At 43.2% G+C, this 224,249-nt stretch overlaps 1 protein-coding gene and 1 long non-coding RNA gene across 4 annotated transcripts; one reads left to right on the top strand and one right to left on the bottom strand.

The window, feature by feature from the left end:
• Positions 1-5,989: 5,989 nt before the first annotated feature.
• On the bottom strand, positions 5,990-119,286 carry CASTOR2 (cytosolic arginine sensor for mTORC1 subunit 2). The gene is made up of 9 exons (XM_061355460.1): positions 118,863-119,286; positions 56,645-56,715; positions 16,294-16,487; positions 15,602-15,734; positions 14,177-14,300; positions 13,556-13,666; positions 12,125-12,207; positions 10,501-10,595; positions 5,990-6,493 (listed from the first exon to the last, which is right to left on the bottom strand). The coding sequence occupies exons 1-9, from the start codon at positions 118,973-118,975 to the stop codon at positions 6,428-6,430; spliced, it is 990 nt and encodes a 329-aa protein (XP_061211444.1). The 5' UTR covers positions 118,976-119,286; the 3' UTR covers positions 5,990-6,427.
• Positions 119,287-154,284: 34,998 nt separating this feature from the next.
• On the top strand, positions 154,285-221,627 carry LOC133213311 (uncharacterized). Of its 3 annotated transcripts, none has more exons than XR_009725776.1 (3): positions 154,285-154,414; positions 181,856-181,979; positions 221,512-221,627. It is a non-coding gene; the product is annotated as an uncharacterized LOC133213311 (long non-coding RNA). The 3 variants fall into 3 exon arrangements; XR_009725774.1 differs by lacking the exon at positions 221,512-221,627 and adding an exon at positions 182,357-182,495; XR_009725775.1 differs by lacking the exon at positions 221,512-221,627 and adding an exon at positions 182,289-182,495.
• Positions 221,628-224,249: the final 2,622 nt, after the last annotated feature.

Here is a 224,249-nt window from a genome sequence, read left to right as displayed (position 1 = left end):
TGAGCACTGAGTGCAGCAACACAGGACACAGCACCCTCTGCTCAAGTCACTGCCCTCTGAAGGAGAGAGAGTCTGAAAGCCCCGATGCTCTCCAGCAGCAAGCGTAGGTACATGGAGCAGAAACCCCTTCATGTGACCAACCCCTCTGGCCTCAGTGCCAGACACCAGTTTTACCTCCAAACACCCAAGGATACCTGGAGTCTTCCTCCCAGAGGCAAGCACCTGAAGGCTTTCTGAATACTGGGGGCTTGGGAAGGCTGGTGCCACCGTTGCTGGGATGGTGCTATGGGGATAAAGGCATCCCCAGGGGGTCACTGGGCAGGGTGGGGAGGTCTGCTTGATTCAGAGAGGGAAAAGAATGGAATCACTTTTGTCTTCACAACAACAACGAGAAAAAACCTAGTACATTCATATCTGCCAGTTAAAAACCACACAGAGTAACTCCTTGGCATCACTGGGCACTGCAGCAATCCCTGCCTTTCCCCTGCCCTTTCCATGCCTGTGCACTAACAGGGCCCCTGCAAGAGCCCTCACTGCTGCATCACGGAGACGTGTGGGAAACTGCGCAGACAGACACAGGGATGCCCATGGAAACAGAGATTTTGGGGCCAACAGTGTGGCTGCTGTGGGTCAGCACAGACCAAGGCCATGGCCCATCCACCACGATAGCTGCACCAGCTCACACCTCTGCAACAGGAGGAAATACAAGCATTGTACAGCAAAGGTAATTAAAAAACAGCTTCTTTCAGAGCCAAACTGATCAAACACATGCAATGTAGGCTCTAATGTCTCATACAGCTTCCCTACCTTCACAGGGTGCCAGTCACAGTGCTGAACCCTCATCCCTGAACCCTCGCTGGAGACAACAGGTCCCCGTGCAGCGCAGCCAGTGGGGGAATGTGCTGGAAGCTCATGCCCAGGGATGGTCAATCCAGCCTCTGAGCAGAGCTGCTTTGTGCCTTGCCTCCCTCAGGTGTCTGCCTGCTGCTGAGAGCATCAAGAGCATCAGGGTGCTCACGGAGCTGTGCTGGAGCCTGAGTGACCTCCTCTGCACTCCTTGCTTCCCTCCCAGCATCTGCAGGACAGAATCTTGTGCTTTAGAAAAATTAAACCTGATAAACTTCTGCTGGATGCTCTTCTTGGCTAAAGAACCACGACCCTTTCAGTAACACTTCCCTTCAAGCATCAGTCCTGAGAATCCCCACTCCAGCTCTGCATGGCACATCTGAAAAGAGTAACTCACTGCTCGGTGCCATGTGCAACTCCTCAAGCAGGGACGGACAGCAACAAGCAGTCTGTTAGAGGTGAGGGTTGATTCATCTCTGACCGACAGCATTCCCTGCCTGTGCCCTTGGGAACGGTAACACTGAGCTTGGAGTTAAAAATACATTCGGAGGCAGCAGCATGGTATTTATATTATGAATGCTCTTTATAAATGGCATGGCCATTAAATAAGTCTTAATACTAATGTCACCCACTGCAGGTGCCACCATCTCTGTGCTCCAGCAAACCTAAATGCTTCCATTAACACCTCCCTATGCAAGAGAGATTAATATATGCCACTTGAAGCACAGCATTTAGAAACTCTATCACTGCAAACCCGACTGACTTCAATGTCTGAACAGGAACAGCAAACTGCACAATCCTCTGCCAGGATGCACTGATCGGGCGGACCGGTAATCAGCGACCTGGAAGTGCCACAAGGTCAGCTGCAAGGGAGCACCCTCATCGCATCTGGTGAAGGGTAACTGAAGTATCAGATTAGAGGATGGTTTGGGTAAAAACCTTTCCCCACCTGGACCACAACAGCGTTCCTGATCTGCAGGAAACTGATGATGTGATGCAAAGGCCACACACTCCCCACAGCCAGGTTCCAACAACCTCTCCTGCTTTAAAAGATACTCCAACATTTCCATCTATTTAAAAATAACCCATTTATGCTCATCACAGGCCGATCAAGGCAAGTTTCCCAACCCACATCAGAGCTCTGCATTAGCCCTCTGACCACCGAGCCACCAGCCAGCACAGCTGCCAGGAAACCCTGCAGGAAGCCCCACAGCCTCGCATGGGGATGCTGGCAAAGGTCACCATGAACCAGCTCCGGAGGAATTCCAAAGACAAGCCCAGGTCACTCCGAAATCCTTCACAGGCAAGGAGGCTCAGGAAGTTCTGGACCCAGCCCAGGCACTGGTTCAGTGCTGATGGGAACTGGAAGCCCCACTGCAAACCCCCCAGCCAGGGTCTGGGCAGGCACTTTGCAATGAACCATCCCCACTTACAGACTGAAGCAATTCAGGGCAGCAACTAAAAGACTTCTCTCAAGAAAAACAACTTCCTCTCTATAGCCTGTGTGCTTGAGGCAACCAAAGTGAAGAGGAACAGGCTGTTCCCGAAGCAGGCAGAGAACCCAGTGCTGTGAATCAAGCGGAGGAACCACAGCTTTGCTCCAGGTCAGCTTCTCTGCTGCTCTTTGCTAAAAACATGTAGAGAAATCCCGAGAGCATAACTAAGTATTTGTATTGCCTATATACTTGAATTAAAAATATATGGTGAATGCATGTGTCTATACAGCACTTACTACGTATATACACACACCGAGAGTGTGCCTGGAGTATACACACATGTACTCACCCAGTATATATTAACCTATATTGCTCAAGTATATATGCTCTGTACAGTATACAGCCATACGGACACAGAACACAGGTATTTATACATGTGTACAAGACACACTACGTATTTCTATGTAAACACTATACAATTATATGAACATATGCCCACACTTGCACAGTAGAAAGGAATTTGCAGCCAAAATCTAATTGGGGTGGGGGAGAAAAGACAAAACCCTACGTAGTAACACACACAACATGAGAAGGGTTGAAGTTCCTAAGAAATCAAAGGCCTCAGGGAAGCAAGGAGGGCACAGGAGGGCTCGCGTTCTTCCCTGCCCACCCCTCCTTGCAGCGCTGGCAATGCTGGTTGCATTTCACTGTTTGCTGAGGTTTTGTGCAACGAGAGGAACTGGGAGGCTTCGGGTGATCCCTGATGAGCAGCAGCCACGAGCAGGGATGCTCCCGCAGAGCCAAGCAGGATGCTTGAGGCAGGGGGGTGGCTGATGGGTAACCAGGGCCTTCAGCACCCAGCCAAAGGGTGTCCCACTGAGACATGCTCCTCCTTTCATCCACACAGTGTGAAACAGCACAATGCCAGGGATGCTCAGAGACGTTGTTATCATAAGGCATTTAAAGAAAAAAGCAAAGATCCTTCCATTTTTCCCCACCCCAAAGGCCAGGAGGTACTAGGAGAGCGTGAGCTGTTGAGTAGCTTGAAAAGCCACTGCTGTGGCTCATGCAGCATGTGGTGGTGTATTATTACTACTGCTTTCAACAAAGCTCCTACAGACCCCTTTCTGCCTTATCCAGCCAAGGTCTCACAAGCAACACCACTGAGGACATTCGCACCCATCCTGACTGTACACTTGACTGCCTGTCCCCAGGGCTGTTTCCAGGTTCATCCAATTCTGGCTAAATTCAGAGTTATCTCCCACCAGCAAAGTGACGTGGGGAAAACTAAAGGGAAAGCATCAAATTAGCCCAAGTTGTCTGAAATAAGCTTCTGCGTTCTCAGGACAAAACAAGAGAGGAAATCAAAAGGTGAAGGTGAGCACGATGGCAGAGACCGAGAGTTCCTCAATGGCATTTTATTTACATGTTGTGACATTTCCAGGCTGGGACATCAACCTGCGTTACGGAGCTCTGATCCACCCCAAAGACTTCTGCAGCTTTCACAACCATAAGCCTGACTCCCCTGGGATAAAAAGTGAAAAATTTAAACTAAAAATTCTGCCTCTGGAAGAGCCTGAGTGTAAGGTTCAAAGAATATAAAAAGTAATTAAAAACTATTTTTTTCTCACTTTCTCTTAAGGCTCAGTAAAGTTTTTGCTTGTTTCAAGTAATTCCTTATCGTACATACGATCCTCAGGAAGCAGCACTAGCACACGCAGAGCAACACACGGTGCCCTCCCTCTGATGTGGGAAGTGGCTAAATCATCATTTCCCAATGGTTGTAAAACCTGGAGCATGAAGAACATCCTGTCCTGGTGACACCATCCATGCACACAAGGAAGGCTCAGGCTTAACTCAGCCGACCATAAAGTTTGGTTGGTGACTCAGTAGCTGTACACCTATCTCCTCTCCTGCACAGTCCCACAAAAACCCCAACCTGCCACCCCGAGGAGGAACCCTTGCATCCTTATGGCATGTGGTGGGAGAGCAAAGCATCTTTCTATGCAAACATCCAGAGATGCGTGGTGCCACACCTGGAATAAACCTTTACTCCAGCAATCTGGAGTGAGTGTCATGGGGCAAGACCAAAAACCCATGTAAAGGAACAGCAAAACATACAATTCAGCAAAGTATTAAACATGTGCCTAAGTAAGTGTTCCTCAGCAGGGATGCTTTAACTTGGGGCCTACAAAGGAAAGTCACCCATGCCTTTTCCTGTGGATGCTCAATTCCCTGCCTACCTGCTATACAACATCCCACCAATGAAAAACCAGGCTGAAGCTCAGCTTCTGGGTTCAGCAGCATCAGAAACCACTAATGTTAAGCTCAGCCCTCCAGCACCATGAACGCACAACTGAACAGCAAGCTGTGAGCAAGTGTGCGAAATCTGCATGTCCTACACACCAGTATAAACCTGTCTGCATGTCCTACACACCAGTATAAACCTGTCTGCATGTCCTACACACCAGTATAAACCTGTCTGCATGACTTACACACCTTTGGCATGGTCTCAGGTGTTTGTTTACTGCCTCCAGATCAATGCAAAACCCTGGCTCAAATCTGCAAGACACCGCCTCAGGAAAACCATGCTGGAGGCTGTCTCCTGGGCAAAGCCGGAAAGCTCTCAGTAGGACTGCAAGACCTTCAACTTCTTCATGTCAAAAAACAAATGGGAAGAACTCTAGAAACACAAGATACACCTGGGCTCCTAATTGTGAAAGCAGAGACCGCTGCAGATGATTTCTCCTTTCCACCACCCCTTGCTGTATGGTCACAGCACGATGCAGACCACTGGTGCTTACAACTTGGGTGATGCCTGCTCTCCCAGCAACAGTCCCTGCTGTCCTCCATGGTGTTGTTTGTGGCTGTGGGTGCCATTCAGAGGTGGGTGCCACCATGGGCCTCAAGGCCTGGCTCCTGCTGACCCACAGCTTTGGTGCAAGCCAGGAGCAAACACCCTCCTGCTGCCCCCCTGTAAAGCCCACATCACCTTCCCCTGACAGGACCAGAGGGAAAGGCCTTGGGTTTCATGCACTTTCAGCATCATTCTGTTTTCAAAGAAGAGAACCCCTGGGAGACCCCACCCTGGTGATGAAGGAGCTGATGAAGAGGTGGTGATGGAGAGTGCCAGCAGGCCTTGGGCACCTTCCTGGCCCCGGTGCGGACAACCTACTGCATCTCTTGGCTGAGGTCGCCCAGGATGTGCAGAAGATACCCAGGGACCCCGGGCAATCCTTCATGTGCCCGTGTACAAAGAGGATGGGAAAAAGCCTGAGGAGACAGGAGGAAAGATGCCTCCCTCGTCTTGCTGGCCCTGGGGGACAAGGGGATGGCTCTGATGTGAGGATGAGGGGAAAGCAGCTGTCCTGGAGCAGAGGACATGGCAGGAGGACACTGGGGAAAGGGGGGGGTGACGGGAGAAATCTGAGCTAAAATGGCTACGTTTCAATACAGACAGAAGTCTCGGTGTCCCCACCTGAAGGTGGGTCAGAGCAATGCGCCCCCTGCCCAGGCTTTCCCAGAGCAGCCAGGCTTTGACTGCAGGGAGACAGGGAAAAAGGGGAAAATGCAAACAACTGGATACCTTCCCCTTTTCCAATACCAAACAGTTTTGTCAGGGGAAACAGAACCCAATTCCCATCCCTATCTCAACGCAGGCAATGAAGAACAGGCCTCAGGAAGTCTGATGCGAGGAGACAAACCAGCACTATGCAACAACTTTTCTGTTTAATTCCACATGTCATTGGGTTTAAGGTTCTCGGGGCTCTCTCTGAGCAAGGGCTCGTACATCCCAGCAGAACAGAGCAGCCATGGGGGGAGATTGTGTCCCCAGGCAGCTCCTTCAACCCCGAGAACATGGGCAGGTTACACCTCACCTTGGAGAGGACCATCAGGAAAGCATCTCACCTCCCCTTCCTCCTGCCCCTCATTCATAAATTTAACAAAATAACAATAATAACAATTAAAACCAAGGCTTATTGGAGCTGTTTCTGCTCAACCTTCCACAGTCTCTTTTCATGTCACTCTCTGGAATCAGATTTTTCAAGAAATACTGTGAGAAAAAAAGAATAATAATAATAATTATAATAATAATAATAACTATAATAACAATAAAAAGCATCTGGAACCAGCTCAGAAGATTTCTAATGCTTTTCAGCTTGACTGACTTGGAGTGCATTGACCACACCGTTTATATTTTCTTCAGGTACCTGCAAGAAACCAGAAAGGAAAGTCATGCTCTAGGAAAAGCCAGGCAGGGATGACACAGAAAGGGGCAAGAGACGAGGCAGAAGAGTCCCAAGGAGCCAGGTACACTGCTCTTGTACACCTGAACTCCACTGAGAAAGGACTCCACCTGCGAGAGACACCCTCTGGTTCAAAAGCATCAACCCATGGTACCCCTAGGAGCAAACACTCTAAGTGAGATCTGGCTGGTTTGCTGTCTGCATGGTGGGTGCGGGGGGGGGGAGGCGACTGTTTGGGGGTTTTCATTTCCTTCTCCTCCTCTCTCCTCCTGCTTTCCCTTCCTTTTGTTCATGAAGCATTTGTATGACAGCAGCTCCCTCATGCAAGGTGTCTGTGCTGATGCCTAAGGGCTCCATGATGCTCTCTGAGGCATCCTACAGGTTTGGGATCCATAAGTGTGGTGACAATAGAACATGTCAATCAAAAGAAGAGACCTGCCCACTTGCTTGTGGTGGGGGGTTCTATTTGGTGTGGTGTAGCACCTGAGCAATCTTACCCAGTCTTATGATACACTTAACCATAGAAGTCCATATACAAAATTATTAGCGGGTGTCTTTTCACACTTGCTGCAAGAAAAAGCTCTTTCAACACAAGATACAAAAGATGTCAGAGCAAGTGCTGCTGGTATAAAAGAATTACAATCAAAGTTATATCAGACAGAAAAGAGGCATCTGACATTATATAAACTCGAAGATGGCAATCAGGGGACAGGCAGTGAACAGCTCTTGGAAAGTGGAAAGGGGGCTGAGGGAAAAATAAATAGCCTGTGAGCTGCTGCAAGAAGCCAAAATAATTCACGTTAAGTTGAAGAAGGAGCCTCTGTGAGGTATTTGAGTCCTTGGCCAGGAGTACAATACCTGGCTTCACTGGACACCCTCCAGAGCTCAGACAGTGGAAATACAACTGGACTGTGATTTTCTGCAAGGCTTTTAACAGAAATGGGGGGAAAACCCATGAGAAAATAACAAGAAAAATGCTCTTTTTTCCAATGGAAAGATGGAATAGGAGCAGGTAACTGATGATGTGTGAACACAAGTCAGCTGGGAAAGGAAGGAAATAAGCTTAAAACCACCATACAGCAAATTCTTCTGGGTTAGGAAGAAAACCCCAGCAAACCTCCACCACAGCAGGGAAGAGACACTGAGACAGCACTCTCCACTGCCTCCCCTCCATTATTTTCCCAGTACACTGAACACTGCAGTGGAAGAAGCCATATGACTCTTTGACTCTCCAGAAGATAATAAGACACAGGAATCACTTTTGTAAACCACATTTTCTTTGCCAGCCCAAGTGGATGATCAGTGGGTATCCCCTGTGCTCCTTCAGTGCAGTGCAGAAGTAGGAGTAAGCAGAACCGGCCAGTTCTGGCCAGCTGGCTTTGACCTGCATGGACCCATCTCACTTTAACACAATGGCTTGATCAATCATTCACTGCAAAATGCTGAACTTCCTTAATGCTGAGGAAATGGTCATGATCATACCACCAATATCTGGACTGGATTTTCTCCAGGACAGATGTGTGGACAGTTCTGATTTGTAGGACACATCCTAATTGGTCACCAGTGGAGAAGTCCTACCCTCTCTGCCCCTTAGAAAAGGTCCCTATCCCAGTGCAGCTGGTGCAAGATGTTCCCGTCAGCTAGAGGGTAGATCAAAGCATCTATTACGAAGTGAAAAGTAAAGCTCCAAACTAAGTCCCAGACATTACTTCAGCCTCATTAGATGCAAAATGCCGGTGAAGAAGAGCAAGATACCTCTGAGCACGAGGCAGAGAGAACAGAGCACCTGGAAAAGGGACTCTTCTCACTTGCTCTCTCTAGAGGGAGCTGGAAACCACAGCTCTCTCCACCCCGACCTGATGGCACAGAGAGGACACACCAGAGACCTGGAGGTTCTCATCCGACCACTGTTTCCTAAGGGGATTTCTTCTCAAGCATAGGCTGTGATTTCCAAGTCAAAATTCTACAGCTACAGCATTGCAGGAAGACCCGAGTATTAACATCCAGGTCAAATAAAAATTAAGCAACAAAAACCACCTTAAGATGCACAGGGAAAAAAAAAAAAAAAGAAGAAGAGGTCAAAGGGAAGAAAAGCTTTTATAAAGTACTCTAAATTTTTGATAATAAATACGGAACAACCTTAAAGAAAGGGAGGATGTAGAGAAAGGATTCAAGATACACTTAGACCTTGACAAATGCCACTAGAAGTCAAGGTGTTTTGGTGGCAAAGTTAGGGAAAACCAGACAAAATCTAGGTCAGGCTCTTGGCCAACAAGCCCCATCTACAGCCAGCATGCACACAGCTTAGGAACCACGCCTGCAGCAAAGTCAAGCAAAGGAGGGCTTGAAATGCACCTTTCACATGGAGGAAAGATTTGACAGCTTGAACAGCACTGTCCAGATAAAAAGGCTTTCAAAACCATACAAGAAGAAAACAGCAAGTAGCAAGGAAAATGCTAAAATACTGATCTGAGTAAGGAAGAGCTGCAGAGCTCAGTGCATCACCCAAATAATACCCTGCCAGCTGCTGGGAGACAGGCATCTGCTGGGCTCAATGTAGCCGGATGAGCCACTTTTCAAAGGCGGAGCTGCCTGCAGAGTCATCACAATTGCAGGGCACAAGTTGTAAGTGAAATATCTGTTTGAACCAACAGGGCTTAGCTCTCCAGATACTGCTTGACAACTGGAAGCGCTCTGCACCTTGTGCCCTGGGCAGGAAACATGCACCTGGAGCCACAGCAACAGGTAGGAATGTGAGGCAAAGCTAACAGTATTGATTTTAAAATGGTGTTTTATTAGCTTATCTTATCGGCACAGTTAATATTCAAGAAAAGAAGACAAACATATATAACACTTTGACCTTTGCTATCTGGAATAATATTTACTTTTACTCTTTACACACATGACCTATAGTCTGCAAATGGTTCACACCAACTGTGAAAAACCAAGGTGATTAGCTGAATAAAACCCGCCTTGAACTCACTGGGGCTTCTACAGGTCAAAAGGAAGGCCTGAGCAGTGAATGTACAGCCATGAAAGGAGAAGCATAATGCAGTGAAGTGCACATTTAGGAAAAAAAAACCAAAAAGCACAAAGCAGGTCTGTGTTGCTGGCTTTGTTAGCCCATGGACTACTGACTCCCTCCCTCAGGACTAAGGGAATGGGCTCCAAGTCAAATGCAATCCTGTTTGTGGCTACAGACCTAGCAATTTCCCCTTTCCAGGGAAATGCCTCATTTTTGAGGGTGTCCTATACAGCCAAAGGAAGAGCAGAGATAGGCTTAGATGGTAAAATATCCACCAGGATAAAGGAGAAGAGAGCCCTGTATGAATGGCAAGACCCTCATGCTGATGACTGTGCTGCAACTGCTTGCAGGCATTCAAAACAGCAAACACAGCAACATCCTTCTCTGCTTCAAAATCGCCTCCCCTTGAGGTGCTGACAATTACTGCTGTTTATCAAAGGCCCATGAGGAGGATGAGGCAAGATCAGCTGAGCTCATCAAATGGGTCTCAAAACACAAAGGTTGGGGCCATGCAGGCCCTAACCTTCATGAGATGAAGGCAGGGGTTTGCTATTGGGAGACTCTCCAAGCAGTGCCCCCACACAAAAGCACCCTCCTGAGAGCCTGGAGCCTCTGACTACATATGCAGGAAAAGAAGAGGGCTTGTGTCTGTTTCTGGCAAAAGATAGTGGTACAGTGGCAGAGAGTGCTCAGGGAGGTCAGGAAGTCTCCACTGACACTATGACCCTCCCTAGCATGGCTTTGCCTTGGGGTAGGGCTGGCCTTGGTTCAGAAGCTTCTGACCCAGGGCAGTGACAGCCAGGAGGCTGGGGAGAGGTATTTGCTGAGCTATGTGAAGGCAAAGGCACTCCAGTAAGCTCTCCAGATGGGAAATAATGTTCTCATCATGAATTTTCTCCCAGGGGAAAGATCTCCCCTATTCCAAAGAAGCTGTCTTGATACTCACCAACGCGTGATCAAACTTAAAAGTACTGATGTAGTAGGCTGGGATGTCAGCTGCGGCCAAAGGCTCAGAAATCTGAGCAACAATTCCACATTCATCTGTGGAGGAGATAGAAATCAATCATTGTGTGAATGGCACCTGAGTATCTTGCAGAATTCCTGGGTCTCACCAGCTCCACACCTATACAGGGAGGAGTTTGTCTTCACAAACACCAACCAGAAGTGATATATGATTTTATGTGTTATCACAGAATCAGGCTCTTTGGGCCACCATGATACAATGCACATTTAATTTTATTGCCTTCTTTTTGTTACAGAGAAATGTAAGTCCCTCAGAGGCACAAACATTAGGACTGGAATGATTTTCAAAGGTCCAAAGAAAGGCAATCAATAATCTTAGAATCATAGAATAGTTAGGGTTGGAAAGGACCTTAAGATCATTTAGTTCCAACCCCCCTGCCATGGGCAGGAACACCAATAATGTTTAGGAAGGAGGCACCAAAACCAGTCTCATGTACCTTAACCTCCACTTTTCTCTTTAACTGCTATGAAATGCTTTGTCCTGCATCTCTTGAGAGAAGAGATGCTAACCTGCTGGTTGGCCTGGACACATGGTTCCTAGGCTGTAGGCCACCACAGCCCCTGAGACGGGACTTCACGACAATGAGATCTATCCTGTTCATCGCAGATCAATGGTACACTGTTTCCACATGACATCTGAGTTCCACTGATCCAAAAGGAACATTTCAGCTTGATTGTAAGCTAACATATTTAAACACTGCATACTTATGGGACAGGACACCTGATGTCCCATAGGTGACATACAATGTGCCATTCCTTTGTATTTTGCATCTAAGATGCATGAAGAGAAGGTGCATGAAAATTTCCTCCTTGTACCTTTTGGCTGGCCAGTGTAGAAGCTGCAATTAAATATAAAACTTGGCCAAGCATGTTTCAGACATGTTCTTGAAGCCTGTATTTTGTAACTGCTTCAGAGACCATGGGAAAGGAGACCTAGTGTTTTCTAAACATCAGCCATTGTAGCAATATTCACATTGGACTCCTTGAAATGACAAGGGACATAAATATAACAAGGACACTTCTGCAGGCTTAAAGCATTTGCTCTGTACTGCTTAGGTCCAATATTCTTTTGGGTAGAGAAAATGTTTGCAGCACTGGATGTGAAACAGGTCTGTGAACAGGACTCCTACTTGGACTACTATAAATCTGTACTACATCTACTGAAGCCAGAGCTGCCCAAGGAGCACACTGGAGCATGACCGTGCCTTGTGCCCACTGTTTTCTGTAATCTGCAACACATTCCCATGCCATCTTTTTGTCCACTTTTTCTGTTTAAACAGAGACGCAGCTGCAGCTACTTTCCAAGTCCAGCAGATGAATGTAATTTAGATGGAGCTGTCAAGCATGTAGCACTTTCCAAAGTATATTTAGAAGTCTGACTTATTAGGTAGGAGTCAGACTCCTTCTGTTTGAAAATCTCAGCTTGCAAAGTCATGTTAAGATGCTCTTAAAAAGCCTCAGCCTCAGATGGATTTTTCCATCATCCCTGAAGGCCCTGAGGCAAAGGACTACCTGTGCACCAACTGATCCCCCAAATGTCTACCTACCAAAGCCAAGAGGCTGCCCACCAATCCGCACCATCTTCCAGAGCTCACCAGATGCACTTGTAAACAACAAATTATTAGGAAATCTGTAAAAGGAAAAGAAATACCAAACATGGCAATTAAAACACAGCAGTGTATCAAATTCTGCCTGAGGGGATGCTGCTGTTCCTGTATCCCTGCACTGCTGGAAGCCAACAGCAGCAGCAGCAGCTTAGTGAAACTGAGAAAACTCAAGGCAAGAGGGACAGATGCACCTGCCTGCCCCTCCAGACGTCCTGCGGGCCATCAGCATCTGACACTGGAGGTGTGCAGAGGCACCCAGAGAGGCATAGGAAAAGATCTCTAAGAAACAGGACACGCCCCAGCTTTACAAAGGCTGAGACTGTTAATCTGAAGGCTTGACTTGAGCTGCATTTAGAAACACCTATGGACAGAGTATGTTTTCACACCTACTCTCTTAGGAATGTGAATGGTGACCACTTTTTTTGTGTCTGAGCATCACCACTGCCTTTTTGCATACCCAACCCTGTTTGATCCCTGCTGAGATCCCATTTCTTAGCAGGGTTAAGAAGAGCAGTAGCTAAGAGACTTGCCCAGGGTTAAGCAGGCAGTCTGTGACAGAGTTCTCCAAGCACCAGGCTGCAGGCTGCCACTCTGTCTAGCCTCTCTTGAAGGCAGACGGAGCTTTACTCCTATTAAAGTCAAAGAAATTTCCAAGAGGGCAATTAATAGTTTGCAAAACAAGTCCCTAGGGCAGACAAGAATCAAACCAACCACTGCACTGTGTGTCAAGAGCGAATTTATTCACTGCATCTCAGTGTAGCATCTCACCCAGCCTCCAGACCTCAGAGACTTTTGTGATGTGAAGCTGCAGAAGTACACACACAGACACAGGCTGATCTTTGCTCCCAAGCTGATTTTTTTCCCTGCCAGACAAATGAGTCCTGGGCTTTGGCTGCACAGGGGTGACTCAGTACATTATCATCACAAGGAGACTCTGAGCCCAGCCATGTGTAAAAGCAAAGTGGGAGGACAGCATCGCTGACATCTCCACCCTGCTTTTGGCCTTTAGCAGTAAATATTCAACCACAAATACCAGATTTTCTTGGGTTTGCTCTTAAAAGCACAACTAATGAACAATGGAATAAAATACCAAAATCACTTTGCTCCAGTGTTCCTCTTTCAAAACTGAGATAACTCTACATTATAGTGGCTTGTCATTTCACTGAGGGCTTGGATAGATAAGCCCAAAATTCAGGAGCTGGAACATGCCAGACCTCACTCAGAAAAGTGACACAGAATGTACGGGCACATCACAGCCATGCAATGAGGCTCCCAGGAATTAACATGGAAGAGCTTAAGCTGCTTCCTGCTCCTTTGAAAACCTCTCAGGTGCTTTTCTGGGGTCCATAAGACCCTAAGACCAAAGCTCACCTCTGCTGTGTCTGGACATCCATGACCAAGGAGATGTAACCCTCGATGAGAGAAAAGGAGAAAAAGCGAATGTGTCCCGAGTCTTCGTTGCCGACCACCGATTCTTTTACTCTGAAGAAACAGGAGACAACAGCATTAACTGTGGCTAGAAGAGCAAAAGAACCTTTTTTAAAGCAGATACATAGCCAGTGACACCAGGAATGTTCATACGCTGACTTGGGGAAGTGACTCTGTGTCCTGTCACATGGATTTTGCTCAGGAACACAATGCCAGTCCCCACAATTGACAAAACTTTCCCATCCCTGCCCCAAGGTCCTCTCACAGGAGGCTGCGGACCAGGAGCCACAGGCCCCAGTGGGCAGCAGCCCAGGCAGCTGTGCATCCCCTGGTCATACGTGGATATACAGCACATTGATCACATTGCTGCTCTTAGCTTAAATCTGAAAAGACTCAGCTTTCCAAAGCCAGCAGACGTCTTTGGGCACCTTCAGTGTTTTATTTGGCTTCCATCTCTCAGGACAACCTTCTTGAGCCTGTGAAACCTCCCTCCCTAGGAGCTGAGAATTGCCACAGCATAAGGCCACACCTCCCCAAGGAGCCTGTTTCCCTGATGGGACCTACCCATTGGAGTAAAACATGACATCCATTAGTAGTGTAGCAACAGTGGGAAGGGTATCTGGATCCAGGCTGGTGACGCAGAACATATTACTTGGACTGGAAAGGGGATGAATGACAGGCCTCTGAACTGAAAGAGACACACAGAGACACACACAGCTATGAAGCTACATCTGCAGCAGGTTCACGTTCCACCAGACATTATCCATGCACGACAGTGGCTGCAGAGAAAGCTGACAGCATTTGTAAGGAAGTTCTTATTTGCTGAAGTCCTCCTGGCTCTCAGACAGGGACTGAGGAGCCTGGGGATAACCTGTTCCTATGGTGTTCTCCCTGGGGTATAAGGTAATATAATCCTGCATGGGGCACAGGTCAGCTCCCCGCTCATAGGGGCTCTAAGGCCATCAGATGCATCCACATCAGACAAGGGTAAGCTAAAGGAGTTGCCAACACAAACTGAATGGCAGAAATAAACCCAGGCTTCTACCATTTAAAAGACAGAGCTATGGAAGGCATTTCTGGCAGTACACTCTGGTCTCCCTCCTTTTTGGCGGCCTATTTTGCCATAATATCTACAAAAATTCAAAACCAGATGCCATGCAGCAGCTTGGTAAACACACTGCAGCCATGGGCTGAAAAGCAGCCGGTATTCAGGCATGCAGCTACTGAACAGAACACCACAGCACATTGCACACCTGTGCATTATCAATGTGTGTTTCACTGTGCCCTTCCTTCACACGTTTTGCACTAGGCTCATTTTCTTAAACAAGATGATTTATAGCTATAGAGTGATGAGGTTGAGTGGCACTTCACAATAACTAAGCTCTGCTATCTTTGGTTATGGGCATAAAACTACAGGCAAGTGTGTATGTAAACACATGGATTTAAGTAGCTCCTTTTCCTAACTGTGTTCTTTGCCTGATGCTTGTTCCTCTAGACTGGAAACATCCTTACGTTCTGCACAGACCTGGGCTCATTGTAGCCTTGATCCTCACTGGTACTTAAGTGTGAAAGTTGAATAATATTCTCTGTACATCACTGCAATACTTAAAACAAGCTTTTATATGAGCCATTTTCAACTGAAATAATGAAACATGGAAATACGGGCTACACATAAGGTTCATTTTGCCATTAAAATGAATTATACTTTAACCTGTAGAAAGGTTAAAGGCATGTCTCCTCCAGAGATGTGAAACCAGCATTACAAGGCTCAAATTCAAGCAAAGCTCATCAGCACTGCTTGGAAAGTTAAGCACCTACTCAAATCCTTGGTTGAACTGGGACGGATTCAGGTGTGTGCTAAGATAGTTTGTTATCTTACAACGGGAAAATCACTCATCAAAATGTTGAAGGGAGGTTGGAGGCAGACTTTCACCCCCATGTGTCACGGAGGCCAGCCCCCTGGCAAGCTGAGCCCATGCTGGTCCTTACCTAGTTTTGGTTTGACAAATCCATTTGTTATCCCAAGGTCATCAGCAGCCACTGTCTCCCCATTCACTACTCTGAGGATGGTGAATTCAGCAGCCAGTGTGTGCATCACGAAGGGCAGGTCTCGCTCACGTACCTGAAGTTGACAACAGGATTATCTCATGGTGGCGTGCACCAGAAGTGAGAATACACTGCAGTGGAGGTTATGTGCTCTCAGGGCACAGAAAAGTGGACACGTCACTCCTGCTTGAGCCAGCAGGGGTGTAAGGATAAATACCACCTGGATATGTCTCTAGAGAAGCATACCTGGAGATATATCAATAGTATTAAGCACCACACTGCTTTTAATCATAGAATAATATAATCATAGAACCACAGAATGGTTTGCGTTTGAAGGGACCTTAAGTCTCATTCAGTTCCAACCCTCTGCCATGGGCAGGGACACCTCACACTAGACCACATTGCCCAAGGCTCTGTCCAACCTGGCCTTGAACACTGCAATGTCATCATCCCATGGGAATAGCTCCTGAGATGCCAGAGAGCCTAACTACACGGCACAGAGCTCTGGGGAAAGCCAACTTTGGTACTTCTGCTGCTCCTCAAACAACTTGTTCCCAGAAATGTCATTAAAACTGCTCAGTGGAACTTTCATCTGGTGGCAGGTAACTCTGCCTGGTCCTCTCATGTCCTCTTACCAGGATGAAGTCCGTCTGATAGGTGGAGAGCATGAACACTGAGATGTTTTGGTCAGCTAGCGGTGCTATTACTGACTTGGCAATTTTGGTCACTCCGATGGGCTGGGAGCCGGAGAAGCCACCTCCACCAGACACCACGTTGAGGGCAAGCCATGTCGCATCAGCCACGCTCAAGTGTTCCGAGGAAGGAAGCTCTGCAAAGAGACAGCGGGGGAGGACAGAGGTTTGGTTTAGAGGCAGAGAGAGCCAGGCCCACATTCTGGTTTGTTTGTGGTTAGCACAGACCCCAGTGCAATGAATGAGATGAGCCCACTGGGGTTCCCACACTGCTATTCCAGCCAGCCTCCTGGGCTTCCCACACTGCTTCACAGGGTGGTACTGTGCTGTGTTTTAGATACACCAACTGCATCAACTTCCACTGCAGGAGTCATACATATTTTCAAGGGCAACACACTGCATGTGCCTCAGCAACTAGCTCAGATGCTGGTGACCAGCACTGCTAATTTCCCCATGTGGCAACAGCCTGAGGTCTTTAACTTAACTCAAATCTCTTTTATCACATGATTTCTCCAGATACTTTGAGTTTTTCTGGTCTCTTTTGTTCCCTTTCTCCTGCTCTAAACCCAGATTTTATTCTCCTGGACTTGGAAATGGAGGCTGACAGAACAGACTGGGCACTAGCCCAAGACTTTGAAGATGCAAAGCACGGACCCTATGCATCTGTGGGGTGGTGCCTCCATCTCTAGAGCAGAAGTCAAGAGCTTCACAGCTCTGTAAAGTATGGATGGTCTAACATATACACCAGAGATCAAGGTGACCATGTACAGAGATAATGGAAACCTTAAGAATAAACCCAGTTCCATTCACAGAGTCACAGAATCCCAAGGGTTGGAAGGGACCTCAAAAAATCATCTAGTCCAACCCCCCTGCAAGAGCAGGGTAACCTAGAGTACACCACACAGGAACTTGTCCAGGTGGGCCTTGAGTATCTCTAGTCTATTAAGTAGTTAAAAATGTGCAGCTTAACCATTTAATACAAATTATTAACTGTTTTAAAGAAAACTTAATGTATTAACAGTCCATAAAACCAGGTGCAGACTCTGGAATGAAGGCACAAGCTTCTGTAAGGTGTTTTTTTTTGGACTTTGGATTTTGGTTTGGCAAATTACAGAAACAAACAGGTCAGATCCAGATTTACAAATGCATAATCCCAGTTGTTAAAACTACTCAGCATAAGGAACCTGACCTCAGATGCATACCCAGCCAGTAAAGACACAGCAGAGGTCTCAGCAGAAACCTACACACTCTTAGAGGTTAAATGCAGCCCAGCAATCCCAAGCACAAATCCCAGCGCTGCTGCTCTTGCAGTCAGTGCCCTGGTGCTGTAGGCAAGTCACTTCATGTCTCCATCCCCACGTGTCCTACTCTGTCCAGCCACTCCTGGCTCATCCATACAGTTTTTTCTCCTTTCCTTCCCCTTCAGCAAGACCTCTGGGAGCTGTTTCTGTACAGCTCCAGACACCATGTAATAAATTCCTAACCTCACCCCCTCTGAATCCCCAGGCACCACTGCTGTGAGACAATGACAGCGCTGAAAACCCAAAATGAACTGAATAACAAATACTATTCATTTTGCTCTCCTCAATAACCTCAATTGTGTGTGCCATGAAAATAACCCTGAGCAATCACACTGCAAACAGTGGGGACACTGAGGGTTCTGCATTTTGATGTTTAGCTTCATAGACCAATGTTTCTTTTTCACTGAATAATCACAGCTTACATGGAATGAAAACTAGACACCAGGGAGAGGGGGTAAGTTTGTGCATGAATCAACACCATGTTACCTTAGAGAGACCAGCGCAAGTTGCTTGCAGAATATTATTGGAGCAAAATACCGTTTTCTGATCAGACCGCCCTTTGCATCAGAAAAGCACCCCCAAAACAAAGCTTACTACATCAACTGGCATAGAGGAGCTAGGGCTCAAAACAACTGCTGCTGATCTAATAAGCAGCTGACATCTTTTTTTCCTTTATTCCCACCTCTGCTCCTTGCCTGTGAAATAAATAAGAAGGAAAAAAAGCCCAGATGTGTTCCTTCTTTGGACATGGACTTACTCCCTGGCAGCACTGAGTGGGCAGGCGCAGGCGAGGCCACCTGCGCGTCATTGGTATTTACACTTCCATTTCCCCATCCCAAAGCCATTAAAGCAGCCAGGCAACGACATCATGGAAAGGTCAAGTGACACCTTTCCTCTCTGCAAGCTCATCCCCAAAAGCCTCTGGCAGCACAGCCACTCGAGTCAGTGCACAGGATGCACATGCAGCTCCATGTGCTCCGGGGTCCAGTGCTCACCAACCTGGAGACCCACAGTGAGCCAATCGTCTGCTCATCATAGATTTACAGACTGGTTTGGGTTGGAAGGGACCTCAAAACTCATCCAGTTCCGACCCCCTGTCACGGGCAGGGACACCTTCCACTAGAACAGCTTGCTCCAAGCCCCTGTGTCCAACCTGGCCTTGAACACTGCCAGGGATGGGGCAGCCACAGCTTCTCTGGGCACCCTGTGCCAGCGCCTCAGCACCCTCACAGGGAAGAGCTTCTGCCTAAGAGCTCATCTCAGTCTCCCCTCTGGCAGGTTAAAGCCATTCCCCTTGTCCTGTCCCTACAGGCCCTTGTCCCAAGCCCCTCTCCAGGTTTCCTGCAGCCCCTTTAGGCACTGGAGCTGCTCTAAGGTCTCCCCTTCAGGAGCCTTCTCTTCTCCAGGCTGCCCCAGCCCAGCTCTCTCAGCCTGGCTCCAGAGCAGAGCTGCTCCAGCGCTTGCAGCATCTCCATGGCCTCCTCTGCACTTGCTCAAGGAGGTCCATAATGACTCGCTACCTGCAGAAAGATACCACACCTTATTTCACTCTCTATAAACAGTGCAGATGATGTTCCTGCTTTGTACGGGCGATGTGGCTCTGGCTGCAGTTCATTAAATACCAGTTTCAATACTATGCTGGGTCAGGGACGTGGCAGAAGATGCAGTATTTCACGGTGGACAGAGGTGTTACCACATTTCACTCTGGTAGCAGTGGGACTGGAGGAGCTGTCCTGAGAAGACCTCATCAACCTTCCTCAGGGGGTAGGAAGGCTGATTTGTGCACTGCATTTGTCATTACTGGAAAGTGTTGATCACGTTCAGTTTTATGTGTTTAACAGGACATATGAAGTGTGACGGGGCCATCACATTTGCTTAAGTAACCTGCTTCTCATCATTCAATTAACCTATAGAATCCAAAAAGCAGTCTGCAAAAAACAGAAAGAAAGTGACTGAAATACTGATTTTGGACACAGTTTCTACTAGGCAGCCAGATGGAAAAGTACAACCCAAATTTTAATGAAACCAACCCAAGCCATAAGCTCAACAAATTCATCTAAATAGCATCAAATAAGCCACGTAGGAAGGTGCTTTTCCAGGGAAGCTGTTAAATGCAATAAACCCAAGGAGAGCTGAAAACACCAAACATAACATTAACACAGACTCAGGGAGGCAAATTAAGGTAGTAAATAAAGAGCAAAATGAGGAATCACCCATGTTTTAGTACCAACCCATCAAACCCACCATTGCCACTACTTCCCTGCACAAGAGCAGGGCTCCTGACACCCCAGAGCTGCTATGGAGCCCCATCAACTTACACAAGAGGTGATCACCTTGATAGCCCAAGCACAGAACTCAGCTTGCCTGGCAGGGCAACACCAGGTACCAATTGCTGGTGGGCTCCAACAGCCAATGGTACCACTCTCCATTCTCTCATGCAAAATTCTCCTTGCTGTATGCAATCTGCAGTGCCACCAAGCACACACACAGGTGCCATATGGGACACAGGACCCCCCAAGGGAAATACGAAATCAAGGCCAGGTCCTGCTCAAACCAAACCCCCAAACACGTGTCAGATAAGGTTTAGGGCATGAGTTAAACTGCTTATTCACACCATGGGTGATTTAAAATCCTCAGTGGCCCACCTGGGAGGTAGAGCTGAAACAAAGCAGAATCCATGGCACACGTCACTCAGGGATGTGAGGTGCTGAGTATCATATTGGCCATAATTGGCTCCTGAGCTCAAATAATCAATACCATTTCCAGAGAGGACAACAAACACTGGCCAAAACCCAAACAAGGATTGAATTGCTTCTGCTGGAGTGTTACAAAATGCTGTAAGTACTGTGAGCTGGTGCTCCACGTGGCACTCTTAAAATACCTTTGGGAGGATGCTGGCCACATGATGAGCTTCCAGCTCATGGGTCTCTGCACGCTTTTATGGTTATAGAAAGCAGGGATGGATAATATCCTGGTTGACAGTCCTGACCAAAAAGTCATCCCAATGGGGTGGGTCTGCACAATGTTTTTCTGTCTCCGTTTTACAACCTGGGGACCCCTCAGTCTCCCACACAATGTACAGCAGGAGCAAAGCACTGGAAGAGAGTCCTCCGCCCTCTGGAAGAGCACTGGGAAATATGCACATGCTCTGAGAACGTACAGCACCACCAGAACTTTTTATCTCCTTTCTGTACCTAATTTAAACGGGTTCAAATGTCTCATAAAAGGGTTACAGTGAAGGAGAAAACGCACAGTTCTGTAGCAGAAATGCATCTCACCTACCCACATTGATAACTGGATCATGGCTGTGCAAAGCACTGCCAACCAGGGACTTATTCCCTTCCTTCAAAAAGGATACCCTGTGAGCTGTTCTCTGTGGCCCTCATTCCAACTTAATGGTGATTGCAACTGGTGACTCCTATTAGCTTTCAAGTGAAACTGCAGATATATGATGAATTTCTTGAAGAGCTTGGAGAGAAATGAAGGCACTCAGCTCGTCTGGGTTTTGGTGCGGTATGTTGGATCATCTCCTTAGCATTCATCCTCACTCAGTCACTTATTTCTGTGTTCTAGCAGAATACTCTGTGTGATGTACTACTCCTTGAGTTGTTCTGGTACTCTGAATGAACCAATTGCTCATTCACTTCATCATTAGAGACTTATGTTTGCAGCCATGGCTAACTCCAAATGTTAAAAAATAGATGTTTAAAACATCCTGTGGATTGTTTGACCGCCCTTCTGGCTATAGTTCCCTTGCACTGGACTTATTTCACCTTTTATAGCCTCCCTCTGCAAAAATGTCAGCAAGTCATTTTATACAATGCCTGTGTAAAAAAAATAGAGGAAAAGGCTCTGGCAGTAGCAGGACTCCAATGGTCAAGCATTAAAAATAAAAGCACTGCCAACTGCAAAATCCATGATAAATTGGGAGAGCTGTCGCCAATGCCTTTATGTGGCAGCACAGTTTATATATATATATAAATATTTCTAATAGGATTTTTATGTTTATTGAAGGGTTCTCTTCCCACTGCCCAGTGGAAGCTTTTCATTGCTCTGCAGTTTTCAAATCCCCTCTTGTAATAAAGTAAGGGATTATCACAGATCATAAAGCCCAATCCAAAGCTTGGGCATCTTCCTGACTTCTCTGTTGGCTTTATCACACAGTCACAGAGGAGGAGCTGGAGATGCCACTGGGCGCCTCCCAGAACAGTGTGTGATGGGACAAGCATCTATGGGCTGATGGGGAGCCGGGCTGCCCAGGGCAGGTCTTCAGCACCCACTGCTGTGGTTTCTCTGACATCTGATAGAGTGCATGTGTTTAACTGGATGTCTCTGCTCAGAAAATACTTTAGGAACTTCATTTCCTTGTGACATTTTGGCCACATAAACTCAGAATCTGGAGGGGAGAGTGGGAGGAAGATAACAACCTGAACCTCATGCCTTTTGAGTAATTGAGCTAACTAAACATTCCTTTAATGTTAGGAAACGGAGTACTGTTTCTCTCACTTCCAGAGAGCTGTGCAAAAAGGGATAAAGCAGGGTAAAGACGTCATTTATCAGATTCTCTAGCGTGCCAGAAAGAGCTCTGGAGCTGGTCCAGTGCCAGCTCTATGTGTCCCAGGCTCCCTACTCTGGAAACACAAGGGTTATTCCTGCAGGATGACCTGTTTCTCGCTTTGCTCTGCCTCAAAGACAAGGCAAAGTGATCCAGTGCTGAGCTTCCCCCACAGGGACATCACCAGGGCAGCAAAAAATATCTTGGGGATGTTACAACGCAAATCATAACCTTTCAGAGCAATGCAAATACCCTTTCTTTCTGCCCGAAAACACAGACACTACCAGCTTCACACTTAATCACTGGAAGCAAAGACTTTTGCTGCCACACAAATCCTAAACAAGCCCTGTGAGCAGTTTTTGTTGTGGTGTGAGGTGGCTGCCAGGCAGAAAGTGCTTGGTGTCAGTTGGATTCAAGTGCCACGGAGCAATCCCACACTGAGGGACTTATCTAAGCACAATAGCCCGGCAAGATGAAAGCACCCCGCTTGGCTGTGCATGAGGAAAGGTGGTGATTAGGGCCAAAAAGTTAATGCTTTTGTGCACAAGAGAAGGAAGAAAATCCCACAGCTCTGATTCAGCTGAAATCATGTCAATGAGCTCCAGCACGTCTTGGGAAGAGGTTGGTGTGCTCACAACAAAGCAGCTTTTGCAATTTTTTCCATTGATGTTAATGGTTTGGTCAGCTGCTGCCCTCTGCAGAGGGCAACACCAGAGGTGATGGTAGAAAGAAAGCCTGGTTTGAGTTGGAAAGGACCTTTTAAGGCCATCTTGTCCAACCCCTCTGCCATAAGCAGAGTTATCTTCAAGGAGATCGGGTTATTCAAAGTCCCATCCAAACTGGCTTTGAATGTTTCCAGGGATGGGGCAATCTATCACCTCTCTGGACAACCAGTTCTAACAATGGGTGCAGAATCAGGCACAGAAGACAGCATGACCCAAGCTCATGACACCTCCAGCATCACACCTCTGCCCCCCAGCATGCGCTGGGACATGAGCAGTGAGACATCTCACACAGCAGCACATCAGGAACTTCTAAAGCACTGATAACTCCAAATGTTCATTAGATACCAAGTGCTACCAGCAAATGGGACAGCAGGTTTCTCCAGTATTGCAGTATTGTGATTTTAATTTCTGTCTTTTATTGCTCTTCTTTGTGCATCCCAAATTTATTTCTGATGGGATGCCCAGGTACTTCTGCAGGGCTGGATCCCAGGCCAGGGAACCCCACTTAAATGGGGACTTCTCTATTTTTGACATTTTCTCCTAACAGAGAATGCAAAACTGAGGGGTTTTTATTCTGAGCTCCCTCAACAGGGAAGCTGTGAAACCTGTCATCTCATTTTCCCATTTAGGCATTATCCCACTCACAAAACTGTCAAAAGAACATCATTAGGTTCATAAACTCCAATACCATGCACTGAGGAAACGACAGCTTGACATTTTATGTATTTAACCTCAAAGTTTGTGTGCCTCAGTTTCCTACCTATAAAGTGGGTACAACCCCCCCTATTTCTTCTAAATCTTGCTCTCAAGAACCAGCTGCTCTATTTAGCTGAGGTTTATGTACATCTCACGACTGAAGAATTTCACAGTTAATGCAAAAATCAGCACAAGCAGCATGGAAAATTTCCAGCCAAACAGGGAGTGTGGCAAAGATTTCAGTGTCTGAAAACAGGGTGAGAATGGGAAGTTTTGCTCTGGCCTCTGAGCATTCTTCCTTTATCACTGAGGGAAGAAGCTGTGGGTGCTAGTGCTAGTGCAGGGATATTCAGGTAGGTTTGAAAGGCAAAGGTCTCTCACTTTCCACTGTCATGACTGTAAAAGGCAGACAAGCAGAGAGACAGAGGGAATGAAAGACAGACGACAAGAAAGAAGCAAACAAGAAAGCACTCTCAGGAAAAACAAGCACCCAGAGCCTGTCCAAGCCTCCCTCCCTAAACTCTGAGCAGCCAACACTCATACAGCATCCAGTATGGACCAGTTCACCCAAAATCACCTCCCAGAAGGGCTCCTACAGCAAGGTCAAGCAACATCTCCCCTCATTTCTCACCTGGAGTTTATCTTATACTGGTCCTTGTCTGCTGCTGCAGGTTTTCTTTCAATTCTGGATTAACTACATCTTAAAGCAATGTATGGGTTTACATCAGAATGGGCGAATATACTCAGTGCAATTTCCTCATGTTTTCCTGATAATTCAATTCAAACCCTACCCAGTGCAATAACCAGTTTGGATTTCAGACTATTCATGCGAATAGGACAAATTACATTCACAGGGAATTACACACAGTGACCCCAGGTCCCATACCCATCTCACAGAAGCTACTGTTATTACCCACAAGCAAGGGAGTTCTCCAAGCCCTTTACTGGAGGGAAATTACAAACACATTCATCCCACTTTTAGTTGATAAAAACTGGGAGAGTAAAAAACCTGCTTCAGAGAGCACTGAGGTCACCCAGGGTGTTTCTTCAAGCCCTGTTCGGAAAGAGAGAGAAATAGCTCCTAACCAGAGACATCAAGTGATTGAATACTGAGTATTTCCACCCACCTCGGGAGCTACCAGAGAGCCTGTGCCAGTTCATCTGCGCTGAAGCTTCACTGGCTCCATACACCATTCACAGGGACATGTGAGTATTGTGAATTTTCAGATCAGCTGGGAATGTTTTAGATAAAGAACCTGTTTTGAATAAGCAGCCCCATCCACTCTCCTCTACAACACAACCATTTCTACACTCAAGCAGCTCTCCAGCAAGGCCTTTGTAAGAAGTTTGCAGGGAGGGAATGCTACTGCACAGCCCCTCCACTGTTACAAATCTGTCACACAACTGCATGAAGTAGGAAGCTCTTTCTGACAGCACTGGAGATGTCATACTCAAAGATGAGGGAGTCAGTGTATTTATACCATTCGTAGTACAGTTACACAAAGACATCCCAGGCTCTGGGATGGTGCCCTGCGATGACGGAGGAAGACAGTGTTGCTGCTTCTCTTTGCCTATCCAGGAACACGTGCATCCCTTTCTCAGCAGATGCCCAAGGGACCCATCCTGCTGACACGGACAGAGTCTATGTGGAGAGCAGTGAGATGCTGAGGGATGGCACCTCCCTGGAAAGTTGACTCGCTAGTCCGTTAAGAGCAGCAGATGTGGCAATGTATTCACACTGATTCCAGAGCCTGGGAAGGAGTACGTGCTAATTAAACTTATTCTTTCTGCTCAGCACGTCCTCAACTGCATTGGTACAGAGCAGAGATGATGCCATGTGGCTGACTGATCTATTTACACCTCTGGAGTCCCATGCTCATCCCCATCCCAGTTTCCCAATTAAGGGTGCAGACAGGAATTTGGGCTAGTTCCAGCAATGCAATACGCCTGGCACACCACTGTGACTGAAGAGACAAACCAGTGACTTTTACCCAATGTAAGCTGCTCAGGATCTCTCTGCTGCCTGAAATGCGGGAACCTGAAAAGCTCATCCCTGGGGAAGAGCTAAAATAAAATTAATCTTGTTGCTGGAGCCTGTCATGAATGCAAAAAGCCTGCAAATCCAAGTTAAAACTGCCTGCCAAGTTTTCTGACTTCAAGAAGCAGAGGCAAGAAGCATGCTGTGAGTCCATGCCCCCCTACCACAACCAAGGGGTCATCATATTTGGAAAGACATCTCCTGTACCTGTTAATAGAGAAGGCTGAAAGCTTGTGAATGATCTAATTCAAAGCCAATCAAGGCACTGCAGACAGGGAAAAGAAAGCTTCTGGATGTGCTCTGCTATCAGCACCTCAGGGCATTTGCTGCCTCGCCAGCTAGTCCTGGTCACTGAAGCACTGGGGGCTGCAAGAGTGATTTTAACACTTTGCTCTTGCAGGGATAGGCTGTTCTCAGCACCCCAGGCCTCTGTCAGCATGGGCTGCATTTCTGCCACGTGCTCAGTGTACAGATCAAGAAAGCAGAGCCAGAATTAAAGCGCAGCTGACTTCTGAGGAGATGAAGAACAGCGGAGGGGATGAAGCTCTCCTGCTGCACTCTGCCCTGCTGGCTTGGACCTAAGAGATGTAGATGTTGACAGATGCCCTTCCAACTTGGACATGTGGGTCCCTTCCTCCCTGCAGTGCTCCAGGCCTGTGGATGAGGTGTTACAGCTGGAGATCCTCAGTACATATTTTCAATTACAAAATTCTTCCTACTTGCAGCATTTTCATGTTTTCAATATCATTGCTCCCCTCTTCCATAAAAAACTTCTGTGAACTTGTGCAAGTATTTGTTTGCTGCTCAGTGGCAATTTGGACAGTCACAAATCCAGGTGTGCAGCTGTACAAGCCTGTACGGAACAGGCTACTTTTCTGAAGGGAAATAGGTGTTAGGTTAATATTTCACTTTCCAATGCTTATCATTCAGTGGCAGACAACTGCTACCCATCTCTCCTTATACACACATGCTCCCCACCTGGAGACAAGCCTGCCCCCAGCAATGGGACACAAAGCTCATTCTGCACTGGATTCACACCACTGCTGTCCTGGTGGGGTGCAGCTTCCAGCACTGGCCTTTTGGCTCCCTTCTGCCCCCCTGCCCCAACAATCCTGCCCAGGGCAGCCCCACGAGCCCTGTCCTTGTCCCTGGTTAGCAAAACAACCCTGGTTTTATTTATAAGGTATGACAGCAACTCCTCCAGGTAAACCAAACCTGCGCATCCAAGCTGGGGAGAGAAATGAATGCAGATGAGTTTATTTTTGCACAGCCTCCTACAAGAGCCCCAGGAGTTGCTCACATTACATCATACCCCCACCTCCTCCTCGAATCAAACCCTGCAAAGGCACAACGCTGATGGCTGCTGGGAGCAACGGCCATAGGAAAATTAACTCTTTGCTGTGCAGGATGCATGCTGCTCTCTCCAGTGGCCAGCAGCGATCCAGTACTGGTTCTTTGTGGTTAGCTGATACAGAAAGGGATGTGTGAATCCTCAGACACAACCTCTGCCTCCAAGCATTTAATTAACAGAGGAATAATTTTGCTAACAGGACAAAGAGTCTGAGTTGCTCCCAGCCTGTCCCAAACATAGGACGAAACATGGGCAAGAGAAGCCACCCGATACCTCAAGAACAGCCTAACAGTGCTGATGGAGGGACGTGACTGAGCAGGACTCTTGATTCCCACCCACAGACTTCAATTACACAAGAACGGGTATTGTTAGTGTCGATTTTCCTCGAGACCCACGTGGCCTGACGGAGCAGCCGCCGCCGGAGACGCAGGCACAGGCATCTTGTCGAGAGCAACACAAAAGCTTTGCTTTGCAGGAAATTAAAACCAAGGAAACAAACACCAGCACTTGCGTAAGCCCCAGACTGGCTCAGACAGAAAATTACCTCGAGACTGTTTGTGTTCCAGATCAATGGATCAGCTGCAGCACGGGGCAATTAGCACCTTGAAATTATTCAGCAAGCCAAGGAGTGGGAATTTTAAGGGAGGGTGGTGAGGGAAGGGTGAGAGCAAGCAGGAATAACAACAGATGTTTCTGGATACAAAAGTCAATGCTTGGCTCCAGCTGAGCCCAAGCTACAGTATGAAAGTGACTGTTGGATGCTTTTGCAACCAGACAAAAGGGGGACAGGAGGGAGCTGGAGGGGAGCTGACACTGCACCCCGGGAATGGGTATTTGGTATGAACATGGAAAGCAGAGCACATATTTTCTGGCTGGGACTAAAGATAATATAGCTCAGTTATCCCACAAGCCTATTTTCTGCTGCACCCAGCACGACAAGCAAGGCAAAACTACTCTGTAAGCAGATCCTTACTGTGCTTGGTATGTGGATGGGTACAAGGGGAATCTGGCCAACAGGCAAACACTTGTAGGAGGTGCCAGCTTGGTTAGGGCTCTGCCAAGAGCTGTGAGGGAGCTCAAGACCAGCGCAAGGATCCTCCAGGTACTCTCTGCAACCCCACTCCCTGGCAGAAGACACCCCAAAAACCTTCATCTGTCTGAATGTTACCATAGGATCACAGAATACCAGGTTGGAAGGGACCTCAAGGATCATCTGGTCCAACCTTTCTAGGCAAGCATGACATAATTAGATGTTCCAGCACACTGTCTTATAAAGATACTGATCTGATTATTCCTTCCAATATTACAAACAGAAAAATCTCATTATTTCCTGAGTGCTGATATAATACTGACGTAGATGTGACATCCTTTACTGTTACTATCAGAGGAGGAGGAGGGAGGGAAGAAGGGATGACTGCGGCTGGCTCCGGTGTAACCTCTTCCATGGCCCTTCTTTAAACAAATCAGATCTCCAAACTCGTCCAGGAGAAATGAGATGTTTGCTCAGAGGGACCTTGTTCCCAATCCACTGGGATGAACAGAAGTCACTCCCTCTCCCTGTGACTCAGGGAAGCCTACGTGGCCTTTTAAATGGGACGTGGGAGCTTTCCCCACCATACCTGAACACAAAAAAGCCAGATATGAAAGACACAACAAGGATTAAAGCAACTACATGAGAAAGCCTTGCTTCTGGTCTCCATGCTTCTATTATTAATCTTGGATGAAAAGAATGCCACCTCTGTCCGAATAAGTTTCTATTATCATGAATGTATTTGCATCTAATCTGAACACAGGGAGGCCATGGCAAGCAGAGTGCAAAAGTCTTTCAGGCACTGATGCTCTTAACACTTTGAAATCATGCTAATCTGATAAGGCACTGAAGGAATTATACAAGTAAACAAAGCCAGGCCCTGACAAGGAGTATTAGAGATACAACACACCATATATTTAGTGCTGGGAGGGCTGGAGGGAGGCTGCAATGGGTAGCACCATCCATCCTGGGCAGGAGAGGCTGCAGAGAGCCCAGCATGGGGAGTGAAGTCAGCCTGCCCCAAGCACTGATCACTGCAGCTCACGACAAGGAAAATTAAACAGCAGGATGCAAGCACTGCTGCTCACAGCTAGACCTTCCTGAGCATTAACATTTGATCACAGCGCTTCCTTCGCCAGGATACAGGGAGATGCGGGAGGAGAACAGGCTGAAAACCATGAATAAAGCCAGCCAGGATATCAGGATTAGCTGCAAATGAAGCAAATGGGAGACAGTGAGGTTTTTTCCTCTGCATGGTCGCTTGCTGTCTGGCAAACCTGAGTCCTCTTTGCATTCCAGGTTGTTGGTAACACTCTAGCTTTGTGCTTTGTGAAAATAATGCTGGAAGGCTGCAAACTGCCTCCCATCCTCCTGCCATGCCGGCTTCACTGGGAACTCATCTCCCTGCAGCGTCCTCTGGAAAAACAAGCTTCATAGTTGGAAGAAAGCTGATCCAAGTCCTGACTCCTAAATCAACTCCTAACTTAGGGGCAATTCTTCAACAGCCTCTCCCCACCCTGGCACACACTGAGCCCAGCTTTGAGCAAGTGCTGCTCTGGGACTCGGCACCTCAAGAAGCCTGACTGCAAATCAAACCCCCAAACCAGACCCACCCCTGAGCACACACTTCCTATAAGGTTTTGTTGGTACCTTCTTCATGTTGCTTTCCTTATTTATTTATATCATGGGGATATGAACCGTGTTGTTTCAGGAATGCTGCTGAGTGAGTAATGGCTGCAAAGCATTTGGAAGGTAAAATGGTCTGGGTAATTATTACCCTGAGCAACAAAGGACAAGACAGTTCAAGAGTACACACTGATTACAACATCATACTACAAGGGAGCACCCAAAATCTCCCAGCAATTCCTGCTCGAGGGACCAGGTCCAATGCCGTATGTTGCGAGATGCCTCAGTGTTTTCATCTTTTCTTCAGCATTTGATTCAATTGGTTTTATTATGGTAATTGCCAGTGAAAAAAATAGATCAATGGGGCGAGGAGAAGGGGAGGAGAGACTCCAAGAGAGGCTCATGCTGATGGGATGAGCCAGGAATAGCTGCTCTCCTACAATGGCTCCCCTTTCCTTGGCATCTGCTGTTTGAAGCACAATGGAATAGAAGCAATGCACATGAGGAAGTCTGGTCCCCTTGATGTGTAACATGGGACCTTTCCCTTGAGCAGGAAAGGGTGAGCAAGGACACAATACCTCTCACAATCCCCACTCACCCGTTTCCACAATTAATTGCAGGAATCTGAGATCCTTAAAGAGCTTTTCCACCAACTTTGTTTGAAACCAGCCAAGCAGAGAGACTCATTCACTGCATGTGTGCAAATCTCCCTTTCCTATGGAGAACACGGGTGTTCCTGTGGCAGCCAGGCTTCGGGTAATCCAGCACTAAGTGCCACTGAAACAGCAGCATTAGCAGTAATTAAAAATGAGATGCTTTCCACACCAGGCTGTATACATTGGAGGCAGCCAGTTCACCCAAACAGGATTACAATAGCTAAGGATTTTACTTCTTTATTTCCATTCCCTTAACCATGAGATCAGTGCAGCTGGGCTTGGAAGAAACAGGCTCAAAATTCACTTATGCTGAGATGGGTCTGAAGTGAACAAGTATTTTTCCTCTATTTCTCCAGAACATTCAAGACAAATACAAATATGGAACACGACTGACACTGGAAAGCAAATAGCATTTAGTCACCCACACAGACCTCTAACAAGCACTTTACTGCGTAAGTGAAAATCCCCTGCAAAAGCAGTTTAGTTCAGGGGAAGGAAACCTTTAGGAGAGTGGTAGGAGAACTCCCTGACCACTCATTTGTGGGAAATTAGAGGTAAAAACAAAACATACAAGGGAAACCAGAATGGTTTAAGTGGGAAACCTCCAAGCTGAGGAAGCAGTTGGGATGTGGTGGCCTGCTAGCATGTAAATGGATAACGTGCTTGTGTGCATCTTTGTACATGCTCCTATATACAACATATACGTACTCTAACTCCTGCACATCCAGCAATGCTCTCCTCCCATCCAGCCCCATTTTCAGTGAGTAGCAGGCTTGTAGGACAGGCAATTTGTCTTCAGGCCACACATGTGAGCTGGCATCAGGAGCATTTGTCCCCTTTTTGACCCCGGAGCGCTGGTTCATTCTATTTATGTATTTTTGATCAGTAACCCACCACAGAGGGGTTTGGCACTGCTGCTGGAAGCTCAGAGAAGGACCACAGACAAGCAAGTCAAGGCACAGAGCCCCTGCAGAGCATGAGCCGTCAGCTGCCTCTGCCAGGAATTTGCTGTGTTTTGAATTCAAAGAATCTCTTTCAAAAACAAAGATCCCACTCAGGCCTCCATGCCAGGATGGCAAACTGGCAGCCCAGACCTGGTGACACAGCACAAGGAGCATCCCACGTCCAGATAGGGCAGCAAACCTTACACTCAAATATGAGACCTGCGAGAAGGTCCTGGGGAGAGGGAAGGGATGGGGTGAGATGGAGAAGGCAGACGGATGCAGGGGGGAGAAACTCCCTCTGAGAACAGGCTCTATTCCTGCCCAGCACTAAGCATGCTGTTGCAGCCAGTTTATCAGCATTGCCTAGGCCAGAAGGACGGACCCGCAGAGCTGAGGAGGACCTAAGAACCATTCCCTGGATTTCCTTTTCCCTCCAACGGCCATAAAAGACATTTCATAACTTAGACCCTGCTTCCACTAGGTGTTGGTGAACATGCCTTGAATACTTCTGGCACTGTCTTCTTGAAGGATTTGATAAGAGAGTCCAAGACAAGTGCCAGAGAAAACAGAGGTTCAGACAGGAGGACAACATTGGTCCTGAGCCCCTGTGAAACTGTTAAGTGAGGCTGAGGATCAAGAGATGACTACATGAGAAAGAGCCACATCCATCAATGGTGGGGAGAAAACCCCACCAAGGGTTTTCACAAGCCAGGGTCAGAGTACCAAATGTACATGTTTTCTCATGAGTTCCCAAGCAAAATCACGTGGGTGTCCTGGGAGAAGACATCAGGGGTGGAAGGAACTATGAGGCTGGGTTTTCAAATTCTAGAAGAGCACAAATCTTAAAGGGATGGCACTTAGGAGTCTCCAGCAGTCCTATTTCTAAAGCCCTAATTCCCACATGTCTGAAGAAGCTCTAGAGAATAAGGTGGATACAGGGGCCAGGAGCTTCCCCTTGCACAATGCAGGCATGTATTTAAAGAAGCAACAGCAGGGGAAAGTTGGGTTGTCCGTTCCCTGCTTGAGATAAACCAGAGCATCCTATTTTTCAGTGCTCAGGTTTAAAAAAAATCCTCCAAACTTGAGATTGCATTCCCACTGAGCTCACAAGACACTACCAGGAGATTTTATCATTACAAATGCTTCATCACAGGATGAAGCTTCTGCGGCTTCACATCCCACGGTGGGAACAGCCTTTCCTGGGAAGGGACAGTCCCCACAGGATTATAGCATTTCGTGGACTAAACACACACTCCCACTGCCCCCCCTCCTTCTTCAAACACACTACTGAACAGGCACAAGTGACGATACAAGACATACATAATGATGGGGATTTTCCCTGGGTGGATAATAGCATCTCTCTTCTGAAGGACCCCTTCCAGGCTGCACTGGGGATCAACAACGAGGCACCTCTCTGGCCACAGAGGGTGCGCGTTGCCACTGTCACCCACTCCTGCTCTGGCACGTGAATTTGCTGTTTAATAAACTTTCCTGCAGTTTGTGCTTCTCGGTAACCCTGCAGTAGTAGTCATGGTGACAAAACTGGGGTCCTTGGCAACACACCAATGATGCTGCAAATCTACAATGACTAATCCTAAAAGCCTAATTTGTGGAACTCATTTAAATGCTTAAAGAGATGCAGGTCACCACAGGGGTCGATTTAATGGCTATGGCATATCTGGTGGTGAAGCAGTTGTTGCACAAGAAGCAGCCAGGACATCTTCTGGTCATAAAATAAAGTGGATTTTTAATGCAAGATGCAGACTAAAGAGATTAAAAGGAAAGCACATATTAAACATAGGCACAATAACAAACCCAGCTGATTTCCAGTCAAAGAGCTGGGCAATGCTTCCAGATAAAATGCTGTTTTAAATAACAATCCCACACAACAATATCACTGATACAGTACTGCCTGATTTATTTGTGCCTATTCAGAACGTAATGAATGCTCTTCTCAACACATCTAGCCCGTGAGTGTGCAAAACCATGGTGCAGCACAGCACAGTCAATTCCCCAAATTGGCCCATTAAAGGCACACAGAGGATGCAGAGGACTGTGCAATGGTTCCCAGCTTCACCAGGAGAGCTGATGGGCCAAGCACCTGCCCATGCCATCCTCTTCCCCAGGGCATTCCCCATGGGGGAGCACACACGGAACAGCCCTATTCAGCGCTTCAGACTTCCAGCTCTTTGCTGGCACTAAAAAATTCATGGCCACATCTCCAGTTAATACACTGACTACATCACTGAGGGAAGAGCACCAAATGAAGAACGCTGCTCTAACGATGCTGGGCTAGACCAACAGGGCAGCATTCAAGCCACTGGGCTCTTTTATCCACAGCTTTTGCATTTCTCCTCTCCAACTGTCTGCCACCTGGCAGTGAACACACACAGGACATGGAGTGGCTTCTGCTGACACACAGATAGCAAACCCCCTTTGCCTAGGCGCTCTCTCCCTCTTCATACAAATAGAGCAACAGCACTGTGGACAGTATCTTACCCCACAAAAAAGCAAATTAGGCTGGCCTGAGGCTGAAAAGTTCTAAATCTTTATCCCACAGTGCTAAACCACTCACCTAATTTGTTGTGGGTTTGAGTAAGCATTAACATCACTCAACTCAGCAACTACCAGAGGCAAGCATCAACACGTAACCAGGTAAAGTCATTTGATCACACGGTGATATGATTTCCATGTCCTGACCCACGGTCTCAACCCACTGCCCTTCCTACACAGGCATCTTCCAGAGAAAAGAGTTCTTTGACCCAACCAGGAGTTGGGACATGAAACATGTTTATGTTGCAGAAAGTAGGCAGCCTCAGTTGAATGCAAGCAGACAAAAACACTTGTTTGATAAAATCCTAGTTCTATTTACTTATCAAGATTTCCCCCTCCTTAAAACTGGTTGTAGCATAACTGCACTTGCCGTTGTGGCTGACACAGAGCCAACTTGAGAGCAAAGCACTTCTGGTGCCCTTTGTTAGCTTGTCAACGTTTCTGTTCCTGCAGAAGAAATTCAGTTTAACCAGGAGTTATCTGCAGTCATACTTCATTATATTGCTGTAATAAAGCAACAGCAACAACAATAATTACTATGGGTACTAATGATGCCTGCAGCACCTTCAAGAGCAAAGTGCGCCACATGATCTATGTGATGCTTGTTAGGATGAGGTCAAGATCCTTCTTGGGTAAGTTAATGCAAAACAAATGCTCTGTAAGTCTTGAAGACAGACACAACCTTGGCTCTTTTGAAAAACAAAACCCTTGCTGATCCCACTGGGGCCTGAATCAGTGATCCTGGAGGCTCTGTATAGTTAAGATATGATGTCTGGTCACCTAAAATATTAATCTCCTTGGCCACAGAGATGCCATACTTGAATGCGGATTTATCCCACTGATGTTGACATTGAGTGCTTGGGCACTGAACAGCACAATGCCTGTTTTCTGTGATGAGTGACCAATATGGCAATGTTAAACTCCAACTTCAGCAAAAGATGGAGTTCAAAGCCTGCTTTCTGAATCTCTCTGATCCAACTGAAGTTGCTCCAACTCCTGCTCAGTTTCACCACTGGTGGCAAGAGATTCAGTTGCCTGGTACTACTGTGAGGCTTTAGTTCAAGAGCTCACATAATTTTGTCATACACAGTGTTATTTACAGTATTATAAGTCTCTATGCAGGCTGAAATTCTAGACATGTGGATGTGAAGAGGTTTTTGCTAGTGGCTTTTCCAGCCAGGACTATTTGAGCTTCTCTTGTGAATAAGGCAAACCTTGCAGGGTCCCCATCAGTCATGCAGCTCAATGCTGCTGCCTGCCACCTCCCTGTGCAGCTCGTCTCTGAGCCACCTCCAGTGGCCTGTCATGCCCCCTTGTCCTCTCACCCTGTCCAGGGATCGTAGCCCGTGTCTACTCCCGTTTCCTAGAGCTCCACCAAGGCACTTCCATCTCACATCACTGCTCAGCCTGGGCTGCCCTCTCTGCCTCTGGGAATGGTGCTCTGGGCTCTCCACAGCCACATCAATGTTTTGCTACAGAAAGCAAGGACAAAACACAGTCCACATTGCAGCTCCCCAGGGCTGGGTAAGGGCACCTTGGGGGTTTACTCCATTCCTGAAATTTGAGCATGGATGTCAGGTCCTGCTGGCAGTTCAAGAAGGGAGCTTAAGGATGGAAAAGGCAAAGTACTTTCAGCTGCAGCCCAGCTACAGAAGAGCGCCCTATAAAACACTGCCTATGAAGCTGTGGAGTTTTCAATGGCTGCTGCATAAGCAATTGCAAAATCTATTCCCTGCTACACTTTATACACTGCTCCTCCTCAAAACCCAGTGTCTACCATGCACATTTAAGGCTCAGCTGAGCATATCATTAGGAAAGGGGCCACGGAGACCAATGGCACAGTCAGTGGGGGTGTGCAAAGTGGAAGGTGTTCCTGCCGGGGATTGGAACTGGATGAGCTTTAAGGTCGCTTCCAACCCAAACCAGTCTGTGGTTCCATGATTCTGTATGTAAAATTACAAGTAGAAGAGAAAAACAAGATTGGAGAAAAAGAGACAGAACAGGTTGCTGTGCAGTCTAGGGGCTGTGTAAGCTCTAATCAACATCTGCAGCAGGGTTTGAATCCCAAACCAGAAACCCTGGGACGATGCTGGTTAAATGCTTCAATGAACTGAAGTTCTCATCCAGTATATTTTTAGTTGGCACCAACAGGCATTACATAATGGCTATTGCATAAGAGCACTACAGCTACAAATATGCTCTTTGGGCTTTTTTGGATTGTGTTTCTTTCTCTTTTTTCAGTATCTTCTCCTTGGGGGAGGGGGGGGGGGATTGATCAATAATTGCACTTTCCGTCAAATGAGGGAGGCAAATCCTTAGGATAAAAACCAAAAGGAATAAAAATATTGTCACTAAGCCTGTGAGCACTTCTCTCTTGCCCAACCTCAAACAGAATTAACTATTCCCAGAATAGAAATTCCACTAAGGCTTATCTGTAGTTTAAAGGGACAGGCTGTGATTCTGTACAGACACTACGTTTCTCAATACTGAAGGGGGTTTATGTCGTAGTGATGCTAGCTCAGAAGACAAAAATAAAGGGGGGAACACTAAGTAAGAGATGATGGGGAAGAACTCCAGGAGATTTTCTTTATCTGCCAGCAAGATCATTGCTGTTGGTGCTCCTCTCAAATCTTCCCCTGGCATATTTTTTTACCTTTTATCCTAACAGCACTACTGGCAGAACCACAAAGATTTTTGCTTCCAAATGAGGTGCTACATGAAAAAAAGAAGAGCTTCCAAAAGCTAGAAATATTTCCTTTCCTTTATTTGGTATCTCTGAACCTAAAGGGAGCTGGGGCAGGCACTGCAGAAACAGACATCAGTTCAGTGGCACACCACGAGCTCCTGCATCCCACTGCCCTACGGGCTTAGGCAAGGGCTCACTTGGCTTTTGTTACCCCAGCACAGAGCCTCTCTGATAAACACTGCACTCAGCAATTCTGCCTTTTTCGGGCTGGTCCTCTGAAACAAATGAGCTGATTCCTGGAAGAGCAAAAGACATCATCTGACAAATAAGCACTTCTCTGCTAGCAAGCTGCTCCTGTGTGCTGTTTCCCTCTGCCACCTCCCCAAAGCCGGTCATGTCACTGATGCTCTCCTGACTCGCGCTGGGTTTATAAATAAACCCAACCCTGGGCTACCTTGATAGGAAGGCGTCGTGCTGAGCACATCACCGGGTGTCACACACGGGAACAAAAACAACCCTGAGAGAGTGGAGAAGGGAAAAATACAAGTGCAGCTGCTTGGAGAGCACTAAGTCAATCCAGGGAGAGGCTTTTTGGCTTTGAAAGCTCTTGTGGCAAACAGCAGACCCCGCTGCTGTTAGTGGCTATAAAGGCAGTGATTGCAATCCTGTGCAGAGAACAGCCTGGCAGGGCTGGTCGTGTGAACATGAGCAAAAACCACAAGAAAACAGGGCAAACAGGGGTAAAAAGGAATTAAAAAGCAGCATGACACTGCTAGGTTTGTGCTAAAATAGTGCAGCTGGGGAGAGAAGAAACAGCATAACAAAACTTATCAAATGTACTAAGGTATATCATAACATGAGGAATATGGCCTTGCTTTGTTTGTAGGCTTCTAACACCTTGCTATTATGATCTTCAATAATTAAGAAAACAGCAATTTGCTGGAAAAGCTGGCTTGAGAAGTTGTTTGAGCTTTGAAGATCCGACTGCATGAGACTTGCTCTGCAAGTGGTCCTTGTAACCACAAAAAAATACCGCAGTTTGTCATTCAGGATTGAAAATATTAGAGAAACAAGTGTCAAAACAAGCAAAAGCAGGAAGTTTACTTGCATTTGTCATGGTTTTCTCCTCTGTACGAGCCATTAAGGGATTTTACAATAACCGATCACTAGCTGCACTGGGAAATAGCAAAATCATGCTTAACTGAGACAAATGTTCATGGTTCTCAGGAGAAATGCTCATAATTCATTTCAAAGCTGCTCTGCCCTGCTGAGCCTCCAGCCCTAGGTGCTCAGGGTAAAGGCATTTGCTACGGGTTTGAACGCAGTGTTGTTTCTGCTGTTGAGCGCCCTTCTCAAGATCAAAGCTCTGCAGCAAACACGGCACAACTGCTAAGTCCCTTATAATCAACCTTTCTACATGGCTGTATGCATCTGTGGGTAGCTTGTTCATGCATGCATGCAAATGGCGGGGGGGAATAAAGAGCCATCCTCAGGAATCAACAGCTGAACATACGGTGGGGCACTGTTTATCAAACAGACGATTGCAGTTGCTGTTGCAGCGCTTCTGTTGGGAGTCAGAGCAACCAGCCTGTCCACAAACAGCACAGCCACAATGGGAGCACGCCTGGGGGTCTTCCTGCCGGGGGGGAAGCAAAGGATGTTTGATTTAAAAGGAAGCAGTGCACAGGCTGTGTGAATTTGTAAAAATCAGGTTTCACTCTGACATACTCAAAGTCTGGCCAAAGAAAACCAGCTGAACTCTGGGAGGACGGAACAGAACAGCCCTTCAGCAGGAGCTTCCTCTGCTCAGCTGCCCATCAGTCCCCTGCTCTGCCTCAGCTGTGTGCTCACATCAGAGCCCAGCCACTCACCCTATCGGACCAGCGTACAGGAGGTGACACAGGCAAGTAGCTCACTCCTTCCCTCATCCCACATCTCAGTGGACCCAAACATGCCCTACCATTCCCATTCCCTCCCAGCCTCTGCATGTGCCTTTGCAACAGCCTGACGTATCAAACTTCTCTCCTGGGAAAGCAGCACTGTCGCTTTTCATCACCTTGAGGCACGATGCCCTGAGGTTCAGAGAGATGGTGTACCAGAGCTCCGTGGTTTCTTACTTTTAAGACACTTGTGGGGAAGTGAATGCAACAGGACAGTGAGGAATCCTAACTAACCAGCTGTATGTCCAAGCATGAGCTGCTGCAAAGAGGCTGTTGCTGAGTAAAAAAAAAAGCCAACTTCACTGTAAAGCTTGTTCCACTGCATTTGAGATGGAATTAAAACACATTTAAACTCATGTAAGTGATATGTAATAAATTTAAGAATAAAATAAAAAGCCTCAGATCTGCAAAATATGAACCATTAATCAGACACTCTGAAAGACTTCACTGTGAAATCTCTAGTGATTAGCTATGGGCACTCAGCCAAAGAGGCCTGCAAGCTCTGTTTCACTGACATGTATTTTTAAACTAGCTCCAGCAGAGAGGAGGCCATTTGGGGCACTGAATACCAGCTCTGGGGGCTGGGACCAGCTCCTGCAGAGCATCTCTCTGCATCTCAGTTCTCCATCTGTAAGACTGGGATAACATGCCCTGCTCCTAATTCCTGCCAAGATTTTACAACTAAATCTGCAGGGCACAGATCACCCCTTCCTACTTTTATGTATGCAATGCAACTCTGTCCCTGTTTGGTGATGAGAGCTGTGTACATCTGTAATATACACCATGGAGACAATAAAAATACAGGTTTGAAAGATCTTCAAGCATAACACAGCCTGTCTATGGCAGGGCCAGTCAGCCCTAGATCATTCCCAATTCTATTTAATGCATTATTTGACACCACCCAGTGATAGATAGCCTGCTGCCTCTTTAATAGCCTATTGATTAAATGTATTGCCACAGCCCATGACACAAACTACTAGAAGCATCTCTCAGACTGCATTAACATCCCCTGCAACTCCAGGTATGCCCAAACCTGCCTGGGCTGGGTCAGGAAAGCTGATGTTTCATTAAGCTGATGGCCCCTGCCAACCTGTACTGAGCAAAATACCTATTAACTTCCCTCGGTTTGCAAATCACCCAGAACACTACAGACACAAGAGGTTACACTGGTAACAAACACAGAATTAAGCTGACAGCTTTAAAAGATTAGTGAAGTGTTGCTTTCCATTCAAATTAGAGGGGCAAAAAAAGATTACTTATAAAAAAAGAACTTCCACAACAGAGTGTTTACTCTCTCCTGAGATGCACTAAGATGTATTTGAGTACTGCAAATCCTCATCAACAGAAAGGCAAGTTTTTAAAAAGAGGAAGAAAAATGTAAGTTTGGAAAAGAATGCCAGTTAAAAGGTTTTCAGCTTGGTCTGCATTGGAAGAAAATGGGTACACAGTGCTCATGTGAACTCTGTCAAGCAATGACCATCTAAAGGGTGCAAAGGACCTGCAGAGCGGTACTCAGTGCTAGTCCCACCATGGTACCTGACCCCAGTTGTAGCCCAGTGAAGCAGCCACCAAGCTCACTTTTGCATTCTGGTCAGAGCCACCACCTCCCTCCCTGGAAGCGATGGTGGGGGTTAAACTCACCATCACTTTTGCAGCTTCTGGAGACCCTCAAACAGAACAAGGTGTGCACCCAAAGGGTGGCCATGAGGGCAGATGCCTGAGCAGGGAGCAGTGCTGAGGCTTAGCTCCTACCTGCTAGGTAGAACCCTGCAGAACACCACAGCAGGGGGAGAGCAAAACCCTGCATAGGAAGGTGAGGTGTTAATTCACCATCAATATCTCCAGCATGCCCCACCAGCTGGCAATGATCTGATTTAACATGCAGGTTTGCTTTAAATGCTCATACTATGTAAGGTTTTAATCTAAGGTTTTACTGATTACTTTACTTGCAACACACAGATCAGAGACAATGGTGCTCTGATGGACTCTGTACCAGTTTCAGAAAGATGTTTCTTGTCCCCATGAGTTTACATTTCAACCTAATAGAGAGTGACAGTGGACGTAAGCAAAAATGCATTCTGGCTGCTTTCACAGCATAAGAAACATTAGAAGACTAAAGAAGATAAGTATAGGCAAGAATAGTTTAAATTCATTTCTGCAGACATAATCTGAGAAGTGCAAAGTGAAACTTCTCTGTACATTGCAGGGAATCAGAAATAAAAGAAAGTCCCATGACAGGGCTTAGCAAAAGCTCAGCACAAGCTCTTGAGCAAAGAAATGAAACATGCATCTTCATATATACACAAGGTCTGAAAGAACTGAAAACAGGCTCAGAGAGCTGGGGTTCTTCAGCCTGGAGAAGAGAAGGCTCTGGGGAGACCATTCTGGAGCAGCTTTCCAGTGCCTGAAGGGGCCTACAGGAAATGGATGGACTTTTGACAAGGGCCTGTAAGGACAGGACAAGGGGGAATGGCTTGAACCTGCCAGAGGGGAGACTGAGATGAGCTCTTAGGCAGAAGCTCTTCCCTGTGAGGGTGCTGAGGCGCTGCACAGGGTGCCCAGAGAAGCTGTGGCTGCCCCATCCCTGGCAGTGTTCAAGGCCAGGTTGGACACAGGGGCTTGGAGCAAGCTGCTCTAGTGGAAGGTGTCCCTGCCTGTGACAGGGGGGTGGAACTGGATGAGCTTTAAGGTCCCTTCCAACACAAACCATTCTGTGATTCTGTGACTGAGATGACGGACGGCCCAGAGAAGGAGGCTTACAAAGTGTTGCAGACTAAAACAATGCCCCACAGCTTTATCCTCTCCTCCTTGAGCTGGTCAATCTGTGGAGAGATGGGCACATGGCCCTACCAGCAACCTTACTGATCAGAATGCTCTTTGGCTTAGGACTCTTGCCTTCAGGCTGTCTTTCTCAGCTGTTTCCAAAGCGCTACCCTGGCACAGCTAAACTCTAATTTGTAGGAATTAGAATTGGACCTACCAATCTTTGCTTCTATAAATATAAATAAAAAGACAGCTAACTTCTTCAGCTCTGCTGTGCCCTGCTGTTGTTGTGGAACACCATGGGACAGCATGGTATGAAAGCAAGCATAGAAGCAAAGTGTCCTGCAGAACAAAGCCGTTGTGTCTTTGCTGAGCTCACATGACCTCTTCCTTAGGGTAAACAAATCTGGACTACTTCTGAACCAGACACAGTCGGAGATCGTTCCCCACTCCCAGGACTCCCAACTGATCCTGGAGATGAAAGAGAGCAAGAAATCCCTACATGCTGGGTTGCTGCAGCCCTGTCTCTCCCGCATGTGGCATGGATGGCTCTTCAAACAAGTAAAAGCGATCTCTTGACATGCTGGACTTGAATTAATCACTGACCAACTACTTACTTATAATTGATTAACCTTTTATAACTTCTCTATGTACGTGCCCTTAATAAAAAGGGTAATTCATCTTCTCAATATAGCTGGACATTATCTGCAGAGTTTTTCCGTAGGGACAATTTACTCTAGAGCCTATGACAGCTTGGAATTTGGCAGCTATTACCCAACAAATATTCATCAATGTATTCATCAATGGTCAGGGATCACACCCCACAGTACCTGTGAGTCCCCAGTGGGACAGTTCAGCTGCCACGATGCTACAAATCAAGCGAAGCACTAACATACGAGCCCAAGTCCCACTGATATTCAGTGGGGATTCAATACTCATTTGGCACCTGGAGCTGGAAATGATGGTTTCTTGCAGACAACTTGTCACAAGCCATCACGCTGGAGCCTGATTCACACCAACCACTCCAGCAGAGTTACTGAGGATTAAAGAACAATTCAGGCTGAGAGAGCTGGGCTGGTTCAGCCTGGAGAAGAGAAGGCTTCAGAGAGACCTTAGAGCAGCTCCCAGTGCCGAAAGGGTCCAACAAGAAAGCTGGAGAGGGGCTTTGGACAAGGGCCTGTAGGGACAGGACCAAGGCGGAATGGCTTGAACCTGCCAGAGACTGAGATGAGATCCTAGGCAGAAGCTCTTACCTGTGAGGGTGCTGAGGCCCTTCCAATCTCAGACTCACTATTTATACCTTTATTCTATTTCTTCCTCTGCATTATGGTGGCAACAGCAGAGCCAGAAACCTCCCTTGCTCCTGCATACCCAGAGGGTCCCTGCTCCCTACTGCAGCACTGAACCAGTTGTTACAAAGCTGGTTTTTCTTACCCACAACCTGAGGTGCAACATGCTCTGCCAGCATCAGCATGAAAAACTCAGGCCCCCTGGTATAGAGAACCTCACCCCAGGCTACCAAACCCAGCAGAGAATCAGGCAAAGGCCTAAGGCATTTTATTGGGAAACATTGGGCAAAGTTAACAGCAGGCTTCACTATCAGCCCCACCTTATAACCAGCTTTAAACTTCTGCTGACACAGTTCATTATCATACAAAACAAATTGCTCCAAGTGAACTGTGACATTAGTGCGTGTGATTCTCCAGTTGCTCAGGCTATTAATGTTTAAGATGTAATTAGAAGTAAGGCTAGAAAATAGCCTTTGCAGAGTATTTTTCAGACCATTAGTTGAAAGAATTTTCCACACAATTTCTCTCTGGCATTTCTGAGTACAAGGGCCTTCTCTTCATCAAGTGCTCCCTGCTAAGCCCTGTGCATCCTTGGTAGTCACTCCAGCCAATGTACAGCAGCAACTCCAGCTCTTACTCCACTACTTTACCAGACTAGAGAAGATCAGGTCAAACTGAACTTACGTTGACAAGGGGCTGCCTTGTGTCACTCACCTCACTGGGCAGAAGCCACATGAACCTTAGTTTCTAAGCCACATGACCTTCTTGGTAGCCAAATTGTTAAAGAATTGAAGAAAGAAGCTGGGAGAAAAACAACAATAGATTATTGCAGATAATCTCCAGAAAATCATATGTATTGTTAGTATGCAGCAACAAAGACTGTCTACTTACTAACAAACATGCTGTTCATTAAGGGAACCGTTTTTATATGGGAAATTGTTCACATTAAGCCTCTTGCCTTCTGTCACCTTGGAAAGAAGTACCTTCTATGCTTTATTTAAACCCTTTCTTGCCACCTAGAACCATCTAGCTGTGACGGCTGATTGGAGAAAAAGCTACCTGCCAAACACACAAGAGACTTTTAGCTTTTTGCTTCATGGACCACATTACAGTGATTATTTATGCCATAGCGGAGGCCAGGAGACCTGTGCATGGACCAGAGCCCGGCTGCCTTGAGCTCACTGGAGGAAAACAAAGAGAATCAGAAAAATTCAAAAGCATGAAAAGCAGCAGATGAAGAGCAGTATATGATTCTTTTCCCTATTTTCCACCGAGTGCTTTTTAAGCATCATCTTTTCATTTTCAAACAAGGCAGCCAGCTGCACCCTATGTCAGCAGCCTAACTAATCAAAACTGACAACAGAAGTGTCCCCACCTAGAACAATCCATCAGAACATACCAAACTCAACCACAGGATTCTCTATAGAACAGGCTTTTTTTTTCCCCTAATAAATTTCCTTTTAGAAACTCTTCAAGTGATTTCTAAGGCAGCTGGGGAAGGACTGCGATTCAGTGACAAACACAGCCTGAAACACTGCGGTGCCCATTGGAGCTGCCCTGCATCAACCATTCCAGCATGTGCCTTGTCTGCTGTGGTGAAGAGCCCTGCACAACATCCAGCATGTTTCAGTGCCAATGGACCATCAACTCCCCTCACCACATAACCCAAGTCAGATACATCCACATAACAAGGCTTGTACAAGAGTAAAACCTCTGCTGATACCCTCCTTCCCACTGTGAAGAGCTCCCTCTCAGCTGCCTTGCCTTCCCCTGCTTCTTTTGCTGGGTGGTACATGAAGGGGCCCTAATCTCTGGGATATTTAAGCCACATTCAGCATGCAAGTAGCTCTCTAAGCCTCAGCTGAATATGCTTAAAATGAAGCAGGTGCATATGCCTTAAAATTGCAGCCATTGCTCCAAAAAAGCATTGCTATTATTGCTCCTGTTCTCAGGAGTGTTTTTCTTTGGGGCTGGTGAAGTGGACTCCACAGCTCCTTTGAACTTCATGTTTATGAGACACAGGTTGTACGTCTGAAAGCAAACTGGTTTCAGTTTGTGGTTCCCTTTCATCCAGCTGGGAGGCAATCTGAGAAGCTGGCATGGATTGTCCTTGATTCTTGGACACATAAATACATTTCCTTGTATAGGTACAGACAGGGCACTAAACCCAGGCACATTGTGGCATCCTGGAGTATTCATCTAGGTCAAGAACTTGTTTATACAAATTCTAAAAATTGATTTGGGGTGAAAAGGATCTCTTCTCTGTTTAGAGCATGAAAAGACATGGTAAACATCCATCAGAGCAGGCACTCCTGTCTGCTGCAAACAGCAGAGAGCTTGTTCAAGAGGCTCTTATTTTTTGTTCCCTGGTTGAAATGCCAAAACAGACATCCCCCAGAGGCTCATCCACACCATGGCCCACATAAATCCTCATCCCACATCTCCAAAGGCTCAATTCTAACTTCTTGTTTGGCTGGGGATTTTTTAGCAAAAATAAACTAATCCATTGAACGTAAACCCTGGAATCTCTGCAGATTTCAGCTGTATGACAGCAGTGCTCAGAGATGAGGACAAAACCTGCCATCTCACTCCTGAGGACACCCTCCTCTGCTGTACTGCCCTCAGTTACAGATGTGCACATCTACACACAAGCTGTCTATTTAATCCACCAACTAAAGAACGCCTTGGTTTGGTCGGGGACTGCTGAGTCCTGGCAGATGCTCTCACTAGATCTATTAAAGCTTGAAAATCCAATATACTGTTCGGGTTTAAGCTGGAGTTGAAGGATGAGGTTTTGAAAAAGAACAGCTCAAAATGCTTAATCCCTTTCTACATCCCTGAATAAATATATACATATACAAATATAGGTGTATATACACATGTGCACACAGGCTTTATATATACATAAATAAATTGGGAACTCTTAATTCCACCAGTCCAGCTCAAAGCGCTTCAGTAAATAAACATCTTACCCAAGGCCAGGGAAGCAGAAGAGAAAAACAACTGTGAAATAAATACCTTGCAGACACAGTCATTCAGCAGGACTCCAGAGATTACCATTTATTTAGCACTCACAATCTGCTCAGCAGTGTGGAAGATACAAAGCAAAAGAAATGAGGTTGTTGGACAAGGACACGTCAGCCACAAGCACTCCGGCCCTTGAGAAGTCACCTCTCACATCTTAGGAAACTCTTCAATTTCAGGTATTCCAAAAGCAACCCAAATAATAAATAAATGCAGACTGTGACAGCAGGGACACGGCTCATTCCGACTTCAGTAAATGTGGAAGCAGAGAAGTTGGAACTGAATCTTGTAAAGTAAATATGAGAATGTTTTGGTAGGACATGGTGATAGAAATCTCAGATAGAGCAAACCCAAAGAAAATGGACAAGACACACACAAAGCAAAACTGGGGACGTGTTTACCACTTTTTGCCTAGATGGTATGCAGAAAACTTGGAGAGGGATTATGACAGAAACAAGCTTTTTTGCTACTCCGAAGGAAGCTAACCACTGTAAATTGTATCTTACAGCTAAACTAGGTTCCTAGGGTCAGGATTTAGGATTAAAAACTTAGCGACTTGAACTGGCACATATATCTGGGGGTAGAATGAGGGGTTGTGAACCTATATATATTGTGATTCTTTCCATTTGTCTTTTGGGAAAGAAGTGTTTGTATTTTAGAAATTTATTCTTCCCTATCATGTCCTTGCAGCCACAAGCCAATCTGAGCTGTCACCCCCAGCTTTTTCAAACAGATCAGCACCTCAACAGAACTGGGTCAATAATTAACCAGATTAATGCAGACAGTAAGTTTCATTGATATTATACACTGCAATTGATGCAGTAATCTCTCACTGTATTACCATGTCTGAGCAGAATCAGTAACCTAAAAGCAAGTGGATATACAGAATCCATACCAGGAACCTGCAAAGAGCCCTCTGGACAACAGTATAGGATGTGCATATAAAGACTTCCCAGCTGAAAGGCAGCACTAAACTCTGACTGCAGATTATCAAACACCTCATTAAGGCTGCAAGGCTTTTAAATAGGCATCTGATCCATCAGAACTGCAATTCTGCATCATGGTTATAGAAACAGGACTTTAAGGGAAGAGCTTAAAGCTCCACAATGATGAGGATTTGGTATGGGAATTGTCAGAACTGTGAGCTCTGGGAAGGAGTTATATAGGAAGTAAAGCAGTGAAAAAGGCAAATTAAAAAAAAAATCTGTTTTCTTTTAAATTCAAGACTTCAAGGGAAGTCTAAGAATTAAAGGAGGGGAAGGACTCCTGCACATCTACTTCCTGCTGCCACAGAAGGCAGATCAGAAATCATCAATTTGTACAGCCCAATGCATAAAGCTTCCATAAGCACAAATCATGAGCCAGGATCTAATTAACCTAACCTGATGCTAACACCCTTTCCAAATTGAATAAATGATTTGGAAGAATAGTTGACTTGTATGTTTATTTCTCCCGCTGCCTGATTGTGTACTAAGTACATGAGCCATAAAAGCAACATATGGGCAACTCTGCAGTGTATTATAACACCCAGAAGCTACAACCCACAACCACAGGTAAATCTCATACATTTTCTTGTTGCCTGCCTGTCTCTAAACTGCTCTGCAGCCTCAGCTGTGCAAGTCCTGTTAGTCTTGTTGTGCTGATAAAACATACTTCTGGAAGGTGGTTACAGCTGAAAGACAGATTTACTGATGACACAGTCCAAAAGGATGAGAAGCGTTTTAACCACAGGGGCAGGGGAGCGGGCATGCCTTTAGCATTATGCACTGAGTATCACAAGATAGACACATCTCTGCCAAGGGGAGCTGGAAATGCAACTCTCTCGACTTTCTCATCTGTAAGCTGCACACAGAGCATTAGTGCCATGGTCAAATAAAACATTCTCCCATTTTAGGCACATTGCCTAATTAGAGGCCATTGTTATCTGAGAGCACTGTTTTTGCAGCTGTCAGGAAATTAAATAACCCAAGGGTAACTTGGAATTAAATGAAGCTGTACAAACACACAGCCCAGCTCTGAAAGCCTGACTGACAAGTAGCTCCTCTGCTTTCCAAGGGACTGAACATCTAACTAGGGCATGCAGCTATCCTCTTCTGTCAAGCCATAGGATGACACAATACTGGTCCTCCGTGAGAGGCTGATGTGGTTGGTAATGTTATAGAGACTGGGAACTGGCAAATCCGTGTATATGCACAGGCACTGCCTTCTCTGCACTTAAATAATCAGCACCTCCTGAGGAAAGACCTTCAGTGCAAGTGTCCACTAAGAGAGCAATCAAGGACTGATAAAAGGAAATGCTTATACAGATAAGCTGCTTTCATTTCATTTTCAATGAATTACTTCTTCTCTTGCAGTCCTTGTAACTTTAGACTTTGACAGCAATTTAAAAACTAAGCTGGTTATACTTTTACACTGACTCTTTGAAACTCAAAAAAAAAAAAACCAGTGTGTTCCCAATGAGATTGGCACAGTAATGTGAAATGTCTCTTTAGAAAACAGGTTTATGGTGGCCTCCTCTCCCAGCTTCCTACTCATGATCTCTGCTGGGAGAAACAAGAAACTCACACTAATAGCAGGGGTCTTAGAGCAAGGAGGTGAGTTCTTGCCAGGCCACACAATAAACGGCATTACACAAGGAAGTCAAGTTGGAATGTAGAAGTTATTCTAACGTGATAGCACACAACCCACCTGGTTGTGAGCCCCGAGGGAGCAGTGACTCACTGCAGACTATTGGGAGGATCACCAGGAAACTGTGGGTTTACAGTAGTGTCAGAATAGATATTCAAGTCTTTGGAATACGGTGGTAAATAAAATCCGATCTGAAGTGCAGGCAAATAGATGGCAATTTGAGTTTGCTGTTAAAGCAAAACCTGATCTGTCCCACAAAGTGTGTATGTGACTTGACTCAAGTCATTTGTCTCCATTTTATCAGTTTCCTCATATGTGGGAGAGAAAAAATAATTCTTACCTCACAGGGGTATGGTAAGACAGGAAGTATGAATATACTCCAACAACAAAGCATCATTATTATGTTTGGCTGAAAATGTGGCCCATGGTAAGGTAGATTCCAAAAATAATTATATCCACTCTCACTGGAGAACCAGGTTAGGAAGACAAATCCAGGTTAGGCTCCAGCCTGCTCGCAGGAAATCAGGCTGCTTTCTTCCTTCCTCTCCACGGGATAATGCACCACTAATAATGAGCAAACCTGGAAAATCAAAACCAGACCCAAGCTCCAAAAACTGACGCTTGTTCACGAGAAGAAAGAAGGGAGAAGAAATGGCTTTTCTTCTGCAGTAATAAGGAATGAGGATTAAAAGTTTGGCTCCAGCTGTGCTTGGAGCATGGATACGGGTGCACAGATTGTCTCCCGGGTCACTGACTTTGATGCCCTCTCTGTGCCATAAGAGCTGTGTCCTTCCCAACCTGTTGATCACAGCTTTTGCTCCCAGACAGGGGAACATTGCCCATAGCCAGCCTCTCCTCACCCTTCTCTGCTCCATGAGTGAATGGGCTCCACAGTCCCAAAGAACCAAGGATTTCTGTCTTTGATAATCAGGGGACAGGAAGTGCAGATCAGCACATTTCCCACTTCCTGACTAAACTTTCCCTGTGTTTCAAAAACACTTGGCAAAGGCTCTGCTCACAGGATCAGCGAGCCAAGGGATGGGGAGGACCTAATTCAGGCATTCGAAGGCAACATTGAGGCAAGGGGACACATGCAACACAGTTCACTGGAAACCAGAAACCACAGGAGGAAAGGAAGGTGAAGAAAAGAAACCAATGCAGTTGGACTCACATTTCCAATTCCTTGTGTGCTTTCAAACAAAACAGCACATGGAATCCACCACATTTCTAACCGTTGTATGACTATAACCTTGATGTTGTGAGACTTAATCCTGTGCAAGATTAAATACTAAGATATGAGATTCTAAAGAGATTATGCAAGTTTTTTTCATAAAAGTGTATTTTTTCTACCATAATCTCCAATCTGTTCCAGTGTAGACATGATTTATTCAACTGGTCTGCAAGTATGAAAGTGAATCCTATAGGACAGAAGCTACCTCCATTATTATCATGGCACTTACTTTTATGTTATCAAAGCATTTCCACATGTTTACTACTTACTCTTTATAGGGCCTGTTATGAGGTGATTTAATAGGATTACCCCTATTTTTCAAATGTGGAAACTAAGACACAATGAGACTTGTCCAAGGTCAAACAGGAAAGCCTGCAGCCCTGGGAACTTCATCACACTGCTCTGGCCCCCTGTCCCTTCTCCTCAAAAAAGAGCTGTAACCCATTTATCACTGTGCACTTCCAGAGTTAGACACAAGGAATTCAACTGATTGGAGTGAAAACCATAAACACATTGCACTGGGATTGTGGGAGCGACCCGTGATGCACCATTAGCTCTGGAGACTTTTTACCAAGGCTGGCAGAAACCTGGAAAAAACTGATCACTGCATCACGAGAAACTAAAGCTGGCAAAGTTTCTGGGCACATAACTTGCGACCTCTGCCTAGTACAGAATGGATGTAAGTTTGTTGGACTTTCCCTTCTCACTTGACCAGGAGGATCCTTCAAGCTTGGGGGACTGCCACGTGCTGGCATTTTGCAAGGGATTACCATGAAAGAAATGTTTTCTTTGTTTGCAGGTGATGACAGACTGGTTTTCTGGGAAGTTATTGTAGTCTCACCATTTCTAGACTAAGGTCACAGCATTTATGAGATGCCAAGGCAGAGGAAATCCACTTCCTCATCAGGTCACGAACTTGAGAAAAATATGGCTTGAAACTTAACGGTTCACAGCAGCGATGTTTGGAAACTGATGGTTGAATGCTTTCAGCCCTGGGAAAAAGGGTTTCTTCTCTCTGCTATGTCACTGGTCCCTCAGCTCTTCCCGTGATTCTGTTCTCAACCTGTAATGGAGGGGTAACAGCACTTCCTCATCTCTCACAGGGTACTCCATATAAAATTGACTGAAAAAGCAGGGAAAGATCCCAAACTGCAGTCCTGCCAACACATATAACAAATGCTTCAAAAGGTCTTAATGGAGCATATTCCACCTTGTCCCTTCCTTGCCACGGGCTGCACAGTCAGCTACCCTAGCGTAGCTCCACCAAGCTGCTGTCAGCTTCAAAAACAGGCAAATAACAAAAGCTACCAACTCCCCTTAAGTCCTGTCTTAAGCGAAAAAGCCTGGAAATGCACCAGTGGGACAGCAAGTGAATCATCAAATGCTCTGTAGTGAAATAAATAAGCAGGGTGCTACTTCTCTGTGGAGTGGCATCATGCTTTTAGATACAAGCCTAAAATTCCCGTAGATCATTCCATCATTTCAGCCAGAAAAGCTTTTTTTAGGTCCTGCATCATGAGAGCAGGTTGATAAAAGCAAGCCATGGTATCTATCTTCATCTATCTCAGACTTTGGAAAGTGCTAGGAAGCAGCCAAGATGGAATAAATTTAAAGGAGGAAATCATGGCTAGTCAAGTGGTTCAGGAAGAGATGCCTGGGCTTTCTCACCACACGCTGTGAAACAGAAATAGATATTGATACACACCCATCTGCTGGAGGAAACAGTGAAAAATATCTATTATTTATGCAGTATTTCTTCAAATAGGAGCAACCAAACCGGACCAAAAGAATTTGCATGGCAGGTTACAAACATAAGGAATAATGTGTTCTAGCAGCATTCACAAACACACTCACATGAGTTCTAAAGAGAAGTTAAAGTGCTCCTTTCCCCAGGTGACGTAAGCCAGACCTTGAAATATTACATATTTCTCATCCTTCCCTCCCTTTCCCTAGAAGCTTTAACTACCAAACCCATCCTCCTCAGGAGAGGGCAGCAGTCCCATGTCATCACAGGGCCCCAGCATGCTTATTGATCTATATCCTTGCAGGAATACCCTCCCCAACCAAACACTACAGATTTCTAATCAGCCAGTAGTCAAACTCCTTGGTTTTAATTTGAATTTCGGTCATTAATACCACATAACTTCAAAAACCTGAAAACCACAGAGCCAGTGTAGTCTGGCCAATACAGAGACCCGAAAAGAGAGTGACTGTGCACGTGTTTAATACAGAAAAACATCTTCTGCCTAGCAACCAGCAGGCTCTCCTGGCGGTCCAGGGGAAGGAATTCACTGCTATAAATGTCAGCAAGCAAATTAAGCCACTGTGTCCGAGATACAAAAGCCCAGTCACTGGGCAGTAAAAAATTAAAGGAGAAATAGTTCTAGCAGAAAAGTTCAAAAAACCCCAGATGCATCTCTTAGCTTGCTTCATTCTGTATCTTTATTTAAAGTTACAGATTGCTCTCAGCTAGATGGGTTCTGTGCTTGCACTTATTTAAAGGCTGATTTCTTGCCCATTTTATATAGAGGATGAGAGAAAACACACTGAAAGCAATTTACTATTTTGATGTTATTGAAGAAGGGGCTCAATGTGGTACTAAAGCATATGATGGTCCTGAATGCAAGGTCAGATAGGGTACAGACTGTACGAGGATGATGGTTACCAAAACAAAGCACTGCCAAGCAAGAGGGCTTATTTTCTTTTTATCCTTTCTTTTTATTAGAATGAGGTTAACATTTTATGAATTCTGACAAAACCTCTCTGGCACTTGAACTAGCTGAGCTTTTTCAAACAGTTCCATTATTTTTAATGTACTGGGCAATGTATTGCGAGGCATGAATTGAAAATAGGAGCCTCCTCATTCTGGGAAGTGTGTAAATGCATGGATTTCTGGCCTTAGAGAAGTTACCAGACATACAGGACAGCCAAAGAAGGTTAAAAAGGAAGGACTGGCACCTTTATCTTGCAGGTGAACCCCAGCGTGGGAAGACTGAGAGCCGTGCTCTATGTTCACACCAGGGTTCTGCCCCAGAGAAGCAGATGTTTCCCACTGCTGCTTCAGTGCTGAAATCAAATTGCCTTTCCTCTCTGGTTCACACTGTTCTGTGCAATTAGAGAAGTGGTGTAAAATGGGAGGCTGGATGGATGACATTTCACTGAAAGCTTCCCAAGCAGAGCTATGACTAAACCTAGCAGTGGACTTCCAAGAGAAAAAAGGATGAGCTGGACTGCAGACAAACCAGCTGGACAAACCAGGAACAGAAAAGGGACAGTCAAAACAAACCCAAACACCCAAACTGCCCCTTTATATCCAATAAAAGGCTCTCTGGATATATGGTGCAGAAGCTGTGATGTGACAGCTGTTGGGAGTGCCACTGGAAGAACATTGCTAACCCCAAGCCCTGTTATATTTTATCCAGATGGCATTGCCAGGACAGGAATGCAATGTCAGCAACTGCTTCCTGGTACACACCAACAAGGTTTCCAAGAGTATGGTCACCTCCAGGTGTGCTGGCATGGGCTTTCCTTTCAGTGTGTGAAAGCTAAAGCCTTTAATGAAGGGATACTACTAGGACCAGTGAGACCACAGGCTCTCCTGGTGAAGACTCCCAGAGACAGGGGCATGTCCTTGCTGCTCTTTGCAAAAGGGACTATGCAGTATCATAGAGGCCATGGTATATCTGCACCATGTGCAGGCAGCTTCCACATCCAGTCAGACGTTGGGAGAGAAGCAAACCAAACAAATATACCCATATTTCATGGGGCAGCAGCCACTTGACTCTTGTGCCACGTGCTGGCTGCTCGGCAGGCGATAGATGCAAGGGTTTAACACGGCTGTCCAAGAACCCCACTAGCTGAGACACTTGTCTTCACAGGAGGGCCCACGGCCAAAGTCCTTCTGCTAATTCATCTCAGTATCAGCCAGGAAAAGAGCTTTCTGTGCACTGCCTCCTATGTTACTTGCTGAATTCTTCCTCATTAACAGGCCAAAGCCCAAGAAACAGCCACTGGAACAAACAGGGTTCTGTGCAGATATAATCCCCACCTCACTGCTGGGGAATTAAAGCAAAGAATTAGGCTGTAGCCGTTCCCTTCCAGCATGATGAATACTTAAGCAGGTTACAGCTTTGCACTGCAGACGTTTTCTGGGGAGAAGAAATAATGACTTCTTTACCAGCCCGACTCACTTGCTGCTCTCAGGGAAACAAGCCTGAGGATTATTTTTTGACTAAACAGTTAAGTATGATTACTGCGTGTCAGTATACTTGAAGTGGTAACCTCAAGGATTGCTGAAAGTGCCAGCATTTCTCTAGGCTGTTCTTTTCCCTCCAGTGCTGTTTGCGACAGGCAGGAGCAGGGGCCTGGCTAACACAAGAGATGCCAGCTAACACGACAATCTTCTCACTGCTGCTGCTCCAAGAATTCATACAGGAGCCCGAGAAAGACAGGTCCTGAGACTCACTGAGTTTGTTAAGCACTGCAAAACCAGAAGTTACCTGGAGAGGAAAATAAGTCCCTTGCTACTGGACTTACTACTAAACTGCTCACCAAATGTGAAGATTTACGCTGCAGTTCTTGATCTGAACCTGGCACTTCAGTGATGCACCTGAGGAAGAGATGACTGGTCCTGTTTTGCAAGAAGGTGGGGTGCTGCAATTCTCACAGATTTTGATCCTGTTCAAACCCAGAGGCTGACTGCATGCTGTACAAAAGCCAAGTGAGATTCTTCCTCCTGCAACATCTACAGCCACACTGTGAGGGGAAGCAGGCAGCAGAGACCTATTATAAGGCATCCTTAGGTGGTAGATCTTGAATTCCTCCAGACTGACGAAAACTTACACCATATGGAAATGAGGAACAGGGATGGGACAGTGGAGAGGCTAGAGAGGCTAACCCTGAGAGGAAGCTTTGGGTGTGGTGGCGACAATTCAGAAAGAGCATGAGCTGGACACAAACCTAAAGGGCATACGGGTTGTGTCTGTAGAGTTAGCAGGATGAAGAGCATATGAGTTTTGCTAGCAGATCATCACTTACTAAGAAGAAGCAAAGAAAAGGTGAGGAAGCTGCCAGCTCCATGACTACTACCAACACTGGGGTTTTGTACCTGGTTGCCATGCCATGCTGTAGTAGAGGATGGCCTCAGCATGCTCCTTCCTTCCTCTCCGTTGCCTGGCAAGCGATAACTTCCCCTGCATAGCTCTGCTGTAACACCCTGAGTGCACCCAGTGTATTTGAATTCAAAAGGATACTCTATGCTGCCAAACCCACAGCCTAACAGAAGCTACAGGGGCACTGGAACTATCAGCAGTAAATCCCTGCGCCTGTAAGAGCCAAGGTAACAAAGTCAAAAAGGCCCAAGCAGAGGACTCCTGCTTTGACATGTCTGCTTCACAGAGATAAGCTGGGGCACCAGTGGGACACGCAGCTCGAGGACACTGGTTTGGCTGGACCTGGGATTTGCTCCAAGTACAACCAGTGGCACACACACTGCAACACACTTCCCCACTACGGATGCACAAAACTGCTGCTTGAGTTTACCTTTGTTTCAAGCTGGAATAACTTCCAGACAGATAAATATTAGCGCGGCTGCTGAAGGCTGAACTTGGGCGGTTGCAATACAAACCTGCCACCAATGATTGAATTGAGGAATCTGCCTTGTGCTAAGCAGGCACAGAATCAAGTGCCATGGATGTGATGGGGGAGACAAGCATGCCTCTAGTGTGTCCAATCTGCAGGGACAGCATGCTCCAGTGATGCACTCTTGCTCTGCCACATGCTATGGCCAGTGCAAAAAAACCCACAAACACTTTCTCCAACTTCGGTGACTTCAGACTTAAAATGAAGCTCTTGAAGGGAGGTTTGCATCCTGCTATCATGGTCAAACCAAGTTTGATTTCCCCCAGATGACACTGATAATAAAAAGCTGATATTACCAATAGTAATACAAGTTTTGTGCAGATGCTGCTCCCTGAACAAGTGCAACAAGGGACAATCTGGCAGCAGCATCGTTCTGTAACCTCCTCTTTTGGGAGCAAAAGCCGAGCATGTGACATATGCTTTCAGTCAAACCACACAACTCCCAGATTTCAAACAGCAATAGCTGTGAAGAGCCACTCACCTATGCTCAACCCAGTGATTATTTTATGATAATGTTTAGCCACCACTGTAGTGTTCTACAGTGTAATAATTTATTCTATTCTATGTTTATGAGCACTCCTGAAACAGAAAGGGGAATAATTCAATAATGCTGCTGATAATAAATCTTTTGACTGTACTAAATAATGATGGTATAGTTTCTAATTTTCTCCTTAGGGTTTGAATATTACAAACCCATTGACTATTACAGTGTCACAAGTAGCTACTTGACAGTTAATTCCTGTTCATGAATGAAATCCTCTTTTTTCACATTTTAATATATTTTCTCCAAACCAGTAAGATGTTGAGACTTTTCATTCCAATCACAGAAAGCAGCGACTGAACAAACATGAGAACAGCCACACAACGCTTCCTCATTCCACCACCTCAGTAGCACTGCTACAGACAAAACCTCTGCACACAGTAACTGTTATTACAAACTATTTCCATCCCCAAAGCCAAACCATTCTCCCCATCAGCACTCGCTCAATGCCAAGTGTCTGCAGCTTCCAAGCACATGCCAACCACCTTCTCTGACACAGAGCCAACCCCACCTTTGACACAAGCTGCGGGAGACCTTCGTCCACCACAGGCAAAGACAGCACATTTAGCACTGAGAAAGCTGGGTGTAAGAAAGGGAGATCAATCCCAGCTTTCAGTGATGAGCTGAAGGAGCTGATTTGCAGCCCCACAGCACTGTGACAGTTATGGGGATGACACAAACCACTCATCTTCAAGTGCTCCTTTTAAAGAGAGAGGTTGAAGGAATAAGCTGCAATAGGAAGATGTGGTGTGCTTGGGGAAAAAGGCCAGGTCGCTTTAATACAATGATATACAGACGAGTTTCCTTTCTCAAATATGCTTAAACTGCTCTTCAAGGCTTGTGTATGCTCTTCTCCCAGCATTAAAATATATTCATATTCCATGTGTGAAAGGCCTTGTAGAGCACAGCAGCAGAGACTGTGTGCTTAAGTGATCAAAGCACCTTTCACAGCTGTAGCACTAGTGCTGACAAACAGACCTGTTCTACAAACACTCTGGTTTATAACTCAGCAAGAGATGACATGTTTTCCTCCTCCACCCCAGGCTGGATACTCAAGTGGCACACACCAACACTTACCTAGGAAGCCCTCTTCATCCACAATGATGGTGTAGTCCTCTGGGGTTTCTGTGAGGCTGAAGAACTTGCACCTGGAAAAGGCAAACAGCAGGAGAGCGCAATTAGCTGCTGGACAGGGCAAAGAGCTTGGTCTTCCACATAAAGCAGAGGTCCTTTTCCACCCAAGCTGTGCTGGAGGAAGGAGTCATGGTCTGGTGTTTATGGAGGGGCCTGAGGCATTAACAGACCTGGATTTTATTCCTAGCTCAGCCACTCATGCTGTGTGACCCACATTCCCAGCTGCCTGCCTATGCACAATGGAGCTGGTAAAACACTTATTTTTATGACTTAGTTCTTAGTTACTTTTCTTAATTACCATATCCCTTAAGGCTTCCTCTCATGGCCCAGAACCTGCTGCATTGCACTGACACAGAGCACTAACTGATCACTCCAGCATCCTCCAAAAGCCTTCCCATGGTTCACACGTGCACCCTTATTCCCTGTTTGCTCACTGAAGTTTGCTGCCTTGCCAAGGTTGACATCTAATCAAGCTCCCATATCACTTGCTGCTTCAGAGGCTTTTCCCACCAGCAGAGAGCATCCCAATTCCCCTTGCTGGCCCCTTGCCCCTTCCCTCAACAGATGCCTCCCTTCTCTGAGGAGCTCCAGATGAAGAGACAAGGGGCAGTGACCATCAAGCACATGAAAACAAGGTCAAGGTGTCCCGTCCCCCCAGTCTCCTCCTATTGCCTCTGTTCTGCTCTGTGCTCATCTTTCGACACCACAGGCCACATGTAGCACGGTCTCTCCATCTCATTCGGCACTGAGCACAATGTCACCTCTAACATGAGATACAAAGCCAATGTGACATGGAATTCTTCCACTGCACAAGCACAAACAAAAAAGCTGCAGGCTTAAGGTTTAACATCACATACAGCTGAAAAGGTTTTTTCCCTGACACCAATATACATACAGCAACATCTACTGAAAACCCCAGCTACTTTCTCCAGCTTCTCTCCAGTTGGTCCCCAGCAATAGCAGGAAGGTCTGCACAACATTCTGCAAGCTCACGTTCACCTTCAGCAGAGCACACGCTTGTCACATCAGCACAGCACTGGCCACATGCCCCGAGCCAAGCAGGGCTCCTGGTTTCTCCAGGAGTGTGGCAGAGCACATGGACCTTGCTTACCACCCAAACCACAAGAGAACTTTTTCCCTCGGGAAAGCTAAACTGGACACAACAGAGCCTGTGTCTATAAGCTCCAAAAAGCAGGATTTTGTAGTTGCACTGTAATACTATCGGATTTATCAGAGGCAACCTCCAGAAAGGATTTTAAATACTAGAAAGAGAAAGATTGTTTCTAAGCCCCCCCCAAATTTCACAGTGTAATCACAGTACTCCCATGTGGAGCTGGACTCAGCAACGAGGCACTACCAGGGCTTCTCAGCACATTCACTTGATTAGAGAATCAGACGAAAAACTGGCTTGAGTGTTCTTCTGACTGGCTGAAAAGAACAAAGCTATCCCGTCCAAAAACAAGGAGAAAAATGAGATGGCTGCTGCGCTTCCCCCCACCCCGTCAGAAAACCTAGAAGAACCAACAAGCAGCTCTCTTAGTGATCTGCCATGTAACCTGCAGGACATCATGTAAATGGAAAGCATTACACAACCTGCCTTTGGAGACTCGTCCTGTTTTCCTGGAAGCATCCGTCACAACAGTCAAGCACGACACTCTTTCCTGGTAGACATATCACTATAAAATACAGAAGTAGCCCCACCACAACAGAAACCACAACTTAATTATTTTGTGTCATTGGTAATAGCTACTGTGACAGGCACATTTACTAACTCAACTCTCTCCAGGAATGGTGCCAAGAGAAGCAGAAAACAGTAAGCAGCCCACTCTTTTTACTCTCACTTCTTAGCTGGGTAAAAAGGACTTTTTACTGCTCCAGGTGGGTCCCGGGAGGTGTAAGTATTTATTATTTCGTGGATGAATACCCTGGAGAAGTCACCGAGCTAAAATTCTCTGCTACTACTTCATGTCTGAGCCACATGCATGCTGACTAGGGGGAAGCTCGTGGTCTTGAAGGAAACATTAATATTACAAAAGAAGAAAATGTGTCCTGATCTGCAATGACATTTATGGAGGAATTCTGTTCCAGAACAGTAATACATGTCTGTGTGCACACATTGGCCCCAGCAGAAAAAGTCTGATTGTGACAGATGTCATTTTCTTAGCACACTTCTAAAAGTGATGATATTTAAGGGATATGTACAAATGAAAGCCTGTAATTGGTCACTCAGAATGCATATCAAAACCTCACATCTCCATATACCACCTCCAAGCCCAATCCCCACCTCAGTGTCATTCTGCAAAAGGCCAGCAGTATAGAGCCATCTGAATTTAAAGTCTCTTCACCAGCATAGACATCAATGGTTCTTGCAGCACATCCACTCTGTTCGAACCAATGAGGCATTCTTTTTCCAGGGAAAATCTCAAAAAGAAACACTGGAATTGCAAACACTGCCTGATAAAATACAGCATGGAAAATTCTCCTACAACTTGGCACCAGTGCATGCTGCCAAAACTCAAGTCTTCGCCCTAAAACCTGTGCCTCAGCATGGATATGTAAAGATCTACTGTGAGTGCAACTCAAGATTCGTCTTGACTCATCAATGACAGAAGGAACTCAATGTCATATTTCTCTCCCACACTATATACTACACATGCCTCTTCCATTCATGTTATTCCAGTCATTTCTCTTTCCTCTTACACCAGTTCTTGATAAACTGAATTCCAACAGCACTTTTTACTATTACACTGAAGCCAAGAAAGGAAAAGAATTGCCCTTTAATCATTTTGAGACATCGGGCAAACAGAATTTCTCTGAGTACGCCTGGAAAGCATGTATGTAAGAGGATATTTTTAGTTTCCTAATAGCCAAACCTCAGATAGATCCTTCTGGATTTCTTTCTTCTTCGTGTTTCAGCACATTTCCACTTCAGCACTGTTGCTGACTTCGACTGCCTGACAACATATGTCTTTTTCTGGCAACGCAGCAAATGTAGACCAATCTATTATTAGATTACATCTTTGAAACTGCAAAGCTCACACTGTGTATGGAAGTAATACCCAAGCCTGCACAGAGCAGGAAAGCACGTGTAGGATGCAGCAACAGCATCATCTCAGTTTCCAAACAGCACTCAGCAGACAGGAGAGTGGACTAGTTGGCCTCACAGGTCTGCACCAGGGGTGTCTCCTCAAGATGTCTGGTCCCCAAGGCCTACCTGTATCACGAGGTGATAACATGGGAATGAACATGACTTTCATGGACTGCGGGTGTGACAGAAAGCACACATTTGTGGGAATACTGCTATGGGTCATTGGAAAGTTCAGCACAGAACAGGCCTTTAAGGAAGCTACAAGTCTTATCTTCTCATTTATAAGGAAACTACTTAGTTGTTGCCTCAGGAGGATGAAGTGCTGCAAAGCTGTCTGCTCTGTGGAAAAGATCCTTCCCAGCAGCAGATGGGCAACTGGCCTCCCAACATGTCAGAAACCATGGCCTAGTGCCATTCAAAAGCAACATAATGCCCAAAAGGCATTCAAATGCAAACTCTGGAGATAATCCACAAGTTTGCAAATAAGCAGTTGAGCTGAACAGGAATTAAGCAGCAGCAGCAAGTTGATCTGAGTGAATATGAAAAACACAATTTGTTGGGTTTTATTCCAGACTGTCTTCTCATTTTAGATGAGAAGGGATTTGTATGCTTCACTCTGCATGTTATCAATATAATACATACTCTTAGTACAGAAAGACAGTCTCATGCTCATCATCTAATTCTTGGTGATCTTAACTTCTCTGCAGTTTATAAATAATGACAAGAAGGGGATTGTAGCATAACATATTGTGAAATGTATTTAGGAACACAGTGAAGAATGCTTGTGCTGTTAATGTGCTCCTGAGTAACACATGATAGGACAAGAGGAAACAGCCTCAAGCTGCACCAGGGGAGGTTTAGATTGGATAGTAAGGAAAATGTGTTCACCAAAAGGCCTGTCAAACACCAGAGCAAGCTGCCCAGGGCAGCGGTGGAGTCACCATCCCTAGAGGTATTTAACAGACATGTAGATGTGGTGCTTGAGGACATGGTTTAGTAGTGGACTCAGCTGTGTTAACAGTTGGACTTGATGATCTTGAAGGTCTTCCAATCTAAATGATTCTATGACATATTTGTGTAACATGCTAAGTACTTCACACCATCAAGTGCGATATACAAGACTGTATCGTCAAATGGCACCGAAAATTGCACAGAGTGAAATGGTGGGTGTTTTCTAAACACCGTATTTGTTTGTTAGCCAAAATACTTCGCCATCTTTTCAGTGAGACTGATAAAACACAGCTCAGTGGAACTCCTAAGACAAAATAAGCCTCTTGCAATAGGTGTCAGCTGACTTTACACTCAGATCAGAAAGTGGTGGGTTCACCTTTCTTACGGTACCTTAGTTTTGCAGCCTGGTATTAGAAGGCTGCTCCCTGTTGAAACAAGCATTATTGTTCCTATGAGCTGTTTAAACAAACTCCACACTACCAACCCTACCAGGGGAAACTAAAGATGTTACAGCACTGTTAGGAAAGGTCAAAGGACAGCAGCAACATTCCTTACTGTTATTAGCTGTGCTCAGATCTGGGACAGAGACATTAGCAAATACAATCAGGGACTGCCAACTGTGATAGTAGAGTTTGGTTCATTATAGAAAGTTAATCATTTTCAAAACCAACACAGAACAAAACAGATTTATGGCCAAGGAAAGCAAGCACTCCTGAACAGCCATATATTCAGGGAAATCCTATAGTCTGTGCTATGCCAAAACCTCCAGCACGATAACCATGACGGTCCTGTCTAATCCACAATAGTGACAGTTTAAACTACAGATTACATTGTGTGAATTTAAAAGGGAGGAACCTTCAGTCAGCTCCTCTCCTTGCTACTTTTGTGTAGCTGGGGAAGTTATCTAAGCCTTGATTTAGACTATGAGACAACTGGGAGAAGAATAATAGAGAACCGTTAGCACCCTGAAGGAACAGAAATCAAGACAAAACACAAGAAGGATGATGTGCAACACTGAAAGTGAAATACACAAACAGATGTGGATGTGCTGAAAAAGATACTGCTCTTAACTACAACTCCCTGATAAAGGCAGGACACATGGCAAAAATAAACGGGGATTATGCCAAAAAATGTTAGCTGGGTGTCTACTGCGTTGGCTCTCATCAGGCCAGTATCAAAGTGTGGTTCAAGTCTTCATCAGAACAGCTCCATGTGGTCTGAACTACAAGAGCCCATACAAATTAAATTATTGCTGCAAATGAAAGATCATCCACAGCTTGAAACGAAACCAACCAGTAATTCTGATAGGATTCCTATTTTTCTGGAGTCAGACTTGGTCGGTCCAGACTTCCCAAGCTGCAGATTAAACAAAGCTACAATATTCAAGAGTTATCCTGCAACGTAACCACAGGACGCGGTTTTTTGGTTCTTTAAACACACACTTGGAGTTTACTTTGTACAACCAGCAAAGCCCAAGTCATGGTGCTTTCAGCAGTCAAAGCACAGCATCTTCAGCATTACTTACTAAAACTGTTACCTAGGATACTAAAATGTATCCTTCCCTCATTTGTCATGACAGCATTTTTTAAATACTTCCTAAAAAAACAATTAGAAAGCAACATGCAACTTGGCTGGTTTATCTCCCCACCTTCAACAGGCTTCCACCATCATTTACACTGTTCTCTAAGAAAATCTGTTTTATCTCAAGTTATGTGTAGAAAAAAATTCTTGCCAAATGTGAAGGCAGAAGCCAAAACTATACTGAAGCAGTAGTAAGAAAATACACATGAAGAAACTAAGGCATGTTGCATGCTGGAATGAAGAGGAAAGCTCAGCTTACTGAAGGTCACTATCTAAGGGAGATAAAAAGGTCTGAGTCCACTCAAGCGCATCTCCCTTGTTAAGATGAATGTGAATAATGGCAGTTTCCCACCCCAGCACGAATGCCAATAGGCAAAGAGTCTGTGGGGCTTAGCAGAGATGCACTGCAAGAGGTAAAAATGTGGTTTAAGCCCATGAAAGTATTTCTGTGCTCATCTGTTATCTGTTCACTGAAGGAGCTAAACAGCCTTTTTTGTGAACTCAATGAGAACACACAAACCAATCACTTTAGGTGCAGATATACTGAAGCTAACGCATCTTCTATTTCCAAGACTTGTCCCAGGCATGAATATGCAAAATAATTTACTGACCTGATGTAATTAAAAGTTATTATTAGAACCCATTTTTCTTGCCGGGTCATAAATTATTTCAAGTGAGCTCTGCTGTGCAATTTTTACTCGGAACGTCACCACTCACCACCTATGCTAGTGAATGGGGTTGAATCAAAAATCTGGATCCGAACTTTACTGCTCTGGCTGGTGCCCAGATGATGCAAGTGCCAGGTGCTTGGCAGGAGCCCTTCCATCCACACACTGAGAAAAGTCACCCAGCTACTTCCAAATGCCTGCTTGCACTTTGGGACTCCAATCTGTAAGGCACCGTGTAAGCACCTGCAGCAATAAGGGTGCTCAAGGGCGCAAAGCACAAGGACAGGAGCCTGCAGCAGATCTGCACCCGTGCTGCACCTCACTTCACACAACCACGTTCTTTTGTCTTCTCTGCCATCGACCTTCCCAAAATGGGGCAAGAGAAGTTGAAGGAACAAGTTCTTGACAAATCAAAACTAGGAAATCACCTCTAGTTTCAAGCTGAAACATTTCCTCTTAGTATTAATTAAAACGAAACATTTCATGGAGGGCACTACTCTATTTTGACATAACCGTGCCCCTCCAATCTTAGATCCATAAATAATCTTTGCTGGTTGCTGCCTTCTACTTGGGAAATGTTTCCCTTGGCACAGCAAATGACAAGGAGGATGGAAGAATCCAGCAGTCATGATTCAGAGTTGCAGACAGGAAGAAAATCCTCCACTAATCTTACAGGTAAACAAATATTAGAACAAATCAGCATTTAGATGGGTAAATGCTCACACCTCCTACCCTCTCTTCTAAGGCCTTTGAAACTGCTGTGTTTCACAGCACTTACGACTGCCACATACATCTCACTTGCTCCCTGGCAACTCAAGGTTCTCTCTCTGGCTTGCACATGTCACATGCACTACAAATGCTGCTGTTGAAGTAGGTTTCACAGTCCCATCACACTAAGTGAGCTACAACAGACCCCACCTTCCTCTTCTGCAGCCACAGATGAGTTGCACAGCATTGTGCTGTCTTTTTTCCATGTTGGAAAACTCATTTTTATCATCGGCTTAAGCAGGGAACACTGTAAGGCAGGAGAAGGGGAGAAATGAGAGAAAAGAAATACATTTGGTTAGGTTTTGCTTTCCCCAATGTTACTTGAACTTTCTATATTTATTATGGGCAAAAAATATCAGGTGTCAAGACTGCTGATGGGAGTAGCTGCTTTTCTCCTTGAAAGCAGACATCTCTCCATGCTCTAACTGCTGGAGACAGGAAACGGGGAAGAATTACTAGGTCATTCATCTTCTGTTATTCTCACAAACAGTGAGAGCTCTTGCTTAATACTGTCTGCAAGGTACTAGTTTTCTTTCCTGTCATCACACAGCAATTCTGAGCCCAAATTCATCAGCAGACGGGTGAACATGAACGGCATGGACTGTGTATCATTGTCCTTTAACTGTATGGAAAACATGATCATGCTTGTCTGCAGGGAAACACAGCCATGAAGTCAGTAACAGGTGCTCCTTCACACTCCAAATGATTTCCTATTTTTCTTACAGCACAGATTTGGCAACTTTGAGTTCTGGAAGAATAATAATGATGAGCTGATTTTGCCTACCTGCCTACAAGTCAAAGTCACTCGGCTGCACTTGGCACCCCTAGCCTTCAAGCCTGGTGGGATGGGAGCAGCCCCTTCCCAGTGTGAAGGTAGGTGTTAACACACCTCCTGGGTGACAGGACCCAATCCCAAAGGCTGCAGGCACATTCCTATGTGTGAGAAGGTGAGCAGGGGAGGTTGTGGCTATTGCTTCTGACCTAAGCCTACACAGAAGCAGGGAAAGCTCTTCTCTCTTTAGGCAAACCCATAAATCAGATGAGGAATTAACTTAGTCTGCTTATTTAGACAGCAATGTCTTTGATTTTACAAATAGGAAAGTGAGAAAAGACTCTCAGCCACTTAAAACAACAAAAACCAACTCACATCACCACCACTAGAGTTGTGTTACTAACTCCAGAGACTCCAACTGAACACCTTGCTCCATACTGGTGGTATGGGCCAGCCTATGACTCAGCTTCCATTTGTGATACCTTTCTAAAACCATCCTTGTTGAAAAGTACAGGAATACAAAACAAAACCAAACCTCATCATATTCTCATGTATTGTGCTAATGGGAACTGAATGAGCATCTCAGACATCACTCTGCTCATGTTTTATTGCTGTTCTTCCTCCAGCTTTTTCTTTTTTTTTTTTTGAGCCAACATCTCAGAAACAAAGCAATAGAGCAAGAGCAAAGTGACTGGAATCCCCAAACTTGCAAAAATCCTAGCACCATTTGCAAAGATGAAGCTGCTATCTGGTGCATCATGCAGTGCTGCCTGTGCTAATTTCCGTCTCCAAGGACGATGGCAAAAGTGCACAGAATTTCTTATTCAAGACCTTTAATACGTTCCTTTTGCTTGATGCTCCCCCCGCCCCCCAAAGCATCTTTAACAATATTGTTTACAGTTTTATCATTATTAATGCCAGGAAAGTCATTTTTCAAATCTCCAGAGAGGGTCAATGGATGTTTACATCAAAATGGGAAGAGCTCTCTGCTGTGGGCGAATGCTGTAATCAGATCGCCGAAGGGGAAGCAGGAGCAGTAAATGAAAAGGAAGCTTACTTTGTGTGCACTGGAAGAGGATTCATTTTTTATCTAACACTTAACTAATTGATCCAGACACACCTTTTCCTCTTCTTTCTTTGCTCTCCCTGCACTCTTAAAGCCAATGTACTGAGAGCCAACTTACCCACACAAGAGACACAAAAGCAATTCTTTCCACATGAAATAGCCCATCATTTATTTAAGCAGAAGGCAACTGGCTTTAAAAACTTTTTCTTTACAGCAGTAACAGTATCCCCTGATCTGTCAGGGCTGAAGTTTCAGCACAGAGAGGTGGAGCACAAGGCACAAATTTCCTTAACCACAAAATTATCTTCCACAAATCAGACACTGAACTGAGAAACATGTTACAGATGTGGGTGTGGGACCTAAGGTTTGCAATTGGAAACAAACCATGATTTAATGTACAACAAAGGCTCATGAATACATCTGACCAACTGGATCCAGAAGGATTATTGGATGAAGACAATGCAAATGCTGAGAAAAAGAGCAAGCCCTGTTGGCTTTTCCTTTCCCAGTCAGGCACAATACATCAGTACTGGCAAGTTTGACCCTCTCCTGTATTACTCCATTAATGCCCTCTGCTGCAGAATACTGACTTTGAAATGCTACCAATAATAAAATATAATGAAGTTTTCCTAAGTGCAGTGCAGCTGCACATCCAAACCCAAATATTTGGGGTTCATAGTAGCTATCATTGTGTTCAGCCAAAACCCAATGATTATTTTGTGGACAGCACTGAAAAACACAGAATGCAGAGCATATGCTTTTTATTTCAAAGATGGGAGAAACCCAGGCTCAACCCAACAGGGGCAAGAGGTTCTTATAATATTGATCTGAGATACAAAAGGAGGAGAAAGAAACAGAAAAACTCTGGTGGACTGGTACTGATGAACTTGTTTCCCTGCAGGAACCATAAACACAATTTTCCCAGCATGGGACATAATAGTTCTCCCACAATTTACTAAAATATATTTCCAGCGCTCAATATAGAAAGCTAGATGCACAAGAAATGTTTGTAGCTTCAATGCAGGCAGTAATTGAGAACATGTGTGGCAGGGGGATTGGAGGGGGAGGAGGAAGAGAGCAAGCCATGCTCCATCAGAACAGAGCAGCAGGAGAAATACATTTCAGTCCTCAGCTTCCATTTGCAAGGGGGTCCAAACCCCACGTTTAACTCCATCTGGAGGGAACGCTGTCTGTGAGGCTGCACTTCAACCCCAAATCAAATGCACGTTCACAATTTAAGGGCCATTGTTCAGCTTGAATTAAAAAAAAATACATAATCTCATAAGCTTTTCCTTAAGCACAAAGAGTGAGTTTAGTTTCTTGTATGAATTAAGGACATGTTTATGGGAAAAGCTACCTTTGATTCCTCTGGTTCTCTCAGGCTCTGCTTTTGGGCCGTGCCCAATATGGGTATTAACTAGCTCAGCCATGAACAAGAAAAGCAGTATTCCTGCATATTCCAGCTGACATTACATGCAAACAGTGTTGTGGATGTGCCTGTAGCCTGCTTTCCATAAAAGCACAGTTAAGGTGTTTACCAATTCTACCGCACTCAGAGGGACTGAAAGGAAGCTTCATTTGCTTCCTTTGCTAATGAAGCAAGAAGAAGGCCAATTCTCTTTTTTTGGATAGTTCACTATACACATAAGCAAGAAGGAAAATGCATTTAAAGATCTATTCCCTTTGAATTCAATACTGACAACCCACAAAGTTTCGGCCTCAGACAACCAGCCAGTATTATCTTTAACGATGCTCTGCCAAAACACTCTTTCTAAATCGGTCTCTTCAGGCTGTGAAGGAAGAGCCCATGGTAAAGGCAGAAGCATCAAACTTCTTCCCAGGCCTATCAGACCCAAGAAAAGCATGACAAATTATTCAACAACTGAGCATTACATGGCTCAGGCTGAAGTCTGTAGTTTCTGAACACTGCTCCTGAACTCCAGGTTTCAGATCAACACCCAAACCAGAAGTCAGAACTTCTGGAGAAGTCCTCTGATAACACAGAGTGGGTCACTGTTTGGGTCGAAACCAGCATCCCATAGGCACTTCTTGTTGCTTGGTTACTCTGAAGGAATGTTACAGCCACTCCACAGGGGCTTAAGCCCACAGGGTTTAACTCAGATCCCTGCAGGGCCACCAGTGTGGAAGGCGTCAAACAAGCTCAAAGGCCTCTCAAGTCAGGGTATCAAATCAATGCCCCAAAAGTCTCCAGAAGTCAGTGGAGCTCCTCATTCTCCTCATTCTTTCACTGTGTTCTGGCCTTTGGGTACGTGTGCTGGCTACTTCAGCTGCACTGCACCCGCAGTGCTTTCATGTTTGGCTTTTAATCCTTTTGGAGTTGCAGCACAAGAACTCTCGTGCTGTCTGCACAGCACCCAGCACAATGAGGCTCAGGCATTCCTAGAGAGGCACAGAAGTGTGCATTAGGAACACTGTTTTATAAGGCTGTTAAGTTTTCTGGGTGAGGAGAAAACAGCTGCTTAGAGCCAAGGATTCATAAACTCAATTTTCACTTAAAGATCTTATAATGCCTGGTGACTGAGTAATAGGATGGCAGGTGACATACAAAGTCAACACATGGAAATTAATGCATACTGGGGAAAACAATTTAAATTCCAAATGAAGACTGACAGGCTCTAAATGAGCTATTACCACTCAGGAAAGAGATTCTGGAGCTGTCACGGGCTGCTCTCCTGAAGGGTCAAGGCTTTCAAAGAAACCAAAAGAACAGGAGTAACCAGGCAGGGAGGTGAGAACATCTCATTACCCCAAAGCACAAATCAATCACATACCCAGCTGCCAAGTACTCCGTGATCAAACCAACCCAAGGCTACCAAATAGGTTGGAATTCTGTTGAAAGAAACACAGAGAAGGGGCCAAAGGTGATCCAATGCATGGAAAACTGAAGGGATGAGAACAGTTCAACCACAGGAAGTGATGGCTCAGTGTGTGGATAAGGGAGAAGTTATGACTTTAGTAATGGTTTAGAGGATTCAACTACCAGAGATCAGTGTTAGCTGGCATCTTAGTCAAATTAGAAATGACCCAAATGGCAGTGGCTTGTCTATGCTTTGAGGAGGAATTTAAAGCCTATGGGAACAAATCCAATGCATTTAACATGCTGGGAAAACCTTTCCATAAGCAGAGGTAGCAAGAAGTTAAGGTAGTTCTAAGTGAGAGCCTGAGGGCACAGACAACATCATCTTTCCATTTCCAATTGTCTCTAACTGATAGGCATTTTGGAAGAGAAAGGAAATGCTGTGCCTCTGGCAGCTGTTAATACCCGAACTAACAGATTTTTTCCTGCCCTACCTTCATTGCTTTAACATGTAAATAAATCAAGTGCAGAACCACTTAAAATACCACTTTGAATGAAATTCTAATCACCATTTCAGTTTGTGTTTTACAGCAATGCTCATCCCTCCTTCACCACAGAGAAGGGGAGGAAGAGAAAAGGGAACAGGTTTCAGCAACCAGCAGAATCCATAAACATGTCCTCTGGAAACAGCCAAAGACTGCAAAATGGCCAGGCCTCATGAAGACCCAGCAGGCTGCAATCATCTATTTGTGTCTGCCCTCACAAAGTGCCGAGCAGGATAAGTATTAAAATAGATTGACAAAAATTAAAGCAACAAAGTAACAGCTGTCAAAGATTTACAGAAAATTAAAATTGTGAAATCACAAGCTGGGATTAAAACCCAGCATAACAGAACTACAGAGTCCTCTTGTAAGGGCTTAGGGAAGAACTAAGGCTGAGAAAGTTGGGGCTGTTCAGCCTGGAGAAGGCTGCGTGGATACCTCATAGCAGCCTTCCAGTATCTGAAGGGGGCCTACAACGATGCTGGAGAGGGCCTCTTCATTAGGGACTGTAGTGACAGGACAAGGGGTAACGGGTTAAAACTTAAACAGGGGAAATTTAGATTGGATATAAGGAGGAAATTCTTTCCTGTTAGGGTGGTGAGGCACTGGAATAGGTTGCCCAGGGAGGTTGTGAATGCTCCATCCCTGGCAGTGTTCAAGACCATGTTGGACGAGGCCCTGGGTGATATGGTTTAGTGTGAGGTGTCCCTGCCCATGGCAGGGGGGTTGAAACTTGATGATCTTAAGGTCCTTTCCAACCCTAACTGTTCTATGATTCTATGAAATGCTCTCAGAACAGCATCAGGTGCTTCATCAAAAGATACCTCCAAAAAGATACGTCTGAGTGTGGCTGTGTAGAGGCCCACCAAAGCTGAACAAGGGTATGGTTGAACATAATGTATATTCCCTTCATCACAGGCAGCTGCCTGGGAACACTCCTTACTTCATGTTTCCTTCTGACCAGTAAGTGTTTAAGTGGACACGACAAAAAATCCACTGCTGTATGTTACTTTTGATTTTCATCAATAAATAAAGCTTAAGCCATCAGATTACTGAAGAGGGAAGATGAGACATGTCTAGAGAGGTCCTGATACACTTCCAGCACCCAGGACACCTGTGTGCTCATCCACACTGGCTGGGCTGAAGAGCTCCAAAGGGAGAGTTCCTCTGCTGTAGAAAACCGTCACCAGCTTGGGCACCCAAGAGCTCAAGTCTGCAACAACAGCATCCAGCTTCGAAAGAAAGCAAGTCAAAGCCTTGGTAAGCTGAAACTTTAATATAAAAAGCTCTCCTGTTACCTCAGTCCTGTACTTACATTTTAACTAAAGTCCTTCAGCAGTGTAAGATTCTAAGATAACAGACTTGTGTGGAACATACGTAGAGAGCCAACGTAAAGCACAGTGCAGTGAAGTGAGGGATATGCTTGAGGTATGTTAATAGCCTGTTTCCACCCAAACCAGGATTTAACACACACTATACAAATGAGGATTCTTATTCATTGCCTGCATGGGTCCCTTCTGCCAATAGTGTTTCAAAATGCTTTCAAGCAAGATTGTAAGGCAGAAGCTTATTTGGTTCATCTGGGTGAATAATCTAAACTTTGCCTAATGCTTCCTGAAGAGTCCAATGAAAAGTCTGTTCTACTGAGGAACCACAACCACGATATGAATGGCAAATACTTCAGGTGAGATGCAGCCCTGGGCTGTGAACAGTGTAACACAGGATGTAAAAATAGCAACCAAGGCTTATAGTCTGACTCAGAAAATACAATTCTTCCTTCTCCAGAGCCAGTAAATGCTCATGGTTAGCACCATCAGAATGCTCTCAAAGACACGTTTAGGTCACAGAAAACACCTGAATATCCTAGAAGAAGATACAAAACTAAGAGCAATGTTGAACTAGGAAAATCACAGGTGGAACAAGAACTAGAGAAGAACAAGCTATTGCTAGGCTGTGAGTGGACCTGATAGGGAACTGCTAAATTACTACTACTGAGGAACAAAAGACAACAAGACTCTAAAGGGGCACAATTCCACCTGGCTCCTATCTGCTGCATTTCACAAGTAGACCTCAAAGCACTTTGTAAAGAAAGCATCAGTATCAGGTTTTATTGCATCGCAGGTTCACAGGACAAAGCACAAAAGTAGCAATTCTCTGTGGCTTCACACAGCCAACAGGTCTGAACATTTACAGCTCTTCCAGCAAGTCCTCTAGTAGAATAAACAGTTCGTAACAGTTAAAGAACATCTTTGACTTCCACTGAGGACAAAGGGAGCACAGCCTACGGCAATATACAAGACTTTGCTTTCAAGCCAAGACTTTGCTTCTTTCATAGCAGAAAGAAACAGGAACAAGCCTACCAGGTATTGCTGTCTGCACGCTCCACACAGTGAGAAAGCCATAAGGAGATGAGAAAACAGCACGGAGTCCCACAGGACAGTAGAGTCAGACCTAACCATCAGCACCCTGACATACTCATCCACAGATGAATCCAAGCAATGGCATAAAAGCTGGAAGAGGAAGAAATTACCTGAAAAATAAAATTTAGTCCTGGACAGAGGATGAATATGAGTATGATTTTTTAAGCCTGACTAGGGATCTACACCAGATTTGGTCTGATGTGGTGCATGGGTCTCCAGCAAAATCTGGCCCCCAGCAGCCGTTTGATGAGGTGTCTGTGAACACAGGCTGCCTATGCTCCTGCCATGGACAGCACTTGGAGGAGCTGCAAGAACACTATCTAGAACTGAGATTTCACTGCCAGGGCAACAAGAGAGGACAGTCCAGGGAAGGTGGATCTCCCAACATGGACAACTCCTGTTTTGCTGAGGCCAAGGCTTTACTGTCAAGCTCACACTTGAGATACAGCCTGCAGGCTTTATTCTGGCAGAAATCAATTGGCTTAGTCACCATTTTTCTCCTGCTGTCATTGACCTATGTCAGTAAGTAAACAACATGGGGTTTTTGATCAAAGAGAGAGGGGGTGGAAGCTGGTCAAAGAACAGAAAACAATCATAAATGAACCTCTGATCTTAGAGTCTGTTATAAATCAAAAGGAGGAGCAACAGAGAAGGTAGTAGGAAACCCACTGGTTATTGCACAAGCTTTTGTTTCCTCAGTGCCAAGATTCAAATCCCACTGGAAGGTTAGGAACAAAACAGCCTTCTCCACAGCTATGACAATGTGCCTAGCTGCCAAGCCAAGAGTCATCTTTGTTACTGCAGTTCAAGATACTGCACAAACATACCTACATTACCATAGACAATACCTGAGACTCCACTATACCCACACCTTAATCCAAATTTAGAGTGTTTGCTTTGATTCTTGATCCAGAATATCTCAATACAACAGTTCAAGTCTATGCTAGCCCATCCTGATGTATCTTCTCCCACTGCTTATACTCTGCTGAGTATAAGCATATACGAGGGAGTACTCTTCCTTCCCTACCACCTTCACTGTGGGGATGGGAAGCTGCACAGCCTATGGAGGCTGCAAAGGGAGGTCAGCAGCCACACGCTCCAGATGCAATGTCCTTAGGGTAAGCACTATCTGTAAACCTCAGCAGGATCTTGTTCCATAATTAAATACATCTGATCTCATCACAGTAAGAGTGGTATCAACCTGAAACATAACAATACAATGCTTAAAATTCAGATGTGGTGCAAGTCATGGCAGTTCAGGGATGATGACTGTCACTAAAGGGGTGTTTTGGAGAGATGAGATAACTTATTCTCATCTACCTCTACAACTAAAATTTCCTTAAACAGCAACAAAAGCAAACCCATAATTGAGTACTTGTGTATTTAATGAACTAGATCACATCATGTTTTTTCCTGTAGGTTATTTCCAGATCCACTTACACAGCCTGCTGAAGGCATCAATCAACCTTCCTAATGCAGGATGACTGATTTCTCTGGCCATCAAGAACACATTTATATCTCAAAGAACTGAGTAAATCTAACAGAGGGAAGTTACCATTAATGTATTTGCCAGCAGGTTTTTGCCATCTTGCTTTTTGCTTTTCTGCTAAAATGAGTACTTCCATGAATCACAGAACAATCCTCTGACATACAAAGCAGTCAATTCCTATCACATCAGAAAGTCCAAAGAGCATTTTTCACCATACACAGCAATTTTCATCCGTGGACTTATCTAGGTGCTATTCACTGTGAGTGTGGGATCAAGAGTCTGGTCCATGACAGAGCTGCTAGAAGGCTGGTAGGAATCTCTATGCACTGCCATTTCTTGCAGATCTGGCACAGCAACAGGAATGTTTGGGGAATATGAGCTTTTAATTGCTGTCTTCCCTATAACTACATTTCACTGTTTAACCTCAGAGAGTTGAGATGCCCAGGAGGTATTTGGAGAAACTGCACGTGTGCTCTCACAGATGAAGCATGATCCAGGATCACACCTGGATGTTCCTTCAGTTTGATGGCAGCCACTGAGGGCAGTGAACTGGCTCTGAGAGACAGAGCTGTCTTCCTTCCAGGTACATGGAGCCAAGCCAGGGTCATTGAAGGTGCCCAGCATGGAAGAGAAGCATTGACCTACTGGAAGAACTAAGATCTTTCTGAGAGGAGAAGTTCTGCTTTTTTTCTTGCTGCTCAATTGCTCAGCAACAAGTGCAGCATGGATGAGATGACTCAAAGACAGGGCAGGGAAGATCTCGGAAAGAAGTACTGACAGATCCCCTATTTTGGGCCTAGCTTCAAGAGAAGGCAGCTTTTAATACAAACACACTGCCACTTGTCCCTTCCATATAAGTTTTTGACCTATTGGCTGATTTCTGTTAAATGTCAGAGCTGGAGATTTCAAAGGGACTGAATTCATATCAGGTTCATTAAAATGGGTGCTAGAGAGAAGAGGAAAGCCCGTCTGCAGCAGCACTGAGGGAAAGGCCATAATGTAAGCACAAACCTTATTAGACAGCAAAGAATCCGCAAAGGGCATGTCCTGAGCACAGGAAACCTCAGAGCTCACACCATGCTAGACTTCAGAGAGCCTTGCTACGACAGAAAGTGAGAGGAAACCAGCCTTACTAGTCTGGCTGCTGGTTTTCACCAGGGCAGTGCAGCCTGGGTATGCTTTGCAAGGCAGAGTCCCGGTAGTTTTAGAAATCCCATATAAAGTTGTGGTATTTCTTTATATCAACTGCCTGGAAGGGCTGGAGAACCCAGTGAGTGTCTGCAGCAGTGGGAAGAGCACAGGGGCTGCTGTACTAGTGGGTGAAAGCTGCTTAGAGCCTGAGCTGGGTACACAAATACATTAATGCCACTACCCCAGGTGGGAACCAGACCTGACCCAAATCAGCAGCCTACACCCAGGACCCAGATGTCCACATAAGAAATAAGATCTGACCCCATGCTTGCTGTGGGGCAACTGCCATGACTGAGGGACATCTATAGCAAAGGACAGAGCTCAGCCAACCCTCCTGTCCTGCAAGGCCACAGCAGGCCTTGCTTCCCTCCTCAAGCCCCTTGCTCATTCTGGAAGCAGCTCTCCTCTGCTCTGAAATTCTACAGCAGAAGGCAAGCCTGAGTATGAGGTTTTGAAGGTTGGGGACTGGCAAACTTTCATTAAAGCAGTCCTGAAGTTTTCAGTTACCTCAACATCTGCCCGTATAAATAGAACAAAGTCAAAGTCAACAGTGGTCTGTTTTTATCTTTGCTACCCTTTGATGTCATTGCCCAGAGGGCTGGAAATGCTACTTAGCAGCATCACCACAAAAGCGTAGGTAGCAGGATCTTCTGCATCAATGGCTGATGACTCAGGAATCCAATCTAATCCAGCCTTCACTTTTGGCTGTTTCCGTTACCTGGATTTTCAGCACTGCAAAACCTGCACAGAGTGTTTCGTATCTTCTCCTTGGAGACTGCCATCTGCTTACCTTGACATGGCTGAGTTAATTTCAGGTTTCAGCATTATGTATTAGCTATAAGCCACCAAGCAAACAAGGCCTGAGGAGAACCTCCCAGAAAACAGACTGGGGAAGGTATGTTTTAGTCATTGGTATCAGGGGAAAATCAACTTGGAGCTGCTTCTGCCTCACTGACAGCACAACTTTTCCACAGTTACTTGCCAGCCAGTCGACTTCCAAACTAAACCCAGCAGCCAGACTTTCAAAGGTAGGCAGGGTTGCTAACAGAGCAGACTATGAGGCTTCCAAAGCATCCACCCCTTCAAGAGAGACAGAAAAGGAGTCAGGCATTTCACTACCTCTGAAAATCCGTATGAGTAACCCCATCATGTAATTAACTAAATCCCTTCGCACATGTGGTGCCTGGTGTCACCCTGTAAGTGTGGGGAACTCCTGCTTCCCTCCCAAGGTGTTGCTGCACCACAGGGTCTCTTTCCAGACAGGATGAGAAGGAACTTATCTAGGAGGTACTGTTATTTCTAGAGCCAGTGAATCACTATGCACTGGTAGTAGGCTGGGGGAAACCCCATTTAAGCAATCCTTGCTGTCACAAAAGTGAAATAAGTTAGTTGAACTCTCAGTAAACCAGAGATCATTCATGTTGAGTTAATCTGGCTAAGGCACAGCTCCAGCTCTCTTCCAGGCTGGTAGGAGGCAGAAGACACAACAAGTGAGATCAAAATGAGCTTGTGGTGCCAAATGCTTTCATGCAACACATGGAACAGAATGTCATCCTGCACTAATTTGTGCTATGGTTTCTTATTCATTCCTCTCCATCGGTTTCGGATATACCCAAGCTGCAGATCTTTACATGGACATGCTAAGTATAAGCTATGGAGATGACTGACAGTTTTATTTTTGTCTTTTATTTAAAGACATGACAGAATCTCGTATTGCTGGTTTCCTCTCAGCACCCATGTTCATCATAAGAAATTCCACTCCACAGCAGGCAAGAGAGGTAGGAAGTGAATCTCCCCTTACGAAGTTACTTCTTAGATAAACACTGATCACACCCTCCTATATAAACCCCCATCTGCATCACTACACATAAGTATACCAGTTATATGGAAGCATATAGAAATGATTTATAATATTCCTCTGTTTTTACTAGTCCAACAATCTTTGTAGCCAGTCAGCCCTTTAGGGAAACCCAGAAAATCCCATTCCCAAGAAAGCACGTTCTCTGAATCATGCATGGGCAGTTTTGCAAATTTGTACCTATAGGAATTACTTGTACAATCAATGCAGAGGAATGAGCCAGATCAGTCTTGCTTGTTTGTCCTGTTACTCCACTGGATTTGGGGAAGCTTATGTCATACAAAGACACCTTTCTAACTCACCACAATAAACAGAGTGCTCACCAGAGACAAGGAGACCCAAATGAAAATGTTTTCACTTAGTAATGGATATTCTTCACCCTGTGTATCACACAGATGCCACAAAACTGATTTGTTTTGTTAACACAGGCCACCATCTACTAACTAGTAAAACAGATAATAGTATAACAATAGAAAATAGTACAGCACCTACTTCTACTATCTGATGCAATGAAGCAGATTTAGCTGGGGTTTCACTTACACTTTTATCTTTCAAGCTATGTACCTCAAAGGCAAACAGTCACAATAGTTTCACAAACGCCAGCCCTCCAAAGATGGGCTTTGGGGACCAAAAGGAGACATTTTCCTGCCTGATCTTCATCCCAGCACATGTCACAGATTTTGACATCACGTCCAAAACCTGCATGTAAAACACAACCTCAAGAATGCTGCACATACACGTGCTGAGCTCTCAGACAAAGTCCCGGTGTTTTAGTGCAGAAAAGAAAGCCAAAAAAGATACTTTTCCATTTTAAGGTGCTTTAATGTGTGTGAGAGCTCTTGTTCTCAAGAGGTGAATGCGAAGGGCAGCCTTGTTCCCTTGGGAAAACGTCAACTCCTCTACTCTAAGAAAGAGTCCCTGCAAAATAAGAATGCAGTGCTTGCTCCTGCATTCCTCCCCAGCTTTATGCCTGTGATTGAAAAGGCTTTTTTTCTCTCAAGCACAGAAGTGGGCAAATTACTACCTTCAATTTCTGCCCAGATGAAAAGAACACATCCAAGAAAGCCAGAGTGAAAACTGAAACAGCCACACAAGTAGAAAGGCATGTGAAAGTGCATATGGTTGTCTGAACTGCCAGGACAAGCCTGAATTTTTACCTGCAAGTAACAGGGAAGAAACCTAATGGAAATGGCAGCACTGGGACTTCAGGCTCTTAGATGCAGCTCATGGCTTCAACATGAATTCACTTCAGTATTTTCGGCTGGCTGCTGAAAATCCCCTTCCACCTGTTTTTGGTTGTTTTTTTCCAGTGAAAATCAAAGCAGAACAAAGCACATCAGCATCTCAGGTATCCTCTGAGCTTACCAGCTGTAGTGAAGCACTGGATTTCATAGGCAAGTCTTTCACTCACCATCAGTAAAGGAGCTAGTTAATTCATTTTATTTTTCATATGATAGATCAGTACATATGGTAAAAAACTAAAATCATGGAGAAAGGCCAGAAAATAGAAAACGCATGCAATTTGGGGTACGCATTGTGGTTCTGCTGCTACTAATACAACGTGGGTAGGGGTTTATGACAACCTATCTATTCAGGGCTTTCATTCAGCTCCTATGAAGTTTGGAATCACCTTTAAAATTCATTACAGTGCATTGAAGTGCCAAGGTATGAGGAAGAGATAAGGACAGAAGCATTCAACACTGGGCATATCAGAGCTTATGTACATGCTCTAGGTGTTCATATACCTGTCCCTCAAGATGCAACTTCAAGTTCATCTGTCATCTTACTAGGAATCGTAGAGTACTTAATTTCAAAACACAAGCAGTTGCCAGTGCACATTAACGAATATGAGTGCTGACAGCTTCCTACCATACGGTCACACAGGTGCAACTGGCTGATTTTCATGATTCTGAAGCACAGAGGTAGGTGGGTTTGTGCACATATTATTCAGCTGCCCAAGGGGAAAGAACAACCAACCCATTGTGTTCGTCCAAGAAAGCAAAAACCAACCTGCTGTGGCGAAGACAATCGGGTTTTAGTAAAGCTGTTGGGGACACTGTTGATGACAAATGCTGAATTCTGGCTCGAATATGTGGGGTGGGAAGATTAAACGTGCTCTGCCATTTAATAAACTTTACACTAAGCTGGTTTTCTCTGCCTCACTCCCTTATCAAAAGAATGAAGCAACTTATCAGATATTTCCAGGCATGCTTCAGATATTATTACCAACCTGAATAATATCAGCAGCCTTTGCTGCTAGAAAAAGAAATAAAATGTGAGACGCAGGTCAGAAACCCACAGTTTGGATCAAGGGCAGTCCCTAAGTTAACTCCTTTTGTTACAAAACCAAATGCAAATTTAGACAAAAAGGGTCATATTTTAGGCATCAGACAATTTCAGCAAGTGTGGAGGCAAGAGAAGCACAATCCCCATGTATTATTAAATGTGAACCACGGATGAAGAAATCCAGTTAATCACAGGGACCGCTGGCACCTTATTGCCCCTGTGTACCAACAGCTCAGAAATTGCTGGCATAAAAGTGAGGGAGCATCAGAGCAAGCAACACTCCCTAGCGCACTTCTACCCAACTGTGGCGATTTGGTGTTGGGCCATGCTATTGAATTTGCATGGTTTTTTGACTGTCAAGTCTTATGACTGCCTTGTTGCTGTTATATCTAAAACCAGGTTAAATGCTCATGTTATCACATGGCATTTAACGAAAAAATTTTAAATGAGCAGCTAAGCTAGACTTCACAGGGGTGGAGAAAGGTCCTGAAGCATTAACCCACAATGCAAAACCAGGATGCCAAATTATGTGCTTATGTGAAGATTTGATGCACCTTGAACGCTGCAGGCTGGTGTTAGCAAATTCACAGATTTCTACAATCTACAGATTGTGGAAACTGGATCACTATAGAGGATATCACTACAGAGGAACAGTATCCCTGAATTGCTTCTTGTATACATTCAAGAATCAGGCCTGTAACAACCCTAACTCTCACTTCCCACCAAAGAGCAAGGAGGAGAGAGAGAGCAAACTCTAACATATCCCCACAGAACAACTAACCCCTTTCCTTGTGCTTGGCTACTCAGAAACACTGCCATATCCACAGAACAGCTTTTATTAGTTACCATATAATTCTTTGAGTATTCAGTTAGCAGTGGAGATCTGGAGAAGTGCTTGAAGAGACCTCTTCCTTTTCAACCACCTGAACATCTTTGAAGAGAGAGACTGTATTAATGAAAGCAACAGATCTACATGAGCCAACAGATCTGTATGTTGCCATAGGTAAGAGACGTCTGGTGTCCAGACCAACACAGAGCTGCATGTGATGAAAAAACAAAAAGCCTGTAAAGAGAATCAAGCACTTGTATGCAAAAAGGAGAGCAACTGGCAAAAAATAAACAAGATGGGGAGAAAAGAAAGAGCCTATAGATGGAATTAAGGCTTTCAAGTACATTCAGTTATGACTTTAAAATGTAACTACTGCATATTTTTGCATAGAAATAATGTTTTATTGTAGTGCCAGACTCAGCCTCTATGCTAAGCATCAACATCTTGTGCTCTCGATACGCTCAATGTTCACCTCTTATACAAAGGAGGAGGAAAATAATAAAGGCATATACTAGGACATTATTGAGGATACTGCTGCTTCAGTACAAAGCCTATTGTATTATCAAGTACTCACCTATGTATTTCCTCTCTCAGATCTCTCTCCTGCTATTAGATTATACAGACTTACTAGGTGCAGGGAGCACTCAAACTCAGGTGTCCTGGCAGCCCCATCTTGCTAGTACTTGACACTGCTGGCACTAGGAAACAGCAGCTCCTTTTTAAACATGCATTTTACTTGCTGTAACAGTGAGATAAGTTCACTCTTCTGCAAGATCGTAACTGCCCCATTCCTGGTCAACAGCAGGTTTCCCAACGAGTTTTGATCCAGGTGAATTCAACAGGGACAACTGTGTCTGACACAGGAGACAAAAGTTGGAGTCTCCTTTTCCTCTACTGCGAACTCAATCACAACTGTCCTGGCAAGATAACACAGGGGTAAGAAAAGATACACCTTCAGTAACTTCGTTGTACACATGTAGTGCAAGAATTTTGTCACCACCTTCACTGAGAGGAGGACTAGGCCATTGTGGAGATGGGGGAAAATCAGAAGCAAAAGATTGTGATTCACTGGGCTGGAACAATCCTATGAAGTAAGATCAAAGCAATATTAGCAACAAGCCAGCCATACTCTTAACTCCTGAGCATCACATCACCATTACTGGTCTAACACCACTGGAGTTCACACCTGCTGCTAAAACCAGCTATGGAGAGAGTCCATTTCCCGTAAAATTCATGTCTATCAGGAACTTCTTCCCCTCTCTGCCCTGCTTAGTTTCTTGCTATTCATGTTCCTCTGCAAACTCAGGCCAGCATTTCCAACCTCACTGCCTAGAGGCAGGCACCTATATCTGCTTGCACATCCTTCAGCAGCAAGTGCTGAGCTACTGGTAATTCCTGTTGCCAGCAGCTGGAGTTGCAGTGGCTCAGCATCTCTGTAGGGAACAACATACTCAGCATTTCAGTGCAGATGTGGTGATTTGAACACTTCCATGTGAAAGTCTTGCTCCTGATTTTAAACATTCCAGAAAGCAAAGACAAACAGCACACGGCCACTGCAAAACCAGCCATAGGTGGCCAGGATCCCTTGGCTGAATTCCCAAATAACCCTGCACATAGAATAGAACAATTAATTTCACTGTGTTCACACTCCTGGCCTCCAAAAGCTCATTATAAGCATGTTTTAGCTGTAGCACTACTCTAAACTGTGCAACAGATCCCCCCATAACTGATGCTCTTACTTTACAGAGAAAAAGGCTGCTTAACAAGTTCTCCCCTCCAACCCTAATTACCTCTGAGTATTTCTTTCAGTCTTTCTCAACATCTCAGATATGGAAATCAAGCTGCACTTAATCGGTAGCAGAAAACCTCAAGCTATAGCATGATCCCCCAGATTTCCTCTCTGCTCTGCACAGACTCAGAAGCCAGTTTTGCTGCTGTGCTTACAGCAGTATCCTCAAACCAAATGCATTCATAGAAACCAACCTTACTCTGTAACTGCAGCTATAGTCAACCCAGTATTTGGATCTTTGGAGATGACAAGAACCTGGGGAATGTTTGTATTACAGTAGCAATCCCAAGCCTGCAATACAACATATTTATATGGTCATCAGAATGGTAATACCTTATTTTCTGAACTGTCCTTGATGCATTTACCCTTAGAAGACTTAAGAGGAATCTCCCCCCTCCCTCCCCCCATGTTTTAGAGAACAGACTTGACAATTCAAAGCTTCCTGCATTAGCATTCTAGGATTCTTGTGTTATCTTACACCTGTCTCTTTGCTCTGTGAGATCCCTTTCACACCTACCTCCAAAGAAAGTATGAGAAGGACTGGCACTGCAACACTGTGCCAAAAGCCCAGGAGCTCCAGTGCAAGCCGAGTAGGCTGAGCCCTTTCAAGGATGGAGTCAGTGAAGCACAATCACTAGAAAGCAAATCAGAAGACACTGAAGTTTGATTAAAAGAAAAGCACAGAGCCCATACTAAAGGGAGGCACAGATGCACTGCTGGGCTCAGCCCATGCTAACAGCCCCTTATCAAAATGGTTTTTAGAGTGAAGAATTGCAGGGATGCCAGGCAAACGGGGAGAGCGGCAAGAATCAATTCAGTCAGACCAGAGAAAAATCTTTATAATTGCTTAAAACTCCAATTTAAGCAAAAATCTGGTGTGGTAACAGAGCACCCCTCCCCAGCCTACGGAGCAGAACTGAGCCCATCCACAGCATGCGTCCTTCTGCCCTCCCACCTGCATGGGAACAGAGTGGGAACTGAGGACCTGAACCCCATTAGAGAAAGAACCCAAAGCAAGAGCCACTGCCCAGATCTCTGTAGCCAGGCAGTTGTCCATATGCTCACCTTGCACAGCTAAAGTCCCTGGCTTAAGGAACAGCACTGCCAAAGCATCAAAATCCACACTAGGCATTATCATGCACAGAAAAAATCAGTCCATGCGTTTCCATGGGGATAGTGGTGATGCCATGCTTGGCAGCAGTAGGATAAGGCAGCACACATGATCAGCACACCGATTTCCTTGGAAGCAGAACAGTCACAACACCTAAAAGCCAGGACAGCCTCAAAATGATAGATGCACATTTCCATTCAGGTTCTAATGCCGAGGCAGCATTTTCCGCAGAGCAGGAGCTGGTGGAGAAGGTTCCTGCTATTCCGTGTCTTGGGATCAGAGAAGTGATCCTTAACTCCTCCCCGGATTTGCTTGTTATAGAAATCTCAGCAGAGGAGGCCCGCCACATCTGAAGAAATGCAAGTCCCACAACTCCTCCCTCCCAATTTCAGAGTGCCAGGAAGCATCATCCGACCTCACAGCTTCCATGTGGGAGGAACAGGCAAGATGCAAGGGCTGCCCGGGGACACACAGTGCACAGGCTTGTGGCAGACACAGGCAAACACCCAGGATGGTGCAGGAAAGGGGGTACAGCAGGGGGCCCAGGACGGCTTGCAGAGGACTCCTGCAGTGCAATATGCAGGTTTTCTGCAGAGCCACATACACCAGGCTGTGGGCAGAGCCCAGGTCAAGCTGACACCTGCAGGGCCAGCAGGCAAGCTCCCCATTTAGAACTGAGCAAAACTGAGCTGAAAAGCCCTAAAGTGAACCAAAGCAACAGGGTTTCTTGCTGACCATAATGCCTGACAAGGCTGATGGGCAGTGCTGCAGGGCAACAGACATCTCCTAGCACTGCAAGAGCATCCTCAGAGCAGCTACTGGAATCTTCTTGACTCTATTAGACCTCTGGTGTCTTTTTTTATCTTCAAAAATAGAGTAAGGCAAAGCATTGCAGCAAAAATAATAAAAATACAGAATCACAGAATCATAGAATAGTTAGGGTTGGAAAGAACCTTAAGATCATCAAATTCCATCCCCCCTGCAGGGACGCCTCCCACTAAACCATGTCACCCAAGGCTCTGTCCAACCTAGCCTTGAACACTGCCAGGGATGGAACATTAACAACTTCTGTGGGCAACCCATTCCAGTGCCTCACCACCCTCACAGTAAAGAACTTCTTCCTCATATCCAATCTAAACTTCCCCTGTTTAAGTTTTAACCCGTTACCCCTTGTCCTATCACTACAGTCCCTAATGAAGAGTCCCTACCCAGCATCCTCATAGGCCCCCTTCAGATACTGTACGGCTGCTATGAGTTCTCCACGCAGCCTTCTCTTCTCCAGGTTGAACAGCCCCAACTTTCTTAGCCTGTCTTCACATGGGAGCTTTCATATAAAGCCTTTCAGTCAACTGAAATACTTAGAGGCCACTTCTGCACAGGTTTATGTTGATACTTTTGCACCCCAAGCAGCATGGGGCAGGGATTAGAGGCTGGTTCCTTACACAGCTGCACTTGCGTGCCAATTGCCTTACGAAAGCAAATGAGGCATTTATAGGCAACTCAAATGCACAAAGACACACAACAAAAGCATGCAGTTATAGAGGGCTTGATAAAATTAAACTCCCCAATGAATTTCAATTATATTCCTTCAATGGCTTAATAAACAGTAAGCTTAAACTACTGGCAAAACCAAAGTGATTTGACTGGTCACTGAAATACATTTATATGCTTTATGTAATTATACTCCTGTGGCAAAACTGCAGCATTCCAGCTTTGCCAATACAGTCCTGTTTGAAGAAAGGGATGAAATTAAACACCATCCAGTCACCGTATGCGAGGCCAAAGATCTCAGTATAGAGCTCTATGCTGGCAAGCAGCCTGCAATCACCAGAGCAGGGATAATTTGTGTCCAGGGCTGCCAGGTTAAAAACAGGGCTCTGGAGGCCAACACTACAGACTCCCCCACAGGAATGCTGCAGCATCCAGCATCCCTCACCAGGTGTTCCAAGAGCCTGTTTCACACCACCACCCAAAGCTTAGAAATTCAGGACATGCATCATCTACAAATGTATTTTACAAAGAAATCCTCACATCTCCCTAAAGCAAACAGGTGTAAATTGCCATTAACTTCATCACTTTCATCTTCACACATGGAAGTCAGGGTAAAACCAACTTCCAGAGCACAGATCAGAGCCAAGTTTAACATTAATCTACATGCCACATCTGAGCTCAACTCAGACATCCCACCCTTTCACTCCCGTATCTGCTCCATAGGGAATACAATGCTCCTGCCATGCCTCTGCGCTCCTGCTACTAGAAATGGAAATTGGAAGCAACTATCAAGCAAATTTAAGAGCTCCTGAATTAGGACAGTGACCCCTGAAAACAGTCATGAGAGCATGGGTCTGCTTTAAAAGATAAGACGGGCTTTACTGCAGCATCTGAAGAGTGCTGAATCATTAAACAGACTCTGAAATCCATATTTTAAGGCCCAGAAGACCATTTCATCACTCAATCCAGGCCTCTCTCAGCGCCAGTATCACACTGGAGATGGGCTGCATGAGATGCAGGATGGACTGCGGAGAATACAAGTTTCCAGGGCCATTTCCTGATGCTGTTCCAGACTGGGCACATAACAAATGCTTTGAAACCAGCACATCCAGATATCCTCAGAAACAGATGTGGGAAAAGAATCCAACACAGACTAACACACAACAGGCAATCCAGGACCAGGAGTCAGGATAGTATCATTTACATCAAAACTACCCAAGTGTTCATTCTGGGGGAGCTTTTCACTACAGCAGATCCCATTGCTCAAATAATGAGCACTTCTCACAAACTCTCGGTCATTTCCCAGGTAGCTCCTGTCACAGAAACCAGTACTGTTTGGAGTTACCTGCTAGATATCATCCTAACAACATCCTGGTCAACTGAAGGCAATGCATGCAGAGCTCTACCCCAGGCAGCAACAGCCCTTTGCTGACAAGCAGCCAAGGCACAAGGCGGGTGTCAGCTGCAGAGCCGCTGCTCACCACTTCCCTTCCCAGCCTACAGCTGTGAGTAGTAAATATCAGCATAATTAGAAAGCAGGGGAAAACACACAAACAAATCTTAACACCCCGGCAGCAACAGCAGAACTGTGAGAGTGCTGTCCTGAAGTCAGCTGCTTTCTTGGCTTGCTGCTGGTGCCCTAAGGCTTCACTGGAGGAGGACAACAGAATGGCAGAAGTGTCCCATACATCCCCTATAGAAAGCTATGGCTGTATCACTAGTGATGTCCTTTTCCAGACAGACACAGCAGGAAAGGGTGAAGACAGAAGGACACTGATCCTGCTCTGCAGATTAGGAACAGCAGACCGAGCAATTAAAGCCAGAAATGCCAATACTTGGCTTCAGGGTGGTTTTTGCTTTCAAAGATGAGCTGTTGCTCTTGAAACCTGTGAAGCAGCTGCAGTGCCAGTATCAAAACTGGACAGCAGAGGCCAAGCTCCAGCCCAAAGACTAACCCAAGTCCTCCCTTCACACCCTACAGAATCAGTTACAGGTCTCCGTTTGCAGCCCACGGACAAAGCCCAGCTCCTTCCAACACCAAGTATGTCTCCATTCAGTCCTGACATGTTCTGTGTGTCAACGTGGCTGCTCCCTCCAAGCTGCAGAGACACCTCCAACCCCTCAGATTTGTTTCCACTAAGGACATGTACTGTTGTGGAAGAAAAAAAAATGAAGAAAACAGGGAGATAGCAGGACACAAAGTTCCCATTCCAAGGAAAATCAGAAGTTTCTCCATTTCTGCTGTAGGCAGGTCTGGGAGAGCAGCCATGGAGGCTGCCACCATGCCTGGGATGCTGCTGGGAGCAGAGGGCATGCAGCTCTCCAGACTGTGTTGGGGATTCTGCCTGCTGTGCTGGAAGGAAACACAGGCAAGAGACAGCCACAGGGGTCTCAGGGCTGCCTTTCCATCTCCAAATCAGTATGTAAAGTTACAGTGGGAGAAAATGGCTACTTCTTGGTACAGAGTTTAATTCTGACAGTAAATCCCAGCTGAGCCATAGAGGAGACACACAAGCAGAGCAATTTTCCCTACCTGTGTAGTGAATGAACTGTGTAATTCTACACTCCCCCTCATAGATGTGTTGCTACAGTGCAGTGATTATGGCTCAAATACTGTATTTGTATTTATTGGTGCACTTCCAAAAGTTGCACTCTAATATACCCTGATGTGGACACCAAGAACTACTCTGTTATCCTATGGACACACACAGCTTTTCCCCTGAACAGCCCACAGCACATCAAATGGCTACATACTGTTTTGAAGGTTTGTGCATTAAGCACTACTAGGTGTAAGCACTTGCCCCCATAGACTGCATGGGATGGAAGACTGAGAATGTAACACCATAGCAAAGGGAAGTGATCATTTCTTAAAATGATCTAGCTGTCACTCATTCTGTTAGTCCATGTACTAAAAGAGTGTCCAGCTATCATCTGTGATGCATCTGTCTGCTTACACTTGCCACCACTATCCCCTGGTAATAAATACAACTGCACAGTAACCCAATTTTCTTGCAACCTGATCTATAAAAAGCAGCTGGCTCCCCTTCCCTATCCCAACACTTGGGTTTCCTGATATTCTTGGAAACTTAACACAGTTTTGATTGAGCAAGTTGGCACTGGGTAGCTATAAATATGAATCTTAACCCTATCTCTCTAGTATTATTTACAAGGTCAACATCTCTCACCTACCCTTCACCTTGCTCTTCCAAACAAACAACAAACACAAACTTCCTTTAGCTCCTTTTGAGTTTCTGGAATCTACCAAGCATAAAATTAAGATACCACCTTGTTATGTACTCTGCTTAAACACTCTGACATGGAAGGAGAGGAGTCAATCAGGGTACCTGAATGCAGCTTAAGTAAATACGGTTAAACTTCTCCCCTGCACCCAAAATGGGAGCAGACCAACATGGCAAATTCTTGTTCCCTTCCCTGAAATATTGCTTGTAAACTGGTCAGCTGAGGGCACTTCTTTTAGGAACCCCACCACCACATTCCACCTCCATTTCAGCAATTCTCCCTTGGCCTGTAATGATGCATGGGATGCAAGAGCAGTGGGCACACCTCAGCCCTGTAACTTCCTGTCATTGGATCACTAGACATATTAAAAGCCAACAGGAACAAGGAAAACCCTGCAGCAAGCAGGAGATAGAGACGTATGATTAACTTGAAGCCAATTCTGTTTTCTAGGAATAACAAAGAAAGGGTGAAGTCCCAGTACCAAAGTGTCTTGCTATGGCTCAGCTCTGACCCAGACTTTCATCTTCCCTGCAAATCTTAATCCTCACTCCAAAGGAAAGGAAATCTCATTGCAATTGCACAGATTAGATCAACATGTTCGGTCTCAGCTTCCCAGATTTTGTTATACTTCTGTCCATTCCTGTGTAGCCTCTTTTTTCCCAGCACTTTCAAACTTCCTTGGATTAAGGCTCCACAGCCAGTTTTAACCCATGTTCTAGACTCAAGCCAAGGCCATGAAAAGAGCCAAGGATCCTCCCATGAAGTCCCCTAAAACTGCATTTGCTAAGAAAACATGACGGGGCCACCTGCATTCTTCATAAAATGACTAATAATGGAAGGGTCAAGCGCTGCTCCTCTGGTCCAACATGTCTGGAACATTACCCCATTTAGGGTACTCAGTCACTACATATCCCTCACCAGTCTTCTGTGCCATGCCAGACTTTACAGGCCTGGCAGAAAGAGCCAGGTACAGGTTGCTCTGCAGCAGGTTTGACCCCTCACGAGTTCATCCACTGCCTTGTTTCAAAAAGCACAGAACTGCTTGTGCAATGTTGTTTTGGTGAAGAAATAGTTTATTATTTATGACATGTTTTTCTCAGGGAAATATATATTCAGGCTTGAGTATAACCTTAAAAGTAGGCTGAGAGTACATCAGGGAGTAAGAAGGAGTTGAGCTAATGACTTGCTCAGATTCAGCCTCCGCTTTCTGCTCTGATTACTGGGGGAATAAGCTGCTCCTACAGCACAATTTGATATCACAGCATTTAACCTGTACACGTCGTCTCTTCCCTGCAGTCCACACACAAGTATTCTGGGATCTGTACCTGGCTATAATAGGAGGTAATTCATCAATAACTTCTTTCCAGGTCCTCAAGGAGTATTTACCCAACTCTCAGGTAAATGAGGCAAGACAGAGCACGTCTTGTTCCCAGAACCAGCCTCTCTCTATCAAGCGTTAGACACACTTGCTGAAAAACAAATTAGAGCATGTTAAAACACTTCACTTAATTAAAAATAATCCTACCAGTATCACAAAGGTAAAAGTAATTCAGTGTTTTGGTTAAACACTGAAAACAGAACCGAAGTCTGTGAGATCATTCTGTGCATACCAAACAGTGCTTTATTTTTAAAGCATACTAATGGAGCAAAACCAAAAGCGATTCAAATTAGCTTTTCAATCACACAATTTATCCTGTAAATAACTATCACAATGAATCTGGACAGAGGTAAAGGTCACGATGGAAAGATGGGGTGTTTCAGTGTTAAAAACTGTGACGATGCATCATCAATATTTTGAATTCCAGTAAAAACAAACCCAGAAAAATGCAAGTTTCTTCCATCCTCCAGGGCCTGATTTTTCTCCCGCTTTACAAATAATATCCTAAGTAGGTACCTTGCTTCTTGCATGAGCGTAACGGAACAAATTCACTACCTTACACAAACCAGGGATGAACTACTGATAGGACACAGAGCTCCTCTAAACTCCCACTTGCAACCTCCCCCAGTGCCACAGGGTCACCTTCTCCCTCCAGCGAGGGGTAACAAACAGGCTGCAGTTTCCCACTGAAGCCTGACCACAGGTTGTCAGTGACTGCTGCGGTTCTCCAACAGGCAGTTCATAAGAAATGGATCTGTCTGGCACACCCACTTTTGGCTATGAAAAGCTGGAGGGGGGAAAAGAAAAACACACAAAAAAAAAAAGAATGGAAAAAAAATAAGGAAGGAAATTTGCAGCAAGCTGCCTTCATTTAAAATGAAATGCGGCAGAATAAGCCACCACCATGACTTTAACTTAATTGCTTTTTTCTTTCAGGCTCCTTCATGGTGCTTTCAAAGGGAAGGCAACATACATCTGAGCTTTTCCAGCACGATGCTTTAGTTCTGACTTCCTTAGGAAAACACATCAAAAGTTATTTATAAGAATGAAAAAGAAAAAACCCCGAATTACTCATTCCTTGGCATTCAGATAATAGGAAAGCTCCAGGAAGATAAAAGCAAAACAGTTTCTGCACTAATGTATGCCTGTTTAAGAAGGTAAGGTCCATTGCTCTGGACAGCTTTCATTCATTTCATTTTTACTGTTACTATTTGATGCCAAAATACATTTTTCCTGAAGAAGTATGCACTTGGATCACTAAAGCCAACATCATTTTTATTGCTGAATGCAACAAAAGCAGGATTTAGGCTGTGGTGCCTAGCACATCCATGTCCAGTTATTCTGAGGACATAAATTAACACTGAAGCATGCATCTGTCACAGCAGATTGTTTGGTGCACTTCGTCCCCTGCTAATTCATCATCGGCTCTACTGGGTAACAAGAGCTTCCCGCCTGGTTCTCCAGGTGGGAGGAGGACAAGCTGCATGACCACAGACTAAATGAGTAAGGGCTGATGCTGCCATCATGCCTTTTAAAGCCTTTTCAATAAGACTACAGTAGGCAGGAATTCCTTGGCCAAAAAGTATTCTAGAGAAGAGAGATGGTTAAGTTGATTGATTAAAACCTGTCCTTTTGTAAAAGGTCTGTGGATGTCGAAAAGCTCTTCTGATTTGACAGCGTGAAGGAAGTGAGAACTGACAAATTTCCCACCCCCCAAACACCAGTGTAGGTACCAGAGCAAAGGGAGAACACACCAGTTCCCAGACCCTCAGGCCAGATCACACTGCAGCAGAGACCTGACCCACCACAGGGTCACAGGATGGGGAAGGGCATTCCTGTGTTAATCCTGCTCCTCATGCAAGCCACCACCTGAGCTGTAAGAAAGCTCGCTGACAGCTGAAAACAGACTTCCATGACTCTGAACATGTGGAAAACACGGGATTTGCTTGTTGCATCTACACATGCAACATGCCCTGGGAAAGACTTTGTTAGCAAACTCACTATAGCTTTCATGGCAAGAAGAGAACAGAAGTTAGGCTCTGCTTAAGCTCACCTGCCAGTGAAATCCCTGCAGTTTTGCTGGATTTAACCAGTACTAGCTGGTTATCTGCATTTTTTTCCCAGCTGCAAACCTGTGATGCTGAAGGAGCAGATGCAACCCCTGGGAAGTCAATGGAAAGCAGAAGGCAGCTCTGCTGCCCTGACTCACTGGGTGCACGTACCTGCCTGCACTCGCAGCAGTGCCTAGGCCCAAAGCAGAGCCTCTCAAACCAACCCAGGAAGTCAAAAGTGCCTGTCAGGAATCGAGAGCTTAACTTGAGCTATTAACAAGAAAATTACTGCACATGAAAATGCTCTTTAAGCTCTTTATTGCAGCTCAGCAAGTTGAAGGGCAACAATGATTTTATTCCTCTGTCTGAACTGGCCTGTTTACATGAGCTAACAAGAAAAATCTCAGAACAAGCTTGAGGAAAAACAATTTTTCCTCTAAGTCTGCCCATGTGTCATGGTTTAAGCCCAGCCAGCAACTAAGGCCCACAGAGCCGCTCACTCACTCCCCACTGGGTAGGATGGGGAGAGAACTGGAAGGGTAGAAGTGAGGAAACTCATGGGTTGAGATAAAGGCAGTTTAACAGGTAAAGTAAATCAAGGAATTCCTTCAGCACTTCCCATGGTCAGGCAGTTCACCCATCCCCAGCACAGAAGGGCTCTGTCAGATGTAACGATAACTTGGGAAGACAAATGCCATCACTCCAGACATTCCCCCTTCCTCCTTCCCCAGCTTTGTATGCCCAGCATGATTCCATGTGGTCTGGGACACCCCATGGTCCGTTGAGATCAACTGTCCCAGCTGTGTCCCCCCAACTTCTTGTGCTCCCCCCCCACAGCATCCTTTCTGGTGGGGTGAGGAACAGAAAAGGCCTTGACACTGTGTAAGCACTTGCTCAGTGGTAACAAAAACATCCCTGAATTATCAACACTGTTTTCAGCACAAATCCAAAACAGACCCATACTAACTGCTGTGAAGAAAATTAACTCTTTCCCAGCCAAAACCAGTACACCGTGTGATAAAAATATTCCAAATACACTTTCGGAGATATGCAACTTTCTTGGAAACTGTGTTTCCAAATTACATCTATCCCCTCATCAAAACTGCATGCCAAGACAGGTCTTGGTGGTCTCTGTAAGCACTTTAGGGCTGCGACCACATCTCCCAGTGCAGCTCTGAAGTTCCTTACCACACTTGAGAATGATACTACAAAGTATTCAAGTGCAAGGGTCTGGACATAAAGTATCTCACAAGCCAGAGAGATACTAATCAAAATAGAAAGCTGATTAAACACTAACAATTCAGTGAACACCCCAGTTCTTTCTCACCACTTCCTTGCATACTGTTTGACTATGTGGGCTTGTACACAACAGTCTATTTTTGAGAACAGGGAGCTGCTCTCTGTACCTATGCAGAGTGGTTTAAATATCTGGTGTCAGAAATACAGAGTGGTTTAAATATCTGATGTCAGAAAGCAAGGACTTTCAGTCCCCAGCATCACCACAAAGCTGCCTCAGACAAGCCAACAAGGAGTTTGTATAGGGCAGGATGTGGGACAGAAGAAATATTTGGCTTACATGATCACAAATAACATAATAAAAATCCAAATGCATTTCAAGTCTCTCCTATAGGGTGTCAAATTGTGGCAGGGAGCTATGCTGATATCCAAACTGTATTTCAGCTAGACATCTCAAGGAAAACATGGAACCTGTACTTATACTAGGTCATGGTCTTGAGCTTCCCACCTGTAAGAGGAACCAAGCAAGCAAGAGGTACAAGTCACACAGGACTGGAGTCCTAGGCACTGGCCAGCCAACAATTCTGGGACGTGATGCAGAAGCTGCCAAGGGATTGAGTGTAACTTTAAAATAAATGCCTGTCACAAGGAAAACAACTGCAAAACAAAATGCCTCCATGAACCAGCCACCCTGTGTGCCCTGGCCATGCCACCATCCATCAGCCGTCGGCGTGCTGAGATACACTCTGGGCTTTAGCTATCACAGGGAGTCTGTTCAAGTGAGACCTGGCCATGATGTAAAGCCTCATGAATGATCAAACACTACTGGCACACCATGATGGCCCACATTCCCCCTCAAGTACTAAGTTAAATAACATGGCTTATTTTATCTCAGTTCCACCCTGACTCCTGCAGATCTTTGGTTCTATTTATTCCCCTGCTCACTATTTCCTTACACACACCCCTGGCCAACACTGAGCAAACATGAGCTTCGTAGGGCTGTAACACAGCAGCAGTGCAGCTCAGAGGAGGAAGACGTGGTGAAAAGATCACTCACTCTGCTACAAAGAGATGCAAATTACGGCTCTCCCTATGCTGCGGCAGGACAAGCCTCCTGTGACTGCAGAACAAAACCCCCTACAAGACGGATCTGTGATGATCAAGGTCAGGAAGAAGAAAGTCAGTGTTACAGTAGGGAAAAGAGGCTCCCCCAGCGGCTCTGAAGGATCCTTGAACAAACCCCACACATGTATCACCCAAGTTCCCACTGGCTGGCCAAGATCCTGGTGCTGGTCAGAAGAGCAGGGGAGCCAGCGCAGCACACGCCATTTACTGAAGCCAAGCACTGGGCAGCCCCATCCACCACACTTTGAGTTTATCAGCAAGGCTCAACTTGGGAGCTCCTTAAACAGGGATTTAATGGAAGTTACTTGCTGAGAGCACTGTTGATCTTTCATAACCCAAAGGTGTGCAGCCATTTATCCATTCAAGTAGCAGCCAATTTAACAGGAGCAGTTATTCTTCAACTACAGAGGCTCATAATCTGAAAACATGGCGATTTCAAAGACAAAAGAGGAAAAAGGAACCTCCTTTCTCCTTCATTTACTACCTTGTTTTAGTTTCTTCTGCTCATCAACCAAGATCTGGCACTGTTCTTCCAGGAATAGTTTCCAATAGATGCCATTCATTATTGAATCTAATTATTGCTTGACATGTTGATTCCTTACCAAGCCACCACATCCCTTCAGTCTCTCATGCAGGAAATTCCAGGCTTTGTCAAAACCTGGCTTGAGACAAGAAAGAAAAGCTCTTCGTGTTCAGATGTCACATAAATCTTCTGAGTGCTATCATTTATACAGCCATGAATATTTAGTTTAAACCTCTCTCATGTGAGAGCCACATGTTCATTAGTCCTATCTCAATGTCAATTAATCAAACCTCCCCTGGAATCCAAAGCCTCCATATCAGCTGTCTTTAGAAACATATTCACACCCCAAGTTTACAGCAAGGTCTTTGGGGCAGCAGGGGAAGGGGATGGGATGCAGCTTGAGACAAAGAAAAACTCTGGCAAATACACGGGATCATATACAGATGAATGATCTCTATGAACTTGGAGAGGTCAGAAACTGCTGAGATACTGCAACTTTGGAGCAACCCACTCCCTTCTTTTAGCTTCCTGAATAAATCCTGGGCCACCATTCACTGCAACACAGTTACGAAAGCGGGTATTTTTTTCCCCAAAAAAGACAAATAATGTGATCATGCAAGACCAAACATAAAAAGTAAAATAGGTTGTCTTGCTTGCAGACAAACCTAAATTGAAAGCCTGGATACTGACCACAGAAAGCAGCACACATTGATTAGTTTTAAATAAAACTCACCTTTTAAAGCCAGTCTTCCTAGTTCTAAGGGCCCAGCTTCCTGGAGTTTTTGGGTATCTGGGTATGTAAATGCTGCAAATGCCATGTCCAGCCCACACCTACCTCACGCAGGTGTTCTGCGGCTTAACCACTCGTAATGAAATGCTGCTGGTCCTTTGACAGCTATTTCTGTTCAGAGTCTGTGGTAACACCACTCCTAAAATAGCCGTCCAGCTACAAGAGGTCTCTGAGCAGTGTTTGCTCTCCGGCTGCTGTGCAGCACTGACCCTGCACACCCAGGCTAGAAGTGACCCAGCAGAAGCCAGAGGAGCAGAGTCACTTTCTGCACATCTTTTATGCTCATATTCCTCCAGCAATCACCAAAAAAAGGATCCTTTGCTGCAGCAACCTGGAGAAGCAGCTCCAGCAAGCCCACTCCCATCACATTCTTTCCATTTGGCCTCTGGCAAACCTCTGCCTGTTTGAACAGATGCCATTAGCACTTGTCCACGTTGTGCTCTGCTGGGCTTTTTCTACTTACTCCACCTTCTTCCACTTAAAAGAACAAACCAGCTTTTACAACCTGAATGTTTCCCTGATGGCAAAAGGTGGCTAAATGTCAAACCAGAACAGTTTCCCATCCAGACCCCTAACTGCAAGTCGACATTTAAGTGTTGTCTCCAACACAACTGCCACTATACAGTTATACCTATGAGGTCAGCATCAGCTGTTAGAATGGTGCTAAGAGGCAACACTGAACGAAACTGCTCTTCAATGGGAATGTGTGTACAGACTTGCTCCTAAGTACAACCCAAACTCAAAACCTTGGCTGAGAGTCACCTCAGAAGCTCTATGCAGGCTCAGAACAGGCTTGATGATTAAGATCTGAGCCTATTCTTCAGCTGAAGACACAGACACTCATCAAGCTTTAAAAAAGTAATTTCCACATCTTTTCTTTAGTTTTCTAACTTCCAACTGTCAAGCATATATTACACTATTTGGGATTCCATTTGGAATAAAATTCAGCATTGCTGATCTGGTTTACTCTCACTGATCCCATGACATGAGCTTTTCTTAAAGCTCCAGTTTATAAAAATATGAAGCTCAGGAATATATATTTTCAGCACCTGAGCAGGAAAAGAAAGGTAAATGCAATGCATGTGTAACTAAAGAGCCTGAGACTGAAATGTAAGACTAGCTCTATTTCTATTACAAACAATAAGATTTTAAAATTACTTCCATTGTTTTGACAATGTAGGTATACGTAATCTGAGTGATAAATGTTTCAAACAATCTAGTCCTGCATTTTGAGAACTCTAGAATCCAGCAATGAAAACAGCCACAGGCATGAACAGGTTGTAAAACCTCCCCTGCTACAAAGCTTGTGGGCAGACAGCATTATTGATTTTACTGCTCTTAATATATCATTTAATATATCACTTGTTGAAAAAGTCTTGAGGAATATCATCAGCACTCAGAGGAAGTTAATAGCTGTGTAAAGCATTCATGGAACTGTAATCCCTCTACATCAAATGCTTACAACAGTTCACACAACCATGGACAAAAAGTTATTTTTTATGATACTCTAGAGAATTTAGCTGCTTTTCAAATAAGTTTTCTGTTTTTTATCACCCTTGCATCCCACAAACCCATCTTCAAAGGAATCACTTGACTTTTCCCCTGCCAAACTTTGAAGAAGTTCATTAGTGAATCTTGGAGTCAAACAGATCTCTCAATTACTCCACCAAAGCTGGGGTTAGGCCAGATGAGAGAGCTGGGGAACAGCCCCCCAATCCCTTCTTACAGCTTGCATTCCCGATTTATCACGTTACTTAATCACATACCTCACTAACAAATTTTAAACGGAGTGACTCATGCGCTTGAAGCCTGACATGCCCTAAGGCAGTCTGATGAACCAGGGATACTGGGAACCATGAACACAGACCACACCATGGCACACTGACCCTGGGGAACAAATAACCCATCTAATCGGATGCTGTTTAAAAGCACACCTTCATATTAATGCCATCACTTTCAGAGAGACATCCCCAAACTGTCTGGAACTTACAGTGCATTATGGAGCACTGCACTTTCCAGCTTGTGCCTTCAGTCACCACTGGGCAGTCCATTAACAGAAATTTTAGATGCAAGTTTAACAACTACTACTTAGCTCAGAAGTTAAATACAATTCCTTTCAGCCTGCATTACATGAGCTACCCCAAGATTTCATGTCTCCTCGGTTGTACTGAAGGAACACTTGATCAGGAAGCAATAACATTCTACTTTCCAAACTGTCCAAGAACAGGTTGCCCTTAGACTGGCACCTCTGTAAAACACTCACACATGTTCCCACTGAAACAATATTGTAATGCTCCCAAGCTGCCTGATGCAGTTACTGCCTCTCTTATCAAATTAACATAAGAAAGAATATGAAGAAAGAGGCAAGGAGAAAATATATAGCTTAATTACCTAGAATACTACAGTTAATCAGAGCAAATCACCAGGCTGAAAGAGAACACATACTGACTTCCTATACAGGACGGATATCCACTGTGTACCCTTAATAGCTAAAAGTACTCAGCCATGGGCTGAATTTAACAGCATAATTACACTCGCTGAGGACAAGTAACCAAACAGAACTCTGTGTCCACACAGAGCTATAAGGTGTGCAGCTCAGCTCTCATGTTTTGTTGTCATTAACTATGAAAACTAAATTCAAATCTAGGGACTAAAAAAACACTTCCATGCACTTAAATTTTTCCCCTCACTTGTCTCTTTTGTGAAAGATTAAGTCCCATGTTTTCTCACAGAGAGGATGCAAGAAGGAAGTAATTAGCCTTCATATCAAGCTTGAAAACAAAGCCCTAAATCATATGATGCACTAGTGTCAGCTAAAGGAAATCAACAGAACATGAACAAAATTTGCTTTATAGCTGGAAACCCAGTGAAAAAACATGGGAAAGAACTATCAGCCTATGAAGGAGCCCAAGAGCCTCTGTTGGTTTTTAAGCAGGCTTTACTCAAAATATCGAAAGCATCAAGTGCACAACTTGGTCAATGTGGCCTACGTTCAAGTGCATCTGAAGGCGCTAATCCAGTGCAGAGCTTGGAAAAGCAGAGCAAAGGCTTTTTTCTCCTGGCCCTTTTCCTGATGCTTATTTTGCTGGGGACGAACCATCCTTCTCTTCTGGAGTGAGAAGCACTCACGGTTGCTACCCTCCCTGCAAAGGAAGGGGGAAGAAAACTGGAAGCTCACATCTGCTTTGGAGTCCTCCTGAGACAAGCAAACCAGCCAACTTACCCAAACATCCCATGCTTTACCCACAGGGGCTGCTGGTGCCCTCAGGCACAACAGCAGCAAAAAGGCTCACTCCCAGAGCCTTCCCCTTCAGGGCAGGAGGGACCTACCAACTGGTAGAGGAAGAGAGTGCAGGGAAGAAAGCATGAGACACCTATACCTGGAGAATGAGAAAGTATGTTCAAATAAACATTAGAACAAAATGAGGGGAACCTCTCTGCAGAGCAGGAGAGGAGCCTACTGCACACACAAAGGCTTCATGTCACAATCACAAGGTGACTGCAGGAGCAGTAGGACACACATTATCATCCTAATTATTATCTGGGGGCACAGACCCATCCCAGACTCTCTGTGGCTATGGACTGCTTCCCCAGCACTGGCATATGAAACAGGCACTACCAGAAGCTCCACCCAAGGACCAGGAGTCACCAGCACTGGTGGCAGCTTCAGCCCATTGCCTACAGAGACAATCAGATAAACTGTAAAGCTGGAGAGACAGCAGTAAATATATATGTGTATTTAAAGGTACATGCATGTAGCTCCCAACAAACTAAAAGTCATCTTCAAGCTTCTGCCTATGGGCTATCAGCGCTTTTTGCACCATTGCCCCTCAGGCTCACAGAAATGGCTTGCTGTACAAGTCAGGACAGTATTTCCATTCACTGGGGAGAGAGGAAGGGAGGCAGATGGTCTCCCAGCCTGAGGGGCATGGGAGGTAAATTCTACTACTCTGCCTCTTACCTTACTAAATCATTTATTCAGCAAGGCCTGCCCTCTTTAAAGCACTGTTAGTCAAATATATATAAGCACTGGGACAGACCTGCCCCTTCACAGGCAAGAGCACAAAGTGCCACCACACCAACAAACATTTCCTAAAAGAGAAAACAAGAAAAGCACTACCAGGCTCTGTGTTTTCAGAGCCAAGTTTACAGAGACCGTACTTCGCCTAACACTTATCAAAACCTCAACTGACACAAAAATCAAGCTGTGTTTTTTTCCCCTGCTGATCCCCCACTGAAAAGCCTGCTAACAGATTTCTGCCAACAACTCTGTAGATTAATCCACCCCTGCCCCTGCAGCAGGAGAATAAAGCCTCACACAACTCAGCAGAGCAAGATGCTGCACTCGGCAAATACCAGAACTGCACATGCTACATAACACAGCACAGCAAATGTAAAGGTAAGGGGTTTGCACATCAGAGTATCCTTTCTGCTGTGCCCTTTTATCTTACAAGATACTCCAGAAATTAACTCCTAGCCCATAATGCTTTTAATTCTGTTTCATTTTAAGATTGTAAATCATTTCAAAACCAAAGTGCCATACAAAAACAAGTGTTCCCATTCACCTTTGCAAAGGGGTTGGAAATTAATTTAAGGCCAATAAAAGCAGAATTCACTGCAGGTTATTAATTTCCAACTCTCTGAATTCATTGACAGCCACAGAACTCCGCAATTTCTAGCTGAGCCAGTAGCATAAGGAGAGAAAGAAGCAGCAGCACTTATCTTGGCATACAAAGCAATTGAGCAAGGTCCACGCTACACTGACCTTGCCATCTGGACACGTGGCAAACCCAGTGCAGAGGCATCTCCAGCATTATCCTCTATAATCACGCAAAACTGTATTCTGACGAGAGAGGCCAAAAATCCCATGCTCCAAACATCTAGCTGGTAACAGCAATCAGTCAATCCCCCTTTACGGATGTCAGGTCACACATATCACACAGTGATGCCCATGTTACTGCTTCACAAACATGAACAAATTATCACACTTTCTGCATAAAGGTGTTGATTTTCATTCCCCAATCCTACTGAGTGAGAGAAAAACAGCTGTTAAGAAGCTGATCCTGTGTCCCCAGTGAAAAACTGAAAGCAGTGTATTGGGGGCTGCATTATGTGCAGGATTAGGCACAAATGGTTTGCAAAAGGTTTTGCAATGAACTGGTTAACTGAGCTAAGAATAGAAGCTGGGAATCTTGGTTCCCAGCTCTGTCCTCACTCCACAAGTGGATGCTCAGCCTTTGCATTCAGTGCCTGCTCCCATACTGGGTACTCGGGCACACACCTGGACTTTGACATAGCAGGAGGACACACTGCCCTTGTGAAGCTTCATTCGGGAATCTTCCATCAGCTACGGTGCAAGAGCCCCGTGCTGGAAACTATGAAACAGCTGTAGCTTCAGCTCCTACTTCAGTCTACACACCAGAGCTATCAGTCTCCATCTTTATGCCAGGAATCCAGCAGGAATTTGCCTTCTGTAGACTAAAGAGAAAGAAGAATGAAAAAGATACAGGGAAGAGATTATTTTGTGAGAGAGAGGAGAGAGAGAAGATGAAAGGCTTTGTAATGATATAGCTTAACCTTCTGCAAAACACAGGCTGAAAAAATTGTTTTAGTAATTCATGTATCAAACCCAGGACCACTGTTTAAGTCTTCTGTATGGCATACACCTGGCGTGCTATCCCACCATCTTAATTTCAACCGTTTTTAGCCTGCATTCAAGCCTCTTCCATGTACAGTCTGCCCCAAGAAGCTTGCTCAGCTATATCAGACATCCCATCACTTTAGAAGCAAAGGCTTTGGCCAGACAAGCACTAGTGGCATTTCTTCAAAACAACCAGTTTTGGGAAGGAACATACGCCTCCAACGCCTGAGATGTATAAGATAAAGGACTCAAAAGGAGATCCCCCAACACCACAACCCTCTCCCAGAAACCCTGACATAACAAGCCTCTACAGGCTTGAGGGAGCAAGCGCAACAGTTATGGTATGTTAAGACACGTCACTCATTCCTCGCCTTGTACGACAGTTGAGAGATTGTCAGTGGAGAACCTGCAGTCAATTTCAAAAGGCAGCAAGAGGCTGAAGACAAAATGTCAGCAAAGGGACCAAAGTTATCTTCAGAAAATGAGTCAACACAATTCCTCAATCTCCGAACACACCAGACTCCTGTTCAGACACAAGCACAATCCAAGAGAACAATCCCTGATATGAGCCCAGAGAAGAGTCTGTGTATCTTTTCTCAGCAGAAGCAGCTGTTTCCATGAAGGATGTCATTATTTAAGGCTAAATCCAGACTAAGAAAAGCCAGTTGGTCATGGAAGAAAACAACCAGGAGACAGTATGGGGTTCTGAGAAAGCCAGCAATGAATCGGCTAACCAGACCAACAGATAATGTCAGTGAAGCCAGCCTCCCACAGTGACACTTGCCCATTCTGGACACAGCTATGACATTCACTAGTTTGGTGTCACGTAATAACTGTATGCCATGCAGAAAATCAGTGTCATAAAGAAGAAAATGTGCTCCCAGCCTGTCAGCTGCAGGATGGGAAGGCTGTTCCACAGATGCAAACACTTCAGGAGGAGGCTCCATGTGGCCACACAAATGCATGGGTAAAAATACTAAAAATGGATTTACAGAGATTGTTGCTTCAAATCTGTCAGTGTGCAAGCCTGTACTGAAGTCTACTGCTAGGTTAATAGCAATGTTAAAGGCTGCGAAGGTACACAGGCCAAGGTGAAGCAGTTCTGATGTATTTCCTGGGCAGCTGCAGCACCAGGGCAGTCTCCCAGCAGGGAAGCAAGTTATCTTCACAGGAATCAGCTCACACATGTCAAAGTAATAATGTTGTACTCAGATGAATAAACGAGAAAGGGGAGGGGAAATCCAGACTGAATTGCAGAGAAGCTTTCTCCACAACTACTCAACAGTGCATCAAGGTTTCCAAGCCAGACACTGCTGACCTGTCCAAAGAAAAGCTGAAGTGTCACTGGATTTCTGTAAAGTAAGCTCCAGCTTCACCTGAGGCTGCAATAAGCAAAGCTGCAAGTGCTGTGGAGTTTCAGTTGGTGCACAGGGCTTCATTCTAGAGCTGTGTAAGCAGTGGGCAACATCTAGTTAAAGAACTGAATTCAAGTGTGCTGGAAAAAGAAACACTCAAATCTGTCACTAGACAGGGACAAAGTCCATCCCTTCCCATTATGTTAACGTCAATACGGCCAATGCTTTCGATCGAATAAAGACCCCTCCTGCTACACAGGATTAGCTTGCTCCTTGTCTACTAAAACCCACTCAGTTTTGAGCCATGCTCCTGTTAACTTCTTCCTTGAATAGGAGTAATGCCCTGAATGAAACGAGCCTGTGATCACTGCCAGCTGCAATACAACCATACAAGGTACCCGGAAAAAAACCCAACAAAACAAAAAAAAGGACAAAACAAGGGTCCAAAATTATAAAGACAAAGATTTGGTGAAGTGCTGGTATGGGGTTCCTGCAATTAGCTGAGCACCGGGAAACTTTCCTGCTCTAAACAGAAGTTTAAAACAAAAGAAGACCACTCCACCTCTCTCCACTAAACAAGAGGTCTGCACTATTGTGACCTGTACCCAAGGGATGAACCTCTTCACCCAACCTTACACAATACATCTGTAGAGAAAATGCTCCCCTCTATTTTAAAAACAAAGCTCAACACAACCCCCCCCCCCAAAAAAAATTTAGATGCAGCTTTGCCTAGACCTCTGTTCAAGTCTAAAACCCTTTCTTCCCTGCATTCTCAAAGCATGGACTGCCTAGCAGGTCTAGAGATGTTCTGAAGCATCACAGCTTGCTCCAGAGCAGTGCTGACAGCTGTAAACAGAACAAGGCATCTATGAATGAGACTACCGAGGGTGCAGACCCATAAAAATCTTCCATCTGGCCAGGCTCCCAGGCAAAGGTAGTCCTGTGCCAGTTACTCTCTTAACCAGCACTGTCGTGCCCAAGGAGCAAACCAATTTCTTCTTAAATCTCTCTATCAGGAGGAGCCTGGTGAACAGCCGTTCTTTGAAACAATGGCGCAGAGCCACCATGGATTTCTTTCAACAACCTTAGCACTGAACAGAATCTCACAGCCAAAAAGTAAGGCTTAGGCAACCATCACACAGAATATCAACGTCTTCACACTCACTACAATACACAATGGCTTCAAACCCTGGTGGAGCTTCTTAGCAACAGGATGGGAGCACTGTAAACATCAGTTATCCAGGAGAACAAAGGGATGGGAAGCTGTGGCAAAATAAAACTTTAAGTAGCAAAAAAATCATACAAATGAGTCTGGAATGGGATGTCAGGGAAAAAAACAGCAGCAATCCTGTCACCTGCTGAGCTTCCCTAGCTGGGAAAACAAAATGCCATGCTGCTTTCAGTCCGCTCATCTAACCCAGACAGGATGTTTTGTCCCCTAAGCACAGGAACTTCACCATTTACACAATTCACCCAGAGATAATCAAGAGCTAGCTTTAATAGTCCATGAATTAATCCAAGGATCATAATGCATGCTACATCCAGCAAAGAGGGTTATTTTCCCATAAACCTCAAGCATACTCATGACTGACTTGCATGAACAGGATTTTGAAGGAACATTCCCTCTCACATGAATTTTTCAGCCTGGGCTCTAACTCATTGACAACAGTGTAGAGAAACTTGTTGACTTTGCCAGGCATAGAACTGGGTTAACAGGGCATCCCAAGCAGATCTGTAACAAAAGCATTGCCTTGACTATTGCTATTTCCATGATTGTGTCTGTAGACATGGTAAAGAAAGAAACACTTCTTGCAAGAAAAAAAACTCTGGTGAAGCATAACTACCAAGTCAGCTGTATCTCACTACAAACAGAAAGGTAAATCATCACACAGTGGTTATGCTGTATCAAAGTACACATTTGCGTTATTCCATCCCAGGTTTCAGGTTTTTTGATTTCATTCTATTCCATTCAATTTTTTTACCTGGCTTTTCAACTTAGTAGAATTAAAAAATATAGTGAACTGGTACAGCCCTGGAGTTTGGCCTGAATGCAATTTGTTACCGTACAACAACTGAAGTCCATAAAAATGGGGCTTATTCCCAGAAGGAAACTACCTGACCAATGGTTTTCAAAGGAAGAATGCAAATTCCTGGAGAAGTGGAAACCGTTCCTATGGAAAAGACAAAGCCACACCTGTAACCTTCAGCTACTTCCTTATTCTGAAACTTACTTCACATTTTTCTCACTTACTCAGCATTTTTCTCACTTCTTGCTGCCAGAAATAGGTGATGTATTTGAAGCTTACACAATGCTAAGTCTCTGGACAGACCATGATTTCACAACCTGATCTGTTCTGTCTATTAGCAGAGGCTGGACCTAAATTTTTTCAATACTCTACACAAAGTCCTATATAATTTGAGCTAGAACACTGCCATAACTGACAAGAATAGGAGCTGCCAAATGTTTTCTGATGCTGTTCAGAGATATCGCAGTCAGGCAGCATCTTCTCAAAACATAACAGAAGATGACACTTCATGAGACAAGGGAGATGTGCCAGGCAATAAATCTTGCAGCAGAAGGCTCCTTCCTATTTTAATTCCAGTCGCCACCAATGGAGAGATACAATTGCCTTTCTCAAGACAGACACAGGAGAGGTGAAACCAAAGCAACACCTCAGACAGTTGAAAAATACATGGAAATACTCAGGGTTTTATTTAAATCCTGGTGTATCTGTTCTTGTCTAATAAAAATAGCCCACCCCACTGCACAATTCCTGGGATGAGTAGATAGCACCCTGCAGCTGCCTGCACTTCGCACAACAGCAAGGAGGCTTGTCTGAGTTAGGCACATTCATCTGTTTCCCCCTCCCCTTTTAATAGATTCATCAAAACATAGAACAGGTTGGAAATCCCCCCCCCACACACACCCCTGCCGTGACTTGTATATCTGTGCACTACTGACCGTGGAAAGGCGTCTCCACAGCTTTGGGACTTTGCACTATTCCAGGAGCTTTCATCTAAAGGTTAGCAAATAAACTTGTTTTGCAGTACTCCACAAGGATGGGTTTTATTTGGCATCTGACCATTGCTGCTGTCAGGGCATGAAGAAAGGGCTCTCATACATGTAGCTGCACAGACCAGCATGGACTACAAATAATAATCCATCTAAAACCAGAGTAAACACTTGGTCACATAGTCCATGCCAGCTTCTGTGTTTTACTGGTTATAGCACCAGACAGATTTATCCAAGCTACTTAGTTTAAAGCTAGGTTCCTGCTGTGTGGATTGGTCTGAGGTAGAAAGATTTATCTTTCCATCCACTGCCACAAAATTAGGCACCTAGAAAGTGCAAAGGAAGATCCCTGGGTTCTCCAGCTAGTAAGGAAAAATTAAGCAGCGGCAGAAGTAAGAGTTGGAGCCAGAAGAGTTTAAAATGTTACCTCTTAAAGATTCAGATACATTATCTAGTAAAATTTATTTGTGTATCAGTGGCCACTTCCTTCAGAAGAAATGCTCCAAGGCTCCTTCAGTGCCAGCAGCTCAGAGCTCACAAATAACCCTCTGACAGGAAGCCAGCACGCATTCAGCAAGGATATACGGCCTACAGGATCAGGACTCACCCCAGCTTGCTTCTCCTCTGCTTCCACAGCTCCCTGTGTGCCTGTGGGTAAACCACTCCATCTTCCCGTGCCTAAATTCCACATTTGTGTACGAGGAATAATCACTTTTTGTGGCTACAGAGGGCCACAATGCCAGGGTACATTTACTAGTGACTGACAGGAATCTACATACTACAAGGAATCACCCCTCTGCCCCAAATACTTTATGAAAAACAAATGTTCCTTGAAAACCAGGTTTCAGATTCAGTTCTCTAAGATGTTACCACATAGAACAGCAATTTAACAAAAACTTTAAGAAAGTAAAAAAAAATTCCCAACACAATTTGACAACGCCCTTTCCACCTGACATCTAAGAAAATCACACTCACAACTGCCTATGATAATGACGACAAAATAGGAGAACAAAAAAAGTGGGCAATATTGCTCCTTCTAGCTTAAAATCAAATTATAGTGCACCCAGCTTGCCAGTTTAATAGGTGATGTGACAGGTCCTTAGTTCATCTCGTGACAATTTGAGAACAGAATGATTGGCAGTGTATGATGACAGTGATCACTAGCTGGTTCCTGGAGAGCTGATAAGTTATTAAGCTAAACAATGCATCACTATTATGAGCAAGTCAGTGCACTAACTGTAATTTCCTTGAAAGCTGAGCAGTGCATGATTATACTTGTCCACTCAGGCTGCCTGCTGGCAGCTCCGTATTCTGCTATTGTTCTCAGCTCCAGAGTCTTCCCAGCACCCAGCCACAGGAAAATGTATTCTTCATATTCAGCCTTCCTTGTGGCAGCTGTTGTCTGAAGGGTACTGGGAAGAGAGACATTCTCTGTCCTGAAGCACAGCTATTAGAGCCCCTAAAACCATGGAGCTCTGCTTGTCAGCAGCAGCTACCTCTCATTTCTAGCTGGTACAATCTGCATTTCAAGAGTGCTCTGACTTTGGAATGACACATCTATGCCTACATATATATTATATACATGTGTGTATTTCTATGTATTAAAAAGCCCCATATACACACAAGTACATTCCTGGCTGCTTTCTTTATGACTCTCAGGAAGGCTGCTATTATTACTGGATGCTCAAATGGACATCTTTCAACTCACATTTCTCTCTCAAGGTATAAGCAGAGATGACCAAGCACACCTCCACTAACAACCAAGGCAGCAGCTGGGTGACAAGGATTCCCAGTGGCTAACACAAGCATGGACTGAAAGCACAGCTTTCATCTGTCTGACTGAAAAGAGGCAGTTATAGTGATGGAGATGATGAAGGACCTGGGAAAACCACCATCAGCTCCTATTGCAGACCTGCTCTGTGAGATGGATAAGCTACTCAGCCTCTCATGTCCCTCAGTTTCTTCCTCTACCAAGCAAGTGAGCAGCACCTCCCCACCTCTCAGAGGACTGGAGGCATTGCTGCTGCACACTGGGGCACGGCAGGGGCCTGATGCTGCACGGCTGGAGAAAAGACATTCCCTAACATATGGTTATGGAGGGAGAGAAGAACAAAGAGACTCCCATTTTGAATCCTAAACTAACTCTCAGAAATCTTCCCTCTTACCTGCATGAACAGTCACACAAAGTCTCCCCTCCCTTTGCTGCATTTTTACCATGCTCTTGTCCTGCATGTCATCAACTAGTCTGACCAGAAGACAACATTTCTGAAACCCCCCAGTGTCTTCCCCTCCAATAGCGACAGATATTTCTGTGTGTAAGCCCCACTGGCTTCCAATAAGCCCTGGGGTGCCAAGTGCTTAAGGTGTTGGGTTATTTTTAAATGGGACTTAGGCGATTCCAAGAATATTATCATATACCTCACCTTAGATTTGCTATGAAGTGAACATTATGTGGGAAGAAAACCTGACACTGAGAACATTTGACAAGTGCTGAAGAGGTAAGTCCCAATACATTTTAAATTTGCTTTATATAAGACTCATTTAAGGAGCACCATGAAATCCTTTCATTGTCTTTTTACCTGTGCTGATCCTGCAAGGAACATATCATCAGTAATATGTTTAAACAAGCCAAGGAAAAAGTACCACTCTATGCTGAATCCAGGAACTGTTCTATTCCTGTCACTGAATTTCTTCAAACTCAAGAGAAAACCATTTACTGTTTGAGTTAAAGCACAAAATGAGCAAATGTAACATTCAAAACATGATACTAGTAACATAATGTAGTGAATGGCTTTAACCTGACAGAGGAGAAACTACAATGAGCTCTTAGGCAGAAGCTCTTCCCTGTGAGGGTGCCGAGGCGCTGGCACAGGGTGCCCAGAGAAGCTGTGGCTGCCCCATCCCTGGCAGTGTTCAAGGCCAGGTTGGACACAGGGGCTTGGAGCAAGCTGCTCTAGTGGAAAGTGTCCCTGCCCATGGCAGGGAGCTGGAACTGAATGAGCTTTAAGGTCCCTTCCAACACAAAACATTCTATGACTGTATGATAATACATACAGGATAAGCCTGCCCTATAGTTTTGCAAAAAGGTGAATACCATTGCTATTTGCACACCTCATACCTTTAAATAAGCTATTTCTACCCCTACAACAAGATCTCATCATCTGACCATTCTCTTGGGCAGTAAAGAAAGGTTAAGAAGTCAATCATATCTACTCCAACTTTGATACTAACCATCCCATTGCTGCACTACTGCAACTGCCTGTGAGCCTGTGCCATATACATACCCAAAATGATGTGGCTTCAAAGGTGGGGAGGTTTTCTTTGGTTTTGTTTTTCCTGCCCTCCCCAAATTTGGATAGCACTCAGCAAATTAACAGCAACTTCCACAGCACTGGGGGTGGAACTGTTGACTCAGGGCCAGGCACTTCATCAACTGCTCTGCTATGATCCTCCAACTACACCCTCAGTTACCCAGCCAACGCAGACTGCACCTGAGGATAGAGCATTAACTGTTCTAAGTACTGTAGCCACCTAAAACTCCGTAAGAAAAGTGCATGGTATGTTCTGGTCAGTAGAAAACTCAAAGGAGATAAACAGCAGTAACACGCTACAGAAGACTATCAAGCATGATTTAACTGCCAAGGATTTATCAGTTTAAAGCCCCAGTGATATACTATAAACACAGAATAAAATGAATTTAAAGCCTATGCTCACGTACATCTCAAAAGGACACAGATCTTTACAAGCAGCATTTTACACATACTATTTATTGTTTCTGACTTTTTTTCCCTAGGTCATTATCACCTTTACAATGAGATATCCATTCAAAATACACTGCTTTCCAACATCATTGAAAGCTAATAGATAATGATATTGTTTTGAGACTACTTCATATTTAAATCATTGCCTAAGATTACAATTCAACCACCAGCTGAATGAACAAAGCTATTCAAATGGGTACAGAACACACAAAGTCCTTTTACATCAGTCATTCCAGGCTGATTTCACACTCCTGTGCAAACTGAAAGTATTTCTGGCTTGTCACAGAACAAGAGCTATCAGGGGATAGCTCCATGATCCAGCTCAAACCCTTCCCTTGGAGACTCCCATCCTTCTTCAGACAAGGCCTTCCCTCCACACAAACACAGAGAGCACTTGTCCTGGGGTGAAGCCTGAGCAGCCCCCAGTTACAGCACTGCAAGGGGTGATGTGACGAGGTGTGAAGTCTACAAAACAACTGTACAGACAGGAATTATGAGAACCACTCAGAAATGCAGGGCCTTGGAGGAACCTGATAGCAGGAGGAGGACTACAGAGAGAACTCTCTCATGTAGTAGTATGGTTTCATCCCATGACCACTGTTACAGTAGAATTTCAGAAACTGTACAATAACTAAAGTACAACTTCTACTGCAGGGCATCTACCACAACACTGTACATTAAGTATCATTTGGACTTCAGGCCACTCAGTATTTTCCCTTACATACATCAAGGACACAAATAAAACTCCTGTTCTTGGCTGGAAGTAGCTTCATTAGTCTTGTACATGCATTTACCACCATTACAAATTGTAATTCAGCTGTCTACAATGGTACAGAAATGAGTACGTGCCCTTTCCCAAGGCAAAGTTTGCTCTTACCCAGCTATGGAATTTTCTGGCTTCTAGTTTAATTTAGAGCAGCCTTGATTTTCCTCTAACTTCAGCTAGTTCTTCACAGTTTACAGGTAATAAGCAGTTTCACATGAAATGCTCACAAGAAGAAATATAAAGGACCACTAAATTACTGCATGAGACAGTTTCTTCTCCATACCAACAGTTCTCTCCAAGACTGAGAGGTTGTACAATATTACTCTTAAGTTAAAAAAAACCACTAAGTCCTGTTTAAATGAGACATTAGATCACACATTATAATGGTATGCGGAAATTAACACCCAATGGAGCAAAGCATTACAATGTCAACAAGGTCAACAACATGTTAACACATTAAAGTACAAGATCCAAATGGACAAAATCCTGAGAAACCTGCTCTCCTTGGCTCTGCCTTGAGCTTGGGGATGGCTAGACGACCTTCAGAGATCCCTCAATCTCAACTATTCTGTCAAGATTTGCTATTTTCTAAGTCATGATGATAATGTGATACCAGGCTGAGCCTGAAAACAACACCAAAAGGTTAAGGCTCCACCAGGGTGTTAACTGTCAAAGCCCTGGATGAAGCTTCCACAGTGTAATGAAACATCCATGCTCATCTTCTTTACCTCGATTGCTCCCCTCCAGAAGACCATAAAGCCTGTCTCGGTCAAACTGAATTCTTAGTAACCTCCTCTATGCTTAGCCAAAACTATACTACATCTAACAAAGTGATTCTTCACGGTCACGAGTACTGTTATACCTGTAAGCCAGAAATACTGAACAGAAAGCAACCATTTAAGGAAAAATAATAAATGTCAAACACAATGCTCTGTTGTTTAGGAATCCAGTTGGTTTGTGTATTCGTAACCACCACCACCTTGCCTGCAATGCTGGTAATTCAAGCCCGTTTCATCTTCCAGAATAATGTACTGGTATCACTTGCAAAGAAATTGCTATAGACTTGCTACACTGCCAAGTGTTGCCTGAAAAAAGTCCTCTTAACAAAACAAGCCATCTATGTTAGTTTGTGTCCCCTGGTAAAAGGGAAATACTGCAAAACACACAGTCCAACCACTCAGTGCAGAAATCCATCCACTATCTAGTCCAAAACCCGCAGTAAACTCAGGAGAGAACAAGCCCACAGCACAGATGCAAACAAGCCACGCACATTAAAACTCTGCTTGGCTTATGAAATGCCTAAATGGGTAATAACATGCAGCTCAACGCACACCATCTCACTATACCATAAACCATCCTAAATTTATGCCCACAGCCATATGAGACAGGTTAATTCTAACACTTCCCTTTTGCAACCAAGCAGATCGAACATGAAAACAATTAAAAGCACCATTTTGACATTAGCTAGTAGGATTTAAAGATACCTGACATCATTTTGACAGTGATGGCATCTCAGGTGTAAATACGCTAATTTAAACAACACTTATCTAAGTATGTTCCCTACATAAACTCCAAAGCAAATTAAACAAGTCAATTGAGGAGAAACTGGTGACAAAGCAATTGGAATAAGTCCACTGATGCAACAAGCCAGATTTTGACAGCAACAGCATCTTCCCCAAGAAGGGAGAATATTTCAAGTGACTCGGTTTAGCTCAGAATGATTCATCCCAGGTTGAGAAACAAATTAGGAACTGAAAAAGCAAGTAAACTTGTTGTGTTTCTTCCAGTCTGCAAACAAGCAGTAGGTGTGGGAGGCTGAGATCTACTTGCTCCGATGCCCTGACAAGCACAGTCTGAAGTCACCACGAGCTTCATTTGTTTAGTACAGGTCACACTGCACTGCTTAGTTAGAAACACAAAATAGGCTGAGATTATTTTTTTTCCCTAAATACTCAACACATTTATAATTATTTATTAGTTTAAAACCAGCAACTGAAAACGTTTGTTTTCCATGTTACAACCTAACTCCAATTTCCACCCAAAAGCAGCTTGAAAAAGATGCCAATTGAAAGATTAATCGTGTAATGGCATCCATCATTTTCAAAAAAGACTACGTAAATCTATGTAAATGTATACAGTTGCTTAGATGCATACAGAGTATATCCTTCTCGCTATTAAAAACAACCTTTATTCCTTTTTGCCACGACTACATTTATTGCAAGTTAGTGCCTTAGAGGTTATCGAAAGAGTCAATCTTTCTTTAGGAAAAGAAATAAAAGCTACAAATGTTAAACAAGATTAACATGGGCCATTTCAATCAAGGTCTCTCGACTTGTCAGCTTCAACCAACTCACCCTGTAAAACAGGATACATGTGTAGCATAATAAAAGGTTGAATCCTGATCTTTTAACCACAGAACTAGGATAAATATTCAGGTATCACTAAACCCAGTGCATATCATTACCCAGATCCTCTGACATGTAACATTTCTAAGAAGCCTTAACAGAAAGACAGGGAGAGTCACACCTACGTTTTAACTGTTCTATCCATGTCAAAACTTGTAAATTATCCCCTCCCAGCTTTAAAAATACCCCCAGTATCAGTTTTAGTTCACGTATTTGAATACATAAGACTTAAAGGTTGTGTTTTACTCTCAACTTGAGTGGTGTAGCTTGCAACACCTTGGAATACCTCTAGTATCCTCTATAACAAGAACACTAAAGCTTTGCTATTCAAGAAAATTAACTTTTCCATTACAGTAATGTCTTTATGAAACACACAATCACACTTACAAGAGAGCTGGGTTCCTACTTTATAAGCTGTGTGTAGTGAAACAATTTGGATGGGAGAGAGCCTACTACCAGTAACAGCCTACATCTCGCTACAACTACTGGCCAGTAAGTAGCAGAAGTATCTTAAAGACATCTATTTCATTGTGTTAACAAAACTTACATGGACTGTAAAGGGCTGAAAAAATCCCTTTGCCTACTGAGACATCCCCCAAAAGGGTGCCTCAGAAACCCTCAAAAGGTTAACAAATGGTTTGCTGCCACCAAGCAAACTTGCCACTTCTCTTTCCCATGTGCCAGCCTTGTGCTTAACCGCAACTCTGGTACCTCAGCATTACTGCTGTGAGCCTTCTAGAGCAGGCTGAAGTTCACAAACAAGCATTTTCTTTTCATCCTAGTGAAGCACATTTAACAGGAGCAAAGTAAGAAAATCAGTTCTGGTTGGTGAGGAAGTTCAGGCATTCACAGCTTTTCTCTGGATGTGAAAATCAAACTTTATCAACCAATACAAATTGGTTTTATGCATCAGACCACAAATGTCCATTTCCATGGTCAGCACAGTGAAACTTTGTGCAGTACCTCTGAAACGAACAAGGGTTTGTCTAGTCACAAAAGAGGCTTCAGCACCCTTTATTTCTTTTGCGCCACGATGAAACAGTTTTGTGCGTTGGCTCCTCTCTTTAGCAAATATATCCTCTAGTTAGCTACACAAAACCAAGCTGAGCTCAAGGGTCTTTTTACTTTGAAATGATAACTGCAACTTACAGGCTGTGCTCTGTGGATTCTGAACTGCAATGAATGGAGTTATTTCCTCACATTCCTGTTGTATAATTCTTCTTTTACCAGCCTTTGGCTATCAGCAGATCAGAGCTGGAGTTTACTCTGGAGTTGGCAGTAAACAAAAGAACAAATCTGCACTGTTTCCTCTGAAAAAAGAAATTGTAGCCCTTGTCCAAATATTAAAACATTGAAACATGCAGGACGATTAAGGAGCTGTATATTAGATAAATGAGGCAGTGTGCGCAACAGATCAATAAAAAAAGAGAGAAGAATTAAATGGAAAGATTTACATTTTTATAGAGCACAAACAAGGCATTGTCAAATAGTTCCAGCCTCAACTGGAGCCTAATTTAAGTTATAACTCAGTTGAAGGAGTAGCCTGTGGATTCAAACTATTGTGTTAATGAACAACTTGCCTGTTACTTCTTGATGACGAACGCACAATAGTTACACTTTGCCTTAACAGACCTGCAATACATCTGCTCTGCTGCTGAAGCACAAGAGCACCCAGCTTGTAGGAGGAGCCATCTAGGAACTAATAAAAGCTACATTTTTAATTTAAATACTGACTTTCATCTGAAAGCAGTAAACAGGTACTAAGCTGAAGGAATCTTCCATGAGCTACATGGCAAAAGAGAAATATTTTCTCCCATTTTTATTTCTCAACTCAACATCAGTGGGCACCAGGATTGTCTCCTTCACATCACTGACGTTGCACTGTACCCCCAAATGATGCCTTACATCGATGCAACAGTTCTGCCAATGGATGGAAACAGTTTAGAATGGAAAATAAGGAAAAACAACCATCCCACTACAAACTACAGACAGGTATTTATTTATTTAAAAGGCAAATGGCCAAGTTCAGGCAAGAGGAAGAAAAAAAAATATCTTAAAAAATGAACAAACATCCAACATTTCTCCAGCAGACAGTGCTCCCCAGCACTGCACTGTGGGTTTGATCCAGTACTTCTGTTCCACCTTTTGAATCTCATTTAGTTTCTAAGCACTCCTGTCAGCTTCTGACTTGGCATCAGCTTTAGCCTGATGGGACCACATGGTAGGTTGACGATGGCATGACAGGATTGTCAGGCAAAGAAAGACAAAGGAAGGCAGGGACCCGCTGGTCAGCCCGTGTGCCAGAAGCAGAAAAGAAAGGGAAATAATAACATTTGTAGACAAACAATAAGAGACCAACAGGAAGGAAACCTGCTCTTTCCAAAGTTTCATATATTAAACCACTGCAGAAAGTGGTCACAGCCCAGCAGCAGCTGAAACACCCAGCAGCCCTGAACACAAATTGGTGACATTCACAATTAAACAGCTTACGTCCTTTGTTAGCCCAAGCAACTTCTATTCTCTCTCCTCCCCATTTACCTGATTCTCATTAGCTTTTAGTCATCCTGAATATCCACCAGCAAGTTCAGCACCATACATGCAGATGCTGATGCAAACAAGAAGGCAAAGTACTCTGGGGAACAGCACGCAAGCAGCTTGAGTCGTGAGGCTTTCACCACTCCAGTCTCCTGGTGGGTCTGGACATCAGCACTCGGTCCTTCCATCACACACACACACACACACACACACACACACACACGTCTGTGTGTTTGTATATATATACATAAAAATATACCAAATCAGGCTAAGAAAGAAGTCCCCAAACCTGTGGTATGCCCACATATGTACACCCCCCAAAAAACCAAACCCAACAAAAAACCCAATCAAAACTCAGGATATTTGGGAGTCTTTGCCACACTAAAAGGAAACACAAGCAACCTGTTTTAGATGAATAAACCCTGTCTTAGAACTTGCAAAAGCCACTACTCAGTGGTCTTCCACATACAGGATGCAGAAGACAAGGGGAAAATAAAAGGTTTTCCAAACAGAAGTAGCTTGCCTTTGCCAGATGACCACCCAATGTTCCAATTTATTTCCTATAAAGGGCATAAATGACATTTCTTTGCCTGAGTTCATACCAACGCAACGCATTAGTGATCCCTTGAATGTCCTCAAATGATGCATGGATACATTTTAAGGACTTGCTTGTCCTACTGCGCTCTGAAATCCAAACTAGACCTTTTATTACAGTATCTCAAATTTCAGGATACCTAGTAAACAAGTGCTCAGGAGATGAGAAACACGTTAATAGCAACAACACACTGCTCAAAAGTAGAGGTGTCAATTACTACTAACAAAATGGATGGATTACAAGAAACACCACCATAAATTGAGCAAACATAACAAACCTGGTTTCATTTTTTGTTTAAAGACCAGAGAAAAACCAGTATATTCTGTATAGTTTATCGCTGGTTATTTCTTGCTACATTTTTATTAGAATTAATATTTTTAAGCACCTCTCCACTCTAAGAATACCTCCTGCCTCCAAGGATTCCATGGCAGAGGCTGCATTCAAGCAGCAATGACCATGGAGCAGAGCCCAGCCTGGCTCTTCCACCCTGGCTGGCTCCTCTGGGAAGCATCCCACTCACCCAGCCGGTCTTCTGCCCTTGGTGCCAGCTCTGCTGACCTGCAGTTCTGTGCTTCAAGTCACCAACACACACAAACTGCACCACCAGAAGACCACCTGAGCAGCTTGGGAACAAAACCAGACTGACAGATGCTTTTGAAATGCCTGCCTTAAACACTTGTGTGACCAAGGGCTCACCCCAATGCAGAACATGTTCCTTCTCTCCAGCATGCTGAAATCATGACCACCTCAAGCTAAAGAGTACCAGCAAACTCTCTGAGATTTTAAAATTTGTGATGATAGACACATGACCTACACCTATTTTAGCTGCCAAGCCCTGTGAACAAACTGACCTCTCAACTTCATCCTGGTTATAACTTGAGAGCATGAGAATTTAAATAATACCTTTCTCCCTCAACTACTTTATTTCACTGTTTACCACCAAATCTTTATATTAAGTACCAGAACAAATAGGAAAGGCTACTTGTGAACTCACCGACTCCAGACATTTAAGGATCTATCAAAACACTACCCAGAAATCAGGCTAATTACATTACACTGGTACACTGCTTGGAAGAGCCCTGACCCCATGTTATTCTCCAGGACTTAAACTCTCCATATATTTTTATATACACTCAAAAGACAAGGTCAGGCTCACCTTCTTTCTCCCTACTGCATGAACTGGTGGCACAGTACAAGCATTACCCAAGACTGTCCTTCCCTCCATTCAGATTTCATTCCTATGCAGTGAAAGGAGATGCCATTAAAAAAATCCAAGACAAGAACATAGCAGCACATTCACATGTCTATCAAGTCTTCAAGCGGGTCACTTGTGGCATGCCACCCAATAGCCTGAGATGGTTTAAGGGAAGACGAGACATTAGCTCTGGTGGGAGGGAAGCTGCTCTTTTTGTAGCAAGCATGGAACTGAAGGTGAGCATGCACAGATGAGTACAGTTCTTTGCCCCAGAGAACCAGCATTTACAGAAGCACGTACAAAAGAAAAGAGGACACAATGGTAAAACCAGGTACAGCTCTTGTATTTATGTACATCAACATGCAGTGGACCTTCTGAATAGGTGAAGATCCTTAGCACCAAGGGACTCCCAAGCCAAAACAGAGACACAAACACAATCAGTAGAACACTAGGATGACAACAACAGCAAAAAGATCAGACACACACTCCAACACACAACTGAAAACCTCCCAGATCTGACCCTCCACTCGGTGCCTGGCAGAGCTCAACTGAAACCCATGGCTCTGCACTTACACAAGCAGAGCATCAAGAGCACACTGCTCAGTGTGTAACTGCTAGTATTTATTTCTGGACTACCTGTCGCAATGCAACTTTTCATAAAATACCTCATGCCCAACTTAAAGTTATGATTAATAGTAGTTTTCTTTCAGCTCAGGTCAGCCCACCGTTTTATTCACTACTGGTCTCACCTCTTCACTTCAGTAACTGCTTTCTTGCTTCTGGCCATCGAAATAGTTCCAAAATTACTGTTCTTTGTTCAAAAAAACCCCACCGCTATTGGAACAGAAGCTAAATTAAAAGACTCAGATCACGAACAAGGGCAGGCTGAAAGTGGCAAAAGGCCAAATAAAGAGGCAGATTTGTTACTTTTTCTGCCCGAGAGGATTAAGAAAAACATTTTAAGATTTAAAAAAAAATTGTTCCAGCTCTTCTCCCTGGTGCATGAGAACATGAAGGAGGTTCCACTGCTCCCTTCAGATCGCTCAGCAGAAGAGCCTATGTAAGAACTGTAGTTTCTTGCATGACTGACACAAGGATGCTGATGATGTCATTGCCACCTCTTTGGATCACATCTGTCCCACAGATCATTATTTCTTGTTGGCAGCCTTGCAGCACAGGTAAAAACTCTGTGTAAGGTCTCACTGGGAGAAATGTAAGAGGTGCAAGTAACTGGCATCTTTGCTATCTCATCAGAAGAGGTTAGCAGGGGTGTAGGTCACCTCCTCCTTTCACCCCTCCGTTGGTCCTTTTCAGACTGCGTAGCTGCGAGAGGAGATCTGCCTTGCACCCATACAAGAAGTTGTTGTCTCCTGGGCACATCCACTTCTTAAAGGAAGAGGAAAAAGAAACAGCAGGATCATAAATGTAGGGAGTTCCATCTCCCAGAGACCGCCACCTTTCTCATACACACGGTGCTCATCAGAGCAGGTCTGTGGGGCAGGGACCTTGTTTGCCTCAGGGCATGTAAAAAGCACACAGGAGAAAGCAACGGCTCAGCACTGCTGCTTGTCTCAAGAATGACACAAACAAGCCTCCCATTCCCTCCCCTGCACCTCTACTGCCTGCAAAAAACATCAAAACAAAGGAGAAATAAATGGAAGTTTCCCATGCCAACAAGCCAGTGAGATTCCCTGAAAGCCGGGGGAAGGTTATTGATGTTCACCGTGCAAGGAAAGGGACAGACACCTCAGGAACCAGAGCACTGTCAGGTGCTGCATCCAAATGCAGGACAAGGTATCACACCCCAAAGGGTTTATCTTAATGTCTTCACCCTTTCACAGCTCTCCAGTGCTGAACATTTGAAATGTAGTGGGAAACAAAAAGGCAACAGGACCATCCCTGAGCTTAAAATACATCAGTAAATAAAAGAAAACAAACCACCAACACTCGGTCTTATGCATTAAATCTTGTGCATTAGGAGTGACAGATTTAAAGATTCACTGTTGACGTTAACAGTGACATTTTAAGCATGGGAAGGGGTGCAACAACCCCTCAAAAAAAAAAAAAAACACACCAAAAAACCAGCAACCTCTTGTAATTATAATGAAATAACAAATTAAAAATAGAAATTCAAGACTGAGGAGCCTTTAATACCCCGTGGGTATTCCAGGCCAGCAGTAAACAAGGTGCTGATATACTTTACACTGCAACCCAGGGCGAGCCAAGTGGGATGAGCCCCAAATCAGAGTGAGATTTCAATGCATGAAGTTTAACTGAAGATAAGGGACTGTAATCAAATTACACCACAAATAGGTCCATTCATCCGTGAGCTTTATCACAGAGAGGGGATTGAATTACAGCTTGGAATAAAACAACTTAAGCAATAAAAAGCAAATTTATTATCTATTTATTGTTTCCCCACCCTCACCCAAGACCACTATCTGAGAGGAGTCTGGGGAGAAAGCTGAAATACTAATTATGAGGCTGGAAAACCATGAGGAGTTTGAGTTGGGTTATTTACATTCCCGTTCCTCTTTCTCAGCAGAGCAAAGTCAACAAGCTGAGCGAAGACACAGGAATATGCAATTGCAATTCAAGTTGTTTTGCAGCGAAAGGCCTAAGCAGCTTACAGACACTCAGTAACCCTCAGCCAGAGGTTTTTTTTTTCCTCTCCCTAAAAACAATATAAATTCTCCCACTGCCTTCCACTGTTTTTACCCCTTTTTTTTCCCCGAAAGCTATCACATATTACTCAATACCAGGATTTTTAAAGAGAGCCAAGCTCAGGGCAGGCATTGCCCCTCATCTTCCTCCAATCTGGCAGCACTGAAAAAGCGCCGTTTAAAACAAACACGCGTGGGGACGATTCGCTCTCTCGGTGAGTGCTGTAAGGAACAACAACCGGGAGAAAAACAGAGCGAGAGGAAAAAACCACCGCGGCTGCCCCCCTCCCGGGGCTGACAGTGCCTTTGTTGTCGCGGCGCCCCGCGCCCGCAGCCCCCCCCCCCGCACCCCTCCGGTCCCCCCCAACCTGTTCTCACCGGAGTCTCGCCGGGGGGACCCCAACGCCAGCGCTCACCCCCGGTACCATCTCCCACTCTTGGGATAATGGGGGTGTATGGAAGAGTCAGGTGTCCCCCCTCACCGCAAACCCTGCCCTCTGGACAGAAGAGTGTCCCCCAGCACCCCGACTGCTTGCATGGAGGGCGTCCTCGCCCCCCAGCACCCTGGCCCTTATTGAGGGATGGTGCTCCCCCCGCTCCAGCACCCTGCCCCTTTGCAGGAATGAGGGTATCCTACCCTCTTCCGATGGGGGTGCCCCCCACCCCAAAACCCTTGCAAGAATGGTGCCCGTCACCCCAGACCTCTGCCCCCTTCCAAGGAGAGGTGTCCTCCATTCCAGGACCCTGCTTTATTTCAGGAAGGAGGTCGCCCCCCACCCCATCATCCTGCCCCCTTGCAAGGAAGGTACCCCCCCACCCCAGCCCCTTCGCAGGGACAAGAGAATGCCCTCCCAGCACCCATCCCCCTGGTAAAAGGGAGGATACACCCCCCCAACACCCCGTCCCCCTGCGAGGAGGGTGCCCCCCTGTCCCCCTCAAAAGGAGGCTACCCCGCAACCCCTGCCTCCCTCAAAAGGAGGGTACTCTGCAACCCCTGCCTCCCTCACAAGGAGGGTTCCCCCCAACATCTTATTCCCTTCAAGGGGGTGCCCCCTAACCCCTATCCTTCTGACAATGAGGGTGTCCCCCAACCCCTATCCCACTCACAAGGAAGGTACTCCCCAACATCCTGTTCCCCCACAAGGAAGGTGCCCCCAGCCCCAGCACCTACCTCGTTTTAGAGGACAGGAAAGCAAGTTTGATTAATCCATAGGTAAACAACTGGATGCTCTCCTTGGCTATGCTGGCCACTCTGAGCCTGTGCTCTAGGATGTGCAGTTCCATCTTTTCCTCTTTCTCATTTGTAGTTCATCTATCCCCGGGGTTTATTTTGTGTTTTTGAATGGGGAGGGGGAGGGGGGCTGTTATTGTCGGTGCCTTTTTTTCCCCCTCTGGTTCCTTCTCCCCTTCCCGGCTTCGGGGCGGGCAGCGGCGGGTGTGAGTGAGCAGGGGGTGCCCAAGTTGGAGCGGGGTAGTGGTGGGGAGGCCGGCGGGGCGCGGAGCGGAGCGGAGCCGGGCAGGAGGCAGCGGAGCGCCGAGCAGCTGGTGCTCGCTGGAACAAACAACTTGCCACTCAAGGCCGGCCCAGCGCGCCTGCGCGCCGCCCCGCCGCATGCCGGGCCTTGCAGTCCGCAACGCCGCGCCGGACGGGGCCGAGCCGTGGGAACCGGCGGCTGGACGGGATGGGCTGCGCTGTCCTGCACTGGGGAGGAGACCCGGGCAACCCCACCCCTCACCGCCCCTGCCGAGTTGGACCACTCACTTAAGGAGATTTGTTAATAACACTCATACGCGACCAGCAGGGTTGGATCCGTTTTCACTGCACCCATCGTTCGACTCGAGCAGGGGGAAAGATCTACAATCTCAGCATCCAAAAAACCAGCAGAAAGGAGAACTTGAGAAGTTTTCACTACCGCTATGGGAAAGCTCCAGTTGTACCCTGTTGGCTCTCGCCCGCAGAAGGCAGGAGTCCTGCCCGGCTCCCCTATGCAGCAAAAGTAAAGTGGAAAAAACCACTCACTCTGCATGGAAGTGTTGCGGAGGTAAACCGGCAGTTGTCAAGAACACAGAAACAGCCTTGTGTGCATGACAGTTGGTAATGCTGGAAGGGCGGGTGGTTTGCTGGTCCCAGGCGTCACTTTGCCCCTCAGCACGAGGCTGCAGGGAGGCAGGAATGGACAGACCTCACACCGGCACCCCAGAAACAGGGCTGATGGAACAGGAGTGCCTCAGTATTGGCATCCAGGCACTGATCCTGCCATGTTTGGAAGCAGCAGCTCCTCAGCGCAGAGCCCCACTGACAGCACACAAGGCTGAAAAAGGAACTAAATTCAGTCTTGGGGTATTCTTAAAACAGTACTTAGCCCATAAACGCGATTTTAGCTTCTGTGTGTAGCTCCCTTTGACTTCAGATCACACTGGTTCTGCCAGGGACACACCACACACCACCTTCACCAGTAGATCTCAAATGGGCTATACAAAAGCCCATCAACAGTAACCCTTCTGTTCTACGCAAGGGGACACTGAGGCAGAGGATGTGTTCAAGGTCACCAGGTCAGAGCTCAGTCAAGCCCCACTCCAGGCCATTCCTCCTCACTGTACAGAAGGAAGAGCTTCTGCAGTGTTTTATGTAGCAGAAATCCCTTGAATCCAGCTATGGAGAAAAGCTTGTGAAACAAGGATTTCCAAACCCTTTTTACTACGTTCCCATTCCCACTGGATGCCTGTATTCCTCCATGGACATGTCTGTCTGTGGCCATACTTCTGAAAGGCTGTTCTAATTTGCAACATCCCCAAAGGAAAAACTTGAAATTAGAGGCATTTATATCAATAGCCAAAATCAGTCAGAGGAAAGGCAACAAAGATAACATTTGTAAAAGCCCTTAAAATCCAGGGAGTTTCTTTCCTTCACTGCCTCACACACAAGTTCAGATGACTGTAGGTGTTGCATTTTAGGAAGCTGAAGAGGATTTGCAGTATGCTTCCACTGCCAGTTCAAGGTCTTGGTCTTCAAAGCTCTCAATGTATCTGTGCCCAGCTACAAAATATGCCTGCACTTGCATCTACAAATCTCAAATAGAGATATCCGTATTCCTCTGGGACAACGCAGACCACAGAGCCCAGAAGGAAGCAGCCAGGGACAAAATACGCACTGTCTAGGTTGCTGTGAACTTCCAGAGGAAACTAGACAAATGTAGCCTGAATCATGTATAGGAAATGCTGCAAAACTTTCCTCTTTTAAAAGATTTTCCATCGTAATCAGGACAACATTCACATCCACTCTTCCCCTTCCCACTTAGAGAAAGAATCTGGTGCCCCCAAGCACAGCTTTGTCAAAACAGGGAGGTCAGAAACTCCAGGAAGGCCACCAGGGATTCTGCTATTACCAGTCTAATTACTACTGAAAATGCTTACTTGAGACAATTGAGAAATGGTAGAACAGACCAAAGGTAAAATCAGCAGGGACCTTTTGAAGCAAGCAAATCATCGGAGGCTTCGTTCTGCCTGCAGGGAAGGAGAAAAGAGGCCCTGAGTTAGTCATCTGGATTTACTAAAAAAAAAAGAAGAATCAAGTAAACAAGAAAAAAACCCAAAAAATCCCCCAAAACCCACAAAACACAGAAATATTTCCTCACTTTGTAAGTTTACATCTGGTGCCCTCCAAAATTGCAATTTCTTTCCTGAGTCTGTTCGGCTGCTCTGATTTTCCAAGTCTTTCAAAGAAGGCCTGAAGACCTCTTTGAGCTGGAAACACAGATCTCATGGCTACATGAACTTTCACAGAGTTGATCATAGGAAGCGTTAGAAAAATATTAAGCCCCCCCCAACACCCAACCTAGTTTTCTACACACGAAAAATATGTCTAGCTCAGCACAGGCAGACTTTTCAAGAGCAGGCAATATGGCAATTAGCCAAAAGACTATTAAGGCCCCCTCCTCCAACTGTCATTAGTATTCAGATCTCTCTCTCCCTTGTTGCCAGGTATACCTGGGAGATTCCATGCGGGGAGCAGCTTAGAATGTCTTGTTATTATACATAACATGCTATAATGTCTTTTGATTATTGCAATTTCAAGTTTTCCATATTTTTGCAGCTCAAAAGGACTCACTCAGCCCAGCCTCAGAGTAGGGACCTGTTGTGCAAGATGATGTGACCAGACTCTACTACACTCAAAACCTATTCCCTGCCCACACAGCTTCCTATAGCGGTTACCACAGCACATGCTGGGCAGACAGGAACAAAGGAACAGGGAGAACACGCAAGAAAAGACGAAGGTGATATAGTGGCAAACTAAATCTCAGTATGAGGACCAGGCACTGAGACTCACCTCCTCACCACATGGAGGACAGAGCGCTTATGAGCCATCACAAGTAGATGAGATTCCTAAGTGCTCTAGGTCAGACTCCATGTAAAACTTGGGGTTTGAAGCCTTGAGGCCGGGGTGCTTGGGGGGTATTGGTGGTGTTCATTGGTAGAACAACGCAGACTGTATTTGGACTGATGGGCAGCCTTCGGATATATCAGCTTCCACTCATAATCACAAGGACCTTTTTACTGGTGAGCAGAGGAAGAGCCATCTCCTTTTTGCCCAGGGGCATGTATACCTGGAAGCAAGTTCCTCAGAACTCCTCTAATTTTGCCACAAAACAGTCTTGGCAGCAACCAAGGTAGAGCCAGGCAGAGGCCACCAGCAGTCCTTTGGGAGACTGAATTCGGTCTGAATGCAGAATTTCTCATAAAACACACTGCAGGAACCCAAGTGTTTGCCACAATCAGTCTTTCAGGAAACAGACATTTAACGTATGCAGAAAGAGTTTACGTAAAAGGAATGTAATTGGGCACTGTGACAAAGAGTTCCTGAAGATCAGCTCTGTACAGAGGAAAAGTAAAGGAGAATTTCTAATCACGTGAGTCATCATGTTTTATGCAGTTACTCCCAACTACAGCAGGATGTGTCAGTATTATTTTATTTAGATGGTGGAAGGAAGTTCTTAAATCATTTGTGGTCTCTTCTGATACCATAAAAAAAGCCCCAAATTACCATACTTAGTTCTCAAAGATGAAGCTCTGGTAGCCTTTTACAGATGGATTTTAACATGCAGGATCTAAATTTTTGGCAATAAAACCTCATTTAAAAAAGAATAGATTAAATTATGTCACGTGACTTGTATGACATTGCACTGCTGCAAATCTAACAGCACTCTGCTGTTGTCAGAATTTTGCTCTTCTTTCAGAAACATCTGAAGTTCAACAGCGTCTTGACCTCTGACTAGGGCTTGTAACAGCTTCTAAGATCTAAAACAGCAGATAGTACAAGTCCTAATGTGAATGACATAATGGCAGTACCCTGGATAAATATGCCCAAGGCAAGATGAATCCAGTGTCACAGTTGTTTATACTGGCATTTGCTTTTCTGCAGTAGGCTGAGCATATGAAGTTCTTAGCACGTCTGTAGCTCTGGTGTGAAACCAGGGTCAATGTGCACTTCTGGGGTCCCTTTGAGACTCAGTACATAAGGGGACATAGCAATCTGCTCCAGCTTCTAAGCTCAGAGTACTTTTGGAATGCAAGCTGTGTTTGAAGCTTTGAGGAACAGAGGCATCTTCAGGTCAGATGCTGGTTCTGATGAAAAGGGAAGCCATAATGTTTCTTAACAGCCTTCACCAGTTTACTCAGAGGTGAAAGTTACTAATTATCCTGGAACTCCTTGCTTAAGTTAAACAGGCCTTTCTGACCCAGGGAGGGTAATACTTCTTTAGACAAAGAAGTAAACAAAGGCACAGAAAGGAAGGCAGTGAATCAAGGTCACACCATTGGTTATCATCATTTTGGAAGTACAATTCACAGGCCACTGCTTGATCATGGGACCTCTATGAGGTCTGAGGCAGACAAGATGGGTTTGCAAGCTGCTATCTTACACTTCAGTGACAATTAGCCTCTTCTTAAAAAAAAAGACAACAATAATTGTGTGTAAAATATGAACACCCCTCCCCCCAAAAACCAACAAAACCAAAAATAGAAAAAATAAAAAGCTTCCCAAACGATAGCTCCTGGGATGGCTTGTGAAAAATTACCCATTTGTTTAATTGAAAAGAGCGATTTATCAAGCTAATTTCCTTCCAGCAACCAGAGGCCTTTCAAAACTTGATTGCAGTTAATGTGCCAGCGTTTCAAAGCATTTTATTCAACTATCAAATAAGCTAATGAAGACCCTTTAATTTACTGTTGAAGTACAAAGTGGGCTGCGCAGGTCAGACATTTCGTGCTCCTAGGGCACAGCTGAGGTGCAGATGAAACTTGGTTGTTGCATCAGCTCCTCAGATGTCCTGCAGGAGGGCTGGGGCGTGGGGGGTGGGAAGAGGCCAACCCAGTAAGAGGATGTGCAGGGGGAGGTCTTAACTCTGTGTACAAAGCCATCTTACCCTAACTCGGTAGCAGCAACAAGCTCCAATTAAACATTCACAGACCAGCTTACAAATGGAGAATGTACAGCTAAATACCCCGGTGAAGAAGGACAAAATCTCATACTGTGGTTCCCCCCACCTAAATTCTATGCTTTGGTGCCACCATAAAGCTACTAGCCTGGAAGACCAGAAAACAAAGGACTCCTAATACTGGGCTGGGGAAAGGAAACTTTGACACTTGTAACCAATATTATATAGCCTCTGGAGAGAAGAGATGCAATTGCACATACCTGTAATACATAGGTGGACCTAGCAACTACTAACTGCAGTACCAACCAACTTCAAGAAACTCACCAAAGCTCAGCACACTACATAGTAGCAGGCTGGTCCTGTCCCCATCCAAGGGAAGCAAAATTTGCTCAACTTTGGACTCAAGGAGCCAAGCATAGATATTTGGCATTGGTATTTTACTCCAATTCCTTGTTCTCTTCCCTAGTGGCTGGCAAAGCTTGGACACATCCTTGGAGATTCAATGGCTCCTATGGATTCCTCATCCTCAGTAACACTTAGATGCCTTCGTAAGTTGCACCTATGAACTTCAGTGGAAAGATTCAAACTCTGGGAAGTAAAATGATTATTAAACAAAAGAGGAAAAGCTGTGCATGTGTTGCTGAACCAAAGCATCACATGAGACAGAACCTGAAAGTTTCCTAGACAACATGCTGATCACACTGGTATAGTGATCAGGTGAGCTACTTAAACCTGTCTGCTGCAATAAGCAATATTGAAACAGACCCAGTTCAGCCCATTAGCTCTGTGCAAAGCCAGGTGAAATGATGGAAGTCATGTCCACTTCAAGGCTGAAAATCATTATTGATGCAAAACTGAGACAGCATGGCTCAGGATGTGAGAGGGATGTTTTCACAGGTACCAAGAGGTGTTAAAGACCACCTCATCTTCTCATTTACTTCTGATACGGAAATAGGAAATTAAAGAAAATACCCCCTCCTTCCCTGCCAGCCTTCTAAAGATCAACACATCTGCAAACACGTTCTGCAAACCTAAGGGAAGAAAGCCAGATTGGAGCCTGCCTTATCTCTTCTGACTTGCTAAATGCATTTTAGGCCTCAAGCATCACATGACTGTACATAACATGTGGACACAATAACTAATGCAGCATTTATAACGGATCAGCACGGATCAGCAACATTGAACAAACACCCTTATTTGCAAAAGCACCTTCCCAGCCCATGGAGCAGGTGACCTTGTTTCCTAAGGGTTACAGTGCAAAGGTAATCCAAAAATTAACGATTAGAAACTCTACTGAAATTTATCCACAGCTCCCCCTTAACCTCGCAGTTTTCCACTGAATCAAACAAACCCTGTCACTGTGATACAGAAACGAGTGCAATGGAAGAGGCTGGTCCCTCAGTGCAGTAGGCAGTGGATGTGCTAGTAAGGACAAGAAAGCACAGATCAGTATCTTGTCAAATGTCCTCCAATTGAAAAACATAACACATCTCCTACATAGTCCTACCTGATCACATGGTAGACCAGGTAGGCCTCCAACAGCCATATGGGTACTCCCAGAGCAGGTCAATGTATGAGCTATTATCATTATCCAGAGCAGTTTTTGGCACACTGGAAAGTTCCAGCTGTACAGGGCAAAATCCTGCATGCTCTACTGGACCACAGGATTCAGGTATTCACAAGATTTAACTGCAGATAGATTGCCACATAGAAAATCCCCTGCATATTGCCTCTCACATTCTCAATAAATTACATCCCATCTCTCAACAGTGAGGCCTTATTTGCCCTTGTATTTAGAGTAACCTTATGTGCAAAAAAGGCAGTACACTTCTGACCAGACTACATTTCTCTTTACAACTGGAGTAGCTAAGTTGGGCTCATAGGGTTTTGCCATTTCCACTTGAACAATTTCTTGGTTAGTGTAACCCCTGGATAGTCCTGAGTTTTTGTTGACTTTGTGGGCCTGTGAAACTCCTCTCAAGGGAGTTTTCGCTGTGGCAATGTGTTTACTGCTGGCTTTAGAAGTCACAACCTGCCCTAAGGGACTAATTCCTACACAGTTGCTGTGCTAGTCAAAGCTTTTGTCTGTCTGCAGGACTAAGAGAGAGCTCCTGTGATGGAAACTCCCAGCAAAGAGGAAACTGAATATTGTAAATGCACTCTAAGGCCTGCCCTCTTTAAGAAAGGCGAAGGCAAGCTGGCAGGAATCCCAGTTAGACAAGGTGGCTTTGTTGAGACAAAGCAGGGCCTGTTGGTCATTGGTCTGTAAGAGGTGGAGGGCCTGAACCAGCATGTCCAGGTCTCTCCTGGCAGGAGCTCCAACAGGGAAGCAGCCTGGTCTCTCTAACAGCAGCCATTTCCTCCAGCACATTGTTGGCATCCATCCCCTCCTGTTTGTAATGCTAACTCTGGCCCTTCCTCAGAAGGGTCTTTCTCTTACATGATTACAAATGAGCTCTCCTGGAGTCATTTAGAAGATAAAGCCCAGTTGTTCCCACAGTCTCTAACCTGGGTTCTTCCTTCAGGTATCTCAGCCCTTTTGATTCCACACAGCACATTCCAGCAAATACTTGAAAACATAATTCTCCTCTCACCTCTCATACCAGGGTAAGACTTTTAACCCATGGTCATGCCTTAAAAACAGGAATCAGCATCATGTACAACTACTCCCATGCACTCTACAGAGTTACATACTAGAGACAGACCAAAATGAAGGATGTTCTAAAGACATAAAAATAACTGCACCATCAGGAGATGTACACACAGTCGCTCATACGAGGCCTGCTTCTGTAACACTTGAGAGTCATGTATAATTAATTGTTCCAGGCTCCAATTTGCAAGAGCAAAAATCATGTAAATACTAGATCTGTCAACAGGATACCTCTGCAGAGGACTAGAAATGTGTTTACACATCTTCAGATTTTGTGTTCCACCATGGTGACCAGGGAATACTTTTTCCTTGGTTTATACACTGTATGTGTAGCTTCATAGATGCTGCAAGGGAGGAGTTACTGAAACAAATTCATCAATGAACATCATGAGCTGTGGAACTGGACCATCACTTTTTGAATCCCATTTCTGACCATAGCAAATAAATGCTCATGGCAGAATGTAAGAGTACAACATGTTTGCAATCTCTTCTGCTGCACTTTCTCTAGTGTCTAACAAGTACAAAACCTCACACTTCTAAACCACTCTGCAGATTTGAGCCTTTATTTTTAGTGCAAAGTTTTAGTAGTAATATTCTGAGTGCCCTGAGGAACTAAAGCTGAACTGAGGAACAAAGAGTCTGTAAGACAGAAGAGGAAAAACCACAGAGATACTATAAAATGGAACATTACAAATACTGAAAACAAACAGACTAAAGAAATAGGACACTGAGACACACAGGGGACCAAATGGAAGGAGGCAGTCAACTGCATTTAACTGTGCAGAAAGTTTGCTTTATATAAGGTATTTCCACTTCTAGGTTTAAATCATGGCTTTCCTCTGCCACTGGCCCCAACAAAACACAACAGCAGCAGCAGCAGCAGCACCAACATGAAGAAATGTTCCAGCTTTGGGGATCAAGGGAGAAACTCAGACACAAGGTTCTGTAATATGGTCACATATCCCCCTTCCAACTGCTTTCTCTCCCCCTGCTATAACCACTCATGCTTTGTCTGGAGAGCTGACAGGTTTAAATAGAGCATGGAAAGCTGGCTGTTTTCAAGCCCCTGTTTCTGCCTGTATCAGAGAGCATGGAACAGGCTTCTTTACACTCAGAATCACTTTCCAAATTCCAGTTGTGATTACTTCAGGGCTGTGTTTCACCCTACGCTGTTATTTACTTTAATGAACTCTGCCTACTCTATCATTTGGTTCAAACAAGGAGATCTTTGGGAGATCAAAATTCAAGATGACACAGCAAAGTAACCTAAATGGAATGAGGCCAAACAACACGTAATCATGTCTAACAAGGAGCAAGGGGAGAGAGTGCAGAGGGGGATGGGTGGGCAGAAGTGGAGGTGCAATAAATGCCACACAGAAAACTGATGCTTCTCACTGTACATCAGGCCTGGGAAACGAACAGGAGGGCAGCTCCGGCTGAGGAGAGCTGAGCACTGGCATCAGGTGGAGGGACAGTGAAAGCCATTCTCTGAGCTGGCAGCTGCCTTGTGCAGTGGCCTGTTTTCAGAAGCGGGGACACAGTGCTAGAGAAACAGCCCTGCAATAAATTCCTCTTACTTTTTTTTTGTATAGCTGTCCATGAAGAGCAGAATGCAGAAAAGGAAAAAATAAAAATAATGGAGTTACACCAAGAAGAGACCCCAGTTAGTAGTGCATCCTAATCTGCTTGTTACCTGAAGACTAAGCCTTCTCAGTTCTTGGCATTAACTAGAGTCTTAACCTCTATTCCCACGTAACTCAAATTAATTTCTTACTTTAAATGGAGTGAGTAAGCAGTGCTTTTGTGATCTGCTTCTTGGGAAGAGCTAGAAATGGGATAAACTACGATAACTTCAGAGACAACACAAAATGGGGCCACATGTTTGAAGAATAAATATACGAGTTGAAGGTAAGGCAATTATTAGACTTTTTATGCTTTGGTCCAGTAGGTCAAATGACAGGTATCTGCACTGGAATAATTTGTCCCAAGGGGAAATGATAACAGAACAAACTAGTACACAGTATCTGTTTAACTTGAACAGGCAAAAAGAAAGAAGAGCAGGAGATGACGAAGCCTAAGGAAAAACAGAAGTCCCAGAGGCTTTTACGTCTTCCTCATATACCAACCACACTCATGGAAGCACTTAATGTTGTTCAAATTCTTGGACATGAACCTATAACTAAGCATACCAGAACTCCCCCTACTGAGGAGCTACCACAACCACAACTAAGTATTTGGGGAATTTCTTCAGCAAAAGACTTCTCTGTGGGAAAGTGCTGATTTGTTGAAACTAAAGCTTTTTTGTGGAAAAATGTCAGCTTCCATGAAATACTAGCTGGGAAGAGGTTCTTGTGCTCACAGTGCAACTGCAGGCAGATAACATTTCTTCTGGGGTTCTTCTGCAGTGTCCATATACTGACTCTAAGGTCACAGAGACACAAACCAGAAAGGGCAACCTCTGTAGTGTGCAAGGCCAGATTTAAAAGAATGATTGAACCTGGCCTTTCCCAGTGGGCTACTGCCATATGGGAAGGAAGCTGGTCCCTGTCTCAGTGTCTTTCCTCAGAATATAGGGTTAGGCACTTGGGTTTATTTTTCAAGAGAACAGACAAAGTGTTAAACTTCTAATGAAACAGCACTCTGCTCCCACTCTCATTTCAACACAAATTATATTATTGCACTCACACTGGGGACTTAATATTATTTCGGCTAAAGAAAACTAAACAAACAAGAACTCTGTGTGATAGTGCTCATTTAGAAAGATGAGGCATAACACTTCAAATAAAAGAAGCCCTGCCTCGCTCTCTACCCTTCAGCCTGAGGCTGACTCCATGCACGCACACTGGCACACTTGTTGCCACCACCATTTCACTAAATCAGTGGAACGAGGTACAGGCTGAGCCCCCTCACTACAGGAACAGCATTTTCTGATGATGTTTAAGAGTCCTAGAGATCTGTCTAAAAAACTCCAGATCTCTGTTTAAATGATGTGGCTGCAGCAAGATTTTGTTTGAAAGAATCCAACTGCAGGAAGCTGGTTTTTTTTTTTTAGCCCAGATGGAAAGTAGAAAGGCTCTTTCTGCCACACACAAAGAGGGGAGAAGAGTTAAAGCATGCTGCTGTGCCATCAAACATTCCCAAGCAAGTACCAGAAGAAAGCTTAGCAGAGACACTTCAGTCCCAAGCTGTGTTTGCCCATCAGGTTTTTGAGCTGTAAATCTCAAAGGCTAGAAAAGGCTAAGAAAATTCAAGAGCTGTTTGGTGATAGGGAGAAACTATTTGCCAAGGCATGGATCAATGGAAATTTGCTGTGACCAAACCAGTAAGTAATACAAAGATTGCTAGTAATACAAAGATTGCCTTGTGTCACAGCTTCTATTAGGATATTGACTTTCAGAATCCACATGACTGCATCTGACTGACAAGGTGGCCATGATTCAGTTAGCAACTTGTCCACACTCACTGTTAGTACCATCCTGGATGTGAAAAGGTACGTCTAGAAAAGGAATAAAAAAATCTATTCACCCAAAGAGCATAGAAGATAATGTTCCTAAAATGCAGATGTTGAATGTCTGATTGATGCTGATCACTCATTTTATCTTTTTTTTCCTTTTGCTTCACAAGATATTTTTCCTGCAAATGTGTGCCCCACTTGCTTAGATAATCCACTGTCAGTACTTACAAACTTTGTAGGAAGTTATGGCTTGGCTGTAACTTTTTGACTAACAGTAGGAGAAAGATAGACAATATAATCCTGCAAAGCTTGAGTCAGTCACACTTCAAGATCAGATTTTGGCACTTGTCATGTCTGTATTTAGCATCATTGACATGTATTTACAGCCTTTTAAGTCTGTTTATTCTCAGCTTTCAGTCTAAGTATTTCCTTGAAAACACAGAAATATCCATGACAAATTAGAAGCTATGCAACAACCAGCTGATCACAGAGGCTTCATCTTATAGGCAAGATTATTATTACACTGCTGTCCAACAGAGAGGCAAAGATTCTTTATCAGAAAGTATCTTGCTAGCACGGAGGGCTTGCCAGAGACTCTAAATCTCTGAACACAAATGGTTTAAGAATGACAATACCAAGTTAAGACCACTTCTGCAAAGCTGGAGTGTTGTTTTTTTTTTTCTTCTTGTCACACAATAAAGGAATAAGTTACTTCCATTCAAGTGCCTCTGCTGTAAGTTACAAGCAATTACTGCAAGTTTGGTTTTCACCTTCTTCCCCCACCCCTTGTTTTTTTCCCCTTTAAAGGGAATCCCTCCTGGAGAGAACATTGCTAAAGTGTTAAAAAAAAAACAAATGCAGGGTGCCTCCCAGACATATCAGTCCATATATTACATCTGCTTTTATCAGCTTCAGCAGCAAAGGGAACAAATTTAGACAGCCAGGACTGTTACTTCCATATTATGGTAATTTTTGTGCAGGTCCTTCTTTGAAAGCTGGTATGAAATAGTACACCTCTATCAGACCTCTCCCTACATAGCACTAGTTTATACCAGCTCTGATTTTCAGGCTTCTTTTCTAACTCATATGTGTGTGTATGTGTGTAATAAAATTGTTTCCACACATCATGTAAGAGATTTAAGGAAAAGACTGATGTCTTTCTGTAGTTATTCCATACTTTCTTGTACCATGTTTTGCTGATTTACAGATGACTTGTTTATTAACCCAGTTTGCCCTCATGGTACCGTATCTAATCTAGGGGCTGGCTCCTGCTATGGTAATCTGTCACTTTGTGCAAGAGCTGCATCTGAAATGGGATGAGAAATACAGATTTACTGCGAAGTAGCAACAAGCCATCCTTAGTACTGAACCAACAATCTTTACTAAGTTGGGAATTCCCATGGAGTTTTAATTGAGAATTCACTTTTAAAAGTTGTACATGAACAGAAACACAGTGAGGGCAAATACTAGCAGGGGCTCTTCTTGTGGTCCTCAGAAAGGCAAACTTTAACATTATATGCTAAGGTAAGGATACCAGGAGTTGAAGTCCCTCTACAAAGAGCAGAAAGTAACTGTTCTTTTGCTCTGTTCACTTATTTTTACCTAGATATTTTCCCATCCCTTAATTTTTTAAAATAGAATAAGAAACGCTCTTTCAGGCAATATGAATGTGATACTTGAAAAATATTTTCCTCCTTTAAATTAAAATGAAAAATTCAACTTTTTTTTTCCTCATTTCACCTATTCATTTTGTCTTTTTCAATTTAAGCTTCCATTTATGTGTCTCCAACAGTACGGTTTATAAAAGAAACTGTTCAAAGCAGATGTTTCAACAATGTCAAAACCTTTCCTGTAAAAATGATATTTAAAAGACAAAAAGCAACACGAGAGTCTCAGAACAAACCCCCTCCTGAAAAAAAAAAAAGGTTTGATTTTAATGAATTGTCATTTTAACAACGCAGACATTTCAATAAGAACTTCTTGATTAATTCCTCCCAGTAACCTCTCAAGAAGGAACATCCTTTTACTATCTCTAAGCCTGGAACTACTGTGCAAGTGTGCTGAAGTGTTAGAGATTTATGCGCTCACAGCCACCTGGGCACTTCTCCTTCAGGGCCCACTCTGGTAACGTCAGAGGAAGCACAGAGGAAGCATTCCTCTCAAAAGGACCACAGAACAATGCAATCCCCATGGCCCTGAAAAATCAGGCCAGAACAAAGTGGGTTGCCTTATTTTCACTTGTCACTCCAATATCCTTTTGCACACTCTTGAGCAAGGAAGACAAGAAGAGTACATTAAGTGGCTTTACCCATTGCATATTAAACTGTGCTGCATCTGTAGTGATGCTATAATGCTGAGTTAAACTCATTATTTAAAGCAGGGCTGTATCTGAAGTTATGATTGCTTCCCAAGGATGTAAGCAGGGAGCATGTTCTGAATCTTGAGATTCCACTCACCAGTGGAGTACGGTGCCATTATGACATTAGCTGCCATGAAAATAATAGCTTCAATTACATTTTCATGATGAGAAGTTTCCACTGAAGCTGATTTAACAATACATTATACTGTCTATTTTCCATGGTTGTGCCAATGACTTGGAAAATTGTAAAATTGTGACATTTTGTTCAAAAGAATAAGCAGACCTGACTGCAATGTCCAAGTGTCAGCACCGCAGCTTGGGGCTTTCCACCCCACTGCTGCAAAATTCAGCCAGCACCCAAATGTGGGACTTACTACTCACTCCTGAACTCATCTGATCCTTCTCCAAGCTGGTAGGTAGGAGTCTCTCTCAATACAAGCTTGCTGACTTTTAGCACTTCTCATTTTGCAGTAGCAAATTATATTGGAAAAACCTTTGGAGAATAGAGATGCCATTAATATATGAGTAAAGAAGCGAAAGGAAACCATACTGGTAACAACTATATGATTATGAAATTGCAAAACTTTGCCAGATGAGCATTAAGATAGGTTCCAAAGGCTCACTTCTGCTGTTCATTGTTGAAGAGAAGTTTGTACAGTCAGATGATAAAGTTGAACATATTTAAAAGTTTCACCTATGTAAGCCAAAAAGTACCACCAAGGATACGTTTCGAGCTTTGTCTTTATAACATCTTTCTTCTCCACAGCTAGCATACCTTGCAAAAGATTCTTTTCAGCTCTATAACTCCAAACAGACAAGGGGCTGCACAGAACATTCTGCTCTCTTACTGTTCATTAAAAAGGGAAGAAAGCAAGCATGCATGAGTTCATGGAATGGACAGATGAGACACTTGGGGCGACAGACAACAGCAGGAATACATTTGCTTCCATGATCTGCTTAGAAAGCACATTAGGAATATACTATTAAGAAAATGTTGTGTGCCTTCTTACACTGAATATAGAAGTTTAGCTTTCCTCAGGTCAGGCCTTGGTGATAAAAATAAATTCTATAAAGCAGCAATGGAAAAAGTTTTATTTCTTCAACTGCAGTAAAAGAAATGCCTGTTCCTAACACCACTCCTGCATTAGAGCATATCAGAATCTCCCTTCACACCCCAATTTTTTTTTGGGAAAAACAACAAGAACCACACAACCCCCCAAACCAAACCAAATCCACACAACCCCCCCTAACTTTGTGGTGATTTCTGCTCAAACTAACATTACATGATACTGCTAAACATTGAAAGCATGTTTTCCTGCATAACCATGTAGGGATTTTTCTAATGCTTATGCAAATCATTATTATGGGTCCAAACACACCACTCCATCAAGTGGATCCACTTCAGAAAGATGTGAGTAGAGACCCAGCACGATCATCAGAGATGTAGAACAAACACTCAGCCTTTGTTCTAATAGATGTTAGCAACATCAGAGGAGTTTGGTGAGACCAAAAACCACAGGTTTGGTGTCTTCTGGTTTTAACAGTTATGCATAAACACCTCTCTTCCAAGACAGATGACAGTATTTGCCTGCAGTCTCCCTCAGTTTTTTCCAGGCTCAGCCAGAGCTGCTGAATACTTGTAAGCAGTCTACAGAAAGATAAGGCGGGATTGGAGCCCAATAAATCCAAAACCATTTACTGATCACCCATCCCATTGCTTCAAGTCTTGCCTCTCCTCCCATTTGCCTGGGGTCTGAGGCTCCTTTCATCAAATGATGAAAGGCATTAATCTAGATCAAGACAAAGGGAACAAGTCCTAGAGTTGAAAAGACGCCATGGCGGTAACAACAACCAGACACAAAGAAACAGTTAACTGGAAAGCTGAAGTCCAAATACCCTTTCTTTTCCTTGCTGCAGAAAGCATCTATCCTTATCCCACACATCGTCCTACCAATGAAACCCATTGTTGACCACGCCAATATTCATCGGAAATACTCTGTTCAGCAAACAGCCAACCCGGTTATATCATAGAATCACAGACTGGTTTGGGCTGGAAGGGACCTTAAAGCTCATCCAGTTCCAACCCCCTGCTGCGGGCAGGGACACCTTCCACTAGGGGAGGTTGCTCCAGTCCTCGTCCAGCCGGCCTATCTCTGCATTCAGCTTTAGCTGGCTGCAAAGAGTAATATAATCTTTGCAAGTGATGCACACAAGACCTGTGTAAACACAGTATCCGGTTTTAAAAAAACTCTTTCAGGATTATAAAAATCTAACAAATGCGAAAACAAAAAGAATGTCCCACCAACTGACCCTCATGAAAGCCACATTTAGAAAGAAGTACTGATCTCTGGCACTGCATTTACGTTGCTGGCTAAATCCACTGGGCACTATCAAGGCCAAGTTGTAATCTTCCTCAGAGAGATTACCCCTCCCTTGCAGCACAGGATACACTCAGTTTCACTGGGACCAATAGTTGGCTCTCAGAGCATAAACTCCAAAGTAGCAGCCAGGCCACACTGCTGCAAGCTCACAAAGCCAACAGCAAGAAAGGAAATTAAGAAGCAAGTACTGCCAGTACTTTGGAGGGGGAATGAAGAGGTCAGCATTTCACAGATACATTCTGCATATAGACACGTATGTACGCATTTGCAAGTAACTGGTTCCCTCCCCATGATGTGCTACATGTTGTTTTGTACCCACATGCCCTCCCCCAAGCAGGCCTTGAGGAATTGAATCAACCATCCTGGATGTGCATATCACTGTTCGTCTGTATTGTACTTATCAAGCTTTGACATGTAAATTTCACATCCAGAAACACACAAAAGTTGGCTTAGATACAGGGAGGTGATTTGGACCCATTTCAATGTCATCCTGTTGTCACTGCCTAAGGCTTACGTTGTGCAGACTTATTTTTGTCACTACTTACAAGAGCTGCAATAGTTGTATTCGCAGCCGGCTCCCTCATTGACATTTCTGTAGTACTGGAATCAGGTGGGCTTTTGCTGTTTCATCCCTGTTCACTTTGGCTTGTAATAATCAGTCTATTTTTAAAAACAGAATAATCTGTCCTGGATATTTGGCTGTATGAGTGCAGAACATGAATTATCCTTCAAATGTTCAATTATATCAGCCTGCAGTTATTGCAGTCATCTTTCATTATAGACTCTCTTCAACAAACCGGGGTTTTTCCCCACATAGGACGAGCCTCCCCAAATCCAGCAAAACCAACAGCACAGACATCAAACTGAACCACATGCTCTCTTGCTGGCAACAGAAAGGAGGCACCAGAGCTATGAGCCAAGAAGCACAAATTGCATTGGAAGGTGAGCAGTGTCCCTCAGCCCCAGGGAAGGTGTGACTGTCCCTGCTGTCCTCCCTAGAGCTTTGCCAGGGAGCTGCACATCACCACACAGCATCTCAGATTGAGCTGGTGTGACAAACTGCTTCATTTCAAGCTCAGGGCTCAACACAGAAGTAGCTCTCCTGCCACTTCAATGGATTCGGAGAAGCATCTGGCCAAGAAGTAGTATGTACAACTAAGAGAGGTGATGTTCAAAACTGTGACAGTAATAGTCACCTGCACTCATCTGCTTATCATTAACCCCTTCTGAAAGTCTTCCTGATACTAAAGGAACTTAACATGTGCTTGAAGGCTCTGAATACATGAAATGAAGCATGTGGTTGAAAGTGGTCCGATGAACAGCAGTCTCAAGAGATTGAAAAGTTATTTTTGAAGGCGGCAACAAAAGACAATTATCTTCCAGAAGGCTTAACATAAACCCCTCAAAAGTGGGATGCTTAGGATCACTGACAATGCACCAAACCCCAGGATTTACTGGGATCACATTTCATTAGAAGTCAGTGTCTAGATGCTGGAAAGATGACAAAGGGGGTTGTAGAACTGAAAGAGTATTTTCTGGTATCTAATACAAAGTATTTCTAGACTGTATGCTTCAGCACAGTTTTGGCCTTTTATTTTTTGTTTAAAGTTTGCTTATAAATAATTTCCCCTCCTTTAATGTTTTTAACATGTCTTTTCCTAATTTAAGTTGCTTAAAGACGGGAAGTACTTCTTCCATACATAACCCAGCTGGATTTTCAAATCCAGTTTTGCAGAATTTCAAGAATAAAATATATTGATTTGCAGAAAGTGCTGCTCAGATGCTGAAGGCACTTTCTACACCTAGGGAAAACTGATCTACTTAGCTACTACAGAATACCTATTTTGCAGCATTCCCTTCAGTGCTGTTTAGTTATTCAGAGCAGCTCCAGATATACTCCTCTGAAATAAAAGACACTTCAATTTTAGATGAAGGAGTGAAAACAGGATGGCTGTGCTAAACCAGCTAATTTTGCAGCAGCTAAGCCACAAAGAATTCTCCCTGGCATACAAGTATGTCCACTTCTGTAATATCCTTTTTTAAAGGAACAGTTGTGAAATGGCCACCCAAAAAATCCATTTTAGGGAGGAGCAAGAATGTATTTTGCACTCTTTCTCTCCTACAGATTTCATTGGACGAACCTTCAGCCATATACTGGGACTGAAAAACAGGCTTCAGCAAAACAGTAACCAGAATATTTTCCACAACGACCCAAAGATTTGAGGTTCTCAATTTCTTTTGAGTGTATTAAGAATTCTTAGAAATTAGACTTCATATGATATTGCAGTAGTGAAAATACTTTTTTAATGAGTTTTCCATCTTTTGATCTCATTGGTTTCTGTTATTTGGAAATCCCAAATTTCTTCATAGCAGACGTTCAAGATAGCACATTTTAAAATGGAATAAATTGGAAGCTAAAGATAGCAGTGATTACAAGTATGCCCAGAAACTACCCTCACTGTTTGTTTCCCATAGTACAGTAGCTAAGCTAGTAGCTGTATTATTTTTGGAGGTGTTGGCTTGATTTTCAGAACTGATCAGATAAATCTCGCATGTGTCAGCTTCCCTGGAACTGGTGGTTTCCAAGTCTGGCTAGCTAAGAAACTATCATCAGGGCACACACATGGCCAATGTGACAGAAGATTTGCACCTAGTTGGATGTGGCTGGTTTAGTTTGCAAGACTTTCTTTCCCCTTCTGTGCCTTGCATCATTCAGCATTGAAAGTGTCTTTGCTGTGAAAGGACATCACTTAACTTCCAATTAAGAAAAGCTCACCTTGACCCTTCCCTCTAATCTTCCTGCTCCCAAGTACTGTCTGTTAAATTGCCCAACTCAGCAATTCCCTGACCTTTACTCTAAAGAAAACATCTGTTATTCCAGCAGTTTTCAGTGACTTTTGCCTCGCTATGGTTGTTCAGGAGGCCTCCAAAAGACAGATGACTCCAACTATATATATGAACTTGGGCATGCAGCAAACATCCTCCTCCCAACTAAGTCAACTTATATTCTAGCCTGCACTCATGCCTAACCTTGAATTTGCCAAGCTACTCTTGGCTTTGAGGACAAAACAGTGATAACTTCTTTTCTTTACTGCTTTCTATATGATTTGATAGATGCAACTATTCATCTGTGAGATTTGTGTTGCCCTTTATTCCCCAAGTAAACTCAGAGAGCAAAAGGCACTTCTAGAGCCAGTCCCTGAAGCAAAATGGCAGACTTACCTTTAAAAAATAATATGATAACAGCATTCTTATGATGCTCAAAGATGATTCATGGCACCTTTTATTTGGTACTCATGTATACTTTTTGTCTTTGTCTTTTTCCCCAACATGCAGAGGAAAGAGGCAGAAACTGTGTTTCCTCCTTGAAAGCAGAGAAAAAAAGTCCTGTTCTCTCACCTAAATGTATTAAAGAGATGGAACACTACTATCTCAGCTTCTAGACACAAATAGCATAGCCACAACCTCTGATGGGCCTGTCCCAAATTCGGTTTTAATATAATTTAAAAACGGAACATGGGCATTTGTTCTGGTTCAAGCAAAGTTCAACAGAACCTCAGCTAAATGTTGTCTTCATGGCACGAGTGAAGAAATCGGTGTATTGATGAAACATTATTCAGCTCAGGGACTATACCAAGAGTATCAGCCAGACACATCAGAGCCTGTTCACCCCTCAGACACAGTTCCACAAGTCATCTGCAGTGCTTGTCTTACTCTGGCAGCACTTGGCCAAGGCTGAGAAATACCCACACTTGTACTTCCTCCACTGCAGGTTTGGACACATTGCAGCAGAAACAGAAGGAAGAACCAAGAATATTGGGCATGCTCATGTTTGTGCTATGCAGTGTAACAAGGTGTCTCAGGGACGTGGCAAACAATTACCCCCCCCCCCCCAGCCTAGCACAGCTTCTCAGGCTTCTGAGTAGATCCTATCAACATTGATGGACTGATAGTAACTGCTGGTAGTTGATGGACTGATAGTAACATCTGCTGACCTAATGATTGTTTTGAAGCTTACAACAAATAACATCAGCAGATATTTCTGTAAAAGGTTCATAGGCCTCACTGATATGTTAACATTTTGTTACATAGAACTTGTAACCTCTGCCAAGTTTAACTGGATATCCCTTAATAGACAGAATTAAAAAGGAAAACAAGCGATTACTGTCTCATGTAACATGTCAAACAGTGAGAGGATAGATTGCTTATTGTCTTTCCTCTGCTCTTCGGCTTTCAAATCATAGCAGCAGAGGGATGGGAGTGTCCCATTGCTCTGTACCTTATTTATCCAGGCCCTGACAGCAAAGCAGGCACTGGGACTTCACAGCCCAGATCTGTTGCTCCTGACTGCACGCAGCAAGACTATTGGGAAACACCCCCTTTGCTCTCCACTTGGCTAAGTAGTCTCTTATTCAGAAATTATTTTAGCAAGCTAAATACTCAGACAACCTCATCTCTAAGGAAATTATATAAAACTATATTGTTTTCAGCCCATAAACTGGCTCATACAAGGCCTAATATATAACAAGGCTCAAGATTCTAACTTTAGTATTTTGTACAAGGAATCACGTTAAAGAGAGAAGCATCATTCTCCCAGGGCTCTCCCTCTCCAACAAGGTACTACAAGAAAACAGCACTCAATTTTCAGTGTAAGACTCAGCTGCCCCTTCAAATGCTTAAAGCTGAAAACTGTGGCAGCTCCCATCTCCTTATCTACTAGTGCTTCCTCCTCCTTATCGGGTGCTTACAGACAGCAACAGAATGATAGGGAAGCTGCTGCTTGGGCTGCATCAGAAAGCAAAAAGCAGCACAGATGTCTACAAACACAGAACTCAACAAAGCCAAGCTCCAGTTCCCCATCTGCTTGTATGAAGCCAACAAACCAAGACCAGTTGAGAATACACTTGCCTAAAACTTCACATTTAAATTGATCACCTGATGGAATACACACATACCAGAAATGTGATTAACTCCCACTCCAAAAAGGGTAGCATAGCCCTTCAATACCTTCTCACTGAGTCCAAAGGACAAGCTAAAAAAAATACTTCCAACAATATTCAACCCCAAGATGGTGCTTCCCTTTCTCCAGCTTGTATAACATGCCTGCCAAAAAAGAGCTCATACATCAGAGATAAAAGGTACCACAATGGTCATTATTGAAAACACATAATCTGCACATGCAACATCAACCACATTCAACTTGCAACCACTTAAAAAAAAAAATATCTCAGACAACAATGTGCACAGAGAAGTCAACTGCATTTAAGCTCTAACACTAAAAAGGAAATAAACTTCCAAAGCACATCATGTACTAAACTTCACCTGAATCTCATGGTCCTGGAGAGCATTTGATTGCAGGGGAAAAAACCCCACCCAAATCCACCTGCTTTTCCCCCCCCGAAACCTGTCCCACAAAGTACATATTTTATGGGATGCCAGTACACTAACAAATATGAATTCAAATTCAGACTTCCTTCTAGAAGAGCTGAAGCCACCTGTTAGTCATCCACATTCTCAATTTCATCAGGAACATAAACATCATGTGTCCAAGCACAGTGGATCAACAGATACTCAGTCAGGACAACTTACAAACTGGAATCACTCATGGAAGGACTGACCACTCAAGTTTCATACCAAATTTCGATGGCTTTTTAAATTTAAAAAAAATCTCAGAGATGGATAATTAAGCAGAACAACAATAAAAAAACATATCTGGAGAAAGATAGGAGTGTGCAAAGAATAGTTTCATATAGATATGCTTCTTCATTGAGAAAATTAAGTTTCTGTTGATGAGGTAAAGTAGAATCTAGATAAAGATCTACCCACACATGGTAACAGCATAAAAGAAATAATCCACTTGAGCCATGTGCCTTGAGTGCACAGACATTTGCTGTAGATGAACACAGTTTTGGCTAACTTGCATGAAAACAACAAGGGAGGCATAGTTCTTCTTTATTTAATAAAGTTTCCATTGGAAGCTGATCCCAATCCTTGCACATTTGCCAACCAAGCAAGTATTTTCCTGTATGTCTTTCCTAAAGCACTAAGCCTGTCTTAAGCCGTGGAATTGAGGCTAGATAGCACAAAACAGCACATGCAGAGAGGAGCCCTACAAAGCACACAGCCACTGCCCCAGCATGCCAGACAAGGTTAGGAGGGTTCATACTGCCTCAAGCTTCAAGGCTGGGTGGAAGAGATGGTTAGGAAAGATAAGTTTCCTGTGCTTCTAAATCAGTTATGTGGTGTGTGGAAATTACTGCTGTACTACTGCGGCAGGCAGGAAGAAATCCTGGATTGGTATCCCAGAGTTCTGACAACCATCCTCGCACTGAGATTCTGATGATGTGCAAAGATTATGTGTGTTATCAATTATTTTACTGCTGACATATAAAAATTCATGATTCATTGAACACATCTATGCAGATTCTATGCATTTTCTGTTTTTCAGGCAAACCAGTCTGAAGAGTACCCCCTTGAACTTTCTCTAGGAATGCGCTGCTTGGATGGAAGAACACATTTCATAGGGATTAAGTGGAATAATCTCTTTGCCTTCAAATCAGTGAGACTCTTGACAAAGTAAGGTAGAATTCAAAGGATCTAGAAAATATCTAAACTTAGCCCATAATCCTTCTTAATTGAATGGAAAAAAGTTGGATATTGTTATACATCCAATCTGATTTTATATTAAGACCATTTTGATACAGGGTATGTGCATCATCTCACGGGTGAGGGAAAATTATTGTTTTTTTTTTTTTTTCTCTTATAATTGGCTCACCTGAGCAGTTTGGTGAATTGAGGTGCTGTGTATTTATTTGTTAGCACTTCTGCTCTCAATATACACCTGGTTCAGCTACTTTGGTTCTACTTCAGTTAGATGCTCAGGTAAGCTCAGCTGAAAACTCCCATGGCAAATTAACCTGCCAAAGCTTGTACAGACATTAAGAAATGTATGAAGCAGATGATAAAAACCTATTGCATCTCTGCCCAGGCTTTGGCGATTCCGAGAGTCTCTACAGCTGAGAGCTACATTTTGTTTGGCACTGACAAAAAGAAAGAGGCTGTGTAATCATTAGTGTTTGGCAAGGCCCAACTCAGAATCTTAGAAAAACACTGTCATGGGTTTATAAAACAACTATGAGATCACCATCATAATAAAAAATACTTTATCACAGAGTCCTAGACTGGTGTGGGTTGGAAGGGACCTTAAAGCTCATCCAGCTCCAACCCCCTGCCACGGGCAGGGACAGGTTCCACTAGCCTAGGTTGCTAAAAGCCCCGTCCAACCTGGCTTTATCCTAAAAAAGATTAGTTTTCAGATCTAAGACTCAAATCCTACAAATTCCTGGCACTCACATGGAAACCTTTTCCTATAAATGTAGTTAAGAAATCACATTTTCCCAGGGGATCAGAGAGCAACTATTAGAAATAATCAGTCACACAGGGCATCTCATTAAGAATTAAATCCACATAGATTTCAATTAGTCTCATTTCTAACTAACATAACAATAGTCCTACTGGGGCAGACAGCAAGATCTGAAGTTTCCCTTGGCTATCTTGTGCAGATTCTCAAAGAACTGAAAAGGACAATATCCACCCAGACAAGAAGTTACCAAGCTCATAAAACTTTGTCATGTTTTAACAACAAGGGAATGACGTAAGTTTGCACAGGTTGAGGTGAAGCTCAGCAATACAAGTCAGACAATAGTTTGAGTAGGGGGTTTACATCTCTATATTGTGCCTCTTCTGCAGATGCCTGGTACCCTGCCACATATAATAGCCTGGGAAACAGGAAGAAGAGAAATGTAGCTGTTAATCCCCAGTATCTTACTAGCTTCTAGATAACCTGTAGCTGAGAGAAATTCCCAAACTAACCATGGTTCCTCCTCCTGAGTAACTCTGGCTTACTTTTTCTCAGTAAGTTTTTCTTGGTAAGCCATGTGTTTTTCTGTCCACAGCATTCTGGCTGCTTGCTTTAAGGTTTATTAAGTTAGACTTAAATTCAGAGCAGGACTTGTCCCATTTCCTGTTGAGGAACAATTCCTGTAAATAATTTGTTTTGTAAATTTTTGTTCACTTCCTCCTGGAACCTCGAGAAGCACTTCTCTGCTTGGAGATGATGCACTGACATTTGTCATGAAATCCCATGTAGAGGGAGGAGGATGAAGCTCCCCATGGTACTAATGAATCAAAAATGCTGGTTCATAAAGGTAGACAAATAGACATAAAGCTCTTCTATTTAAAACACCAGTCTTACTCATGAGTCCCTTCCTGCCACTGATCATCATTCTTCTTTTCCCTATAACCTTTGTAGGAGAAGGCCATGCCAGTGCCAGCAAATGCCAAAGAAGAGCTGAATTCCCACCTCAAACCTCAAAGTTGCTCTTGTTCCCCAGACAGGAGCAAAATTCAGAAAGTTACTGTAATGCACTATTATTACAATTATTTTATTATTATGGGATTGATTAAAATCATTTTTTTAGTATATTTTAGATGCTAATTACTGTAAGACAGCAATGGCCTAAGCACTATCTGTAGCAGATTAACTCTCAGTTTATCTGGAGGGACTTTCTCAGAACAATTAATGTGTAGTAGCTTTGAAAGCAAGCTACTAAGTAATCAGTTACAAACACAGCATTATCTAGAAACTTTGCAGTAAGACACATGATGCTTTCTTTAGCCTAAGTTTCTACCTTCTCAGTGCTCTATAAAGACAGGGCAGGGATGTAATCCACTCCTCAGTATGCACTGCTGCTTCCCTCTGTGCGTGATTCACAGCTGATGTGAATGCATGTTAGCTTCCAGCTAGGGAACACGTTCTTTCACTTTAAAGGTTCTTGCTGTTAATTCTACAGATCTTTTGGTGACAAAAATCATCACAGATGCGTGATGTAGTAGTAAAGAATGCCTTGTACAGTCAGCTAAAGGCCAGAAGATACAAAAGCAAAGGTTACTAGGCTAGAATTTTTAAGGAAGCCTGCTTCATGTTGGTTATGCAATTTACAAGCTTCTGTGCTACATCCTTCACAAGAGCTAAGTAGTCCTTTAATTGAACAGAACATGAGCTTGCCCTTTGGATGAGATACAGAACCAGAGCCTATTAAAAAGACTATTCATTATAAGATTATTCATATTAGCAGCATTCCTCCTCCCTTTCCAAACTCTCCCTGCTAGGGTTAGTAATGATGGTCATAATATTGACCCCAGGTTTGGTAAAAGTTAGATGACTTATACTGGCAGGCATGTATTTCGTATTAACATGAATCATGAACTCCTGCTAAGTGAGCTAAACCACAACTTAGTAGGAAGAAATAGTTGTAAATAACTGCTTGACCAGAGATCTCAATCCTTCTCAGTATTCTAGAGCAGCAGCAAGCAGTCTGGCACATAGACAAAGGTCTATTCAGTGACAAGTCCTGCAGTTTTGGTGCCTAAAATACTGTCTGGTAAGTCAGTCCAGAACAGGCTCACACATGTTCAAAGGTCTGACTCAAACTCCTTTGAGCTGTGCATCAAATGATTTAACAACCAACTTGCAGAAATGCTCAGTTCTCATCTATATCTGGCAAAGGTTTTCCTGAAATCTCTCATGTTTGCAGCTAGCTTTGGCAATCTGCATCTGAGATACAATTAGGGGGTCAGCCAGTGTTGCTTACAGGGAGGACAACTTCATAACCTCTCTGGAGTTTGCCCCCTTGCCAAATTCCTTGCATACATAAAGTCTATAAGGTCTCTTACTATTCAACTTAAAATCATACCAATAGCCTTAAAACACATCACTGCCACAATCCACAACATGTACGCATTTGTCATATTTGAACTGAGCCCACACACTTCTATGCTAGGATTAAGTACACTTCTAAAATGTGCATTTATAATGCACCAGATTGTCATATCAGCTGTCAGTGTAGCAAAACATCAGTGCAAGTTACCTTAACTGCTTCCTCACCATCATTTTGATGGCAGTGCTACAGCTATATGCTTTGCCAGATAAGCCATTTCAGTAGCTTGAAGACTGAAGGAAGAAAAATGGTGAGTGAAGTCACAGGGGTGGATTAAGTCATGAAGTAAGGTGCAAAGCTACATTCAGGGTGATTAGAGTGTAATTTCCCATTTAAAACATATAGGATGCATGCACACATGACTCTTAACTTCCTCTACCCCTCAACACACCAAGCTTTGTTCCAAGCTGGCAGAACAGCACTAACACTATTTTAGGTGATCACAGCCAGCTCCTGCAAGGCAGCCAAAAGCACATCAGGGGAACCAAGAGGCACAACCCCCTCTTTTTCTTCACATACAGATCCTCTGTACAGACATATGTTCAGTGTCAAAGGAACTTGGCCAAAGTGCAGTAGAGTTAATTGAATTCACTGAGCATTTGTACTGAAAACTTTCCTCCGAAAGACACTCCACTGATATATGTAGCCCTTGCCTCCTCCAATTAAAAAAAACAACAAACAAACAAAAACCAAACCAAAACCAAACAGACAAACAAACAAACAAAAAAAAAAAACAAAAAAATACCCAAAGAAACAAAACCCCACAAACAAACAAAAAGAGGCTTTGGCTGTAAATCAGTTCCTTGTTTTACAGTTAGGAACATTTTCCTTTCCTTTGAACACTACCTGCATGAAAGATCAGGTGAGATTCTGCCAGGTAGTGAAGATGACTTACAGCACACAGGAGAGCTTTGCACTTTTGCTTACAGACTTTTTCTTGTATGCTAGCACCTACTTTGGAAGACACATTGATTTAAGAAACAATAATTACCATTTGCCTGTAATTAAACACTACCTACAGTGATTAATAGGCATGCATATACAACACATAAAACACATCACAGGGAGGAACAAAGAAAAATGCCTGACCTATTGGCAGAACAAATAACTCACTTTCCCCCATTCCTCGGGTGACATGGAACATACCAGTCATGCACACTGCAATTAAACACAGGTTTTTGTAATCAACAAAACCATTAACAGAAGAGGCCACCTTCTCCCATGCCCTAGATTGGGGATGGTATGTTTTAATTTACTGAATAAAGACAATCTCATTGAGGGGAAGATCCTCATTTTGAGAGAGGCATGCTCTTGGGCACCTGTGTTAGCAGCAAGCTTCTCTTGCCAAATGCAGCTGAAATCAAGGTCAAAACCACATCTCTCTCCTATGAGAGAACAGCTTGACCTGTCCCTGATTAAAACCTGAAAGTTTTAATCAATCCAAAGAAACTGACCTCCAGTCCTCTAAAGTTTGTTTGAACAAGGATGGAACAATACAAAACAATCACCTCCCCCTGCAACAACAAAGCAGAGAGAGGTGATGCTGCCCCTCTCTGCTTTAGTAGTCTTCAGAGTTAAAGGATTACACAGAGTTAAAGGATTACAGCTAGCAGAATGCCCAGAAACACAAAGCAGAAATCTAGCCTCCAGTTTTATCCTCCCACTTCCACACTTGGAGTAGTATTTCATACCATTATCACTGCAAGAAGTAACAAGAATTAATGCAACGGGCAAGAGTTTGTGCAAAGTAGGTAAAACATGGGACAGCACAGAACACATGTCAGTGAGATGTGAACTGGGAAGTTTGTAAGTGGGATCTACCAAACTCAAGATAGAAAAAGGGATGAGAAACCCATAAAGGGAACATTAACATGGCTATTTTAAGGAATAACTTGAATGTGTTGTTAAGACTTTCAAGCAGAAAGCTCCAAGTTCTTCTCCCATTAGTATCTGCTGTCCTGGGTTCAGCAGTTAAATCACGACATCTGCTCACCAAGCTACTGCTTCTGCATGAGCAGTAGCCAGAGGTGCTCCTGATGACACAAATGCTGGGAGGAATACTGACACCCAGCAAGGCTGCATTTCTGGAGTTTATAGTTACTTTGAGGAGAATCACTGTTGTTTAATTCTTTATATGAGAACAGGGCTAGAGCCAGACATTTGCTGCACGCATCCTTCGAAAACATACAGAAACCCAAAGTAGCACAAATGCATCCTGCCACCGGCATCCCTTTTCTAAGGCATGATAGCCCATCTGACTGACAGATCCACAGCTACATCATTGGCTTTGATCCAGAAAGCTGTATTCTGAAGCCATTTGCTCAGAGGCTGTTAGGGTACAGCTGATAATTCAAGTGCATTCAGAACAGAACATTTGCCAAGTTCACCTCTGTGCTGTTCATGACTCAGATATGAAGCTTTTCCATTCATCAGGTCTGTCTGCTTATTTGGGCACAGCAGAGGCCAGGAGACTTATCTTTGCTCTATGCAGGGAAGCAAAGATCCATCCTGCAGTGCACCCAGCCAATTTTCCTTTCTAGCTATGTGCGCAGGAAATGCACACTGGGCACTGCCCTGAACTGATGAGCCCCTACCAACTGCCTTACTTGAAAGCAACCTGTCACTTCACTACACAAGACACTTGAAACCATGTTATCCCCAAGCAAAATATGCATTTCAGGGACCATACACTTACTCTAAGTACAATGTTCATTTTGTTTATTAGAAATGATAAGAGTATGCAACAACCAGAATTTAGCTGTGAGTCTGACCCACAGAAACTGAAGTATCACAATTCAGTGCTGTCTACAAAGATTAAAATTATCAGATCAAAACTGTATTCATGAAAGCCAGTTCATCCTCTCTGTAAACACAGAGAAGCGCAGTCATTTGTTTGAACAGGATGAGTGTGACCTATCAAATTCTTTACAAGCCAATCTTTATTAGGTATATTTGTCTATATATTTCAGGAGGATAGAATAAGTAATACAAACACAGAGATAATCATAAGCATATTAAACTGCCATTTTGGAAAATGGCATCCAATTTTTATTAACAAGTAAATATTACGTTGGGCTGCACTTTGGATTAAAATGAACCAAGACATTAGAAATCAAATATTTGAATTATTTGCCTGATTGAGTTTGATTCTCCAAAGTTGTTCCCAGATCTACAACACTATCAACCACTTGCGGGAAATAAGCAGCTTAGAGCAGGAAAGGAACATCTACTCTGTTTTGTCCTTGAAGAAATACATCTCTGGCCTATCGCAACAGGAAGCTGGTAGGAGACAGCCCCATTTCTTAAGCAGATAGTAATCTGAAAACTGAAAGAGGATTCATCTTTTCTGGACACCCTGAGTACGTCTACTCTTGTAACACACATCATGGCTTAAGGCAGGGGACAGATTGTTAAAGGGTTTATAAGTAAAGTGCATGTCTAGGACTGAGAGCAGGAATAAAGTATTGACTAAGTAGCATGAGACCTTGAAATGGCAGCAGGTGGAAGCAGCTTAGCAAAGTTTGCATGGAAGGACTTTCTGGTCATTATGACCAGAATTATGAATCTGCAAGTAAACAAGGTTGGTTAGATCTCTAATTACCCCAGTCAAAATGAGTGGTCTTACCCTGCATCAGATACATATACTGGAGAAGCCCAGAGCTACCATTTAATTAAGCACCATTTTGGACTTCTGCAGAATTTGTGTAGATCAGATTCCCTACTGCATTACAGTACTTCACACACAGTTAGCTCCAGTGAGACCAAGGGAATTAAAACTGAACTCTGAGTAGTGGAAAGGAAATTTAGACCCACTGTCTTCATAATTCTGATCAGCCATCTGACCACTCATCCTCAGTTCATACCTTTGAAACTTACTGAACTGGTAAGAAAGACTTTTGAATGCATTAGTTTCTCATTTGAATCAAGATCTTGTTATGCTGTCTTTAAACAGAGTTTGCCTGGGTGTGGCTGAGCAAACAGTACTGCCAATGCATGTCCTTCCATCTTTTGCAACAAAGCTTGGTTTGCAGACTCCTTGTTGCTCAGAGCTGATGTAGCGTACGTCATATGCTACATAGTTGATGTAGCATTTCTGAAGTCATGTGAAGCATATGACTTCAGAAAGTAGGAACTGTGCGTAACAAGATGGTTAAAGGCAGAAAACCAAAGGGCACCAAAGTGTCACGGGAAAAAAATAAGTAAAAGAACAAGCACAGGGTCTTCTAGCGCATTGCTATTACTCTTCTTAAGATACCAGAAAACTGTGTTCCATGCAAAGGAGCAAACTCTGCTTTTTAAACTACTTCATGAGCTTGCTGAGCCTGGTATTTGGAGAATGAGTCTGATCAGCATAAATGAATTACAGCAGAGAAATTAGTTACAACATACTTGCAAATCGCTGACACTTAAAAAGAAAAACCCAAATCAAACAAACAAAAAAAAAAAGAAACAGAAAACAAACATTGCAGACTTACTGGAATATTCCCCAAGAGCAAGAAAAGGAGATTTATCAAATTTGGGATCCCTATGAAATTATAAACCAAGCTACAATTACAGAATTAATGATGCAGCACCCATCTGATCAGCTGCCATGTTCTGCATAGAAATAAAGTGACTCAAAGCCTTCAATAGAAAGGTATAACCATAACCAGCCCTGGTTTACAGGCAGAAAAGGAGTAGGAAAGTTAATCACTGTCATCACCTAAATACAGCCTCAGAAGTATATGACTCCAAGTTTTATTCTAATTCCTTTGGATCATGCTTACTAGATCAGTTCATTCAATTTATTCTACATTGATGACACACAGAAGAGCAGTGAACATGCAAGTTACCTAACTCTGTGTGCAATTAGTCCACAAAGCACCCTGTAGTTACTAAAGTGAAGTAAATAGGAATTCTGTCACAACACAGTGTGAAAGATTAAAAGTACATCAATGAGCAGGGAAGCCTGAAACACAATTAAATACACCAGTTTAATAAAAATACCTTCCCCATCTGTATAAAGGATAGCTACACTGGTCTGCTTCACCAAAGCACAAAAAAGGGTGCAAAGTAACACTGCTATAGAAAGCCTACAAGCAAGTAGAATGTATTTACCAAAATAATTTTTTGCTAAATTCAGCAGCCACTACATTTTCTGCATTTAGCTTAAAGAACTCTCACTGTCCTAGAAGAAGTGAATCGGATCTTCCTGGACTAACAGTGGTGGGATGGAAGCTGTGAACTCATACATAGAGAACAAAATCTAACAGAAATTTCATTGAGAAAAAATACTCTAAATTGATTAAGAAAGCAAAGGCAAATCACCCATAGCATGGTAAAAAGTAGATACACAATTTTAATTGTAGCTCCTTTCATATGTGCTAGATACATTACCTTGGATGAGCACCCAAAAAAAAAGAATAAAAACTTTAGCTTAAATATAAAACTAAAATGAATGATGACCCTGATGAATTCTTTATTAAAATAAAATTAGAAATTTAGAACTAGAACCGCCCATACTTATCTGAGCCACCTGAGAGTGGAAAAGGGGATTTATGCATGTTTTAACTGCTATCGCTCTGTGACTTTTATTTTAAATACCGTTTGTGCTGCTGCCCTCTCTCATATGCATAAGCAAGTTCCACACAGGTAGCATCGCCCCAAAGAACAAGTACAGATACTGGAAAACCTTCCAAAAAGCCCTGTCTGCAAAGAAGAGAAAGTTCCAGGCTCCAGATATGTATGTGCTGCAACACTGAGCAACGCTGACACTTGACAACGAGGAAAAGCATGAAGACTTTGGGTGGCCAAAAGGTTATCACTATTATCATTCTTTATACACACACACACACATTTACCGTGCAACTGTTCTATCCTAGAAATCAGACTTTAAGAGAAAAAAACCCCACTCCTTTAAATAAAGCAAGGGACTTGGAAAGCCTTATTCTAACAGTTACATATTCTGGTCACGAACCACTGACATTTCATATCTCGTCATATAGAAAGTACTTATATTCAGCCTCCTAAATCCAAATGTATCACTAAAATTAAATTAAAATCTACAGACACAAACAGAAGACCATGTTCTGTTCAGATTTAGTCACTGATAAAAGAATTATATTTATCAACATGTGGCACATTTGGAAGAGTTACAGCCATGAACCGGATGGGGAGTAAATCAGGACAGAATTAGACCTCTGGAGCGCCTGGCTGTATGGCAGCCAGATGTGTTCTCTGTCAACAAACATAATCCCTCTCGAGTCATTGACTCCATCACCAGCAGAAGTGGCACTATTAGCCAATGCTGTGCATGCAGTTTCATTAATGTACTCCCTAGCTTCCAGGGATAAACATATGCATGATCCTACACTGCAGGACTCCCCCACACTCAACAGGAGTCAGGCAGATTGGTCAGACCACCCAAGCTGAAGGTCAAACAGTGCAACTTGTAGCACCTCCACACTGCAAACCCTCTACTCATACTGGTAAGCAGTCTTTTTACTTCCAGTTCACTGAGTCAGCAGGTAGCTGCTTGCCAGAAATTCACAGGTTTGCCTCAGAATAGAAAAGGTACTTTTAAGAAACATGAAGTGATGGACATGGTATATGTGACAGTAAACTGGGGCAAAAAAGATGGAATTCATAACCAGAAATACCCCAACCATCTCAAAAGAATTCCCTCAGATTGATACCCATCTCCAGACTGCAGAAGATATTTGCAGAACCTGGATCATGTTCCATGTTTTGTGATTAGAATAGCAATGATTCTTCTCTGGAAGATGATGACAGATTAGACGAGCCTACAAGTTCTTTCCTAGTCTGTATATGCCACTTCTAACATTTAATCACTAAATAACACATGGAAAAGAGGGTTAAAGTTTTACTACTCAACATGGATGAGAGTAGAACACTAATTCAATCAAAAGTTCAGATTCCTCTACTGATAATCAAGATAATCAGGATTTCACCTATGTTATTGATGCCACCAGGACTATCCCTTGAGAAAAGTATCACCCTAGCCTAAGGATGTCTAAGGATGACAAAAACATGACTCATGGCAACTTTATACAAATATCACCATTTTTCTTAATACGAGAATTGTTCTCATGCTGTGTTAAACTTACTAATAATTACTATGGAACTTCTTTCTAAAGCATGCCTGAAAACAGAGTATAACACTCTGATCTTAGGTTGAGCACGTAATGCAGGAGTCTTTCCCAACACCCTTATAAAGCAGCTGTACAGTTTAACTGGTTTACAGACAGCTCATTAAGAAGACAAACACTGGGGATTGGCCTGCTCCTAACAGTGTCTTCTCCCAGCTTCAAAAAGACATTTTCCCCGAGTTACACCAGTACGGTGAAATATTAGTGCTTGGTTTAGAACAAATTAGCAAGTTGCCAACCAATTCAAAGAGCACTTATTTGCATTGCTTCCTACTAAAAGTTATTATTTTAATAGCTGGTATGAAATCCCAGGACTATCTTTTGAATTCCATAGGTTAAATACAGGTGTTTCATATGCAGACAATAAAAATCTACCCTGCTTTATGTCTTCACTGGGCAATCAAGCTCTAGAACATTTTATACTACATAAATGACAACATCACTCTGCCATACAAAGAAGAGCTACTGAAAGATTATTAGTCAGGAAAATCTTTAGCAATCCAATACATTCCTTGCTGCAGCTGTTTTCAGAATGGAAGCAATCATTACTCAGACTTGCCAGAATCCCTAAAGGGGCGGAAAGTCATTCACAGTTCACCATTTTCTGCCTAGAGACTGCAGGAGTCATGGTAGGCATGGAAAAAAATCAGCACATTAGAGAATTTACATAGGAGCAGAGTTCTCAACTGGAGAAATAGGTAATTTTCACAGCATCTCCTTCCCCATTATGTAAGTGTTCCCAAAATAACTGAAATACTAAACAAACAATTTTTTTTGGTGGTGTCTACTTCTGTAGACCACCCATTTAACTTTTATTTTTGCCTTTTAGAGCAAAAAAAATACGTCTAATGCCTGGTGAGATGACAATAGCTAAGGGGCAATTTAAGAAATTCCTTCCAGGGCTGGGCAAATGGCAGTAAGGATTACAAAAATAGATAGGTATGTTTTCCCTATTGAATAAGATGAGGTGATTGGCACAGGAGACTGCACCACAGAAAAATGATAATAAAAAAAATACACATAAAGCAATCACAGGAGTTCTGGAGTAACTGTGGGTGCCATGCTTAGTTTTGCTTCTCCCTAGTACTTACCATGGAAAAACACCAGAAAAATACCACCACTATTTAGTGTATCCCCTCTGTGTACAAGATTGCTACTGGCCATGGTGAAAGGAACAGCTCACCTTTAGTTTCTGGCCTCAGCAAAACCAGCCTGTGTGGTGCTGAAGGATTTCTTTGCAAGCTCTATACCTGAGCCTAGTGCTCACTGTCAAGCTCATGAGTTCTATCAGGGCCAGCAGCAGTTACCCATGAAAAGAAAATATTGCACTACAAACAGCAGCACTGGTTGGTGTCATTCACTGCGTGCAATACGGGATTTAGGTTGTTTAAATCCAGAATCTGAGATTTTCATACATAATTGGATTTGAAGTAACAAAACTGGAGAGGAAAAAACAGTATTAGCCCTAGCCAATCTCTTTCTCATTTGCATCCAAGCAGTATCAAGCGAGTTGTTTACTTCAGAAAATGCCTGAGCTATTTCATTGAATAAGAATATTAAAAGAAAATTTAAAGTCCCTTGGGCTGAATGAATTTGGCCTAAAACTACCACAAATTAGTTTTATCTGTGAACCATTTTGATCCAGTGACAGAACCTTTCTGATCACAAGCAGCAAGCTCAGCATTCTTTACTACCTACAGCTCCCTGAGCCCTACTCCTGCAAACCAAGCCTAAGCACAGCAGGGAGAGTTAAGGGAATTTGTTTGCCTTTGGCATCTTACCGAACGAGGCTTTAATCCCATGCTTGCAAACTCCAAACAACAGCACCCTTATACCTTTTCTCTCCCTCCCTCCTCTGACAACTATTTTGTTTTATTTGGGTTATTGAGACATGAATACTTTAGAATTTAACACAATATCCCCAAGAGCATTAAGAAAAAAAATAAATCAACACACTGGTCTATATAATTATTATCATCTTGTACTAATGATGGTTTTTTAGATAAAATCTTGTATTGCCTTACTAGTACTGAAAGCTGACTCACCTTCCGAAGTACACTAGTACTACATTCCAACATCTGTTGCTGTGCCTCAACTAACAGAACAGGAAACAAAGGAACTTCCAGAAAGGAGCAAAGCACTCATTTAAAGGATTTGGTGCTTTAATTAGTGAGAAGAGGAAACAATGGGTTCCTCAGCTGAGGCCGTTCCTCATACCTGAGATAAAATGGCTGGTGATGGGGTTTATACCCTGTCCTGATGCATAGGGGCACCATTTTGTCTTCTTCTCTCAGTTCTTTGCTCCACCCGGTCTCGACTCTCCAGTGCCCTGAGGCGGGGGGCACGGGCGGGAAGGACTTTTAGGTGCTGCTGCCGTGGGGATGCGTGTACTGTGACAAAAAGACGAGTTAGCAGTTATTTCTTGTTAAATTACCTCACGAAAACACAACTACTAGGAGTTACAGGTGATTTCTGTGGCAAGGGCAGTGCTGAATGCTATTGCTGAAATGGCTCGCAGGTGAGACCAATCTCCAAGGTGTTGTGTTTGTGGTTTGAGTGCTTTCACCTCCATCACAGAATCATAGAATGGTTATGGTTGGAAAGGACTTTGAGATCATCAAGTTCCAACCCTCCTGCCATGGGCAGGGACACCTCGCTCTAAACCGTATCACCCAAGGCCTCGTCCAACCCGGACTTGAACACTGCCAGGGATGAAGCATTCACAACCTCCCTGGACAACCTATTCCAGTGCCTCACCACCCTTACAGGAAAGAATTTCCTCCTTATATCTAATATTGCAGTTGTTGCTGTTTCTGAAGTCGGACAACCTTTTGGGCAGCTCAGTGTGCTTATAGCTGTGTCAAAGTGCCAGTGCCTTGAGCTATGTGTCAGCTCTGGTGCTCTCCTCAGGCTGGGAGAAGGTAGGTGGTGAGGGTTGGGGCTTGGGGTCTGTTTTACCTCAGGGATGTTACCAGCTGCTACTTCAGAGGGTTTGGTTCTGCAGTCTCTCTGGGAGCCTCTTTACTGACTTTTTGCTGTGTCTTAAGGAAATTTCCTTGTAATGAGTTCTGCTAGTCAAAGTAAGGTTTTAACCTGAGGTACATGAGAGTGGGTGTTTAAAGTACCTGTTGGGAAAAAAGAATAAATAAATGGCCTTTGCCATGAGAGTGGGTCCTAAGAAAGTTTGGCAGATAAATCCCAAATACAGCTATTTCTGTGCCACACATCAAGAGTTAGTAGTGCTGAATTTTGCAGCATGCTACATTCCTCTAAAGACCAAGCTCACCTTTATTTCTGTGCCTGTCTGACAGATTTCCAGTACTTTATTAGGCTTTCCTGGTTGGAATGGATTTTTCTTTTTTTTTTACAAGTCTTTTCCCTAATCAAGGATTTCTTTGCATTAATGAAGCGGTATGTTCCTGTATCTATAAACGGGATAGCATACACTATGAAGCAAGTGAATGGGGAGCAATAGAGAAACCTCTAAGAAAAAAAAAATCTCATTGGAAAAATCAGCAAATGTGTAACTAAGAAACATTTTGTAAGATCATTGGTGTGGCATTAGCCTTAGGTTTCCGTAGTATTTATTTTGTCATCTTCATGCTGTAATTCAAATGCAACAAACTATCAATTTCTTGCCTTTTTCAACATAAATTAATATAGAACAACATGGTTTTTAAAAGCATTTTTCAGTTTCTGTATTTTTTCCCCTAGTTTTCTGTTGGCAGTCCTGTAAATGTTACTAGCAGCACAGTGCCGCTGATCCTGCTAATTGCTGTGTAGAACTCGTGTTGGTTTAGTAAGCTCGGTTGTTGTTTTGCTACTAACACAGATATCCTTTCCCTGTTTCTGGCTTCCTACCAACCCTTGGTGAAAGCTTGCTGAATGAGAAGGTTTGGCTGCCTGGGTTTAACTCACTGGGGTTATTGTAAAGATGGAATTTATATTGGTGCTGTGTGTGAAGTATTCAGCGTTAATCCTTCAAAGAGATATTAAAAAAAAATAAAAATCAAACCTAAACCAAACCTCTTGTGCTAGATAGCGACAGCCTAAGAATCCTAAAGCCATCCCTGAGGAGCACTGCTTCAGAAAGAGATGGCAGTACAGGACAGTTAGATAAGAATTTGGTTGCTAGATTAAAGGAAATGTGGGCTCCCAAACCCTCATGGGAGCAGCACAAACTGATTTACCATGAAATGGAAATGATCAAAATGAGTAAAATGCAAGCGTGGAGCAATTTTGCCTTCTTCTTTCTTGCTTCTCTTTCTCTGGCAGCAAAAAGATGTTGCACTCCAGTAATTTGTTTTTTAAATTGAAGGTTTATATATAGTTCTAAGCAGTCTATAGTAGTTACTTCACTCACAAGTTACCATTAGGATTTAATTATTTAATTCTCAAGGCATTTGTATGTGAAAGCAGTTCTCATTAATGCCAAGAGGACCTGTCTGGTTGACTGAGCTGTGGCTTAGCTTGGTGTCTGTCTTTGGTGGACTACACATACAGAATTCCTAGGCAGGTTTGAAGAGAAGGGAGATGTTCATGCAGGTCAGATCAGGACTTTAATCAACATAGCTTTCCAAGGGTCTGGTTCAGGGAGAGGAGGGCCATGATCACAATGGTGGTTTTCTAGGGTGATGTTAATGCCTTATGCTTCAAATAGGCTGACCCTAAAAACTGATCACTTGTGGGGGGGGATGATATTCAGAGGTAACAATATGCTGCCCAGGTATCTAACCCCTTTTGCCTAAAGCTAGAGTGGGTTTCAATGTTGTAGCTTTTGCAATGCTATGGCCAGGTGGAAGTCTTCAGGCTATTACACATTTGAAAGAAGTTGGCTCCTAATTTCTGTACTAAATGAAGTGTTTGAAACTTTAAGTATTCTGCTGTGGGATGAAAACAAATGTGAGACTTGAGTGCAAACATTCCTTGAAAGAGTGTAACTGGCCTGCTGCTTTTCAAATGGTAGTTTTTCCTAATTGTTTCCCTGAAGAGTCTAGTTAGAACAGCATCAGCACCTTTGTACCCCTATTCACAGCTGTGGGAGGTATGACACAGCTGTGTTGTGTTATTCTAAAGCTAGGACATTGTACCTCTGTAGACCTTGCTCAGCATGCCAAAGTTAACCTAAATATTTAGGATGGGAGTTGTAGTCTCACTGTTTTAAAAGTTTTTTTTCTTGGTGCACTTCTTCTTTATCCTCTGTTGTTCAGTGTCTCGCTAAGGATGCATATTTCTGTCTGAAAGAATCCTGCTGGGTTTGCCTTTGTGTAGATGTACACCCAGCAAACTTGGCCAGAGAGTCCCTGCAGAGTGACTGATACCTGTGATTTGGGCTTCTTGTAGCTGAGGCAACTTGTGACCTGTGTCCTCTTTCCTCTGAGAGGCTCAGCTAGAGCTTTCTACATTGAAACCATGCATGTTTGAGCAAGCCTGAGAATGAGCTGCTTACACTGTGGGAAGCAGCAGCTGAGGCAGTGGGTAGAGGAAGGATGTCGTCCTGATCGGTGCTTTTAGCCTATCCAGTTCCTTTGATTTCTGTAATGTTAGGGAGAATGAGGTCAAACCAGATTTTTACATGTATATTTTAAAAGCAATAGAAGCTTCCAGGAAGGTAGAAATTGAAGAAATATAGTACAAGGGATGGAGAGTGGCAGGAGGATTCGTTTTTCTCTACAAACTAGTGCACAGCATTAAATGATTCATCAGGAAGGTACAAGGGCTTTTCAAGGCCCAGGCTACCTAATGGGAAGCTCCCACTGATTTTCAACTGGTTTTGGGTCATGCTTCTACAGAGCAGAACTGACTCTGCTTCTGATGAAGTCTTGCGTTTTTAAAACTGCTATGCATACACAAAAGCGCTTGCATGGGATTCCTCCAGGAAGCAGTAGAAATACAGATGAAGCGTTTAAAATGAAGGCTTGTGAAAGCTAGGTCATGTAACATGGGAGAATCATGTCTGAGACATGAAATACATGTATAATTATTAAAGCAGTGATTGTAAGCTTGCTGGCATTGGGGTAATGTTAGCGAATTTGTTTGGACAGTAGGTAGCACAAAGGCTTATTGGTCCTTACACAAGACCTTATGTATGATTAATAACAAACCAGCAAATTTACTTGAAGAACCCACATCCTTCAAGGTTAGAACTGTCAGAGCACCCTTGAAGATGTGCAGGGTTTATATCTTTTCCAAACTCTGCCTGACAGCTGGGAGCAATGGAAATAGTTCTTTGAGCATGCAGGTTATATGAAGGTTTCTCTTGCTGTCCCTGTGTTGACCAGGTAGTTCTGCTAGGAAGGCTTTGGCTTAATGGTGTTTTAATGGTAGCATGGCTTATCCTGCTGCTTTGACCAATGCTCTTTTGTATTCTGTTCCTTCTCTGGTTTTATGTGATCCCATTTGCTGGGAGCTAGGATTTGCATGTCAATTGTTTGTAAACATGACTTTGAAGATATAACTGTCACTAGCTACATCAATGCTTACAGTATATTGTGGTGTTCAGCCCCTCCCTCTCCCCCCCCACGCCCCCCGCTTTCTATGTGTAAACACCAAAGCAACTCAACTATTATTTATATATAGTCAAACAGGAGGATGGTTTGAAGATCTGTGGCATCTGATGCTGAATCCCAGAGTTTGATTACAGCAGACTCAGGAATTAAAGGTCTCAGTACTTGACATACTGAGCAGAGGTTTATGGAGCCAAACCTAAGAGGCAGAACAGTAGCAACACATACCTTTTAAATAACATTTATTTCCAGGTAGGTCTTAAATCTTTAAAAGAAAAAGCAATAATTTCCCCCTTATTTTACAGGTGGAGAAACTGAGGCACAGAACAGTCAGTAGTGCTGTCTATCATTATGTTGGAGGGACAGAGCTGGTAAAATAACTTGGATTGTTTTTGAGTCTTAAATCAGTGATTTCCCTAATGACATTTGAATACTATATTTATTTTTGCCTCTTGAAGCCTCCCTTCCAAATCTCAAGGGACTTACATGAAATTTTTTATGGATCCATATGCAGGTTGCTTATGGTGTGCCATAGATGCCTTTTGTGGATCTCTCCCAAATTGTTTGTGATCCCTCTCCCTGCCTGCCAGAGCAGTGTGAACGACAGGATTAAAATTGCTGGTGTAGGAGTGTTACTAGCTGAGGCTGTAAATACTGAAGTGTGAAGGAAAATACATTTGAAAGCTGGTCTGGACCAGCTAGATTTATGTTCTGCTTTGCTCCTCAGATAGCTGCAGCTGGAGGAGAAGCTTAAGTGAAATGTTTGTCTGACTTAGGGTAGGTCAGAAATGGGTAGTCTTGAGCTTTTGTTTATGGATGTCACCTGTGTGACCACCACTGATGCAGATTGGGGTAGGGATGGGAGTCTTCATGTGGAGCAGCTGTGCTTGTTGCAGGAGTCAAAACTGGGAGGAGCTTACATGGTAAGAGGCAGACACCCCCTCAGTGCTCTGCTACATCAATAGGGGTTTGCAGTTTATATTCAGGAACAGCTTTAGCAAGTCTGACTGTTGCTGGGATTATCACGCTAGTGCCAGTGCTGATGGAACGCTGTCTGGCAAGTACCATGAGTGTAGGGTTTAAAGGAAAACAGGCTGTGGAACAGTGTGTGAGATTGGAAGCAGGAGTCTAATCCTATGTGTAGAGCTGTGGGTTTATGGAGTGGAGGGCTGGAAAATGCTGTGTAGGCTTTATTAGTGTTTTGGGCCTTTTTCTTTTAAATGTGTTTTTTGAAAGATGAAAATAGATTTTGAGGTGAGGCTTTTAAGCTCTGGCTAAAGCTAATACATGCTGGTGCTGCAAGGAGCAGCACCAGAGTGTATTTGTTTTTCTCCTTTTGGAATGTAATTTATTTTTTTACAGGTTCTATCTTCTTTTAGCAGCTTGTTTGATAGCCTCAGTGTAGGGCCAAGAGGCTGCATTGAAAGTTCAGCTCTTTTGCTGGCTCTTTCTCTGTGTTTAGATGAGGTCAGTGGGACATTAATCTAGTTATGAAATGAAGAGGTTGCCCATGGAAGAATGGCATCTGAGTGCATGATCCTGCTGTGTTTGTGTATTTGCTGTTAACTTAGACCAAATATGAAATGGGAACAGTAAATCATTCCTTGTTGTTATCTGTCTGCAGCTGGTTCTCTTTGCTCTAAATAAAATATCAGGGGACTTGCAGTGGAGTACAGCATAGATGATGGAAGGCTGGGTTGAGCAGTGCCTTAAACTTTGCCTGGAAAGCTCTGGCATGATTGTGTTATTATCAACAACCACACTATGCACTCCAGTGAAGAGCTCTTCTTTGGTGGTATCCACACTGGTCCCAGGAGGAAAGCAGAGCTTGTTGGTGTTATAACACCGGTAACAGCAACTGCTCCAGCACGCCCTCCTGTATCCCATGATACCACTGGCAGGAGTTAAAGATTGTATTCAAGTAGCTGTTCATAAGTTTAGGACAGTAAATGAAGCTGGGGAGTGTTGTTTTTTCTTACAATGAAAATCTGCATTGTGTATGTGTAGAGCTTACTGCTTTGTATCTGGAATTTTATTTCTTTTCTACAGAAACAAACTGAATTTTTAAACACTGAAGTATTTCCATGTATTAGTTTATCTCTGATTTATTTGTATAAATGTGACAAATTTTAAATTCTAACCACCTTCACCCCTTCACACTTCTGATGGTAATGAATTCATGGTATGTTCCAGCACCACTCATTGCAGGCTTAATCACATCCTCAGTTGTGGATGTTAGCCACAACATCTGTGATGTTTACATCAAACCTGTAGGAGCCTGATGCTGTATGAAATCACTGTCATTACACAGTTCATTGTGAGATTGGAAGTAGCCACACTGCTCGGCAAACAGGATTAGAGTGAAGTATTATATTACCACACTTAATCCATAACTAAAATAATATTCATTAGTCCTGTCCTGTTTTAGGAGACAAATGTTTTATTTAAGCTGAGAATGACCTTTCTGAATAAGACCTATGTAGTTACATGATAAAATTGAAGTCTATAATGAGAAAGATTAGTTGGAGCTTGTAATACAGCAAAATTATGTGTCAGATAGGAGGCAGCTGTGTCAGAGGTGTCACCACTTTGTCATGGAGTTGCTCCTCTGCAGCTGGCAAGCTTAAAATTGTAATTTCTTTCTTTAAATGTTGCAATCTGGGAGATGTTAGAGAGGTCCAACCGCTGTGTCTTCCCTCGATATGTCGCATTGGACATTAGTTCTTCAGACCATTGACTTGTCTACTGGTATTTCCACAATGTCTGCGTTGCAGCCACAATGTATGCTTATGCTCCAGCCCTGAACTAGAGGACTCCAGAGCTAAAGCAATGAGTGCCGACAGCTTCAGTGAAAGAGCCAAGCTCCTGTCAAGGGTGGCTGTCACAACACATATGCTTTGCCTGTGCACTAGAGGATGGACATGAGCAGTAATGCTTTGCTGTTCTCCATACACAAAGGCTGTCTGTAGGCTCTGTTAGAATTATTTCTTATGGGTGGAAGCACCCGCGGGTTCTTTGTCAGTGAGCATGCTGTGGAAGAGGTGTGCTGGTCTAATTGAGGTGAATGCAGAATGGCTGCCTGGCTACAGCAGAGCATTGTACAGGGAAAAGGAAGGCACCACAGTGATGCACTTACCTTCCACAACTCACCCCAGCTCTAGCCTTAGCTTGTTGCTAGTCCCAATTAGGAATAAAAAAATAATTTTATTTCTTAACCAAGTATTAAAGGTTTTCTGTGACTGAAGACATTTTAATAGCCTTTGAGTACCTTGCTGATTTGAGACAAAGTCTTGCTGGAGCAGAATGAAGCTTCGCATTTTTCGTGTTGCTTTGGAGAAGTTACTTGAGAATGGATTTGCACTGGGCAGAGGCATGCACATGTGTCCCCCTTTGGTTGTAGTTTGTAGCCAGAGCATGAGTGACTGGCATGTAGGATGGTGCATGTTTAGTTTCTGTTCCCACTGATTCAGTGTTTTCATCCTGTGTCATTTCAAATGAGGCTAGAGTCTCCCTGATCAGTGCACCCCAATTAATTTTGCACAACTTACATGCCTGAATGCTGTTTTTCTGAAGTATATAATCAGCATATGGAGGAGGAAAAGAGAGAAGACAGTGTTGATGTGTGGGGAGAGGGGTAGAGATAGAAAAAAAAGTAAATAGCAGAGCAGGTAACAAGTTAGGAGTAACAAAACTGAGCTAAAGCTACTGGTTTTTTTGCAGACTTGTATACGTGAAGTCTTGCAGAATGTTGGTGTCTGGCACAGAACGAGGTGAATGGAGGGAAGGAAAATATTCAACAATTCATTCTATAACAGTTTCTAGGTTTAGTGTTTGCTTGTTTGTTTTCTTTTATTTTTTAGTTTCATAGTATTATGAAAGAAGCAGTAGCAGAGCAGTCTGGGATCTGTTCTGGATAGGAACAAATCTGGGTAGAGCCAATCTTTTGGTTAGATAAGAAACAATTTTACATGAGGAAACTGTCAATTCTGTGATGCTTCCTGTGGCAATGGGCAGAGGACCCTTCAGGGTTTCTTTTCTGATAGTGGAAGATTTTCTTGCATCAGAAAATCTTCCACTGTGGCTATCCACAGAGGACAGCCATGAAGCTAGCTTTTGAAGGTGCTTTTCAATACCTGCCTTGAGTCAACAAAATGTGCAGCCCTTCTGCAGCAGGCCTTCTGAATTAAGGCTCATCTCTCTTCAGAGTTTATTTTCTGGTTCACCAGTTGCCTTTCTGTCATAGCATTTGTTGAAACTAAGATTTCAAATACGTGACAACAATCTGGCATTTTTGGGCAAAGGTATCATTTTTGTGTTCATGTTAAGCAGCTGTAGGAAAACAATTGCAATGATGTGGTTTTAAAGTGAATTTTTAGTTGGAATTGATCTCAGAAAGAAGGGATGGAAGTAGGTAACAAGCACAATACAAAACACCATAAAAAATATGGATGAGAAAAATGGTTCAGTTAAAATGCATGAATACGTTCAGATATCCTTTCTTCAGGAGTGTGTTCTTGTGAAAAACTGTGCTTGCCTTCAGAATTTTCTAGTATTCCTCTATAAAGCTTTCAGGGACTGTTTGAACAGGCTGTAGAATATCATTTTCTGTTATAATTTTACAGGTTTTTGTATGTAATTTTAAAAGAAACTATTTGATCTCATCTGTAATAAATTGTACGGGTCTGCTCCATAAAGGATCTGTATGTGAATGCAGAGATGTGGAGTACTGTGCTTTAACTGCCTTTCTGGGAAAACAACATAGCAGAAATCTCTCTGTAAGAATATGGCTTTATTCAGACCGTGCTTGCGCATGGAAACAAACCCACATCTTGCCAGACGAGGAGTCCTTGCAAAGTAAGCTCTGGTGTTCAGTCCCTTGGCTTAGTTTCAGCCAGAATCAAACCCTCTGATTACTGTTAATTCAAACTGATTGTGTAGGCTTCTTACCTCCCATTGGGCAGCGCAGTGAAAGTCTTGCCACGTTTGAAGCATTCCTGATGAGCTTCCTTTCATAAATAAAAGGCACAGGTGATATACAGCACTGAATAGTGGTGATAAAGGTGTCAAATCACTGGTGCCTTTGGTTAAAGCAGAATGGGCAGAGCTGGCACCGGGAGATGCTGTATCTGTGGCAGTGCCTGGCTGATGGACCCCTGAGAGAGCTGGGCTTCTCTGCTCTGCCTGAGGGACTATGGGGGACTGTGTCACAGCCTTGGAAGAGAGAAGAGCCACCTGCACTCTCTGGCCTGGGCTCTCTGCTGAAAGTCAGTGGCAGGTCCTTTGCGGGGTCTGACAGGAGCGTTTTGCTCACCCTCTGTTGTGAACATGCCAATATAAGTATTGGTTCTGGTTTTGTGGTTTAACAAAATAGGAAGACAAAAAGAAAACCGTCTGTTGTAGAGATTTCGTATAGCACAAGGTGGCAGTAATGCTCTATTACATTGCGTTCACCCTCCTGCAGTTGAACAGACTTGAGGTTGGAGCTGCAGAGTGCAAAGCTGAGATTTTATTTCTTTGTAATTACTTCATCTCTCCCCTTGGCACCCCTGTCTTTCTTCCTATGTTTCCCTGAGGTCCAGGAGTGGGATAGAATGGGGAGGGCTTGTGACTTGAGTCTCAGTTTGGAGTCTCCTACCACAAAACCACAGAGAATTGGGTCCATTTGAAGTTGGTGCTGTGGGAAAATGGCTGGGGGTGAGCTCCTAGAGTTACTTAAAATGTACTCACCAGCCCTACTGTCACTGCAAAACCTGTGCTGCCTATGGAGCCTGCAGAGCCTCACAGGAATGACACTGTTAATATAGAAGAAACCAGGATTCAAGTATAAGGAATATTCAGTCACACTACAATGTAGATCTAATTTCTGTTACTGTCCAAATATATGTTTTCCTCTGGTGAGCTTCCTTGAAATCTTCAGAACTGATCTGGGTATTGCCCCTTATAGCCTTTGCTCAGGAGTGGCACCATGTTGGCTGTAAACACCACTTATTTTGGCTGATGTGGATGTGTGCTGAAGTTTAGTCTTAGTATGTGAATGCCAGGTCTGTGTCATTGTGGAATTTGTCAATACTGAAAAATATCTGTTCCAAATTATAATTTCACAGAAAATAAGCTTTCTTTCATTCAAAGATAGTATTTGCAGTCCTGTCATGTGTAGGTTTAGGATTAGTTCCTAAAAAAATACCTGCATATTATATGTAAAAGGAGAAAAAAATACTAGAGTGATGAAATTTGTTCACAGCCATTAGACACTGGTACAAGTCCCTGTCTTGGGATAATTTCCTACCTTTTTGGCAAATTTGAGCAGGTAGGTGGCACACATCTGATTGCAAAAACATTGCCTGTTTGCTTTCCTTCCAAGCTGCACTGCAATATTGTGTCTAAAGCCCTGGACATGAGATTTCTTTGTCTAAGATAGCAGTGTTTGAAGGCATTACTGTTTGAGTTTGTTGTTTTTTTTTTTTTTTGTTTGTTTGTTTTTTTTTCTGCTTATGGCCATGTTCTCTGTTCCACTTCTAGGGTGGTATCGCTGTTATCGCTGTTCCTGTAAGTCTGTCAGGACAGAGTTGGAAAGGATTACAGTGAATGCTTTGCCCTTTGATATCCCTGTTTTTTTTTGTCTCCTTCCGTGCTCCGAAGTGGACACAGATACCCTTTCTTCCTCACAGAAGGACTGTCCAGCTCAAAGCCTTTGCTATGTGGGCAATCAGTGCGGTGAAGGGGGCCCCCGGCTGGGCTCGGCTCGATTCCTTTAGCTGCAGGAAGCCCCGTGTGCCTCAGGCCGGGTCCCGGCAGATGTCACTCTTGGCTCGCGGAAAGAAGCTGGGTATTGAGCAATCCCACGTTCTGGTTGCAGGACGTCTTTTCTTGTGAACGCTGCTGTGACACTACCTGGTGTGCTTGTCCCCTCTTCTGGTACAGTGTTTTGCTTCATTTGCCTGTATTAGGGGAGGAAAACAGGATGGTGATCCTATAGCCGAATGTGCAACATGTAACTGCCCAACATTACCAGCTTTCTGGAACAGAAACGTGTAGCTTACAGAGAGCTGTTTCAGATGCAGCCACACAGTGTCTGTGTGATAATCATGACTTAAAAAGCGTTTGTGATTTCCCTGCATCTGTCTGATTAACTTTGAATAACCAGTAACTTTGGTGCACTGGTGCAGCGTTTAATTTTTGATGTATTTCAATATGTAGCGCCTTCCAAATGTGCAAATGATGTCACTCTAACCCTTCTGGGTGGCACATATTGGGGATTGTACTGTGCTATACTTAGTTTGTAGACTGATACGCAGCTGGAAAATTGCCCCTTGTCCTGCTGTGTCCCACAGCCTTTTTACAGCTGTGTGTGAGAGAGGTTGTCTGACTTATTGGATGAGGTTTTCACCCTGCTGTGGGAAGAGCAAGGGCTTATTGGGCTCGGGCTGATGGTGGGAGAGCATCTTTTTCTTGATTGATTGCTTTTGTGTTTTTATTTTGGTTTAGGGTTTCTATTTTGGTTTTTTATTTTGGTTTTTTTTTTCTTTAAGATTTTGTTAGATTCTGAGGAACTAGGACACTTTTTACCACCTTACTTCTGTGTTGCTTAATACTGCCTAAAGCACTGTTTGACCGTGAACAATATATGTTGTTGAGTAATATCAAAGCCTGTGTGGGTATTTTTGACATACGTAAATGCATCCATATGTGTGTTTTTGTATACAGTAAGAAAGTGATATCATTGCTCAAAAAAGCAGACTGTAGCTATTAAACATATGCTAAAGCTCAGAGTTTCCATTAATTTAATATACCATGTGTAACTGCAGAGTATACTGTACTAACAGGAGATTCCTACTCTAAGCAGCTTTTGGATTGGGATCTCATATGTTTTGTATCACTTTCTTGTCTTGACTCCAACTTAAAAGTATTGAAGTGCTTTTTGGTAAAGTTCTCCCCCTCTCCCCCTTCCCTCCCCCCTCCTTTTCAAATACTCTCAAAAATTGTTAGCTTCAAATTTAGTAGTGTGGTCTTTGTGGTGCCAAAATGTAATGGGAGAACAAGATCTTGGCACTCAAAGTGATTGGAGTGAGTTTTGCTACCAGTGCACTTCATTCTTGGGTGCGCAATCTGACCTGTGCAGGTTCCTGAAAGGAAGGCTAGGACCTCTGTGGGCAGTCTGAGGCAATAGCTGGAGACTGTGAACCACAGAACCTTTCACTGGGATGTAGTGACTTTGGCATGAGCCAAGGCTTCCCTGGTCATACAGAGCTGGCTTGCCTGCTTTCCCTGTTGGAAAAGGCAGTAAGGTTAATGTCTGCCTTTGGAGAAGGATGAGGCTTCAGTGCACTCTGGGAGGTTGGTAGTGAGCTGAATGGGCCTACTAGCCAACAAATGTAGTGAGGATTTAGAGGAGAGCACTTTTGCATGCTCTTGGGAATGTGTAGCCAGGTTGTTAACTTGTTATTGTCTAGTTTTGTGTTTTATTGTTTTCTAATGCAGCTATTCAGGCTACATGGGTTAAGCTAGTAGAGACACTATATACTACTGGATATATCTGACCATACCTTTGTTTCTCTGTGTGGACAGTCCCTAGGAAGACACTGCCAGGAAGCTTCAGGCCTGTGTGTGGTGGTACTTTGTACCTAGTGCTGTCAGGAAGTTGAGGCTTTTGGGCCTGAAGGGTATCACAAAGTAACTGTTTCTTTGTTAAACATTTGATAGGCAGGACAGTTTCTGATATCCCTGCCCTGAATTGTGATTATTGCCTCCTAAAATGCTTGCACCACTTATTGAACATGCAATTATTCAGCATGTTGTTTTCAACTAATACCTTTTGTATATGCATTGTTGGGTCAAGGCAAACTGTGTTCATTCTTGCATACAGACCTAAGCCTGCCTTCTGCCAAAGCAATTAAACTCTAGAAATGCACCACAACTGTGGCATCAGTCAGCAATGTCAGAATCTGCTTGCATAGCAGTGAGTAAACTGTTCTTTTCTCTTGTGACTTACCCGTGTGTGCTCTCTCCTTTTCCCTTATTCTTGGTGGAACCTTAAGAGCCGGATACCTGTCAAATCCTATAACGTGAAGTTAAACATTTGACTTGGGGAGAATGACACGTTGACACTTTTCATAATAATTGCTTCCTACACTGGAAACCTCCAGCTGTTTTGGTGGAAATAGCATGATGTGACTGTGACAATAATACAGTCCCAAAGCCTGAAGACTGAAAATAGAAGCTTCTCAGTCCAATTTTAGTTGAAAAGTAGGGCTTTAACCTTTATGGCACTGATCATAAAGGTGACTACAGGTGGAAATTAAAGGAATCCCAAGAAAGTTTTGGCACATATGCATGGGTATTTGGGTGGCTTTATGAATAAGCAGTATTTTTATGTCTTTGCAGCAGTAAATGTTAGGAATGTCCTTTGAAGAGGAATAGGCTTAGATCCTCTCTTTGCTTTGGAAAATTCAAATTGCAAAATCTGTTTTGCAGGATCACCCTATTCTGTCCTTATGCTAGCTAATGTAGGCAGCAAAAGAATCTCAAAGGCTCTTTTGCTCTGAAGAGAGTGTATGGCCAATCCAAGTTGAATGGAAAGTCATATGAAGGGGTTTGTTGTGATACAGCTCTGGGGTAGCTTTCCATCGTACGAGCAAAATTATTGATGTAAATAATAGTCACTAAAATTGAAGTTGAATGGGGAGTATTTATTTTGAATATCTTTTGTCCACATGAAATGTTAAAGGCATACTTACTGTCCAGTTGCTAATGAGACATGTGACTGTTCTGTGAAAAGATGAATATGGCAACTGTATTTCATTAGCTATTTCTGTGGAATTAGAGCTTCTAGTCTCCCCCTCTCGCACATCCTCTCCCCTGCTGAAAACAGGGTGAACATACATCTGCTAAATCTTTAATATCTCTAATGGCCTTTTGATCATTTGCATTTCAGATCCTTCTTTATACACAGCTGCAATTTGTGATCTTGGAATGTGGTGGTGATTGGAGCTGAAGGTGCTGCTTATTATTATTATTATTTTTGCCATTCAGCCCTAGGATGGAACAGATCAGACTCTGCTGTGTTATTTCTGAAGATTCACTGCTGAGATCTCAGCATTGAGAGGGTACAGGCTCTGCTAAATGTATTCTAAAGGGAATATGCATTTATACATCTTCCTTTTTGATGACAGGGATTCAGAGAAATCATTAAAAAAGAAGACATTTGTTTGAGACTGTAGCAAGGCAGGTAGGCAGCAGTGTAGCTGTAGTCATTGCCTGCTGTGTTCAGAAGATGGTCCCAGAAGTCCCATCGGGTGACTTCATTAGGAGATGAATTAAAATCAGTTAAGTTCCATGTGTTTTGTTGGGGGTGACAGAGCCACTGATGGAGCGACTGCTCCAAAAAAAAACAGCTCATGGAACTGAAATATGTCATTAAACCATAGTCCACTTTTAGAAAATAGAGTACGAAGGCTTGAGTGTAATACAGGTTTCTTGAAGGAACTTGTTTGGACAACAAGCCACTTTCTCATCCTGCATCGTGCTGAGGTTAGTTATGCCATATGTCACTATAAAACAGCAAATCCAGGAATAAATTTCTTAGAATACTTTTATAATAGAATATATACAATATTATATCAGAATATATAATATTCTATTTATGCAGTATTCTATTTATCATATAATATATACAGTATTCTAGCCTGGATTAAGTTCTCTTATGTCTGTCTGAAGAAGACCTGGTAGTTCGCTGCTCTAATTGGAATTGTTTTTTACTTATGCCAGTCACCAGGCTATATAATCTACTTTCATTTTTCAGTAGTAGATACTGCAGCTTCTTTGCTTTGTATGAGGTACATTAAAAAGAACCATTTTTATTAAGACAGGAAAAGAGGGCTGTAAGCCACTTGTAAAAGTGTTTACTTACATCTTGAAGGCTTTGTCTTTTTGTAGGAATAACAACAGATACTGTAGCTGACAATTTTTTTCCTCCCAAGGCAGCAGTTTCTCTCTGAGCCCTATCAGATCCTGCCTGATCTTCCTTGGGAGCTCTTCCATACTATTTCTGCTCTTCCATGCTTCTGTGAGCGTAAAGCTATAGGAGACTGAATCTGGTACGTATCTGGTATGTAAACCGTCTGCTCTCACTGGAAGGTGGAACTAGATACCAGATAACTGGATACCAGTTTCAGAATTTGCTAGTTGGAGTTCGAAGAATACACAGATGCTATAACTATATCTCATGTTTTCCAGCTTAAAATGTTAGACCGAAATGAATCCTCCCATGTTACATAGGATATCTTTTTTTATGGCACAATCATTCAAAAGTCTTAATAGCTTTCTGTGTTTAGACACAGCATTTTATAAAGTGCAGTGCCAGCTTTACTACAAAAGGTTCCTAGTCCTTATCTGAGAGAAATATACTTATTTACTGCACAACTGTTATCACATTCAGTTAGCATGAATAGCTGTTCAGTGAGCCACTGCAGGAATACTGCAGATAGATTATTTGAGCTCCTCCCATCCTGTAGTAGTGGGTCCATGTGGAAGCTAAGCTTGCCAGAGAGGTTTGTGGGGCATAGGCCCTTAGCTGCTGTGGATGCAGACCAAGTGCTAGGGCTGATTCTCAGCCTCCAGCCTTTTTTGTAGTGGTGGTGACAGAACAGTGTTAAGCCTGTTGGACCCTGTCGAGAACAACGTTAGATATCCTCAAGTGTGTCTGTTTTTCTTCCTTGAGAACTTTATAAAGTTTGTATGCGGTTTCTTACCTGCCTTGAGGGTTAACTCTGCTGTCATGGATTAGAAACCCATGTTGGCATCTGTGTTGTTCAGGGTTATGAAGTGAGCTGAACAGCAGTGTATTTGGATGCTGTAAAACTGCACTTGATCTGTTTTGCTTGATCCATATGTTGTTGACACATGTATATGGGTTGAAAGTGACCAACTGAAACCTGACCTAGATGATGAAGGAAATGTTCAGCAGAAATGGCCATAGATACGGAGTAACTGGTGAAATTTGTTTGCATTTTCTGACTGTAACTTAAAATCTGGTGGTTCTTTGTTGACTGCTGTGACTTGATAGTATTTCAGCCAGCCTCTAACACTTTTTAAGGATTAGTTCTCACCTGCAAAATGACTGTTTCTGCAAGATATAAACTGTGTTTTGTAATTGGCAGTATCTACTTTGCAACTCCACTGGATTTTTACAATGCATTTTACTTCTGGTTACAGTTGCCTGGCTGTTGGGCGTCTTTAACTTTATATTTAAGTGTCTGTCCAGTTCAGCATGTGGTTTTGTGGCAGCTTGTGTTCAGTATTATTATTGTTTGTGTACAGGTACAACAGTGGTAGTTAGTGCTTGTCTTGCTTGTAAGGTCAAATGGCAGTACAAAGTATCAGAGGTGATTTTGAGGCTGTTCTGAAGGCACGAATACTTGGCATTTAAAGAAAATAGATGTTTGTTAAGTTGTTTGACTAGTAACAGAAGAGGATCTGATAGTCTCTGATGAGTATGACTCCAGGTATTTCATGGCCATTAAAATTCATGGACATTAAACATGCTTTCTCATTGCTGTAGATCTTAACTCTTAGGAATGGGAAAATGGGCTTGCTTTGTAAGAGAACTCTGCTCTTCTTCCTCATAGAAGGTCTAAACCTGAAGAAAAATAAAAGTGTATTTAAAGAATAAATAAATGGCCTGTTTTTCTCAAATGTATAGTCACTTGCTCTTTTTAAATGGCTCTTCCTGTCTGAACAGCAATACAGACAAAACTGTGACCCTTTAGGAACATGAATCTGAGAGTTTTAATAAATGTTACTGCTTGCAGAATCTGTGTTGACCAGAAGACTTTGTCTATTTTTCCTGTGTCTGTCTCTAATAACCTGGTTTTGACAGACTATATTCCATAGTTTAGTACTTCAGACAGACACTTTATTATTGAGCAGCTGTATTCTAGAGGAGCTTGTGATGTAGTACGTCTTGCTCAATCTGTTAAACCAAGGCCTTTGGAATGCCTGACCACACTAATGGCATGGTTTTGTCACCCCTACTTCCAATTTCTAGTTGGTGACTCGTGCCACACATTGTCACCATATATCCTCTTCCCAGCAGTCCAATTTACATATTGCTACCATTGCACTGGAAGTTGTAATAAATTTCCTTTGGTGGCAGAAAGCTATTTGAATAATGGCTGTGTCTGAAACTGTCATCTTAATACCTTCTGAGCTTGTCATCTTCCTGGAGCTTATTACTCGAATTTTAACGACATCCTGTAGCTGATGTCCTGCTTGCATGGCTGTCTTTTAAAACCCTGTGAACTTTCCATTGCCTGTGGTGACACTGCGAATACTGGCAGTCCTTTAAGGTTTATCTAAGGAAACAGACTGAGTCCTCATGTGTGCTGGATGAGGTGCTGATAACCTTCAGTGCCTCCTTAGATGTTTTTATTAAAGAGTAGGTGAGAGCCTTCTTGAATGTTATCGCAGGAGAGAGCTTTAGCTTTTGTTGTGCATGTACTTTATTACATACAGTCTTGGAGTGGCACATCATTTACAGACCATGCATAATCCAAGCATTTTCAGTGATGCTATATACAGACCTACCTCTTTTCTGTAAACAATTCTTCTTTTCCAATTCAGTTTCTTTTTTTTTTTCTAAAGATCTTAGAAATACTGGTGGTGAGGGGAAATGATTGAATCCACATGGAAAAGCCGAAATGCTATTGGGTTATGGTTTGCCTTAGCTAAGGAAGGAGATGCTAGAAGCTTGTAAGCCAGCCCTGAAAGTTGTTGAAGCTTCACTGGGAAACAGCAGTTACTTATGGGAATGTGTATGTGACTGGCAGTTGTTGCAGGTTCCCTTTTTTGAGTCAAATGCACTGTGGGTGCAGTTATTGTACAGGAGGTATTGTAAGTAGCTGTTTGTTCTACTTGTAAGCATGCAATCTGTCTTGTCCTGCTCTCTTCTTCAGGCTTTGTATGTTGTTGCTTGCCACATTAAAATTTGCTTTGCACCCTCTGACTTGACTAGTTTGAAGTAGTAGAAAGAAAATGAATGTTGGGGCAATCTATGGCCTTAGGATGGTTTTGTGGAGGCAAAGTGTTTGCATATAATAGTTGAATTGAAGTTTTTCTGTTAATGTCTTAAATAGGCTATCTGTTCTTCAGCCAGAAAAGCAAGGCCATTTTCATCTATAGAAGGAACTCAGCCTTTGAATGGATCAATAAGAAGGTGCAAAATGAAAATGGGTGTCAGAGGACAGTTGGCTCCAGGGCTGATCAGATCCATCCTACGAAGATGCAGTAGTTGGAGGGGTATAGTGGATACGTATTTGTGAAATGTCCTTTCCAACAGAATGAATCTGTAGGTTTTTTGTCAGTGGTGCTGTTCAGAACCAGATGTTGCAAGTTAGTACTGGTGTGTGGCTTTTGCTTATGGCCATTTTGCTCTGAAAGCTCTGAAACAATTTCCAATGGAATTGCTGTGTTTGTTTGGCTTGGGAGCTAGTGGGAACAAATACGCAAGATGTGGGAAAATACAAGTGTCATACTGGAGACTGGGAAGCTGTGAGTTCAGCTCGTGCTTGCTCCCTTTGATGTCCCCGAATAGAAAATTGGTATGTGCTTGTATATGGTGAAAATAGCCAGTATTCTTAAAAAAACCCCAAACTATAAATCTGATTAAGACAGACTTGCACAGGCTGCCACCTTCATCTGTGCAAAACTGGAATTGAGGCCAGAGTTCACCTGCTGTTGAGGTGCTCAAACCCTCTTCATTTCCTGGGGTTTCATTAATATTGGTGGGAGTGAGGTGGTTTCAAGCAGTTCTGGCTCTTGCCCCAAATCACAGAATGCCCGGTTAAGCACACAGGTGGTCTCACTGATGTTTCAGTGATGCATTGGTAGACATAATATGCAAGTCTGCCTTCAGGACAGTGATTTCTTGGACTTTTTGAATACATTTATGAGGGGGTCTGATTTTTTTTATTCCCCCCCCCCCCCACCAGGTGTGCTGAAAATAAAACCCCTTGAATGATCTTCTTGCTGAGCACTTCCATATCAAGGATTGCTTTGGAAAATTGTATTTGGTGTCACTGTTTATTATTGATAAAATTTGAATGGAAGCACCCCAAAAGAGTGATAATACAGTCACAAGTGCTCAAGGAATGAAAAATACCTTTTAAAAGATGTTATATCCTAGGTAAAACAAGGTAGAAAACAAGTTTAGAAAATGCCAAGAAAGAAGAGCATTGCCTGTCTCTTCATCTCTTCTCTGCCTCTAGGTATTAGTTTTTGAGTTGCATATGGAGTCTTCTATCCTAAAGTTAACAGACTGCCTCCCTGTAAGATACTTAGTGCAGTTTGTTGCCCTGTGCAGCATTCCACTGATTTCTGTACCTTGGTTGTACAAGTACATGCTGAGTTGCTGGAACATAGACAGTCTGGCAGGTGGCTGCACAGTTCCTAATTACAAAAGGGGAACATGGGTTTCTGTTGTACATGTATGTAAACATAATTCAGGCATGGCGATAATGCAAAAATATTCTTTGGCCAAGTCAGGAAGCAAAATGGGAAAAAGAACCATGCAGCAATGATTTTGGTAAGCTTTGGAATTAACTTTGTTGGGTATTTCCTGCTTTGGAGCTGTAGTACCGGTGTCTGTTGGGCTTCTGGCATCAGAGGTGGAGAAAGTCAGACCTGCTTCCTGTGATGGGAATCAGAAGGTAGCCAGAGGTGTGAATTACTCTCATGTATCTGTTCAGCTAGTGTTTATAACGATCAGCTCTAGCAGAGATTTCATTTTGGTTCCCCTTCCCCTAGTAGAGGAAAAAACACAGTGGAAGATATCAGGTATGTCACTACTGCACAAATGGAAGAGGTTACAGTCATCTGGCTTTGAGACCTGTGTGTCAGTTGGGTTTAACTGACTCATATGATGTACCTGCTTTGGGGTGAGGGGTATGCAAGAATATGTATAAAAGTTGTGAAACACAAAGCTGAATTGTTTTATGTGTCAGCTGAGTGTATTAGGAAAGGCAGTCTCTGAGCTACAAACTGCTATGTAAAACTCATTGTTTAGTCAGTTGTTCCGAGCTTGAACTTTAGTTTATTTATGTGACACTGGTACTTTGAGATTCCAGTGGAACTTTGACATTCATTGCTCTGAGCACTGCATGGAATGGACCCAGGGAAGCCCCTCTGCCACTAAAGAACTGGGATGTCCAAGTAAGCAAGGGATTTGAGCAGAGTGCTGGTCAAATATCCAGCTTGAACGCAAGTCACCAAGTCCAACATCTCATGAAGTGGAGTGTGTGACCTCCTAATCCAAGTATGTGTGTTTAATACAGCCACTGAGCCATGAAAAAGCTGTTGTAAAAAAAGAGTACAGCAAAAGATAGGTTGCCAGTGCCCTGAAGATACATACTTGCTAGACTTGAAGGGAAGGTGTGTTTTTTAAATAGCCTGTGCTTTTGGTGTTCTAGCTAAGCCAACTAAGTTTCCACACTCACTTTGCTCCTGGCTTTATGCAAGACAAGCTATACTCTGCCTGCACAATAAAGAGGGATAGAGGAAGAGCTGGGAGGATAACTACTGTTGGAGGTAGAAATACAGAAATTGGTTTGTGCTGCTATGTTGAAGGGATAGTATGGATGGAAGTGCCACATTTGATGCTAAGCTGCTGGCAAAATGATGGCATCTATTAAAATATGTAGCCTCTGAGGTGTCTGAGAACTGTTTTATTTTGGGTTAGGATCTTTGCACTGAGAGTGCTAAGGAATATTTTTCTTCTGGTTTTCATCTGTGACTAATTGATAAATAAACTAATGTGCTGTTAGTGTGAAATGAGAACTGAATTATTCATCCTTGTGTTTTTTGTTGCTTTTTTTTTTTTTTCTGTGAAGACATATAAGTCAGGAACAAATAGTGATAATAAATTTTGGTTGGTATAAAGTCAAGGAAGGATGTGTCTTTGATTTTCATCACCCTTCCCTGTTTATCATTTAAAGAAGAGCTAAGATACCAGCAGGTATTGATATGTCTGCACTTCCAAAGCTAAAGAAGTATTTTCATTAAGGCCATTTCCCCCCAGATTTCTGAAAAGATGAATAGATGAGATGTTTTAATGTATCATAATAAAAAAATATAGGCTGTATCTGCTTTGTTGTTCAGAAGAACAATACCGAGCTGTACTGGAAAGTGCTGTCCTGTTCAGAGGGAGTCCAAGTGGAGAGAAAATAATGTGCTGTGGCCCTCAGCAGTAGTTATGCCTGTTGTGCTCAGGGAGACCTTGTGGAAGCCCTGGTGGAGGTTTCTGTCTCTGCTTCCTAGCTCTAGTTTTGCAGTTATCTATTTAGCAATAATAGATAAATAATAGATAATAAATAAATAATAATAGATAATAGATAATAATAGATAAATATTCAGCAAATATTCTGTCTTGAGCTATGTACAGCAGGTAGCATGTGGGGTCTTGCTCTGTGGGCACTGTGGCAATATGAAGAATAATCCTTAGGGTAGGAAGCAAGGCACGTTTTCTATTTGCAGCGTAATAGCACTTTACATTCTTCTGCTGTCCTAGGTTAGATGCGTGCTGACTCAGCAACACAAGGAGACACTACAGAAATATCTTTACGTATGCTATGGGTTTGTGACTCTCCTTCCATAGCCATGTAAATCAGAAGTAACTCTGCTGAAATGAATGTTTTATGTACTGATATATAACTGTGGGAGAGAAGAACAGATTTATTTTGAAAAATGGGTACAGCAGCTTGCATAACGTTTCTTTCCTTGCATTAAAAAAGCAAAATGTGTTGATGATGTTTTTCTAATGGGCTCTAAAGACTCAGCCCTTAAAATGAGTGGGTTCATGAATAAAAGAATTGTTCCTAGCTAGGGAGAACTGCCAAAAAAATGCGCTGAATTTATGGCACTAAGAAAGAAATACTGATGTAATAAATGAGTTAGTTTTGCCATTTGATTATGCAGCTAACGTTATGGGTACTATAATCTTTAAGTTGTTTCCAGTTTGTATTTTGTTTCTTTCCTTCATCATATAAATACTGTGAAGTAGTTTCTAGTTTAAAATGGGTGGGTAGTGTTGAAAGGCAAACTTTCCCTTGGTCTTTCTCATGTCAACTTGCACGCTACCAGTGGGTGTAATTGCCCATCAACTGTATGTTGGGTTACCAGCATGCTGACCAGCTGTCCTGGGTCTCTGCTCTCAATAGGTGACATGGATAATATCGACATGCGAGGAAACTGCATTGTGCTGATAGGTGCTCTTGTAACATATTTCTCTAAAATACTGCTTTGTCATGATAAACCAAGAACATTCTGAAGTGTTCTGTTTTGCCCATCTAGTGACTCTTTTTTAAGAATGGGTTAAAGGACTACTTTCGAGTAGTCTTTTAGGTTTCATATTTTAACATGAGCAAAAAAACCCCAAAAGGTTTAAGGATTTAGGGTTGCTTTTTGTGACTTTGTAGTATGCTCTGCTGCGGACCCCGAGGAGTCAGCATTAGCTCTTAGGTGGCATGTTGCCCTAGAGAGCAAATGATGGAGCCTGTTCTTCTGAAAATTGAGAGAACAAGGAATTTGAATTAACAGATTTGATGATGGTTGTATTGAGATATGACTGAGAAAACAAATGCCTGAATGAAAAGATGGCGGTACACTCTTATGTATAGCATTTAGGGCAGTTTCCTGCACACGGAAAACTCAACATTCATTTCCCCTATCTGCCTGCTTCCAGCGTAAATTTGCCTCATCTCCTGCCCAGGTCTGATTGCAGTTTGCCAGGCTCTGAGGTTTCCTGGCTAGTAGGGCTGTGGAAGGTGCTTGAAACTTGAACTTTCTGCCAGCAGAGGAGGAAACCAAGTTGGACTTCCTACATCTTGGCCACATTTTGTCACTGCTAGGGCATTGGGTGAAAGAGGAATGTCACTATATCCCAAGTCAGCTGTGTTTCAGAGGGAAGGGTGGTAGCTGTCTGCTTTTCAGTAGAAAGATCTTCAAGTGGACAGTTCACAAAGATGTTGTAAGGTGTGTGAGCTCTGAGAGAAAGGTGGACTCCTGCAGGAGAAGCAAGATACACTCCTGAAAGTGGCCATTTAGATGGCAATTTAGATAGCATGGAGCTCAGTGTGAGGCTTGCTGTGAACACCACTTGGATGTACTGACTGTCTCTGTGGAGCTACAGTAAGCTTTGAGAGCCTCATTCACAGTGATGGATGGCAGTGGTGAAAATTGGTGAGTATCTGTGATGCTCTGTGTTGCTAGAAATAAGTCTTTTTGAAAAGCTGATCCTTGGCTTCATTAAGTTAAGCTGAACACTTCTGAGGGACTCATCAGGGCTGCAAAACTGCAGTGTTTTGAATACCTGGTATTAAATGGGAGGAGAATTTTGAATCCAAGAGACCCAGAAGTTCCCTTAAGCAGAAGAACCCAATGTTGTTTGTTTTGTTTGTAAGAAGTATTCATGGAAGATCCTATGAATGTAAGGCTGTGGAATGGATGGCTAAGGCCTTGTATTAAAATCCATTTTTTTTGTGGCCATACTGGGGTCTTGCAAAAAGCCTGCTGGCATTTAATTTATGTGAGTTTTCAGTTATCTTAGAAAAAGGGCAGGTAACACTCTCCAGAATAACCTTCCTCAGTTTTTTCCCTGTCACTCCATTGTAACCTTGACGGTTACAGTCTTGCTTGAGTAACACGAGGGATAATTTGCATCAGAGTCCCTGCTCCTGTTAGTTCTCAGGTCTTTGCCTTTGATGGTTTATTTTCTGACTTTCTTTGTTTGTAAAGGAAGCTGAATGTATGAGCTAAGGGCTTATATTTGATAAAATGTGCTGTTAGAGTGCTAGAGAAATCAGGACCTATAGTTTATTCAAGTGTAGCAATTCCTGAAATTCCTAATAAATCAGGATATGGTTAGCCTTTTGCGAGTGGTTCTTGCCTGTAGGATCCATTCGTGTCTGAGTCTGTAGCTTTTAATTTGCCTGAGGAGCTCTGAATTCATAAGGATTTTATTTGGCTTCTGCAAAGGAAGTTTCATTTATGGTCGTTTTCCTCCACTGAAGGAAATGCAAAGCTATTACCTGTAAGCGTGCAGAGGTGAGTGGCTGGGCTTTGCTTCTATCAGCTGTGCTGGTGGTAAACCTTCCAGAGGACAAGGCAATGAATAGAAAACCTAAGCTTTAATTGACAGGCTCAGACATGAAAAGAGAGACCTGTTTGATGCATTTCTCATTACTAGGCCAACAGAAGGTCAGGCTAATTAGTTCTCTTGATAACTTGCTTACTTCACTGTGGGAAAACTTGAATGTGTCTGAACAAAACTGGTTTGCAATTCAGCAGAGAATTACCTTCCAAAATCATTAAAGAAACATTAAGAAAATCACAAGTGTAATGCACCTGAGCAGATTACAAGGTTCTGTTAAAATGGTGCATATTTAAAATTAGATATAATTTCTGCCTTCATTTAATGCCCCTTCATCTCTTTAATGAGGACTCTTGTGAATTGTATAAAGGGGGAGTGGAAATTGTCCCAGGACAGCACTGTTTTACCAGTTGTTGTCTGGATCTAAGGTCAGATCTGAGGCTGATAGTACTTTATCTAGTTTGAGTCCAGTGAGTCTGTGCCCTGCACTGAGGCTGGTTTTGCCTCTTACGTTTGTCAATGTGTATCATAATTATTTAAGGTTAATGTGGTTTTGGCAAGGGAAAGTTAGTCACATTAATGTATTGCAGTGTTTTACCTAAGAGTGAAGGATGTGAAGGATGTTTACAGCTCCCTTGGGAGAGCAAGTCTAGGGAAAACAAGAAGTTGGAATCCAGATCTCCTGAAACACAGAGTAGTTCCCCAGCAGCGCAACTACTTTGCGTGTTGATACATCTAGTCCAAAAAGCAGACTTTCAGCACTATGGGTTTAGCTGCTTTGTGCAGTGGAGGAATAAGCCTCTAGGGGTGTACTTGAATGCTTTCTGAGAACAGTGTCAGAGATAACTGTCTTCTGAAGTGATTACTTTTTTCCTTAAACGTGCTCTGTGGTTCACATCAAAAGGGGATACAGATTTTGATAGTAGAAGTAATGTACAGGTGAACTAATTATAAACAATGGGAAGTAGTTTAGTGCATGTTTTTCTGTTGGCTTTCTCTTGCAAAAAGGGCCCAGTTTTAGCAGAATACAGCAAAATTTGGCTTAAACACAGGGGTTAAGATTTTTTTTGAGAGTCCGAGTATGATTAATATACTAAATTGTGTCTACTTTTGTCTTTCTTAAAGTGTGTTTAAGTCCTAAATATCAACTCTTTAATGTCAGTTTTGCGTTTAACTTCCCCTTTGAGAGAGAAGGGGAAAAACCGTTTTCATTTTTGTTTGTTTCTGTAGTTAATCCTTCTCTCCTTAATGCCTTCTTCTGTGGTCTATTCCCTGCTGGCTCCTTCTGTTTTGCCTTGATGTCTAGGCTAGGATCATGCATAAACAACACCTGATGGTGTCAGTGGGACCACTGCATACATGAGTGTCCTCACAGTAGTGCCCTGCCAGCAGTAATGACATTCCAGCCCAAGTTTGACATTGATACCTGTTCCAAAGGCAGAGAGGAACTTTATCACATGCTTGTGTTGAAAAACACATGCATATGATTTTAAAGGGTTTTTCTTTCTTTTTTTTTAACATGTCTGAAAGGCAGCCCACCCCACACTGCTGCTTTAATTCTTCAGTATGAAGCCATATATATGTGTGTATCTGTACAAATTGTGTGTATATAAGAAAAAACCCAGAACTGTGAGCATCCTACTTTTTCATGTTTAATATTTACATTAGTCAGTTGCTAAAATGAATCTGGTGCATAATTTATTTTGATGTGTCTGTTACTGTTTTGACTTTCCAGACAGATCTAAAGAAGTCATTTAAGAACCTTTTTACTTGAGACCTCAGACACTCTTTCTGTAGCTGTTGTCAAGATAAATGGAAATCGGTTTCCATGTGCCATAAACACATAGTCCAGTGAAAAAAAATCTTCTTTCTTTTTTGCTCTGGAGTGTACAGTTCATTCTTCTTTTCCCACAGAGCTACATAAGAGAGATGATCTGGTTGCCGTTCAAATACTGATGTCACTTCATGCAGGTTTACTGTGTGGCTTGTCATAATTAGAGACCATATGTAATGGTGCCTTTCCCCACATTTGGATTTGTGTTAATAGATGGCAGCTGCTCTTTCCATTACTGAAATAATCACCAACACTTTTGATTCTGGTATTAGTATGGATGAACTCATGTTACTGGTCATAATGCTTATTACTGTGAGTGTTCCCCTTGGCTCTGTGTGACAAAAACTGTGTGTAAGTGAAGTCTGTTTGAGCTGTATTTTGACACCTTAATGAACTTTGGTTTAAACTGAAGTCCTCCTGGAAACCTACTGTTAAAAATTCAGGATTTGGGGTTTGTGGTATATACGAAGTCAAGGACTGATCTGGACAGAACGAGTTTTGCTGTGTAAGTGGTGAATAAGGAGTCACCCTGATCTGCAGCTAAGACCAGCAATGTTTTTACTACTTGGCACCTTTGTTCTTCCTTACATAAGCATCTTAATAAAAGAGGAAATGTACTCTAATATTGGAATTGAGAAAGAAGTTTTATTTGTTATATTTGCAGTAATATATGGGTGGTAGCTGTACTGCTGGAGGTGGACTCAAGTGGAAGTCATACTAATACTCTGTTTTCATGGCCTCATTGTGTAAATACTTAAGTTCTTCCTTGTCATGTAGGTCCATGGGTATAGTGCACACAGATTGATGAGCATCATGATAAAATCAGGGGTCTGGCTACAATGTGTAAGTCATCTCTGGATGGATTGTTCTATAACACTAGCAAGTGCTTTGAAGTCTTTTTGAAGCAGGCTAGTTTTAAATTAGGACATTTAGCAACAACCTGCTTCCTATTTTACTTTGGATCAATGCTTTGAAGCTGCTGTTCCGCAGCAACAGGCTGTAGATGTTTGGGTGGGTGAGGAATCGGGACCCTATGAGACTTGCATGCCAGTGCACTGGAAATGCAAAGATCGAATGGGAGCCGTGAGCCCTGACCTTAACATAGCACTGTCTGACCTAGCAGGCTGCCCTTTGCTAAACCTTGAAGTGCACAGTTTACAGTTGATACTAATCACATACCAGTATTGAACACAAATGCAGTTTCTGCTCATGCAAGAGCAGTGAGGTGTGGGCCTGTGTGAGTGAACAGAAGGAGGCAGAGATGGCAGCTCTTGTGGAGCAGGATTCAAAATACAAAGTGTTCTACATTTATCTGGGAGAAGAGAGAACTGAAGCCATTAAGTTACAATTGCTTGACTCTCTGTCTCTGAACCACAGAAACAGTATGCATATTTTAATAACGTTGTGGTATGAGTAAGGACATCATTGTGCACAATTCTTTTGCTGACTCTAGTAATAAAGCATTCTGCCCTTTATTTATAGGACTGCCTCAAGGATCTGACAGGAGGAATTGAGTATGCTGCCAAGATATTAAATGAAATTCCCCAGAAAGACATTCAGTGCACTAAAAGAGCCTCAAAGGCAGAAAGGGAAGGAAATGGGCAAGGTAAGTCATACATAATGATCTCAGTTGGCGTCCATTGATCTCATCCAACATCCTTTGAGAGTAGAATATCCATAAAAGTCTTTTAGATTCACTTGGATATTGTGGGTAGTGTTTGCGCTTACAGACATGCACTGTGCAGCAATAGGTGAACTGTGACAAGCCATTTGTTTATGACCCATCTAATTAAAAAATAAAAATAAAATTGTTGGCTCAGTCCCTTGCTGTTAATCTGAAAAGTCAGCTAAGGAATGCAGATTTTATCCAGAATATCATCATTCTCTCTGCAGTTTACATTTGTTTTCCCTGAAGGAGAAACATCGGTAAGGAACTGTACTAGAAGAGATGAAAGGTCCCTTGAGCCTGTGCTTTGTCTCCAGTGCAGGGCAGTGATAGATACGTGGGTTGAAGATAGGAACAGGGCAAGCACATAGAGATGTTCTTCAGAACTGTGTTTCTTAGCTGTCTGTGGCTTGAAACCTTTCTGAACCACGTGGATTTATCTACTTGGGTTTTGAACTTACGAGTTCCCACTCACAATGAACTATGTGCACCCATATGGCCTTGTACAGGATGTTCCAAAGGTAAATTATATGTGAATTTCTATTTCTGTGTTGTGTTTAGCGCTTCCCCTGAGTTTCACTTGATGCTCCCTAGCTCTTCCATAGGTGCTGACTGAAGGGTCACATTTATGCTTCATGTGACTTCAAATTTCCCACCCTCCATCTCCTTTCCTACTGGAGAAATTCTCATCTACTTAAGTTGTTCCTCATAGCCGAAGTTGTTCTGTTCATGTATCTATCCTACCTGCTCAAGAAGCTTTTGTGGTAAAAGGAAAATGGGTGTTTGGGGGGAGAGCTGTCTGTAGTTCAGTTTTGTAACATCCCTGGCCTGAAAACGTAGGTCTTGAGATGAGAAAACTCTTGTTTTTCCCCATACCCAGTCCAGAAGTTCTGTGTTTCAGGTGGCTATGTAAAGCAAAAGGTATTGGTATCTATGGATCTTTGACAAACATTTTATCTTTTGGGAAATTGTATTGTGATCAAAGGAACTGTTTTTGATGTGAGGAAAACACTAATAAGTTTTGAAGATCTTGAACACTTCTAGTGTTCAGGTTAATGTTCGAGTGTTCCTGTGTTCAAGGTGAGGTTGGACAGGGCTTGGAGCAACCTGGTCTAGTGGGAGGTGTCCCTACCCCATTGCAGAGGGTTGGAACTGGATGAGCTTTAATGTTCCTTCCAACCCAAACTAGTCTGGGATTCTATGAAGTTCTGTAAAAGCTCGGCGCATGGGATTTGTTCTTGGTTTTGGTCTCCTCTGTGGGAGGGAACATGTTTCAGAGCTGAGTTTGCACTTTCACTGTAATGCTTGAACAGCTTCTTCGAGAAGGTCTGATAGTAAGCACAGATTCTTCACGAAGGATCAGTAAGAAGTACATCTGTGTTCCCAAAATGCACTTAACACTTTATGTCAACATTTTCCTGCAATACAGGAAGGTGATGCAATTATTTCTTAATATTGCAAATAGCTTCTAACTCATATCCAGAGAAAATGGAACACTGCTGTGTCTGTGGCTCCGTGAGTGAAGACACAGGACCTGATCAGAAAATACGTAATCACTGTCAGCTCAGAAACTTTCTGTACAGCTAGCTTGCAGTTTACTGTGTTACACATTGTTTACTGTACAGACTGTCAGTAGTCTTGCGCACAAATACAGTTTTCTAACTGAGAAGGATGAAAGCATTTAAACATGATTTGTGGTTTGTTTCTTTTTTTTTTTTGAGCTGATGGTTCTGGTGTTGATGTGATGCAATCAACTAAGGTATCAAACCCAAAAGTGATCATGAAACAAGAACCACCTAAATCTTTTGGGTAGGTGGTGGTTCTGTGTACCAATATTATATTGTGAATTACATTTCTAATCCTTCTGTTTCCTCTTGCAGCAGAAACAGAAAGGAATTTTAGTTTTACTGTGTTCCTAAAAACACAGTGCTAGTGCATTACTATCTTTATTTAAATGATACTGAGGAAGTGCTGGAAGCTGTACGAACTGTATAAGAAATACTGAGGTTATAGTGTCTGAAATGTGCCAGTCTCCTTAATTTTGCTGTAATCACTGATTTGGGTGACTGGCAGAGGGTGTAATACCTCTTACTATTTTGTTTTCCTTTGTTAAATCAACCATTTAACTCTATTCTCCAGTTTATATAAGGTAGTTCATTACATGCTTTGTATACAAAGACACTAGATAGCGTAAGACAGGCAGATGTAAGCTTCATGTTTGCATCTCACAGATTTTCACTGGGGTTTTCTGGTATGCTCAGATTGCTGTGGGGTATAGTAACAAACAGAACATTCTCATTGTGACAGTCCATGTCCTTTCCAATAGGAATGTTACCTGCATGGTACAGGTGTGGTGAGTGATGCTATTGCTGAAAAACTGGAATTTGTCTGTCCATTTCAGTTAAAACCTTAAATCCACAACCAAGAGGGACAGCACTGTGGCTAAGGATTGTAATAGTCCACATTGACACTCCACTGGCACAGAATTATGCTCCTGCCGTATGGGTTGGTCTCATATGTAAATATCATTCATGTTTTCCCCCAAAAGGAAAAGAATGTAGCGATGCCATGTAACATGCTTTGCACACAGATCTGTATAGACTTGTTAAAAAGAGTCTAAAGCTGGTAAGAGGCTTAACACAGAGTTTTGTTCACCACTGAAGTGCAGGAAATACAGCAGGCATACTGTACCCAAAATTAAACTGGTTTGGGGATCTTTATTCTTACAATTGAAACAACTCTGACTGCTTTGGAAAAGCAGTGAGTTATGGCCTGGTTTTGGACTTGGGCTCAAACACCTGTGTGACACTAAATGAAAAAATCTCTCCAAGTTTGATAAGCAAAAGATGTCAGTGTTTAAATAAAAACCCACTTTGAACCCGAGCAAATTCTTCCCCCTGCTCCATGACATTTCTAATAGAGTTTTTATTGATTGCAGAAGGAGCTTTAAATACTGTCTCTTCCAGCATTGGACCTCTTCCCTAAACAGCTGCACCTAAATTCTAGCAGATGTTTCTCTATTTTAGGCTTTTTGAAACCTCTGAGGATTATTTCCATTTAAGTACATTAGGACCAAATGGTGAATTACTGAAAGTCAAGAAACTTCACTTGTATCATAAAAGTGCTTTCTAATAAACAGAATAGGCTATATCAAGGCCTTTATTATTGTCTTCTGGATCAAATTGCTACAAATTAGTCCATATTTAGTCCAGTAAAACACTTGTGATTACTTTGTATTGAATAGGAACTGTGACGAAGTAATGTGGCAGTTGAATGAGCTGATGAATTAAAAAGGAGAATCTTCTACAGCTGGGAACCTCTTTGATGTGTCATTTATTATTTCTGTGCTTCGCCATGTGCTGGTGACTTCCTTACAGTCTGCCTGTGTGTGTGTATGTGCTCTAGGACTCTCAGTTTTGCTCCTGATGTTCAGAGGATAGGGACCCAAAGCCACCAACCCAAAACCCATCTTTGGACACTGGACTGGGTAAAATAAGAAACTAAACTGGCAGGCAATTGGAGAGCGGCCATGGCAGAGACAGTAAGGGATTTTAAGATCCTCAGCTGGTAATTTCTGCTTGGATAGGTTTTCCTACTTCTGTCATCTAAATTAGAACATTTCCTTTAAATTTATAAAGTCAGTGCGCGACCTGTCTCACAGAATAAACAAATTCATTTTCATCATCTGTAGGTGTTAATCCCTGTCACACTAATTCAGAATTCCTAATGAGTTTTTAGCCATCATTTTTGGAGCAAAGCCAGTTAGAGGGATGTATTTTAAATTGAGGTAATGTTAGGAAGGATATTTATGTGGATAAAAAGCTGTAGCAGTAGCAGAAAAGTCTATTTTTAGTATAATTTTTAGACCAAAGTCTTGAAAAAAAACTGTGCCAACTTCCAAGTATTGTTGTAGCTGAAAGAATAAGAGAATTGCAACTTTTTCCAATCTTGAGCATCGTCATGATTTAATGTTTTTTAAAATGCAAGCTAGCACCTGAAATCCATTTTCATACCTTCACATTGTGGCTTTTCTGGTTAATGGTTTTTTCCACCCCACATCACCTTAGTTTGTTCTGTTAAACAGAGATGTCATTTCCTTCTCACAGGGTTTTGATGTTGAAAATAGTGACTGCTACAGAAAGAAGTTGTTATTTTATTTTTTTTTCTAGCAGAAGAGGCTGTCAGTTGACTGAAGAACTTCTGTATTTATGTGCTGATTGACATTTGGGTGGTCTGGAAAAGTGGTTTTGAAGTGACTTGAGAAAATGGCAGTGATAAAAACTAAGATACTTACTTTCATACTTGACTTATGTCCAGCAGCAGCTATCTTGAATGGAGCAGCCCTAAATCTGGGAGGAAATGTTCTCTGGACATGTACTTCATAATTTGCCTTTGCCCACAAAACACCTTAAATGTTAGCTGTGAACTGCAAATATGCTGCCTTTGGTGATATTCAGAGGTGGTTATAGCTTTACCTGACCTTCAATCCTAATGGTCATATCCCTTCTTTAATTTTCTCTAGACAGCAAGCTTGTCTCATCCTGAGCATTCATCTTTGGTTGCCTTGTTTGTTTTTTCAGTGCTGCTATTTCTATGTGCAGAATTGAGTTTGGGATGACATTTGTAGGAGATACTTTAGGACAATAGATTGCTCTCGATTTTGGCCTTTTTGACCATTGCTTGGTGTTGCAGGTAGCTGGACTGATGCTATCCTCAAATGGATACTAGCTTTTTGCGAGCACATGCATTTCTTTTAACGAAGTTAATTGTAGTTATAGCTGCTAAAATTCTACTTCTTTTGCGTAGCTGCTGAGTCAAGCTTGAAGCCCTTTGAAACTCTGAGATCTGAGTTGATTTTTAAATCATTTAAAATGCACCAAGGACCTGTACTCTTGCTGTTATAAGGAGGAATAAAAGCTTAATTTTTATTTTTAAGAAGGCAATTTGTGTAGTAATGTTGCCATCTCTTACAGGGGCTATGTGCTAAGTAATGTGCAATTACTTCTGGCAGCATGGGATTACTGGTGTAATACCACTTCTCATATATTAATGGTTTTATGATTACTGAAATGATACTTCCAATCCCAAATGTATCCAGTGGAGCTGGATATATTTAGTCAAAGTTTTCAGGTTCTCTACAGGAAAGAATGAAGTGTCTAAGTGAAAATGTAGTCTTTGGAGATAGTACTTAGAAGGAACATTTTCTCTGTGTGTTATACATTAATCTCTATTTTCACTAGCTTTTTATTAAGAATTTCTTGGGAGAAAAGACTGCAAAATCCAAATCATCATAATAAAATATGAAGAGAATTAAAGGTAGGAGCTGCAGCAGGTTCCCATGCTCAGTGATGGAGTTTTCTCCTGGGTTGCTTCCATTAATGCTAGTGGAAATTGAAGATTTTATTGTATTTTTATTATATTTCATGTTATCAGTTGTATCTAGGAAGGTGCAAAACATCCTTTCTAACTTCTGAGGAGTACAAGTAAGAATAAAGGTGTTTAAAAGCACAGAGGACAGAAGACAATTGGCTGAAAATGTATGGTTGTTAGCATGAGTTTGCCGTGGTTGTGGCCCCACAGGAGTTGAAGCCACAATTGCTCCCTCTCATTGTCAGAGTGCAGTGTACTAGGCTCCTTTCTGTTGTGGATCTGCAGCAGAATGCACTCAGGTTGCAAATAGGATGTGAAGGGGCAGTATGGCACAAGGCAGACAGGTCTGACCAGTAGCAGAGCAGTTCACTTCCACGGATATTCTCTGATTTTATTTTATTTGTATTTTGAGAGAGGTATAAAGAGACCTTTCTGCTTCTACCAGGAAAGGCTTGTTCCACCGTTCAGCCCAGTGTCACATTTGAAGACCTGTCTAGCTTCTTGCACGCAGAGCTTTGTACAATTGCTTGTGTTCAATTAGAAGTGGCTTGCTTGCCTCTTGATAGGCAGTGGGGTTAGGTCATACTTCAATAATTGCTTTATTAAACCTCTAGAAGAGGGAGGCTTTATACATTCTATTGAATGACTTTTTTTTCCCCTCTCCCTGCACTGTGGTTAATGGATTAATATCTGCTTTTGTATAGCAGGGTGGCATCTTCTGTGCCCTGTAAGTTCAGTCAGTATTGTATCAGGCTCTGACATGCAGTTCTGTGTAACTTACACTTGTGTGCTTTGCAGCACCAGTGTGACTTTCTTCTGTTGTCGCTTGGGGTTGTTTTTGTGGTTGCAGTGCTGACCTGGGACTCTGCCATTGCTTCCTAGAAGAGGGATACTCCCTTCTCCTTATGGATGTAAAAGAAGGAAGGTATTATTGCTTTTATTTATTTATGTATTTATGTCTGTGTTTGAAGGGTGGGGGAGAGCAGGGAGAAGAGTTTTCTGCAAACTTGAAAGCTCTCAAAGGAAAGTGGTGGGAGTTTATTGTCTTTCTGGGACTTGAGAAACGAAGTAGAGCAAGAAACAATAGCACTGGAGACTTGTATTTGCAGGGAAATGCATCAGCTGAGGTATTACAACAAGCCTTATCCTCTCTGTCTCAGCTATAATTATGTGTCTTAGAGGCTCAGTGTACTAAGGCATGATGACTACAGATGTTATCTGCTACATGATGGAAAAACAAGCACTTTAAAAGCCAAACAAACATGGTGGTTACAGTAATCCTCTTTCCCCACAACGGGTTGTAAACCACACAAACATAAACAAATTCTATAGAATTTTGAGCAAGTGTAATCTGCTCCCATTCAGACAGAGAGGCTTGTTGCTTTTCACAGCTTTAGCTTATGAAATCTGTAATGTAATTATAGTGTAGAAATAGCAAGAATGGGAGGAATTTAGCATAATGTGCAGCGAGTTTTCAACTGGGAGATAAATACAGCTATTGCAGGAAACTGCACAAATTGAGCAACACAGCCACTGAATGAAAAATACGTCCTGACCTGGAGAGCATGCTGACCTCTTCCTGAGCATGCAGCACTGGGAGGAACATATTTGAGTTCTGCTGCCTCTTTTTAAGCAGTAGGTGAAGATCCTGTGGCTTAGGTCTTCTCAGGGGTGGGTCTCATCAAAGAACTGGGAGCAAGGCGGGGGGGGAGAAAGCCATGTTTTGCTTTCCTTATTTTAGGCCTTGAGCACAGTTTACTCCTGGCTGCACATTAGATGACCCTCACTGGTTTTAAGTGGCCTGCTCAAGGCCAGGGTTGGCTGTTGAACTCCGGGAAAGTCCCAGAGACTTTCCTCTCCTGTCTGCCGTGATGCAGCAGTCAGGAGAGGAGGGTGAAGAGAGCTACTGCTCTGCCTTGAGAAACAACCTGGTTGCTCAATAAGGGCTTGTCTCCATCCCTTTTCTGCCATTTGAAAGTGATCTCATGGAAGGCCTGCATCCGGCTGCATGAGCGGGAGAGCGTAGGTGGTACTATGGAAGTGCAAGGGTGTTAAAGAAAGGCTGCTGTGAGTTTGTATGCTTGGCCTGTTGCCCTAAAACATAAGCAATTGTGGTGAAAAACTGTGTTTTTCATGACTAGAACTGCAAATATGAAGGCATTCTTCACAGCTCTTGTATCTTTCACAAATAAATTGTGGAAGGAAGTGCCTTTCTGTTGAAACATTGGAGTGGTTTAGTTAATAATGGCCAGTTCTATGTAGCTAGGAGCTGACACACATCCATAAATAACAGCAACTACTGTATGGAACAAGAAGAATCTGCCTTGTGCATATAGTTTGCTAATACACCTAATAATACAAATGCTGAGTAGGCTGATATTTAATGTGAAATCCTCTGATTTGAAGTGCCAGCGCCTCCCATCAGAAGAAGATGGGCTCAGCTGGTGGAAACTAGCATTGTTCTGTCCTTGTGGTAACTCCTCTTGAAGTTTCCTGGAGTTCAGTGAACACACACTACTTGGTGTTTCTGACTTTGTGGACTTAGATCAGTGTCTCTCTCTGGTGCAGCAGACAGGTCTGTGTGGGAGCTTGCTATAGCTGACCTGACAGATGTAGCTGACTGTATTTGAGAATTCTGCCCTTACGTTATCTAGGAGCTGACAGGAGATTAGGGTGGGAGGGGTGGAGGAAAGATCGAGAGAGAGGAGCAAAGATGAAATAATGAAGGAAGTAGAGAAAAGCTAAGACATTCCTGGTGTCTAAATAGAATATGGATGAGGTGTTTGGTTTTGTTTTATTTTTCCAAATGGGCTTTGTCCAAAGAAGACAGAACTCCTAATTCAGGGCTGGAAAGCATTTGTTTTGTGCTCACTGTTCAGATGTTTCAAAATTGGCACCTTTGTGTGCCATATAGCAGGGGAAATGAAATGTATTTACAAAAATGCCTTTTTTGTCATAAAAGGTCAGTCCTGTTTACATGCATTGGCTGGATCTTACCTCCTCAGAGGAACCCCATGTGTGTATTGGAACTCAATCAGCTTTGCTTTTTAATGTTGTGTGATTTGATCTGTCCTCTGTTGCTGCTGTTAGCTTTGAGGCTAATTTTTAGTACGTGCTCTGCCTGTGCCAGCAATATAGAGCCTGTCTGCGAGATAGCTTTGAGGTGGGGCAGGCACACAGGAGTTAACAACCTCTACCTGGTTGCTCACAAGCAGCAGTAATGGCATGAAAGGGCAAGTCCTCTCAGTACAGTTCTGACAGTGTACATTCTCCACTGATTCATTATACATGAGTGGGAAGTGATCAACAGGCCTTCCTCATCCCGTGAATGTTCATCTACCTTGGTACCAAGTGGACCTGGCTTCTGCTATGGGCTGGTGAAATTGTGGCAGCGTGTACCCTCCTCACCATGGACTGTGTGAAATCCCTGGTGACAGGGTCCCCTACCCATGACATACAATGAAGTATGCAGTCTTGCAGATGGCTTCTCTCTTCTGGGTATTGTATTAGGATGAGGGAGACATGTAAAGACTCACAGGGGCAGGCATGAGAATTGAGCACTAGCATTCATTCTTCAGTATTTTAACCTTCCCGGGAATGAAGCTATAGAGGAACTATCTGTATTTACATCCCTATTAATAATATTCAGGCAATAAAATAGCTTCTTGTCATTGTGGAGATAGGCAAGCATAGAAAACAACACAGAGAAGTAATTTCAACTGTGTTTTAAATTAAATGTGTTAACCCTCTCTATATACAGGCACCGTGTCATACCTGGAGTGGCTTTAATTTGCTACACAGCATTGAGGCATTTTCATTTTTAAATGAGAGGTTTCACTCCAGGGTTTATAGCACTTACTACAGAGAAGCCCATATGTATGTTTTCAGCAGAAATGTTTCCAGGCTTTTGATGAGCAGGTTATGTTGTAATTGCTCAGCTCTTGATGCTCTCATTTTGTTTCAAGGCATGTGTTAATGAACTGTGTCAGGAATCAGAGGACTCTGGATGGACTTCTGGACTCTTCTTGTATGGCTACTCTTGCCTTCATTGAGCTGATGGAGGAAGGGCATTAAGACAAGATGGCAGTGAATCAATGTGCTGGCTGTGCATTTAAAACCACCTCTTCTTGGCATCTCTGCTGTAGTAAAGCTGGCACATCACCTAGTAGGCAGGCGGTGTGCCATACTGACAGATGGCTTCGGAAGCCAGCAGCCAAGAGGCTATACATGAGCATCAACTGCATTTGTTGAGGGCAGAATACCAAGCCAGAAATGTCAGTGGTTTTCACCCCAGAGCTGCTGAGCCTCTATGCAAGAGAATGTCATTGATGCTTCAGAGCAGAGCTTGATTAACTGGGTAAAGGTAAAGCTGGAATTCCCAGATGAGTTTCTGTTTAGTCTTAGATCAAATTTTGCCTGCCCCAGGGCATAAAAGGAAAAAGCTATTGCACTGACCCTTCCCTCTGTAAAAGGAACAGTAGCACATCCTGATCTGCTTCTGGTTAATGAGATAAAGCTCCTGGCTACCTCATGGGTTACTTTCAGTATTTTTTACTTTGTAAACCTGGACAGTATTTATGTGGTTAGAATCCTTTGGAAGTCTCAAGTTAATACTAATATATTGAGTGATGGAGATAGGATCCATGGTGTGTGTAGCAGTCTAGTAAACTGCTGATGGGCTTTCTCAGGGCAATCAAGTGGGACTCTGGGTTTCTAAAAGCAGCCCTTTGCTGATGTAGCACCACAAGGCATGAAATTACTGAGCTTCATTTTCCAAATTGCAAGCTTTTAACGAAATGTTCTGATTGGAAAGCAAATGGTAGGAAACTTCTTCCAATTCTTTTTATATAATTGAATTTGAAAGAATAATTTGTAGCCAATGTATTAAAAAAAAAAAAGAACTTTACAGAAAACTCTGGTTTAGCAAATCTGAACACCAGCTGGCACCTAGAGAAATATTGTCTGTGATGATCTGTGGGTCCACAGCATGCACTTTTAAACTGGGTAATTACACTGATTAGCTTTATTCATACAATAATCAGATCAGTGCCTGCTGAAATGAGGGGGTTTTTATTTTGCGACATAAGAAGATTATTTTCATTTAGTAGGTTTCAGCATTTGTTAGTGCCAATATGCTAAAAAAAAACCCCATAAATTGCCTGTAGTTGTGTGGGACAGTGGGAGCACAGTGAGTAAATCTGTGCTCAGACAGGAACGGATCTCATGGGGAATGCTTTAGCGTGGATTTCCATGCTTTGCAAAAGAAATAATGGTCTTTCAAACTGTCAGTTTCTCACCTAAACGTTTATTTCTGTTGCAGTGGTACCCAGAGGCCCCTCCTGATAGGAACCAGGTTGCACCGACAAGGTGAACTGTTGGTGTAGGGAAGCTGATGCTAACTGTGCACCCTGGCTAAGCTTTCCCAGCACTGCCAGGCTGTGATGGCAGCGGTACCGGTAAGTTCAGAATTGCAATCCATTATCACTATGCTGAGCTGGTTTTCTGCACAGCCTGAAAATCTTCATCTATATTTTCTATACCATGGTCTTAATTTTCCCATGTTACATTAGGGTAAAAGGAAGACTAAAATTTGTAATTTGTTGCAGTACCTTGAACATATCTAGAGACCAGATATGATTCACTGCTCCCCTTTGACATTTGACCTAGGAAAAGAATATCTATAATTTACATAAGAAACTTGGAAGATGCATCAGGCTCAGTAATAGGTATTCAAACCAGAATGAAGTCTACATTTTTCCAATTAATTTGAATTTTAAGCAAAATGAAAGCTAATTGGTACTCTTCAGTAAAAATTGGTTATTTTCATATCAAACACTACTTCAGTCTTATTAATAATTCAGCCAAGGTTCTATTGTTGGCTTGTTTTTTTAAAAGCTTTATTGCATATTGTTATGTCTCCCAAGTATTATGACTGAAAAGTGCAATTGTGGGTCTTCCAAAATTCAGATAACTCCATAAATCTCCCTCAATCAGTAATGCATTAATTAAGAAAATGTATTGTTCATGCTTTTTGAACACAGACATTCATTATTTTCTTGATGAAGTGACCTTAGCCAGAACTTGTTAATGTCCAAAGGGGTAAGCTTGTAACCTCAGTAATGTGGTTAATTTTAATTAGTCAAAGACATGCTCAGGCTCTCTGTAGCTTTGAAATATTTGAATTCAGTTTTGATGGCATTATTCTCAGCGAGCATGAAACAGATGCACATAATTCTTGTTAGCATATTACTTGAAATTGACTTCAAACGTGTTCATTGCAAATTGTTAGACTAAGTTCATCTACTGGGAATCCAGTCTGCCTATTTGCCTTATTTTGTAATTACTACTACTATTACTGTTTGTAACTCACACCTAGGAGCCTGGATCACATTGTGAGCCCTTGGTGTGCTGAGATGGGATGTAAAGTCTCTGCTCCAACAGCCTTAGAATTTCTCACTTGGTTTTATCTTAGACAAGACTAACTTATTTAAAGGAGATATTTTATTCCAAATTACAACTTTTAATTTTATTTTTTGAGTATCTTTGTGGTCCTTCTCTGGACCTTCTCCAGCCTGTCCACATCTTCTTTGCAGAGCAGAGACCAAAACTCAACACGTAAGTCCAGGTGTGGCCTGACAAGCACTGAGTACAGCAGGGTAATGCCACCTTTATTTCTGGTGATGATGCCCTTGTTAATATTCCCCAGCATCTTCTTGGCTTTCTTTGCTGCAGCAGCAAACTGTTCACTTCTATTGAGTGAACTGCTACAGAAGCAAATAAATAAAAATTACTGTGATGTTTTTATTTTAAGTTAACCTGGTGGAGAATATCTACTTTTTAATACTTTGAGAATATGTTTTTACAACTGAGATTAAGTATTTTTACTTGTACATCTAAAAATAGAGGTACAAGAATAATAGAGAGCATGTAGGTATCTCGTAATCCTTTGTAAGCTTCTGTGCACTGCTTCATTGTCCAAGTATGAATTTATAAGCTCCTTTCCTCACCAGAGCATTCCTAACAGAAATGCATTCCAAATGGCTCTGCAATTTTTATTTTATTACTTTCCATGCTCTAAAGACAAGAAATACTCTAAATAATCTTGTGACAGCTGAGTGTGCTGCCTGCTGCATAGTCCCATTGCTTCACCAGAGTTCCTTGGATTTTGTCTTCAATCAATATGTTAAGATAGTCCATCTGTAGAATAAGGCCTTGAGTTTGAGACAGAAGCAGCTTGTTTGCAGAGTGTGTATGATTTTTACACGGATGAGTATCTTGTTCTTTTGGGACAGGTTTTATTGATCGTGGTGGAGCAGTAGTTCATGACTTTCCTGTGTAGCCATTGGCTAGTATATTTTTATGACTTTCTTTAAGCAAAGAGAAGGTTCAGTTTTCATGGTGACTCAAGTCAAACTGTAGCAAGCCATTGCTTTCTTGCTGAGATGGTATGAAAAGATTGCCTGAGTATAGCAATAATGCTGTCCCTTGCTAGGCTGGAGCTTCAGCTTGCAGTCTTGGCTGTAGTTTTCTTCCTGCAAAGACTGGAAGAAGCTGTAAAGTTTACAGTGAGTTCTCTGCAAAATTGACCTCCCTTCTGAAAGTGTTGGGAAACATTCTTGGGGTGATAGTGGGTGTTAACACCTCTTAGCTGAGGAGAAATAAGGTAGGCAGCCAATTTCTCTTGCTGCTCTAAATTGATTGATGCTTTGTACAGTACATAGTCTTGAATGCTTTTAGTATGTGTTGTTTTCTTATTTCTTGTAGTGTTCTCTTTAAATGTAAGTAAGAGGTTGGGATTTGGGTATTTTTTCAATGACACACAACTTGGATTTAAAATACTCTAAGATGTGGCATTTTCAGAAGATTGAGGGAAAAGACAATACCAGAGTTTATGTAGTGTCTAGTGTCAGAGGGCTTGAAGCTCAGGGCAGTCTCTGGCATCTGGGCTTGCTTACTGTGCTGCAGTCTCCACCCGGCACGCAAATACCTTTCATTTCATTATGTCTTTAGAGCTCTCTGAAGTGCAGTCAATAGCCCAGTCAAACCACAGAGCGATGGTTTGAAAGGTTTGATCAGGTCACTAGTGTGTGTCAGTGTATTTGAACCTCCTGAGCATGTGAGATGGTACAGAAAATGCTGATTAAATATATGCATTTAAAAGTGAAGATGCACCTAATAAATTGTGGCAGATAATGAACCAAATGAAGTGGTGGTTCCTGCAAAATTTAAGTTACATGGCTTTAAGTAGGGAGAGGTTTTATGTTTTTTGTGCCTCCAATAGTAAAAGCCATATTCCTGTAAGGATACAGTTTTGAACTCCGTACTGGAATTTGCATTCCTTGAAGACTTTTAATTTGTACCTGAGGCAGGGAAATGAACTACTGTAGGATTAACGTGGTGTCTCCACCCCAAGTACTTTCTGCAGAAGTACCGAGTGTGGATCTCTGCTTAAACCACTCCATAGTTAGAAGGCAGCTCAGTGACTCTGGTGTGTGGTTTGGCTGCTGCACAAGAGAGCTAGGAAAGACATTGCTTGCTTTATTTATTTTATTTCATAAACAGACTTCTGGGGGCACATTAGGCTTCAAAAGTCCTTTCTTCTTCCTCCTTCCCCGAAGAAAAAAAGTTTCCTTTATGCATATTACTTTAGGCTTATATTTCAAAATGACACATTGGTACCAAAGATTGGAGAGCTGAGCACATCACTCATGATGCATTGCTCCCTATCCACACAGTTGCTCCATTTTATGATCAAAATAAAACACTTGAAATATGTTCTAGTCCGCTGGGTGGGAGAGAGAACAAAATGCTGGAGGGGAACCTTTAAGTAGGATCTCTCTGGACTTATTTATAAGATTGCACTATTTTTTTTCCCCCATCTCCTTCCCTGTTTCTCCTCCTCTTTTCCTTCAAATATTCTGACTGGTGCTGACAGAAATGATTATAGCTTATGAGTGATAATATAATTCAGTTTCCCTCAAGGAGAGATGCTATCAGAGAAGGTTTTTTTTTAAATATACTGGTTGAAAAGAGCCATCTTTCTTCCTGGAAGAACAGTTATTAATCTCTTACTAGTACATTTTCATATCATTTTGGACATTTATTTCCATGCTGTGATATTATAAACCCAGGCATTTGTGTCAGTTTTGATGCAGTGCAACATGCTGGAACATGAAAAGCCGTAATTACCAGTGTGGTCATTTGAATTGCTAACCAGATCCTGACATTTCCAAATTGGACCCATTTCTTAGTGATCCAGAAGCAAGCCTGGGTGCTGTATGAGCTGCATTTCAATTAGGCAGCTCTACATTTCAAAAGAAAATGCAGAGCATTCACATTCCCAAAGCATTGCTGAAGAAGTTCTTTGCTAGTTACTGGCTCCTCTAGAGCCAGTGTTTTATTTGTGAGGATTGTTTGATTTGAAGTTGTAGTTCCTGTGAATTTTGATGTGTTCTAAATGTTCAAGAAGATCTCTATAAGGAACTTTTCCTGCAACTGTTAACTCTTTTTAAAGGATATACTCATAGCAACCTGGTCTAAGGTTTGTATGTGAATGTGCTGTGTGAGCACATTTGAAGGTGTGAGCTTTCAGTGTTGCTGAGGTTTGGTGAGCCCTGTTCATTTGGGTTTGCTGTGGTGCAAGCCTCGTAACTTGAGCTTCATTTTAGCTGGTAGATGCATTTGTTCACGCTTCTGCTTGCTGAAGGTGCTCTGCTGGTTGGTGTTGCTTCAAGAGAGCCCTCCAGCTGCAGTGGCAAAGTTCTGCACTTGGGCTGGGGCAATCACAGCACAAACACATGCTGTGATAGGCTGGATTGAGCAGCCCGGAGGAGAAGGACCTGGGGGTATTGGTCAGTGAGAAACTGAACATAGCCAGGCCATAGTGCTTGCAGCTCAGGACCCTCCCATGTGCTGGGCCGCATCCCCAGAGCGTGAGCAGTAGGTTCAGGGAAGGGATTCTTTTCCTCTGCTGCACTCTGGGGAGTCTCCCGCTGCAGTCCTAATCTAGCTCTGGGGCAATAGCACAAGAGGGACGTGGAGCTGTTGAAGTGAGTCCAGAGGAGGCCATGCAGATGCTGCGAGGGCTGGAGCAGCTCTGCTCTGGAGCCAGGCTGAGAGAGCTGGGCTGGGTCAGCCTGGAGAAGAGAAGGCTCCAGGAAGAACTTAAAGCAGCTGCCAGTGCCTAAAAGGACTACATGAAAGCTGGAGAGGGGCTTTGGACAATGGCGTGTAGGAACAGGAGAAGGGGAATGGCTTAAACCTGCCAAAGAGGTTGACATGAGGCATTAGACAGAAGTTTTTCCTTGTGAGGGTGCTAAGGTGCTGGCACAGGGTGCCCAGAGAAGCTATGGCTGCCCCATCCCTGGCAGTGTTCAAGGCTGGGTTGGATCTGGTCTAGTGGAAGGTGACCCTGCCCATAGCAGGGGCTTGGAACTGGATGAGCTTTAAGGTCCCTTCCAATACAAATCAGACTGGGATTCTATGAAAAATATTTACTTTTATTCTGCAGAGGGGAAGTGGCAGTTGCAAAGTATCTTCCACTTCAGTTCAGTTACTATGCAAAACCAATACAGATTTTAGGCTAGGGATAAGGGAAGAAATCAAGAAACAATTTGAAGTGTGTTTGAGTTAGTGGGACAGACATGTATATTATTACTTTATTATTTACTTGGAAAATTTTGTATCTAAAAACCTGAAGTTTGTTTTTTTATTTCTGCCTCCTTTCCTTTTTTCTTTGAGAAGTGCTAGAGCATTTTCCCACAAAGCAAAGGTGAGTTCATGGCTCAGTCTGGGGAGGTTACTTGTTCTTTTCCTTGTGTGGACCAAAATCACCATTTTCCTTAAGCTGTGGGTCTGCTTATTGAATCAAGGAGAGAAAGAGAGATGACAGAAGGCAGCTTCAGGCTTCTTTTAAAGATCAGACTTCAACCTTTCATATATAGGGATTTCACCTTTCCTGCCTGAAAATATCAGATTTGCATATCTGTCATAATGTTTTTGTGTATTGAACTATGAAAGTGTAGCTGTAGACAAATGAATCTAAAAACTGGCTTAAATTAACAGTTGTTTTCTTTATGACTGGTTTTGCTTCTTAAAGGATTGAGAGAAGTGCTTTAATCTGTTTTTGTGACAGTATTTGGAATACATAATTTCTAATACTGTACACAGTGTTGTAGTTGGTGAAAAAGTATTTGTCAAAGCTCCCCCTCCTGATTTCAGTCCATCCCTCCTCAAAGGGGTTTTTTAGATCTATTTAAATTGCATGTGAGTTTTGGAGTGACTGAAGCAGTAGTGATGATGTTATGATGCATGGTATTTAATGCAGTCTTTTAGGAGACGGAGTTGAACTTGAGAATAAAGATAATTTGGGCATATTGTGCTTTGCACTCTAGTTGGCAGTGGGTAATTTTCATGCAACAGATGTGTTTGATTATAGCAACCCAGGGCATGAAATTACTCTTAATGCTAAAGCTGGTGAATTCAACACAGTGCTAGGCTGTGCAGTTTTTTCCACTGCAGAGATGTCTAGACACCTCACCCAGGGAGCTGGGCCCCCAGGTACTAAGCTCTGTGTGCCTGTGTAACAGAAGGCCTCTTCCAGACTGAAACAGCTTTAAAAATACACTTGGAAGCACGTTGGTTGTTCCAAAAAGAAGAAAAAAAGGGCTATTATGATTGTGAAACCCCTGTGTGTGTAAAAATAAGAAAACTCCATGTGGTAATCAGTGAATGAGTGGCAGTGTGCACAGCTACCAACTGACTCATTACCCCGCTGGGTTTCCTCCTTGATGCATGTCTCATTGTCTGCTCAGCCTAGTGTGGGTTGCAGCAGTCACCTATCTGCCTCTTGCATTAGTGATAATGTGCTCAGATAATGGCAAGTATAGATGATGCAAAGAGTTTTGAGGCTGGTGCTGTCTCTTGGCCTGCTTGCTTCCACTGGTATGCTCTGGGTGGCATGGGGTTGGTTTGTTTGGTTTAAAAGAAAACATTAAAAAATGGCTAACTAATAATATTGTTGTCTGCATCTATGATGTCTGAAATCCAAAGTATGAAGCAATGAATAAACTTGTTGGCATTTGTCCTTGTGGCTTCTTCCATAAGGCGCATTGCTTTGCCTGAGCCAGATTACTTCTGCGAGTGCTTTCATAGGGCTGAACTACTTGCCTATGCACTGAATCTTGAATCAGATGGTGCTGTTTTTGCTGAAGCACAAATAGCAAGTTTCCTTAGGGCATGGCTGCAGATAGGCTTCATACTGCTAATAAAACCAGAATGCATGTTTGTGTGTGTCTGTAACATGGCATGTCTTTTCCAGATGTAATTGCTATCACTATTCAGTTGGAGTCCCATTTCTGTGGCATTTTAGAAATATATGCTACAGAATATAGACGTGGATTTGTGTTTTAAGTCGGCAATGGTAGAAAATTGGAGGATTCTGACCCAGCTTGGAGATGCAGACAGAGCTATGGTCACTGCCATCCATCACATCCCTTCTCAAACAGAAGAGGGGAGAAAAGGTGAACCTTTTCTCATCCCTTTTGAGGGCACTCTGGCCCCTTGTCACTTCTCCATCAAGAAGCACTGTCACCTGCAGTGACAGCACTGACATGAGTAAGTGGTTTGCAGGGGTAGAGGAAAGCATCACAGTGAACAAAACTTGTCAGCTTTAATTAGCAGTGTTGAATGATGTCCTGAAAGCCTGTAGGTATAAACAAATAAGCTGGTAGAATTAAAAACAGATGTTAGAATTTAACTCCTTTAATAACAACATGCCCCTCCTCCTCCCCATTAAAAAAGAAGTCTAATGTCAGTTAATGCCCAATTCTATTTATACATTTCTCATTTACATGCAGATTTAGCATAATGTATTCAGGAAGAAAACATGCTTTTCATTAGAACAGAGGTGTCTCTTGGTGCTTGTCAAACCTCTCTGCTCTTACCTTGTTCTTAGGCACTTGTCCAGACAGAAGGGCCTTGATGTAAAAACTGACCAGGCCATATCACAGATTCCATAAACTCCTGATCCTCCAGAAGAGGTTAAAGAAAATCTGTACTAAAATACTAGAAAAATGTTGTCTAGACTGAGTGCACTGAAATCTCTTAACATGAAAGTCATTCAATGCAATAGATAAATACATGGAACCTCTTCCAGATGCACTGTTTCCAGGGTTTCTGTGCCTTTCCAAAGCAAGCTGTTAATTGTGACCATATGCACCTAGAAGTGGAAGCAGGCACCATCCTCATGTGAACAGCATGATCCCACAGCCTCTGACCCTGGCTGTGGGATGGGATGTAGCACGCACTAAGACATTATTAGTAATAATGCAGTGGAAGTGGAAAGAAAAGATATGATGGCTCCCATAAGCCCTCAAATAAATCTACATCCACTTTGGCTTGTCTTTGCATGTTTTTATTTGCAAAATTTTTGTGGTGCTGTAAGTCTACAGAACATAAGCAAACTGTAGTCTTCTATCTTTAAAACCTGGATTTAGGCTGGAGGTGCACAGTGCAAGAAGGGCCATGGAAACGAATAAGATCTTGGAGCAAAAGGCATTTTCAGTAAGCCCCATTTGGAGACGTACAAATGCTTCCTGACAGAGTGAGGAGGTGCATGTGTTTTTTGGTCTGTTAATCTAAGGATCAACAGTCTGTGGCGGGGATGCCAAAGATGGCACCCAAGCAAACTCTGAATGGCGTTTGGCAAGGCTGCTACCTTGTGACAGGAGAAATAGCTGAGAGAAACAGGATCTCCTTCTGACAATGTCCTGTTGAGTTGCAAACATGGCCAGAGTGGAATTCCTATCTAACACAAGCATGAGGTGATAGATAAGCAGTACCTTTCCTCTGAGAGACAGCATCTCTTGGCTTTCTGCTTAACACTGAAATTTGAAGGAGAAAATCTAGTCTGGCACAGGTCCTCTGAAGCAGAATGCAGCATGTCCCAGCAGTGGGAGTGCAGCTTGGAGCTCAGCTTTTCCCTATCAGCCTCCTTAAGGGGTTCACATCTTTGGGAACTTCTTTAAAGATAAGTCTTCATACTGATATGTACCAGGAGAGTAAGTCAGTCTCTGATCTAAAAGCTATTGCTCTTTGAAAGTGACACATTTTTCTGGGTGATGTATTTGATGTCACACTTTGCTGTTGGACTTTCCTGGCACCTGAGGACCAGGCAGTGCACATGGGTGTACTTCACGATGAGTAATTGGAATGCTTTCTTTTAACTATTAGTCATTGTTTTTCCTGCAGGCTAGACCTGTATTTATGACATGAGCTGCAAATGCTCCAATAAATTATGAATAGGCATGTAAATGTTTAAATCCTTGTGTTTGGATGAGAGGAAAGACTGGAAAAATAAGAGCAATTCTTGATGTACTCTGATTTTCACAATGCGACAGACTGTCAAGGTTAAAAGGACCTTCACAGATTTTTATTCACTCTTCTATTACTTGCTTGATGTAAAATGTAGATGGCAAAACAGGAGACAGTCATGGTGAGGTGTCAAGTTATTAAGTCTTAATTGCTTCTAGAAAGTACACAAATGAACATGTTCAGTGCTGTGATGTAAAAATGAAGTACGCATTGAATAGATTGACTAAATATGCAGCTTGAGGACACGTCTTCCTTTTTTATGCTTTTGGCTTGCTGATCCTTACAGCTCGGTAAGACATGATTAGCTTCACAATCATTAATATGATACTGCTATAAAACATTGCTCCTGTTTCTGTTCATTTTACTGAACTATGTCCTGCTGAAAACAGAATAATGGGCAGTTACAACTGAAATCAATAGCTATTGTTTCTCCTGTTCCAAAGCATTAATAGGGTAAAACTAAACATAGGCAGTATAGATTTCTTCTCAGAGCTATGAGCAAAGTTGGTTATAGAAGATGTCTATGTATGAAAAACTCCCACCTTTGTATTAAAATTACCTGTAGGAAGGTTTCTTGGGCACCTGAGGGAGGTGATGAGCCAAGATCTGCAGATCTGCTTCACCTGGATGCTGGTGAGTGGGGTTCTGGAGCAGCACAGCCCATCTCTGCAGTGGCTGTGGTCCTCCCTCAGGGGCATTGCTCTGAGCTGAACCTCCAGTTCGGTGACTGTTTTTTTGCTTGGCATGGATGAAGATTCTGCTGTTTTTAAAAACAAAAAACACCACCACAGAGTAAAACCCACAGAAAACCTCCCAGGGAGAATTACCTAGTGCTGGTAATCAGCATGGCCATGGTTCTGCTCCTTAGATGGTGTCCACTGTTGTAAGTGGCTTGTTTTTTTCAGTTACATTGAATCTTGAAACATGCTGTGTAGAAACTGTGAATTTGGTATATGATTTTATCACTGCAAGATGTTAACCCTTGGGTTGACAGCTCTCTAGCAAGAGGGATCCTGCACTGAGGAGGTAAAATTGCTTCTTTTTTTTTCTTTTTCATTTTTTACTGGTGCTCAGTTATGCTCCTTTTGCAGAAATACACTTCTGAAGCTGTGTCAACACTCATGGGGTAAGACTTTATGTTCTCTCATGTCCCTAAAATTTGACTACCTACATTTTGGTTTCCTGTTACAGTGGTGCTTTCAGCAAGGAGTAGATGGGAGGGTGGGAGCCTAAAGACAAATTTCTCTGCTTTTCCTTCCCAGGAGGTTGTTGTACCTTCATCTGCTAATAGCAGGCTCATTCTGTCCAAATGAGGCACTCAGGTGACTGCAATGTTCATCTTGTCATGAAAACTTTGTTAAACAATTGTCCATTGATGATACTCCATGTTTTCTTCCTGTGTTCATTTAGGGCTTGGACAGAGGTCAGTTATCACAACACTCCTGTCCAGTGTGTTATTAGGACCTTAATTTAAACACAGAAAACCATGAACTTCTGTTCAAGAAAGATGAATTCACCCGGAGACCGGGGGAGAAGGGCTACAGGAGTGATGTAGGGAATGAAGAGCTCATGGCAGGAGACAGAATGAGCTAGCTCAGGTGTCTGCTGTATGGCACTTCCTCGTGCTTTGCAAGCATACTCTTAGATAAAAGGCTTCCTATCTTGCCACTCTAGTGTCTCAGCAGAGTCCATATTTCTCACAAACAGATATTTGTGCTAAAATGTCTAAAGCGTGTCCTGCAATGATAAATACACCACTGTGGGCAAGCAGGATAGGCCAGAAAAGACTGGTGCCTCTTCCACACTATGCTGGTAAAAAATCAGTTTTCTTCCCTGTGTAATGCAAAGCACTAGAAATAATCCTTCCTGGGTTGTTCTTGGCTGGTGATGTTGAAAGCTTTATTACATTTCCCCGTAGTTGGTACAATTTTGCTGCCAGCTTGCTATTCGGGTTTGTGTGTTTCTCATTCATTTTCAAGGAGTTTAATACCATGGAATGCAGAGAGCAGGATTAGGACATTAGATTCAAAGAAAATAGTTGTGAGGGGAGAAAAAGACTGGTTTCAATAGAATCTAAAATACTGAGCAGTTTTTTTGCTGATGTTTGTTTTTAATAGTTGCTGAATTCCTTTGTCTATTCCCCCAACATTGTCAGGAGGTTCTTGTTGTTTAATTTATTCAATAGCAATAGTTTAAAAATCAATAAGCAATGAGAAAATACACCCCCCCCAAACCTGAGCTTGTGCCTCCCTGGCAGAGAGTACTGTGTTCCACATCTGCTAGCTGAAACTTGAGCAGGCTTCATGCTCATACCCTCAGCCTGGAAGCTGATCCTGTGTTCATTTATGTGGAAGAGAGTCTTACTATGAATTTACTGGGCTTGACTTCACACTGTCTCTGTAGCAGTGGTTTATCAGTCAGAAATGTGAACCCTTGTGTGATTTTGGTGAGGGTTTTGGTGGGTGTTATTTAAGAGTTTGGCTAGCTCGTCCATTTGCTTTGCTCTTAGAAGTGCAACTGTTTTAATTCTTTAAGTCTTCAGCCTTAAACATATGTGTATTTCAGCAAATATACACATCTCTGCAGTTAACTTCATAGAGACACAGCTATTTTCCTTCTGTGACAAAGCTGGCTGGAAGGTTTGTACTATCAGTAGAAAATACTGGTTAACCAAGAGAAATGAACATCTGCTTGGGATTTTATTGCCTTCATCTTGAGCAATTTAGCTTGTCCTTGTGTTTTTAAGACTTGCAGCAAATTTGACATTACTAATGATGGAAAATGAAGTGTGTTTGAATTTTGGTTCTTGTTCAGATAGAAGGTGGCTTCTACTCTGTGTGCACAGTGACAGCCTCACATCTTCCAGTGGTTCTAACCACCTGGCACTTTCTCTATAGCCTGATTCTTTGATTCTCTGGTCGATAGACTTTGGAAAACTAGACGTAACACCAGCCAGTCCTGGTACTTCCAATAGGAATACCCAGAAGGCCTTCTTCTAGATGGACATGTTTGTAGCATGTTGAAAACTACTAAATAGAAGTAGGTTTGATGCAAAAACGTGATGTTTGCATCAAGGAGGGCAAGATGATTACTTTCTCTAGGCTGTGGGAGAATGCTAACATATGCCATCCTTACATCCAGTTAGATTGATGAATACCAGATGGAAGTCATGCAGAATGTTTTCTCTAGTATGCATAAGTATTGCTGGCAGCTTTTCGGTTTTTGATATAGCAAAAGACAGTTGTACTTGCTTTAGTGAGTTGAGATAAATGTCTGCAGACTCTGAAATCTGTCTAGGAGAAGCACTGCAACTCCAAAAGCTTTCAATGATCCTTCGCTTCTTGTCAAGGTATCATGACTGTGGCTATCACTTAATGCAAGTGCTTGACACAATCTCTTAGTTCCTGTTAGTGCAGGTAGGTAGCTCTTTTGCACAACTTTATTTTTCATTAATTTTTGTTTAAATCTTAGTTGTGCATCTGTTTTCCCTTTAACAACCAAAGACTCATGTTGAAATGGTCACTAAATAGTTGTTCATAAAGAACACATGACTGTGAATTTGACATTCTTCTGTTTCTTTTCCCCAGCACTTTGTCCATCTTGTCCATTTTGGTCTTGCAGCTGCATTTAATCTGTCAGTGGAGTCTTGTCAGTTGACTTAAAACAATGAGCTGTGCAATGCCAGCAGAGTCATCTTGTGTGCAGGCTCCTCACTGGGTGTGTTACTGTGTTCACTTACTAAATGTGTTCTGGTTACTGACTAGCCGTAACAAATAACTGAGATACTATAGAGTGTCTGTCTATGAAAATACCCGTGCACACAGCTGTTATGCTTTGGCACTGTGTTTTTATGGTCTTCTCCATCAGTTGGTTTGCTCTCAAGGGGCCTAACTGGATTTATTAGCTTGTGACTTCTAGTTCTTAAGCTAATGATCTGCAGCAGTTTGTCTTTTGTAACCTTAGCCTGTGATCTGGGTCTGGTTTGGGTGTGATTTCTGTGTGGCTGTTGTTTCCACCAGCCCAATTTGTGACTGTTCAACATCATTCAGTTGAGACCAGTTTGACATAATTTCAGGTGAGACCAGAAATAAGTAACGGAAATCCATCCTGAGGAGCTGCTGCACAGAGTGGCATTTGTGTCCTGCTTGTGTGGGAGTTCAAAAGAGACTGTGAACCAGGGGGTGGTTGTGGGGAAAAGCAGTTCTGTAGCTCATTTCCTTTGGGAAAAGAGAATGAGACTATAAATGGCTGCAACGACTTGCTCTGGCTGGAGAACTGTAAACTGGCTTCATTTGCTGAGACAGCTCAGTCTCCCAAGGGGGGAGCATGTACTACCTCCCACAGGTAGCAAATACAGCCTGTTCTCCCCTTACTTTGCCACAGAAGCTATGAGCTGCTGCCAGCTCAGGAGACTGCACAAACCCAGAGCAGCCAAGTAAAGGAAAGGGTAGAGCAGTGTGTTTGAACATGTTTTTGGAACTTGATGAAATTACTTTCCCCCAAGGTACCCAGAGGAATAGGATAATAATTTCGGATAATATTTAGGATTCTAATTGGAGCTGGTTGTAGACTTCTGAATTACTTCTTTTTATGTTAGAAAACACTGGCTTCTCAAAATGAGAAAAATGTTTTCTTGAAGGATGTTGGCTTTGTTACAGCTTGTAAGAGGCTTCCTAGTCTTCTGAATGTGAGATTGTCCTGAACGCAGGACAGAGATGCATCCATCTAACTGTACGAAAGCCTGGTTGTCAGCGCTCTCACCCAGGATGCCAGATGGACATTCTTAAGAGTTTGCTCTGCTGCATCAAAATGGTCCTCAAGTCCAGTTGGAGGCAACAAATGGATGGACAACAGAGACCATGGTACTTGCAGTGACTGACAAGGTCACCTTGGCACTTCCCTGCCCAAGGGATCAGGTAGCTGAGCCACTTCTGAATTTGTCATTTAAGTGCTACATTTCACAGCAAGGAAATTGATGATGTTTGCTATAAAAATCACTCAGTAAATGCCCCACTGCAACTTCATTAGTCACTCAAAGCTATGCAGTCCCTGCTCATCAGTCCGAGAGCTCTGATTAAGGCTCATTAATCTGATGCCTGGGCTGAGTTCTCCAATGATTCAGGACTGCAAGGTAACGCACTGTGCCGCATCCCCTACTTTGCAGGAGTTCTGGTAGAATATCTTGTCTTGAGAGGTTTTATCATTTGACTTCCCAGCTCAGAGCTAACAACGTCTACTTTTGGCTCTTTCCTCTTTGGCAGGAGCTTTGCTCTGCTGTTTCCCCATAGCAGGTTTATAGGGTGCCTCAGAGATGAATGTAGACTGATGGAGTTATCACATCCTACTTGACTGCAAGAAAGGCAGAGTTAAACCTGCCCTGGGCAGGAATGTCTTTAATTTAACAGTTAAGAAATATTTTTAAATAATAATAGAGGTAACATGCAGTAAAGCACCATCAGTCTTCCTTTGCAATAGACTGCTTAGGTTGTAAAAAGACTGAATTGGAGCCATAGTTGGATTTATGCTTATCTTTCTCACTGAGCTAGCAAAACTGGTTAGGGACTTATTTCTGTTTTCCTGGATGAGGGTTTTTTCTGAAACTCATTTGAAGATCTATTGCTTTTAAAAATCCCCTCCTGTGAGACTTGGGGAAAAGGAAGAACTAATGGAACTGGCACTAGGAAGATGAAGAAAACAGTGGTAAAATGGTAAAAACAGTACTGAGAAAATTATTTTTTTCAGTCTAAACATAATTACATGAATATGTTATAATATAAAGTAAAACCGTGTGTGATGCTGTGATAGATATTAAAATGTTTATGCTCACACCAGTCTGGTGATAAGAGCAGAAAGCAGTGCAGGCGTTTCACCAGGTGATGGTGCTGTGGTTTCACAGAAATTCTCCCCACCGTTAAATTCATTTTTTGACGTGGTTATTATTGAGCTTTGGTTCTACCTGAATACATCAGCAGTGTCAGCCCTGCAGTGCTGTGTCACTTGGGACTCCTGGCCATGACTTGCAGTGATGTGGAAAGAAAACTGCTTCTCGCTCCACAGAGCAAGACCCACGGTGAGGAATTGTTGCTTCTACAGCATCAGTTCTTAGGGGGGATTTGGGGTAATCTTAACCTTTGAGTGCTGTGTACTACTGTGGCGTATGCATAGAGTCAGCTCCAGCATATGCGGAGGAAAAACGTCCTGTAAAACTGTTTGTGGTTTGTCCTTTTAGCCTCAACAAACCTCAGCATGTTGTGTCCAAGTCACATGTTGAATACCACAGGAGCTAATAACTGTCACAAGATGGTCATGGTGCAGCAGTGGGATGCAACAGGGTGTCAAAGAGTGGGTGTAGGAGAACTGGGAAACTATCTGGTACCTTTTCTTTGGAAAAAAAGGTATTAAAAATTGTAAAAGGTATCTTGCAGAGCAGCACAGTTCCTAGTGACGCTTGGTAACCAAAACCATCCAGATCAACTAGGAATACAAACCCCTGGATTTTTTTCCTGTGGGAGCTCTTTGCCTTTACTCCTAAGACCCTGAGTATGTCACAGTGGCTTAGCAAGCAACTCATCAGCTAGGCTTCAACAATTGACCATCTGCGTACTCCTGGTTGGTAAATGTGAATGGTTTAGCTACCATCATGTGTCATTAAAATGTAGTAGGTAGTGTTTTCTGTAGTAGTTTGTGAGCCCTGTGATGACATTCAGTAATTGCCATCATCTTGCTTTTAGCAAAACAATATGAAAAGCTGCCTAAGCGAGGTAAGGTCCTAAATGATTTGTTTTTACTTGATGTATATACAGACAGGTGAGGCTCAGTTACACCATGCAGGTTTTTGTGTGATTCTTAAGTACTGAACACAGAGCAATGACAGAGGAAGGTAGATAATTAAGGATATTGCAGTTTCACTGAGTACTGTACTTGGATATCTCATTGGTACCTTAAATTTCCCAGCTAAGCTTTTTGCATCCCTTCTGAATTCCCTTAACTGTCTGTAGGGGTTTATCTGTGAGCAGTCAGTGCTTGTTCACAATATCTCAACCAAAGTTGACTGTAAAGAATCAAGTAGTACCCAGGGCATTGTTAAGAAGGTTTTAGTGGAACTGTTGCAGCATGAAGCTTATTCTCTTACTTGGGATGCAATAGCACTGTAACAGTCAGTCAGGTGTGCCGTCAGATGAGTTTGTCCTGTTGGGTTTTCTTTGACAGCTGGGGGAAGGGCTGCCAAGAACTCTTGGATGCTCAGCTTCTTGGTTTATCACTTCATCTAATTACCATACTGTGTTTGTTATCAGGGCTTGGACAACAGGTACTTCCTTCAGGTACAGTGTAACTCAGCGAAATTTTGGGTGTTTTATGGTGACAAGCATCACATGGAGTTTCCTCTGATTTTCTTTTCACATGGGTGAGATCTGTCATCCCTTTGCTTTCTTTCACTTTGATTTAGGATTTCCACCTTTTTGGTTGCTTGGATTATTGAAAGCAGATATACAGAATGGCACTGAGAGTGTACACACAAATTAGCAAATACACCCACAAGGACAGGCTGTTTGCATAAACTCAGCAGGACTCTAAAGAATTATGGAGTCCAGATCATAATAGATGTCTTCATTTAAGATTAAAAAGATAGAGCCTATTGCAAGTGCTTTTCAAGTCAGTATTTGCTGAGCCTGATTTTACAAGTGTCACTGGAACAGCACAAAGAGTGTCTGCTCTGCCACATTCATACATTGACTGTGGAAACTGGAAGAGTTTCAGAAATATAAGGCAAAATGTCCCTGAGAGTTGGAGTTCACTGAGGTTGCTGGAGCCCTAGGAATGAGAGGTACAATAATTAGTCTGGCAGCAATTACATGAATAGGCCTGAAGGATAAACCAGTAATGATTAACATCATCTTTAGGGCATGTAATAGTAGTACTTTGAATAATATTACCAAAGCATAGATATTTTATGTGATTCTATAGTGGAAGTCATAGCAATGATTTCCTACTGATGGAAATGTGAGGACAGAATTTGGTTTAAGGGTTTTTAAAAACCCACCAAAAACTTCAGCCAATAGCTGATGTTTGCTAAGAGAAGTCAGTCATGCTGATGAGCTTGGATGTAACAGGCTGTGAGCACTTCAATATCTCATTGTAGACAGAGGAATACCAGGTTCCTAAATGGAAATATGGCAAACAAAGAGCAAACTGATGGGATTATTGCAGGATAGTCTAAACCCTGTGATCACACTGTGTTTTTTCTACACACTGCAATTTGAATTAATTTTATGTCATTTTCTGGGGAAAAAGAGGCTTAAACTATTTAAATGTTATACTTAAAATCACTTTCTGAAGTTTGCCACTGTTGTGGTAAGAACTGGTAAATAAAGACAACTGTAAATTATATGTTGAAAACAATAAATGGGACCAGAGGGATGCTTGGTCTAATCTGTATTTGACTGGAAATGCAGTATCCCAGAATCACCTATTAAATTGCAGGGTGGGTGGTTTAGATAAAACCAGCATTGTATTAGTATTACTGTCTTACAGCAGCAGGGAATAAGACTTGTCAGGACAAAGAAAAACAAGAAACTTTGCATTGGTGTGGGAAAAGAGGGGGTGAAGAAGGAGTTTTGGCTGGATCCTGTGTGCTGAGGCCAGAAATACATTCAGTGATGTACCCAGTGTGTAAATTGTGATTGCTACTGTGGCTGACATAAGATGCGTATTTTCAGATAAAAAAGTTGTAAAGACACTTATCAAAGAACACTGTAATTCACTCTGTGTGTCATGGGATACACTCTTCTGCTCAGCTTTCCAGCACCATCAAGTATCCAAGCTGTGAAAATGTATGAGTAGTCATCTTTAACAGAGAACACAAAGGTTTATTTCAGCTTGGATGAGCATCTGAAAAAGTGGGTGCTTGCTTATTCAAATTACAGTATTTTAGTTGTTCTCATGCAGAAATTGAATTCGTACAGAATTGCCATGTTTTTCCAAGACAAGTCCTGTGTTTCCCTCTCACCAGGCTGCAGACAAGGCATGAGCTGGTTTTCTCCTGTCTGCTGCTGTAGTCCTGAACACAATCTGGATGTGGAAACTGGATATATGAAAGGAAATGGGGAAACAAGAATTAGGTGTTAGTCAAATGCTGGGGATCTTGTAGAAGATAAAAGCATATGCATGTAGTGCGCTTACTTGGCACACCAAAGCCAACTTTCAGCATCATCCATCTGACCACTGGAGTTTTCGGATACTTGGAAGACCTTTCCTCCTTCTCTTTCTCTCCCTCTTTCTGCCTCTCCCTCTCTCTCATTATCTTTCTGCCTCTTTTTCTCCTTCTTCCTTGATGTTACCATGGCTATCAGTCCATAAGAAATGACGAGATTTCGAGATTTCTCTGCAGCTTGGCTTCATCTGTAAAACATGGACAAGTGTGCTGTCTTTGTCAAGTACTTTGGGTGCTAAAAAATGCAGGGTGCATGTGGCAGCCAGGGAGGTGCTGCAGCTTGCTGCTGAAGGAGTGTTAGCCTTCTCTGCACAATTCTAATATGTAGGACCTTTCCCTTGAGGTTTTAAGTCACAGGAGGAAGGGAGGGGAAGGTTTACTACATGGTGACTTGTGACTTCTACATAAAACACTTGCTCAGAGCTAATTAAAACTTTGAGAAATCATCAGAACTTAAATGAATCAGTGCCGCATGACTAACAGCTTGTGTTAAAGCAAATAGCCACAATGCATCAGTAAACATGCAGATCACTTTTTCATGTCGGGCTGTGTCTTGCTACAATGCTGTGCATTGATAAAAGATTTCTCTGTGGCTGTAGCTTTCCATACGTTGAAGTTTATTGGTTTTCCAAACTTCTTTCAGGCCTTTTAATATATGGAGAAGCACTCTTTAAAATGATTTACCAAGGAAAATTCACTGTGCTTGAGCAATAAGTACCTGTTAATAAAGTGTCTAAACTAAGGACTGAAACAAAGCTAGGACCAGTTCCTGTTCAGTCATGGCTGTTAACTTCGGTAATCTCCTTTAAAAAGGATTATTGCAGTTATAAAATATTTTCCCATGGTTATGATGGCAGTTATGGAGAAGATTCGTGGCTTGCAAAACTTTTGTTGGGCATTGTTCACTCCTGGATTCTTTAACTACTGCTGTAAAGTAAGCCTCAGTTTGAAGAGGCAAAGGAGGGGAAAGGATTGGAATTCAGTAATGAATATAATTACTCCCACTGGCTGCTTCTTCAGTTGGTTTTCATAGCAATAACCCCCTATTGCTTGGGCTCTTTCTAGCGCTGTTAGATATATATTTTTTTGATCACTTCATACCTTCTGTCTGTGTGCATAATACATCCTAGTAAGCAGTACAGTTCTGCCTTTGCCTGTTGCAAGAATGTTATAAGCTTGCACCTGCTGGCTGGCAGATGCTGTTGGCATCTGATTTTTCATTCTCTGCAGACCTTTGCAGATTTTTCAGACTGTGGCTCTAACCACTTACCCATTCTTTAACCTTGGTGCTTTGGGGTAGCTAAGGGTGTTCTTTCTGTTTGTGCAAGAGTGCAGGTGAAGAATGGAACACCTCCTGGTGCAAAATCTCCAGTTTGAGCTGACCACTCTTCCTAAACGTTCCATATCTTTCTGTGATGGTTTAGGTTGTGATGGCACCTCCAGACTGACTCAGGCTGTGGAAAGGTGTGAGCTAATAGAGAAGAAACTAGCATGCATTTCCTAACCTGGTAACAGACTGGAGTAAGCTTTTGTCTTGATTTTTTCAGAGCCAGGGTATTAACTGTAGGCTTGTGCAGTGCTGGCTAAGAACAAGCATTTGCAGTCGGGATATTTATGGGAAGCTACAGTGGAAGTAATTAAAAGAACTCCAATACTGTTGCAAGGATAATGAATGATATCCCAGATTATTGCAGTAATGAACTTATAACAGTTGTATCAATGCAACTAAAGGGAGGAGCAGAAAACTGCAGCATGGTAATGGGGACAAGAAGGGAGAGGGGAGCAGAGCAGGAATTCTTGTGCTGGCTTTGCCATAAAGGAGTACACATTATGTAACTATACTCTGCAAATTAAATGTTAGGCTTTCATGTCTTTGGTGTTTAGCATGTCTTAATTAAAAGCCCCTTAACTGGTTCAAGGATTCAAAACTGTGTAATGCTGGTAAACAGACATCTGACTACATTTCTATCTACCAGCTTAATTTATTTTAGTAGTTCAGTGAATAATTAGTGACTAATGGCATGTTATTAAGGGTGGATACTGATTTTTAACTTGAGTAAGACTTTGTCACTGGAAGTGGGTGTCTTTCTGGGATATTCAAGGTCAGATTGAATGGGTCTGCTCTAGTGGAAGGGGGTTGGAACTGGATGAGCTTTTAGGTCCCTTTCAACCCAAATAGTTCTATAATATCAAGGATTTCAGGTTTTAAAAAAGGAGGGAAAAGTGTATTTTTTTTTTCCCAGAAATGACAAATTTTGCAGCTATTCCACCACTAAACATGCATCATTTCTGAACTCCTCTCTAAATGAAAATCAAGAAATAAACATGGAACAATCTTATTTTCAAGTAGTAGATCAGAAGAGCTGGAAAGTTGATGAGTGTGTTTTTGTTCAGATCTAGTTATAATAATATAAACAATATCAAACTTAGAACTGTAGGGCTGTAAGGATGAAAAGACTAGTGGCTTATGGCATTTAGTATCTGGGTTGGTTTCTGATAGCACCTTGGCTCTCCACTTGCCAGATCACTGCCAGCATTGTTGCAGCCAGTGCTGAGCCAGAGCTTTCAGAGCAGGACCAGCCCCTCTGTGTAGGGTGTTCCAGGCTTTGTGCATCAGTGTGATGAGCGCTGGGTCCTTCAATGATGTGGGATGGATTGTTTGTTTCATGGCTGTGCTGTTTCATGGAAGGGTGCTGCTCGTTCGCTCTCATGAGGAGGAAACCTCAGGGTTAGTCTAGTAACAAACATTTGTTTTGTGAAGAAACCACTTTCTCACAGACAGGCCAGAGAGTAGGAAAGAAAACTTCCAGACACTTTATATTAGACTTCATTTGAATTTATGTACTTTGGAGGGAGTCTTTGTTTTAGGTTAGGGCTTCTGCATTAAGATGAGAAACATGCTGTGCTGGAGTCTGCATATGCTGATTGTATTCCTACGTCTTGGTTTCTCAGTGTTAAATAGTTGAAAGAGTATGTGGAAAGAAATGACTGTGGTTTTGTTTTGTGTATTTGGAAGCTCCACAAGTTTGCTTTTGTGGGAGGGCAGTATAGGAAGTGGAAATAGAAAATGTTTTCTTTTGCGTTAGAGAGATATGCAGTTAAATAAAATTTAATTGCGTATGTTTTGATACAGATTTTGTATTTCATTTTAATAACTTTAGATGGTGAGTCAAGGTAAAATGAAGCATTAGTAGAGCATCTACGCAGAATAACTTCATTGCCAGAAAGGTAATAGCATAATCTCAGAACAACATCATGTTGCTTTTTGTTTTCCTCATAGTTTTTAGAATTGAGCTATTCATTCCTCCTTAGTTTCAAACCAAAAACTGATTTAAACCACTTGATTCCAGCAACTGGCTCCTAATCAGAAGCATTGCAGGTAGCAAAACTCGTGAATAAGGTTACCAATGCTGGTATTGCTGCCCAGGTTTCTGAAGCACCTTGTGATCATGATTATAATCTCCCAGTATCAGTGTGATGTTTAGCAGAAGGCTGGCCCTTCTGCTCTGCCAGGACTCATTACACAAAGAACACTCTGCTGGCCATAGCCTCAATTTCCAGGCTCAAGACTGAAACACTGTAGGTGCATCCTCCTAAATGTGAGGTGAAGCAGCAAGCCTACAAGCTTTTCTGCTTACTGGCGTGTGACCACCATTAACCTTCGCTATTTTACCTGGTCAGGGTTCTCACACCTATCATGGTGTGCAAAGGACTATTACAGAAACAAAACTTGTGCACTTAAAAGTGTGTGTGTGACTGTTCAACTTGTCATGATTGTCAGTTCCCAGCTTCTTTCCCTTGCATTACACTGGTGAACTGGAACTCTGATAAAGGAGTTTTGTACAGTGATGACAAGAATTGATTTCCAATTTCCTGTAGAATGACTTTATCATTGCTTGTGACTCAGGCAATTTAGCTTATATTACAGTGCTAGCTAGGGGCTATAGATCACCCTGACAGTCGTCTAGTCACAGAGCATGCTGATTTTGACAAGATATTGAGAGATTTTACAAGAGTTTCCTTTGTGATACAGCTTGAAGTGCCATTTTCTGTTGTCAGATCATGTCAGATTTTGTATGAGCCAGAATAAAAGTATCTCTCTCAGTTTGTATAATTTGCTCTTAATCTTTGCACTTAAGAGCCTATGGAAAAACTGAACAGCCCTCTTCTCTTGGGTATGGTTTAGGACATGAAGATATCTCTGTGAAGTTAGACAGAAGTTTAACCTTTTTAGGAGTGGTAAGTAGCAGGTGCTTAGGGAAAGGGTGTAAGTAATGAGGCAGATGTAAGATGTAGTATAGCCTTTCCTGCATGTGCCCTGGCAGATTTGGCTGTCACTGACCTGGAGCCTTGCTGAGCTGGGTTAATAACAATATACAGGAATAGATGTTATTGCTGCTCTCATTAAGAATTTCTGTTACTAAATGATGGTCTGATTTGCTCTCTCTCTCTCCTGGAAGCTAAAGCACTCTGCTTTTGGGTGAGCTCATCATCTTTTGACACTGCTGACCTGTAGGTAGAGCTGGATGGGGGCTTAGTGGTGGGTTGCCAACACCAACTGCTTCAAGCATGCCCTTTTTCAACTCTGTCACTGTCAACTTGACTGCAAGGCCCCTGTGATGGCTGAGAGGCAGTGAGTGATTTGTGCTCCTCTGACATTGCGTTATAGAAAAGATAGGAGTGGACTTCAGCTCAGGTCTCTGAGTATGGCACATATGCATTAATGAGTATATCACAGCATACTTGTTTCTCTACATAACGCAGTGATGTTCCCTCCCCCCCATCCTCTCTTAGTAATTGGTGTTTGGAAAACATGTGAGAAATGTAAAGCTCTCAGTAAGAGGTAAATGCTATTAATTGTAATTACCAAGTAGGTTATTTCTTAGCTTTCCATTCCCTTAGGAGAAACACCAAGGAATATGAACGACTTGAGGGGGGCTTGAGACCTCCTGTTCTTGCAGCAGAGTGGAGGTGATGTAGTTTGTGCTTGTCTTGTCAGCCAGAGGGGAAACCAACTTCAATGCCAGGAGTTTTCCAAGGATTGCTCTGGTGTCTTAATTATGGTGAGGTAAAAATACCCTGTCTACAAAGCAGGCAAGTTTGATGAGACAGAATCCCTGCTGGGTCTCCAGCTTCAGCTGTTCCTTGATGTGTGTTTGAGGATTGCTCTTTGCATAAACAGTGATTCAGCTCATCTGTCCCCAAAATGGTTTTCACCTTAACCTTCCAGTGCTTCATTCCCTGCACCTTACGAAGCCTCTGCCACTGTCACTCGTGTTGCGCTGCATTAATGGCTTCAGAGGACTGAATGTGACAACATAATGGCTCTGTTCATACCTGTCAGGTACAAGCTGTATTAGGCAGTGCATGTGAGGCATTTTTAGCCTGTGACTGAGGGAGATGTACCCCAGGGGTCATAGTTAATTGCTGTAAAAATGACTTGAACGTATAAAGAAAAAATTGCTGAGAGGACAGCATGATGCTCTCACTCCTGGGAGCTATGGCTGTGGCCTCATTGGGATCACAGAGATGTACTAAGATATTCACACAACTGGACTGCTGCAATGGCAGATAGAAGCCCTTCAGGAAAGTCATGCTTCAGGGTGGCCAGTAAAAGCTGCAGAGGTGCAACAGGAATGCATGGAGTTCTGCTTTGAGGGCAGTGTAGAGTTTGTTGTGGGTCAAGATTAGCAGGTGAACAATACGGGCCCTGTTGTGGTGGGTGTCTGCCACGGACTGACTGATTAGGAAGGAGAAATAGGTCAGGCCTTTTTCATGCAACTGGACTAAGCCTCATATTCACAGGCTCTGGTCCTCATGGGGAATTTTAACCACCCCAGTATCTGCTGGAAGGACAACCCAAGACACAGACCATCCAGGTTGTTTCGGAAGTGCATTGCTGAAAAATTCCAATCAAGATGATTCCTTTCCAACTCTAACCATTCTATGATTCCATTATGATCAACAAGCTGACAAAAGGAGGTGTTCTGCTGGACTTCATGCTTACAAACAAGAAACAACTGATTGGACATGTGGGTAGTGGGGCAGGAAATCACACATACCCGTTCAGTATGCTGTGGGGAACTGGAGTCAAGTCATATGCTCTCGCTTATGCGAGTAGTGATATCCATTTAATTCCTAACAAAAATGTATTCAGAAGATTAGTGGCAGAACACTGGAAGCTGGAGCCACTCAGGACTAATGATACAATTACTCTATAAAGCCATTTGTAAAGCAGTTATGTCCTATTGTTCTCTTTTGTTCTCTGTCTCTCTAAAAGTGAGCCATTTTGGCAGGCTGGAAGGTGAAGGCACTGAGCTGGCTGCTTTATATGAATATGAGTAATTTGTGTGCATATTTATGAAAGAAAACCGGTGCTTTTACAATGGGCTGAACTGTTTACATGTAGAAATCTCTGCAGAGAAACAGCTCATGTTACAGCCTCTGATGTGGCCAGTGTTTTCAGGAGTCTTGGAGCTTCTGCAGAAAGGGTTTGTGGGCTTGGTTTTCCCCCTCTTCTGCTTCTCTGGGCAACCTGTGCCACCTTCACAGGGAAGAACTGCTTCCTAAGATCTCATCTCAGTCTCTCCTCTGTCAGATTAAAGCCATTCTCCTTTGTTCTGTCCCTACATGCCTTTGTCAGAAGCCCCTCGCCAGCTTTTCTGTAGGCCCCCTTGAGGTATTAAGGTACAATGTTAAAACTTACCTTTTACTGTGAAGGAGTGAGCTCTACACAGTGGTAAGTGTTAGAAATCACTGTTGTTTACTGCATTCAGTGTTTCCAAGTGAGGAAAACCTTTGCTCTCTACAACACTGAAGAACGCATCATTGAATTAGGTGTCTAAGTGTTCCTCAGAGGAGCTCTGGTTTCCTCTCATTATTTTCTGTGGTCAGAATATTCTTAATCATGTGAAATCACTACAGTTGAGCAACTGAGTATGAAATGAATGATCTTGGATTACGGAAATGCTGGAGAAGTTGAAGCTAATTGTGTTCATCGGGTGTTAGTCTCCAGCTTGGCTTCCCGCGAATTGCTTGGCTTCCCGTGAATTGCTAAGGAACTTACACAAGAAGAGATTATGCTCTCCAAGTATTTACCTTCTTGAATTTGTCTACATAGGAGTAAAACACAGGATATGAGAAGTGATTATGAACCTCTGTTGAATAAGGGATCATAGAGATTCATCCAGCTTTATCACATGTCACTCCTACTCCCCACATTAAAATCCTACATTCAAACCTTGAAAATCCGTGTTATGTCATGCTCTGGAGTTTCCAGGAAATACTGAGTAGTCTCTAATGCTTTTCCCCTTGTTTTTTTGCTTTCCAGATAGGTTGCATGGTTGTGCTAGGATTGGATTTTCCCTCCTGCTACATGGTGGTAATACTGATAACTTCCAGATCTGTTGACTGGGATGTTGTGCTTCTATGAATGCAGAATACAGCCTGGGGGAGGTACTGGGCTTCCTACCTGGCTCAATTTTAATTTATTCATGTCTTTTCTGTCTCGGTTTCTTTTCCCCTGATCCTGCTTTGCTTTTCTACTTCTACGAACAGGCTTGCTGATGGAATCTAACTAGCAATTTTCTGTGTGGTATGAATTTTTTTTGTGTTCAGATCTGAATGCCAAATGACAGTGACCCAAACGTTAGGAAGCACCTTCCAGTTAATATTGCTGATCTGTGTATAAACCATCATAAAAGGATTTCAGGTGTGTACATGAGACTGTGCTCCTTGAAGCATCATAGGAATCTTTGAAGTGGAGGTGTCTCCAGCATTAATAATACAAAAATTTGGCGTGATAGCAGGGAAGAGCTTCATGAGATGTTGTCAGTTCACCTGCTGGAGCCTTTAAAGTGCTAATGTAGGTATCTCAAACAAACTTAAACCAGAGATAATTTGCAGGCAGTGTTAAGGTGAGAAAAGGAGTTTCTCTTGTTTAAAACACAATAAAAAGAAGACAGAGGACAGGAAAAGAACACAAAAAAGACATTAAATTATTTGAAGTTTTGTGCAGTCATATGGTATGTGTGTATGTATCTGCCCTTTTTGCCCCTCTCGGACTGTTTCGTTAACATCTCTTAACGTGATTAGAAAAAAGGGACTCAAACACAGTGTTCCTGCAGGAAGTTAATGTTTCAAAACAGGCTTTGAGCCAAAGCCTGCAATGAGAGCTAACTTATCCCATTGACCCTCCATGGGAAAGTGTTCCGTTGCATGTCTAAACTGGAAGTGTTCCCATGTTGAGGAGCAGCAACAGCAGAGCAAGACAGTAGCAGGGGCTGATGACAGCACAGAGTGGGCAGTGATCGCCCTAGAGCACTGGGGCTGGATGGGCAAAGCTGGAAAGTGAAGGCACCAACCAGGCCCATGGTCGTTCCTGGAAATCCTAACCTGAACTCGGGGATAAAGCTATGGCACATCTTGGGCTGGGCCTGAAGGCCTGGGCTGAAGCTGAGGTGGAGCCCCGGGCAGTTGAGGGGGGGGAGTCCTGGCCATAGGCTGCAGATCCCAAGGCAGCCAGTGGTGTTACCCTGCTGCCAGCACAGGCATGTGCTTGCAGCTATGGCCCACACCTCTGTGTCTGCTGTGAGCACATAGGCCCAGAGAAGCTGTGGCTGCCCCATCCCTGGCAGTGTTCAGTGCCAGGTTGGATGGGTCTTGGAGCAGCTTGCTCCAGTGGAAGGAGTCTCTGCCTGTGCAGGGGGTTGGAACTGGATGAGCTTTAAGGTCCCTTCCAACTCAAACCACTCTGTGATTTTTGTGTTTTTTCCAAAGAACCCTTAACAAAATAGTTTCACATGTATGCTGTTTCTGATAATGTAGATCCATGATATATCCTCATCTGAGGAAGGGATGTCTTGCCAAGAGTGAACATGGACATTTGTTACAGCAAACGCTGCTTGCTTTCTGCCCAGTCTGCAGCCTTTGAGGGAACATGAGACACATGTTATTTGCAGAAGATAGATATTATTTCAACAGAATTTTGCCCACATTTCCATACACGATGATTGAGGGTGACAGGGAATTCACATAGTTGTAAGGAGTGTTTCGGAGCCGATAACATCTAGAGCAGGAGTGGGAGTAATTTATACGCAAATTATTTGCCGTGTGTGTCTGTTGGTGCCATTTACTACAAAAATATTAATTGTAATTAAATTAATCTGGTCCTGTGGAAATATAATCTTGACAGAGTGCTTTTCTTGCTGCCACAGAATGCTATTAGCTCACCGAGTTTTATGTGTTGTTAGTAATTTAAGTACTGCACCAGTCAAAATAACTGCAAATTACTGGTACCAGATGTCATTAATGCACAAAAGCATTTCCCTGCCCTAACCTTATTTCCAGTAATGTGAAGAAGATATTGTGCGGTTAATGAGGAAATTAACTGTTACCTGGTGATCTTCAGTTTTGTTTTCTAAAGGAATTGCTTTCCTCTGCATGCAGACCAGAGAACAAATCAGCATTGTTACTAATTCCCCTACTGGAGGGAACTGGTGGGGAAACTTTGCTTAAGCCTTTTCAGTTGGCAAATGCAGAGAACTTGAAGTCTGTCTCCTTGTGCACAAGCTTAAGTGCAGGAATTAAAATATCACAGGGGGGATGGGGAAACTGAGTGGCCAGGTGAGCTCGGAACTGCTCGCCAAAGGAGATGAGAGAAAGCCTCTGCAGCGATGGTCACATTTGGGGCTCCAGTTTTTCCTTGGGGAAGGTGTGCTGTCATCATGCTGTAGTCTCAGGTGCTAAGTTAGAGGTATTATATGAATTAAAAAATTTGCACTATTGGCCTAACTTGGGAGCAGCTGGAAGACAAAATCAGGCTTGTTAAACAAGTGCTGGTCTCCAGCAAAGAGTTTTTGCTGGCATTTATTATATTCGTGGCTTTGTTTTGTGTTCCTTGAATGCTGCACTAATAATTCCATTCACATGCAATTCCTAAATACTGGAATAATGTTGCCACTCCTGCAGTCTTTGGGAATACACAAACTTAGCCTTGAGCTGGGGCTTAGTCTCACTTGAAATTAATTTTATCACCTGGGGGGAGGAACCAACCCAGCAACCCTGAATTTTGGGGTAGTGAAGTTTTCCACAAATCGTCATCCCTTTTGGGAAATGTAGATGTACAAAACTTCTTTTCTATATAGAAAGCCACCTCTTTTCTGTGTAACCACTGCTGGTTTCCTATGTTTTTACTGAAGCTAACAGTTTTCCCTCCACTATGGGAAGGAATGTGTGGTTATGGCTAGAGGAGAGCAGGGGCAAGCACAGAGCTTTCAAATGTGCCCCGTGGAGGTGTGAGGTGCAGTGCTGGCTAATTATCAAAGTTGTCAGTAGCACAGGAAATAAATCCATCAATGTCTGAAAACACTGCAGATTTAATGGGACAGCTTGGAGGAAAAATGTATCGGCTTGGAGTGATCAGCTCTGAGGAGGTGTCAGCACAGCCCCGAGCCGGAAATGTTTAATGTATCTTGACCCTTTTGATGTTGACAATCAACATTGTTCTTTCTGTTGCAGATCTGGGACTACTACACTGACAGTGATACCAGTCAGTTTGTCGAATGGAATGACACTATTTCTCCATATTCTGTTCTTCCTGGTCATGGGATCCTGTCAGAAGCCTGTGCACAGAGGGTGTGAAACTTGTAGCTGCAGTCTTAATCGGGATTGGAACTGAGCAGCATTATTGGGTAATACATCTTGTTAAGGATAGTTTTATGCGACAAGGTATACAAAGTATAAACTGTCTGTAAAAAAACAACCCTCATATTAGCTAATGATAAAATTCTGAATGCTTAGAAAAGTCAAATGTTAACATTGTGGGTTTTCTTTGTCACCACTTCTTTCATTTATCATTGCATTGAAAATCTTAGCACTGAGTTAAAGGTATGATGTAGCTGTGCCAACTGTTCTTTTTCAGCTGACTTTGCGTGTTATGAAGATTGGTGGTGAAACAGGTTATGGCTGTCCAGCAATTACACTGGCACATTGATTCCGTAAGTCTGGAGTGTACATCAGTGTTTAAAACAGTGTTTCAGTGAAAACAGGTAAGTCATGTGAAGTGAGGTAGCTAAAACAGTGGTTGGTTTCAGCTATCAGAGAGAGGGAGAATTACATCCAAGATAAATGGATGATTATTGGTCCTCAGAGCGATGATAATTTTTAATGTGGCATGTTTCATACCAGTAGGAGCTCAAAAGCACAGGATTTCCTATGCAGTCACTGCAGGTTGCAGGTTTTCTGTGGAGTTTGGTCTGACTCAGCAGCATTTACACACTGATTTGTAGGTTGGGAACAGAGAATGATGCTTCCATTTGAAACTTGATAGCGCTCTCTCAAGGTCCATTCATGTGTGTGAAGTCTGAAGAAATGACATTGCTGCCCAATTCTTCTGAGAAATGCTATGAACATTTTGTGGTATGTATTTCTTCCAGAAAAAGGGAATTAGTAGAAGTAAGGCATGTCCTGGTATCACACAGTAAGCTTAAACAAGGTGCCACCTTCTAGAAATCATTATTTCTCTGGTTTCTCCTAACCTAGGGCAGGCCAGAACTGTGTCTGATACTAATCATATGATTGGAGTCCCATTGGATCCCAGTTCCAAACCATATCACAGCTCTGGTGGTAGTAAAAAGTTCTAATTTACAATGTGGGTAAGAATACAAATAGAATGAATAACTGTGGATTCCAATCCTGCAGGGTTTCCTCTTGGTAAGCAAAAGTGTGCAATGGATTGAAAAGGTGTTAGAGCAGGGTGTTTTGGCTGGATTGCAATGGCTTTTTCATGGCAGCATACGAGATGCGCATTTTCACAAGTATCTTTCTCCCAAATGTTTTCATTAGTATAAAGTCATGAAATATTGATGACCAGGATATTACATAATGTGTTTGTGGTTTTACTACTTATGAACTGGGGTTCCTGGCTATCAGTATGCTCCTGTATGGCACAGTTGAGTTGAGTGGAACCTGCTAGGAGGTGCAGTTTCTCAAAACCATGAAGTGGCAACTCTTCAGGTCTTGCTTTCTGCCAGGGAGCCCCATAGGATTGAAAACTGGTGGAATTGGGCATAAGGTCAGTATTTTCTTCATGATGGACATGAGTTCTTCGGGTAGGAAGCATTCTTCCTGCTTTATCCTAAAGCCAAAACCCAGCAGCACAGCTTCATTTCAGAGGCTGGTGGAGCCATGTTGGCTGCTAGAACATAATTACATCTAACTTCTACTGATTTTCTCAGTCGACAACAAATGCTTTTGTTTTAATCCTGGTTGACTGCTGTTCTCATAGACTGTGGATGAAATGCGCTGCACGTAGGTGACTGAGCGAGCTCGGTCTGTCACTGCAGTGTATGTCCTGTCTGAATAAGCACCTATTCAGCACTGGGCTGTTAGGTGGTGACAGAGAGGAAGTGAACACAGGAACTGAAAGAACAGTTTTGCACAAATGCCTGTCAATAAAGCTGGACACCATCTGTAAGAGCTAGCTGCAGAATCACACCATTTGGGAGCCTTTTCACATAGTTTGTAGCTGTCTCTGCTTCAGATCAGAGCAGTTCAGCTAAGAGCTGGAGGCTACATCCAGCCCCCAGGGACAACTAAGTGATCTGCCAACAGGCAGCAGCAGTTGTCATCTTCACCTGCAGCTGTGTGCAGATTGGAGGAAGGCAACCTGTTCTGTCTGTCTGCAGTGTTGGACCAGGCTCTTGTCTATGATGAATTTCCCTGTGCCCAGGGAAAACAAACAGCACAGAACCTCCTCTATCCCCCCCAGCTGTATTAATTTAATTAAAATTTGGAAAAATCTGGAGTGAAGGGATCAGTTTGGGAGTGGACTGTGGTTTCAAGAGCAAAAGATGACAGGATTTAGCTTTCAAGTGCTGAAGTACCTTAGGTTTTGTAATTTTTTTCCTCTTAATTTGTGATGGGTAAACCCAGTGTGATGAAATGCAGTGCACAAATAGTTTTCTTTAGGATAAATTATTTAGCAGTTGACAAAAGTACCTGAATTAAAATGTGATGGAAGTCACAGCATAAACATTTACAAAGGAGAAGAATCAATAGGTCTAAATATTGCATCTTGAGAAAACACCCACAGAAAGTTTGTTCTCAAAGCAATCCTGCCTCAAGGTATAATAAACAATGTCACCAAAGCAAACAGGAACAAACCAGTATGTTGAAACAGCCTCATTCTGAAGGAGGGTGACAATGCTCTGTTGCAACTGTGTGATGCCTTTGCTTTAATTTGAATGCATTTTGCA

This window comes from Neopsephotus bourkii, unplaced genomic scaffold, assembly GCF_033783945.1.
Source record: "Neopsephotus bourkii isolate Nb327-2 ecotype Australia unplaced genomic scaffold, CSIRO-AGI_Nbou_v1 NB_804, whole genome shotgun sequence".
In the NCBI taxonomy this organism is placed as follows: domain Eukaryota; kingdom Metazoa; phylum Chordata; class Aves; order Psittaciformes; family Psittacidae; genus Neopsephotus; species Neopsephotus bourkii.
This window is presented reverse-complemented; position numbering and strand designations above follow the sequence as displayed.

Bases quoted from the DNA above. Each gene is read 5' to 3' on its own strand.
- CASTOR2 (XM_061355460.1), bottom strand. From the start codon at position 118,975: ATGGAACTGCACATCCTAGAGCACAGGCTCAGAGTGGCCAGCATAGCC. The intron at 16,488-56,644 runs GTAAGTGTTGGT...GTCTCTTTGCAG, and splicing joins GGATGAAGAGGGCTTCCTAG to AGCTTCCTTCCTCGGAACAC. The intron at 15,735-16,293 runs GTAAGAGGACAT...TGTCAACTTCAG, and splicing joins ATCAGACGGACTTCATCCTG to GTACGTGAGCGAGACCTGCC.